This window comes from Cydia splendana, chromosome 26 (assembly GCF_910591565.1).
Source record: "Cydia splendana chromosome 26, ilCydSple1.2, whole genome shotgun sequence".
NCBI lineage: Eukaryota > Metazoa > Arthropoda > Insecta > Lepidoptera > Tortricidae > Cydia > Cydia splendana.
This window is the reverse complement of record NC_085985.1, coordinates 11,334,141-11,622,498: the sequence shown is the minus strand read 5'-3', so window position 1 is coordinate 11,622,498 and position 288,358 is coordinate 11,334,141. Positions and strand designations below refer to the sequence as shown.

Here is a 288,358-nt window from a genome sequence, read left to right as displayed (position 1 = left end):
ACCGGTGATACCGAGCCCGTCTAGGGAGATTTTGGACTTGGCCTCCGTAATCACCGTTCCGTAGGTGACGCCTCTCTCTTCTGCTCCCATCTGCAGGGTGAGGACTACGGCCGCAGAACGCGGGGCGCGCAGTGTCACCTTGGCCTTCTTGCGACCCTTCCCTTCTTGCGCTTTCCGCGGTGCCGCCGGCTGTTGTGGCTTCGCAGTCGTCGCCGCTCCAGCGGAAGTCTTCTTTTTGTTTTTACCCCGCTTGACCACAGTCGTCCAACCCTCTTCAGAAGCTGGCACTGGTGTCTGCAGCCGAGGCTGCTGGACTTGGGAAGCGGGACCAGGAACACTCGTAGGAGGCTTTTTGGGCCCCTCCCTCTTTTTCTTCTTCTTCGCGGCCCGCTTCGCACCCGATGGGTTGGTAGGAGCTGGGGTGCGACCGGGGGGAGAGCTTCCTGCTTTGGAAGGTGTGGGAGCAGTCGACGCCTGGGTAGGTTCCTGTGGGAGCAGTCTCTCCTCCAAGGCGCTTAACCTTGCACCCATCATGGCACTCACCTTGGCAACGATGTTGCGCTCCAAGTCGCCTTGCTCCCGAGCAGGTGGTGTCGCCGTCTCTTGGCGCGTCCCTTCGAGGCGCTGCCCAAGGCCAGCACGCAGGTCGCCCATCTCCTTACGGAGCTCGGCCATTTCCGCCTTTAGGCGAGCGTTTTCGGCGGCGAGCCTCCTCGTCTCATCGGAGACAGTCCGGCCCCTCAACTCGCCGACTGCTTCCCGGATCGCAGCCATAGCCTCCTTCAGGATACGCTGGTACGTGCCCTTTAGGTTTTTGGACTTGGTGGCCACGTCCTTAATAAGCCCCAGACTATCACGCACCTGCTGGTTCAGGGCCAGGGCTGTGCGGTCTTCATCGTCTGACCCACTTGTCGTCCCGAATGATTCCGGATGGCGGGCAAGCCGTCTTAATGTCAATTTTTTGGACGCGGCCCTCAGGTCCTCTTCGGCCTGCCGCTCGAGCTTCTGTTGCTTCAGCTCCAGGAGCTCAGCCTTCTCCTTGGTCAGCCCTGCATAGCGTGCCGTGGTTGGTCGGCGGCCTCTTCCTCGCTTGGAAGGTCCCGAGGCGGACTTTCCTCGCTCCGCGAGATCGGAAGCCTCGCCGCTCGGCGATGCTCCTGTGTCACTACCGCTGCTTCGCTGCCTCTTCCGTCCCTCGGACAATTGGGCAGTTATCGAAGCGTCGGATTCGGCGTTTTCCCCATCGGTTGGCATCGGAGAGAAAAATGCTCCGTGCCCAGGGAGGTCATCCGCATCTATTGTCCTGGGGGAGAAGAACTCCTCCCTGCCAAGACAGGGGACCCTTTCTGTAATGCGTTCCAGTCGCACTACGGCTTTACGTCTCTCACTAAGCACTCTAGCTGGTTCGGGTGGAGAGCGTGCAGAGTCCACCGCCGTCCCCGGAGGCACGTCTTCAACATGGCGCACAAGGCGCCCCTGGGCATCCCGAAGTGACCGGAACCCATCTTTGGGGGGCCTGGTGGAAGCTTCCGCCTCTGCCGGACCACCATCCTCCCCATCACCCCCTCCTTGCAGCCTCAAAACCAAATTACTCTGCAAATCGGTGTCCATGAAGTATTTGCCAGTGTCGTCGTTTTGGAATCTAGAGTGGTTTGCCCCCCCCCAGAATACGGAAGGCGGCATGGCGCCACAGCACGGGCGCTTGCCCGTCCTGTGGCGACATGGAGGATTGGAGTTCTCCATTTTCGTTTCCACTCATTTTTGGTTTGCTATTTTTAAGGAGGTATGCCCCTCCCTGACGCTTGTGACTGGACTCCCTCCAGCCACGCATCCCGTCGGCACGTCAGACACACCTTGGGATTGGGGTGATTTTTATAGTGGTTTTCTTCCACGTGATTTCCCTCTCAGTGAGCGGAATCCCCGGCCCACTCAGTGTGGGTTACGGGTTGCCCGACGATGGCCAAGGCCAACGTCCGTCTGCAGACTGCGAGACGGATCCACCGCGCTTAGTAGCCGAAGCCACTCCCACTCCTCTCCCGGCCAGAGGGAATTCCTAATGGGTCCCATCAGCGTCCCAACAGGGACCTTGCGGCTCACACTGTGCCCTCTGCTACTCAGAGGGACACGTGGAGCCACCCGCCATTTATCTCGGTAGTCTGGCCCTTCATCCCCGGCCTGTCCGATATGGGAAGCCCTATTCGGCATAGCCCTGGGGAACACTGGCATAGCTACGCAGCCACTCCTCAGGGTATCAACTAAGGAACTGCTCCGCGGGCGAAGATCCGGAATATGTCCCCCGCAGCCGCCATTGGAGGCCAACAGCCCCCCCAGACGCGCAACAGATACGCGCGGCATCCGACGCGTGAGCCTCCCGATCCGCTAACACCGCCGACCCGCCCGGAGAGATGGATCTGCAATTGGGTTTCACAGAAGCCCAATGCACAATCCTTCCAGACAGCTAGGCAATGTCAGAAGAGCAGAAGGCTCCCCAAACTGGCTACCACACACATCCATGACGCGTCAGGGGCCCATCCAGTCCCCTCCAGCGCCTACGGGGGGAGAGCCCCCGGACCTTCGCGCGCAAAACAGTGACCCGATTGACACCACATAACATTCCCATCTGCTCATCCACTGCGCCGTCTGCTTATTCAGAGGGACGCGTGGAGAGCCATTCTCGGGCAGAAAGCCCCCCCGATTCCCCCCCGGTGTTTGGTTCGCGGGACTACGTCCTACCCCGGCTCGATGACGAGACGGGGCTTTCCCCTATCCACCACCTGGGGACGCGCCACGTCGGGGTTCACCTCCCCGCCCACTCGGACACCCGAGCAGGTCCGTGGAACCTAACCTTTTTTTTTTTTTTTTTTTTAAGAGGGGAAAATGCGTTACGCATACCACCGAAGCGTGGGAACGAGCCCCGGTGGTTATGTGGGACTCCGTACCCATGGTGTACCCACTAAAAACCCCTCTGTTTGCCGCCTCCACGCTATAGGGCGAGGCCCCAGGGACGCCAAAGCAAGCTTCCGCGACCTCGCCAGCGGCCGTCCGGACTCCGGACCCGGCTCAAGAGAGTTGTGTAGTCCTCTCTGTCCTCATCAGTGGATGCGTCCTATGATGCACCCATCCACGCAGGGACCATTGTGTAGGCGACAGGCGTCCCCGAGCCTGCCGCCCACTGGCACCCCTATGGGGGCAGTCGGCGGTCGTAAGCCAACCGCCGCCGCCCCACGCGCTTGCGGCGCATTGGCTGGGAGGCCGGATCTTCCTCCCTACCGCGCTCGGCTGCCTCCTTCTGCGTCATCACAACCTCGCAGAAGGAGGCTACCGCCTTCCACGATCTCCCGCCGCCCACCATGGCTTCCACTACGGCTGGCAGGGAGAGGTCATTTCCGACTACGGCCACGAGTGCTTTGATAATATCCGCGTAAGTGGTTTTTCCGTCTCCGGTTTCTGGATTTAGCCTAAGGACAACTGCCGCAGAACTTGGAGGTCGCAGTTTGCGGACCCTCTTGCGAGCTGCCTGCTGCGGCTGTGTGGGAAGATTCGTTGCAGTCTTCTTTTTGCCCTTTTTATTGGTGACCGTTAACCAGCCTTTCTTTGTTTTTGTTGGGGCCGGCTGCAATGCGCGGGACTCCAGTGGGGCTTCCACGGATTGCGCCGTCCTCTCTTCTTTCTTGCCCTTCTTCTTCGCCGGCTTCTTGTTATTAGTGGGAGCCGTAGCTGGTTGCAGATCACTGGGAGCTGAGCCAGCCGAGGGCTTCGTGGGGGGTGGATTTGCTTGCCTTCTATCCGCGGTGCTGGTGGCCTGTGGTGCAACCTGCTTTGCCTTGTCTGAGACCAGTGTTGGCCTTACCGTCTTAGTTGGGAGGAGCCTATCCTCCAATGCTTCTAGCCTGGCGTCTATCATTTTCCCCACGCTAACCATCATTTCGCGCTCAGCTTCCTCCTGGGAGATATTTCCCTTCATCACAAGTGGTGCTTGTGATGCCGGGATCTGAGAGGGAGGAGCTGTTTTTGCGAGGCGCAGCTCGTTTCTTAACTCCGTCTGATCCTTCAGGAGATCCGTCATTTGCGATTCCAGCCGAGCGATGACCCGCTGCAGTTTCTTCGTCTCCTCCGTGGTGGTGCCGGCCAGCATCACCTGGGCAAAATCCGTGATGGCAGCGGCAGCGTCTTTCAGCTTCCTCTGGTGGGTACCTTTCAGGTTCTTTGACGTGGCAATGACTTTTTTTACAACTGCCACGCTGTCGAGCACTTGTTTGTTTAGTGCTGACATAAGCTGGTCTTCTATGTCAGAACCATGTGCGTCTCCATACTCTTCCATTGGCCGCATGCGGATGGTCATGTCTTCTAATTCCGCGTCAGCTTTAGCTTTGTCTACCTCTTTGCGGCGGAAATCCTCCAACGTTTGCGAGGCACTGCGTCCTTGCTTAAACTTGGACTGGACTTTCTTCCTGGGGACCCCCTCGGAGTCCGACCCCTGTGACCCCTGTGACAGATTGTGACCTTGCCGGAGTCGTCCGTGGTCACTGTCACTCAATGAGCTGCAGTCCACCTCAGCCCGTCTATCACAATGTTCGTTGCCGTGAGCTGGCTCAGAGCTCAACAATGCCACGCTCTCCGCATCGGATATGCAATCCACCTCTCTTTCGCCCACGCGGGCTTCCCACTCTTTTGTATTAGGGGTCGCCGTCTCTGACCCCATTCTGCCGCTCTTGTGAGAGAGTGCCTGGGCCACAGACTCGAGATCGCAGCGGGACAGAACCACCCGTAAGTCCGGGAGAGATCTTCTCCACGAGGGGGTCGCTGTCATCGGGGGCCCCGCAGTGACCTCCGTGGGTTGTGGGGTGGTCTCGAGTGGTTGCTCCGGCTTCGGGTGTTTAGCTTTGGCCCGGGCCGCACCCACGCAGATTCCTCGTCCTCTCTTATTTGGCCCGAAGCCGGGCCTTGCTCCGGAAACGGAAGCATCACCATCAGATGCCCCCGACCCGTCCTCCTCGCTCAGCAGCCGCTTCCGCACTTCCCCGGATCGGCCGGAGAAGGGAACATGCAGCGAGCCGTCGGAGTCAGCCGTCTCGCTTTCGGCGTCTGTTTGCGGCGGCGACCAGTAAACTTCCCCACCAGGCAGGTCGCGCATGTCTACTTTTCCGGGGGAAAAGAATTCCTCGTTACCTGACGGGAGCATTTCCAGCCCGCCGCGAGCCCTTCTCTTACAGAACACCCTCGTGGGGATTGGCGTGGGTGACCGCACGTATTCGTTCGGTACCACGGGCGCCTCCTCCTCTCCGTCTTCACCATCGGGGACAGCGTGACGTGTAAAACGCCCGTCTTTGTACCGAATTGGGCGGAACTCCACCATCGGGGGTTTTGGAGTGGGTGACGTATCGGACGCCTCTGCACCATCCTTGTCCCCTCCTCCTCGCAACCTTAAAATTGTGTCACCTGCATCATTGTCCATTAAACGTTTGCCTTGGTCATCGGTTTTCGTCCTTGAGCGGTGTGCCCCCCCAGAATACGGTGGGCAGCATGTCACCACAGCGCGGGCACTTGCCAATTCTGTGGTGACACGGAGGATTGGTACCTCCTGGGGTAGTTTTTCCCATTTCTGGCCACTCATTTTTTTGTTTGCTATTTTTTAAAGAGGTATGCCCCCCTCTTGACGTTCGAGACTGGGCTCCCCCCAGCCATGCATCTCATCGGCACGCCAGTCACACCTTAAGATTGGGGATTTTTTATAGTGGTTAACTCCACGTGACCTTCCTCTCAGTGAGGGAGGTCCTCGGTCCGCTCAGTGCGGGTTACGAGTTGCCCGACGGTGGCCGTAGCCACAACATCGCGCCAGGTGGACCAATAAAATTATATTGACTATTTCGTGCTCTTTCAATTCATAGTTTACGTTCCATAATAAGTATAACATAGTAAGTTCCATAATAAGTATAACATAGTATAATAAGAGTCGACGTGAAATATATGTTTACACTTTTGCACCTTACTCCTTTGCAATAAGGCGAAAAGTACGGCTTTAAAATGACAGCGTTTTACACAAAAATAAAACGCTAATTAAATAACTTACCATATTCGGAACCTAAGAATAAATAATATTGAGAGTGGCAACACTGCCGTAGGGGCCTATTCATAAATTTAAGTCATTTCAAATTTGGGGGGGGGGGGGGGGTCTGGACATCGGATGATGGTAGCATGACGCAGGAGGAAACGGTGTCATTCGAAGCATGGTTTTTTGATGATTTTAGGGGGGGGGGGACAAAAATCGTCAAAAATAGATGACGTCATGTATGGACAGCCCCTAGGTCGTATTGTCTTTTTCTAGCATATACCTCCCTCTCTCCCCCACACTCCTACCACACAGGCAGGTTGCTTTGTCAGTTATACACGACAAATTTTCAAGTCATTGTCTCAAAATTATACATATTTGCACCATGCAGGATTAAAACTTTAGGTTCCGAATAGAGATGCACCGGATATTCGGTTACTATCCGGTATCCTATCTCGCCCTTATTTTAATATCCGGACGGATACCGGATACTAAAATAAGGGTACTAAATAACTATGCTTGATATCGGAATATAATCGTACTCGATTATTATTTTAAAACTATTTAAACGTTCCCTTCACTAGCTCGCGCACTAATTTCGTACCTAGTGATAGACCTATATACCGCGCGAAAGTTTATTATGAAATAGGCCAAAACTTCCACAATGCGCACCTGAAAAACCTGAATATTTCCGCCGGCCGAATATTCGGCGGCTGAATACCGAATATTCGGCCTATGGTCAGGCCGTACGTCCGGTATCCTGTATGCGGCCAAACAATTATCCGTTGCATCTGTAGTTCCGAATATGATAAGTTATTTAATTAGCGTTTTATTTTTGTGTAAATGCTGTCATTAAATAGCTGTACCGATATTCGGAACATAAGAATAATATTGAAACATGTTTGTTATCGCCTGGTGGTGGGAAGACGCCAAACCAATGTGATTATACATATCCTATGATATACTTATTATGTGTATGTAATATAATTATATTATGAGTGTTTAATTAATTATGTAGTACGTACACCCTTTATTGTAACACCTGTGAGGAGAGAGATATTTAGTAAAGTATACAATTTGATAGGTACATTTTGTAAAATTAACATTTATTGTATTTATTTATTTATTTCAAATAACAAATTGCACCTTACAGCTAATGCCAAAGCGGCACAATTTGGAACACATTAACAACATAAAGCATTTTTAACATTATTTATAACAATACAATATACAGCTAAGACACATGTATTCATTATGGTATGCTACTCTTAGGCATCTTTCTTTCTAATATCCTCTTGCACTTTCACATCACTATTCCGGATCGTTTTTATTTGCTAGATAATTTAACGGACAACTATAGTACATTGTACGAGAGGACGGAAAACCGCTAAAAGATGGACGAGTGAGTTTGAGGACCGACACGTTGGTGGAGGCCCTCGAATAATACGACTCCATCTTTAGCGTTTCCGGCCGAGGCATTACATAGTGCTTTTCACGACTACTGCGAGGAAATAAGGAAACATTTGGATAACTATAAGTACTAGCCCGCGATTTCTCTGGTAGCAAATTACTAGCCACTGCCTGTGCTGTCTCTTGAATTTCGGTAGGCGTCAGCGTAAGAATATCATTTTCTTCACTAGAAGAACTCATTTTTATAGCGAGCGTAGATACGAGTTTCTTATATTTTATAGTACTATCCAATTCAGTGAGAATTTTCCGATTTCGCCTTTTTTCTTTTTTATCACATTTAAGAGGCGTTTTTATGTTGTTTGCTTCAAACCGACTCTAAACTTAGAAGCGTTTTTGCTAAAAAACCACAAACAGCTACAAAAGTAAAAAACGCCTTAAGCGTGAATCGAATGAACTGACTGAATGAATGAATAGTTTGACATTTCGTTTTTTTTTTAAACAAGAAATTGGTCCTATAAATAACCTAAATTTATTTTTGAAGGAAAAAGTTGCGCCAAAAAAGACCTCTTATTGATTTTTATGTTTTAAATTATACTCATTGCTGTAGCGAACTGTCACCAATGACAGATGATAATAATAATGAAACATTGTAGTAGTGGTGGTTCAGGTGCTACAGCTATTGCCTACTTTCCAGCTTGGTTTTAGACCATCTATTGCCACATTTCCGAACAGTGGCGTGAAAAATTTAATTATTTATTTCACACCAGCTCGGAAAGGCTTACTTTGCACTTCAAAAACTGAGAGCAAAGTTTCATTTTATTCACAAGTGAGGCAAAGGAATCAAATGCAAATTTTGAGTTGTTTTCTTATGTTTGCTGGTAGAATTGACTTTTAAATCATAAATATTTAATAAAATTCATTTGTATTTGATTTTGTATGATATTTTTACATTTAATATTTGCTTTGGGTTGGTGTGGTGTGACATTTTGTGTTTCACTTGGGGCAAATTTTGTTTAACCCTCGTGCTTTGAAACCCTCGCAACGCTCAAGATTCCATGTTTCGAATGTTTTACTTGCTCAAGTATCAATATTAGCACGAGCGGTTAAACAACAACTTTGCCCCCTTGTAAAATAAATAACTATTTCAATATAGTCAGCTAAACTGAGGTACAAATTCAAAAACTCACCAGCAGTTTAGCTTCACGACCTTCCAGATGGAAAAACAGCAAGCCAATGACTTGAAAATTTGCCTTGTATAACTGACAAAGCAACCTGCCTGTGTGGTGGGAGTGTAGGGGCGAGGGACGTATATGCTAGAAAAGGGCAATACGACCTACGATAGTGTTGCCACTCTCAATTAGAAATGCAATGGATAGTTGTTTGGTCGGATACCGGATATTCGGCCTGACCGTCGGCCAAATATTCGGTATCTGACCGCCGAATCTTCGGCCGGCGGAACAATAAAAAAAATAAAAAATCATTTATTTCAGACCTTGGTTCATACACTTACACCAAAAAACTAATTCACTACAAACTAAATTTAACAATACCTACATTTCGGTTTTTAGGTGCGCATTGTGCAGGTTTTAACCTGTTTCGTGGTGAACGTTGGCGCGGACTCATTTCTATGTTCGAAATGAGTAGGTACCTACGCGTGCACGTGAGTGGATGTTTAAATTGTTTTGAAATAATAAACGAGTAATGTACAGTATGACCGTGACTGTTTCTTAAATCCAATTTGTTTACTCTGAAATCAAGCAAAGTTACTATCCGGTATCCGGCCGGGTATATTATTCTGAGGTTCCAAATATGGGTACAGTTGTTTAATTGTTGCTTAATTTGGAGATTGACCCCAATTTCATTTCTGACCAAATCGGTCGATTTGATCATCCTGTCTGGACTTCACTTAACAGCCGTAACACATTACCGCGCCGTTCAGGGTCACGGTGCGCCAAACCATAGCCTGATGTCATGTAGGTATGTATAATGTACTTAGTCCAAAATTATGTTATTTACTAATTATGTTATTTATATGCATTAAACGTTAAATCTGAACCAATTCGATTACTATTCTATAGTGAAACACATTCAGCTTGACTAGAAAAAGCGCGGCAAATTTAAAACATGTATAAGTAAAAAGCATTTAAGGTTACAATAGCGCTCAGAGACCTGACTTTTATCTCGCTATCGTAATTTTCTAGCGACAAATCCATTATCTATACAAAACTGTCGCAAAAATGTTATCGCTTCTATATCGTGGTACAGGATAGGATGGAGCCATATACTTTACTACTTGCTTGCAAGTATCGTAATTAAACAGTGCTAAGTAGTTAAATACGCGCAATGTATTTTTATGTCATAAATAATGTATTTATTTAATGTTAATTTAGTATTAATTATAGTATGTATATTGTTTTATCCACAAATATGAATCATTGTAGTTAATTTACCAATAAAACATAATTTATACGGCCACAAATAAAATATTAAATGCTTCTAAAGTCTGTTTGGTTATTTCTACATGGAAACGAAGTCATTTCAAATTATAAAAACATTAACTGAACACCTTATTGCCGCCTGCAGTCACCGTTCGCCGCTCAGCTATCCGCTGTCGTTAACCCTTTACCGCATGGATTTTTTATTCTCCCTGAATTAAATATATCTAATAAAACACTATAAATGTAACATAAAAAAAATTGTGAAAAAAATCTATATTCGACCCAATTAAAAATAATAGTAAATAACAATTTGTTCCACATTTGGAACTTTATGTATTCATGGCTAACCGGAGCCCGATTATTAAACTGGTCAAATTTGGAACTGTATGCAATATATGTATGGAAAAGTAAGTTTAAAAAATCACTTACAATTTCAAAAACTATTTATTATTTTTATACTTATTTTTGGTAAGGTTTAGGCTATAGTAGCCACTTACCAGTCTTACCACCATACGGAACGTATGAACGTTTGTCATTGACGTAGTAAAATAATTTGATCGTTATTGGTTATCTGTAGCTACCAGCTGTCACGGGTTATCTACAGATTATTAGCAATCCAGCTAACGTACCTAACTTAACAAAAATAAAATAAAGAAGTAGCTTGCCTGAGTGCATAAGGTTCCATATTTGACAAACTGATAAAAAAATCACTAATGCATAATGTTCCATATTAGTCCAATCCTTCTAGCTTATAACGCATAGTGTTCCATTTCAGGAACAAATTTTCACGACATCATACATAGTAATTTGAATATAAATGCTTACATGTTTTACCGTAAAATCTCGCGGCATCTATATTTCTAATACTCAACGCTGGAAATTTATTTATTGCACTAAATATAACAACGAAAAGCTAATTACAAAATAGTCAATCACACTTGCAAGTAAAATTGCCGGACGTCGGTGGAAAAGATAACGTCATATGGACCACGAACTAGTTAGAAGCTGTATCAAGTACAGAAAACGTTCAGTAGTATTCATAGTTTCTACCTCTTACAAGTTCAGTAAAACAGATGACGCTTATATCAATCCAAGAGGATAATATCATTACGTTCCAAATTTGGACCCATATGCGGTAAAGGGTTAATACCACGGCCTTACGTTTTATGACACTGAGTTGCGTCAGGGGAGCGACACGGTTCGGTGCGCTTGCGTTCAGTCGAGTTTTGGAATATTACTGTAAATTTTTGTTGTTTGTTAATTTGTTGGTTATTGTTGTTTGTTAATTTGTTGGTTATGGTGTCGACTTTTATTGCCCTAGTCGCCAAATGATGTTACTAGTGAAATTTTAACCGACACCACACGGTAAAAATAAGTTTAACAATAATTACTTAATTAAAAATCGAATAAAAACGGTATTTCTAATACATAACTTATATTTTTTGCTATTCAATTAAAGAGTACTAACAAAATCCTAACTCAATTAATTAGTGCAAATATTTTAAGGTTTGCGATTCCTGCTCGGCCTTGCGTCGCAAGGTGCCCGGTACCACTGTATTGCAGCAATAACTAGAAATGCTTACTTTGGGGAACATTAGCAACTGTCGTTTTTGATAATTACATTTTAGTGGTGAGGGGTGGTACTTAAATGACCGCTATTGAAACCTTAAATGGTTTAAACTTATAGGCGCGAAGATTTGATTTCCCTAAGAAAATTTTAATTTCGCGTCTTTTTCTGCTATCAAATTGGGTGTGTGTCAGTATAATAGCCCTATATAATTGGCCTATTATTGTATTAAATTTAACGCGCACGCAAAGACGGAAAGCCTGCAATTACGTAAAATTTACTTTCTTATTTACAGCACTCTTGCCCAGATTAAAGCTGATAATTAGTTCAAATCTAGTCTCCCATATTTTTTACGTTCATTGGTACATATGTTTTGACCGAGTAAATAGTAAATATACTAAATACTTTTTTAAATATTCACGCTCGGGGCGATGGAAGTTTCATCGTTCCGTCGCCCCGCTCCATGCAACGACCGTTCGCGTTAGCTCGCTGGCTCGTGCGCGGCAACTTTAAAGCAACGATAACGTTTTTGATGGTTTTTTGTGTTACGAATCATATTTCAAGCCGATTTTTACAGTATTCGACGAAAGAGAACTCATAATAAAAATCCCATATGATATTGATCTATTACCATTTTTAATCAGGCAATTAATGCACAACCCCATAAAACCTACCATACGGTATTATTTAGTGTACGATTAAATTGCAACGCTTGTACTTATTGTAATTTGGAAATAATGAGAGAAAAAATAGCCTATTACCATTTTTGAGGACGGAAATATACTGAATTTAATAATAACCGTAGGTTACTTACTTTAAATGTAGGATACAGAATTATTTTTTGTGTGATTCATGCTTAATGTCATAAAGCAAATATTTCTCTATGAGTATAAATTTAAAAAATGTTATTAATAATTTTTACAAACTTTCTGTGATTTTTTATATTTTTACATTTTTTTTAAAATACCTAAATGTAATATATTTATTTGGATTATGTGTCGACGTAATCACTAGATTTATTATCTGTCCCATACACCGAAAATTTCAGCTATTACTTACTAATTATTTCCATTCCGCCATACTAGCCGAGCGTACCTTTCTTGGCCTATATGTACATTTCTTAAAATGTTTTGCTCCATTCTTGTTTATTGTTAAAAAGTAGTTTCTGGACCAATTTGAATACAAGTTTACCATTTACTTTTAACACAAATAGGATTTTAAATTTTGGAGAGTAAATCGAACTTTTTACTTACAAAATCAAACTTAACACCAATTTTTCCAAATAATACTGTACAGCTTACCTATCTCTATATCTTTTTCATAATTTCTAAGCCTTATATATTATAACCTACATATAAACTGTGACTTTTGTATAATCTTGATCTTTGACCCCCATTTTCTCGTGCCTATAAGTATCGACATATAGTTTTCATACACCGCTTAATTTGTCAGCTAATAGATAATAAGTGTACCAAATTTTAAAATTTTCGGTACAATAGTTTCCGAGTTAAGTAATATTAAGCTAAACAAGTTCCTATAATTGCCCGATTTCAATAATTACGTAAGTTGAAACTCGACTTTTTTCCTTTTAAGAATTTTTAAAATTCGTTGCTTAATTTATGATTAGTATTAGTAAAAACTAATTTCTGTATCATTTTTATTTAAATCTGCCATTTAATTTTTAATAAATTTGTAATTTATTAGAAAAAAATTCGTAATTTGTTATTCCTTGCAAGTTAAATTATAGTGTGTGTTAGATTTATTGGATAATTATAGTGTATTAAGCCACAATGGCAGATAACACAAGCGTGCTTGACATTAGCGTGGAAGCTGAAGAGGTAGCTCAAGTGCTAGAAACGTCACAGGGCGGAGAAAAAGAGATAATCACACAGATCGAAAACAAACTAAATGCATTTACAATGGATGTACATGAGCTTTTCCGCATAGTTGAAAAGAATTTATCCACCAGTAAAGAACACAAGAGTGTCACAGTCGAGAATAAGAAAACTATATTGGAAGCGTGCACTCAGCTGAAAACGGACTCTGATATATATGAAGCAAACATATTGATGTTGTGTACGAAGTTAGGCTCTGCATCAATATCCACTAAGAATATTCTCAACAAAGCATTAAATAAAGAAAATGAACATTCAATTCACAGAAACGAACTCAAAGACGTGGTATCATCCATTGTCAAGGAGGAACTAAATAACTTTAAACAGGACCTGAAACAAGACCTGAAACTGACAAGCAATCAAAGCGAATCCAACCTTAAATTCACTTACTCTTCTATAGCCGCCAAGCCCAGATCGTTACCATCCACACCTAGTACGCAAACATCAAAACCAGCAATAATTATATCATCCTTAAAGGCCGGCGAAAGCGCGCCTGATACTCTACAGACCTGGAGGAAGAATGTTACTTTCCGCGACACAGACTTTGCTCCTGTAGCTACTAAATACATCTCTAATGGGAAAGTCCGCGTTGAGTTTAAGAATAAACAAGAGCGCGACGTGGCACTCTCAAAAACAAACGAAATAAATGCGGGCGTTACTGCTGAGACATCCCGTTCGCTAAAGCCAATGATCGTCCTCAAGGGTGTCTCCGTGGACGTACCAGCCGATGACCTCGTTGACATCATTACCAACCAGAATCAACCACTAAAAGACTCCATCAACGAAAGCAATAAAATCAAACTTCACTTCAAAAAAGGCAACAAGAACCCTAAGCTGTATAACGCCGTGCTAATGACCTCACCATCCACCTACAACGCAATAATCAAATTAAATAAAATTAACGTCGACCATCAGAGGGTACATGTGGAAGAACACGTGCCTCTTCTGCATTGCTTCAAGTGTTTGCAATTTGGGCACACTAGGAAGCACTGCAAATCTACAACCACCATCTGCTCACACTGCGCTACACCTGACCATGTTTTCAAAACCTGCCCACACCGAGAAGATAAAACAAAAACCAAGTGCCATAATTGCGAAACGCATAATAAACAGCAGTCTGACGATATTAATAAACATATTGTATCGCATAGCGCCACCTCGTCTACCTGCCCCAGAATGCAATCTATATATGATCAACAAAATTAAATCTCGCATAGAATACGATATTAACTCGTAAATATGTAACTTGTAACTTTCTACCTAAATACCTAAATATATATTATACTGTAAATTAAACAACGATGCTTTGTAGTCTGACTGAATCAAATTAAGATTAATAGTCAATCACTAGGTGGCATCGGTCGGGCGGCCGCCCGCACTCGCTTACTCATATGAGTCGCGAGACGGGCGGCCGGGCGGCCGCGCCTACCTTATAACTATTATCTCTTGGAGCGTTGGTCGCCCGTACAGTTAGCGGGGGCTAAATGTTTCAACATTTCAATTATTGCATTTCAAACACTAAATACTAAATGTTACCACATTTAATCTTGATTTGAAACTTAAACAAACATATTCTACGTTCTCCTACTCATTGTTAATTTGATCATTTATTGTATGTATAATTTAATAACGTAACTGTTTTGTTCACTACACATTTGCCTATGGCCTGCAGGATTAATTGGTTTCCAAGTGAATGCTGCGGGTCCGGGTGTCCTTTAAACAATATTTCAAATTGCTCTTTAATATAAAAATTCTCTTGAAAGGGGACGGTGGCCGGGCGGCCGCCCGCACTCACTGAATATTGTCGTGACGCGGGCGGTCGGGCGGCAATTAGTGTCCCCTTAAACTCTCACCTTTAAAAGCCGGCAAAATAAAATCGCCATTATTAATCATATCCATTTCTCCATGTAAACAAATCCTAACTCCTTGCTCACCCATATGTTGAACACAAAGTGTAAACCGTTAGCGCTGCGTGTCCAATAATAAATCACCCTACACCCAAAGGGGCAGGTTTTAGTCCGTAGGCGACTGGTGATGGCATCCCATCCTAGGGCGAGATGCCATCCTCAGTCGAGTCGGGCATGCCACCAGGGCCGGCCTGGTGGTATCCAATGAGGATTTCCTTCCCCTACGCAAAAAAAAAAACCTAACCTAACCTAACCTAACCTAACCAAAACCCTTTTGAAAGTGACCAAATACGACTCGAATTTCATGATTTTTGGCACAAATTTAATGCATAAAGAGCCCGATTTTTTGATACTACACTTATTTTCATAGTCTTCCTGGTTCCGTAGATATTCTAATTTTTAATACTTTTCAAAAACTCACTTTTTCAAAAATTCATAACTCAGTCATCTTTCCACTTTTCAATATTTTTTCCCTTCCTAAAAATCTCTTTTTGTCATTCCTAAATAATTATTTACTAAAAATAATCTATTCTCATATAACTTCACATAAAAATATCTAACTTTCTTCACTTTTTAATTGCACCTGCCAAAAAGCTACAGGCAATCTACATTTACGTTAATATCTCTGAATCCACCCGATAGATTTTTCTAGTTTATCTTTTATTAAGTAATAGTTATTTGTACAACAAGAGATCAAAGTTTGATATTTCTTCGAGTGCTTATTTTGAGTCCCGTGCAAGCGAAAGATTCTATAATAGATTCACGAGCGTAGCGAGTGAATCTAATTTAGAATCTTGAGCGTAGTAAGGGATTCAAAAGCGCACGAGATGTAAATAACTTTGATCTCGTGTAGTACACAAAATTTTTCACCCTAAGCAGTGAGAACATACCTAGAGGGACAGAGATAATAGAACCCAAGTATATCGAACTTGTATTAGACCCCGCATGTTGAAATGACTATAAAGGTCACTTGAATGTCATTTTGTCTCACTCAGTGAGCAAAATCGCATTTTTCTCACTGAGTGAGACACAATCAGTGAGCAAAATGCGATTTTGCTCACTGAGTGAGACAAAATGACTCAGTGAGCAAAATCGCATTTTGCTCACTGTTTTTAAGAAGCAAAGTACCCTTGTTCTTGCTGCTGAGGTGAAAAGTTAATTTTTCTCATTCATTTTTAGGGTTCCGTACCCAAAGGGTAAAACGGTCTAGTAATAGGGTCCATTACTAACAGCCCGTTCACACAGAATCTCCGTATTTACGGTACCCGTTTTAACGGATACAACAAAAAATTATGCTTTGTTCACACATAGGCACCGTATAACGTTCAACGTATCTGGCATAAACTGAGAGCCCGTTCACACATAGTGTCCGTAATTATGGTACACGTAAATTCGCAGTATACCACCGCTAGTCTACCAGGATGGACGTTGTCGTGTTGTATTGGTACTATCGCCGGCGGAGACGGTACAATCGGCGGTATTGGCCAAACTGCCAGGGTCCCTCTATGACATTTGGTCGAGCACCCCCCACCTAGGTCTGACCGTTTGGCCGGGCCGTCCAACATTTTTCTGACCGGAAGCGGTAGACCAAAAGTCGGAATTTTCTGGGGGTCACCAAGCCGCCCTCTATACGTACTCGCCTTCTGACCGTACCAAAGTCAAACACCCCTCCTTCTGGGAGAACAATTGTGTCAATAAATCTTCGGGCTGCGGGAATGACGAACAAAGTAAAATCCTATACAAAAAGTGTGTCAAACGAGCCCGAAGGGCGAGCTTCAGGCTGGGAGGCCGAAGGCCGACCCCGGCGGAGGGCCGAAGGCCCAGAGCCTCCACCCCGACTCCCAAAACGCGAGGCCGAAGGCCGAGCTCCGCGTAGGGCCGAAGGCCCGAAGCGTCACACAAGAGGGGGAAGTTGTTGGGTCGTGTTTAAGCTCCAACTTCCCGCTTGAGCCCCGGAGCAAAATCAACCCTCCAAGTGTTTTAATAAGCGAAGCGGCGGGCCGAAGGCCCGACGCTGAGCTTCGAAACCCAGCGAAGGCCGAAGGCCGAGCTCCGCGTAGGGCCGAACGCCCGGAGCGTCCCCTACGAGTTCCCAGCACGCGAGGCCGAAGTGAATGAAGTGCTCGCATGCAGATCTTCTCTTTATAGCAAAAGTACAACTTTATTTCCTTTTCCCTCTGGAAAACAAACTACTACATAAAAGCTACAGCACAAACAACAGCACAAACAACAGCACCAACAACAACAATATATTTAACAAAAGAGCTCCCCCGCCCCGCACCCCACACACAGTTTATATCCAGTAAAAACGTAGGATACATGACGGATACGTATTCCATTCATCCAGTATTTCGATGACAAAACGGAATGTCATAATTTAACGGACCGACATTTTTTACTGTATACTGAATACTGTGTCATATGTGAAGTCGCTCATACAACTCCATACGCCATCAATGAAAAAAAACGTATACGATAAAACGGAACAGTAAAACGGAGACCCTGTGTGAACGGGCTGTTAGACTTCGCTGTCCGTCCGTCCGTCTGTCACCAGGCTGTATCTCACGAACCGTGATAGCTAGACAGTTGAAATTTTCACAGATGATGTATTTCTGTTGCCGCTATAACAACAAATACTAAAAACAGAATAAAATAAAGATTTAAATGGGGCTCCCATACAACAAACGTGATTTTTGACCAAAGTTAAGCAACGTCGGGAGTGGTCAGTTTTTGGATGGGTGACCGTTTTTTTTTGCTTTTTTTTTTTGTTTTTTTTTTTGCATTATGGTACGGAACCCTTCGTGCGCGAGTCCGACTCGCACTTGTCCGGTTTTTGTTATATCATTCAACCTCGTATCTCCTACAGTTTCTTGAATAACTTTGAAGTTCACTTCCGTCGTCTTTTGACCTAACTTTTTCACACTTTCCTATAATTTGTTCAACAAATCTTGTTTAAAAATTCTGAAACTTACAACAATTTTAAAGCTCATCAAGCTCTATTTTTTGGTATCATTTTTATTGTCGTACTTTATTTAGTTACGGAGATATTTAAATTTTAGTGTTCCTGAAATTTTCCAATTTTAAAAAAAATCATAACTCAAACATTTTTCAATTTTTCATAGTTTTACTTCACAATAAAATCTGCCTTTGTTATACCTATAAAACAGTTTCATATATATAAATAGTGTTCTTACATCTTCATAGTTTAATTTTATAATTTCTTCGAAATTTTGCGGTGCCTGCAAAAATTATATTGGCAATCATTTTAAAACTAATTTATCTTCATTCCCACTTAGTAGATTTCTCTTGTTTTGAATTCATTTGATAGATCTTCTTGTTTTTGGGTCAAACAGATCACTGTGTTATGTCTTTCCTGTAGACATACACAAGAGTTAAGGGCTATAAAGGTTAATTTTCTTATTTAACCCCTATCCACGTGAAAAGGTCCTCCTTTTATTTAGAGAACTATGATAAAATCATTGCTTACATGCCCACAAGCTGTTAACTATTGCCCACAGGAGAGAAAAATGTGCTGTTCGCGATAACACACTAGTTTTCTCTCCTGTGGGCAATAGTTAACAGCTTGTGGGCATGTAAGTAATGATTTTATCATAGTTCTTTAAATAAAAGGAGGACCTTTTCACGTGGATATGGGTTAAATAAGAAAATTAACCTTTATAGCCCTTAACCAGAGGCGTATTTACAAATTTGGCGCCCCGGGCCATTTTGATTTGCCGCCCCCCTTCATCAGTGACGATAAAGTATTTTATTTAAGAAAAAAAAAACCGGCAACAAGTACCTTTGGGGTGTGAAATAAAAAAAAACTAAACATTTACCATTTACTCACATAGGCATTTACATTGTTTTCCTATGTACAAATTGGTTGACAAAATCATCAATAACGCTATAAAAAAAAAAAAGCGGGTGGCCTAGCGGTAAGAGCGTGCGACTTTCAATCCGGAGGTCGCGGGTTCGAACCCCGGCTCGTACCAATGAGTTTTTCGGAACTTATGTACGAAATGTCATTTGATATTTGCCAGTCGCTTTTCGGTGAAGGAAAACATCGTGAGGAAACCGGACTAATCCCAATAAGGCCTAGTTTCCCCTCTGGGTTGGAAGGTCAGATGGCAGTCGCTTTCGTAAAAACTAGTGCCTACGTCAAATCATGGGATTAGTTGTCAAGCGGACCCCAGGCTCCCATGAGCCGTGGCAAAATGCCGGGATAACGCGAGGAAGTTTATCAATAACGCTGTCGTAATTTAAAACGTTTGTCAGCTCAGCTTCTATATTAAGAAGAGCTAAGCTATTCAGGCGCTCTCCGCTGATAGTGGAACGTAGATAATTTTTTATTCTTTTGAGTGCAGAAAGATGACGTCACTAATGTCACTATTCTAGATACAGATTTATTTTATATGGGCCGTTTTTGTCACTCAATGACGATGCGACCTCGTTATATTTGCCTGATCTGATCGGTGACCGGTGGGTACTGCTGGGTTTTGGCCATTGAGAATCAAGGTGAGACATGGCAGTCAGGCTGGATATAGCTAAGGAGTTCGGTCGGGTCTGGCATCGTCATAGTCTGCTCGAGGGACTATGTTATACAAATGGATCGCTAGCTTTTTTTCCGGTAGACGCACATGAGCCGTATAGTAGACGGAAGCTGCTCCGATAGTGTGGACATTACCGCTGGCGTTGCACTAGGTTCTGTGCTGTCATTGCTGCATATCAATGATAATCATTGCTATGCAGACGACAGTAGTAGGGATGCGTATTACACAGGCCGTACCATTATCTCTCATTCTGTGGTGCTGGAAAGTCATGAAAAGTATTGTATTTGTACCTGATATCGAGATCACTCTATCTGTACTGAGTTTCGGCATGGGATCGGAACTTTAGTGAGATTCAATACCACGAAGACACAAGAACCACCCGTATGTATATAGTCAGATGGGTCACAAATAATGTTAGGTACGTAAGTGAAAACGCGAGCGTAGCGAGCGCGAAATTTTTTCGCGAAAATAGTAGGTAAATTTTTAGGGTTTCGTACTTTAAAAGGAAAAAAACGGAACCCATATAAGATCACTTTGGTGTCCGTCCGGCCGTCTGTCTGTCTCAATATAAAGGGTCTTGACATGACAGAGGTCGGCAAAATCGACAAGGCTTGTTATTTAAATTTTACAAATAAATAGGGGAGCGACAAAATTCTGGTCGACCCTATCTGAACAGCTAATAAAATATTTTTTTGACCCAAATTTGCCGCCCCCTAAAATCTGCCGCCATAGGCTTCAGCCTACTCAGCCTAGTGGTAAATCCGGCACTGCGCCGTACTAATACTTCTTGAACGAAAATGTTGCTTAATTTAGGTACTTGTTGGTAGATATTTTTAGCAATTGGTGGGGTTTGAAGCGTTCGTTTGTTTATTAATTTAAATGTCAATTAAAATATAATAAAAAATATAGCTAAGTTTGATTATAAAAGGCGCCCAGAAAAAGCCGCAAGGGGGCGGCTTCGCCGCCCCCCTGCGGCCTGCCGCCCCGGGCCATGGCCCCCTTGGCCCTATGGTAAATACGCCCCTGCCCTTAACTCTTGTGTATGTCTACAGGAAAGACATAACACAGTGATCTGTTTGACCCTTTTAACATTTTCTTTAGATAAACTTTTCATAAAAACTCTTCGTTGACATTAAAAAATTAACATTTCTCTTAAAATTTTAATTTTTTGTAATTCCTTTATTTCTATACCATTAATCACTCTAAAAATCTGTCTCGTACAAATATGGATTGTAAAAAAAAAAATCTGAAATAAACAATTTTTTTTTTTTTTTTTTTTTTTTTTTTTTATTTTAACCCTAAATATTTATATGATTCAACAAACTCAATTATGTTACAGTTACAGTTGTCTTTTAGTTTATGTAAGCAGTCGTATGTGTGCCCTATAATATTATAATGTTTACATTTTTTCTGGTAATGTGTAGACGATATGTGCATAGCTTTTGTTTTAGACATATTTATAATGATACCGTTGTCATGTGACCATTTTATTATGTTTTCTAAATCCGATTGTATACACTATTCTATTTTTTGCTGATCTTTGTCTGCGTAAAATATACACATATCGTCTGCATACATATACATACTACAATTTTCTACTATACTACCAATACTGTTTACGTGCATTATATTGTGACGTCCCACGGTCAAAGGTACCTTATGGCGGGTATGGAGTTATGCATACCCCAGTAATCTACAATAAATAAGCTATCGATAACACAAAAGATCAACCTTCTAGGTTGCGTAGTTACAGAGATATGATTTTTTGAAAATAATGTTGTGAAATGAGCAACTTTACGATAGAGAAGTTTTAAGTTTAGCCGCCTAAAAAACTATGTTCCTGAAGTAAGTTACATAGTTGACTACAAATAATAATGCCTTATATATCTGAGATTAAAAAAATATTGCGACTTGTTCTGTAATGCAAATAGAAACTTTTGATATCGACTGATTTATGTGTATACTAACCAATCTCTTGAAAATAAAGTTTTATTTCATTTTCACGATTGATTGCAATGAGCTCTCAAGATTTAAATTTTATCTATTAGAAAACGATACTGACAGACAGTTTAAGCAAAAAACAATACCGATTTAGAGGTGAAAATGTATTTTCTGACTTTTTCATATAAAATCACAAAATTGAATATTTTTACTTTTAATGTGACACACAATCATTTTTTCTGAGCACATATGAAAGAAATTCTGTCATTCAAATGAAATAAATCCTAAAACCCCAACTAAATACTATATTTAACCCCTTATGCCACTTTAAACTTACATAACAATAACAGTATTTGCTCCATACATTTACGAAAAGGTACCTTATGGAAATAAATCTAATAATACATCACTACAAAATATCAATCATATTATAGTTTATCTTTTATGAATAGAAAATATTAATTTACATTAAACTGCCCCCAATTTAATTAGTTCTTCGTCATAATAATCTTAAAAAAGACCAATAATTTGTATGTAATGAAATGGTACCTTGTGGTCAAGTTACATGATGAGGCATGATGATGATGGAACAGTTAGGATAAACTAATAATATTTTGGGGTTAAGATGGTATAAATCGTCTATTTCTTATCAATAAAGCTTGCGAAGCCGATGGTCCTGGGTTCGAATCCCAGTAAGGGCATTTATTTGTGTAATGAACACTAATATTTGTTCCTGAGTCATGGCTGTTTTCTATGTATATAAGTATGTATTTATCTATATAAGTATGTATATCGTCGCCTAGCACCCATAGTACAAGCTTTGCTTAGTTTGGGGCTAGGTTGATCTGTGTAAGATGTCCCCTAATATTTATTTATTTATTTATTTATATAATATATTTCGGTTGCTATTGAAGATAAGCGGCATTGAGGTTCAATGACCTCAGATATTCCATAAGGTAATGCGTCGGGTATTGGCATTTTTCAGCAAACCAATGGCTGATTTACTGCATGCGACCAAACCAAATGAAGATTATTCTAGTTAAGAAAGACTTGACGAGAGTAACTTTGGTATAATAGCAGTCTACTTGGATTTGTGATGTCGGTCTATGTACGGTTATAATATTTGCGAGGCGCCCCAACCAGAACTGAAATTATCAAATTAGTTTTACAGAATGCTAATACAGTTCTCTACCAAACTTCTTTTCCCGTATTGACTAGTTTTTTTGGGAATTTTCAATCTTTTTTCCATAAGGTATCCTTTTCTACTAAACTCTGAGACGACATTACTAGGCTTATAACTAACTTATAACAAAAATAAAAACAGGTAAACAAACGTTACGCATTAAGGTTTCAGATCACACAATAAAAAAAAATTGAGCATTTTTTCACCTCTTTACAAAACATTTAATATCTCCGAAACTAGAAACCCTCATAAGGTACCTTTTCCCGTGGAACGTCACATATAGCCTATTGGCCCATATACAGAACCGGTTGGCACGCCGCCTGTTATCAGCGCTTCGTCGCCGCGCACCTTTAAGATCTCAGTTATCATTTTGCGGTTAGTTAGGTATTGTTTAAACCAGTCGTTAACCAAGCCGCGAATGCCACACTCGAACATAGCTTTTAAAAGCACACTGTGTTCGAGTGTGTCAAAAGCTTTTTTAAAATCAATAAAAATGGAAACTACGTGATTTTTTTCGTTTAACTTATGACATATATCGTCTGAAAATTGCGCTAATGCTGTAGCAGTACTTTTATGTTTCCTAAAGCCGTGCTGATTTATTGATAGTATGTTATATTGTTCTAGATACTCCGTTATTTGCGTGAGGATAGTTTTTTCGACAATTTTATTTATAACAGATAATATCGCAATTGGCCTGTAATTAGAGTAATTCATATGACAACCGCTTTTGTATATAGGTCTAATGATCGAGTATTTTAAGTCATCCGGGTACGATGACCTTTCGACACACAAGTTAATGTTTATGACAATGACTCATTAATTATTTACTTTGAGGTGACTCAAAAGGCCAAAAATGTTTGGTTCATCAATCAGAGCCTCTACCATCAGTTTTAACATTGACATAACGCTCACGTCTACGTAATTTACTTTCTGTACATCTCGCTTCCACTATTGCTCGCATATGCGAGTACGAGCGAGATGCATAGAAAGTAAGTTACGTAAACGTGAGCGTTATGTCAATGTCAAAACTGGTGGTAGCCGTATAGGTAGTCTAGTTTTAGGGGTATTGGCTGTGCCAGTGGGGAGACACTCTTCCTTTCTGGCAAACTCGGCTCCGCTTACGGTTACCAGATGTCAGGAATTTTCCTAACATGTCAGGAATTTTAGCCGTTTGTCAGGAATGCGGCCGGAATACGAAAATGCCAGGAATTTTAATGAATTAACAGACTTTTCTATTATTCAAAGGGAGAGCCGCGCGCGAATTCGTCCCTGCATCGCTGTCAAACTTCGGTTTTGTAGGAAGTAGGAAAACAATCTCCAAGGCCCCAATTTCACCCCGGTGACAGGTGCGACAATTGTAAAATCACTGATGCTGACGTCACAGGCATCCATGGGTTACGGTTACCACTTACCATCGGGCGGGCCGTATTCCTGTTTGCCACCATCATTGTATTATTTAAAAAAACTTTATTATATCGAAAAAAAACTGATATTTCTTTTGCGAAGTTTCTGACAATTGTCAAGATTTAGAAGAATTGTAGGTAATTCTTGACAGGTAATGAGTGATATGTCGGAATTTCGTGACAATTGTAGTGTTTCTTGTGACAATTGTCATAAACTTAGCAAGAGAAATATCTGTTTTTTTCCGATATAATAAAGTTTTTTTTAATAAAACAATGATGGTGGCAAACAGGAATACGGTCCGCCCGATGGTAAGCGGTAACCGTAGCCCATGGATGCCTGTGACGTCAGCAACAGTGATGTTTTACAATTGTCGCACCTGTCACCGTGGTGAAATTGGAGCCAAGGTATCAAAAAATGTCCGTCAAATAACTTTAAATAGGTGGCGCTACAATACCTAGAATATTTGATAAAAAACATTGGAATCATTGACAGCGCACTTCACTGTCAATAACGCCTAGAGTTAGACCAAGAAAAGTCTGCAGCGATTTTGATAGCCCACGCAGTGCAAGTGTTATTTATACGTCATAATTTCATAGAAGTTTGACGTTTAAAATAACACTGGCACTGGTGGTCAGAGGGTCGGTCGCGAACTCTCGCGGAGTGAACAGTATTATGCCAGTGCTCCCAGTTATAATAATGGAAATGCCATTAAATAGTTAACGTGCATAATTGATTTATACATCAAAATATTGTGGACATTGCAAGGAAAGTGACAGTGTAATTCGTTTCAAAATTGGTCAACGGAATCAGCGACAATCATCGTGTGAAGTTAAGCAAAATAATAATTGTTTATACGTCCATCATAAGCTAGCGCGTTAGCGGCAGGCGGCCGGTGCATATCTCAAGGACGACCGGTTTAACTGCGGAGCGGGTCTTTAACGGGCGGCCAGTTATATTTTATTTCGTTGTTGTGATTAAATCAGGGACACAATATGAACTGCGCAGCTTGTCGTAGCCTGATTTCTAAAGAGGAGCTACTATAGTGTGCTCGGGCTGTAAATACAGTTACCATTATGCATGCCTCAATATACCGGAGGAATATTATAGGGAAAAACTGCAGGCAAGTAATATTTGGCGCTGCATATCTTGCAATAACGTCACTCGACGCGGCCGGAGAGATGACGGAACCCCGTCAAGAAGACATTATGAGCGGGAGCCGTCGCCGCCCGGACCGACAGACATGTCTATGTGCGATGACTCACAGCGCGATGCCGGCTTATTGGACCCTAATCTTACTTACAATAATAACAGTATTATATCGGAGACCAGCATGGAGGGCTTGGCAAGATTATTAGACTCAAGGCTGGCCGGTGTGAAGAGCGATCTAGTTATGATAAACAGCAAATTAAGCACCACCAAACAGGAAATATGTACAGAAATTAGAAACGAGTTCTCGCGAGCTTTAGAGCGTATCAAGATGGAGTTTACGGAAACAACGGATTTTTTAAGCGCTCAAATTACAAGCTTTAAGACGGATCTCTCAAACGTCGACAAAAAGATTAAATATTTAGAACAGGAGAACCTTCGCTTAAATGCAGAACTATCATCGGTTAAAAATAACCCGAACTTGTCGGCCAACTATACACAGCTGCAAAAAAAAATGGAAGACATGCACTCTGAGCTAAATGAAAGAGATCAAGCACTACTGCTCAATGACATAGAAATAGTAGGAGTACCCGAGTACCAGGGAGAATCTACCATACATATTACACAAGCCTTGGCGCAAAAAGTAGGGATGTCATTGGATACACAGGATGTTATCAGCGCGGAGCGTGTGGGCCCGTGGAGAGCGGCCGGAGGCAGCGACAACACGAAAAAGCGACCCCGTCCCCTCGTCGTGCGCCTAGCCAGGCGACCACTGCGAGATGAGCTACTACGGAGCGCACGGGTACGCCGCGGCGTTGACACTGGAAATATCGGACTACCGGAACACAACCCTAACGCAGTTTACATTAACGAAAGGCTCACGAAAACCAATCGCAAGCTTCTATGGCAGGCAAAGCAGGCGGGTACGGCAGCGGGCTGGAAGTTCGTATGGACCAAGGACGGGCGTATTTTCGCGAGAAAAACAGAAAGTAAGGACAGTAGAGCGGTTCGCATACATAACGAAAAAGATATAAGAAGTGTTTTTTGCGTGGACCCCACAGAATCTGATCATAATAAATAATAGTGTCGTGTTCGGAATTTACAGTTACCACCTTATAGTAATAGTACTCTCTGAAAGCAGTAAGCGTAATGAAACATTCTTAAGCTATGCGATTATATTCTTTTCGTATATATATATTGTTGGATGTGACTGTACTTATAAAGGTAATATTATTACATATTTAAATGCATGTATATATAGGCTTCTGATTAAAGAAAAGAAATTATATGTCTCTCACTTCTCGTTATTTTTTACATATTGCAAGTGTCAGATTTTGGTGAATACTTATGTCATTAATTACCTGTCGCTGTATATTATACTGTACATACCACATCAGAAAAAAATTTCTAATACCAAGTACCATCCCAGTAAAAGTACGGGTATATCTGCTCCAATTCTCTACGGTTTTCTCACTGGGCCTCAGAAGATTAAAAACTTGTTTATTGGTATATATTTCGTTTACTTTATCTATTATAATGAAAATGACCCCTAAAAAAACATACAATTTGACACTAGGGTTGTTAAACATACGTTCGTTAAATACTGGCCGTGACGAGTTCGACGCAGCCATGGATATATACAAACCGGATATAATCGCACTGAATGAAACATGGCTGAGACCGGACGAACAAAAATTCGTCCCTAAACTACCCGGATATACTCTAAAAAGCAACCCGCGACCATATGGAGCAAAAGGGGGCGGTGTAGGATTTTACGTTAGGACAAACTTAAACGCAAGAATAAAAGAACACCCTCCGTCCGCTCTCGAACAAATGTGGCTAGAGTTAATAGTCCGTGGCGTGGGACGTTTCGCTATCGGAACAGCGTACAGACCTGAGTCCGTATCTACTGACAGTGCCATAGATGCGCTCAATGAGTCTCTAGATATGTTCGCCACCTGCAACTCGGTTTTTTTGCTGACAGATTTTAACATAGATGTACAAATACAAAAAAATAGGCCTAATGCAAAAAAGTTATGTAATTTCCTAACTCAACGAAGTCTGGAGCAGCTTGTGAATGAACCGACTAGAATCACAACAGAAAGTTCTTCCTTATTAGACCTAGTTATTACAGATAGCCCTCACCTATGTAAGTCAGTACAAGTATTACATAACCCCCAGATTAGCGACCACGCATTGATTTTAGTGAATTTACTGATCCCCAAACCGAAAAAAGTACCTAAATACATGTACAAAAGACTTCTGGGAAAAATAGACATGGTAAAATTCAATTTAGATCTTGGAAGTATGCCCTGGCAGGAAATCCAACAGATTGCGGACTTAGACAGTAAAGTGAGCCGATTTGACGAATTGCTAATAACCTTATTTGACAAACACGCACCTGTAAAAAAACTTCGCGTTGATTGCAAAAGTCACCCTTGGATAACGGACAACATTAAAAGCATGATGCATTTACGAGACAATGCTTTGAAAAGAGCACGTAAGACCAAGAAAGACTCCCATCAGCAATACTACAAGGAACTACGTAATTATACAACAGGAGCTTTAGAGCGCGAAAAAACGGCATACTTCACGTTTTACGTAAATAAAAACAGGTCGAATCCAAAACAAATGTGGAAACATCTTCGAAGCTCGGCAAGTTTAGGTGACACTGATAAACCTCCGATCCCGCAACATCTACAGAACCCTGACGGAATAAATCAGTTTTTCTTGGATCTTCCAGGTAATGCTAACACTGACTACGATATGCTGGCTTATTATGAAGAAAAAAAAATCACTGATCAGGTGTTCAACCTATTAGGCTGCACAGAGAAGCAAGTTTCAAAAATAATTGCGTCTATCACTACGAATGCAAGTGGCCGTGACGGTACGACAATTGAAATGATACGCCTGACACTAGACGTTACTCTGCCGGTTATAACGCACATCATCAACACGTCAATCGTAACAAACGCTTACCCAGAAGCCTGGAAAATAGCTAAGGTAAAGGCGATACCAAAATCTAGCAAGACTGAAGGATATAAAGATCTGAGACCGATTAGCATCCTGCCGGTACTATCAAAAGTTCTGGAAAAAATAGTCTGTGAGCAGTTATCTAAGTATCTAGAGGATAATAGCCTACTCCCATGTACACAGTCAGGCTTCCGCAGCAAACATGGAACGGCGACAGCAATAGCGAAAGTCACAGATGATATTATTGCAGCATCAGACAAGGGAATGGGAGCCATTCTAGTACTCTTGGATTTCTCGCGTGCCTTTGACTGCCTCAATCCAACATTGCTACTTTCCAAAATGGCACATTATGGAGTATCCCCGTCCTCATGCGAATGGTTTCACTCTTTTCTTACCAATCGAAAGCAGTATGTTGAAATGGAAACAGATCAGGGCGAAGTACTGAAGTCACAAACAATAGAAATTACACGCGGTACACCACAGGGCTCTATTTTGAGTCCATTGCTTTTTATTCTTTACACAGCGGATTTAGTCATGAACATTAAACATTGTAATGCTCACTTATACGCGGATGATACCCAGCTATATTACTCTTTTGCGCCAAACGATCTGGAAATTGCTCTTGAAAAAATCAACGCAGATTTAGAAGCAGTAGCAAAATGGTCAGGTAAAAATAACCTCATCCTAAATCCAGCTAAATCCCAGTACATAATACTAGGAAACAAGTGGCAATGCTTAAAAATAAAGGAACAAAACCCCAGAGTATCGATAGGGACGGCGCCGGTCACGCAAGTAGACACAGCAAAAAACCTCGGGTTAGTCATGGATGGACAACTGAGATATGTTGAACATGTAAATACTAAAGTCAGAAATGCCTTTTACCGATTAAAAATACTGTACAGAATTCGCAAATATCTCTCAGAAAAAGTTAGGGAAATTCTAGTAGAAGCATTAATACTGTCACCCTTTAACTACGCAGACATAGTATATGGACCCAGGCTATTAGCAGATACAAAAAAATACATACAACGCATTCAAAATGCGTGTACCCGTTTCTGCTATGAAATTCCCAGACGAGCGCATATTACTCCTTACCTAAACGACAAGGCCAAACTAAATATGACAAACAGGAGGACAATGCATTTGGCCTGTGCAGTACGAAAAATATTATCTTCAGAGTATGAGAAGCCCCGTTACCTATTTGAGAAGCTGAAATGGGTTAACGACACACGGTCCAGGTTGCTAAGAGGATGCACCAAGCTAGCGACACCCCAACACAAGACTGCCTTCTTTAGAGGGAGCTTCAAATTTGCAGCTGCAAAGGTCTGGAACGACCTTCCCCCACCCCTGCGGGAACCCATGGCCTTTGTAAAGTACAAGCGGTTAGTCCGAAGACACTTGCTAGACATGCAGAGCAAATTTTAGGTTCCCCAGACGGCACCCCTCTCTCTTTTTCTTACTACTCACACACACACACACACACACACACACACACACAAACACACACACACACACACACACACACACACACACACACGCACGCATAGGTATAGACATGCATACATACATATATATATCTATACATACACCTGGCACTTTATCTATTTATTTATTTCTTCTCTTTTATACTATTTTTTATACAGTTTTTTTTTTTTACTGATTATTGTGGCACTAATATTGTTTATTTTTTTTATAAGTACATTCTTAATAATTTTAATTTTTTTTATTTTTATCCAGATTGTTAAAAATTGTAATATCTTTCTCTTTTCTTTTTGTACTTACCTATTGATGTACCTACAAGCACCACCAGAATTTGTTGTTTGTTTGTTTGTGATCGACACACAACTCAAAGGCTCGGTCTGAAAACCAGCGCTGAGCCACCGGCACAGCACATGCTGAGACTGAGACCTATTGCCTCACAATAATTATTAAGTACATATATAGTAGTATACCCTATAATGGACACGGAACCAGTAATGGGACAAAAAAACACAATTCCTCTAAAATAAGTATATAAAAGTAGTTTATAAACACTGGATATATTTTTATCATAAATAAGAGTCCTAGAGCTGAATATGTTTGAATTTTTATTAAATTCGGTTATTTTTTAAGAAATGTGCGTCAACCCAAAAGTTGTCGTGCCACTGAAAAAAAAATATCACTAAAAATTCTTAACAACTTCGCTAAGAGAGGTGAGTTAATTTATTAAATTTTAATTAATTAATACTTGATGAAAACTAGAATGTGTTTTGTTAATTGCATTTACCATGAGATAAGGTATACAACACACTATGTTGTGACTCCACAGATGTAAATAAATAGTGGTATTTGGCCCAATCCCATTATAGGAGCTGTAAAACTGCATACCTCCTATGATGGGACAATTGACATAATGATGCTTGCCATGCCATAATTTCATGTTTTACACAATACAGAAGTAAAATGTAGTTACGAAATATGTCAACCAGGAGGTATTCTCGGACTTAGGATAAATTAATATCGTTTTTCCAAACTTTTATTTAACTTGCCTTGTTAGTTAGTGTGGGTCAAATCTTGCTAGCTGAATTTGACCCACTTTTCGATTTCCGATTCAGTTGAAATTTTGTGTAAGTACGTAATTAAGTATGCAAATCGGATGATAATGCAATATTATGATAACATGGACTTGATCTGATGATGGAGACAGGAGGTGGCCATGGGAACTTTATCGCAATAAACCCTAACTAATTGTGTTTGGGTATATTAGAATTGTCTCGATGAATCTAATACAATAATAATTGGCTGTGGAAAGAAAAATACATTCAGCGATAAAAGCTTATACCAAAAATTGATTTTTTTGCCATAACTTATTCCCCATTTCAATATTTTATACTGATAGAGCAATGTCCATTATAGGGGGCCCATTACTGGATCCACGTCCATTACCGGGGGCCCATTACTGGAGCTTTGGTGTCCATGACTGGAGAAAAAAAGCATAGTTTTAATTTGTTAATTATGTGGAAACTCATTGCAGTATCTTTGATACAACACGCCTAAAACATGAAAGGCGAATAGGACTTTCATCTTTTAACACGCTAAGCGGAAGACCAATTACATGTACAAGGGAAATATCATAAATACTCCAAATTTCCTCTTAAATGTCCCATGACTGGTGCTGTTACTATATGTATTAGTTAGTAAGTCTTTTTTTTTGTGGCAATAAAATATTTGAAGTTTGAAGTTTGAAGTTTGGTGGGCTGCCAAAATCGCTGCAGACTTTTCTTGGTCTAACAACTACGTCCTTAGGGGCTATTCATAAATTACGTCATTTCAAATTAGGGGGGAGCAGGGGTCTGGACATCGCATGATAGTAGCATGACGTAGGAGGAAACGGGGTCATTCGAAGCATGTCAAAAATCGATGACGTAATTTATGGACAGCCGAACAGCAGGACAGCAGCATTTGGAACTATTATTAGGAGCGAAATCTCTTATGGTAAAGTTGTAAAATTACAACTTTACCATAAGAGATTTCGCTCCTTTTACTCTTGACGACCGGTCTGGCCTAGTGGGTAGTGACCCTGCCTGCGAAGCCGATGGTCCTGGGTCCGAATCCCAGTAAGGGCATTTATTTGTGTGATGAACACTAATATTTGTTCCTGAGTCATGGGTGTTTTCTATGTATATAAGTATGTATTTATCTATATAAGTATGTATATCGTCGCCTAGCACCCATAGTACAAGCTTTGCTTAGTTTGGGGCTACGTTGATATGTGTAAGATGTCCCCATCCCCAATATTTATTTATTTATTTATTTATTATACTCCATAGTAGGAAGTGTCCTTTCTGTACGGTAGTACACACAGCAACACTCCTGACTATACATCAGTGGACCTCATTACAAGTGGCATAAGGTCCACCGATGTACAGTTAACAGTGTGGGTGACTGTACAGTTACTTATTCTGTGGCTGTGCTAAGTGCGTGGTGGAAGAACTAAAAGCGATGATCGCGCTCGACGTGGCAAAAATGTGGAATTGGCGGGCTCAAATGTTCATATTTGTCAGATAACTAAAGGGTCCAATGAATCTTTTGTCCAGAATAGGGAATATTAGGCAAAGCTCTGCGTAGGTGGCACCTTTGTGGCACATACAGTAAACAAACCACATTGACACATGGCCTACCGCGAAACAAGAAGATCGAAATTTCGTTATCTAATCTATCACTCTTGCATATTCGAGCGATAAAGAGGCAGATAAGTAAATTTCGATTTTCGCGTTTACCGGTAGGCCCTTGTTAACAAACCGCCTCGATGCATCAATGTCATATTTTATTGTCTGTGAAAACTTGTCAAAAAAACAGTTTAAGCTACAGTATGTATAAGTTAGTCTATGAATTTACTGAGTCGGTAGTGCTGCACTCTGGCGGCAGAACATTAATGCAGTAATATCCCCTATTCGCAAAACATTATAAAAAATTCCAAAATTTTGTGAAACTTATATGCCAAAATTTCTCATGCAAGTTTCCGCTTAGAAAGTTCCCGTTCAGATTAGGCATTGAAAAGTTCCGTTCTGATCATCATCAGCAGTTCTACCTAAACCTACGGGGCTTAGAGCATACAGTAATGGAGTAGCCTTTTAGTAACGTATGAAGACAATTCCATGTCTGATGTTTGGGTGCGTCAAAATGAGAATATGTAAATTTTTATTTAAATGGCCTTGTGTCTCTTCGTGATTCGACACAGATCTTTTTTGGATGTGTGAGTAGTATTTTGCATGTTACTTTTGAATAAAAAAAATAATAATATATTTTTATTCAAGCAACATGGCTCAAGGCTGTGAAACATAAAAATGTAAAATTACAATTAAAATTAAAATACAAAATTGACCCCCCCCCCCCCCCGTAAATTCGGCAGACATATACGGGAGACTTACACAAATACGACATAATAACTTAAGGCTATTCCAATTGTTGTAGAGTCCGTGCTGAAAGAGAAGAGTCGTGGAATGTATGGGACCCAATAGATTCCACGACTCTTCTCTTTCCGAACAGACTCTATACTCTAAGGTCTAAGCTACGGGGCCTTTTAACCTTTTACCAAAAATGTCAAAAGGTTTATATGGACACACTGGCATTAATAATGACACGCATTGACATTTTAGGCAAGTCTGTCAAACATAATAGCCTTCATCTAGAATAATTGTTTACAAGAATATTTCTACGTGTTTTCAAGTTTTAGTTACATTTTATTTTTTAATGGAAGTAAGTAAGAGCAGTCTTTAATTTGTTTTTAAGGTGCCAATCCGCACTGAACCAGCGTGGGGAACTTCTTAACTCTCCTCGTCCAAGGGTGGACCTCTTTGTCTCGGAGTGAGACTACAGAACACGGAATTATGGCATTTATGGTCCTAAAATTAGGAAACACGTTATCAATGTTGCAATTCATTTAAAAGCAGGGCTAAAGTAGGTATTTATCTATCGTCAACTGCTACAATACATTGCCTAATTTGAAATCAAATATTAGGAATCAAATTGGTTGCCTGTATGTACTGTCGCACGATCTACATGTGTACCTAAGAGTATCTAAAAATACTTTTAGGTATATAAATTTAAGTAATGTACCTTAGTTGCAAAACTTGCAAATAAAGATCTCTATCTCTAAGTATTCTCAATACGAATAAGTGTGGCTGCGGGTGTAAACTGGTGTAACTGCTGGCCTAGCCAAGGTGACACTCGCTATCGCTACGACAACGAAACGCTTTATATCTCTCTATCACTCTTCCATATTAGTGCGACAGTGGCAGTTGCGTTTCGATCGCTACGGAGCGTAAGCGATTGGCATGTTGGCTACGCGGCCTGGCCTTCACCCGGGGCCTACTTACTCATTGATTATAGTGTTTAGTGCGAGTTCGTATATTCGGAATATTTGCCACTAAACACAAGTAACAAGTGTATGAACTCGCTATAAATACTAACCAATGTGTATTAAACAGGCTCCTATGCGAAGGAAATGCAGGCTGCATTTCCACATGAGATGTGCGAGGATGCGTAGCGAGGGATATATTTGTTAAGAAGCAATAAAATCACTTCAGTTACCTATCCTCGCTCGGCGCAGCTGTATATAGTCGGCAATTTTCTATTTGTTCTTAATAAAAATATCCCTCATGAAAATGCAGTCTTATCCCGTACCTAACACTGTGTAGGTACCTAAACCTACCTACTTGTAGTTGGACATGAGAATTTTCTGTTTATCATGAATCGTAAAATTTGGCAGTTTTAGTCCTGAACAGATTCCCACGATCCTTACCTACTTAATTTCATCCATTTTTGTTAAGACAATAAAAAGTTATCGACGAAAGTGCGAAAATTCTCCTGTCCAAGTATGGCATCGTTTCGCAGTGCGCAGGCAGAATCACCAGTATTAACATTATTTAATTTTCTAGAATCAAAAGTCAACCCCCGATCAGTCTGATTTAGAAGAAGCCCAGACTCCGTCCAGCGGCAATGTGTTTCCAGTGCTAAGCTTCTTGAGCTGCGAGACGTATGACTTCAGCGTGGACAGCCTGCCAGATAGCTCGAGCCGAGATGACAGTCAGATCAGCGGTGTTTACAGGCTGGCCAGCGGGTGGAATGGTAAATGCACTTTTTCCTCTTTAACCCCTGTAAGTCCAGTGGACGCCTCGCGTCGGTAGAATGTCACCTGTAACCCTCATTGGACAGGCACAGTTCCAGTGCTGAGTTTGCTAAGCTGCGAGACGTTTAATGTTAACGTGGAGAGTCTGCCAGATAGCTCCAGCCCAGACATCGGTCAGTTGAGCCATGTTTACAGTCTGGCCAGCTGGTGAAATCGTAATTAGTAATTACCCTTGTAAAGGTTCGAATATTTTGATAGAATACTCTTTATTGGCACACCTCAGTAAAAATATACATACAAAAGAAAAGAACAATTGATTAAATGCAGAGGCAGACAACAGGCGGTCTTATCGTCTTATATTTTATTTATTTAGTAACTTATTTAATTAATTAAGGTTTACCAATAATTAACATCAATGCTTAACATAAAATTACATGCATAATGTATAATGTATGATGTATCCTTATCGAGTGGTGTAATAAATGTAATAATAATTTAAAGAAACTCTACATGCGACAAAGTTGTGATTGATGCTTAAAACCAACTTAAAACTAACAACATCAGTGGGTAAGTATCATAAATTACAATTTTAATAATATGTACCAATCAAACAAAAATATGCTCACGGCGGTCACCGGACGAATGATGCTGGATAGGGTCCGGCCGAAGGTTCGGTTTCAGCCAAAAAAATGCCGAACCCGAACCTTTTTAGGACGCCGAAACTGTATTTTCGGTTTTAGTTTTAGCAGGTTTCGCCATAAAAATGATGATTTAAAAAAAAAACGATTTCAGTCGGACACTAATATCAGCCTTAGTAGTTCAGTAGATATTTTTTTGCTTTATAATTACCTACTAGGGTTCCCTACCCAAAGGGTAAAACGGGACCCTATTACTAAGACTCCGCTGTCCGTCCGTCCGTCCGTCTGTCACCAGGCTGTATCTCGTGATCTGTGATAGCTAGACAGCTGAAATTTTCACAGATGATGTATTTCTGTTGCCGCTATAACAACAAATACTAAAAACAGAATAAAATAAAGATTGAAGTGGGGCCCCCATACAACAAACGTGATTTTTGACCGAAGTTAAGCAACGTCGGGGGGGGGGTGTCATTACTTGGATTGGTGACCGTTTTTATAGATAATGGTACGGAACCCTTCGTGTGCGAATCCGACTCGCACTTGGCCGGTTTTTTATCAATCATAGCTATTCCTTAAAACATCAAAACGATTTGTTACTATTTACGTAGATGTTTCTGTAAATTTGATATCATGGCCGATGTTAAAAATTTAAAGTTTAATTTTATTGGATACGACCAAACGACCAATCTGTATCAATTTTAATAATATGATACCTATATGATAGATCTGTAGCCCCAATTGTCCATCCCATTCTTCATTTTATTCCAAAATTTGGTAGGAAACCAGGATGATTGGGCAATACAAATACTGACCATATTTTTTTTATCATTGCAGATCAAGAACAAGAATCTCCAGTACAACCTAACATTATTGTAGTGCAATCACTATTTAACACAGGTTGTGACAATGGCAATACAGACGTAAGCCAAACACAGGATCCCAGACCAGTTTCGGCCGGAATCGTGGAATTAGTTAAAGATGCAAGTGGTAGGACGTTGCTAAAACCAAGCGATCAGAGGTCAAAAACTGTCTTAAATAAAAGTAGAGTAGAAAATGTAGAAAGTACAACGGATCAAAGAGATATCAGGGAAATAGAAGACACATCAAATGAACGAAACGCAGGAGACATAGAAGACGAAACAAACGACATTTATTTAGGAGAAGAAGACGCATCCAATCAAGCAAATTTAGAAGAAGAAACCGTAATATATCAGAGAAACGTAGAAGACATAACAAATAAAAGCAATGAAGATGTAGAAAACACAGCGAATGAAAATAATGTAAGCAATTTTGAAAATTCAAAGGACCAACTAGAACAGACTAGCTTTTCCAATGTTCTAAGTCAAACATTCGATATCGAAGAAGAAAGTCAATCGACTATTTATTCAACAATTAGTAACACAGAAGAAACGTCAACGATTAATGCAACTGACGCTGAAATGTCTGTTAGTGAATTTACAATAATTAATATTGTAGTTGAACAAAAATCACATGGAGATGCAAATGAGAATCTACAAATGGCTAGTAATAATCCGAATCCAGGTATCGATTCTCAAGAACAATTGGATCTCCCAGTTCAACCTGTTGCTATGAAGCTAGAAACTACTGGCAATAAACAATTGTGTGGACAATTGTTCTTGAATCAACAAAGCACAGCTAAAGGTCCTATAACAAATAAAAACTTCGAAGAATTACTGTTAGAGGATACACAACATCAAAGTTTTTCTAAAGATAACGATAAAAATGAAAAAATAACTGGAAATATATCAGAAAAATATAGTCAATCTTTAGATCTAACAGCGATGGAAGAAAAAACAATACAACCTAATGTTAGAACAGCTGTCAATGCTACTGTTGAAGAAACAAAACAAATACAAGAAGTTATCCAGCATAACCAGTTATTTCCGGACATTATCCTAAATAATATTGCAGGACAAGCAGTGGAACTAAATTCTAATTCAACAGAACAAACAATAAATAAATCCGCTGATTTAGATATTTTAATAGAAGCAAACCCAATTATACATAAAATAAAAACAGAAGAGCTTGGCAAACTTCAGAAAACACAAGAAAACTGGAAACATGATGAAGGGTCACCAAAACAAATAATTGAATTAGTAACTTCAGCAGAATCTATGTCAAATTTAGAAAAGGATTCTGAGGTTATTATAACACATGAAAGTGTTACTGATGATGTAGATGTCGATGCAAAATCGTCAGAATCAGTAGCAATTACACACAGTATTATAACTGAAGAAGAACTTTATGCACTACTAGTCCATAAAAGTGTGATAGAAGATAACTTACATATTATTCCTGAAGAAAAGCTTATTGAAGGAACGAAACACCTTGACGAAGCCAATATAAAGTCTCGTAAAACAATTGAGTTAGAAAATCCACAATATCAAACTCTTAACGATGAAGAGAAAATAGTCGCAATACAAACGAATGTACTCCCAAAGCTAATAAGCAATTTAAAATGCACAGAAACAACATTAAGTAAGACTTTTGAAGAGATGAAATTGAGCGAGCAAATAAATCAAACCAGTTTTCATGTTATGAGCAATGTTCTTTCTAAAGCAAGAACAGAACAACCCGTCAAAGAAAAAGTTTCTCCAAAGGGTCCCAGAATAGAAGAACGAGAAGAATCAATAATTGTAACGCAACCAGCTTGCACTAACATTTGCCAATCTCTAAAGATTATTCCCGATACATCAAAAGAAAACATTGAAAAGCACCATTCTCTTATAACCCTTAATGTCGAAAGTGACAGGCCAAGTCTGAATTGGAGTACTGTGGTTGTGCCTGTGAAGGGAGATCCGGTCGCAAAAAATTCTCCTCCTCAAGACTATGATCCGCGAGGTACGATGACATCGTCCATATTGGTAGATCAAAATCGCGAGCGCTTCGAACGCCTAATTGCTTTGAACACATTTTTGTCAAAGTGTCTTTGCATTTTGATGATATTTATGGTTGTTAGGTACTTAGTAGTATGAGACCCCTACCAGACCAGGGGCCATTTCTCAAAAGCTTGTAACTTGTAATACAAGTGGAAGTCCCTTTCTAATAAAAGCTGTCAAAAAGTGACAACCGCATGTATTACAAGTTACAAGCTTTTGTGAAACGGGCCCCAGACAGTCAAAACTGTTATCAACATTTCAAAACACTTTGTCATAAATGTCTTTAAAGAAATTAGTGAAACAAAAAACGTTTTTATATTTTAGAAAATAAAGCGGGCATAAGTTTTACATTCAAAATTTGACCCGCTCTATTTTCAGGTCAATGTGGGCAAGACCGGCAAAAAAACCTTTCGATGGGGAAGGCCGTCATATTAGTGCAAGAACTCCCGAATTTGTATATTACGTCAGTCGTGGCTCACTCCGCAATTTCGTCGCTTTGCTACAGGTAGCTAAAAGTACATCCGTTCCGCCCCAATTTTGGGGAAAGCCATAAGCCGCGCGTGGCGCTGTCGCCACCTAGCGGCCATATCTGTGCTGATCGTAACAGACGCATTTTGTTAGAGAGTGAGTCTTCTGTACCTAGTACTCTTATTTATTCCGTGATTACGTACGTACGTCGCTCAGACACAGCCAGAAAAAAGAAACCGCTCCTGCTCTGCCGACTTTCTGTAAGTCGAGTACCTTAGCCCCCATTAGCACGGGAGCTTTTTTAACGCGCGTTAAAAAAGCGCTTGAATCTGTCCGCACTCTAAATTCGATTTAACGACCAAGGCTTAAAGTCGAAAATCCAACAACGCTTGATAAAAAGCGCCACCGCTGTCGTGTGAATAAATACACATGTATCCATTTGTGTCATTCAAACGCTTTTTTAACGCGCGTTATAAAAGCGCCCGTGGGAATGGGGGCTAAGAGGTGAACAACAAGGGCTAGAAACGACGAAAGAGCTCGTAGACGGTCCTACCCGCATTGATCTTCAGAATTTTTAGCATCGAAAACCAGTATCAGAGATATTCGTAGATTATAGTTTGTTTTTTTTAGCATTAGAAAGAACTTGCAAGAAGGTAAGCGATTTTGACAAGTCTTTTAATTGAAAAACGCTTTTTAAAAATCAAAATTTAATACTTATGAAAGCAGAAGAATATAAATGATCGTATTATATTCATAATTGTTACATATTTGCCGTAACTTATTTTTAAAATGTGTTTTTCAATTAAAAGACACATCAAGATTGTTTACCTTATTTCTAATGCTAAAAAAAACGAACTATAGGTATGTTTCGTAAATATTTATGCCAAAAATTTCGCGGGTTCACTTAACAATATTAATTAGAATTGACATCCACTTTAATGTTGTTGTATCCCATGATTCTCATCATCAAGCTACATAAGTCCTTCTATCGGGTACAGATCTTCGTCCTCCTAACGTTTGTTGCTCAGAAACGAACACCAAACATTGCCAATCGGGGGAAATAATTCGTGTATAAGCCAATTTTGGCATGGTTGTAGGGAATGGTGTTTTAAACAAGATAAACAATATATTTTTCACCACACCAGCTCGGAAAGGCTTACTTTGCACTTAAAAACTGATAGTAAAGTTGCATTTTATTTGCATGTGAGGCAAAGTACCTAATCAAATGCAAATTTTGAGTTGTTTTCTTATCATTGCTGGTAGAATAGACTTTTTCTCAAAAATGGACGGCAAAGTCGACTTTGCCGTTTAAAAAATAGGTTGCGAAGCGCGTAGTTTATGGTCAGTCAAAAATTAAAAAGTTAAAAACATTGCAGTTTCGATTTTGGGACTGCAATGTTGCTGCAAATTCCATTATTTGTCGAGTTCCAAACTTTTTAAAAGTTGAAATGGCCATTAAACAGCCAAACAGATGATTAGTACCGCGACTATTTAGCTGTCTCAAATAGGTTGACGTATTTTCGGCAGAAAAATACACTTCTATTTTTTTATTAAAAAAATAAAAACGCGGCAAAGTTAATTTTTTCAATTGTTTCTACTTTTTTCTGTGAAAATATATACGTAAGAAAGTTGCTTTTGTAAAATATTTCTATGATATTTATATTTCTTGCACCATTTTTGAGAAAAGCACTATATATGACTCGGCTGTAAGGCTACTTGCTGGCTTCGGATTCAATTAAACGGACTCCCAAGGTCGTCCGTTTAAGGGGCCGGTATATGACGTTTTCGATTTAGACCTCACTTTGTAACCATAATTTGTTCAATAAATGTTTAATAATTGCATAAAATTACACGTAAATTTGTTCACGAAGAAACCGTGTACCGACTCTTCATGCCATTGTATTTTTAATTTGCTGTTATTCTCTACAAATCGACACTAAAAGTATCAAAAAATCAAAATATGGAGTTCCGTTTGAGACGGAAGCAAAACAAATTTGTCTTTGACAGTAATTGAATTATTGTATGATTCTGAAAGCTAGATAATTCAGCTACCAATTTATTATCGATTTATATTTTTACTCACAAAGGCAACACAGAAATTCAATCTCAAATGTAAACTTTCGAACAATTTCCATACATTGACGACATCACTCAAAATTCTTCTTCAAGTCAGATGCCCGTTGGGGCTACACCGGAGCACACGTGTACTTCTTCAAATGAAACTGACAGCTTGATTTTCTTGCTTTTGACAATTATATTGACATTAAATCATATACGCACACGAGAAAGTATACCAGTAGATAATTTGTATTTCATAAAATAGGGTACATAAATATTAGCTCGCGTCTCATTTAAATTTGATTTGCTGTTATAATATAATATGTAAACTATCTTAAAACAATACGATTACATCGAATTTAAGTATTATGTTCCTTCAAAACTCGCTTAAAATGAAAAAAGTTTAAAGACTCATCTTTACTGATTGGGATCAATTTTTATTATGCTGGTATCATTTTGCGTCAGTTTAAAAACGTATTTGACTTCTGTACGTCAATGAATTTTGATGACAATTGTAATCTTAGAGTAATAATAATTTTAATTATTAAAAACATTTAGATTACAATAGATTAAACATACAAATTATAAACTAAAATAAACCTAAGAATGAGTAAAACGAACTTAACAAATAAAATATTGCCCCCCACTCTGGTTGTCTCCCGGATCAAATGTGCCAAAAATACTGGCGGCATTACCCCGCTGAATGGCCAGTGATATTTGTTGGATAAGGAAAGAACCAGAGCGAGGGTCGCAGCCCCTATCCCTTAAGCGTCGCCCTATATCCTTAATAAAGGCTTTGGCCTCGGCACACCAAGGCCCCGCCGTCTCGACGGCAACCGGGACAAAATCGTACACCTGTTCAAGGTTCGCGTACTTGCTGTGCTTCAACCTAGCAGCAGTTTCAGCCGCTGCACCTGCCTTGTTTACCGTGCGCGTGAGATGAGTGGGAGCAAAAGTACTCACACACGTGGCATCCCAAAGCAAGCTGCGGCCCTTCGCCCAAGGAACAAGTGTAAGACCATCCGGTCTCTTGCCGTCCAAACGACTTAGGCCCTGGGGCTCCATGATACATGGGACGTTCGCCGACACCAAAGCTCGCCTTATTAATTCATTAATGGCACAGTGCCTAGGTATCCTACCCACACACCGCAAGCAGCTTAGCCCGTGGTGACCATCCGCCTCCACCATTGCCCCGCACTTACACTGATGTGGCTCGCACACCTTGCCCCCAATTCTCAGTGCTACCGCCATCCGTAACGTGTCATTATCAAGTAAGGTTCCCAAGTGTGGTGACGGCAAGGCATGCAACCATGCCCCGGACTCAGGTTCCCTAACAGCCTTTAGCCTGGCAACGTCCTTCCCTACAGCACTCTCCAATAGGCCCTTATGCCACTCACGGCACAGAATATCATCCCAAAGTCTTTGTGAAGAGGGGTTTTCTGGTCGTTCAACTCCTGCAAAGCGGCACGACCACTCGGAAAGAGCCTCCGTGAGAAATGTAATACAGATATTGCCACCATTTAAGGAGAGAATTCTAGTGGCAAGACCTGATGCCGCATGAGATGATGCTAGGAAAGCCACCAACCCGACGTCACGCATGCAACGTACCCCCAGACCCCCATACCGAACAGGAAGTGATGCCTGGCGCCACTGTGGTTCATCGAAGCTGACATTCAAAACACCCTCTAAGCCCTGTCGAAGTACACGATCAAACACCTGTACATCCTGATCAAACCTCCAAATCGGTGCAGTTCTCAAGATATATGTCACACGAGGCATTGCAAAGCAGTTTCGAAGAAGGATGAGTGAAACGTGCGCCGACAAGTGTTTGAAATGTACAAAAGCAGACTCCAGTGCCTGAGTCTTAGCCCGGACCGCCGAGCTCACCCCCTCTGGAACAATGGGTGCTCCTAATAAGGAAAATGAAGTTTTGTTCAGCAGCCGGAGACCTGGAAAAACCGACTGGAAGTTAGGCACGGAATCTAATGCTGAGGTACCACATGGATACAGCTCACATTTTGTGGAATTTACCTCTAGCCCAATTGATTGTAAGTAAGGTAAGAGCCTACTTACATCATCCAGGACTACATTAGGGCTTCCTCCAATAGTGCCATCATCCAGGTACCACACGTTCAATGGTGACTGCAAGGTCGTTATACAATTCTGTATCGCAAGACAAAATACCAGAGGACCCAACGGATCTCATTGTAATCTTGTATTATATTATAGAACTTTTATCTTAAAATAATGCCTATTAACAGGAAGAGTTATGTAATTCGTATAAGTAATACTGTCTTGTACCTAGATCTGTAATACCATGGATTGCGACGAATAAATGATAATGATTATGCGGTTCGTTCCGTCTATATGTATAATGCGTGTACGTGCTGTTCTCTGAAAATCTTCAAGAAAAAATAACGGCTAGACCAGCACTAAGTACTAGCGAGTTTTTGCGGCTTTGGAGACCGAGATGAAGCTTACAGGCCAATAGCGCTCTAGTTATTGTTATGTATACCTATGTATCGAATGTTTTATAAATTACCTATAAAAAGCAATGTTTTATTTCGATTAGGTCTACATTTTGTGCATATTGCATATCTGAAGTATTTTCGTACTAAACTTGAAACTTTCGTTAAAACTAAATAAAATAATTATTCCAAATGTACAGTCGCCTGCAATTTATGTTACACAACGAAGGCCGCAAAAATATCTGACACGATCTTATTTGTAGAACCATAAGACCATGTCACATATTTTTGCGGCCTTCGAAGAGTAGGTACCGTCATTATCACCAACTTTGCCCGCTTATTTTTTAAAACGAATTTCTCAAAAAACATCACATTATATGACTTTTTTTGCTCAGCACGTCCATTGTGATCAAACGCATCAGATTATTTGAAAAAAAAAAATATTTTTTATCGTGTTTTTACTATTTTTTTTGCGTTTTAGAGGGCGGGCAAAGATATCCGGGGTTTTCGCCAACATTGCCCACGTCAATTTGGTATTCAAATACAGCTCGTATGATGATGATGTCTAAGGATCACTTAAAGGTTTTGGGCAATCCTACCATTCCCTGTTAATAACTTAGCGATAAGTGTAAAAACTTTAAAATAAATTTGCTGGGCAATGTTGCCTACCCGTTTTTGCCCATTTCCAAATAAGGCTCGCCTAAGCATTTTACAAAGGCTAGGGTTGTCACTTCTGAGAAAATCTGTTACAATAGTTTAATGGCCAAAAATATGATTTTTGTTGTGTTTTTCATTCGTTAACGGGATAAAACATCTAAATAAAGGATAATAAGACAAATTAAATACAGTATATATTTATAAATTTATTTTAGTGTACAAACATAACCTTCTTTTACTTGCGAAGTTGGGTAAATTAGATGAAAGTGACAACCCTAATCCGTTTTTGGTGGTGGGCAATGTTGGTATAGATGCCAAATTACCGGATTACTTTGCCCACCGCTAAAACTTTTGTGTATTTAGGCCTTTTTAGTTTAAATCTCAATAGACATAATCTATGCTTCATGTGTTATAACTCAAACCCGGAAATATTTGTCAAAGGGTTCTCAATTTTTTCTACTTGCATTCATTATTTATAAATTTTTTGCCCGCCGAAATATACCCTATATTAGACAACTCGCTCAAACTCTAAATTCCCAAGTCAAGTTATGCACAAGTTTGGTATATAGTTTTGTCAGAAATATAACCTATTTTCTACTAAAAATAGCAGGGTGGCCATAACTATTATATTTTTTTCTACATTAACGAATTTGTTTAAAATTGTCGTTTTGGGCAAAGTTTCCCTGGAGGCAAAGTTGGCGCTAATGACGTAACATATTATTGCAGGTGACTGTACATAAATGTTTCGGTGATTTTGAGATTATTTTCCAGGTTAGTTTACTAACAATCAAGTTATGCAGATACCGATTTCGTGAACGTATAAGTAGTAAGGTACCGCTATTGTTTAGCGATACCGATTATTTTTGAAGGCAAAACTATACCGTTGAAATATAAAGATATTAAAATTACAGCAGGGACAACCATTTTTTATAGGTGTACCTAAACCATCATTGGCCGAACGTTAGCAAAGGCCTCCGTTTCAGCTTGGGCAAAAATGCTTTTGTATGTTCTCCTTTGCAGATCACATTTCTCAACTGATTCTCGTGAAAATTTGTAAGCAGGTTCAATAGAACTATCCTGTTTCGCTTTATCCGCCAAAATGGAATTGCCACCCTGCTGAAACTTTATTTATTTAAATTCCTATTGAATGGATTTTGCACCTTATGAAAAACCGTATAGAGTAGTAAATAACATTTTACATCTGACTTAATGACATCTTGTTTTATTCGCTTTAATTGTACAAAACGCGTATCTCGACAAAGCAATATTAGGTAGTAAAACAGTCAACAATCAAATTAATTAAATAGGTAAGTACGTCACGTGTGACATGAACAGACAAGGAAAGCAAGATTAAATGCATTGTTTCTCTTTCATCTTTCAATGAAACGCTTTTACCCTCAAAGGAGGCTAGTGGTCAATACTAAACTGAAAGTCCAATCTTAAAAAAACATGATGGGTCACTGACCTGTCCCAGTAAAGTGGGGTAGTGTGCGTGAAGTGCGCTTGTGTGTGAAATGGGGTAAATTGACAGAATCTGAAATTTTACCCACCGCTACCGTCGCCTTAAGACAAATCCTCAGCCTGCAAGTAGCTACTTCCGAGCCTCGACAATAATGTACTATTAAATGATGATTTTGGATGATAAATATTTAATAACATTCATTTGGATTTGACTGGGTTTGATTTTAATTGATTACTTTTAGTACCTTGTTAAATACACCAATTCTCTACAACTATGCCAAAATTTGCTTATCCACTCACTTGCTTTTGGTAGCTACCAGCTGTCACCCTTATTTATTATAATAATAGAGGTCACTGAAAAATATCAAGCATGTGAGTGGTTATACACGAATTATTTCCTCTGTAATTCCTCCGTTTGGTGGCCTAAAAAGTTGATCGAAAACTAACTTTAATTTTAGGTTACCCACAACCAGGCTACCCATCTCAAGGTTTCCCACCACAAGGGGGTTATCCCCCCCAACCTGGCGGCTGGGGCGGGGGCCCCTACCAGCCAGGCTACCCGCAAAACTACCCGCAAAACTACCCGCAGACAGAGTACCCGGCTCCAGGCGCCTACCCGCCTCCACCCGGCTACCCCCCAGGTGCCCACGCCTACCCGCCTCAAGGTAAACAAAATTTTATCACGCAGATATGTCTGCAAACGATACTACAATTTTTTAAATTAAAGGAAAAAAATTGTTTAGTATTAGTGCGGGGGCTAGTACAATTATTGTCACTGAAGCCGGATCCAGACGGGTGTAACGTATAATGTAAGATTACGTTTAGGAAATATAGCGTCAACGTGTGGACGCGCGCTAAGAACCGACAGGCGATGGATCCGACACGAGTGTTAGGTAATACTGGCCTTACGGGCAATAAGAGTGGGGCATGAATGGGGCCAGTACAGCGGTGTGACATCGCTACAACGCGATTGGTTGATGAGTTCGCATCACGCGCGCGATTGGTCGCAACTAGTTGCGTTAGGATGCACGACTGGCTCGAATTCGTGAGTGACACCGCTGAACTAGTACCATTTTTAGTGCCCGTAAGGTCCAGAATCAGAATATTTATTGGTAAAAGCAATTTTACATGTCAGGATTGGGTAATTAAATTACATATTAATATTTACAAGATATGTCTCAAGAATTATAAATTTTAACAGGCATTAAATATAATTGGAAATTAAACGAACTTACCTGTAAGTGAAGTTCTATTTCAATTATATTAGCTGCACAAACTTCGAAATGATATACTTGTAGTAGGCGTATAATCATACAGCCTCTGGCCATGTTAAGTATTCAGAGTAAAAAGTTAAAATTTCTCAACGAGAATTCAAAATTTTGTATCAGATTTCTGAACGCATAGTCGCGCCCCCGCGCGCGCGCCGCTTCTGTCGCCCTCATTTAGTTTAGAGTAACAAGCCAAGACATAATACTTTCACTGCCAGTGACCCGCTACCTAGGCAGGTTCTCGTCTTATAGGCGCTTGTCGCTACAAAGCGGAAAACGCATATTGTCAGCTTCGCTCGTAGCTCGCGCTGGCAGTGAATATGCCAACTGATATGACAGCTTGGCCCGCAATTCAGCAAAGCCAATATTATCTTAAACTTTGACAGGGATTTTTCACTATTAAAATCCCTGGTTGTCTCAGGACAACGCGGGTACTGGGCGGGAGGGATTATCATTTCGAAGTTTGTGCAGCTAATATAATTGAAATAGAACTTCACTTACAGGTAAGTTCGTTTAATTTCCAATTATTATTACGCTGCACAAACTTCTTCAATGATATACTTGTAGATGTTTAGAGATAAGTATTCAAAGTTTGTTTTGGCTTTGTATTACAATAATGAAATCAATGATTAACAATGATTTATGATTTCATTTTTAAAATAGGTACCTTTTAGTTATCATCAACTATTTTCAATATGTATATTTAGTTAACAACATTATTTAGAGATCTAGTGATCATTATAGATATAGAGATCAATATTTCATCAAACTGCCTGTCATATGATAATTGAATCAAAATGAATTTGTTTCTTATTAATAGGTATTTCATTAGTACCACCAAGTACCACTTAAAACTCAATTATTATAGGACTATCAAAGAAATCAAATGTTAGCATGAGATGCAATTTTTAACGAATTCAACAACTATAAGCAACTCTTGACAGTGTGTTGCTGCTTATAACCTTTAGTAACGCTTATTTTCTCATTAACTAGATAGTAAGGATATATCTTTATATAAGTATTAGAATTAGATGGAACTATGATTATGAAATTGAGCAAAATTATTAGAAGTGTAATGTTTTCTTCCATCAATATTAACTGCTAAAGGATTTTGCTTTGTCAGCCTGAGCAGCCTTGTCAGGCTGCGCACAATGGGTTAAATGAGTGGTGAGATTAAAAAATATCAACACCACTACTTTTTAAGAGTAGGACTTAGTCCATTTACAAATTGTTTGGGAAGAGTTTTTTCTATGAAATAGACATGGAATCTACTGCTTGAGATGTAGTAGGTATATAATTTAGAAGTTAACATGCAATTTTGCATGAGGTTTTTGAAGGCAATAAAATGTAATCACTAACAATTTAACAATCTACCATCACGAATATTATCATTCATTTATATATAGATAACCAATGTTTGGCTTAAGCAACCTTACTCAATTTCAATTTAGTTTTATCCTGAAAAATTAATTTTGAAGGTAGCAAAGGTTACTGTAATTTATAAAGCCATAAAGGTCTTTATCAAAAATCAGAATAAAGTTTCATATTTTATCAATTACAGGGTTTGCACGTTGTGTACAATCACAATGGCTAATAAAAGAAATAAAGTAATTTATTACTTTTTCTGTCTGTACCTAATGAAAGATTTTCATTAGTTGGTGACATTGTTGATAAGTAATTTAAGACTGATTAAGGTATCAGCTCACACTTTAATGTTGAGGTGGGTGTAATCTAAAAAACGTTCTTCCTAAAATGTTCAATTGTATCATTTGAGGAGAGCCTATTCCCCAATAAAAACCCAAGAACAGATTTACAGAAAATTACACTTCTATACCTAGCATAAGTAATGCTATTAAAACGGCAAGCACTTCTGGAACAGATACCATAAAATAATTAATGTAATTATTTTCACAAAACATACACCAGTATTTCAAGTGTTTAGGCATCATGCTATTTGACGGTGTTGGGCGCAAGGGATTGCACCATACTGTTGGCCTCACCAATCAGAAGTTCCTCCTGTCTCCTGCCGGCCTAGCCAAGGTTACAATCGCTATCGCTTCGACAACGAAAAGCATTATGTCTCTCTATCACTCTTCCATATTAGTGTGACAGTGACAGTTGCGTTTCGATCGCTACGGAGCGTAAGCGATTAGCATATTGGCTACGCGGCCTGGTCCTCTTCCCTGCTCGTTCAGAGATGGCTGAACCCCAGTGCACTCCCCGGATAACGCTGGGGTAACCAGAATAAGACGCTGTTGAAACTTGAAACTGGTTAATAGAAAGTTTATTTAATTGAGAGCTGGGGCTCTAATCTTTACAATTATATGTAACATATACTCATAAATATTTTGTAAAACTGAGTAGTTTCAGTGACCGTGCCTTCTGGTTTTCCTATAACTTTAATACCTTAGATTTCATTTCAAATGAAAGGAAAGCATAGATAAAATATTTTTTATATTCATGAAAATGTGAAAGCATCTACTTATGTAGAAAAAACATCTGGGTTACTTCACCAGGCTATATGTATAGCGTTCACATATTTCATCTGAACGGCTACCAATAACTCGGTAGGTATATGAAGTTCCAAAATGTTGCAAGACATTTCAAATTTAATTTGTATTAAAACTCTAAAATCCCAAGTTATCACTTAATCAGCTTATAACATTTATAGCACAAATATATCATTTAAGTAGAATATTGTAATGTCTTTTTTCGCACCACTGCAAAATGTTCCTAGACATCAAAAATACAGGATTTAATTTCAACTATTCGGTATATAAATAATTGCGATAGCTGTGTTGTCTTCTCTCAGAAGCATCCCATAATCTGGTAAACCGGAAAGAAAGTCTTTAAACATAAAAGACATAAGCTGAACAAATTTAATGTAATATATATTCTTTTTGACTCCTTCCATAATCCAACAGCTAACTCATTTCTAATCGGCCGCCCCAGCGTGTCAATAAACTGTTACTGTAAGTAAGTAAATATCTGCAGAAAGTATATTTATAAATCTTTATTTTAATGAGCCACCAAAAAATGTCACACTAGGTTTCCTTAAAATATATTTAATTTAGTATAAGTATGTATTTTTGTCTTTTCAGCTCTTTAACCCTTAAAGCTTTTGTGTAAACATACACATAGCCATATTCATTAGCCAAACTTATACTATAACTATACAAACAACCAATTTGTATTAGCAATGTACCACTTTATAAAGGGCTTTATCTTTTGATTAACGTAAAGAAATAAATATATATAGTAGCCAGCTTTCTGAGGTACTAAGGAGCTAGTTCCATTTGATTATAACTCCACATAGGTAATGGTACCAAGACTATAATTAAGTGTATCCCGTATAAGTACCTACATAGTATAACATTTGTTATAAGGAGTATCAACAATAGATATATCTATCATCTAAACAGTGTTCAAAAAAAAAAAAAATTCAAAATTATTTATTTTTAACACACGTTTAAAGACATAGGTGCCGAATCCTCCTTTTAAGTTAAAAACTTGTGTTAGGAGGTATTCGCTCTTTCATACAGGGTTCAGCGCTAAAAATAAAATAAAATAACCTATAACTTAAGGTAATCTTAAATACTATTGTTAACTAATTACATAAGTATTATATTATATAAGAAAAAGACATAACAGTAGGTTACCCAAGTGGTCTACAAAACAGTTAAGTATCTACTAGCTAGGGTTGAAACATGCATATTTTTACACTAATGTTTAACAAACTGTATCTCACAACCGAATTCAAACATTAGCGTGATTAATAAGTAAGAAATAAAGTACATATCCTAAACAATTACCCGTTTGCATAAACGTCCCTTGTTCCGTACCATCCGTTATACAGTTACATAATTTATTTACCTATCCTATCTATTCTATGAGTGATTCAGTCTCATCATAGTTTTTATTTTTTAACCAAGTTGATAAAAGTTTTTTACACTCTCCATAACTTTTTGTGTAAATGCTCGTTAGCCTGTTCACTTTGTTGTATAGATTGATTGATAATACATAAAATTGTCTTCGTGCAAAAGAAGTCTTAGCTGTATGAAGTTGATTAACTACCGAATGTGGATTACGTTTTTTTATTAAGTTATTATCAATTTTTAATGTTTTGTGTACCTTGAGAACACTATTTAGTATGTAAAGCTGTCGCACTGTAAGCACGTCCGCGTCACGGTAAACGTCGACAGTGCTGTATCTTATTTTTTTACCCAGAAGTGTCTTTAAGATAGATCGTTGCGCCCGCTCAAGTGCTATGAGTTTAGTTTTATGAGTACCACCCCAAACAGGTAAGCAATAGAGAATAATTGATTGTACTAGCGTTTTATATATGTATATTAATAGTTCCTTATCTGAGACATGCCTAAGATATCTAAATAACCAGTTCAGCTTTCTTATTCGATTAGCAGTTACTTCGTTTTGCTGATTCCAAGAAAGTAGTTGATCTATATGGACACCTAAATATCTAGTACAGGTAACATGATTGATATTGGGGCATGAGCAAGTATCATTTTGTTGATTAATGCAATTGTGAGCAATTAAATTATGTTTTATCCTATCCGGTTGTGTACTGTTTAGAATTGAAAAAGTTATGTAATTGGTTTTTTTAATATTTAATGAAAGTAAGTTGGTTTGTAACCATATCATCACTTTTGAAAGACCAGCCTCAGCATGAGCATATACCTCATCCCAATTTTCCCCATGGAATAGTAAAGCTGTATCATCTGCATATGAAATAACTAGCCCGTTTGTAAGTTGGATGTTAGTAAGGTCGTTTATGTAGGCCAGAAAAAGAGTAGGACCTAAGACACTGCCCTGGGGCACGCCAAACTGCGTTGATTGTTCATCGGAGCTATATACCTCATTACTTATTTTAACACGCTGTGTTCTATTGTTTAAATAACATGAGATTAGTTTTGAGAAGTTTCCGCGAACACCCATAGATTCTAGCTTTCGAATTAGGACGGGGACAGACACAGTATCAAAAGCTTTTTGTAAATCTAGAAAAATACATAACGTCTTTTTTTTACTCTCCAAGTGCTTTGAGACAGAGTTAGTTAGTTCAAGTATCGCTTCTTCCGTACTCTTACCTTCACGAAAACCATATTGTCGGTCTGACAGAAGATCGTATTTATTAAAATAATTTATCAATCTACGATTTATTATCTTTTCTATGATTTTAGAAATTGTGGAAAGGACTGAAATGGGCCTATAATTGTTGATATCTGTTCTGTCCCCGTCCTTGTGGATTGGGTGGATAATTGCTCGCTTAAGAGCGTCAGGAAATATTCCTTTGGAGAAACACAGTGAAGTCAAATGGCCTAGAATGGGAATTAATTCAGATTTTGCCAGTTTAATAAAAGTTGTTGGTATGTTGTCCCAACCAGATGCAGATTTATTTTTAAGATTTAGGATTGTGGATTCAATTTCTCCCAGATCTGGCTCTATTATGCCAATTGATGACGCATGAGAGTATAAGGAGTTTAAATATGTTGTGAGGTTATGATCGTAGCTCAAAGTTGGTGCAATTTTTTCAGCTAGATGTTGTCCGACAAAAGTAAAATGTTTGTTTATAAAATTAGCTGAAGAGATAGGGGAGTCAGATAGGTTTGCAAGTTCATTGTTTTTACTTCTGGGTTTATTTAAATTTGTAATATTTTTTATTGACTTCCATAATAGTTTGTTGTTATTTTTGGCCTCATTTAGAAGATCACGTTCATATTTTTTTGTTTTAATTTTTTCACTAGATTATTGCAGTAATTCCTATATCGGCGATAAGTAATTTGAAGTATCTCGTTAGTAGGGTCATGTCTAAGTGTCCTCTGCAATTTATTTCTATGCCGAATACAATTCAGTACACCTGTAGTAATCCAGGGTCTTAACGTCCTTTTATTGCATGGAATTCTAACTATCCTAGAACTTGTTACGATTGCATTATTGAGGTAATAAATCAATTTGTTTGTCAAAATATTGGGGTCGTTTATTTTTAATAACTCGTTGAGATCATTGTTTTTAAATAAATTAAGTGCTTGTTGGTAGTCAGTTATGGTTTTGTGAGCTTTATTAGGCATGTTTTTAGATTTAGAGTAGATATTTAGCAAAGTCATGTGGTGGTCTGTTATCGTAGTGTCAAGTATAGCTGTTCTGGAAAAGTATATATTGGGGTTTAGATTTGTGATTATGTGGTCCAGACAACTATTTATTCGAGTGTTTAGTTTATGTGTTGTCAACAAGCCGTGCGATGCTAACATATTGAGGTAATTTATAGTCGAGTTATTTTGTATCATAATATTAATATTGATGTCCCCGGTAATAATGACATTATTCCCCAAATGGTTGTTTTTTAAATACAAATCGAGAGACGTAACGAAGTTAGTAGTGTTCGTTATCGATGGAGAACGGTAAATACAGAGTATGGTAAAACATGATATAGTAATTTGTATACAAGAAGCCTCGGGTAACATAACTTCTTTTATCTGATGTTGTATAGAATTTTTTATATAAACTGCTACCCCATCATTTTGCGTTGTCTGTTTTGTAGTATTATAGCATGAGTAATTACATTTTATTGGAAGAGGTTTGTCGTGATTAAACCGACACTCCGTGAGTACCAAAACGTCCGGAATCTGTTGGAATAAGGTTAAGTTTACTTCTAGGTCATCCATGTTTTTATAAATGCTTCTTATATTCTGAGTTATAATTGAATATGTAGGTTTTTTTTTAGGCATTAAAGTGGGTAGATCCGTGATCTTACAAAAAAAGCTGCTATTATTGTCCAAGTCGTCCAGTTCGTTTAAAATATCAATCTCTAACATTAAAAAATATTAAAATGTCCATATTGTTTGCAAAGTCGTTAATTGGTGGGGCTAGTAACATGGTATTAATAAACTGGTAGGGTTTAGGCTTTTGTATCACATTTCGGCAATTAATATATTTTTCTAAACTATTAACTTTAGACATTAGGTACTGAACAATCGAATAGAAAGTTGTCACGAATTCATTTTGATGAGACAGTATATTTAACGGATAAGAGTACTTACTATTTTTAGCGAGCACAGAGTACACAAAAAACAGGTAAACAGCAATGTTGTATAATCGTACATGCAAGTATTCAGTTGCAACGTTTTGATTTGAATCAAAAATAATCGACATAAAATAGGCACAGCTGATGACGGTAAGACATAGTCACGAATTAAAAAGACTTTGCACTTGAATTTCGTTATTGATGCATATTATTGGCGAAGTGTCGGTTTTGCGCACATAAACTCGGCCAAACGAAGTCCAGCAATACTTATAATCTTTTGATCTTCTAAGGTCTCTTGCCAAGAAATAAAGTCTCGAAGCTTTTGGTGTTAGTCGCTCGGAAATATAAATAGGTGTATCCCGATTTTTTTCAAGGTCAAGGTGAAGAGCCTGAAGTCTTCCATTTCCACTCCGCGTGTTAAAGGTTTTGGCAGCTTTTAGTATCTTGTCCTTCATAATTGTCGACTTAAATTCAACAATTATCGACCATTTATCTGTTTTTCCTTTGACACTAAAGATGTCGCAAATGTCAGAGTCTGGTAATTGAACGTTCAAGTTACTGGATAATGCATTTACCATGCCAATTAAAGTTTCTTGGGAGACTTTATTTTCGAGAGGAACGTTTTTTATCTCAATCATTTTGTTAGTGTTCATTCTCAGGTTGTCTTCTAATCTCTCCTCCAATATTACCAGTGTGTGTGTATATGATCTTAAACACTTCATGAAAGGTCTGGCACATATATCTAGCTAGAGAGATATCTAGTTTAATAGTCTAGGTATGTTAGGACTAAAAACTGAAATCTCATCTTTCCACATGAAACAGATATGTTTTTTACATTCAAGAAATCAAGTAAAAACATCTTGGTGCTAGTGCTCATTTAACAATTTTGTGTTCTTAGTTTCTGGCAATTCTAATATCTTGTTAACTTAAAACCGCTCAGTTGCACTACCTAAATGTGCTTATGTTAATATATGGATCTTGCCTTGCTGTACATATAAAGTGAACATTATTTTATAAGGTCATCATAGGCATATATTTGTACATACAGTATATACCACAGTCACATATTTTTCTAGTATTCGACTATCAATTTCACAGAAGTGATCATATTTCGGAATACTTGTAGGTGTTGGCACAGATAAAAAAGGAACTTTGTATGAGATAGCCCGGACAAAATACTTGTATGAGAAAAAAGTAAACCACAGCTTTTAAGAATTTGTTCTAAATGAACACAGGCTGTTGTGGTGGCGCTGTGTGCGACCACATTGTGAATGCAGAGAGGAAAGTCTTGCTCCGCTTCCTCTTCCTTGCTTTTGACCAGGGGTTTTTGTAAATTATTATGTTTAATAAAGACTTTTTTGTATGAAACAAATACAACAGCAAATCATACGTTACAAAATATGATTGGTAGTTGAGCCTTTGAAGTTTAAAATGCCAGGCTTACGGGCTGGGCTGCTGGAGATTAAAGTTTTTCTGCTAGATTTTCCTAAAACATCACTTGTCAACAGCATGTTTAAAAGATTTAATAAACCTCTTATGCCATTTATTATTATTCAGTATTTAATTTAAAAAAATGAACAGAATCACTTAAAAGTGACAATACCTTCTTATAGCTGGTACAGTACACAATTTTTTGAGAGCTAAATCATCACAGTTAGAGAACAGGAAACTTTATTTTGTATCATTTCAATACTTAGCCTCGTTCCCCACTGGCAAGAATCTCGCCAGCTGCAGCTTAAGTCTCTGGACATCTTCGGAGGACCAATAATTTGTTACAGCGCAGAGTATTCTTTTGTAATCTTGTCTGGGTCATACTTCTTTTATAATGTTCTTAATTATTTATCTGTAATCAAACAACAACACTATCCTATCCGGATTTTTCCTATAATATCCAAAATTCTGGTGCCTCCCTCCGACAATGTCAAGGTTTGCTCGCTTAATTCTTCGCTTGCTGACATTAGAATAAGTACCTACTTCATTTCACCTACTTGAAGATGAGTATATATCAAGAGACGGCCTAATCCGGCATACCACATGATTAACTCATTTGGTTAAGAGCGGTGTCTAGTCGAACACGCCACAAAACCCAGTAGGTAAGTTTATCTAGCAAGACTTGTAGGTGGTTTATAATGCACCCTATTATCAGGTAGGACATGAGCAATGTCTCAGTGCTGTTGGCAAGGAATATGTGACAATATCCCCTGGCTACTGGCAGTGAACGCACCTAGTGTAGTACGCCAAGGTTGCCAAGTGCGAATATCAAACAGAGATGTCTAGATTAACACTCCAAAATGATTAGCACAGCCATTTTATGCAGTTAGAAACAGAGAATAGCGCTCCAGAAGCATATGCACAGCATAACCAAGTACAGGTTAGCAACCAGTTGGCTAGTTATAACACTCCAACGCACAGCACTAACACCAGATAGAAATAACATAAACAAATCATATTTTTTACCTGATTATAATTAATATTCCTTTTCGGAATATTATGTGTATTAAATAATTAACCGAATGCTGCCACTATTGGAGAGCGAGGCTTACATCTGGATACCGAGCGATATCTACTTCTCGACGCCGTTGGCGGAGATAGGAATCTAGATGATGCGGAATTGCAGACATAGAATAGGTTCATGATCATGGTCCCATCGATCGGTATGTAACGCGTCTGGGCCTATACCAATGGAAGGATGCCGCATTTGGATTTGAACGCGTATGCTCTTGAATCTTCTCCAATCTTCTTATTTTTTCTTCTATTCCGCAACATAGATCATTTAGGTATACTATTTTATTTTCTTCTTTACATATTTCGTCCTTTATTTTAATAAAAACACTTTTTTATTTTAATAGGACGTAATGGCCGCGGCTGATGAAAAACGTCAATGAGGGCGACAGAAGCGGCGCGCGCGCGGGGGCGCGACTATGCGTTCAGAAATCTGATACAAAATTTTGAATTCTCGTTGAGAAATTTTAACTTTTTACTCTGAATACTTAACATGGCCAGAGGCTGTATGATTATACGCCTACTACAAGTATATCATTGAAGAAGTTTGTGCAGCGTAATAATAATAGTTCTCAGATATAATACATCAATGGGTACATGTAACGCTCGTATAGTGCCGTCCACACGCAGAATTCATGTTACATTACAGCCGCCTGGACCTGGCTTTACAGTAGAATAACCATCAGCGATTACTTTTTTATTTTTAAAGTACGTACACTTCAAATAAAAATTCAAAAATATGTTATCCGCGGTCCCGAGCCCGAGCATGCACATCCATCTCGCTCACGCTCACTGGGCGTTGAGCGTCGTTGTAGATCTGTTGCTTATTTTCAGGCCAGCAGAACGAGTCGCAATCAGTCGCAGGCGGCTGCCTGGCGGGCTGTTTAGGCTGCCTGGCGGCGACGGTATGCTCGTGCTGCGCCACTTGCCTGCTCGGTCTTTGCTCTGGGGGCGACGGTGGCGGGTACGGTTCGCCCGGGAGCGGACATCCGGCTGATCCTGGCTATAATGCGCCGGGGACGATGCCAGGTATGATGTCTCCTGAAATAACTGCATGAAAAAGAAATACAATGCACAGAGCAGACACGCTATAGTACGGATTTACATCATTAATATTGCACATGGGTCAATTTTCGTGAATACAGAAAGAATCCTATAGGGCTTAAGGCCTCATTCGGACGAGCGCTGTTTCAACACCCGTTTGAAAAGGTTTAAATGACACAAATGGATACATGTGTGTTCAGTGTGTTCATTCACACGATGGTGGTGGCGCTTTTTATCAAGCGTTGTTGAATTATCGACTTTAAGCCTTGCTGGTTACGATACGATACGATACGACGTATTTAGAGTGCGGATAGTGCGAATGGGGCCTAAATATTACTGAGTACATCCATCCTGCCACCGGGCCTTGCGTTCGAAGCCGACGTCGATTCCGACGCCGGGCCCGATAACTCTTGCAAGCGTCGTTTTCCGTTTCACGTAATATAAGAATATCGTTACCTAACGACATTTGCCATTCAACTATTTTTTTACAAATCAAATGTTGACATTAACGACATTCTTATATCGATATTATAGGTCTGTGCTATTTCGTATTTACTCGTTTCCGCCCAAAATAAGATTAAGCTCTTCAAAATCAGCCAAATGTCATCCAAATCTAACGGCAAATAAATCGTTTACAATATAAAAATTAGCCCACATCAATCTTTTGAAAAAATTAAATAGGTGTATTGTTTATGAAAAATTTATAATATCATGAGTTCCATCCGAAATGTAATGTCAATTGCAGACAGTGCTAAATGTAATGATATAACGTAACATCCCTAAATTAATATTATCAATTATCATATTGATATTCAGGAGCACCAGGCCCAGGATTGGGTGGAACAGGGGCGCCCGCACCAGGAGTGCCAGGGACCGGGACACCGATGGATCAACCGTGGCAAGGAACGGGGGCGGCAGCACCAGGGGCTAGCTCGCCGATGGACCAACCGTGGAACACACCGCAGCAAACACAACACTCATCGGGTCAGAGCCATTATGGTATTCTTTTTAGGGTTCCGTACCCAAAGGGTAAAACGGGACCCTATTACTAAGACTTCGCTGTCCGTCCGTCCGTCCGTCTGTCACCAGGCTGTATCTCACGAACCGTGATAGCCGTGAACCGTGAGCTAGACAGTTGAAATTTTCACAGATGATGTATTTCTGTTGCCGCTATAACAACAAATACTAATAACAGAATAAAATAAAGATTTAAGTGGGGCTCCCATACAGCAAACGTGATTTTTGACCAAAGTTAAGCAACGTCGGGCGTGGTCAGTACTTGGATGGGTGACCGTTTTCTTTTTGCATTTTTTTCCGTTTTTTTTTTGCATTATGGTACGGAACCCATCGTGTGCGAGTCCGACTCGCACTTACCCGGGATTTTTTTAATATTTAAATTTTGACAATGTCCCACAGTAAGCTCAATAAGGCTTGTGTTGTGGGTACTTAGACAACGATATATATAATATATACATATTTATAATAATACTTAAATACATAGAAAACACCCATGACTCAGGAACAAATACTGTGTTCATCACACAAATAAATGCCCTTACCGGGATTCGAACCCAGGACCATCGGCTTCACAGGCAGGGTCACTACCCACTAGGCCAGACCGGTCGTCAGATATATACTATTAGTTCTACATAACATAAATACAAGATTAGAATAGAATAGAATAAACTACTGGCTGTGTGAGCTGTAGGCCTCGCGCAAAGCTGTTTTTTTTTTAAATCTTTCTGAAATTATACTTCTGAGAGAGTTGTGACCTTATACAAAAATAATCGGGAGCCTTGAATCTAGGTAGGTACATGTTACTAAAATTCCGTAAGATTTGACTGAAACAACTTTCTTTGTTTGCTGCGGAATAGTTTGAAAAATGTAGCCGCGATTTTTTTTTAATAGCGCCTTTTTCTATGTTATTAGCTTGCCAAACTATACTGTGGTATGTCAAGTTAGGATTGAGTTGAGACATACATGCGACCTTTAGAGATGACCAGTAGGATATACGACAGCATTCATTTTGGTGTGTTTATCTGGGCACCACAGAGTGTGACTGGAACGGTTTTCAAAACACACGAATTATTTCCGCAGATTTCTTAAATTTTCTAATAGGTTAGTTCTAGTTCAACATGTCTTTTTGTTTGTTTTGCTTTTATCGTCTTTGTATTCTTCTATGTGTGTGGCAGTACATCATTATTAATCTTCTTATTCTTACTCTTATTTATACACGCTGAAACAGAGACGCTCCGCTTCTCTGGGTCAAATAAAAACTTACGCATTATGCTTCTGTTTCAGATGATGATAGCTCATTTCGCGACGAAACCTAAGGACTTCTTAGAAGCTAATTTTTAAGCGGCATTACATTTTAGGTGGCTCTCCGACGAAGAGAAGATTGAAGTTTAATTTAATATTACCTTTTTAATTTTATACACCTCTCGGGTCAAATGATGGTCCCAATGACAGTTCAATTTTATATGGAGTACAAAGTACAAACAGCTTATAAAACAAAGTCCCCCGCCGCGTCTGTCTGTTTGGGTGTATGTACTCGTATATTCGCGATAAACTCAAAAACTACTGAACGGATTTTCACGCGGTTTTCACCTATCAATAGATTCTTGAGATAGATTAGGTGTATAAATTGGTTAAGGTTTTGTGTAACCCGTCCGAAGCCGGGGCCGGTCGCTAGTAATTTCCATGGAGTTAGATATTTTGTATCATAGTCGACAGCAGCGGAAACAGTTACTTACCTATTTTTAACAAAACTGAAGAGTGTATGCTGGTAAACATCACGGTGGCGTTTATCACATTTTTTGATATATGTAATGTAGTTTAAAAGTTTAAAAGTACTATCAGGCCCAAGCGCACGTGAAAGTATGTCATGAAACGCATGAATAAGTAAATAAGAGCTAATAGTAACGTTTAATGGGACGCTTTTTAGGGTTCCGTACCCAAAGTGTAAAAACAGGACCCTATTACTAAGACTCCGCTGTCCATCTGTCCGTCGTCTGTCCGTCCGTCTGTCTGTCACCAGGCTGTAACTCAAGAAACCGTGATAGCTAGGCAGTTGAAATTTTCACAGATGGGGTACGGTGTAGATTTTGTAAGAAAAGCGGCGAAATTGTGTTTTTATTGCACGAAAAGGGTTCCGTACCATTACGCAAAAAACGGCAAAAATCACGTTTTTTCTATGGGAACCCCACTTAAATATTTTAATATGTTGTTTTTAGTATTTGTTGTTATAGCGACAACAGAAATACAATATCTGTGAAAATTTCGACTGTCTAGCTATCACGGTTTGTGAGTTACAGCCTGGTGACAGACAGACAGACAGAAAGACAGACGGACAGACGGATGGACAGCGGAGTCTTAGTAATACAAGAAAGACAAGAAATCAAAATATAGCCCTAATAACGGGGAGGTAACTTTATAATAAATTGTATGATGGCACGCGTCGCGCCGCTACAAGTACATGTGAGTACATGTGTACATGCATGCGCACCGCTACGGAACGGACGCCTGCTCGCGCTTGCGCCACCTGGCGGTCATATTCTGTCGTAAATAAAAATAATACTCTTAATAGACGCGTTTTGTTAGAGAGTGAACCTTCTGTACCTGTATGATGGCAGCTCACCTACAGCACAGAAGCTGCAGCAAAGAGAATTATGTAACTGATCCCAAAGCATAGAAACTGTGGGGTTTAGTTATCTCTGCAGCTTACTGTGCGTATTATGGTTATTGTATTTGTCAAGTGGAAATAAAGTAAATATTGTATTGAAGTGTTTGTATTGGAAAATATTGAGAGCGTGCACTTAATGGCTTATCTACATGGTGGTAAACTTAGTTTCCATCATAGAGAAATATAAGTACCTACCTGAGGAAAGAGACGTGGTAATTCCATACATCAGTTTTACCAAAACGCGAGTTATTCCGTAGTCGACATCTAGCGTCAAGTAGCGGAATTTATCAGTACTTATAGTTGGTCAAGCAGATCTTGTCAGTAGAAAAAGGCGGCAAATTTTAAAAATGTAGGCGCGAAGCTCCGCGAAGGGATATCGTCTCATAGAAAATTTGAATTTCGCGCCTTTTTCTACTGACAAGATCTGCTTGACCAACTATAGTTGACAATAGATGATAGCCTGATAGGTACATTCAGACCCTTTTGCGGAGCGGACAGTACCTATAGATGGACTTTGGCTCTGAGGGCCTACCGCGAACCGCGTTCGACGTGTTGCCTCACAGTCATACTTAGGTACGTATTTACAAGTGCGACAGAGAGGCAACACGTCGAACGTGGTTAAGGTAGGCCCCCTGTCGCTTGCTTTTCACATGCCAAAAGTTGGGCGGAAAAAGACCCCTGATCTCTACTTCAGTACCAATTATTTTGATATTATACTTGGTCAAGCAAATCTTGTCAGTAGAAAAAGGCGCGAAATTCAAGTTTTCTATGGGCCGATAACCATTCACGCCTACATTTTTAAAATTTACCGCCTTTTTCTACTGACAAGATCTGCTTGACCAACTTTATGAATATTATGATCATGCTTATCACGCGATAAGCGCGATAATGACAAGATTTATAAGATATATCGAGTCGGCTTTTAGCTGATTTTTTTTCTCGGTGGAAAAACTGAACAATGTCAAATATGATTTCCCTTGTAGTTTTATGTAAGGTTTTATCCTGTTTTGAAAGTATTTCATAAATAAAACCTGCAGTTTTTGAAATAAAAATACACAATGACAGAAGTTTGTTTACTTTTTACAAGACAGGTGTCAGAGGTTTGATTGCCATATAAAATTGATAATGTTATAGTTGGTCAAACCAATTTATCAGTCAGTAAGAACCAGGAAAACTATACTCATCTTTTTCTTTTGGGTGCTAGTACTAGTGTAAGACAAAGATAGTATGATTCTCTCTGTCTATGATTGAAATGAGACAGTCCTTTGACAAACTTTAGTTCCCTTTTCATCCACGACTCTTACCTTTCCGCACAAACTCTATGTCACACATATCAGATAATGGGCAAGAGCGATAGAGAGGCAAATGTTTTTCAATTTCTCGATGTTGGTGGTAAGTCTTCAGATGCGGTGTGGTTGTCAGCAGCAGAAGTTGCTAAACGGGCGAGATGTTCTAAATTACTTTGACATGCTTTTATTCTCTTAAAAATAAAGTCGTGTCAAGAACATTTTGATCCCCTCGTGAATATGTTGCCTTAGGGCGTTTCTCAGAGATGACCTTCGGTGCCTGACTTCGGTGTGAAATTTTTTTTTAACTTATTTGATATGCGAATTTATTTCCTAAAATCTAGCCTTAATATAAAAAATATTGGTAGTGGAGGCCTCCATTAGAACCTTATAGTTTTTAAGATATTTGAGATTTAAAAAAACACCGAAATCATGTGCAGGCACTGAAATCAATTGGCGTCACCGAATTCAATAATGCATACACAAAAATCACATTTCAATTTTATATCTCAATCATATTACATTTTAATCATATTCTTCATTCTTATTTGATTATAAGCGATGTAACAAGGCTAATGATCTCAAAAGCTTACATAAATTTAATAGATAAAGACCCAAGACTTTAAAATAACCTAATTACGGCTTATAAAACAACATCTCTAAAAGATATCCCACACTATTTGACTGTCGTCATATAATAGGGTGATGGGTGATGTATGGTCCTGGAACGAGTTTCAGACATGTCGACCACAAATTCGCACATTAGTGCCATAAAGGAGAAGATGTTTGTTTCACAGAATCCGACCGCACATGCATCAAAAATAAACTTATGTTACCTACACCCGATAAACAAGAAACTTTTGAGTGGTGTTCAATGCTCAAAAAATATTTAATGCACTTATAAAGCAATGTGATGCAATACGGAAAACAAGTATTTTTGAATAACAGAGTTTTAAAGCGTGAACTCCATGAATTTAAAACTATTTGAAGTGGTCGACTAATGCTTGAAGATCTAATTACCTATTAATTATTTGAGGGTGCTGGAGATCTCCAGCACCCTCAAACACTTGAGCTGATTTGTAACTCCTATATTTAGACATAAAGACATAAGACATTGAGGATTGTTAAAACATTTGCTATGTTCAATTTGTGTCTATCGCTATCCTTTAGAAATATCGATCAGTAAGGTACGCTCAGTAGTAGTAGTAGTAGTGCCTTTGAAGCGATCTCGACATTAGAAGGCCACTTTATTTTTAATCCCTTGTTCTGAACATCCTGTCCCTTGGGTGCACCTTGCATAGTACACAAGTTATTTTAAAATAAGTGGGATCTAATTGACTGCATTCATTTAACATGACTGACACGTTTAATAAGGTATCGAGGTGTAGGGCCTCAGGTGATACAGAGGACAATTAACATAATTTACTTCATTGGTTTGAATAGAATATCAAGACAGAGAAAGAAACATTGGGTCTACAAGTTTCAACACACGTCTGGTTTAAAAAACTACTCATAGTAAACTAGTGATTTTTGTACCTATTATGACTTAATTTACTTACAAACATAATTTTACGTTTATACAACGTAATTGCAATGTTTACGTGTGATAAATTAGTACAACAAACTAGTTTACAGAGCAGGATTTGAATTCAGTGATCACTTTTTTGATATCGGTGGTCAAAAAATCCACCGAATCCAAGGAAATCAACACCAGCGATGTCAAAATTAATCGCTTTTTAGCAATTACAGAAATAGCATGAGTGATACAGAGGAGATGTAATAATGTTGGATTTACGTACTTTCGAGGATTTCTTTATCACTTGCATAACGATAAATGCACTAAAACTTTCGGAGTAAATTGCACCACCGATCTCAAAAAAACATAGAACCAAACCCACCGAAGGACGGAGAAACCTTTAAAAAATCACTTTATTATACTGTGACTGTACCTCTACTCTATTCAACGGTTAAGGCACAACTAAAGCATACTATGTTTGAGACACTGAGTTCCTGGTTTACAACTTTGAAGGAGTACCGACATGTTTTGCAAATTACACCGAAATCAGGCACTAGCCCGGGACACATCGTAAATTTGGTTTTATTCAATGAGCTGAGCAAACACATTATTGTGATATAAAGAATATGATAAGTTAACTAATACCTTATGCGTGAATACCCATAATAACTCCGATCTAATGCCCCATCTTGAGTAATAATTTTTTGTTTCATGAAATCTGGGTGCGGGACACTCCCACCGAACATCATTTTTGGCATTTGAATTTTTTTTTCTTGTATTATATAAATAATAAATAAATAATTTTATAGTGTCCCAGACAGAATATAGGCTGAAGATCATACCTAAATTAATTCAGATTTATTGAACAGTAAATTCAATCATTTATTGCCCCGGACACGTAAAAATGGCCCTCCTGAGAAATGCCCCTTACTTAATAGAAGGTTCTTGTATCTAACTCTAAACTCACTGGCAATGACATTAATTTGAATTTGAATTAAGAAGAAAAAAGAAGAATTCCATTCGAACATTCCTCATTTGAATCACACCTAACAACGTTTGGCTTCCGTACACACGCTGTCATGGCCATAGTTTTCAAGTGAAATAACCCGGATTATTCAAAATTCTCAAGTACCATTTAAAAATAGCCAGTTAAATTAATTGCAAACCTTATTCTAGTAAAAATGGCTCTAGTTTTGCGAAACGCCGCTCTCCAGAAACAAGTATCGCTGTTGAAATGTATCAAAACGCGAACAATAGTTACAACGGCGAATAAAAATAACAACCAGGCGCCATTATGTAAGTACACTTGTCCGCCTTGTAGCCTAGTTCATGTAGCAACCGTAATTTTCATTAAAAACATATACATATATAGCGTGTCAAGACCTAGGAGCTCTAGCGCTCGAGGAAAATCACGCCATAAGCGCTGTTTTTAGACGACGCCTGACTAACGAAGGGAACTTTCGAAATTGGGGAAAACATGTAGCCAAATTGGTTTTAAGTAGCTTCATTACATCTCAGCATTTACAGTACCACATTAATAAGTAGTTTCGATACTTAGAAACTGTAGTATGAGCAGTGTGACGTAAAGTGATAGACGTACGAACTTTAAGTTCGCGAACATACTCTGCACGACGTCGGTGACACACGTTGAAGCTTGCTCCATTTAGCTTCACGCATTTCACCGGCGAAATTTTGTATGGAGGAAATGGCGACTCGCGCGACGTTTAAGCGGAGGCGGGCTATGAGCAAGATTTCAAACATGTCAGATCACCAACGAACTTACTCGGCGGTTTTAAAGTACGCGTACTTAGGGTGACACACGAGAGAAAAATATCGCCATGCCATGCGGACTTACTCGCACGTCTATCACCCACTTAAAGTAAATTAGTTATTGGTAGGTACTGCAGGATTATATCAGCAGTTCTAACAGTCTTTTTAAAGGTAAGTAAATGTAGTCTTGTGTGATTTGTACTTTATCTGATACAAATGTTCTTTATTATAGACTCCAATGTTTGTTGTTTACGATATTCATTAGGCTCCTATTCTCTATCCTTTTTAAAAAGCGAACGTTCGATATCTTTTCTGTTTTGACGTTGTCAACCTGACGTTTGTCTTCCGACCGCGCCGCTGGTATGTTATTTCGGAGAACGGTGGCCGCCGAAGGACTTCCACGCTATATACATCGTGCGTTCTTCTCAAATAGCATGCCAGCCGGCTTTGACTGACGAGTATATAGCATGGATGTCCTTTGCAGTGGCGACTCGGGCGGCGGACGTAGCGGCCTTGCCCCGCGGAGTGACGTGGCCCTTGGTGTGGGTGCGGTGCTATGCTGAGAAAAAGGATGGCAAAGATGGCAAAGATTGCCCTTGCCCGACATGCGGCTGCCCTTGCCCTTGCGGTCCGTGCGGGCCTTGCGGGCCTTGCGGACCTTGCGGACCTTGCGGACCATGCGGACCTTGCGGACCTTGCGGACCGTGCGGGCCTTGCCCCTGTGGACCTTGCGGACCTTGCGGACCATGCGGACCTTGCGGACCCTGCGGGCCTTGTGGACCCTGCGGACCTTGCGGACCTTGTGGGCCGTGCCGCTGCCCTTGCCCATGTGGACCCTGCGGGCCTTGCGGACCCTGCGGGCCTTGCGGACCTTGCGGGCCGTGTGGGCCTTGCGGACCGTGCGGTCCTTGCGGACCATGTTGTCCTTGCCCCTGCCCCTGCCCTCCTAAATGTCCGCCGAAAAAATGCGAAGCTTCTGACGAACCACTTGCGGGCGCGAAGACTCAGAAAGAAGCGAAGGCACAGACCTGCCGTGCGGGCCATGCCGCGGCGCAAGCTTGTGGAATCAAGATTGATTAGGAATTAAATTTATTTACTTGCTCCTTTGACCTTTATACATGATTTTTTGTAGCCTATGAATAAATTTTTTGTTCGATTTATTTAATCATTTTATTTAGTAAATGAACTTGCAACCTACTCGTCAAATTATCAGTGAGACTTGTCGTTTTAAGTAATTGTAACAATGAATGAATGAATGAATTTGTCACTTTTTGTATAAAAATAAATTATCATATATATAAAATTGCTATTTCTGTTTTCACGTTTTATCGAAGTCTTTTACAATTCCTATTATATGCGCATTTTTGGTTAAGTCTTATCCCGTAGAAGCTAGGACATAGGATAGTTTTTATCTCAGATTGGATGGACGGGATGAACCCTTAGGCGAATGCTAGACGTAGGTACCATAAATAAATACTGTGATTTTCTGATATTTATCAAATATCGTGATATGTAGACTACTGATCGTCTAGTCTAGTATATTGACGGATCACAATATTTTATGATCAATAGACATATAATTAATCCGTCTACACGTACAGTAAATACTGCGATATGTCAGTAGAGTCAGGCCAAGAAAAGTCTGCAACGATTTTGATAGCACACGCAGTGCAAGTGTTATTTTAACGTCAAACTTCTATGAAATTATGACGTGTAAAATAACACTTGCTCTTGGTCTAACTCTACCTATATTTACCACATTGATGGATCACAGTGTACCGTGCCTTATTAACCTTTTGCCTATTACCTAATTTTTATTTAACATCACATACATCACATTAATGGTACATTTATTATTTGAACATTTAGGACGCCAATTACTTATATATCCGCACCGCAGGTCCAACGCCAAAGACGGATTAATCGGTCACAGATCACAGAGCAACATAGACCTACGTGCATATATGCATAAAGTTCAATTTCAGTTTTGACACTTCGGTGACGTGGCGTTCGAGTGACAGCTTTTGTGTTTGACACGGCGTCGAAAAGGTTACTTAATACCTATCTAAACTGGATCCTTTAGATCCTATCGGCAACATACCTATCATACTTACCTAAAACAAAAACGCATCGCTACTATAAAAATTACGGTTTGAAATCGAATGACTAGAAAGGAATGTCAAATGGTTTAAGGGTTAAACAGTTATTAACCTAACCTCAGACGTCGCCAAGGCTGAATCCCCCACATGCGTAAAAAATCTGGATGGCTCCACTTCTTAACACATCTTAGGAGCCCAAAGATGAATTCTGCCAAAGGAAACATTTGGTTCAGAGAAAGCCGTATTTGACCTTTTTATGTTGTGTACAAACGGAACTACTACTTATTTGTATTTTTGATATACGAATCCCACCGGCCGGCTGGATTCGGGCCGCGCCGGAGCGCCTTTTCAATGTGTATGGCAGAAGCGATGGAGTCCGTCCGGAGCTGGATGCGTCTGCGTGCAGCCGACCGACTTGCGGCCGTACAGTCGCCTGCAATAATATGTTACACAACGAAAGCCGCAAAATATGTGACACGATCTTATTGCGCTACAAATAAGTCCGTGTCAGATATTTTTGCGGCCTTCGAAGAGTAATATGTTATTGTAGTCACCAGTCACCTACAAATGTGAAATGCGCACCGGGACCATTCCATGAAATTGTCTACCGTTTGTCCCGTACAAACGCGAATTTTCTGAAGATTTGCAGGTATAAGAGTTTCCTTTTCTATGACAAATGGTCTAAAATATGTACAGAAAAATAAACGCTTGCTTTAAATGCCAAAACAAAGTCGCAACACAGGAAATAAAATGCGTTTGTACGGGACAGCCCGTGGAATGCTCCACCGACTCTGCCCGCGCCCGTTCGGTGGCAGTGGCGGATTTGACCTAAGGCCAAGTAGACCCGGGCCTAGGGCGGCAAGATATTAGGGGCGGCAAATTGTGAGAAAATTCGGTGGGATTCGTACTTGAGAAAGGCTCCACATGCTTGGCAAACAGCTACCACCATATAACAAACACGATCGTGTGGATACCTAGATGTTTGTCTGTTTTGTGTTTGCTAGTGATCCGCATCGGTGTCGGTTTATTGCACAAAGTTGATTGAATCGAAAGGGTGTTCGACAAACTGGCACGTTCGCCAAGCTGGCACGTTCGCCAAGCCTGGCGATGCCGTGTTTGTGTTGGGTGATGGTGTTTGGTATGATGTGTATGGTGCTAGTAGCAAACATCAGGCATGCAGAGCCGGCATAAGCTAGGTATACTGTAATTTTTTATCTTATTCTTACTACGATCTTAGGGCCAGGGTTGACTATCTCGGAGTTAACCGTTAACACAGGGTTAAATTGTAGTGGTAACTCCGGGTTTAACCGGTCAACCCAGAGTTAGTGGATACCCCTGGATGGCCACAAGGCCCCTCAAAAAGTAAATAAGCGTGGGAAATAAATAAGCTTAGTGCTCACTTCATATATACGTATAGATGAAAACCCCTCTGCAATGTTGTGAATAACGCTCACTTCGAGGCTTAAAGACTCGAAGGCGGCAAAGACGATTTCTTACATCCATACGCGTAAAATAAATAAATACAATTCTCAAATAAGGTCGAGTCTTCAAGACCGAGTCTTGAGGGCTCGAGTCTTTAAGCCTAAAAATAAGCGTTATCCACAACACTGCCGTTCTGGCCACGTGGTCCTACTGCCTTTGTCCTACCAAACGGACCACGTGAACTTTTTTCCGACTGGTCCGATTAACCAATCGGACTATTGAAACTATCATTTTCTTAGGCCACGTGGTCCTACTAGTAGGAGTACGTGAACTTTTGATTCCCTGTTGGTCCTGATTGTTGTTTTCTAATCGGGTCATGCGTTCTAGACATGAGTAACGCGACCTGCATACTGCACAGAGCCTAGATAGGTGCGACGATGAGCGAAGCGAGGAAGAGTGTGTTAGGTGAACTCTGAACTGTGACCAAAACAGTGCGCGAAGCTTAGACCCAGTAGTTTCGGAGATAAAGGGGCGGGAATGGTAATTTTATGCCTATTTTCTTAAATTACCTCTAAATTATTTATCTTAAAATTATAAAAAATATATATTTTAGATTCTCACAATGAGCTCTTTCATTTGATATATAACACGATATAGTTTGCAAAACTTTGTTTTTTAATCGTCTAATTTACCCCCCAAAAGTGCCTCCTATGTTTAAAATTCATTTATTTACGTTACATGTCCGTCTTCAGGCACAGACTTGCATATGTGTACCAAATTTCCACTTAATTGGTTCAGTAGTTTCAGAGAAAATAGGCTGTGACAGACGGACAGCCAGACACACGAGTGATCCTATAAGGGTTCCGTTTTGTCTTTTGAGGTACGGAACCCTAAAAGTTCATGTGGTCCGATTGGTAGGACAAAGGCAGTAGGACATTGACGAACCTATATCTCAGGACTGGCCTTACGGGCACGTCAGCGTTGCCGCTCCGCTCTGTATACGCATGCACGGCTTGTCTCGTAAAGTAAAGGCTGCATTGCGTGCGTCACGTCACGCAAGCGGTGTGCCACAGGTCATGAGAATTCATATTTTACAACGCAGCGGAACGCGTACGTTTACTTGCACAACTATTACGCACACTCATCCGGTGTGACCTGACCTTAAACAATTGAACTAAAACTAAAACTATTTAGATTACATTATTTTCCTACTGTACCTACACAAATTGCCTCACACAAACTCAGGCAAACCGCGTCGCGAACCGATCCCAGTGTATTTTGGAAAAATAATCAAGATCAAAAGCGTCCAATTTTTTGCAGTCACGGCTGAAGCAAGCATAATGGATGGAGGGAAGTCGTTGGAATTAAAGACCCTGCAGGTGAAGCCATCGGCAAGCAGGCGAGGAAGTCTACAGAGGTCTTCATCATGCCCGAGACTATCCGGCGCTTATATCCCAACTCTACTTACAATCCTACGAGCCACAGACTTCCTTACTACGTCCTTGACAGTGTCTAAGCGTAGCTATTCATGCAATCCAACATGCTGCGCCTCCTGCCTCCCGCCACCTTGTAACACACCGCCGAGGTGTCTACAATTCATGAATGGATACTACCACTATCCTTACGGCACTTGGTTCTGCGGGCCGTACCATGTTGCTCAATGCTGTGCGATCTCGAAAGGAGCTTGCTGCTGTGCTGCTTGCCTTGCTGCTCAAGGCGTGACTGTTGCTAGCCAGGGCTTGACTGTTGCTGGCCAGGGTTTAAGTGATGCTATGAGGGCCACTACGGAATGTGCTATGACTAGTTTGAATTATTCCCAAGCTGCTACGACGTGGAGCAACCAGGCCGCGCAGATGGCTAGCAATGTAGCTAGGAATCATGCGTCCGCCGCTCAAGCTACCGCTGCGGCCCAAGCTGCCCCCGCCCGAGTTGAGACTGTCCTAGCTAACGCTGTGGGCCAAGCTGCCCCGGCTCAAGCTGCCCCGGCTCAAGCTGCCCCGGCTCAAGCTGCCCCGGCCCAAGCTGCCCCGGCCCAAGCTGCCCCGGCCCAAGCTGCCCCGGCCCGAGTTGAGACTGTCCTAGCTACCGCTGTGGGCCAAGCTGCCCCGGCTCAAGCTGCCGCGGCCCAAGCTGCCCCGGCCCGAGTTGAGACTGTCCTAGCTACCACTGTGGACCAAGTTGCCTCGCCCCAAGCGAAAACTGTTCAAGCTGAAGCTGCTCAAACCAACGAGAACGTGCAGAAAGCGGAAGCTGTACCTGTGGAGCTAACCAGTGCAGCTAAACCAGCCAAGAAAGAGAAAAAGACGCCGCCAAAATCTGATTCACCTGTAAAGCCTCCATTCAGCCAGTTTTACCCGTTTCCTTGAAACGAACAGGAACAGATGTAGAGGGTATCATCATCTTTCGTCCCATTCGTCAAAATATGATATTCGTGACTTCATTTCTTTTCAATCTCATCATATCAGTTTATACGTAAAGAGACAAAAACAACCGATACAAGGATATACCTATATACCTACAAATACATGTAAGTACAGAATACATAGAACTATTTCCATTTTGTTAACGAAAAAATATTACAAATATGTAGTGCCCCCACTCCCATGCCCACCATATCATAACGTGGGATGAGTATTATGGCACGAAAAATTACGATCAAAGGAACGGGGCGAAACACGATGATACCGAGGTTAACGATACGTTAAATTCTATTTAAAATTGTACCAAAATGTTTTGTTAGAATTGATAATTTTTACACTATTTCTACTTTTATCACGAGCTGTTTACATTTTTACTGAGAAAAAACGTATCCCCAAAATTTTTGGTCCATTTGGTTACGGTTTTCAATAAGTACAAACCTTCTACAACCGTAACAAAACGGACAAAAAAATTGTATGAAATTTTGGGGACACTTTTTTTCTTGTATGATCGAAAGAGCTCGTGATTCTGAGCGGAAAAAATATAAAATTAAAATGCAAGTTGGGAGTACAACTATAAATAGAAATGCCCTTACATCGGCTGTCAGACTGCTTTGCTAAATAACTCGTTACTCTGATGTGGTCACAATTTGGCGAAATATTAGCTATCCATCACAATAAATAAGGAGCAAGATGGACAGATAATATTACGCAGTTAATTTATCTATGAGAACGATTAGATGGCGCTTCAGGTAGACCCAAAGAAAGAGGAAAATAAAGATGTGAAACAACGAAGGAAACGTCCCAGGCCTAAAACTGGCTCCAATTTCCCTCCTCTCATGGAATCAAAGAAATGGTCGCTTAAAGAAGAAAGAAAATCTCTTGTGGACATGCCCTGTAGGTCGAGATAAGTGGATGTTGGAGAAACGGGAATATTCGTTTGTGCCTCGGGTGTCGACGGCATAGAGGGTGATTTTTCAAATGTTTTATCCCGATCGAGAAAATCCTTTGTAGTTGACGATAAAGCTTGGACATGTTAGAAATAACGTTTACGTTTTCTTTTAGAATCGTCAAATACAAAAGCTTTAGTCGAAATACTAGTATTTACATATTATTATATTAGGTATTAAACTATTTCTATGCAGCTGCAGTATTTTTATACCCTATACCTAATTAATCTAAAAACTCATTCAAACTATTTACTAAGAACACCCAATGATGTGATAATGTCCTGTTTTGATTCATTAATTTCATTCGACTGCACTTTAAGTAGGTGTTAGGTTCGCTGTGTCTCAAATGGAACTCGTCCTTTCAGCAGCGGCTGTGTCGAAGAAGCCAACGTTGCGACACATCTTCAAGGCCAAGTTCAAATTCCCGTTGTTCAAGGTGAACCAAATGACGACGCTGAAGAGGGACGCGCACACCGCAGCGGCCCCGCTGTACAAAAGCGTGTCCTGCTCCGAACTAGCCGATGGGTATCGGACCGACGACAGAATACAATTCATCAACGACAGCTGGCTGAAGGCCCGATCGGCTACCAACTTCGCGAAACCGATTGTGATCGAACCTGTGCCCGCCAATGTGTCTACTAAATTCAAAAAGGATCGGGCTTGCTTGGATATCCTCGTCCCTACCATGTTTGAGAGCATTGCGAACGCAGTCTGCCCGTGCCCGTGCCCGTGTGGCCCGTGTGGACCCTGTTGCAGCCCTTGCGGCCCCTGCTGCGGCAACATGGCGGACTGCAACTGCGGCCGCTTACTGCCCCCTCCATGCAATACGCCGCCTAAATGTATCCAATACATGCAAGGTTACTACTACTACCCGTACGGCACGTGGTTCTGCGGCCCGTACCACGTGAGTACTGGCGCTGTGCCAGTGTGCGGCCCCGTCTGCCCCGGCACCGCCTGCGGCATCGCGCCCCCCAACCCTAACCTGCTTTGTAAGTGCGGACCTTGCTGCTGTGGGCTCCTTTCGTGCAGCATCTGCAACCCTCCACCTTTCGGTTCAGGCCCTGCAGGAGCAGTTCCAGCACCATGGGCAAATCCTCTTAATATTACATCTTGCTACGGAGTTCCTGGACTGGGCTCACAGGGGTCTCCTGCCATGAGCACACAAGGAATGTTCGCACCCTGCACACAGCAGTCTTGGGGTCAACCTCAACCTATGGGACAATCGAGCCTGCCTATACCTTTCGGTGTGCCCGGAAGCACAACTCAAACCGCTACGCCTGATGGGTCAGGCTTCAATATCACCTTCCCTCCAGTACAAATAAGCCCTCACCAAATAATGCCCAATTCGCTAAGTTCTCCGACGGCCCCACAATGGGCCACGCAGCATGCGCCCTGTGAATGTTCGGGCTGTGTGGCGAAGAGAAACGAGCCTGGAACTAAAAGCCCCGCGGAGTGCAATACACCAGCAATCATGCAAAGCATCATCGAACCATTTTCGAAAGTATTTACCTCTTCGAAACCACCCATAAATAAGCCTGAAAACTGCAAAAAATCTACTAAAATACCGGAAGACCCGAAAGTGAAAGCGACATTCCCTTGGTGATATAAATCTGTAATGATTATTTGATTAAATATATTTTTGTAACTCTAGAAATAAAATTCCAATTTGTACTCTAGTTGATTAGTTTCATTCTGTTGATAATATTTTTGTACCACCAATAATAAATTTAACTATTTGATGACAAAGACGAAATTTAATATTCAGTTTACAAATATTTAGTCAGTCCATGATAACTCTGCAGCGGATTTGATAGCCCACGTGCAATTGTAAACGTCAAACTTCTATGAAATTATGACGTATAAATGACACTTGCACTGCGTGGGCTATCAAATCCGCCGCAGACTTTTCTTGGTCTGACTCTAATTGTGTTTCTCTTAGGGTGTTATTCCACCTGTCCCAATTTCTTGGTCCAGTGTGCATAATATTTAGGTACCTAGGGCAAATTCATGTGGTACTATATATACTACTATACAATACAGCACGACCACGGATATTATAATTTTTTTGCGGTACACATTCACGAAAAAATGTACTTTTATGTACTTATCTTTTAAAAAAATGTACTCGCACGGTTTCGGCATTGCGACATAGAGGTCGTGATCGTGCTGGGTACACACTATATTTATGGTTAATTTAATGGTCAAATGAATACAAAACGATCAATGTACTCAAATTGTACTATCTACAAGCACATCAAATGTGACAGTGGTACTGCAAAAACCACTAGATAGTACAATTTGAGTACATTTGTTTTGTATTCATTTGACCATTAAATTAACCATAAATATAGTTTGGTGGTGCCAGGGAGCATCTACCCAGCACGACCACGACCTCTATGTCACAATGCCGAAACCGTGCGAGTACATTTTTTTAAAAGATAAGTACATAAAAGTACTTTTATTTCGTGAATATGTACCGCAAAAAAAAAATAATATCATTAATGGTCGTGCGGTATAGTACCTACCACACCACGTGACGGTAGCGGAACGGCCAAGCCACATATTTTGACTAAGGTGCAGAGTCAGGGCCGGATTAACCCTAAGTCAAAGTAGGCAACTGCCTAGGGGCCCCGCCTCGGCTAGGGGGCCCCCGCGGCTCAGCGCGCACCAAATAAAATTTTGTTCCATAGGGTCAAAATTCATGAGTAAATTTTTTATTCTTATAATAATGAGTATGCTTTATTGTTTTTTTTTCGATCCATTATTTAAATTAATGAAATACCGTAATAAAATTGATGCAATAAGTTACAGTTTACGGGGCGTATTCTGCCTACCTGTTGTAAAGTTGTAATAATAGGGGTTTTCAGGAAAAATGGTTCACTTTTTTTCGAACAACCAACAACTTTTGGGTTATTTCGACTCAGAATCACGAGGACTATTGATTAAAAACAAAGAAAAACAAAGAAGACGAATGTGTTCCCAGTTTTTCATAGGAATGCTCGTCCTTCAGCTTCACTTTTTACCTCAATTTACCATTGGTTTGTGTTCCACATGTCCTCTACTTCAGCTTAGCCTTTGGCCTCGCTGCGCCAAGCTCGGCCCGCGGTCTCGCTTTTTAATACAATGTACATTGGTTCGTGTCTGTGCTCAATTATTTATCCTGAAGCCTGATGAACGGCTTTGACTTCGCATGAAAGCTCGCCTCACTGGGGCACTTCGGACTTTTAGACCCAGATGAAGATCGATACCCGGCCTTTCAACACCCTTTCACAATTTGCGATATTGTTAACAAAAATTTCGCGCTCGCTGCGCTCGCGTTTTTTTTTAGTTCTTGACAGTAGCTTACGCGGTGTAAGTGTTATTAATACGTCATAATATCATAGAAGTTTTGACGTTTAAAATAACACTTGCATTGCGAGTGCTATCAAAATTGTTGCAGGCTTATCTTGCTCTAACTCTATTAATTTAAGTAATTTTAACATATGGAAATTCTTTATTATTAGGTTGAGTCTGATCATGTGGCTCGGCGGCGTTTGGTCTTATGGTCGGACAATCGCTGTTCAGCCTCGCAAAATATGAACTATTGAGAAAATCTACTTTGCGGCACTAGTTGAGCTTAGCCTTTAGCCTCGCTTAAAATTTGGCATTAGAGGTAGATAGGAAAGTGACGCTGAAGCTCACATCTTTGGTATTCCACTGGGAATTGGCCTTAAACCTAAAGGGCTCTCCCCACACTTGACGCGACGCGGAATCGGCTAAAACCGATAGAATAAAGCTTTATGTCCACGCATAAGAGCGAAAAATAAATCGTTCGATTTGGATCGGCTAGGCCGACGCCTGAAGATTGAAATTAAAAACGCAAACTTATTTCCCTGTAGTGAACATGCTGTGTGCAGAATTGACTGTAGGGGGCCCCGAGCCTCGCACTGCCTAGGGGCCCCGACATGCTTAATCCGGCCCTGTGCAGAGTTAGTGAAGTTAGGGCTTGTAGAGTTAGAAGTTAGAAGCTTTGCACTTTGCCCCCTTGTAAAACTATAGTTATTTGTTTTACAAGGGGGCCAAGTTGTTGTTTAACCGCTCGTGCTAATATTGATACCCGAGCAAGAACCCGAACAATAGTTATTTGTCATCAACAACCACACTTTTCCTATTTTTTAACTTTTTGGTGAGGGCAAATTTAATTCTCTACAATCATGGTCACCCGGGTTATCCGCCTCTGGTCAAAGGTGTGATACGTCAAAATACGCTTTTTGTCAAAGGCTCGTTTGGTCAAACATGGTTTTGTCAAAAGTGCGATTCGTCAAAATACGCTTTTTGTCAAAGGCTCGTCTGGTCAAACATGGTTTTGTCAAAGGTGCGATTCGTCAAATATTTCTTTGCCATCAGTTTCGTGTATTTATTTGCACAGTCAGTAGGGCTACCGCCAATACCGAAATTCGCAAATTGCGGGGATCTTACATGCCCGCAATTGACGATTTTCGGTATTGGCGGTAGCCCTACAGAATCAGATAGATATTGCCGCCCAAAGTAGCCAAATTTATCTTAACACGCCTTTGGTGCTATCGGGATAAGGTCGTGTTAAGATATATTCGGCTACTCTTGATAACAATATCTATCTGATGTACAGTCAGCGTCATATAGTACGTAGCATTCAAAGTAGTCAAATAGTTCGTTACAACATATAAAATCTATGGTGTACCGAATTATTTGGCTACTTTGGATGCTACCAACTATATGATGCTCACTATACCATGTGATATATGTCTATGTGATGACAATATTTATCTGACTGTACAAATAAATACATGCCATTTTAGAGAGAAATAAAATAAGGCTCACCAATTGGTTACATTCTTATATTTATGTAGGTACTAAGTAGTGTAGTAAATAAAGGTAGTGGACCCCGCAGTAATTCCTCAGCCAGAAAAAACTTTACAGTATGATAAAGTATCAATAAATAAAAAGTATTGTATAAATTTCCAAAGAATAATAATAATAGGATTTAAGTAAATACCTAAAGTCTTAAATCGTGAATATCTTTTTACGGAAAAATGCTCCGTTTAAACTTTCTTCTCCGGACATATTCATGTAACGTATTGCAACAATATATGAAACAATATACCAATATTAACAAAATATAATTTTTGGCGTGTCATGGAACGGAAAATTGCTCAGTCTAATTTTTTCACTGGAATGCCATTTTATTGCCGATTTATACCTACAAATTGAAAATCTAAAAAAGTTACCATGTAACTATACTTTTTTCAGAAATTGCCTTTTACTCGCTGTGGAAAATTTCTGTATCAATTTTATTTATTGAATTAAGTTCAGTTTTCTTTCCATTCAACTATAAAAACATCCAAAAAAATAACGAGCGTTATAACTAAACATATCGGGAGCAGTGTATGGAGCGGGGTGTACAAGGGATGATATTTCTTTTGGATATTTTGGATTTAAGTTTATATACGTGACTACTTAGTATGTATTTAAAAAGAAATCAGGCTGAGAAATTTTCCACTCTCAGCTTTTAATAGTTCTAAAATACATAAACTTGGGTATGCATTTTTTATTGGATTTTCTTACCCACTACGCCAAATTATACTCTTAAGGAAAAAATGGCAGAGCAATTTTCCGATGAAAATGAGCGTCAAAAAAGGAGTTATCATAAAAAAAATATTCTCATGTTTGACAAAAGTTTTAGATTTTTTTTCTAGTATTACATACTGATACAAATAACTTATTTGGTAAAATAATTTTGGACGGAGGAATTACTTGGTTCAATATATAAACAGATTTGTATTTTTACGTATAAATACCTAACTTAGGAGTGTTTTTTTTTTTTTGATATTTATATGTTAGTTTCGGCTCATACTATACAATAACCAAGCAAAATTTCATCGACTGAGAAATTAATGCATGGGTCTCCATACAACAACTTGCTTCATTTACTACACTATAAGTACGTGTTTCTGTTTGCTATTGATCATACTTATTATATTGGATCCATCTTAACGTGACAATTTTTTTCAAATATTTTATTACGCCTATCTTCCCATCGCAATAATCTTTTATGAATCTACTTATGAGGTTGACTGTACCATTCATAAGCGAAAGCATTATCTAATGAATCGCGACTTAGACAATAGTTTGGCAAAGCCTACCTTTGACCAAAAACACCTTTGACAAATCGCGTCTTTGGCAAAGCCCACCTTTGACCAAACGAGCCTTTGACTAAAACTTTTTGACGAAATGCGTCTTTGGCAAAGCCCACCTTTGACCAAACGAGCCTTTGACAAAAAGCGTATTTTGACCAATTACACCTTTGACCAGAGGCGGATAACCCGGTCACCCTATAAGACCTAATTAATAAACATAAAACCTCTTTAACCATAATGACAGCATTTTGATTACGAAGAAAATAAACTGTAAAACTTGAGTGAGATACGAGTTTTCAAAAGTAACCAGACCGTGATGACCTGATGACAGTGAAGAGTTGATGACATTCAATTTGACACAGAAAATCGGTAGTTTAGTATTCTAATTTTAGGGTGACCATGTATGTCGTAAATAAATAACTTTTTTTTCAACACGACTAAGAAATTAACGTTAACCTCGCTAATACTGATACGAAACAGTTGCTTATAATTTACGAAATGCGCAGTGTTAGTCCTGCTCACGTCTCCTGAATCACCCTGTATAGGTATGTATATCTATGACTGTAATTGGTTTATATTAGGTATATAGCTCCAGCTAATAAAACAAACAAAATTTTGTATGAGAAACTTAAGTTCTCTGTATTTTTAACAATGGTATCTGAAACTACATAAACTAATTACAGGCATAGATATACCTTATCCTATTCTAAGTACAAAGTTTCAGAGTAATCTAGCTAGTTGTTTTAAAATGAGAGCGTAACTACATTTGTGTGCAAAACTCGTTTAATTTATTTCATTTAGGAACGCCAGGCTTTGTGAAACTATTTGTGCAAGTAATACCTAAATGGAACATCATTGGTCGTTTATAATCTTCATCATGCGGCATCTGAGTGAATGCATCCGTCATACAATATGTGCCAACCCATTTGCATACTCTATCTAAACCCTAGGTGTTAGGTTAATGTCTCAAACAGAACTCGTCCTTTCAGCGGCTGCCTGCGAACTGGAGAAAGTGCCAAACAGCATGCGAAATGCCAACGCGAAAAGGGGATTTCAAACTTCGTTCTATAAAGTTAAGCCATCTATTACAACCAATATCCTCCCGAAGAGAGGAAATCGTGCAATGGTCATCAAAAGTAAATCATGTGTGGCCCTGTCAGGTCGGCGCAAGAATAAAAAGAACTGGTTGAAGGCACGTTCTATGTCCAACTTACTACCACCCCTTCCAGAACCTGAAAAATCAGGAGCAGATGTCAATCCAACACTTGGTCTTATGAACACCATGTTCGCATGCCCATGTGGACCTTGCGGCCCATGTGGACCTTGCGGCCCATGTGGACCTTGCGGGCCATGCGGGCCGTGTTGCGGGCCATGCGGGCCGTGTTGCGGGCCTTGCGGAGGGTGTTCCGGGCCATGCGGGCCGAGTTGCGGGCCATGCGGATCGTGTTGCGGGGTGTGCCGCGGCAACATGGCTGACTGGAACTGCGGCCGTTTGCTGCCCCCGCCGTGCAATACTCCGCCCAGATGTATCCAATACATACAAGGATATTACTACTACCCTTACGGCACGTGGTTCTGCGGGCCATACCATGTGTGCACCGGCGGCGTTCCTGTCTGCCCTGGGGGCTCGTGCGGCCCGTGCTGTGGCCCTTGCGGCCCGAGCTGTGGCCCTTGCGGCTCGTGCTCCTGCGGACTACTTGAGTGCACTCTGTGTAATCCTCCCAAATCGTGGGGAATGAAGTCCGACGATAATCAATCCAACAGTAATCATGAATCCTGTGCTTTATCTGGAGGCTTACAGTCATATTTCTGCATGCCTTACCCCGCCGATGCCTCTATTAAAACCAGCCGGAGCAATTACCCGAAAGCACCTGAAAGTGCCAAATCTGGAAACAACCGACTCTGTGTTAAATCGACTAACTCGATTAAAGACTGGGATAAAGTTAGTTCACGAAGTATGAGCTCAGATGTAGCCAAAAGATATCCATTCAAGAATAGTGCGTGCGCAAAGAACCCACTCTCTGTTAAATCAATTGACTCGACTAAAGACTGGGATAATGTTAGTTCACGAGGTATGAGCTCAGGTGTAGCCAAAAGATATCCATTCAAGAATAGTGCGTGCGCAAAGAACCGACTCTCTGTTAAATCGACTAACTCAACTAAAGACTGGGTTATTGTTAGTTCACGAGGTATTATGAGCTCAGATGTAGCCAAAAGATATCCATTCAAGAATAATGCGTGCGCAAAGAACCGACTCTCTGTTAAATCAAATAACTCGACTAAAGACTGGGATAAAGTTAGTTCACGAAGTATGAGCTCAGATGTAGCCAAAAGATATCCATTCAAGAATAATGCGTGCGCAAAGAACCGACTCTCTGTTAAATCAATTGACTCGACTAAAGACTGGGATAATGTTAGTTCACGAGGTATGAGCTCAGGTGTAGCCAAAAGATATCCATTCAAGAATAGTGCGTGCGCAAAGAACCGACTCTCTGTTAAATCGACTAACTCAACTAAAGACTGGGTTATTGTTAGTTCACGAGGTATTATGAGCTCAGATGTAGCCAAAAGATATCCATTCAAGAATAATGCGTGCGCAAAGAACCGACTCTCTGTTAAATCAAATAACTCGACTAAAGACTGGGATAAAGTTAGTTCACGAAGTATGAGCTCAGATGTAGCCAAAAGATATCCATTCAAGAATAATGCGTGCGCAAAGAACCGACTCTCTGTTAAATCAATTGACTCGACTAAATACTGGGATAATGTTAGTTCACGAGGTATGAGCTCAGATATAGCTAAAAGATATCCATTCGAGAATTTTAGTGCGTGCGCGAAGCCTGAAATCGTTGAACTGTCTATTAAAAAAAATATTGCCAATTAAGCCAGCTTATCTACTGGCTATGGTTGAATGGTAACTTGGGAAATTCTTATTCAGTCACAAAATCACGGTCAATTACTTTGCAGATGTTTGTAACACGTAGCTTTGTAAGTATACCTATGCATGTAGCTAAACACAAAGGTAATAGAACTAATAAAAATCTAGTAATGAAATTTGGTTTTATTTTCACTTACACAATTAATGTTGAATATATATTAAGTAAATACATACTAGGTAGTTTCTAGTTTCTCGACCTTTTTAATTTCTCGAGGCACGGGATTTCCCGACCAGGATTTCTCGAGATTCTCGAGTATCTCGAGAAGTTTTGAAAGTTGTAAAAAAGTATCGTCTTGGGTCGTCCCATTAGTTTTTCGTCAAGTTCTTAAATTAGTCCTACTCTGCTTTAGTCACTCATTTTACATTCGTCACAATCGTCGGTGGCTTTCAATGTAGAATGAGTGATGAAAGCAGAATAGGATTAATTTAAGAACTTGACGAAAAACGAATGGGACGACCCAAGACGATACCGTAAAAAACACCATGCTATTTTTTTTTGCTTTAATATTATTACAAATCAATCATACGAATCGTAGGTGAGATCAATAATCAAACATATGGTAAATATTTAGTTAGGTGCCATTATAATATATAACAAAATGTAAATTAACAAAATAAACAAACCACAATATACAGGGCGACTTCAAATTGGTAATACAAAACACTTGATTGTGGCTCAGTTAATGCCAAATAGTAATAGTAGACTACATTAACTCGGTTGTTAAAATTAGACGTATTTAAATCGCTAATTTCTAATAAAAAAAATAAAGTCCCGATGTGTCAGTCTTATTTTCTTTGACAAGTGACAATTACTAATCAAAACACGTTTACTTCATTAAATACTGTGGCAGGCGATTGATAAGATAACCAATGACGAAGGTCATTTAAAATAATTTCAACTTCTTTGTTAATCATTATGTTAGGATAACCATGTGAAACCTAAAATAATGGGATGAATTAAAACAAAAAAAAATACTTTCCATTATTTTAAAAGCATGAGAATTTGAGGGGCTCAGTTTAGGGAAGACGTGTGTAAAACGCTTTGTATTACCAATTTGAAGTCATCCTGTATGGTATTTTATTAGGCAAGAATATACAGTTCAATAAATTTAACTCGATGTGACAAATTTACAGACGTTTTACTACGTAATATATCTATTAATACTTAGGTATTAACAATGAAGCTGCTAAAATTGTGATATTTTGCTAATAGAAATATATCGAGACGATTTGATTTATCAATAGTAATTTACTTTTGAAATATTGTTATCACATGGCCCTATTAAACGAAATAGGAGTCACTCCTATAATTAGTTTTCTTTTGCATTAGAAAGAAGATACGTGATCTTGGCGTGTCTTTTTATTGAAAAACACTTGAAAAAGTAAAAAAAAATATTAAAAGCGTTTTTTCAATAAAAAGACATGTCATAAATGTCATGATAGTTTAAAAGTTTCAAAACATTAAAATCGGTTGAAGCCAGAACGATAGGGGACGGATCAAGGTAGTTTTTTATTTGGTTGGTTAACTACCTAATAAATATTTTTTTAAGTAGGTACAGTCACCTGCAATAATATGTTACTCTTCGAACGCCGCAAAAATATCTGACACGCTCTTATGGCTCTACAAATAAGATCGTGTCAGATATTTTTGCGGCCTTCATTGTGTAACATATTAGTGCAGGTGACTGTACCTGAAAATGAAAAAAAATAAAACATTGCTTACATTAATTTACCTACCTAAAGAAATACACTATAGACACATCACGTGTTATAAGAGTGTTTTCTTTTTACTTATCACAAGTGATTTATTTCTCGATTTCTCGAGGCATTGAGTATTTTTTTCCGTCTCGACTTAGGACAAATTTCTCGAGATTTTTCGAGCAGAACCCCTTATATTAGGTAACTATACTCTGTATCTTTATATAGGTATTTAAATAAAAGTAGGTAAACAAAATCTACCCTCAAATGGCTGGTATCGTCTTGGGTCGTCCCATTCGTTTTTCGTCAAGTTCTTAAATTAGTCCTATTCTGCTTTCGTCACTCATTCTACATTGAAAGCCACCGACGCGACGATTGTGACGAATGTAGAATGAGTGACGAAAGCAGACGAGGACTAATTGAAGAACGTGACGAAAAACGAATGGGACGACCCAAGACGATACCAAATGGCTCCTTAAGCCAGTTGAGGGTAGATGACAACATTACATGATCAAATAATGTAGGTTAAATACGGGTTGTTCAGTGACTGTTCCAGGCGGTTTTGTATTTGGTCAGTTAACCAATAAATGTTATAACTATCCGAAAATTTACAAATTGTTTTACTTTTATTTAAATACCTACCTAAAGATACAGACTATAAGTAAGAATGATTGAAAACAGAACTTAACTTCCACATCTGAATCGAACAATGCGCATACTTCGCCGGTATTACACAAACCACGATTCAGTAAGTGGATAAAAAGTAATAGGGATAAATAAAGGTTTTAGGTTGATGACTCAAACAGAACTCGTCCTTTCAGCGGCTGCCGTCAGTATTAAGAACGGCTGGCGAAAGCTCTCGAAGACTACAGCTAACCTGCCGGCCACTCTGAAGAGGCCCTCCCTAACAAAAGTCTGGAAATCTATGGCCTGCCCTATCTTCAAGAGCGCCTCTTGTCCTACATTAGAAATAGTACCGACAAACTCACGTATAATAACTATAGATACCTGGCGAAAGACACGGTCAGAGATAAACTTAAAACGACTTGATCGTGGGTTATCGAAAAAGTCGAAAAGCCTATCAGATAGCATTCCAATCCTGGAGAGCCTTGCGAGCGCGGCTTGCCCCTGCCCCTGCCCCTGCGGTCCATGCTGCAGTCCCTGCGGTCCATGCTGCAGTCCCTGCGGTCCATGCTGCAGTCCCTGTGGTCCATGCTGCAGTCCCTGCGGTCCATGCTGCGGCAACATGGCTGACTGCAACTGCGGACGTCTGCTTCCTCCTCCATGCAATACTCCGCCCCGATGTATCCAATACATGCAAGGTTATTACTACTACCCTTACGGCACGTGGTTCTGCGGGCCGTACCATGTGTGCACCGGCGGCGTTCCGACCCCGGGCCCCGTCTGCCCTGGGACCTCGTGCGGCATCGCACCGCCTAACCCAAACGCATTCTGTGGTCAGTGCCCTTGCAGTCCATGCGGGGCCTGTTGCGGTGTCCTTGGTTGTACCGCGTGCTTGCCTCCTGGCACCAGTGGAACAAGTACACAAGAGTTTTCGAGATATGGATATAGAGCGTCCTCTGGAGCAGCTGGCTCAGCTTTTCCTCTAGGCGCATGTTTACTACCCGGCACGCCTAATACTGAATTCTCCTCTCCAAAAAAGCAGAACAGAGGCCATCTTTATACATCCCAAGCCAGTCAGACTACAAAACTCGATAGCCCGAAAACCCCAAAATGGGTTGATAACGACGCACCATGTCAATGCGCCGTATGTCAAGCAAGCAAAGCGGTCAATTTCCTCAGCAAACCGAAGGAATCCAAAGTATACCCCGAAACTGATGCGAAACTATTATCCCGCCGCGGTATCAATGCCAACTTGGTTCTGAGAGCTTCTGCGAAACAAAAGTACCCAAAGAAACCTATCGCGTTCAGGGAACGCCGGAATTATTGTGAAATGTTAATGAAGCCCAAACACAAACGATGATTTACAGGTATTGAAAGGTTGACTAGGACATACTAGGACTTACAACAAATTTGAAGTGAAATTTTATAGTCTGTAAGCACGCCAAATGATATTTATTATTTTTTAGTCTAGAATCAAGCTTAGGCCTAATAGCAATAAAGTATGTCATATTAAGATATTTTTCATTTATTATTGGCTGTAATACTTGTATTCGCAGAGCTGCTGGACCACTCCAGGAGTCAAGACATGTCTGTGATCGATACGGTAAGAAATGCCGATCGGCCATTGGTCTATATCAGTGGTTCTTAACCTTTTCAGTCCGGTCACCCTTATGACTAACTAGGGAACCTGATTTTACCCCTCCTCCCAATGGTAATAAAAAATAAAACGTGTACGTTTGTTGTATTGTTATATTAGGTTAGCTTATTACCCCCATAAAATACCAGTTTTACCCCCGCGGGGTTAATTACCCCCAGGTTGGGAACCACTGGTCTATATGTTACTGTAAATGCCCGAAGTACGGCAAAACCTAGGTTTTACCGGTAAATCCTAATTTTTACCGATGCCTATCGGTAAAAGCCCGAAATGTTAAATCTTACTAGTTTACTTCAGGCTTTTACCAACACCGATATGGTAAATCCTAGGTCTTACCACGGCAACCGGTAAAGTTTGAATCATGCACTGATTCTTGAGATTATAATATAATATCATCTAATATATTAGATGATAATTTTTAAGAAAAAAAAACCGACTTCTATGGGGCCCGATGAAAGATTATGGTAGATGGTGCACTATGTAGAAAAGGAGGTAAAAACCACCCACTTTTCTAGTAGCATTTCGTTTCTGTAAGGGTCGCAGTTCTAACCTAACCTAACCCAATTTTGTTCGGTTCTGTGAGGATCGCAGTTCAAACCTAACCTAACCCACTTAACGGCGCATGCGGTGCGGTGTACGGGGGATTGAGCGGGAGGGGTTGAGAATCAGTGCATGATTCAAACTTTACCGGTCGCTGTGGTAAGACCTAGGATTTACCATATCGGTGTTGGTAAAAGCCTGAAGTAAACTAGTAAGATTTAACATTTCGGGCTTTTACCGATCGGCATCGGTAAAATCTAGGTTTTACTGGTAAAACCTAGGTTTTGCCGGTAAATCCTAGGTTTTGCCGTACTTCGGGCTTTTACAGTAACATATACAGTCATCGCAGTCGATGTAACCTCCTCAAAATACCTAGTTTAGTCGCTGCAACGATGCTGTGGCCAATGATGATGATGAGTACTTGTAATCCAGATGAGCGGAGAAGAAATGTGGATTACAACAATATTGAACTGGGAGGTAGGTAGTATATTTTCCGTGAGTCAGACCCTTTGGTCAGGCCACGACAAGTTTTTACGCCAAGTGCTCAAGTATGGTGCTTCTATATAGGAAAAGTATGAATAGGGAATATTACGCAAAATTCTGCGTAGAGGGCGTCACTCGCATACTCACAGGCCCTACCGCTAAAACACGAAAATCGAAAATTCGGTTTCTGCCTCTCTATCACTCTTGCTTATTCGATCGACAGAGAGGCAGATAACGAAATTTCGATTTTCGCGTTTCGCGGTATGTTATAGTGAAACCTTGTCAAAAACTGTTTAAGGCCTAGTATGTATAAGTTACTCTATGCCTTTACTCTATGTTTAGTGCTGCACTCTGGCGGCAGAACATTGCAGTAATACTCCCTATTGTCAGTGCCAAGTGGACTGCACACGTACATGACAGCCATATTCGAACTTAAGGCCCCAGTACACAATGGGCCAGCGCCACAAACTACTAAGAAGATACTACGGTTATCTCAAAGGCCCTACCAAAGGGCAGTGAATAACTAAAATCGAAATTAATATCTGCCTCCTGGGCCCAGTTTTATAAAGTTACAAGTTACAGGTTACAAGAGTACAGGCTACAGGCACCTGTAATGCACTGTGAACGGCTACAGGTGTTTTATAAATACACATAGATAATTACAGTTGTAAAGAACCACGGTCAATCTCGATTACATGTGAAATCTACAGGTGTGAAGGACATCACTATTTTAAAAAAAACGTCTGTCATAGATACTCTGTGCTCTACTCACGCTCTACTAAATGCTGTGTTATTGTTTGTTGTAAAATATTAATTATTGGAAAAATGCCCAGAAACTTCGAGCAACACCGGCTTCCGACACATCGGAAGGGAGGGGCCCAAGCGATATCTCACCGTACAAATCTTTCTGCCATTTTTCGCGGGGGGGAAAGGTGCACACAGTCGCACTTCTCACACACTTACATACAAAATCCAATCTGTAATGACGACACAAATACATAGAAAATGACACACGTCAAAGACAAATCTTGCAAACCTCGATCTCTTTTTGTGTACGGACGAGTGACAAGTGTCACAACACGCACACTAACACATTTTCGTTGAAGTATGTTATTGTATTCTGAGAGATGAGAAGTCGGATTTGTCGCTCGACCGATCCGCAATTTGTACTGAGCGAGCAAAATCGATAAATCCAACAATTACATGAGACTAAAATATAATAATTGTGTTTGAATGTAATTAAACGTATGATATGTAAAAAAAATATTACAAGTGAAATGTAACACTTTCTTTTTGTAAATTTGATGTCCCCGACCTCTTTTTATAACAAAAAACCGAGCAAACAGGCATTTTTGTGCAGCAGTGTTCACGCGCGCGTCTGGACTCGGTCTAGTGAAAAATCCAAGTGCAACTAGTTTTATTACCCGCGCTAGATTAGATTGACGCGCTAATCTTGTACCTCGGCAGAGGGGAAATAGTGCGAATGCCGCCTCCCTTCCGTGTTGCTCGAAAGCCCAGAAATGAAGGAAAAATCGAGTGGTTGAGAGCGGTGTTCGATGCCAAGGATATACTTTTCGGGCCGTTTTCAGATTCAGATTAAGTTAGACACTTCATGAAATATTTACCTAATAAGTAAATAAATACTGTGAAACACATTACTTACATTATAAAATGTATCGTTTCGGTAGCGGCTCAAAGATAAGTACGCTGTGTATCGAAAATTATGAATAGTACACTTTACCATAATGTGAATTGTGAATGCACTATACCTACTTAAATAAAGAGACGAATGCTAATAAATCAACGACAAATATCGGCACCAATCCCTTTCCGTTTCCTAGTAGATAAAATAAAACGATATCATCAATAAAATCAATATCAAACATATTGTCACTTTATTTCCTATTTACTATATGCTTCAGATACATTAACAAAAACTGATAAGGTCAGTGCATGGAAAAGTATGCATGCCCTGGCAAAATCGTTCGCGTTGGTGCCTAACAATAAAGAGTAAAGTTTAAAATCGCTCAGAAAACGAATAATTTTAATTAAAAATTAAGAATTACAGGACTCAAGACGTATGTCAGTTTTTGTTACAAGTGTACCAATCTACACTTGTAATTTACAATATTTTTATAAAACGCTTGTTCGATTATGAGTTGAAAACTATTAAACTCCCATATTTTCGTCTATGGTTGAGCTACAGGCACTTGTACCTGAGGGGCTACCGCGAAAACCGAAATTCGCAAATTGCGGGGATCTTACTCTTTTACTCCAATGAAGGCATAATTAGAGTGACAGAGAAAAATGCCCGCAATTGACGATTTTCGGTATTGGCGGTAGCCCTACTGTAACCTGTAAAATTGTAAGGCCCCGTTCGCACGGCAGCTTTTTCAACGCGCGTTAAAAAAGCGTTTGAATGACACAAATGGATAACCATGTATGTATTCACACGAAGGCGGTTTTTAAGCGCGACGCTTTTTTATCGAGCACTGTTCGATTTTCGGCGTTGAGCGTTGGCGTCAAATTGAATAGACCATACGGAAATCCGTGTATCTGTTCTCACAAGCGTTGAAAAAGCGCCGGCGCTGCTGTCAGTTGGCTGTCAAGTGTCAATTTTTGGTGTCAATCGTCAAGATTATTATTCGTTTCGCCTTAAAATGTCAACTTATGCTTACAAATTCCTGAAATATTCAAGCTATATTAAAATAATACGTCGTAATAGCAAATAAAGTATGGCTTTGCTGAGATCATGCGTACGTGGCAGTACGACTCACAAGTGATTTTTAAGCGTTCATATGAACACAAATATTGGAAACGGTAAAAAAGCGCCAACGTCGGGTTTTAACGCAACGCTTTTTAAGCTGTCGTGCGAATGGGGCCTAACACAGTACTTTTATAAAACGCAAATTAAAAACGTAGCAAGTGTTGCCAGTAAACGCCTGTACACTTGTAACTTGTAACTTTATAAAACTGGGCCCTGACTCGCTTTCGCTCGAATATGCAAGAGCGATAGAGAGGCAGATAACAAAATTTAGATTTTATGTTTTCGCGGTAGCCCCTCAGCAGCTGACTGTACAATATTTTTTCAGCCTTAGAAGTGTAATATATTATTGCAGGTGACTGTACAATGTACATCATTTTAGTTAATTATTAATAACCAAATGCGCTTTGAGAATCGATAATAATCGTTAACGAATACCGTATCGTTATTTACCGTTATTACAATTTACATCCCACTCTACGCAAGCAAGCCCAGTGTTGCCAACTTGGCATAAAATATGCCAGATCTGGCATATTTTATTCACTCGCTTTGTATCACAAAATTCTCCATTTAGCATCTGACATATTTTTAGGGTTCCGTACCCAAAGGGTAAAACGGGACCCTATTACTAAGACTTCGCTGTCCGTCCGTCCGTCCGTCCGTCCGTCCGTCCGTCCGTCTGTCACCAGGCTGTATCTCACGAACCGTGATAGCTAGACAGTTGAAATTTTCACAGATGATGTATTTCTGTTGCCGCTATAACAACAAATACTAAAAACAGAATAAAATAAAGATTTAAATGGGGCTCCCATACAACAAACGTGATTTTTGACCAAAGTTAAGCAACGTCGGGAGTGGTCAGTACTTGGATGGGTGACCGTTTTTTTTTTTTGCTTTTTTTTTTGTTTTTTTTTTATATGGTACGGAACCCTTCGTGCGCGAGTCCGACTCGCACTTGCCCGATTTTTTTTTGCATATTTTTGGTCTAAGCCAAGTTTGCAACAACTTATTGGCAGCAACAATATGCATCATCGCCTTATGTGGTCAATATTTTCATATGAATTTTGACTTTTGTGGTGATGGATGGGCGGATGGACGTTATAAATAATAATTTAAAACCATCTATATATTATTGTATTGTAATACATTATTTACAAACTATTTACATAATATCATGCGTGATGTTCGCGGTTATACGCCTGAAACGATTCTTCGTTTCTCGCGTTTGTGCTCACTTGGTCAATAATAAATTGCCAAACAACGGTAACTCGTAACCAACTCGTAACAGTCGTAACTATAGTCTGTCAAGCCATTTCCGTTAGTAGAAAAAAGCGGCAAATTTAAAAAGTGTAGGTGCAAAGGGTTATCGTCCCATCTTCGAGCAACACCGGCTTCCGACACATCGGAAGGGAGGGGCCCAAGCGATATCTCACCGTACAAATCTTTCTGCCATTTTTCGCGGGGGGAAAGGTGCACACAGTCGCACTTCTCACACACTTACATACAAAATCCAATCTGTAATGACGACACAAATACATAGAAAATGACACACGTCAAAGACAAATCTTGCAAACCTCGATCTCTTTTTGTGTGCGGACGAGTGACAAGTGTCACAACACGCACACTAACACATTTTCGTTGAAGTATGTTATTGTATTCTGAGAGATGAGAAGTCGGATTTGTCGCCCGACCGATCCGCAATTTGTACTGAGCGAGCAAAATCGATAAATCCAACAATGGGGTTGGCAACTGTCAAAGGTTTGCATAGATGGCGCCATCATAGATTGCCCCTTTTTCTATGAAATTTGGCTTAAAGGGCTGGCATCCAAGGTTTTAAAAAAACAAAAATTTGACACAATTCTAGGGATTGACAGGGCAAGCTATGATGGCGCCATCTGTTAAAAACTTCCACCGGCCAACCCCATTACATGAGACTAAAATATAATAATTGTGTTTGAACGTATGATATGTAAAAAAAAATAATACATGTAAAATTTAACACTTTCTTTTAGTAAATTTGATGTCCCCGACCTCTTTTTATAACAAAAAACCGAGCAAACAGGCATTTTTGTGCAGCAGTGTTCACGCGCGCGTCTGGACTCGGTCTAGTGAAAAATCCAAGTGCAACTAGTTTTATTACCCGCGCTAGATTAGATTGACGCGCTAATCTTGTACCTCGGCAGAGGGGAAATAGTGCGAATGCCGCCTCCCTTCCGTGTTGCTCGAAGCGTCCCATAGAAAATATGAATTTCACTCCTTATTCGGCTGACGAAGTAAGGTGCATTTTACTGCATATTTTAGACACCATATTATTATTTTATTAGCATTTTTTATAACATATAGTTGGTCAAACCAATTTGTCAGTCAGTAAGAACCAGGAAAACTATACTCATCATTTTCTTTTGGGTGCTAGTACTAGTGTAAGACAAAGATAGTATGATTTTCTCTGTCTATGATTGAAATGAGACATTCCTTTGACAAACTACATTTCAAAAAATTTTAGCATATAGACGGTCAAGCAAATCTTGTCAGTAAAAAAAGCCTTATTCTACTGACAAGATCTGCTTGACCAAGTATATTTTTGGCGTATTTTAAACATTAGTCTATCATTTTTTCAAAATCCGAGTTGGCAACACTGAGCAAGCCGTACCCGTGTCTCGCCATATTGTCCGCCATCTTAGATAGGGCGAATTAAGTTATTGTTGTATCGCGAGTGGGAAATATAGGATAAGTCGCCGAAAATAAATGTATTCGGCATGAGGACATGTGTTTAGTGAATATCTAACACCAATAATCATAATGGAGGAGGAATATGTTGACGCGCAGGACTCTGGAATGAACGAAGCGGTGAACCGTGGTAGTGATGGTAACGACAATATTGGTGATGGCTCGAAGGATTTCGGTGATATGAACTATGATGATAGCTACGAAGATGACGACGGAGGCAACGGATTCCGGGGTGGCCGCGGGCGTGGCAATTTTAGGTGAATATTTGGTTTTTTACTACACTTACGGCTGCATTTGGCGCGATTTTTCCCGGCTCTCCGATCAACTCCCGTTGGTTCTATAGCATGTACTTGTACTTATATTTCATGCATATGGACATATTAATTATAGTAGAATGATACTCGTATGTTAATTTCACTGGTTGAAAATATAATAAAATAACCTAAAAATTTTGCATTGTTACTTGTTCCTTGTTTTCCATAACTGCAATTGATTATAACATGAAAATTCATATTACCATGCTAAAGCTTAGAAAAATATATATATATATATATATATATGTTTATATTTCTATGCATGAATTCAATGAATCAATGTGTCTACCCGAGCTAAATTTTAATAATAATAAGCTGATTATTGAGCTAATTAAATTATAGTACGTACTGAAGTTCAGAGATTTACTAGATGCATCATTATTTCTAGAGGTCTAGTTGCATCATTATTTCTCTAAATGTGAGTGAACCCCGATGAAGGCCTAAGTAGTTAGCCTTTATATAAAATACTAACTTCTGTCTGCGATTTTGTCTGCATGGGCTGACGATGATTGATAACAACTATTGTATGTCCTGCCTCGAGGGTCAAACTATCTCCATACCAAATTTCATCTAAAATGAGAGAGTTACGAATTTATAAGACATATTAGTAGGCTACCAAGGGGTAGGGGTAGGGTAGTAGGGTAGGGGGTTGGGAGGAGGCTACCCAAGCTGCCCAGGACCGGAGTCAGTGGAAGAAAAAGATTCGAGCCCTACACCCCAGCAGGGGGTAACAGGATGGAAAGAAGAAGAAGATTAGTAGGCATCTAGCTTTAAATGTAAAGCATGTTGATGTTGAGTAGGGAGTGCTCCCGGTACTGGTTTTCTATACAAATACAGTACCGGAACTGGGAATTTCCGGTTCTCGCCATACAAACTCAGTACCGGGAGCATTCCCTAATGTTGAGTAGGGACGCCCAGGTAGTAGCAGGTAATGTGTCATGTCAAGTCTGTCATTCACCTTCACCGTTCATGCACACAAATGTAAAACGGCCAAGTTCTTTTAAATATTTGATTTTATATGTTATGAACACTCAAACTATTTCCATAATGAATATCATTGTCATTAGTTCAGGAGTTAAAGCATTAAGAGGTAACAGATTGAGTTAATTTGCATTTATAATATTATTAGAGATTACCTATATTTAGAATTAACCACTATGCGATATGCTTGCTATGAATTTGGAGGTTGTGGGTTCAAATCGGGGATGTTGCAGATTAGTGATGTGCCGAGAGTAAAATACCATTACCGGTATTTTACCATTTGGGAATATTACCAGTAAATTACCATTCTTCCCGGTAATATTCCCAAAAGCGGGTAATATACTCGTACGTACGTACGCTTACGTTATAAATGAATTAATTTAATTTAAAACATGTAGAAATGGCTTAATGATGTCACTATATACACAATAAATAAAATAAATAAAATAAATAAAATAAATAAAATAAATAAAATAAATAAAATAAATAAAATAAATAAAATAAATAAAATAAATAAAATAAATAAAATAAATAAAATAAATAAAATAAATAAAATAAATAAAATAAATAAAATAAATAAAATAAATAAAATAAATAAAATAAATAAAATAAATAAAATAAATAAAATAAATAAAATAAATAAAATAAATAAAATAAATAAAATAAATAAAATAAATAAAATAAATAAAATAAATAAAATAAATAAAATAAATAAAATAAATAAAATAAATAAAATAAATAAAATAAATAAAATAAATAAAATAAATAAAATAAATAAAATAAATAAAATAAATAAAATAAATAAAATAAATAAAATAAATAAAATAAATAAAATAAATAAAATAAATAAAATAAATAAAATAAAATGAATAAAATGAATAAAATGAATAAAATGAATAAAATGAATAAAATGAATAAAATGAATAAAATGAATAAAATGAATAAAATGAATAAAATGAATAAAATGAATAAAATGAATAAAATGAATAAAATGAATAAAATGAATAAAATGAATAAAATGAATAAAATGAATAAAATGAATAAAATGAATAAAATGAATAAAATGAATAAAATGAATAAAATGAATAAAATGAATAAAATGAATAAAATGAATAAAATGAATAAAATGAATAAAATGAATAAAATGAATAAAATGAATAAAATGAATAAAATGAATAAAATGAATAAAATGAATAAAATGAATAAAATGAATAAAATGAATAAAATGAATAAAATGAATAAAATGAATAAAATGAATAAAATGAATAAAATGAATAAAATGAATAAAATGAATAAAATGAATAAAAATGAATAAAAATAAATAAAAATAAATAAAATGAATAAAAATAAATAAAATAAATAAAAATAAATAAAATAAATAAAATATATAAAATAACATATATAAAATAAAAATTAAAATAGAAACAAATATACACGCTCAAAATAAGAATATAATTATATCAATTAAGCTATATGTCACGAACTGTCACGTCAAGCGGTTGACAAAAAAATTTCTCGCTTAAATTTTAAGATTTCAGGGTTCAAAAGGTTTCTAAATTTCCTGTAGTGGTTGAAGATTAATCGTATCCACAAATGACTGAAGTTGGACTGAAGTCGCGGCCGTTAGTTGGCCGCCTAGGAGTAGCGATCTAAGCGAGGACGGCTTCAAGCCCGGGATACAGCAACAGCGCAGCAACCATTGCTCCGTGTAGCGTGGTAACGGGTGCGCTAGTGCATGCAGAGCTCCGTGCACCAGGCGGCGCCGGCCGTGGCGGTAGGAGGGCGACAGCAGAAAGCGGCGGCCGCGATACTGCGTTGCTGACTGGAGCGTATAGCCTATCTACCATTGATTTCGCTACTCCAAAGCAAATCCTGCTACTGCTCAAGTACTTGCTTGATGAAAAATAAACACTAAATAAATACAATTATCCAGAATAATAAATATGAAAGAAATATGTCATGTGTCAAACTTTTGGTGAATTGTTGTTGTGTTTTTGTGATCTACATATTTTATAATTCGTCGCTTGTGTTCGTATGTAATTTTTAAGTTTATAGTTAAGTAGTTTTTATTTTATATCCCGAGTTTATGTCCTCACAACCATGCATCAACAGGTGGGATTTGCTGTATTGCCCCATTTGTGATGATAATAAACAATACAAAGGACCGCGGGGGCTCGCCATCCATACGTCTCGCCGTCATGGCACTCGTATGGTCGTTGATACCCCGCTGCCCAGCGCGTCTCAACCCGCACCATCAAACTTTGCTAGGGGCCCTACAGCAACAACAGTATCATCGTCACCCACAGATGCAACATCTCTTGCCAAAAAATTAGGGCTTTTGAAAACTAACAACCCAGTCATAAAGAGGATACCTCGTGGTGCACGCATTACCGTAGCACGAAGCCTCACCGAGTGCGTAGCTAAGGTTGTTGTTGAAAATTCTTTTCAAGCTTGGGAGCGTCTACTCACGTTTCCGTACAAAGTTTTACATGTAGACAGATCCAACAAATCGTCACTCACCTCTCAAATAAAAAGTAATACGTTTTCTATTTCCGACTCGCCTATCATCTCACAAGGTCGTGACATCAACACTCGCACTCCTGTGAGTTCACTAGCTTTTAAAGTTAGGTCCATCGAAAATAAACTTTCGGAGGGAGACGTGGGGGGAGCTGCCCGGCTTCTTTTCTCGTGCGACGACTTAGCTACGCACTCTCCCGAGACTTATGCCGCCCTGAGGGAAAAACACCCAGTCCCAGCTGCCACCTCGAGCCTTCTAGATCCCCCCGCTACCGACGATCCCACAATTATCGTGTCAGAGGACGCAGTTCAGTCGGCAATATGGTCATTTCCCAACGGATCTGCCGGCGGGATGGACGGGCTATCTCCCCAGCACCTTAAGGACCTAATCAATACACCATTAGGTGACACGAGTTCTGCCCTGGTAAAAGAAATAACAGGACTTATCAATTTAATGCTTGCAGGACTCGTGCACACCGAGATAGCCCCACTTTTGTACGGCGCCAACCTAGTAGCTCTCGCAAAAAAGGATGGCGGTATTCGTCCGATTGCTGTGGGATGCACGTACAGACGTTTGGCCTCAAAGCTGTGTTGTAAGAAATTTAATGATAAACTTACACATCTCTTTAAGCCTAAGCAGCTAGGTTTTGGTGTAAAAGGGGGATGTGAGGCGGCAGTGCACGCTGCACGCACGTTTTTAAGTGGTCCTGATTTCGAAATTTTTGTGAAAATAGATGTAAAAAATGCTTTTAATTCGATCGATCGCGGTGCTCTGCTAGCAGCGGTGAAAAAAGAACTGCCAGACCTCTACAAATACATTTGGCAATGTTACGGAGCACCGTCAAAATTGTTATTTGGAGATAACATTATTTCATCGAGCATGGGCTGCCAACAAGGGGACCCGCTTGGGCCAGCCATCTTTAGTCTAGTCATCCACCCCATTATATCAGGTTTAAAGTCCAAATTCAACATATGGTATTTAGACGACGGATCCCTTGGAGGAGACGCTGCAACTGTTTTAGATGATTTAATATGTATCGAAGAAAAGTTCTCTGAAATCGGACTCTCACTAAATTATACCAAATGCGAAATTTTTTTCCCTGAACACCTTCCTTCGGACATAAAAAACGACTATTTGACTAATTTTAACGAAGTTTTACCAAATATTTCAGTTCAATCAAAATCATCCCTCACTCTTTTGGGCTCACCGATCTTTGGCGAAGCTATCGCACCTGTTATTAACTGTAAACTAAATCTTTTTAACAGTACATCAGAGTTACTTTTCAAAATAAACCCACATATAGCTCTCTTCATCATCCGTTTCTGTCTATTCACCCCAAAATTCATGTATTTGCTACGCAGCTGCCCAATCTGGAAGTTTCCCTCTATTCTTTCTTCCATTGATACCTCCCTTCAGGCCACGCTATCCAAAATTTTAAATATACAGTTTGATACTAGGTCGTGGACCCAGGCAGTTCTCCCAATTAGGTTTGGGGGGCTCGGAGTTCGCACTTCGGCCAGCTCGGCCTTACCTGCTTTTCTGTCTTCCGTGTACGGCTCGCTGTCTCTCATCGGTGTCATTCTAAACCTTCCACAGATACTCGATGATGAGGTAGCGAGCCTCAGGGAGGCCAGAGAGGCATGGTGTCAGTCATGCCCGAGTGCGGACATCCCAGACGCCAGGCACATTCAACGGGCTTGGGACTCCCCTCGCCTAGAGGCAGTCCATGCCACACTTATAGACAACAGCCCGGACGACTTTGATCACGCTCGAATTCTGGCAGTTTCGGCCCCCGAGTCGGGGCACTGGTTACAGACTCTCCCTTCCAAGGCAATAGGCACGGTTCTGGACCCAAGTAGCCTAAGAATAGCAATAGGCTTGAGGCTTGGGTCCAGAATATGTGTTTCCCACACATGTGCCTGCGGCAAAAGTGTGGACCAGCTGGGCCGGCATGGCCTCTCTTGCGCAAAAAGCGCCGGCCGCATGTATCGCCACGGCACTATCAACGATTTGGTCCGTCGCGCGCTTGCCACCGTCTCTGTGCCTGCAGTTTTAGAACCAGTGGGCATGGCTAGAGATGACGGCAAGCGTCCCGACGGAGCAACGTTAGTGCCGTGGAAATTAGGAAGAGCCCTGGTGTGGGACGCGACGTGCGTTGACACCCTTGCACAGTCCCACATCGGGGCGACTCGCATCCAGGCTGGCGCTGCGGCTGACCAGGCCCAGATTCTCAAGCGCCGCAAATACTCGACCTTAGTTAACGACTATGAGTTTGCGGCGCTCGCAGTTGAGACTCTGGGACCTTGGTCATCCGACATGAAGGCATTCATGAAGGCTTTGTCGGCGCGGCTGGTCGAATCCACAGGGGACCGTAGGGCTGGCGCGTACCTCTCTCAGCGTATCGCCCTAGCGGTACAGAGAGGTAACGCCGCCAGTGTAATGGGGTCCATGCCGCAGGCCGAACTTTTAGACGGGGCATTTCTTTTATGATTGGGTCCTTTATAGGTTTTTTTTTTATACTGTATTTATAGGTAGTTTAAATTAGTACTAATTTATTTATTTAATTTTTAATTCTAGTAATATCTAGTTTAGTTTAAGTTAATTTTAATGTAATTTATTAATTTGATAATATTTAGGATAGCGAATTTATAATGTATTATTGTATCCAATAAAATTTACTTAGTATTTACTGGAATTATCTGAAAATTAATTATTTTGATAGAACAAATTGGCGAAATTAAGCTATAAAAAATTAATGAATAAATAACGTATAAAAACAATGTCATTGAACTACACCTTACCTACTCATAAAAATGTGATGATTATTATTAAATCAATGTGATTTTTACATTTTCGTTTTAGTTTTACTAAAATTCTAGTATTATTCATTGAGTGGTTTTGACTGGAACTGGTTTTGACTATGCCCACTTGCCCAGACAAGGGGAATACTTCCTAGTAATATTGGTAAAATACCGAGTAACATTGGGAAAATTACCAGTAGTTTTGGGAATTTACTAGAAAAGTAAACCTATGTTGATTTTTTGCACTTCGTATGATGCATTTGTTGACAAGTAATGATTTAATGTAAAACAACTTATGTTGACATTTACTTAATATGAATATTACCGTAAATTACTGATTCTGGGTAATATTACCGGTAACATTACTGGGTATTTTACCACCTTGGGTATTTTACCGGTAACGGCACATCACTATTGCAGATGCAGATTTATTGACATCCGCAGATGCGGATATTTAATGGCTCACATGGCGCTTCTGCGGATGTCAAGATTAGACAATTTCATTATAGGTAATGACGAAATTACCTAGCAATTAAACCGCCGCTAAGATGTTCGTGTACCAACTTATTCATCTGCATCCGCATTAAGTTCCGCATCAATTTTATGCGGATGTGTATCCGGATTTAGAAAATAATGCAGAAATTCCGCGGTTGCGGATGCGAATATTCGCAACATCCCTGGTTCAAATGCAATGGCCACATAGCCCAGTTCAGGGAGTCTTGATACTTTTTAACCCAAGGGCATCCTTTTCACAGGTCTGATTTTGTAGACTGGCTCTCACTTGCTTTCTGTGGGCCAAAAGAGGGCAAGCTAAACATGACATCTGGGCTTAGTTGTTAGTAACTCTGCCTTCTATGCTGAGAGCTATCTATTTATATGATAGTATGATACTATGTATAAGTAATAATATCTGGGAGACCGAGCTTTGCTCGGAAAACATATAAAAACTCTAAAAATGCGCGTTTTCCCAGAGATAAGACCTGCTAGATCGATTTTTCGCCCCCGAAAACCCCCATATAGCAAATTTCATCGAAATCATTAGAACCGTTTCCGAGATCCCTGAAATATATATACATATAAATAAATAAATATACAAGAATTGCTTGTTTAAAGGTATAAGATATCTATGCTTATTACTATAGTATTTAGGTTATCTTTGGTCTATTCCTTACCTACTGCAAATTATGTCTAATTTATAAATGTGCATAACATGATAGATAGCAATGCAATTAATTTCTTATCTAATATGCAAACTTTTCATGTAATGTGTGTGTATATAGTCAGTATGGTTATGGTTAGTGGTACGTAGGTATTTACTGAATTGACTTGAAAGCATCTGTTTAAATAAAATGCTAAGTACCTACTTAGTTTTTTTTTCATTGAAAATGAAAATAGTTATTTAATTTTCGCAACGAGTGGTGATAAATCGACTTGCCCGTAATTTGTCCTTATTGCACTTAAAACATAAGGACCCCGGTGATCATTGACGTATTATATCTAAGAACTGCCCTACGGGCAATAAAAATGGTCCTAGTTCAGCGGTGTCACTTACGAATTCGAGCCAATTGTGCAGCCAAACGCAACTAGTTGCGACCAATCGCGAGCGTGATGCGAACTCATCAACCAATCGCGTTGTAGCGATGTCACACCGTTGTACTGGCCCCATTCATGTCCCATTCTTATTGCCCGTAAGGCCAGTCCTGCGATATATACGTCAATGCCTGTGATGGCAAGCCACATATTACAATCGTAATTTTGTTGTACAGAGGGCGGGGCCGCGGGCCGCCCCCCGGCTGGATGAACGGGCCGCCGCCGATGCGGTTCCGCGGGCGCGGCTACGGGCCCGGCGGGCCGCCCATGCGCGGCCGCGGCTTCTTCCGCGGGCGGCCTCGCTTCAACAACAACTACGACAACAACTGGGGGCCCATGCCGCCGCCCATGATGGGCGGGCCGTTCGGCCCCCCGCCGCACGGCATGATGGGGCCGGGGCCGATGGGCCCGCCGCCGAACATGATGGGGCAGCCGCCCTTTGGGCCACCGCCGAATATGCCGCCGCCTAATATGGTGAGTTCTAGCAGCCAACTGCCAAGCAAGGGAGCTTGCTTAGACAAATTATAGTTAAATATGGTCCTGTTCAGCAGAAAGGATGAAACTTGAATGTGCTGATATTTACTCAAAAGACTTTAGTATGGGGTTCTTAAAGAACAAGCTTCAAACACATAAATTTGCAGACTTGTCTAGGAGACCGAGCTTTGCTCGGAAAATATATTAAAAAACTCAAAAATGCGCGTTTCCCAGAGATAAGACCTAGCTAGATAAATTTTTCGGACCTGAAAACCCCCATATACGAAATTTCATCGAAATCGTTAGAGCTGTTTCCGAGATCTCCTAAATATATGTATATAAATAAATAAATATATGTCACCATAAAATTGTAAACACTCGTCAGTTTATAATATCGCTAGTTAAATTATAAACTGACGGTAGGGAGATTATAAACAAACCTAACCTAACCTACGTTAGATTGTAAACTAACGGGTTCACAATCTTACGGTGTCATGACGACCGGTCTGGCCTAGTTGGTAGTGCCCTGCCTATGAAGCCGATGGTCCCGGGTTCGAATCCTGGTAAGGGCATTTATTTGTATGATGATACAGATATTTGTTCCTGAGTCATGGTTGTTTTCTCTATGTATTTATATATTATATATATCGTTGTCTGAGTACCCACAACACAAGCCTTCTTGAGCTTACCGTGGGGCTTAGTCAATTTGTGTAAGAATGCCCCTATAATATTTATTATATATTATTATTATATTATATACAAGAATTGCTCGTAAGGACGCCTTATAGGATCACTCGTGCGTCTGTCTGTCCGTCCGTCTGTCACAGCCAATTTTCTCCAAAACTGCTAGAATTAGACCAATTAAGTTGAAATTTGGTACACATATTTAATTAGATAATTATTAATTAGGTCAAAAATGGTGCTAAGGTTGCCAAACCCGGAGCATCTGCCCTACGTAAGTGCTTTTTTCTAGAGATGCACCGGATATTCGGTTACTATCCGGTATCCGGCCTATCCGGCCATGATTTTAACATCCGGCCGGATACCGGATAGTAACATTGCTTGATTTCGGAGTAAACACAATTGGAATAAGAAACAGTCACGGTTATAATCGCACAGGTTTATTATTTTACAACAATTTATACATTCCACTCACTTGCACGCACTCGTTTCGAACTTAGAAATGAGTCCGCGCTTACGTTCACTACGAAACAGGTCAAAACCTGCATAATGCGCACCTGAAAACCGAAATTTAGGTATAGTTCCGACGGCTGAATTTTCGGCGGCCGGATACCGCCGGCCGACCTGACCCGGCGGCCGATGGTCAGGCCGAATATCCGGTATCCGGCCAAACAACTATCCGTTGCATCTCTACTTTTTTCCAAAATTATTCTAATTATTTTTGTATTACGAACAGCCAGCACCAGAACTGTGGGTAGAGACGAAGTCCGAAGAAGGCAAGTCATACTACTACCACGCGCGCACACGCGAGACAACCTGGACGAGGCCGCAGGAGTCCCCGACGTGCAAGGTCATCACACAAGCGGAGATGGAAGCCATGGCTGCCGCAGGTCGGTTCATAAATGAAGTGAAGTGTTTCTCATTGTAAAATATATGCTACTTGTGATTTTGAGTAGGATACCTAAAATTACTGTAAATATAAGAACATGGACATACAAAAGTACATTGTGCAACGTGGGGCGTAAGTGGAATACTGTACGAGAGTCTATTATATTTTAAAAGACTCGAGTAACAATATTCTTACCCCCAGAGTTACACACAATGTTTTTCATCACACTTGCGAAGAAAAAACTAAATTTTTAAGCGAAATCATTCTTAAATACGGTGACATTTCAAACATACACAAAATAGTTCTTAACCTATAGATGACAGGAAAACCTATTAGTCAAGCGTGAGTCGGACTTAATGTACGGCGCCCTTGAAACGCGAGTCCGACTCGCACTTGGCCGGTTTTTTTTCACAATCCATAACTCTCGCGGGAACAACGCCGCCTTTGTCCTTCAGTACTCGTACCTGCATGTAATGAGGTATTTTTCGAGCAAGTGTGTTGAAAAAGTAAAGGAAAATGCCTATCTGTATACAAACACCTTAGGTAACGTATCTTGGTAAAGTCAGAATCATAATCAGATATTTATTTGCTATAACATGGTACATACAAACAGCAACACTCCTAACTGTACATCGGTGGACCTTATTAGTTATTACAAAAGCCATAGACATTTGAAATTATAAATTGAATCGTGTACATTTGACATGCTCTCATTTATTGATTTATGTATAATGTAATGTGTACCTAGTTTTTATTTAAAACATGAAGATCAATAAGAGATACTCATACCTACTTAGTTATTCCCGTATTTTGTTTTGACATGAATGGAGAAAACTGTTGACATAAGATTAATTATTTTTACGTAATTTTTTAATTTGTATTTATTAAATAATATTATGTAAAAATGAATGACGATCATAATATAAATTCATGTACCTAGATTAGTCTAGCATAATTTATAATGTAATTTCATATTATGAGAATAAATATCTAAATCTAAAAATCATAAGGTCCACCGATGTACAGTTAACAGTGAGTGATGGTACAAAAGGTCATGCATATTTAAAAAAGAACTACATGTTTTATCACAAAGACATGCAAATATTTAAAATGTCATTTGTATCGCATAATTAAATTACTAAAGGGGCCCACTGATTAACAGTCCGCCGGACGGTAGCGGCCTGTCAGTTGTTCGGAACTGTCAAAGTTTTGTTCTAACTGACAGGCCGATACCGTCCGGCGGACTGTTAATCAGTGGGCCCCTTTATACCTACTCTATTACAAATGTATGTCATTGAGATATTCTTCAATAGTATAATGTGCCTTAGAATTAGATGTTAAAAATGACAGTGCAGTATGCAGTCGGTTAGTTATTATTCTCTTTATTTATTTTTCGTCTTAAGTTAGGGTTTTTATAATATGAATATAAAAGTAAAATATAAAAACACTTACAAAACGATAAAAAAAAAACATATAAACACATTATAAAAAACCTAACCTAGGGTACCGCCAGCAGCGGGGCAAGGCCCAAGCTACCGGTGGTCAGGGCTGCAGAGAGAGGAACCGGCGGACTATCCGCGCCGTGTCCAAGATCACCGCCTTCTGCATCTGACCCTTGATCCAACCACCTAGCGAGAGTCTCTCAAGATGTTGGTCGAGACTCTTCGCTATTAGACCGTTCACTGAAACGACTATCGGGACAATGATCGTCGAATCAACATCCCACATGGCGGTTATCTCGTGAGCCAAGTCTAGGTACTTACTGGACTTGTCCTTCTCGGCCTTCACGAGATTCTCATCATGGGGGATGGTGATGTCAACGAGCACGGCCCGACGTTGCGATCGATCTATTATCACAATGTCAGGCTTATTGGCTACAATAGTCCTGTCTGTGATGATAGATCGATCCCAATAGAGCGTGGCATGACCATTCTCGAGAACAGGCGCAGGTAAGTACTTGTAGTACGGTACTTCGCGGTCCACAAGGCCATATAGAAGAGCAAGTTGCTGGTGAATAATTCTGGCTACGAGATTATGTCTGTGCAAGTACTCGCCGTTAGCAAGATGAGAACAACCGGAAATGATATGCCTGAGTGACTCTCCGGGACGGCGGCATGCCCGACAAATGTCGACCGTACCGTCCTTCAGGATATATTTCCGATAGTTGTTCGTCATCATCACTTCGTCCGCAATTGCACAGGCAAAACCCTCGGTTTCTCCGAAGAGGTCCCCGAATCGTAACCAGTTCACCGACGCGAGCAGGTCCACATCGGGTCCCGTGAGGGCCTTGTAGAACCGCCCGTGTAGCACCTTACTCTCCCATGCCGCCTTGCGATCCGCAGTACTTAGTACCACAGGTTTGCGCCAGTTCTCGTTTGCCAAGGAGAGCGGCGTGAGGTTCCTGTCTACTGCCACCACATCACGATGCATCCCACACTCGTTGTTAAGGAAATAATTCCTGAGATTGTACACCTCGCGGTTGTGGAGATCCTTGGCGTTTAGGAAGCCTCGGCCTCCACACTTCCGTGGGATGTACAATCTCATAACTGACGAGCGTGGGTGTAGCATGCGATGTGTGGTGAGCAGTGACCGGACCCTCCGATCCAGGGCGTCCAGCTCGGTCTGAGTCCACCTTAGTATGCCAAAGGAGTATGTGAGTAGGGGCATTACCCAGGCGTTGAAGGCGCGCACTTTGTTGCCTCCTGACAAAAGACTGTTAAGGACTTTTGTGAGCCGACTGAAAAAGCGCTCCTTCACCGACCGTCTAATACCCTCGTCCTCAATACCCAACGACTGTGACATACCAAGGTATTTATAGGTTTCTGATTCAGAGATAGATCTGAAAGACATTGTCTCAGAGAGTTGTAAATTTGTTGAATTTACAACCTTCCCCCGCTGTACATGCATAACCGCACATTTATCGACACCAAACTCCATGTGGATGGCACTACTGAAGACGTCCGTGGTTTTCAGTAGCTCCAACAAGTCTTGGCTATTTGGTGCAAATAATTTGAGGTCATCCATGTACAGAAGGTGAGAAATGACTACACCCTCTCTCCGAAGCCGGCAACCTAGTCCCAAATCCTTCAGCAGGGTGCTGAGGGGATTCAAAGCTAGGCAGAACCACAGGGGACTCAGACTGTCGCCCTGAAAGATTCCTCGCTTAATCCTTATAAAATCCTGCGGGCCAGGGCGGTCATCTCCGCCTCCTGGTTGACGAAGGACTGTGGTCCACTGTCTCATACACGCGCTTAGGAAGGCTCTCAAAGCTGCATCAACTTTATACAGCTCTAAGACCCTCCCCAACCATGAGTGAGGCACCGAATCATAGGCCTTCTTGTAGTCAATCCAAGCGGCTGAGAGGGCCCCCTTGTTCCGCCGGATTTGTTGGCAAATGGTCATGTCTATGAGGAGGAGCTCTTTAGTACCACGGGACCCAACCCGACATCCATTTTGAGCGGAAGCCAGAATATTGTTTGCGATAATGTGCGCATTGATTTTTGCTCTCAAAATGGATGTAAGGAGCTTGTAGAGTGTAGGCAAGCATGTAATGGGTCTGTAGTTCTTCGCTTCCGTGGTACTACCGGACTTATAGAGCAGAAAGGTGACACCAGTTGTTAAGGAAGGTGGGAGAGAACCAAGCTCGAGGGCTTGTTGAAATTGTGCTGCCAAGCGCGAGTGCGAGCATCGGAACCACTTTAGCCAGAAGTTGTGCAATCCATCCGGCCCAGGACTTTTCCAGTTCTGGGCCGTGCGGATGGCACAACTGACGTCATCGGGGCTGATGGTGACTGCCCCCATAGGTTCGATGGACTCGCACTCACGTTCGACAACACTCATCCAACCCCCCTCGGTGTGTCCGACAGGCACCGACCAGATGCTACGCCAGAAGTCGGTCATGGCAGTAACATCCGGCGGCTGCGTGTCGGGCGTACGAAGGTTGGTTTCCTCCCACTTTCGGTACACCTTCCTTTGGTCACTTTGAAAAAGGCGATTCTGCTGAAATCGATCCACACGCTCTCTGTAGCGGCGAATACGGTTTGCCCATGCATAGACTTTCTGCTTTAGAAAGTCGATGCGCTCTGTGACATTGGCCATGTAGTCGCGGGGCCTGATATCCGTCCCCGCGAACGCCTGGTTCACAAAGCGCATTACTCGGGGGCGATTGTTGCCCTCCCTGAAGCAGATCAGCTTTGCGATGAGAGTCCTAAACGAGCTGATACGTCGCTCGATCCGCACTTGCCATGCAGGGACACCTCCGGCGGTCCTAGGTGCACGTTCAGCGTCCGGGAACTTGACGCGAGCAACACGGCACGCCGCGATGGCTCCGCAGTACATGATCGAGTGCGTATCATCTAAATCTTTACTAGTCCGCAGATGTGGGTCTAGTAAAGCGTTTAGGGCTCCCATGAGCGCTAGATTGCGTCTATTCATAGGCAGACGTGGTAATCGGGGCCTAGAGTTGGTTGTGGCGCGATACTGCGTAATCGCCTCTTCCAAAGTCCTCCTCAGTTGCTCATTAGCAGTTGTACTCACATTCTGACTCGCGAAGTCCCCCTCGTCGGTACAGAAATCAACCCGTGGCGCCGCCGGTGCCAGGTCGGGTGCGGGCACCGGATCCGGCGACGTGGCGGGCAGATCCCGCACCGAGGTGGAGTCCGCGCGAGCAGAGAGAGCCTCCTGGCGAAGCCGATCAAGTGTCGCGTCATCCAAGCGCTTTAGCCGCTGAATGACGCGCACCTGATCCGATAATCGCTGCTCCGACACGGTGATGGTAGGTTCAAGAGCCTGAAACAGAGGCAGTATTCTCGAACGATAGGCGGATAGCTGTGTTCCCCCCTCTGTAGCCCCATAATAGGCGCGCATGACATTCTCGTTCATGTCTCGAGTCCATCTCATGCGTCGCACTATACCACCGGCAGCGGGAGCCGTGGGCGGGGCAGGATGTCCCGCAGGCCCCAAGCGTGCCGGCAGCGGTGGCCGCCCTCGTCGCGCAGGTGGTCGTGGCGGCGGCCCGCCCTCGTCACTGGATCCGTCTGTGTCAGGCGCCGTTGCGAACTCGTCGCCTGACGACGATGTGGACGAGGAACTGGACGGGGCGGGCGGGGGTGGTGGTCGTGCGTTGTTGGTCGACTCCGCTGCACGTCTTTGACTCCTCGTAATCATTCTTTGCATACGTTATTACCGTTTTGCCGTAATGTTGTGTTGACCGTTTTGTCAAACAAATGTCAATGTAAGTGGTGTGTGTATGGGATTTGAGTCACACGTATTGTAGTCAATTTTTATGTTTCCACATAGCCAGGTCAAAGGTACATTAGATGGCAAAATACACAACAGTTTTAACAATAAAAACGTATAAAAATATAATTATAGCAAATAAAATTTACGAGACGTCTGTCATTGTCAGAGCGGTTTTTTTTTTTTTTTTTTTAGATATTCTTCAATAGTATAATGTGCCTTAGAATTAGATGTTAAAAATGACAGTGCAGTATGCAGTCGGTTAGTTATTATATTATTAATGTACGTTCGTTGACAGGTCAAATGCCCCCGGGCGGCCTGGCCAACCCCGCCGGCATGGGCATGAGCGGGCCGCTGGGCGGCATGGGCGGCGTGGGCGGCATGGGCGGCATGGGCGGCGTGGCGCCCGGCATGATGCAGCCGCCCGGCGCGCTGCCGCCCTTCATGACGCAGCCCCCGCCCTGGCTTAAAGACGGTAAGCTCATCATATACACAAATACACACATCCCACTGCTGCACAGCGGCTTCCTCTAAATGTGTGAGAGAGTTTGGTCTGTTGCCCCTTGTGTGGGGAATTTATCAATCAATCAATCAATCAATAATTTTATTTATGAGGGAAAAAATCGCCTAATATTAATTTCTTAATATTAGTTCTCAAACCCAGATATATTATTTCGCTGGCTCAGCGACCCAAAGTGGATTTTGGCCTCCGACACTATAGTATGTATAAATCTACCCTCAACTGGCTCCTTAAGCCAGTTGAGGGTAGATGAAAACATTACATGATCAAATAATGTAGGTTAAAGTCAGGTCGTTCAGTGACTGATCCAGGCGGTTTTGTATTTGGTTGGTTAATCAATCAAGTGAAGTACAACAAGGAAAAGAAGGGAAGGAAGGAAGGGAAGTAGGGTTCAAGTGAATAAAATCATTCATTCATTCATAAATGCTATAACTACCCGAAAATTGTAGTATTGTTCGCAGACGTATATGCTTGATAAAAAATTGGCAGACTACTTTTCTATCCACAAGCAACTACTACTCAACGAGACAATTCTAACAACCCCAAACTCAATTAGTTTGCGTTTGATCTATCACAGAGTTCTCATGGCCACCTCTTGTCTCCGTTAACAGATCGACATAATATTGCATTGTCATCCGATCTACATGTACCTATGCAAAATTTCAGCTCAATCTGAAATAATACTTTTACACTTGTCTTATCGGTTTGATTAATTGCATGAAATCGGCACCAATAAAGTTGCTACAAACGCGGATTACTTTTTCAGAATATTAATTGCTTTTTCGTTCGTAAAACGATAACTTAAATTGGTTAGTGTACGATGTACTCCTCAATTAACCTCCTTGGATGAAGAATGCAGAAACAGAAACTCCAAGATATAGTTGGTCAAGCAAATCTTGTCACTAGAAAAAGGCGCGAAATTCAAATTTTCTATGGGACGATAACCCTTCGCGCCTACATTTTTTTAATTTGCCACCTTATTCTACTGACTAGATTTGCTTGACCAACTATAGTATGTTCCTTTTAGGGTTCCGTACCTCAAAAGGAAAAAACGGAATCCTTATAGCATCACTTGTGCTTCTGTCTGTCTGTCCGTCTGTCACAACCTATTTTCTCCAAAAGTACTGGACCAATGAAATTGAAATTTTGTGCACATATGTAAATTCGTGAGCCAAAGACGGACATCTTACGTAAATAATTGAATTTTAAACATGGAGGCCACTTTTGGGGGGTAAATGAGAAAATTTAAAAATAATGTTTTTTAAACTATATCGTGTTACATATCAAATGAAAAAGCTAATTTCGAGAATCTCGAATATATTTTTTTGTAATTTTAATATTAATAGTTTAGAAGTTATTTAAGAAAATCGCCAAAAAATGACCAATTATCTCCGAAACTAAGTAAGCGGTAAGCGGTAAGTGGTAAGCGGTGGTGGCCGAGTGGATATGACGCCCGACTTTCAATCCGGAGGTCGCGGGTTCAAATCCTGGCTCGTACCAATGAGTTTTTCGGAACTTATGTACGAAATATCATTTGATATTTACCACTAGCTTTTCGGTGAAGGAAAACATCGTAAGGAAACCTGCATACATCTGCGAAGAAATTCAAAGGTGTATGTGAAGTCCCCAATCCGCATTGGGCTAGCGTGGGGACTATAGCCCAAGCCCTCTCGCACATGAGAGGAGGCCTGTGCCCAGGCGGCTTAGCACGGTCGCGTATTTATCCCTTGTCACCATGCCTGTCACGTTCTAACAAGTATGTAAGTGCGAAAGGGACGCGCATAGTGATAGTCGATAAAAATGGAACCGTGCTGAGCCCGCAGCAGTGGGACGTATATAGGCTGAATTAATAATTAATTAATAATCTCCGAAACTACTGGGTCTAAAATTTTACCAGGAAAATCTATTAGAAATATGAAATATGCAATCAAGCGTGAGTCGGACTATACTTAGTTTTTGATCCGACCTCTACGGGTTTTTTAAAGGCACCATCGGCTTCACAGGCAGGGTCACTACCCACCAGGCCAGACCGGTCGTCTGTCAATAAATTATACAAGTTAGGAGCTTACACAGCCATGAACAATGTAGTTTCTCCCTGACACTGGTGCAGTCAAAGACTAACAATGATGTGTTAACTCCTTTCATCTGTTACTCTTCACTATGGACTAGTCTTACATTTGAAGACGGACGCTGTTCTTCGCTTCGAGTTTAAACTAAGCGTCTAACTTGCGGTGCAGACTCTGTATGGAGGCAGAGACGCCCTTGCACATCCTCACAGAGTGCCCTTGCCTAATGCGTACTCGTGACCTGATCCTGGGCGGACACATTGCGCCCGGAGGAGTTAAAGTCTCTCGAGACCAAAAAGATCCTGCAGCTGTTTGAAGTTGCAGGTTTGGATCGAGAGTTGTAGTAGGTGGCGATCACAATAGATCAGGAATGGTCGCAGTGATACATAGCTACGCTTTGGAGCCTTATATAGCCCCTAAAAAGAAGAAGAACAATGATGTGTTAACTCTTTTCCTTAAGTACTCCTTTTTCTTTTCTTTTCCACTCTGCTGGTGGACTTGTCTATTTGTGTAACATTTACTTTAACTTACCCTGTATACCCTTTAAGTGTTTAGTAAGTTCTTTTTTAGGGTTCCGTACCCAAAGGGTAAAACGGGACCCTATTACTAAGACTCCGCTGGCCGTCCGTCCGTCCGTCCGTCTGTCTGTCACCAGGCTGTATCTCACGAACCGTGATAGCTAGACAGTTGAAATTTTCACAGATGATGTATTTCTGTTGTCGCTATAACAACAAATACTAAAAACAATAAAATAAAGATTTAAGTGGGGCTCCCATACAACAAACGTGATTTTTGACCGAAGTTAATCAACGTCGGGCGGGATCAGTACTTGGATGGGTGACCGTTTTTATAGATGGGTGTCATTCTGAATCCCTAACAACGTTTGTCCTAAAGTCACTTGCCCTAACTGGTTTGTCCTAATGGGCACATGCCCTAACGATCAATTGTCATAACGATTATTTTCCATAATGTAATGGTTAGCCTAAGACTCATTTGCCCTAAGCATTTGTACCATAACTATCAAGATCCCTAATGTTATTTACCATATTCTTCGAAATCCCTAACAATGTTTGGCATAAAATAACATGTTCTAACTGTTTTGACCTAATGGCTATTACCCTAATGATCAATCGTCATAACAGTTACTTTTCCTATTGATCAATTATCATAACAATTACTTTCCATAATGAATGGTAACGAACTGTTGCCACAAAAGTGGGTTAGGTTAGGTTAGAACCGTGACCCTCGCAAAAACGAACTGCTGCCCCAAAAGTGGGTTAGGTTAGGTTAGAACTGCGACCATTGTAAAAACGAAATGTTGCCACAAAAGTGGGTTAGGTTAGGTTAGAACTGTGATCCTCGCAAAAACGAACTGCTGTCACAAAAGTGGGTTAGGTTAGGTTAGAACTGCGACCATTGTAAAAACGAAACGCAATAGGGAAATCAAAATTAGGGCATACGAGTGTTAGGTCAAGCAACGATAGGCTAAGTGAAATTAGGTAACATGATGGTTAGGATATATAATTTTTAGGCCTAACAATAATTAGGCAAAAAAATAATTATGCTACATAACATTAGGATAAATACTCAATATGGAAAGTGTCATTAGGGAAAAAGATATTAGGACAAAAAAAAATCGCCCATTCAATAATAGGGAAACCAAAATTAGGGAATACGCGCGTTAGGACATCTGATCATTATGACAAACAATATTAGGGAATGCAAAGATAGGAGAAAAGATTTTAGGGATTCAGATATAGATCCTTTATAGATAATGGTACGGAACCCTTCGTTTGCGAGTCTGACTCGCACTTGGCCGGTTTTATTTTGTAACTGAAGTGGCGCTGTATGTAGAAGGTTTTTTACAATAAATGTCTTCTTCTTGTTAACAGGGGGCAAGCCGGAGAACAGGAACGCGCCAGAAGCGCGCAGTCCCAGCGAGACTGACGACTCGCCGCCCGGCGAGCGCTCCCCCGCCCTGCAGCCGCCCAACGGTAACTATCCCGCTCTACAGCCTCCACTCTACACCAGCGGTCGGCATGCGGCCCGCGAACCTCTCACTTGCGGCCCGCGAGCCTCCCTGGCTATTTTGTATGTAATATTGACAAACGACAATGTCTGATAAAGTAATAAATATTAACAAAGTGCGGCCCGCGTCAACTTCGTTAACTACTATGTGGCCCTTGGCTGCTAAAAGGTTGCCGACCGCTGCTCTACACCAACACACCAGCCATAATCCCGCCAGGCGCCAGGTGATGCTGGTGGCTCAGATAGTTTTCCTTTTTTTAGCATCAGAAACAATACACTCTTTTTTTTGGGCAGTCGTGTAAAAAGGTAAACAATTATGACGTGTCTTTTTATTGAAAAACACTTTTGGAAGTCACGGCAAATATGTAACATTTATGAATCATATACGATTAGTTACATTCTTTTGCTTTCATAAGTATTAGTTACTGAGGTTTTTAAAGCGTTTTTCAATTAAAAGATCGCGTAGTCTTTTTCTAATGCTAAAAAGAACGAAATATAGATATATAACCTTGTCGTCACCACCGGTCGGCTGCTTGCGGACGCGGACGGCTCCAGTCGGACTTGACTTTTTAAAAATAAAGGAATAACTCCTTTAAGTAAAATGAGTCAATTTAAGGATCTAAGGTAGTTTTCCTCCAGGGCCTGACTTATTTTTCCACACTGTATAATATAAAGTTATCGCTAAATTTTTTGTTGGTCCGTAGGCAACATGAACTTCCCGCCGTCTTCGGGGTTCCCGCCGGGCGCCGGCGCCCCGCCGCCGCAGGGCTTCCCCAACAACCCCCCGCCAGGTATTACATAACAACAGCACAATCCTAGTGTACACGAGAACGGTAGATTGTAGCACTTGCTTTGGCAGTGTACATGTTTATGTTTCCGATTCAGGCCACAAGATGGCAGAACCTCCACAACGCGCACGGTCCTTATTCGGATAGATATTTACCTAAACTTGACGTCAAGTTGTAAAAAACACGGCAAAGGTTAGGTAATTATGGAGGCGGCTTCATAGCGCCGGTACAGTCGGACTGCAACCCGACTGCAACTTGAATGGGAACTGCACGCCAACTGCAACATCGGCGTGCAGTTCCCATTCAAGTTACAGTCCGTCTGTATCGGCCCTTAATTAAATTATTTCAATAAATATGTTCCGGGATTCCCGGATTGCATAAAACGACACAAGAATGTAAAAGTACACAAGTATGTTTAGTTTGTTTTGTCACACACACACACACGCGCGCACACACACACACACACACACACACACACACACACACACACAAGCCAAGATAATCTATGGGTCGTTATACCAGCAGGAAGTAAATAAGTCCCTTAATATGAATTTTTAATTTGTACAGGATTCAACAATCCACCCGGCTTCGCCGGCGTGCCCGGTGGGCCGGGCGTGCCCGGAGTCCCCGGTGTGGGCGGGGGTCCGGTGCCGGGCGGTCCGGGTCCGGGCGGTCCGGGGCCGGGCGGTCCGGGTCCGGGTCCGGGCGGCTTGTCCGGCGCGTGGGGCGGCTGGGGCGGCTGGCCGCCGCCGCTCGTCGCGCAGCCGCCGCCTAACTTGGCTACCGCTAACGTTCCTAATTCCGGTTAGTATACAGATTGTTTTTTAACCGACTTCAAAAAATAGGAGGTTATCAATTCGACCGTATTTTTGTTTGTATGTATGCTACCTCATAGTTCCGTCATTGTTGAATCGATTTGGAAAATTATTTTTTTGTTTGAAAGTATATACATACAGGGTGTCCCAACCCAAGACTATGGGACATCAAGGGAAAGTACCTTAAATATCGTAGATAGGATATTTTGCTGAAAGAAGACATTATTTTAATTTAAAAAAACAATTTAAACTGCATTCATACATTTTTAAATAATTACGTGGTTGAACCGGGAATCGAACCCGCTACACGAGAAAAAAAATCATTCTGTAGTTTTATCATACCGATCGAAAGGATTCATCATAAGGATTATTTTTTGCTAAATAACATAGTGTCAGAAATAAAAGGAAGACCATGAAGTATACTTCATTGTTATAACATTTGATGTGAAATTTAGCGAAATAATCAGAAGAGTGCGACTTTGTATTCAACAGAATGGGACTCATTTTGAGCATTTGATAAATTAAATTGATTAAATTTGAATTAAAAATGTTAATATTCATGGTCTTCCTTTTATTGTGTTGAACTTCCCTCTTAAGTGCTATAAATCACCAGCGCCTTGTAACTGCGAATCTCATACTGAAACGTTAATATTAAAAGGATTTATTTGTGAACAGGAGCAGCGACAGGCGCGCCCGGCGCCGCCGAGCCGGCCGACCTGCCGCCGGCCGCGCAGCCACCACCCAAGAAAGAAGAGACGGTAACAACACTATTCTTCTTTCTCTTTTCTTTATTACTTTGAATCCCGTGAGGTTCGTTTTAAGTTCTCAAATATGCACAATATTTTAATTATTTTATCTTTTCAAATAACTCCCGATTACATCTTTAGGAGCATTCCATCGTTACGCCATTCGGACACATTTAGGAGCATTCCATCGTTACGCCATTCGGACACATTTAGGAGCATTCCATCGTTACGCCATTCGGACACATTTAGGAGCATTCCATCGTTACGCCATTCGGACCCATTTTTTCGACATTCCGAGCCTGGTTCTTTTTTGGTCTTGCCTTTTTATAGTGTACTAGACGGGCCCGCAGCTCCGCTCGCGTAAATGAAATAAAGAGTTTGTCTTATGTTTAGTTAAATACCGACATTATTATGTATTCAACCCTGCCAGGGTTTATAACTGTGATAAGGATTTCTTATTTGTCAAGTAGGTAGCCGTTATTTGGATAACTTAATTCGAAAATTTCTTATAACGTACGTAGGTATTTATTTAAAACTTGTTTTAACATAAAATTATTACTTATTGTTGTAAGCCTAGTTGCAAAAACGTTCATTAGATTACTTATTTTCCGCTTTAAGCCACGAATATGGACGACCACCACCCATAAATCGCCTTTTCATACAAACGTAGGTAGTCCCCATTTCCCTTTCTGGATCTTAACATTACTACGGCTAAGGTGACGCAACGATCCAAAGGACTCACCTGGCCTCCGATACCAGATCACGTCATGTTTCTTGCGATCTTGCGATAGCTCTCGCCATTGGGCGTCTCCCATTTTGTTGTCCCAAGTACGCTCGTCTCCCATTCTATAACTTTGTATTTTTGGCTCATCTCGGCAGCCCTTTCCCTGGACGAATGACAATGTTTGCCGAAGCCATGAAAATCAATCTGAATAATAATAACTCATAAAGAAATTTAAAACAATAAAATACAAATTATTAACACGATAATCATACGATAATATTAATTTGATTGATATGTCATAAATGCCATAATTCACTCGTATGGGCTATGGACTAAGGTTGAGGTTGGCAGCACTTTTTATTTTACTTTGTGTAAAAAAACTCAGAAATACCTGTGTACCAACATGACAAACATAATTTAGGTTACTTTAACTTACGGATTATTTGGTCTAATCTGTAGCACCGCCAAACGAAAGCAACCGAGAGTTGCCGAGAAATGGTCGAAGTCGTAAAATGAAGATTGTTATGAAAATTTCTTTTCCTTATTGTAAATTAAATACGCATCGAAAGCGATAGTTTTTATGTTCTAGTTTTATTCTCATATGTAGATAATAGATTTAAACAGTTTTTTCTTATCATACGTGCGTTGTATTCGAGATACGTGTCAAAAACTTTTTTAGAAATTTGTAAGGCGCCATCTCTCTTCTTCGCTCGTTTTTTATCCCGTTCTGGTTTTTCAATTTTATATATATGATAGCCCCCATATAGACATTTATTGCTAAAAACAAACCTGATCGATTGATACCATAAATGAAAATTAGTCATCAAGCCTATATCTCTTGTGTAATATGTGTGGCAGGTGATCCCGCCGGGGCTGGCGGCGGCGGCCGCGGAGTGGAGCGCGCACCGGGCGCCGGACGGGCGGCCCTACTACTACAACGCCGGCAAGGGCGAGAGCGTGTGGGAGAAGCCCAAGCCCATGAAGGAGCTGGAAGGTATGTGGTGCAGGTGATCCCCGCGGCGCTGGCGGCGGCGGCCGCGGAGTGGAGCGCGCACCGGGCGCCGGACGGGCGGCCCTACTACTACAACGCCGGCAAGGGCGAGAGCGTGTGGGAGAAGCCCAAGCCCATGAAGGAGCTGGAAGGTATGTGGTGCAGGTGATCCCCGCGGCGCTGGCGGCGGCGGCCGCGGAGTGGAGCGCGCACCGGGCGCCGGACGGGCGGCCCTACTACTACAACGCCGGCAAGGGCGAGAGCGTGTGGGAGAAGCCCAAGCCCATGAAGGAGCTGGAAGGTATGTGGTGCAGGTGATCCCCGCGGCGCTGGCGGCGGCGGCCGCGGAGTGGAGCGCGCACCGGGCGCCGGACGGGCGGCCCTACTACTACAACGCCGGCAAGGGCGAGAGCGTGTGGGAGAAGCCCAAGCCCATGAAGGAGCTGGAAGGTATGTGGTGCAGGTGATCCCCGCGGCGCTGGCGGCGGCGGCCGCGGAGTGGAGCGCGCACCGGGCGCCGGACGGGCGGCCCTACTACTACAACGCCGGCAAGGGCGAGAGCGTGTGGGAGAAGCCCAAGCCCATGAAGGAGCTGGAAGGTATGTGGTGCAGGTGATCCCCGCGGCGCTGGCGGCGGCGGCCGCGGAGTGGAGCGCGCACCGGGCGCCGGACGGGCGGCCCTACTACTACAACGCCGGCAAGGGCGAGAGCGTGTGGGAGAAGCCCAAGCCCATGAAGGAGCTGGAAGGTATGTGGTGCAGGTGATCCCCGCGGCGCTGGCGGCGGCGGCCGCGGAGTGGAGCGCGCACCGGGCGCCGGACGGGCGGCCCTACTACTACAACGCCGGCAAGGGCGAGAGCGTGTGGGAGAAGCCCAAGCCCATGAAGGAGCTGGAAGGTATGTGGTGCAGGTGATCCCCGCGGCGCTGGTGGCGGCGGCCGCGGAGTGGAGCGCGCACCGGGCGCCGGACGGGCGGCCCTACTACTACAACGCCGGCAAGGGCGAGAGCGTGTGGGAGAAGCCCAAGCCCATGAAGGAGCTGGAAGGTATGTGGTGCAGGTGATCCCCGCGGCGCTGGCGGCGGCGGCCGCGGAGTGGAGCGCGCACCGGGCGCCGGACGGGCGGCCCTACTACTACAACGCCGGCAAGGGCGAGAGCGTGTGGGAGAAGCCCAAGCCCATGAAGGAGCTGGAAGGTATGTGGTGCAGGTGATCCCCGCGGCGCTGGCGGCGGCGGCCGCGGAGTGGAGCGCGCACCGGGCGCCGGACGGGCGGCCCTACTACTACAACGCCGGCAAGGGCGAGAGCGTGTGGGAGAAGCCCAAGCCCATGAAGGAGCTGGAAGGTATGTGGTGCAGGTGATCCCCGCGGCGCTGGCGGCGGCGGCCGCGGAGTGGAGCGCGCACCGGGCGCCGGACGGGCGGCCCTACTACTACAACGCCGGCAAGGGCGAGAGCGTGTGGGAGAAGCCCAAGCCCATGAAGGAGCTGGAAGGTATGTGGTGCAGGTGATCCCCGCGGCGCTGGCGGCGGCGGCCGCGGAGTGGAGCGCGCACCGGGCGCCGGACGGGCGGCCCTACTACTACAACGCCGGCAAGGGCGAGAGCGTGTGGGAGAAGCCCAAGCCCATGAAGGAGCTGGAAGGTATGTGGTGCAGGTGATCCCCGCGGCGCTGGCGGCGGCGGCCGCGGAGTGGAGCGCGCACCGGGCGCCGGACGGGCGGCCCTACTACTACAACGCCGGCAAGGGCGAGAGCGTGTGGGAGAAGCCCAAGCCCATGAAGGAGCTGGAAGGTATGTGGTGCAGGTGATCCCCGCGGCGCTGGCGGCGGCGGCCGCGGAGTGGAGCGCGCACCGGGCGCCGGACGGGCGGCCCTACTACTACAACGCCGGCAAGGGCGAGAGCGTGTGGGAGAAGCCCAAGCCCATGAAGGAGCTGGAAGGTATGTGGTGCAGGTGATCCCCGCGGCGCTGGCGGCGGCGGCCGCGGAGTGGAGCGCGCACCGGGCGCCGGACGGGCGGCCCTACTACTACAACGCCGGCAAGGGCGAGAGCGTGTGGGAGAAGCCCAAGCCCATGAAGGAGCTGGAAGGTATGTGGTGCAGGTGATCCCCGCGGCGCTGGCGGCGGCGGCCGCGGAGTGGAGCGCGCACCGGGCGCCGGACGGGCGGCCCTACTACTACAACGCCGGCAAGGGCGAGAGCGTGTGGGAGAAGCCCAAGCCCATGAAGGAGCTGGAAGGTATGTGGTGCAGGTGATCCCCGCGGCGCTGGTGGCGGCGGCCGCGGAGTGGAGCGCGCACCGGGCGCCGGACGGGCGGCCCTACTACTACAACGCCGGCAAGGGCGAGAGCGTGTGGGAGAAGCCCAAGCCCATGAAGGAGCTGGAAGGTAGGCCCTTTTGAGGACCCCTAGGCCGGCCCCACTATACCCTCTAAGAGCTCATCCACATATCACGTCACAGCAACAGGGAGAGGGGGGGGGGGGGGGTCATGCCACAGAATAAACTAAAAAATAATAGTACTACCGTACAGAAAGGACACTTCCTGCAAAACCGAAGTTCGACAGCGATTCAGGGACGAATCATGTTATCCCTCTCTAATGCACGGCACTATCCCTTTCTGCTATAGTTCGTTTTTTAGCATTATATTAAGGTAAGCGATCTTGACATGTCTTTTTATTAAAAATCACCATTGAGAAATAAGTCACAGTAAATATGTTAGAATTATAAATCATATACGATCTTTTACATTCTTTTGCTTTCATAAATAATATAAACTAATTTTTTAAAGCGTTATTTCAATATTTTTTTATAAAAAGACACGCCAAGATTGTTTACCTTCTTTGTAATGCTAAAAAAAGCAATTATCTTATCTGTAGTCGTGCACGCAAAAGGAAGTCAAGTGGTGCCAACCCTAATAATTGCTCGGAGCAATGCTGAGCCGAGCGGAGCCGAGTTTGCCCGAAGTCAGGAGTGTCTCCCCACTTGTCATGCCAAGTGTGCCAGTACATATTAACCCCCTGTTTTTTTTAACATTTTGTACGCCACACACGGCAATTGACGTCAACGCAAAATCGTGACAACGACGGCATTTGACGTCGATCGTTTTTTGATAAAAATCTACTGAAAAACACCCCACTTTTAGGTTGGCATTATTTATTCACAAAACTAAATTTTACCCCCGTGGCGTCAGTGGCATGGCAAATGGATGCGCCGTTTGGCGTTCAAAAGGTTACTGCCCTGGATGCCAGCCCTTTCAGCCAAATCTCATAGAAAAAGGGGCAAGCTATGATGGCGCCATCTATGCAAACGTTTGAAGTTGACAACCAAATTGTAAGAACACTGAATAATAAAATTAAATGAGTGAATATTATTAATATTATTATATTGTTGCAGAGCTACAAGCCAAAATAGCAGAGGAGAAGGGCGAAAAACCAGAAAAAGACAAAATGGATATCGACGGGAAAGTTGAAGGTAAATACTCTGAATTAGTTATTTATTGTCATTTCATTTCATTTATTCCTAAAGGCAATTTATTCGACTATTGGCAACTAATTGCCATCTTATACGTTCTAGCTGATCTACGGCGGTATCATGGTCGCAAACTTTATCACTTTCGCACCATATTCCTTGTGTGTAAAAAAGGTCTTATGTGTAAATCATTACATGTCTCAATGAGGGTCTTGCAATACACTTAAGATCTACACATAACAACATTTCATATGCAAATTTAATAAGTTAGGAATTAAAAATACAATTTAAAATAATTTAATGATAATATGATAAAAGTATAATTTAAATATTTCGTAGGCAATGTTAGGCATTCAAATAAAAGGACCATGGGCAAATTTGTATGGGCACTGTCCCCACCCACCAACAGAAATGAAACATGTCTCATTTAATAGATCTTGGCAAACTGATGATTTTTTACTATGACGAGAATCGCCCTATGTATGGGGTTTTTTTCTGTCCCTAAGCAGTTATGTTTTCATGGCGGTGTTCCGGTTTGAAGGGTGAGACATGGCAGTGCAATTACTGGGTATTGTGGCATAAGATCTTTACGTCACATGGTCGGTAACGCGTATTACGTGATAACCATGAGTTGTTACATCCGTCTATAGGCTGCGGTGACTGTTTACCATCACGCAGCCCCGCATGCTTGTTTATCAATCAACTAGTATAATAAAAAAACAAAAACTTTCAATGAAATGAGCAAAAAATATGTAAAAACAAAACACGGTTTTCCAAGAAAACCCCATACATATGTCGATCCTCGTCATAGTAAAAAATCATCAGCACCTCTAGCACAACTGGCCGCGACAGGCGCGAGAAGAGACAGATCGGCGCGACTTGGCGGCTTGTCGCGTGTTGGCAGCACAACTCACGCGCGAGAGCCGCGACAATCTCGCGATCAGGTGTCACTGTCAGAAAATGACAACGATCGCGACTTTGAACTAAAATCCGTAGCACAACTGCCTATTTTGAGACAAAATATTCTCTCGGCTTTATGTCAATCCGCGAGTTGAAGTCTACGCGACTTTATAACGCGACTCGCTCTCGCGGGTGGTTTGCTAGTACTTTTTTAACTGAACTCATGATAATTATAACTTAAAAACAAGTTTCATATATTATGTAATAATATAATTTGTATAATTACTAATTGCCCTAAGGGATAAGGAAGTATGGAATAATCACTAAATGCGCTTTACGCACTCTTATATCGATTATGCACGGTGATACCTACAAGTACCACAACACACCCATCATGTTTACAACTTTAATTTCAAACAGCTAGCTTGTAGGTACTCAATTAAGTAAATAGGTACATATGTAGGATTTTTTAAATTTCAATTCAGGTTCGTAAGTTTGTAAAAGTAATCCTAAGACTTCCTTACACAAAACTTTCATCAACCTAACAACGGAGCCCGCTTGCTTGTACATAAACGAAGCCGATGAGGTGGGTAGGTACAAATGTTCAAAACAAACTATCCAACTTATTAAGTAAGCCATAGTCTTAGTAGTAGTATTTAGGATCACGGTTAGATGTCTAATTTCAACAATCTCTTACTATTTAGGTACCGTTTGGAACCTTCCTCGACTTCAACAAAACATACCTACATGTGGCCTGTGCCCGCTGCATCGTACTGTAACAAAATGATGTAATACGTGGCTGTAACAGGATCATATCCGGCTCAAAATCATGCTTTGTATGAAATATTATCATTTACATCACCCACTAAACCATTCCGTCCCCTGCCAACACCATACCGTGACGTGACTGGACCGACCCGACCAACAATATTTTGAAGGAGTCGTTACGCTCATGTCATAGTCTGCGTAGCATAGGTACGGTTATCATATGGTCTACCATATTGAAACTCCTCTAGATCATACCCGCGTTCTAGATGTTTCACTTCATGTTTGACAGGGCCTGATACGATCATGCTATGATACGTTGCTGTCAGCATTAGGTATGAAGTGGGCCTTGGGGAGCTAATCATGGCTTCTAGGAGTTGTAGGTACCTACCTACTTTATTTTTGTTTAATTTCAGGTAAAAAATACAGGAGTGAAAAAAAAAAAGAACAATATTTAAATTAATAGTATATTGCTTTGCCTTATTCAATATTCTTGCAATATTCGACTTCTTATTATTAAACCTAATATATTATTAACTTCTAGAACCACAATAGAGAAATTGTAAGAATCTTCTTTATTACCCTTGAAAAGTATTTTCTCTCTTCCTTTTTATCCGACATGCGGCGTAGGACAATTAAATATCACCCTGGAAAGAAAATTGGTTTGTAAACTAAAAAATAAAATATGGTCGTGACTTCATCGAGGACTATGAAATAAGCTTTTCATATCAATTTGTCAAATCATAAACAGTTACACAGTACACACACATGCCATCCATTATTGGCACAATATTTGCTTATGAAAGCAGAAAAATATAAATGATCGTATTAGATTCATAATTGTTACATATTTGCTGTAACTTATTTTTAAAATGTGTTTTTCAATTAAAAAACACATCAAGATTGTTTACCTTATTTCTAATGCTAAAAAAAAATGAACTATAGATAGGTACGCCATAACCATTATGGTTATTATAATAGTTCACTTCCTCGGTGGTGTTCTTAAAGCTAAAGCGCTTCTCACATCTTAGTGACTTTAGAAACGGACAGCTCCGCGTTTGAAACCTACAAGCTTGCCTAGTGTGTTTCTTTTCCTGACTCTCCACTTCGGGTCCCGTTGGCACATTCCTGTTAACAATATTTTCTTTTGGGTGCTGGGATATCAATCGTGTCTAGAATAATGCTGGACTTATTCTGAAAAAAAAACACAATTTACAACAGGAATATGAGAACCAAACCAATAATAGCAATTCCATTAATTATAGTTATTTACAAAAATATTTTATTTAAAAGGTTTATTAAACAGAAATTAATAAACTATATATTATATATTTTAAGGAATATTATCAAAATTTAGTATATAAGGCTCTATTACTTACATTTTTTTCATATTTTTTCTCGTAATTAAATGTTGACAAAATTTGAAAGTTCCTTGACTTTGACAGGAAAAACTTAACCATCGACAATAAACTAGATTTTTTACCACCAAAGAACGAATGAAATAGCGCATCCCTGTTTCCGATTCAGTGTTGTCACATGTAAATAGCATTTATGTTTAGACTTTGATTCCATCGGGGAACACTGATGAGTCGCGCCGCGACTTTGAGTTCTCTACGCGGCTGTTGCAGTCGCGGGTACAAGTTGTGCTACGGAAATCGACAGATTTGACAGCCGCGGGAATGTCGACTCGAGTCGCGGTCTAAGTCGCGGATGCAAGATGTGCTAGAGGTGCAGGTTGCTAAGATCTATTAAATGAGACATGTTTCATTTCTGTTGGTGGGTGGAGACATTTCTGCCCATGGTCCTTTCAGTCTAATTATTTTATATAAAATATAATGTTAACCCTTAAATGCATAGTGTTGCCAAATGTCTACAAAGCATTAAACAGCTCACAGATTTAAAAAAAAAAGGCTTACGTTCTTGAACGCACCTTTATAGCAAACGTCAAGTAGTAGGGTGATGATTTAAGGGTTAAATTTACGCAATTTTTTTAATTTATAAAAATTACATTCGTTTTAAGACGAAAAGTCAGAAAGCTTGGAAAAATCCAGAAGTTGATAATTTTTAGTATGTGATTTTGAACGGTGTTTTCGGGGTTTGTAATAATTATTTTATATTTAAAAACTTTATCATAGGTATATCACAACTACACTACCTTTCTAATGGTAGTAAAATATTTCATATATCTATTACTGAAAATTACATATTTGCATTAATATGATTTAGCCAATTCAACTTCTAACACTGATTTCGCAGTGAAAATCGAAGTTATATTTTTTTTACTATTTTTCCTAGAATCGGCAAACAATTATGTGATACATATATTAATTTCGGGCAGAAAAAAAAAATCATGCATTAAGGGTTAATAATATCTATGACCATTTTCAATATCCTGGCTCATCATTTTGTAGATATTCCGCGACGGTATAATAGGTATTTTCCACAAGAAATTGTTTTAATATACGTATAAAGTTATAGTCAGGTTCAGTTTGTGATTCGGTAATTTGTTAAAAATCCTTATTGACGTGGGATAAGGTCCATTTTTATGTATCGCTAAATTAGACGATATTGGTGTTAAATTACTTTTGGAACGAGATTCAAAACGACGAGGCACATCTCCGAATGTTAGTGAACATATCTGGGTGATTTTTAACAAATTTGCATGATTCTCTAATATATTTACAAGTTAAGGTTAGGATGCCAAGCTATTACGTCAATGCTGTTGCCCCATAAGATCACGCCATAGCTAAGCCACGCGTGCGCGAAGGCGTAATATGCCGATAAGGTGGTCTGTAGGTCAGTGGTCCTTTCTTATTGGCAGTACAGGAATAACAGTCCAATTCGAACGTACGCCCTTGACGGAAATATATCATTTTGATCCCTTGTAACACAAACTACTATTGTATTTGTTTTATTTTACCTATACTAAGTATTTTTTTTAAATCTCGCCGGTTAATATCGCCTAACGTGACCAGTTCTCCCAGTGATCGACGTAGAAGCGCACGCGGAGGCGGTGGCCGCGGCCGAGGCGGAGCGAGTCCGTCTACAGCAAGAGCGCGAAACAGCCGACCGCGAGGCGGCCGAGCGCGAGGCAGCGGAGCAGGAGAAGAAAGAGAAAGAGGAGAAGGAAAAGGAGAAAGCGAAGAGGAAGAATAAGCCGATCTCAATTATGCCTATTTCTGGGACGCCCTGGTAAGTAGTTCTTACTAAAGAAAGGACGATTATAACGAGGAATCCCGTTCATTGACCCGTCTGTTCTCTATCGCACGCGCGTAGTTTTTTTTTTCGCTCAGACATGTCAAAATGACTGATAGAAATAAACAATTATCAACAGTTTGTTATATTATATTTGAGGACGTTCATGATTAGCGCCTGTAGCCGCCGTGCAGAACAGGATCTCGACCACTCAAATAAAAAGCTTCAATTCTTAGTGAACTGATATAATTTTCCAAAGTACTGGTTTACAAGGGTTTTTGACTAAACGGTTAAATGCAGAAGTGGTGTGGTTATTGTATGGAGGCCGATGAGAGAGTGATTTGCATAATTTGAACAATACAAAATGCTGGCGCCCTAAGTGCCCTTACCCGCGGGCCCCGGAGCGTCCGGTCTGAGCTTAAAATGATAGTCAAAGTCCGACAGTCGTACATCATTCGCGAAACGCCCCTATCAAAACGATAAGTGAACTTGACGTCAAGGTCACTGAGAGTCCATCTTGATGTATGAACAAAACAAGAAAATTGCGTTATTGTCGGTGAAATATTGCGTTTATGTATATAGTTGCAGTACAATCTTTTTTTGGATAAAATGTGAGCAATCGAACGGTATCCTTACTTATTTCGTTTTTGGAAGTTAAAAAAACTTAAATTTTGTAACTTTCAGGTGCTGTATTTTTGTATTATTAGATTTTTTTAATATTCACAATATTGTGATAAATTGCTCATTTCGCTGGCCCAATATTACAGGGTTCTGTTTCACTTTTATCGAACTGAAATTTGAACATTGTCATAGTGACATTAAGTCTAATTTCGACTATCTTGAAAATGTAACATAGAACCCTGTAATATTGGGCCAGCGATTTGCTATCTATTTTACTAGATTTTGTTATAAAATTCAACATGTGTCTTCATCCATATTGCACCGTGTCAAGCCGCAACGTGAGAGCTTGGCGAGAAGAAGCGAATGGGCGATCATTTCAAAGGCGCGCGACACGTCGCAGAATACCGCTGCGACACACATACATGACGAAGAGCTTCATGTTTTTTTTTTATCTAGGTGTTTGGTGTGGTCGGGCGACGGGCGCGTGTTCTTCTACAACCCGACGGCGCACACGTCGTTCTGGGAGCGACCCGAGCAGCTCGTCGGCCGCGCCGACGTGGACCGCGCCATGGCCTGCCCGCCCGCCGCCGTCACACAGGTACTACACACTACACCCGGCGTGGCTCGTGTCCAACCCGACACACACGTCCTGGGTCCCGAGCAGCTCGTCGGCCGCGCCGACGTGGACCGCGCCATGGCCTGCCCGCCCGCCGCCGTCACGCAGGTACTACACACTACACCCGGCGTGGGTCGTGCCCAACCCGACACACACGTCCTGGGACCCGAGCAGCTCGTCGGCCGCGCCGACGTGGACCGCGCCATGGCCTGCCCGCCCGCCGCCGTCACGCAGGTACTACACACTACACCCGGCGTGGCTCGTGTCCAACCCGACACACACGTCCTGGGACCCGAGCAGCTCGTCGGCCGCGCCGACGTGGACCGCGCCATGGCCTGCCCGCCCGCCGCCGTCACGCAGGTACTACACACTACACCCGGCGTGGCTCGTGTCCAACCCGACACACACGTCCTGGGACCCGAGCAGCTCGTCGGCCGCGCCGACGTGGACCGCGCCATGGCCTGCCCGCCCGCCGCCGTCACGCAGGTACTACACACTACACCCGGCGTGGCTCGTGTCCAACCCGACACACACGTCCTGGGACCCGAGCAGCTCGTCGGCCGCGCCGACGTGGACCGCGCCATGGCCTGCCCGCCCGCCGCCGTCACGCAGGTACTACACACTACACCCGGCGTGGCTCGTGTCCAACCCGACACACACGTCCTGGGACCCGAGCAGCTCGTCGGCCGCGCCGACGTGGACCGCGCCATGGCCTGCCCGCCCGCCGCCGTCACGCAGGTACTACACACTACACCCGGCGTGGGTCGTGTCCAACCCGACACACACGTCCTGGGACCCGAGCAGCTCGTCGGCCGCGCCGACGTGGACCGCGCCATGGCCTGCCCGCCCGCCGCCGTCACGCAGGTACTACACACTACACCCGGCGTGGCTCGTGTCCAACCCGACACACACGTCCTGGGACCCGAGCAGCTCGTCGGCCGCGCCGACGTGGACCGCGCCATGGCCTGCCCGCCCGCCGCCGTCACGCAGGTACTACACACTACACCCGGCGTGGCTCGTGTCCAACCCGACACACACGTCCTGGGACCCGAGCAGCTCGTCGGCCGCGCCGACGTGGACCGCGCCATGGCCTGCCCGCCCGCCGCCGTCACGCAGGTACTACACACTACACCCATTAGATTAGTCCAACATGTGAATATGACTATGTAGTTGCTTTTCTTTCTTACTTGGTTATTCTATGGTTGTAGTGACCCTGCCCCTGAAGCCGGTGGTCCCGGGTTCTAATCCCGGTAAGGGCCTTTATTTGTTTGATGATGATGAACACAAATATTTGTTCCTGAGTCACTTGTATTTTCTATGTATTTGCGTTCTTTTTGTCGGTAATTTACAGCAAGTAGAAGTTACATCTTTTAATTATTAATCTGTTACAGATTTATCGATGTTTCATTTTCTCATACACTCGTTTATGCCACAAAAACTTCTATGTCTGCAAATGGTATTAACCTGATTTAACCAAATATATATGTTGAACAGTATTTCCAACGCAAGGAGGCGTCAACGACGCCGACGGCGGCGAAGCCCGCCAACGGCGAACTCAAGCGCTCCGCCGACTCGTCCAGCGACGACTCCGACGCCGAACCCGCCAAGAAGGCCAAGCCTGAAGAAGGTAATACTTCCAATTTAAGCTAGTTATTAATTTCGTTTAGTAGTACCACTGTATATATATTGTATGTAAATAAATGTTTTATTTAAACTGTTGTGAGTGTGAGACATACTGACATTAAATAATTTTACGGTTTAGACTCACTTGCTTTTAGGGTTCCGTACCCAAAGGGTAAAAACGGGAACCTATTACTAAAACTCCCTGTCCGTCCGTCTGTCTGTCTGTCACCAGGCTGTATATCATGAACCGTGATAGATAGGCAGTTGAAATTTTCACAGATGATGTATTTCTGTTGCCGCTATTACTACAAATACTAAAAACAATATACTACATATTTAAATGGGGCTCCCATACAAAAAATGAGATTTTTTTGCGTAATGGTACGGAACCCTTCGTGCGCGAGTGGGACTCCCACTTGGCCGGTTTTCAGTCACTCGCGCGAGCAGTACGCGATACACGGCCGGCGTGAACGCTGCTCGCACTGTTAGTGCTTGAGAAAGGAGACCTAGGCTCTCCGATACATGTCGCGCGAGTGAGATTATTTATAAGAAACAATAAATAGTATTTTATACAATCGTGATATAATGGAGAGCTTTTCAGTCGAGTGCCGTGTTTAGACAACGAAGCTTGTTGGGTTGTCTAAGTAAGGTACGAGATTGAAAAGCTTGATTGTATCACTATTGTATACAATACTTTTTCTACGCGTCAACAAAAATAATACTTTAAACTAGTAGAATCATATACGTAAACAAACCAAAAGTACACAGCTAAGATACGCGAGCAGCCGCTATACCTTCATGTCCTTACTCGTACGCGCCCGGCCGCCGCGCCCCGCGCCCCACGGCGGGCTGGTCAACGACACCTTCTCGTAACTCATGAGGCCCTGGTACTTGCTCCGCGCTAAATTCAATTTTTAGACAGTTTTTTCTCGATTTTGGCCACCGTGGCCTATGGATGTTGCTATATTAAGGGTGTCACATGCGCGTTTCTGACTTATGAAGCAATTGTTTCTACTATACAACCTAAAATAATTAATTGATTTGAGATATGGTTCTTATGGAGCTTTCGTCCTCTTGATCGCGGCGAGCTGTGATTGGTCAATTTCATTATAGTTGACTAAACCGTATCGAAATGAATATTATAGTTGAGTTGAGAGCCCATACATTAAAAATACCCAATTGCAGTTTGGTATACGAAATCTTAATTCAAGAATTACAGTCGACGAGTAGAAAAATGTACGTTTTTAAATCGAGTGTAATATTTATATATCGATTACAGCAGCAACGAAGAAGACGGTATCGACGACGTCGTCGTCCCTCATCGACGCCGGCAAGGAGGCGCGCATCGAGGCAGAGGCGCGGGCGGCGCGCCAGCGGGCGCTCGTGCCGCTCGACCAGCGCATCCGCGTGTTCCGGCAGATGCTGCAGGAGCGAGACGTGTCCGCCTTCAGCACCTGGGAGAAGGAGCTCAAGAAGATCGTGTGCGACTGCCGGTACCTGCTGCTCACCTCCGAGGAGCGCAAGCAGGTACGCACACTGTCCACATAGCCCCCGTGCCGCTCGACCAGCGCATCCGCGTGTTCCGGCAGATGCTGCAGGAGCGAGACGTGTCCGCCTTCAGCACCTGGGAGAAGGAGCTCAAGAAGATCGTGTGCGACTGCCGGTACCTGCTGCTCACCTCCGAGGAGCGCAAGCAGGTACGCACACTGTCCACATAGCCCCCGTGCCGCTCGACCAGCGCATCCGCGTGTTCCGGCAGATGCTGCAGGAGCGAGACGTGTCCGCCTTCAGCACCTGGGAGAAGGAGCTCAAGAAGATCGTGTGCGACTGCCGGTACCTGCTGCTCACCTCCGAGGAGCGCAAGCAGGTACGCACACTGTCCACATAGCCCCCGTGCCGCTCGACCAGCGCATCCGCGTGTTCCGGCAGATGCTGCAGGAGCGAGACGTGTCCGCCTTCAGCACCTGGGAGAAGGAGCTCAAGAAGATCGTGTGCGACTGCCGGTACCTGCTGCTCACCTCCGAGGAGCGCAAGCAGGTACGCACACTGTCCACATAGCCCCCGTGCCGCTCGACCAGCGCATCCGCGTGTTCCGGCAGATGCTGCAGGAGCGAGACGTGTCCGCCTTCAGCACCTGGGAGAAGGAGCTCAAGAAGATCGTGTGCGACTGCCGGTACCTGCTGCTCACCTCCGAGGAGCGCAAGCAGGTACGCACACTGTCCACATAGCCCCCGTGCCGCTCGACCAGCGCATCCGCGTGTTCCGGCAGATGCTGCAGGAGCGAGACGTGTCCGCCTTCAGCACCTGGGAGAAGGAGCTCAAGAAGATCGTGTGCGACTGCCGGTACCTGCTGCTCACCTCCGAGGAGCGCAAGCAGGTACGCACACTGTCCACATAGCCCCCGTGCCGCTCGACCAGCGCATCCGCGTGTTCCGGCAGATGCTGCAGGAGCGAGACGTGTCCGCCTTCAGCACCTGGGAGAAGGAGCTCAAGAAGATCGTGTGCGACTGCCGGTACCTGCTGCTCACCTCCGAGGAGCGCAAGCAGGTACGCACACTGTCCACATAGCCCCCGTGCCGCTCGACCAGCGCATCCGCGTGTTCCGGCAGATGCTGCAGGAGCGAGACGTGTCCGCCTTCAGCACCTGGGAGAAGGAGCTCAAGAAGATCGTGTGCGACTGCCGGTACCTGCTGCTCACCTCCGAGGAGCGCAAGCAGGTACGCACACTGTCCACATAGCCCCCGTGCCGCTCGACCAGCGCATCCGCGTGTTCCGGCAGATGCTGCAGGAGCGAGACGTGTCCGCCTTCAGCACCTGGGAGAAGGAGCTCAAGAAGATCGTGTGCGACTGCCGGTACCTGCTGCTCACCTCCGAGGAGCGCAAGCAGGTACGCACACTGTCCACATAGCCCCCGTGCCGCTCGACCAGCGCATCCGCGTGTTCCGGCAGATGCTGCAGGAGCGAGACGTGTCCGCCTTCAGCACCTGGGAGAAGGAGCTCAAGAAGATCGTGTGCGACTGCCGGTACCTGCTGCTCACCTCCGAGGAGCGCAAGCAGGTACGCACACTGTCCACATAGCCCCCGTGCCGCTCGACCAGCGCATCCGCGTGTTCCGGCAGATGCTGCAGGAGCGAGACGTGTCCGCCTTCAGCACCTGGGAGAAGGAGCTCAAGAAGATCGTGTGCGACTGCCGGTACCTGCTGCTCACCTCCGAGGAGCGCAAGCAGGTACGCACACTGTCCACATAGCCCCCGTGCCGCTCGACCAGCGCATCCGCGTGTTCCGGCAGATGCTGCAGGAGCGAGACGTGTCCGCCTTCAGCACCTGGGAGAAGGAGCTCAAGAAGATCGTGTGCGACTGCCGGTACCTGCTGCTCACCTCCGAGGAGCGCAAGCAGGTACGCACACACACTGACAAAGATACCACTACATATAGCCCTCAGGATAGCCCTCAGGCCGCGGCGACGCGATCTGTTGGCTTTGCCAGCGGGACGCACCGTGTCACGACTGAACTCTCCGCTGCTCCGTGCCCTCCCACAGTTGAATGCACTCTTGGCATCATCATCCGAGTGCGACCTGTTTGCGTGGCGTTGGGCGTCTGTGAGAAATCAATGCCTGAGATTCTGTAATGTGATTAATTATGTAAAAAATATACAAAAATTTTGTTATTAAATATAGGTACAGCATATCATGTGCGACGGCAGACACCTGCCGCTCATGCCCTAACTAAACCATAGAAAGGAATAAGACACAAAGAAGACAGCTGAAACAAAACGTACTTATTACATTACTTCGCCGGTTAAATTTGTGTTTAATACTACAACTTAGTATTTTATTTATGCTTAAATAAAATAAACATTGCAACAGACTTAAAATACTGACACTTCAACCAAGCCCCACAAAAATCGACAATTTCTTTGTATGGATTATGGTGTGGCAGCCTTCGCGACAACGAGCGAAGCGAGGAGTTGGTTAATTATCTTTACAGCTCGTTCGCAATTCTAGCGTTATCGTCTAAGTTTCTGTGGCTGTTAGTACAGTCACCTGCAATAATATGTTACTCTTCGAAGGCCGCAAAAATATGTGACACGTTCTTATGGCTCTAGAAATAAGATCGTGTCAGATATTTTTGCTGCCTTCGTTGTGTAATATACTATTGCCGGTGACTGTACCAACCGTTAGCAAGTTGCCATACAGCGTAACATCGAGCTGCAAAAGTTCATACCTACTTTATGCACTTAACTTAACTCCGGCGGGGGTTATTACACACTTTTATTTAGCTTCACTGCGAATATCATTTTGTACAGTCAACGTCAAAGATATGTTTACACTTTTGCACCTTAGTCCTTTGAAATAAGGCAAAAAGTGTAAACATATATTTGACGTCGACTGTACCTATATATGGTGCTCCAAATCTTGTAACTTAAATTTGAACCACTTCCGGGTGTCTGATTGAGCTGAAATTTCGCATACTTCCGTATTTACGATGACAATGCAATAATATGCTAACTTGGAGCTGATCTGATGATGCAGTCGGAAGGTAGCCAAAGGAACTTCGATGGGAAGACGTAAACACATTGAGATTAGGCTCATTTGAAAGGTAGTACTTGATAGACATGCAAAGTACAGTCGGCAATAAAAGTGTGTATCAAGAAATATTTTTCACGGTTACTTGTTTTAAAAAGCGGTGGTGGCCGAGTGGATATGACGTCCGACTTTCGATGCGGAGGTCGGGGGTTCAAATCCTGGCTCGTACCAATGAGTTTTTCGGAACTTATGTACGAAATAACGTTTGATATTTACCACTAGCTTTTCGGTGAAGGAAAATATCGTGAGGAAACCTGCATACATCTGCAAAGAAATTCAAAGGTGTATGTGAAGTCCCCAATCCGCATTGGGCTAGCGTGGGGACTATAGCCCAAGTCCTCTCGCGCATGAGAGGAGGCCTGTGCCCAGCAGTGGGACGTATAATAGGCTAAAATTATTAATATTAGTATCTCCGTTTTAAAACTCTCGGGTCTTTCGAGCCCGGTCATTTATCAATTCAATTCAATTATTTATTTAATTCGAATCCATATATAGATCCATAATTGTTAGTAGTTACAACAAATCTTAAAATTAATTAATACGGCATGCGCGGGGAGATGGATCCAACACGTAGAGGACCGTTTGGAGATTATTATTATTACTTGTTTTAAACTACCATTTGGTAGTTGCCAGCATTAATAACCAAATATTTGTCGTCAGGTGTACAACAAGTACGTGCGCGAGCGCGCCGAGGAGGAGCGCAAAGAGAAGAAGAACAAACTGCAGCAGAAGAAGAATGCCTTCAAACAGCTCATGGAGGAGGCCAAGCTGCACTCCAAGTGAGTATTGTAGAATCCGTTACTATGACTCCGCTAAATCTGACCAACCGCTTACTATGACGCAATTACTGTGCGAAGTTTGGTATTCATATAAAATTCTTTGTGACAAAGTCGGATAAGATGACTTCGCTTATAGTGACAAATCGCTTACTATGACCTATAAATCCCATTTTTATAAAATTATGTCCGGTTATACTGACACTTTTCGTGGCTGTCCCTACGTCTTTCACTGCGAGGACGTTTGGTGCGTGCGTGGCGTTTAAGTTGTTTTAGTTTTGATTCTCGGTGAAAGTTGATAATTGGTACAGTCGACGTCAAAGATATGTTTAAACTTTTCGCCTTATTACAAAGGAGTAAGGTGCAAAAGTGTAAACATATCTTTGACGTCGACTGTACAAGGTTAATAAAACCCATTTCTTACAAAGGAAATTGAGATTAATTTGGAAAATTAACAAAAATAAGAAGTTAATCCACTATGCTTTATATGACATCCGCTTAGTATGACATGTTTGTCACTTCCCTTCGATGTCACGGGGATGATGGGAATGAAAAGGCAGGATCCAGAGCGATGAGGGGTATTTATTATTTAAATAAAAAGGCACCTGTAACAATACAGGTTACGTGTTAACAGATAGGTACGAGTATGTATAAAAACACTTTCGTAATTCACTTAGAAGGTTAGATATCAAATAACTTACAATATGTGCCTTGGTGATGTAGATAAATATCTGGAAGGAAGCGGATTTTACTGTACTGTAGTGTATTGGCGCCTCGAGCGCTTACGTCGTAGTGACGTCACTGACGGTTAGGAGGCGGTCGATGACAGACCGCGAGCACAGCAGGCGTGTCACGTGATGTTTGTGTTGGCGAGCCGTTGGAAATATATTTATGGTTTACTTTACTGTGGTAAATACAGTGCATTACAAGTACCATTGTCGACACTTGTAACCCTTGAACGGCGCGCAATGATATTATGTAACTACTTGCGACCCGTCTAGGCTTCGCACGGGTTAACAAATTATACACCTAAACCTTCCGCAAGAATCACTCTATTGATAGGTCAACACCGCATGAAAATCCGTTCAGTAGTTTTTGAGTTTATCGCGAACAAACATACACACAAACATTTTTATCTCTGCCTTAAGTTGCCATTTTATATATTGTATATATGTAAGTATAAATATGTATTATGTATATATATATTGTATATTTATTTGTGTATTAGGTTTTGTTGTAATACTAATATAAGTAGTTTTGTAATATGTGTGTTTGTGTTTAATAGTCTCCATATTTTGCTCCGTGCACTACCTGTTGACTTTTGTTTGAGTTCTACATTTCCTGCTACCCAAAGGTTGTCTGGAAGAGATCGCTCTTTAGCGATAAGACCGCCTGTTGTTACCTGGTTCTATTTTTCCGTTAAAATTTCTTTGTAGTTTTACATGTATGTAAAATGTATAATTATTGGTGCAATAAAGAATATTTACTTACTTACTTACTTACAAACAGACAGACGCGGTGGGGGACTTTGTTTTATAAGGTGTAGTTATGGGACCGTACGCGTTGGAGGGTCTGCCATCTTAAGGCCTGAATCGGAACCATAAACATTAAACACGTACATTGACACTTCACGCCAAAGCAAGTGTGTATCGTCTACCGTTCTCGTACGTTTTTTTGTGCATAGTAATTGCCAAAAATGTAACGGCTCCTATGCGGCCCCCTATAGTTCACGCACGCCCCCTATATAATCCGGCTCCTATGCGGCCCCCTATAGTTCATGCACGCCCCCTATATAATCCGGCTCCTATGCGGCCCCCTATAGTTCATGCACGCCCCCTATATAATCCGGCTCCTATGCGGCCCCCTATAGTTCATGCACGCCCCCTATATAATCCGGCTCCTATGCGGCCCCCTATAGTTCATGCACGCCCCCTATATAATCCGGCTCCTATGCGGCCCCCTATAGTTCACGCACGCCCCCTATATAATCCGGCTCCTATGCGGCCCCCTATAGTTCATGCACGCCCCCTATATAATCCGGCTCCTATGCGGCCCCCTATAGTTCATGCACGCCCCCTATATAATCCGCCTCCTATGCGGCCCCCTATAGTTCATGCACGCCCCCTATATAATCATAGATTAACTGATCAATGTCATGATTATAATTATTAATTACAATTACTTGTGTGCTGACGGTACTTTCGGATCGTATTCTGAATGGGCTCGACAAATACCACTTTAAAAATATTGTAGAAGTCATTACATCAGTACTGTAGGCGGTTATCACTGGATGCGATTCGCTCGTCGCTCCGATGTGCGAATCGGGTTCCCCCACATATGTCAATGCGGAATCGGCAAAATCCGATAGGAAAAAGCTTTATGTCGGCGCAATAAGAGAGAAAAAGTCGACGTTCGGTTCGGCTCACATCGGCCGGCGCCTGCCGATGCGTCGACGCCTTTTTCGCTCTTATTGTGGGGACATAAAGCTTTTTCCTATCGGATTTTGCCGAATGCGCGTCGATATATCTAGGGAGATGTTTATTAGCATCATTCGCAGAGGTTTCTGCTAGATACAAAATTAATTTAAAATACTATTAGTAATGGTTTTTAGGGTTTCGTACCCGAAGGGTAAAAACGGGATCCTATTACTATGAATCCTCTGTCCGTCTGTCTATCTATCACCAGGCTGTATCTCATGAACCGTGATAGCTAGTCAGTTGAAATTTTCACAGATGATGTATTTCTGTTGCCGCTATAACAACAAATACTAAAAACAATAAAATAAATATTTAAGTGTTCCCATACAACAAACGTGATTCTTTACCGTTTTTTGCGTAATGGCACGGAACCCTTCGTGCGCGAGTCCGACTCGCACTTGGCCGGTTTTTCAATAACAATGAATGTGTTCCCTCAGATCGTCGTTCAACGACTTCTCGAGCAAGCACGGGCGCGACGAGCGCTTCAAGGGCATCGACAAGCCGCGCGACCGCCTCTCCTACTTCACCGAGCACGTCGCCGACCTGCGCAAGCGAGACAAGGACGACAAGGAGAGGAAGCGAGACCAGGTGAGCGCGGAGCCAGCGCGGCCGGGCGGGCGGTGCCGGTGCCGGGACCAGGATCCAAGTTACATCACTCATTTCATAAGTTTAACTTAATTAGTGCCTCTGTCAGCTGTAGACCTCGCGGTAAGCTTACCAAATGACGACCGGTCTGGCCTGGTGGGTTGTGACCCTGCCTGTGAAGCCGATGGTCCCGGGTTCGAATCCCGGTAAGGGCATTTATTTGTGTGATGACACAGATATTTGCTCGTCATAGTTGTTTTCTATGTATTTATATGTTACATATATTGTTGTCTGAGTACCCACAACACAAGCCTTCTTGAGCCTACCGTGGGGCTTAGTTAATTTGTGTAAAAAAATGTCCTATTGTATCTGTTTCATAGATTTTGGCTGGTCCATATTCTATGGGAGGGCAAACTTTTTTTTGCGATTTCGGGGTTGGTCCCATACTAAAAGTTGCTCAATATAATCCCAAAACCTCCGTGGCAACGGGAATGCACTTGTTTTTTGGCCACCCTGTATAAACAGTTAATTCTTAACAATTTAGTTCCAATCGGAATTAACTTCACTATGTATAATATCGCATGGTCATCGAACTTGCATGATTATGCCAAATTTTTGCTCAATCGGATGTCAAAGAGTTTTAAGTACGTGTAGTAAGAGTTGATACGTTTCGCGCATTTGGTATGTTTGGATTGGCTGAAGTTTTCATGCTAATTAATTAATATGACTGATGTAACTTTTATTCATGGTTCTAATGTCATCTTGGGCAGTGTGATATTGTAGTGACAGGCTGAACAGACAAGTTTTTTTTTTAATTATTACACTTAACCAGGAGAGAGGCCTTTGCCCAACAGTAAGACACTCAAATAGGCAAAAAAAAATAACACTCAATGACAGTTCTGGTCTTCTGACACTGTTTCAAATAAATAATAAAGAGAAGTTTCTGACTGACGTTGCAGAAGAGAGTGTGTGTGTATGTATGTATACCTTTTGTACAGTCATAGAGTAATAAGTAAAGAAAGGATGGTAACTCCATACATCAGTTTTCTTACCATAACGCGAGTTATTTCGTAGTCGACATCTAACGTCAAATAGTGGAACTATTAGTACCCCTACTTGACACCGGATGTCGCCAGTCACAAGTGTCGCTACTGACGAAAAATGTACTACTAAAACAATTTACAACTAATATTATAAGCAGAAGGGGTTGAAAATAGACTTCCAGTTAATCCGGTTATAATATTAGCTGAAAATTGTTGAGCATTTGTTGAGGATGCCTATGTCCAGCAGTGGACGTCTTCTGGCTGATTAGATGATGGTTGAACATATCGACCAGACCAGAGTTTTCGTTCGCCGAGACATCTATTGTCAACTAGCAGTACTGATCAATTCCGCTACTTGACGCTAGATGTCAACTACGAAACAACGCGCGTTTTGGTAAATAAAAAAAACTATGTTACAATATACAACCCTAACGAATGAATATTTAGCTTACAAGATTCTTACTTTATCACACTGCTCATATGATAAAAAAACATATGGAGAAAAATCGTTTACTAATTGAAGTAAAATTGCTTCAAGATTATCCTAAATCCAACATCTGGCTTCACAGAGACAGTTATAATAGATATTAGCAAGAATCTGTAACAAATTAGAATCAACAGAGGCAATGCTTACAAATCATAGATTACTTTTATAAAAAGGGCAGTTTTTGACATATAGCATATACACTTTTTGTACATAAAATTAGTATTAACTTAACCCAATATATGAAGCTTCAAGAAGCGAAGTAAATGCAAAGCTTATGTACTAATTACATACTTAAAGACTAAGAAAATAATTATGTCCTCTGATATTGCAGTTACGTTTAGATATTTGGGAATTGTTATTAATAATTAGTGAAAGAAAATTGCATAAATGCAAAAATAGATAACAGATTCCTCTTAGAAGCCAAAAGTGAAAAATGAACTAAGAATTTCACATCAAAATCATAAATTTTTAATGATTAAATATAATAGTCGGTGCTACAGCAAACTTGAATGATACATTACAGAGAAATGATTTTATAAAAAGCTACTGCAATTAAGGTAGTCAAAAGGTGTGATAAATGCTAATATTTTATATATTTTTACAAATTTCCGATAGTATTTTACTGCCAAGAAGCTTATAATATTGAAAAGTATAAACCTTACAATGGGTTCGAGTCCCATCTTGCCTTTTTTGACATTGCCTCGTTTTTAATACATTCTAATACAGTCTTTAATATTTTCAGCCGCTTACCGGGTTCGATCCCCGATGGAACATGAATGGCTTAAACAGACAAATATCAATACAAAGAGATAACAAATATTCACTATATAGATTTACATATCAACTATTTTCAAGAGTTCCGGGTTCGAATCCCGCTCAAAATTGCAAGCGAGTGTACTTTCAATGCTCTGCGATTTTTATAATATTTATTTTCGCTATATTCGTCTTGGAAATTAAAATTTGCACAATATCTATGATACAGTTTTCATTGAACATAATATAAATATTTATTATTTGTAAAACTGTATCAAAGACGTGTTGACGTGTATCGCGACTAGAACCACTATATGAAGTGTTTGGCCAGCGACACACCTAGCGGCTCACTGACTGACTGTCCGCGGCGTGTTGTAGCGGGCGGCCGGCTGAGCGGCGACGGCGGCGGCGTTGTGATCACTTGACGATTATAGTTATAGGTATGAATCACTTATATACAGCCTCAACCTCGAAACGACACGCCATACGCGGCAATGCAGCCATCCTTAGCCGTTGAAATAACGGCCCGACATATCATCAGACGTCCTGTTGAACCAAACTAATAAACACCAGGTAATCTTGCCGGGGTGAGCGATACGAGGCACAGTCTGGCTACGACTTTGACCGACTTGAAAGGCGAAAAATGGAGCGTTACTAGGTACAGTCAACTAAAAATATGGGTGTAGCCAACTTATTCAAAAATATGTCCCATAGTTCTTAATTCACTGACATACTTTTGAGATGATTTGTGCGCCCATATTTTTACATTTGACTGTACATCTTATTCTAATAAGATTTGGACTTTTATGGCCATGCTCCACACTTTCAAATTACAGACTTTGCTATATATTCACTTTAATAATTTTCATATTGTCACATCGACTCGTGTCTCTGACCCGACGGTCAAGCATCTGGCTTGTTAAGTTTCCGAATTATTTGACGAAATACTATGGGAAATTTTACGTATAATTACGGTATCAAATTAATGCAGAAAAAAAAACTAGGTTGAAGTTGCAATTATTGCTTAGAAGCCTTAGAACTTAGGTCCCATGAGAAGAGCTACATTTCAAATCTATAATCTACATATTCAATAAGTGGTCTTATAAGTTGAGGTGATCAAATCGTAAATGATATACATTTTGTAGCAATAAAGTATTAAACTTGAAGTGATACAAGTTGACAATAAACTTTCTGTCAACAGCCAAGATGTTACCAAAATCGTCAAATGGTCACACCAATACTTCTCAAAACTATATAAGGTTAGACATTATTTTAAGCTGTTCAAAATTATAACAAAACAGAGAATCTGAATGGCCTACCTACCTTTCTAAAGGCCTCGCTTACCGCGTGGTAAGTGTACATTTTTATTATATAGAGTTAAAAATCTTGCAAACCCCCTATGCATGCACCAAATGTAAGGCAATGTTGCCAGTACTACAAAAAATCTACCATTTTAGTAGAATTCAACTCAACGGTGATGGGTTGCCACAAACAAAAATGAATGTAAATATACAAATAAGTGCCAGAGTAAATTTAAATTATTGGCAGAAAAGTCTAATGTATTTTTTTACTAATTATTTTCTTTTACAGGTTTTTATTTTGATTTTATTGTTGACTGAGAATTTTTAATGGTTGATAGACACATAAAAATTCAATTAAATATAAAAACAATTAAATTCGTATTCATAAAGTTAATTTATAAATATATAATTAAGATATAGGTTGTTTTGACTTCTTAAAATCTTAGAAATTCTCGGTTAACCTCTAAAAAATGAATAAGAGAAAAAGTATTCAGAAAGAGATTTAAGATGAAAATATGAACAATTAAATATTAAAGTTATTGAAAGTAAAGAAAGACTTTGTGTGTCTGTTAAAATTGAGAATCATTAGTTGAAATGAAATGGAATTGTAAACTCAGTGATATAGTAAATGTACTAATTTTACGGATATGAGTTGAGAATCATTACTTTTGTCATAAAAACTGCCATCGTTCGTCATTTCTTGTTATTCCTGTAAACTTCCTTGCGATGTTTACGGGAATGACAAGTCGGTTAGGGCTTGTGCACAAATCACGCGAGGTTCGATAGGGGGGTCAAAAATCACGATAGATCACGTTGGGGGAGACCTCACGTGTATATATACTATAAATTATTATTATATGTACAGTCACAGGTCAAAGTGACAAAAGTACCTTATTATATGGGCAATAAGGTAGTTTATACTTTGCCCGTATCGATATTATTAGACGTTGTACGTAAAAAATAACACAATCGATAAAATTGTATGTTTGCTGTGTATGTATGTTAACAAGTAGCAAGGGGCATACAGCTTGCCAGTTCGCCGGACTATATCAGCATGTCAGGCCAACTGTCCACGGAAGCGTAGCTGCATAGACGCGTATTCGTCATTGTACGCTTGGTGTACGCTTGCTTGCAGCCTACATACAAAACCGCACAACTCTGTCCACGGAGAGGCGGACGCGACGTTGCCGCTCCGTGGACAGAGTTGTGCGGTTTTGTATGTAGGCTGCAAGCAAGCGTACAATGACGAATACGCGTCTATGCAGCTACGCTTCCGTGGACAGTAGGCCTCAGTTGTTCAGAGCTGTCAAAATTTGCGTTTTGTCAGTTAAACTGGCTGATATCGTCCGGCGGATCGTTCCTTGTGAATTAATTATATGTGAATCAATTAAACAACATAATTACAATGATTGTACAGTAAAAATAATGATTCAGACTGGGTTCAAAGTATGGAAATATACTCAAAATGTACTATTGATAGGAGCGATTGAAATACATAACCGACTATGACGATATTCGGCAGAGAATAGAGTATTATAATTATATAATATAAGTATTTTCAACGGACAAGAGAGTCATTTAAAAGCTGTAATATTGAATTAATAGCACTCTGTAACAGTGTATATTTTATGATGTGGGTTCCTATCCCACATCGTCTCATAGGGAAAAAAACCGGACAAGTGCGAGTCGGACTCGCCCACCAAGGGTTCCGTACTTTTTAGTATTTGTTGTTATAGCGGCAACAGAAATACATCATCTGTGAAAATTTCAACTGCCTAGCTATCACGGTTCATGATATACAGCCTGGTGACAGACGGACGGACTGACAGCGGAGTCTTAGTAATAGGGTCCCGTTTTCACCCTTTGGGTACGGAACCCTAAAAATACATAGAGTGCTCACCCCGTACATCAGTTTTGGTTCCAATACGACTATTATTTTCTTAGTCGACATCTAGCATCGAGTAGCGGAATTATCAGTACTGCTACTTGACACTAGATGTTGCGACGACCGAAGAGTCTAATGCTCAACAATTTCATCTAATATTAAAACTCCTTTCCAACTCTTTCTACTTTTAATATTAGTTGTAAATTCTTGCTCAATACAATTTTCATGAGTCGCGACACTCGAGACATCTAGTATCAAGTAGCGGTACTGATAATTCCGCTACTCGATGCTAGATGCCGACTACGAAAATAATAGTCGTTTTGGTACCAATCTGACGTATGGAGTGAGCACTCTATGCTTACTATATTTCTCTATGATCGTACATGAAGACGAAGTGAAAAGAAATTCAACTCAATATCTCATCTTTTTTTAGCTTCTTACAAGCCTTAGGGCCACTTGCAGCATCCCACTAACTCGAGATTAAGCGGTTAAACCGTAAACCCAGTGTCAAATTGTACTGGTAACCATGGTAACTCCAGGTTTAACCGGTTAACCCCGAGTGGTGCAAGTGACGCTTAGTGATCTATGAGAGTGGGTTCGATTCCCACCTGTTATTATGTATAATATTGTGACCAAAGGCCAATTTGAGACAGGAATTTAACATTATAAGTGTTTTTGACATGCAAACACAAAGGTGGATACGTGACAGACGTGTTGGGTTCGAGTCCTGCCAATCACCGGAAATCTGCCTAAACGCACAAATGACGTTCGCACGTGCATGAAATACAAGAAATGGATGAATGCTGCATTACACATTTTGAGTTCAGTTATGATCATAATCTGTCAGTCAGTTTAATAAATTATGTGTAATTAGAAAATCGCAAAATTATAGTTATGGCTAGCTTTTGCCTGCGACTTTGACTGCGTGAAATGATGGTGATAATTGATAAAACCGGCCAAGTGCGAGTCGGACTCGCACACGAAGGGTTCCGTACCATTATCTATAAAAACGGGCACCCATCCAAGTACTGACCCCGCCCGACGTTGCTTAACTTTGGTCAAAAATCACGTTTGTTGTACGGGAGCCCCACTTAAATGTTTTTAGTATTTGTTGTTATAGCGGCAACAGAAATACATCATCTGTGAAAATTTCAACTATCTAGCTATCACGGTTCGTGAGATACAACCTGGTGACAGACAGACGGACGGACAGCGGAGTCTTAGTAATAGGGTCCCGTTTTACCCTTTGGGTACGGAACCCTAAAAACTACCCTATGTCTTTCCGCGGGCCTTAAGTTATCTCCATACCAAATTTCATTTAAATCGGTCGAGCGGTTTAAGCGTGACAGACAAACAGAGTTATAGTGTGACATAAAATAGAAGAAATGAAATAAAATGGACCTAAAAAAATTCCATACTAAATTATTGCGATGTTGAAGCATTTTACGTCAAAAATGTGACGGTTACGTAGGAAGTGGCGCCCTCAATTATTTTCTACAATTTCTTGCCGGACTTATTCGAATTATTAGCAGCGTCATTCGTTTGGCGCGCTTTTCAATCGGCTGAATTTAAATCGGCGATGCCGATATATCGGTATCGGTATCGTTACATCCCTAATTAACCCTTTCGCCGCCATTGACGATATGAAGTCCGAACATTTCGTGCCCCACACGCCACGACTTGATATCAAGTCGTAGTTTTGGTCAGGTTTGTATACGAGCAATTTTTGACATGGCGCTGATGACACTATTACTTCATTGACGTGGCGGCGAGAAGGTTCAAGCCTAATGTCACGGTGACACGGTCTTTATCCCGTAGTTCGCTTGGCTTATTATTTAATATGTAATGATTTTACATCTTATATCAAATAAAATATGATATATCCGTAAGGTTGGTCTTAACTCAAATAAAGTCAAACTTAGTCAAAGCTAGTTTACGTATACATGTTGTGATGGAAGTAAACGTATTAATTTTACCCCTAGTAATGTATCTAGGCTATTAATAACAATTAGATATTAATTTTTATAAAATAAAGGCGTCAAATAAATTTTCGTATAGCTGCAGATACAAGCGGTTAGAAGTTAAATATAACGCCTTCAAACTTGCGATATAAATCCTAAAGGTCTATTTTTGTGGCAATTTGTGTACATGTACACACAGACAGGACCGACATTAAATAACCTAGTGCGAGACGCTCTCGCCCTCCGAGTGTAATGTGGGGCGTTCGGGTAGATAATGAATACTAGAAAGTCTGCTGAATACTGAACATCTTTATTGAGTAAATTGGTGCTTATATACTAGTGGCCTACGTGAGTGGCATTTAGGTGACCTTTATGAAAATGTAATTAGAATTATTGTTTATTTTATTATAGTACATTATTGTCGAGGCTCGGAAGTAGCTACTTGCAGGCTGAGGATTCGTTTTAAACGGACGACTTTGGGAGTCCGTTTAATTGAATCCGAAGCCAGCAAGTAGCCTTCCAGCCGAGTCATATATAGTGCTTTTCTCAAAAATGGTGGAAGAAATATAAATATCATAGAAATATTTTACAAAAGCAACGTTGTTACGTATATATTTTCACAGAAGAAAGCCCCTGCCGCCTTTTTAAGTTTTTAATAAAAAAAATAGAAGTGTATTTTTCTGCCGAAAATACGCCAACCTATTTGAGACAACTAAATAGTCGCGGCACTAATCATCTGTTTGGCTGTTCAAAGGGCCTGTGCCTTCAATTGATATGGCCATTTCAACTTTTAAAAAGTTTGGAACTCGACAAATAATGGAATTTGTATGCGACATTGCAGTCCCAAAATCGAGACTGCAATGTTTTTAACTTTTTAATTTTTGACTGACCATAAACTAAGCGCTTCGCGACCTATTTTTTAGACGGCAAAGTCGACTTTGCCGTCCATTTTTGAGAAAAATATATTTTCTATTTATTAAATGTCACCTTAAATGTCACATGACGTGTTGACCTTAATACTCAACACGTCATGTGTCTGTCTACTCACCGTACACGAGGGTCCCGTACAAATTAACTTATTTTTTTACTGAAGTTTTAAAATCATTTATTTACATACAATATATATACAGTGGTACTACTAAACGAAATTAATAACTATCTAAAATCTAAAATAGGCCCCTGAGGCATTGTACCAAGGATGCTGGCGGCGTTTCCTCGCTGTATCGCCAGCCATTTTTTACTTATTTATTGATTTCAGATTTTTCCCTGTACTTAGTATAAGACGATATTACTTGCCAAATTTCATTGTTCCTCAACGGAAAGTAGTCTATAAATTTTGATTCCCGTCGAGTGTGGAAATATACGATTTTAGCGCCAAAAACGGTCGTATCTATTTTTTACGTTAACTTTGAAGTTTGATTTTTTCTCAGCCTCAAAGGACCGTATAGACCCGAGTTAATTTCAACTCGATACCTCCACGCGTTCCCGAGATCAGTGGCGTAGCGTGAACTAATCTAGCCGTGGGCGAAGTCGCATCTGCGAGGCCCTTTTCATTCAATGTGTATTCCCAAGGTAAGAAAAAGGGTTGGCTCCGGCGAGGCCCCTTAAGTACTAGGCCATGGGCGAAGGCCCACTTTGCCCACGCCTAATTACGCCACTGCCCGAGATAAATGGTCTTGACAGACAGACGGACGGACGGACGTGACTTTATAAGCGTTCCGGTTTTTCCTTTTGAGGTACTTAAGGAACCCTAAAAAACGTGCCAGCCCAGTAAAATGTGATAAGGCCAGAATAAGAGGAGAATCCGTTTATTCGTTTGAAATGTTCTCTCACCAGCAGATTTAATATAATTAAATTAATTAAATAGTCCTGCCAATATATTGATTTGCTTTACGCTAACCTTAAATGAATAAATAATTATAGATCTTTGTGTAATTGTCATTAATATTTTGGAAATTTTAGGGGTAATAATACTAAATTTGTAAATTACACGTAATAATTACAATCTTGTCTGTGTTCCTCTTTTTCTGCATATGAATTTATGTATCCGCAGAGAGAGGAACCGGCGGACTATCCGCGCCGTGTCCAAGATCACCGCCTTCTGCATCTTATCCTTGATCCTTCCACCTAGCCAGAGTCTCTCAAGATTATTATTTTAAGAATTAAAATCATTGACCCCGCTGTGGCCTACTTTAAAAGTCGTTAATATTGTGTTCTATGTTGTCTACGACATTTAATCATCATCATCAAATTAGGTTATAAAAAAAATTGTTTATTGCAGACAATGAGATTCATATTTTTGTTAGCTAACCAGAAAAACTTTCATCCTATGTTAGTACTTACATAAAAACACTTATAACTCTATTTACTACCTTAACATATACATAATGCGTGCAGAGAGGAACACGGAGCAAGATGGATTATTTAGCCCTGCCTAACACCACCTATGCTGCACCTTATGCTGGGTGAAGGCTCCCAAAGGGTTATGGAAGTCAGAACTAAAGTCAACATTATAAACATTAGATATGTAAATATATTTCGTTACAATACTAAATACGTTTACTTCTACACAATCAGCTAATAACCTTTTTTTCCAGGAACTAATGCAATAATGACGTTTCTCTCCACAGCCTCTAATGTATTTTTTCAGCATCTAATCAATTTCCTTTTCAGGGCGAAATCGTTGCGTACTAGATGTAAGAAAGAGCTGGCTGTGGCGCGCTAGTGGTGGGTGGTGGGGGGTTGGATTAGTAAACTTTTCGCGGTTTCGTCCTTTCAACCCGTTGAAGATTTTTTTTTACTAAAAGTCAGGTCCGCGTGAGGTCCAATGGCAGAAGTCACATAATTTACTCAAGCACCATACTCGTACTAGTACAGCTAAAAAAAGCGTCGTTTTCGATGTAACCGTATTTCCCTATAACCTTGCACTATAGAGTTAAAACTTAAAAATAAGATCATCTATGGTGTAACTCACCGTATTTTTCTGCGGTTCAGTACAATAATTTCGATTACAAATTTGAATTAAGTGCCATTGAATAGAAAATGATTTAATTCCGCAAAAAATGATTTAATAAAAGTATTACGCCGATAATACTAACGAATGTTAATTAACTTTCAATTAATCTACTATCGCTAATCTAATAGCGCGCATCACTAATAACGTACCATCGCGCTCCGCGATTGTTGTGCCATTTAGGGTCCTAGCTAAATTGGTTGCTTACGCTATAGAGTATCCAATTTAGCAAGAACCCTAAATGGCTTAACAATCCCATTACTGTACCACAGAATAAATAATAGTACTAGGTACAGAAGAATCACTCTCTAACAAAACGCGTCTGTTACGATCAGGACAGGTATGACCGCTAGGTGGCGACAGCGCCACGCGCGGCTTATGGCTAGCCACCAAATTGGTGTGGAACGGATGTACGGACTACCTGTAGCAAAGCGACGAAATCGCGGAGTGAGCCAGGCCTGACTGTACGTCTGATCTTTCAGAATATCATCTGTCTTGAGATTGAGATACTCACATACCATTTCGATCTTAAAAACATGGATGAAACCAGCTAACAATAGATCAACGCCCGCCACACACCGCTAACCCGCCCGCCCGCGCCCTATAAGCGACATACCTCCCCCCTCTAACCGGCGTTTCCCCTTCTAGGCTAAAACAGACTTCATAGCGTTGCTCAAGGAGAAGAGCGTCGACCGGCACGCGCGCTGGGCCGACGCCAAGAAGAAGGTGGACGGCGAGGCGCGGTACAAGGCGGTGGAGAGCAGCACGCTGAGGGAGGACTACTTTAGAGAGTACTGTAAGATTGTCAAAGAGGAGAGGAAGAAAGATAAGGACCAGAAGGAGAAAGGTGAGTTTACTGTACAAACAGCAACACTAGGGTGGTACACGTTTGTATGGGAAAAATTCAAACTAGCTAGAAGAAGCGGCACCCCCTCATTTTGTTACACTTATTATATTGACAATATACGCCAAGTTTTATAATCTTATCTCAACTACAAGGGGGTGCTCAAACACTTTGAAATTTTTCAAAGTTGTAAAATATCCTAAAAAAAATATTATTTTTTAGATTTTTATGTAAATAGTAGTTTTGACATTATTAGAAAGTGTGATTTAAAAGTTATTATTATTAAGTAAATAAACATTTTTATTTCTATTGTTATGATGTTTTTAGGTGAAATTAAAAAAAAAATACTTTTGAAAAATTATAAAAAATTGAAATAAAAATGTTTTTCTACTTTAAAACTTATAAATGACATGTGGAAATAGTGTGAAAACAGATACTTAAATAAAATTCTGAATAATAAATACTTTTTTTTTGTACAAAATTACACAACAACATTTCATTTCATTTCATTAACGTTACGAAACTTGGTGTATTTTATCAGCATAATAAGTGTAACAAAATAAGGGGGTGCCCCGTAGGAAAATAAAAAAAATGTTTTTGAACCACCCTAAGCAACACTCTTAACTGTCCATCGGTGGACCTTATTACAAATGGCATAAGAGTGTTTTCACAATGTCTTGACCGATATCGGATGTAGGATCCTACACCCGCGTAGTCGAGCCGCGGGGGCGTGCCCGGCCGCCAGCGGTCACGCACACTTAACAACCATTATGCCGACACATGGGCATTTTCACTTAACTGTGCACCTTTAACGGCCGGTTAGGACGGTTAGCAATCGGGTATCGTCTTGGGTCGTCCCATTCGTTTTTCGTCAAGTTCTTAAATTAGTCCTATTCCGCTTTCGTCACTCATTCTACATTCGTCACAATCGTCGGTGGCTTTCAATGTAGAATGAGTGACGAAAGCAGAATAGGACTAATTTAAGAACTTGACGAAAAACGAATAGGACGACCCAAGACGATACCGCCCACACATGGGCATTTTCACTTAACTGTGCACCTTTAACGGCCGGTTAGCACGGTTAGCAATCGTTACAAAACTGACAGTCAATGTCACATCCCATACATTTTGTCAGGAACGTAACGGTTAGACGTTACTGAAACACGACTTAAGTCGCGTTTTAAAGTACAAGTTAAATGAAAATGCCCACATACGCACACAAACAAATATTATCGGTCCGACAGCTAATGGGGGGCACCGACTTGGCTGAATTTATCAGAAGCGCCGCACCGATATCGGATGTCGGAAGACGCCTATTACAAAAACAGCTGCAGAGTGCCATTGGCATTGAGTCCGCCTTTTTTTGCGTTATTTATCGTTTTTTCGTAATCTTCTTCTTGTTCGCATCCATCATGACTGATAATCGTGGTTGGTGGGTTTTTCGTAATAATGATTTATTAAATGCATAAATGAATACAGAGAAACACTTATTTCTTACAGTTTACTTCCTTCCGACATCCGATATCGGATCGGACCATGTGAAAACGCTTTAAGGTCCACCGATGTACAGTTAACAATGTCAGAGATGGTACTAGAGAGTATATATTGATGGGCTGTCCAAACAACCAACTAGAATAATATAGAAGTCTGACTAGTGCTCAAACAAAAACCGGCCAAGTGCGAGTCGGACTCGCGCACGACGGGTTCCGTACCATTACGCAAAAAACGGCAAAAAAATCACGTTTGTTGTATTGGAGCCCCACTTTTATTTTATTCTGTTTAAAGTATTTGTTGCTATAGCGGCAACATCTGTGAAAATTTCAACTGTCTATCAGCTATCACGGTTCATAGATACAGCCTTGATGACAGACAGACAGACGGACAGCGGGGTATGCTATGGTAATGCCGCGAAAGATGTTAGATATATAATTTTATTTTAATAAAACAAACTTTATTTGCCCAGCAGTGGGATATTAGGGCGCTAGCACACTAGCGATTTGCGAGCGAGTTGAAAGCGAGGCGAGCGCGCAACGTGTTCGCCACGAGCGCGCAACGTGTTCGCTGCGTACTGACTATACTGGGATATGGGCGCTGGTGGCCTAGCGGTAAGAGCGTGCGACTTTCAATCCGGAAGTCGCGGGTTCAAACCCCGGCTCGTACCAATGAGGTTTTCGGAACTTATGTACGAAATATCATTTGATATTTACCAGTTGCTTTTCGGTGAAGGAAAACATCGTGAGGAAACCGGACTAATCCCAATAAGGCCTAGTTTCCCCTCTGGTTTGGAAGGTCAGATGGCAGTCGCTTTAGAAAAAAACTAGTGCCTACGTTAATTCTTGGGTTTAGTTGTCAACCGGACCCCAGGCTCCCATGAGCCGTGGCAAAATTCCGGGACAACGCGAGGCAGCAGAAGACTGACTATACTGGGATGGGAGCGATATCGTTGCGCGCTCGCGGCTAACACGACAACAATTTTAATATCTTATGTGTATTAACTGATTCATGTATCTGCAGAGCGAGACCGCAGCAGCAGTAAGAAGGAGAAGAAAGACAAGGAGCGAGACAAGGACAAGGACAAAGAGAAGGACAAGGAGGAGAAGCGAGACAAGGACGGCAAGAAGGAGAAGAAAAAGGAGAAGGGTAGCGAGGTAAGTGATACATATAGGTGTATAGTTGAGTCAAACACTCGCTGATGCTGTAGTGTGTGTGTTTTGACTTTATCGGCCCTCGAGCCCTGTTCATGGTTCTCTAAACTTAAGCCCTCGTTTCATAATAAAAATATAACGAAGTTTAATTTAATTTTAATAAAAAATCGAAGTACGTGATCCGGGTGTTTTAATTAGAATTTATTTTAACACATTTTATGATTTGGTGCCCACACCGCACTACCCGATAGACCCGATGGGCCAGCGCCGGCCACTCCAAGGGACGCATTTATGCGTTAGAGGGAGCAAGTGATATTGGTATCTCATTCTACCGCATGGCTGCGTCCCTTGGAGTGGCCGGCGCTGGCCCATTGTGTACAGGGGCCTTTAAGCGCGCGGTTATTTTATGCGATAACCGCAGCGTTGTAAACGACAATGCGCTTACCGCTGCGTTCACCGCGTAAAAATATAGTATGAAAAAAATCGTTCCAGTGAAATTCCGCATAAGGAAATAATGCTTATGAAAATACACTTATTTGCTGCGAATGCCTTAACAATAATTATTATTTTATATAAATCGTGCGTTTTATGTGTTTAATATATTCGAATAAAACTATTCAAATTGTATGTCCAGTAGGTATCTTGCGAGGGTCAACCAACAAAAACAATATTAAATATAGAATTATGGATTTTAAAATCATATTTACCGTAACTAAAAGAAAATTAACAATATGATCGTAATTCAGTGGAAAGTATACGCCATCGGAACCTCGTTGGAATGCACGTAAGTTGACATGAATTGGGCTTTGGCGGTGAAAGTGTTAATAGTATTTTATACAATCGTGATATAATAGAGAGTTTTTCAGTCGAGTACCGTGTTTAGGCAACGAAGCTTGCTGAGTTGCCTAAGTATGGTACGAGATTGAAAAGCTTGATTATATCACTATTGTATAATACAATACTTTTTGTACGAATCAACAAAAATAATACTTTCAACTAGTAGAATCATACAAACAAACCAAACCAAAAGTATACAGCTAAAATACGCGAGCAGCCGCGATACCTTCATACTGGTACGCGCCCCGGCCGCCGCGCCCCGCGCCCCACGGCGGGTTGGTCAACGACACCTTCTCGTAAATTTTTAGACAGTTGTTTTCTCGATTTTGGCCACCGTAGCCTATGGAGACTAACAAGCAACACTAAGTGGTTTTCGTAGTCTATGGATGTTGCTATATTAAGGGTGTCACATGCGCGTTTCTGACTTATGAACCAATTGTTAATACTATACAACCTAAAATAAATAATTAATTTGAACTATGGTTTTGTTTCGTCCTGATCGCGGCGAGCTGTGATTGGTCAATTTAATTATAGTTGACTAAACTGTATCGAAATGAATATTATAGTTGAGTTGGGAGCCCATACATTAAAAATACCCAATTGCAGTTTGGTATAAGAAATCTTAATTCAAGAAGTACAGTCAACATTGTTATAATCTACATATACAATTTGAATAGTTTTATTGAACCAAAGTGAACCTGCTTGATCGGACGCGATTTTACGGACGGCGGCGATATTTACTCGAAACGTTTGAATTGGGAAAAGTGCAACAGTACTCCACATTAGTACTGACAGTGCCACAAGGTACTCGGCCTCTCTCGTAAGTACCCGATTAATTTTATGCGTTTATATTAGTGTTAGTTAGTTAGCTAGCGATACTAAATACATATTTAGTATTCTGAACTGGAAAAACATGCTGAATGTTGTATTTTTTAGTTTTAGTAGTAGACAGGCAAGTGTTACATACTATTTTATATTTATATTAGTCGTTCCATATTATTATTATTTGGAGCCTGTCGTATCCCACTGCTGGGCAAAGACCTCCCCCCAATTTATCCATATTCTTATACTTGGGTTCATCATTGGCCTGTAACATCAATAAGATGATGGTTTAAACAGCGTCCATATTAAGAGTGCGGCACTTTCGCAAATGACTATTAAGTCCAATGCGAGAGCGGCAGCCGCGACCGCATAGCTGGCAGGAGAATGCCGTGCCCGGTGACGAAGGTGGGAGAGCGGCGCGCTGGTGTCTCAGTTCTCGCCTAGTGTGAAGAAGGCTAAACCACGCTTCATCGTGTGCAACTACCCCTTCACCCAGGGTTTTCCTCCATTGGTCGCGATCTTCGGCCTCCCTTTCCCAGTTGGTGGGAACGATCCGGAAGGAGGTTCAACTCCCAAAATATTTGGTCATGCAGCATATATTAATATGTCAGAACTTATTTATTGTAATGGGATGTTCAAAACGCCGATTGTCATAATCTGTGGGGTACTTACCCGCCTCGGAAGCCCTAACTAAAACTAAAGTGTTTTTGCAGTGCTTACTGTTTTGGGGTCCCGCGGACGGACGGACGGACGGACGGAGCTACGGTGAGGTGTTAGGAGCCAGTATAATACGAATTGACACATGCGAGCTAGTCTTCTAGCTGGTCTAGGACTTGGGACCCGATAGTTGACATTTTATGAGGTGATTTTTACGGCTTCAATCTTAATGTTAAACAAAAGGCATTGTTTCTTTTATGCAGCGTATTTAGCTACCGAATCCGTCACCAGTGAAAACGAGCTCGTTTGAAAGGCAATTTTACCGTTATATTTATTCAAATTCGTCTAACAGCTCATTCGGAGATAAAACGTTTTATCTCCAAAAATGTTTACCTGGATGTGGGCGGTCGATCGTCTTACATTACCATATCAATTGAACTGTATTAATGCTTTTTGAACGGGGTTGTTCCTTTTTGAACGGGGTTGTTCCTTTTTGAACGGGGTTGTCCCTTTTTGAACGAGGTTGTCCCTTTTTGAACAGGGTTGTGCCTTTTTGAACGGGGTTGTTCCTTTTTGAACGGGGTTGTTTCTTTTCACTCGTGACGAATTCGGTAGGGTAACCGCGTTGCATAAAAGAAACAATACCTTTTGTTTAACAGATTAAGTATTAAGCCGAAAAAATCATCTCGGAAAATTTCAACTGTAGTTGAACCTGCATTCGTCCCGCAGATCATGACAGACGGCCTTAGGTTTAGGGTTAGGAATTATAACAATTCCAAAACACTGGATACACGGGAAGGTCAAATCGGGCTCTTAAGACAGTTATTATTTTGCTATTGGTCATTAATACCTCCTAATTTTGTCAGTTTTGAATCGCCGGCGTTTAAAAGTGGCTCCTGGGGCTAAATATTATCATATTCCTTAAATTTAAACAATGTTTAAATCATTGCCCATGAGTATGGAAGTCTATATAACGATAATAACTTTATGAAGAATGTATAAACATAGTTATATTAATGATTACCGTATCGTTAAAGGCCGTCTAGTGTTATCGTCTCGTGCTATGCAGGTTCACTTTGTTCGGGATAGTGGGCGAATGGATGCGTCTTTAATTATACATGTTGTGCCAAAAGCTAACCCTATTATGGCCATTTTATTTAAAGTTGTCCCCTACACTTTTTTTTTTCAAAATTGGGATTTTTTTATGTTATTTTTACTCAGAATCACGAGCTCTTTCTATCCCAATAGGAGAAAAAAGTGTCCCAAGGTTTTTTCCCCATTCCGTTACCATTTTTTCATAGAATGTGTATGGCGGTTTCGGAATGGAAAGATCGAAAAATGTATGGAAATCTTGGGACAATTTTTTTCTCCTATTAGGATCAAAAGATTCTGAGTAGAAATAACATAAAAAATCCCAATTTTGAAAAAAAAAGTGTAGGGGACAACTTTAAATAAAATGGCCCATTAACTGTAAACTCGTTTGATTTAGAAACGATAAGTCGGCTGAGTGACCACTGAGCAACATTCTTGGGCAATATTATTTGTCGTGTCGTTTTCACATTGTCCGATCCGATATCGGATGACGGAAGGAAGTAAAATGTAAGTTATATGCGTTTCTCTGTATTTATTTATGCATTTAATAAATCATTATTACTAAAATACGTTAAATAACGAAAAAAGGCGGACTCAATGCCAATGGCGCTCTGCAGCTGTTTTTGTCATAGGCGCCTTCCGACATCCGATATCGGAATGGTGCTTCTGATAAATTCAGCCATGTCGGAGCCCCCCGTCAGCTGTCGGATCGATAATATTTGTTTGTGTGCGTATATGGCATAATGCTTGTTGTAGTGTGCGTGACGGCGCCCGCGGCCTGACTACGCGGATGTAGGATCCTACGTCCGATATCGCTGAGGACTATGTGAAAACGCTCTTATTAGACTCAGATAAAACTTTGTTGGTTTGAAAATACTCCAGCAAAATATCCTCCCTTTTAAAGTTGACGAAATATAAAGTGAGCCGATCTCTCGAACAAGTTTGAACAAGATCGACTCACTTTATATTTCGTCAACTTTACCAGAATTGTTACTCAGTCGATACAAATTCGGAATTGAATCTAGGGTGTTTTGCTTCTGACACAGCATCAAATATATTTAAGAATATAACAGCGAAATATAATAAACAATAGTTATAATGGCTCCTAACCACGCTGCTGCCAGTTTAGCGAATGATAACCAAGCTCTTTATTTTGATACAAACGATATAAGCATCAAAACGGACAACTAAAGTTCGTTATAGTACATTACGATACAAGTGCGGAAAGTGGGAATTTCGCTACGAGTCGCGATCAATTAAAAGTGTATGTGTGTTGTAAATCGACATGAGTTGCGAATTACCTATTCGCACGTGTATCGTACAACGTTTTACAGTCCATATGGCCCTTTAAATTTAAGGCCGCGTGCATCCAGTCCGCGGCCTTTAGACATAGGTACGTAAAGTGGTAATAACCGCACTAGTGTAAAAGTCATTAAAGGTGTCAACACAAGTACTATATCCAAGTTATGTAAGTATGAAAAAGTACCGGGTTGCAGATTTTTGATTGCTCCAATTTCTTTCTTACTGTTACAGTACATAATACTGGGTGTGGCCTGTAACATGAGCAAAAAATTAAACTGTAGGCTCCTCATACTGACCAACATTTGTTCAGCGACTTTTAAAAATAACTTGTTGTTTGATTTTTAATACACTTTAAAGTTTATTCTAAGACGCAATGTATTGCGAATTTTGTTATGTTTAAGGCGTGACAAGCAACGTCAATCACAATGATATGGCGTGGCGATGACGTCCATTGAAGATAATATTTATTTTGTATGAAAAATAGGGCGTCTATATACTACATAATTTTTAAAAGTTATTGAACAAAAGTGTCACCGTTTGAGGAGTACAATCTATGTTTTAATTATTTGCTCGTGATACAGGCCACACCCGGTATATGGTGCTACTTTACCGCACTAGTGCAATAATTAGCACATTACGTAACTATGTCAAAAACTTAAAAGGGCATATGTGTCGCTTAACTTCAAACTCGGGTAAATCCATTCGACCCTCTCAGCAAATATCTACCCTATTACCTTTTCTTAATACCAAAATTGCATAATCTGACAGATGGATTTACCTGAGTTTGAAGTTAAGCGACTCATATGTACTGTAAATAAAACGTTGTACGATACATGTGCGAATAGGTAACTCCCTTCGGTCGTGTTTTAATTTATCGCCACTCGTTGCGAATTTCCTTTTTGTATCGTAATGTACTATAATGTCACTGAACATAATGAAATGAGAATCATAAAAGCGAGGTTATAATTCCATAAATGTCAAAAATCTTGGTCACTACATTACACTCCAAATAAATATTCGTGCAGTTAAAATGAAGTCTGATCATGCGTGTCAAATAATAGTAAGCTTTAAGCCCGAGGGCTGATTTAGACGATTCGAGAACTCGCATGCGAGTTTTATACCATTGCTGGTTTTGATCGGTCGGTTGAATTTGACGTAATCCACAGTCCGCAATCTAACTAAAATCGCTTGCGAGTTCACGCGCCGTCTAAATCAGCCCTATGTCATGTCATAGAACAGTCAATAAACCGCGTGTAGTTTGACGATAATAAAAGACATGTCACGTATCATCATGAATCATGACGGCTTCATGGCTAACATATCAGCAATATCTTAAGTTGAAACTGTAGTTTCTGAGTAGAGCTACATCAGGCATGGAGTGTTATGTGGTGCGCAAGGTCGCAGCGGCCTCAACCGAGCTCCGTTTTCCACAGAAATCCGACCAATCAACGGCCGAGGAGGACCCCAAGCAGCCCACGCCTCCCCCCGACCAGTGGGCCGACATCCTCGGCATACCCGACAAGAAGGAAAAAGAAGAATCCTCCAAGAAGTCCTCCAAATCCTCCTCCAGCTCCCCTGAAATCGTCCGGTCCCCCAAACAACTCAGGTCGTCCAAAAAACTGCCTACCCCAGAAAAGAAATCACCCGTCAAACAATCGCCGAAGAAGAAGAGATCCGAGCCCAAGTCCCCGGAGCCCTCGAAGGGGAAAAAAACCCAAAAGAACGACAAGAGAAAAAGAAAGAAGAGCGAGAAGGAATAGTGCTTGCTGTACGTTTTTTTTAAAACGCCCCATCAAAGAAATAGACTTCTTTTACAGTGAGCTCTGTGTACATGCATATAGAGACTATTTTGTAACAACCGGAACTATTTTATGTGATTTTTAAACGAAAACGGACGTTCTCAGTGACATTGATCATAATAATGTAAGGTTTATGTAACTAACGCGGTTATCAGGCCGCTCCGGAGCGTGAGAGAGAGAGCGCTATGCGTATATAGAGATGTCCCGCTCGCACACCGGAGCGGCTTCCAGATCCGCATCCAGTGTGAAGACAGTCCAAGTTGATATTGTAAGAAGAATGTAAGTTTATTCGTCCTCATCTTAAAGCCAGGAATACACTAGAGGCATAGAGAAATGGAAAAGATTAGAGTGCTTACTCCATACGTGGCTTTTCTTACTTAGTTGTATGGGAGGGGTGTGGTAATAGCACAGAATAAATAATAGTACTAGGTACAGAAGACTCACTCTCTAACAAAACGCGTCTGTTACGATCAGCACAGATATGGCCGCTAGGTGGCGACAGCGCCACGCGCGGCTTATGGCTTTCCCCAAAATTGGGGCGGAACGGATGTACTTTTAGCTACCTGTAGCAAAGCGACGAAATCGCGGAGTGAGCCACGCCTGGTAATAGTACATTGTGATACAAGTGTGATATGTTGGTATAATTACACACGAGGCGATATTGTGTGTTGTAATAAGAAAGCCGATGTTTGTAATGACCAATGCACACGCTTTTCATACGACGTTTTTCAACACACTTGCGAGGAAAATAATAGTACATTACGATACAAGTGTGAAAAATAGGAACGCAACGAGTGGCGATATATCGACACAAGTTGCGAATTACCTATTATTATCGTACAAGGTTTTACAGTACATTATGTGCTAATTATCGCACTAGTTTGGTAAAGTAGCTGCATACCTGCTAGCATGAGTCGCGTTCTCGCGCGCGACTCCATACATCAAGCGCGACTTCAAGTATGGACTCGCGCAAGAGAACGCAACTTATGCTAGACCGCCATATGTACTGTAAAACATATTATTAATCATTTTTAAGGCTTATCACGCACTGCGATTAATTTCTAGCGGTTTCAGTCATGTAGTGCGCTTATGAAGCATGCCGTACGTTACACTTTGTGCGGGCGTGAAACCGCAAGAAATTAATCGCAGTGCGTTCTAAGCCTAAAGGGGCCCACTGATTAACAGTCCGCCGGACGGTAACGGCCTGTCAGTGAAAACAAAATTTTCGACATTTCCGAACAACTGACAGGCCGATACCGTGCGGCGGACTGTTAATCAGTGGGCCCCTTTAAACTCCCTTAAAAGTGTTGATCCATGAACTGAGTGAGCAGTCTATTCCTGTTCTCGCACTGACAAATCAAGCGAAGTCGAGCGATCTCGCTTGACACATCTGGCGACATAGTGCTATTTCAGTCGGCAGCGACGACAGACGATGTCGTGCGACTTTGCGATACTTCGCCTGACACACCGGCGATGTCGCACGACTTACGACACACACTGGCGACATGTGGCTGCCCCAATATTACAGGGTTCTATGTTTCACTTTTATCGAACTGAAGTTTGAACATTGTCATAGTGACATTAAGTCGAATTTCAACTATCTTCAAAATGTAACATAGAACCCTGTAATATTAGGGCAGCTATGTGTAGCGCGCTGTTGCCAGACATGTCGAGCGAAGTCCGGCAACGTCGCGCCACTTCACCCAACATCTCGGGATATTTGTCCCCTCGCGTATCCCTGGTTTTAAAGGGGCCCACTGATTAACAGCCCGCCGGACGGTATCGGCCTGTCAGTTAGAACAAAATTTTGACAGTTCCGAACAACTGACAGGCCGATACCGTCCGGCGGACTGTTAATCAGTGGGCCCCTTAAAAGATTCTTATCTCGTCGAAAGTTCAAACTGTTGAATATGTCAATTGTTCGGCTTAACTCGCACTCATCTTGCAGACTACCCGTTTGAATGTGGAATAATGTGACTGAATTTTGCAAAACAATGAATATTACTTTATACTACATATTTAGAATTATTTACTGCATAACATTACATACACTAAAATTGTATTTTCTACAATCATTTTCATTTGTGCCTGTTTCATATTGTTCTATAGTATAATATAAATCATTGTAAATATCATTACAATTATTTTAAAACGAATAATAATGAATAACGACTGAGCTTACGTTTTATAAGCATTTTAAACATGTTTGGGAAAGTACCTGATAAATTGAATATTAATAACTTCCTGTAAAAATACTTAGTGCTTACAAAAATGTCTATATTTGTAATGATTGTACATAAAAATTTACTCGTTTATATCGTAATCTTAATGGAACAATATAAATAAAACAGGCCAAGTGCGAGTCGGACTCGCGCACGAAGGGTTCCGTACCATTACGCAACAAACGTTTACAGGAGTCCCACTTAAATAATTATGATATTCTGTTTTAGTATTGTTTTTATAGCGACACCCTTAGGTATTGGATGATCACTCGTGCGTCTGTCTGTCAACAATAGGAAATGTTTGTATATTGGACATTACCGAGGTTACAACATAACCTAAATATAGTATATTTTAAATATAACGACTAGATTTCTACACGGAATCCCAGTATTATGTTAATTTCAGATAAATATTTTATGGACATTTATTCTTGATGACATATTCTATCGATTTGGATAGTATTCACGGTTTTATCTTGAATAATTTATATTAATACAAAAATATTACTTTGCTAAAATTCCCTTAATAATAACGTGCTAGTCAATCAGTGGTAACCCGTGGGTACTCGATGGGTTATTACGAGTATTTCGAGCTACAAGATAATATTTGCATGCTTAACCTGCAAAATATGTTTCTGTGCGGGAATATCTTTCCAATAACACCTTGTTATACCATATATTATGCGAATAAAGAATTTTCATTTTCAAAGTAATAATTTTGTAAGTAAAGCGTGATTCTATTAATTACTTGAAAAATGTGTTTATATACAATTGAAATATAAACGGGTCTACCGCGATATAATTTCATTGTTTTTACTTTTAATTCCGACGTTTCAGCTAAGTTGCACCAGCTGTCGTCACGGAAAGACCACAGCTGACCACAGCTGGTGCAACTCAGCTGAAACGTCGGAAATAAAGGTAAAAACAATGAAATTATATCGCGGTAGACCCGTTTGTGTAATTAAATATGTGTACAAAACGCGAGAGTTTAAAGTGTTGTAATGAAATATAAACTGTTAGTCCAAAAGCTTCAAGGTACTATTATTTCCTGTATGAATACAAACTACATAATGTGTATATAATTAATCGACTGCATATTAATTGTTGTAATTTGTGTCGTTTCCAAGCAAAAAGACCCACATTATCGCTTACCATAATGACGCTTTTACAGGTTATTCGTATAAAGATACAAGCAAATCTTGTCCTTGTGGTAAGCGAAAAAGTGGTACCTTTGACTAGACTTCGACACATTTATGAATAAAATTATATTTAGGTATATTTATGGTCAGGCAGGGTATGTCCAGCGTAAGGTATTAGAACCTTTGCCAAAATATTTAGAACTCACCCTATAGGGGTCGTCTAGAAATCATGTGATCGTTGAGAGGGGGGGGGGGGGGGGGGGGTAAGAAAAATATCACGAATGATCACGATGGGGGAGGGGGGGTCAAAATCACCAAATATCACCAAGAGGAAGAGGGGGGGGGGGGGGTCAAAAATAGGCCAAATATGATCACATGTATTCTGGACGACCCCATATGACCGAATAGTATTTGAATTAAGAGCGCTATTACATTTCGGCGTTGAGCGAGTTTAGGTATTTTACGCGCTGCGGCAGGCCGTGCGAGCTCAGTACGCCGATCCCTTCTACCACACTCGCACTACAATGATGGATTAAACATTCTTGATCCTTCGCGAAGCATATTGAAATCAACCATAACAACACTAACTGTACTTAACTTTTAAAGTTCTAAAAATGTTATTTGGTAAGTACGAAAATACTAAATGCAGTGCAAATGTACATAGGGGCTGTTCATAAATTACGTCATCTATTTTTGACGATTTTCGACCCCCCCCCCCCCCCCCCCCCCCCCTCAAATCATCCAAGAATCAAGCTTCGGATGAATCTGTTTCCTCCTACGTCATGTTACCATCATCCGATGTCCAGACCCCTCCCCCCCCCCACTCCTCCCATTTGAAACGACGTAATTTATGAATAGCCCCATACTCGTACTTATGAAGGTATATTACTCGAAAGAAATTATAGGTACCTACTCGCTTATTTACATATTTCGTCATTGCATTTGGTACCTATAGGTTGTAAAGTTTGTATCAACGAGGGTTTAAAAACGAACTGGTACTGAGGATCTGATGATGATTAAGGTGGTCACGGATACCAATCAACCATGTAGTAACATGATTAGGCTCGTTTGATTCGTCTCAACAAGATCTTTGACACTGAAGATACACAGGGTCTGATGATGGAGCTGGAAGGTGGCCACGGGTACCAGTCTATCATGTAACTAAACAACTTCGTGTTTGGGCTCGTTTGATTCGTCTCAACAAGATCTTTGACACAAGACAGTACTCAGGGTCTGATGATGGAGCTGGAAGGTACCATTACCAATCAACCATGCAACTAAACCACATCGTGTTTAGGATCGTTTGATTCGTCTCAACAAGATCTTTGACACTAGGTGATACTCAGAGTCTGATGATGGAGCTGGAAGGTGGTCACCGGTACCAATCAACCATGCAACTAAACCACTTCGTGTTTAGGCTCGTTTTATTCGTTTCAACAAGATCTTTGACACAAGATAGTACTCAGGGTCTGATGTTGGAGCCGGAAGGTGGTCACCGGTACCAATCAACCATGCAACTAAACCATTTCGTGTTTAGGCACGTTTTATTCATCTCAACAAGATCTTTGACACAAGGTAGTACTCAGGGTCAAACACGAAGTGGTTTAGTTGCATGGTTGATTGGTACCGGTCACCACCTTCCGGATCCATCATCAGACCCTGAGTACTATCTTGTGTCAAAGATCTTGTTGAGATGAATAAAACGAGCCTAAACACGAAGTGGTTTAGTTGCATGGTTGATTGGTACCGGTGACCACCTTCCGGCTCCATCATCAGACCCTGAGTACTATCTTGAGTCAAATAAATACATATAGAATGTCAGGTCGTTTCAAATATTTTTAATCCTGTCCGGTAGTTTATTAAACTGTACCATTATAAATTATAATACTATAAAAACAGTGCTAGGATCAAAGTCTCTCGTTGCGGTTTACACGCACACAGTATAGCGTTTTACACGGCGCCCGCCGCACACAATGATAAAAAACCTCGTCGTCGCCGTTGAAAATGTGCGGAGCCGACCGACACACGTCCTGCCTCTACAAGCTCTGCCGGGGCACTGAGCTGGCGCAGCGCGCGTCATCGGTAATATTGAGTAGTTTTCAAAAAATTGCCAAAAAATTATAGTAGAATTTCATAAACACTAATGTATACCAACAGTATAAGCAAACGTTGCAGATTGCTTGAGTATGAAAATGACTTCGATATTAAGTAGATTTTCGTAGGAATTGACACTTGTTTCGGAGAGAAAATCGAGTTCGTTTTACTTTGATTTTCTCTTTCTCAAAGGTATGTAGGAAAAATATAGTTTGATATGCCTAAAGTACAGGGTATTAGTAATACAAAATAGCCAGGATTAGCAGAGTAAAATTCTCAACATTTCCAAATAAGAGCTCGCCATTCAGTGCTTCACGGGGTTTTTCGGAAACGACCATCAGAAAAAAAATCATTACTAATTTAATAAGTCCTTTTTCTAATATTCACAACGATATTTATAAAGATAAGAAGACGCTTTTACTGGAACAAGTACTCATTGTTTCTAATAATGAGCGCAAAGTCCTGAATTTCGTCGACTAGTATCATCAATTTTGCATTATTTCGACTTTTCTTGTAAGAGCGCTCTTAAGTGGAACGGGATAAAAACTTGTACAGGGTACTTAATAAGTTTAATAACGCATTCACTGCGAGGGGGCGTGGCCTAGCAACAAACTTGTATGATGGTGAATGCATGTGCGTTGGGGACAGTGAATGTGTTAAATGACGACGAATCGAACCAATACCTATTTGCTTAGATTTTACAGTTATTAGAATAAAACTTCGTTTTAGCAAAGAGCAGCAAACGAGCAGGTTTGATACTTACACTATAATATAGATGGCACGGCGATATGTGTGGTGGTAAATGAATTATTAATAGCCCATCAACGTGCACACTAGCGCCACTACTAAATAATCTTGATTATTTAAATTTAACGAAAGATTTTAAAAAGGGGGCCGCTACGTACTGTATTTTGTTAAATGCAAAATCACCTCTCTGCAGCTGACGTGAGCTCTGTACATAAGCTTTTTGTCCCACATTGTTACACGGATTGTAGTGTATTTTATATATTAGTTCAACATTTAAATATACCTACTTACCCTAAAGGTCTTAGTATAAAACTTAGAGCATTTAGTAACTGCAGATGTCATCGCTGTCATTTTCTTTACGCAACAGTCTGCCGATTTTTACGGGGGAGGGGACGTCAAATGTTTCGCTATTTCTACATGATTTGTACGTAACGTACAAATAGCCATGTCAGTCCATACAAAAGTTTGCACAATTGTGCAAGTGTTTCGGCAGAGGGGTAAGCTCACAATGGCCACTCCAGTTATTAAATGCTCTAAGGTATAAAAAGATAACTCAAAGGAGTTTCTAAAAGGCTAACGTACCTACATTGTTGAAATCATGAATGAAGACAAAAATAACGATTGATTATAGTTTTTCAATAAGATAATTATTTCGATTTTGGAGAAAAAATGATACACCTTTTGTACTGAATCTCAAACTTTAAATGATATTTTATTCAGTTTTTTGACACATTCAGCCTCAGCTTGAGCGTATCGGCTACGCTACACGCAACACGAAAAAAAACAATTAATTGTGTGGCTTTAGGAAACCACGATGCAAGTGAACCTATTTTTGGATTGTAAGCATTTAACTGAAAATTTCCGAAAAAAATATTCGATTTAGGGTATGAAAGTGTAACAATGGTATTACCAAAGAGGATTTGAAGAAGAGAGTTACTGTCATGGTAAATTATGTAGCTACAGTTCATTTACTGCCATCTTTCGACAGAAGATTAAACCTGTTTGAACGCCATTTGACTTTGATCCTTATTCTTTAACTGATATGTGTTAACTTTTTAAATATTAATATTCACGCCATCTACTCGAGCATAGGCTGAAGGTTGTGGCGCCATCGCTCGAAAACATGGAACCATACCTTTGGCCTATAGTCGAGTAGATGGCGTGAATATTAATATTTAATAAGTTAACACATATCACTTAAAGGATAAGGATCAAAGTCAAATGGCGTTCTAACAGTTTTATGTTCTGTCGAAAGATGGCAGTAAATTTACAGTGGCTACATAATTTACTTTGACAATCCGTCTCTATAGACTTTATTCTCTTTGGTATTACCACAGAATAAATAATAGTACTGCCGTACAGAAAGGAAACTTCCTACAAAACCGAAGATTGACAGCGATTCAGGGTCGAATCATGATATCCCTTTCTAATATATGGCACTATCCCTTTCGGCTATTTAGGGTTGTCAAAATTCAAGTGATTATCTTATCTGTGGTCGTGCACGCAAAAGGAAGCCAAGTGGTGCCAACCCTAATAATTGCTCGGAGCAATGCTGAGCCGAGCGGAGCCGAGTTTGGCCGAAGTCAGGAGTTTCGCACCCCTGGTATTACCTTCGAAAATATCTAAACCTCCCGGCATTAAAAATTTTATGCCTTGATATTGGGAGGCTAATTTCCCTATTTGAATCATTCTCGTGTTTAATGCTTGCTCCATTTTTATTCGGTTACAATTTAAAATAAATAGAGAAAAAATAAGCTTAGATTATATCTGTTTACGACATTTACTTTTGTCTGACAGTAAACAACAGTTGCTAGGTAACAACATTATCAGTGTTACTTATCGATGTCATACGCGAGTGAACGGCTAAAGAAACCGGTATAAGTAAGCTCTCCGATCACGCATATGTTGTTACTGTTACGGATCTCACGGTCACTTTACACTGCAGTTTTTAAGATGTCTACCTACACGCTTGCGAGTTGCGAGTAGCCAGCAACCGATGGGAATTGGAAGATGATGCTTATTTTAAAGACTAAACTCTTAAGTACCTACTAGAAATAAAGCAGATTTTACTAATGATGTAATTATGTAATGCACCATGCTGATAGACAGTCCAAAAAATTTGGGCCGATAGGATGAAAGATTCACTTTAAAAGCGCTTACGAACAGAGAACCCGCCTAGCGGGTCGCTGGCGGTGAATGTGTTAAATCAACTGAAACAGATCTTACCTTCAAGTACAAATATTCTAAAGTTATATTGAATCTAAGATATCAAATACACTTCTGTTCATCTTAAAATTAATACTTGGACTCAAAAATGTATCAATTCGGAAATTGTAAATAGTGAAGAAAATGTAAATTTGTTATGATTGTAGGTTACGTAGTTTTTGTAAGTAATTATTATAATGTAGTATGTAATACTGCCTATGTTAAGATTGTGCATTAAAAAACTTAAGGGAAGTTGTGGTTTCTAATGATTGTTTTATTTAGATTCCTTCGGTATGGTGGCAAATGGAGGCACAATTCATTTTATTTGTTGTTTCCTTCTTGGATATGAGTCGTCGAATATATAGTTTGTCAAAGGACTGTCTCATTTCAATCTTAGACAGAGAGAATCATACTATCTTTGTCTTACACTAGTACTAGCACCCAAAAGAAAAGGATGAGTATAGTTTTCCTGGTTCTTACTGACTGACAAATTGGTTTGACCAACTATATCATTGCTTATTCGACGATAACGATATATTTGGCCGTCACTATCTATTTATTTAGATGCTGGCTGTATATTTTGGCTCAGATTGACACGTATATGTAGGCTGCAACCCCGAGTATGTATTGAAAGGCAAAAGAATAGAAATAACAGCAATAAACATTCAAATTTTGAATCACGAGCGTAGCGAGAGACTTGTAAGGCACGGGGCACAATTAACTTTGATCTTGTTTGGTACATATAACTTTTCACCTCAACAGAGAACATAATATGTATGTCGAGCGTAGTTACTGTGGGGCTCGCAGATTCCGAAGTCAGGAACTCGTACACGATGGCTGGAACGCGCTGGCTGGCTGCTGCAGATTACCTCCAGATTACCGCACCATTACCGGGGCTGTGTAGGGTGTTTAATGAAAACACATTTGTTGATTTATAAGAAAACTTTGGAGAGTGTTGGGAGGCTGGTGCCTCTGTGGCTATTGATGAGTGAGTGACAAGCACCCAGGGTGGGCGCGTATATATAGGCGCGCTCGGCGCGATCCCCACCGTGGGTACTTTAGGCCACGCCTACTCAAGGCGTGGGTGTTACGTGCAGAGTGAGAAATTGTTTTATTCATCCAATAAGCTTAGTCTATTACATATTGTTCGTAATTAAGGGAAAAGGGTATGCAATTTATTGGGGAACAATTTACACTTAAAATTATACACATAACATAATAAAATTAATAAAAAATGGACACAAGTTACATAATAAAATAAACACACAAAAGTAGATCAACATAATATAAGAACGATTAAAACTAAACATGTATGATTAAAAACTAGCTATACACGACAATCTCCCCCACGTGTGTCAACACCGTCTGATTGCGAGGAGTATATAGGTATAAGCCGGGAAACTGGGCGGCGGACGTCACCTGCGCGGGTGCGAACAATGGCTACTCTTACGTGGCCATCAGGGCCGGGAAAGAGTTGTGCGATTACGCCTCTAGGCCATGTTCCTCGTGGCATGGAGCTGTCCGCTACGATGACTACGTCGCCTACATGTAGTTTCTTCACGTTCTGATGAGCACCGGGCCGAGGGAGGAGGCTGGGTCGGTATTCTCGCTGCCAGCGCCTCCAAAAATGGTCGGCTAAGGTCTGCGCTGTCTTCCATGACGAGAGTGACATAGTCGCGTCTGTGAAGACGCCCAGTGGTGACATTGAGCTCGATCGCCCGATGAGAAAATGGTTCGGCGTCAGAGCTTCGCTGTCTAGGTCTGGATTCACTGGTGTCAACGGTCGAGAGTTGACTATGTGCTCGGCTTCCAGCAGTAATGTATGCAGAACTTCTTCGTGAGGTGCTCTCTCTTTGAGTGTTACCTTTAGTGACCTTTTCACGCTGCCTACGAGCCGTTCCCATGCACCGCCGGCGGAAGGGTTGCCGGGCGGTATCTTTTTCCAGGTTATGGCTCGCTCGATCAAAAATGGCTTTAAAGTGTCGGGCAGCGTCTTCTTGGCCTCTGCCAGTTCTCGCTCTGCGCCGTAAAAGTTGGTGGCGTTGTCAGAGTAAAGAACTGTAGGCGTGCCGCGTCGCGCTATCATTCTGCGCAAGGAAAGTATCATAGAGGATGCCGAAAGTGAGGCGGCAAGCTCTAAGTGCACAGCGCGTGTCGTGAGGCATGTGTATAGTACACCCCATCTCTTTTCGCGGCGGCGGCCTATTGTGATTTGCATAGGGCCAAAAAGGTCTACGGCTGCAGCGGTAAATGGCGGTTGATTCGCCTGGAGCCTCTCTGGCGGGAGGTCGCCTACAGGAACCTTGAGTGTGGTTCCTTTATAGGTCCGACACCATTGGCACTTGTTCGCTATATAGCGAATATTACCGCGCAGCCCGATAATAAAATATCTCTGCTTCAACTCGTTGATGACGGTTGCGTGGTTGCCGTGGTCGAAGAGCGCATGAAAATGATGTATTAGCAGCTTGACGAAATCTTCTTTTGCGTGTAGAACGGGTATGTGCACGTCTTTGTCAATTCTAGCGTTTAGCACTATGACTCCGTTCTTATCAAGTTGTATTGCTATCTTATGCAGCGGAGACTTCTTCGGTAGAGGCCGCCCAGTTTCCAATAGCTTAATCTCCTCTGGAAAGGCAGCATGTTGACTCCGGCGAATTAGCAATATCTCTGCTAAATTTAAATGCCCCTTATTCACTTCTGTATCTGTTTTCTTAGATAGCAGTGAGGCTTTAAATACCTCGGCGGCAACCAGAACCCTAGCGGTGGCGCGAACTAGTCGTACGAACTTTGAGAACCTACTTACCTCCGGCAGGTACTCAAACTTATTTTTCGCGACACCTACTGAGCATACGAGTTTGCTAACGCGCTCTTCGCCCGTATCGGCGACGGGCGTTGGCGCTTTTTCGGTCGGCCAATGCTCTTCCGGTTTACGTATAAAATCGGGCCCTATGAACCACCGATGGTTCACTCCGAAAGGTATACCGCGAGTCGCGTCGTCAGCCACGTTAGCTGCACTAGGCACCCAGCGCCAGTTGGCGGGGGTGGTAGTGTTCTCGATTTCTGCTAACCTATGTGCTACGAATGTTTTATACCTACGTGGGTCCGAACGTATCCACGTGAGCGCCGTTTTGGAGTCAGACCAAAAATACTTGTCCTTTATTACGTAATCTGACTCCTTGACTATGGTTTCCGCTAATCTAGTAGCTAGTACGCAGCTCTGCAATTCCATCCTCGGAATGCTAACTACCCGGAGAGGCGAAACGCGGGCCTTAGCGGCTACTAACGCGGAAGTTCTAGTCCCCTCGGGGTTGACGCTAACTAAATACACGGCCGCGGCATATATTTTTTCGCTGGCGTCGCAAAAAACATGCATATATGCCTCCCTATTAAATGCGAGCACGTGTCGCGGAATCTCTAAGTCTCGTAATTGTTGTACGTTATCGATGAACGATCGCCAGGCGGGTGCGAGTGAGACGGGTATAGGCGAGTCCCAACCGATTCCTGTCCTCCATATTTCCTGCATTAACGCCTTGCCTAAGACGGATATGGGGCTTACGTAACCGATCGGATCGAATATTGACATCGCGCTACTCGTTACCTGTCGCTTCGTTGGCAATTTCTGACCGTTAAGTACGTCTTCGGGCGTATTACGAAAGTTCACGTTGAAACCTAAGGTGTCACGCTTGTGATTCCCTTTCAAACCTAAGGTACGTTCGCTCTCGCTCGCGCCTAACAAAGACGTTTCCTCTTTGCTATTAACTACGTCAGAAATTACCGCAGGGTGATTCGAAGCGAACCCGCGGAGTTCGAAGGACGCGCGCATGTTTAGCTCGTAAATATCGTTTACTACGCGTCTGGCGTGCTCCTCTGACGTGTCGAGGGCGATCAACATGTCGTCCATGTACGTATTTTTAACTAGCTGTGCCCGCGGCTCCGCCCGCGTGGAATTCGGTCTGTGTCAGTAAGCGGCAAATTTCTTATCCTAATTTCTCTCCCTCTCCCCTGGAGGCGGAACTTGAAGTAAAGTTGACAGATGGATTGCTAGAGGACTGTAGCCCAGATAAAATATTTTACAATTAGGTACCACTCAATAAAACTACACTCCAAAGTCAATAGTTTTTTCGCCCTTATTCAAATTTTACACGTGACTTAAACGACAGAGTAGTAGGTGTATATCGGACGATACAGTACCTAAGCCGTAAGGTATACGCGCGCGAGCGAAAGCCCGCCACTCGTCACCGTGGTCTTCTTCAGACTCCTGAGGAAGACCACTTGCCCCTTGTAACCTCAATGCGTTGCGAGACTTTCGGGAATGATTCGATTTTTTTCGGGAATGCATGGTAATGCGTATAAAATGCGAGTCCCAAATCGTTTGACTCTGCAAACGACCAGTGCCGGATTAAGATATTTTGATGCCCTAAGCATTTCTAGACCATGGTGCCCCCTCTCCCTAGGGTCATCAAGATTACATCGAATTTTTTTGGTTAATTGAGTGACGTTCATTGCCGCATTACAGCTGAGAATGGAAATTAATCACGACAATTGACCACTGTCACTGCGGCACTCCGCAGCAGTAACGTTGTAAAGAGTACCTAATGCTGCTGCAGTCGCCACCCGAATGTCACCTTAACATATCTTAGAATGTTATTGAAAACGCGAGCGAAGCGAGCGCGAAATTTTTTCGATATAAATAGGCAATTTGATAGACAGTTGTACATTTTTACTTTTAGTATGGAAATCAGTCACATAATTTTATCACGAAAATTGACATTGCTGCAGCAGCAACGTTGCAACAGAGTAATGCTGCTGCAGTCGCCATATCTTAGAAAGTTATTGAAAACGCGAGCGAAGCGAGCGCGAAAATTTTTCGATATAAAAACGCAATTTGATAGACAGTTGTACATTTTTACTTTTAGTATGGAAATCAGTCACATCATTTTATCACGAAAATTGACAGTGCTACAGCAGTAACGTTGCAACAGAGTAATGCTGCTGCAGTCGTCATATCTTAGAAATAGATTGAAAACGCGAGCGAAGCGAGCGCGAAATTTTTTCGATATAAATAGGCAATTTGGTAGACAGTTGTACATTTTTACTTTTAGTATAGAAATCAGTCACATAATTTTATCACGAAAATTGACAGTGCTGCAGCAGCAACGTTGCAACAGAGTAATGCTGCTGCAGTCGCCATATCTTAGAAAGTTATTGAAAACGCCATCGAAGCGAGCGCGAAAATTTTTCGATATAAATAGGCAATTTGATAGACAGTTGTACATTTTTACTTTTAGTATGGAAATCAGTCACATAATTTTATCACGAAAATTGACATTGCTGCAGCAGCAACGTTGCAACAGAGTAATGCTGCTGTAGTCGCCATATCTTAGAAAGTTATTGAAAACGCGAGCGAAGCGAGCGCGAAAATTTTTCGATATAAAAACGCAATTTGATAGACAGTTGTACATTTTTACTTTTAGTATGGAAATCAGTCACATCATTTTATCACGAAAATTGACAGTGCTACAGCAGTAACGTTGCAACAGAGTAATGCTGCTGCAGTCGTCATATCTTAGAAATAGATTGAAAACGCGAGCGAAGCGAGCGCGAAATTTTTTCGATATAAATAGGCAATTTGGTAGACAGTTGTACATTTTTACTTTTAGTATAGAAATCAGTCACATAATTTTATCACGAAAATTGACAGTGCTGCAGCAGCAACGTTGCAACAGAGTAATGCTGCTGCAGTCGCCATATCTTAGAAAGTTATTGAAAACGCCATCGAAGCGAGCGCGAAAATTTTTCGATATAAAAACGCAATTTGATAGACAGTTGTACATTTTTACTTTTAGTATGTAAGTCAGTCACATCATTTTATCATGAAAAGTGACAGTGCTGCAGCAGCAACGTTGCAACAGAGTAATGCTGCTACAGTCGCCATATCTTAGAAAGCTATTGAAAACGCGAGCGAAGCGAGCGCGAACATTTTTCGATATAAAAACGCAATTTGATAGACAGTTGTACATTTTTACTTTTAGTATGTAAGTCAGTCACATCATTTTATCATGAAAAGTGACAGTGCTGCAGCAGCAACGTTGCAACAGAGTAATGCTGCTACAGTCGCCATATCTTAGAAAGCTATTGAAAACGCGAGCGAAGCGAGCGCGAACATTTTTCGTTATATGTGACGTCCCACGGTCAAAGGTACCTTATGGCGGGTATGGAGTTATGCATACCCCAGTAATCTACAATAAATAAGCTATCGATAACACAAAAGATCAACCTTCTAGGTTGCGTAGTTACAGAGATATGATTTTTTGAAAATAATGTTGTGAAATGAGCAACTTTACGATAGAGAAGTTTTAAGTTTAGCCGCCTAAAAAACTATGTTCCTGAACTAAGTTACATAGTTGACTACAAATAATAATACCTTATATATCTGAGATTAAAAAAATATTGCGACTTGTTCTGTAATGCAAATAGAAACTTTTGATATCGACTGATTTATGTGTATACTAACCAATCTCTTGAAAATAAAGTTTTATTTCATTTTCACGATTGATTGCAATGAGCTCTCAAGATTTAAATTTTATCTATTAGAAAACGACACTGACATACAGTTTAAGCAATAAACAATACCGATTTAGAGGTGAAAATGTATTTTCTGACTTTTTCATATAAAATCACAAAATTGAATATTTTTACTTTTAATGTGACACACAATCAATTTTTCTGAGCACATATGAAAGAAATTCTGTCATTCAAATGAAATAAATCCTAAAACCCCAACTAAATACTATATTTAACCCCTTATGCCACTTTAAACTTACATAACAATAACAGTATTTGCTCCATACATTTACGAAAAGGTACCTTATGGAAATAAATCTAATAATACATCACTACAAAATATCAATCATATTACAGTTTATCTTTTATGAATAGAAAATATTAATTTACATTAAACTGCCCCCAATTTAATTAGTTCTTCGTCATAATAATCTTAAAAAAGACCAATAATTTGTATGTAATGAAAAGGTACCTTGTGGTCAAGTTACATGATGAGGCATGATGATGATGGAACAGTTAGGATAAACTAGGATAGGATATTTTGAGGTTAAGATGGTATAAATCGTCTATTTCTTATCAATAATATATTTCGGTTGCTATTGAAGATAAGCGGCATTGAGGTTCAATGACCTCAGATATTCCATAAGGTAATGCGTCGGGTATTGGCATTTTTCAGCAAACCAATGGCTGATTTACTGCATGCGCCCAAACCAAATGAAGATTATTCTAGTTAAGAAAGACTTGACGCGAGTAACTTTGGTATAATAGCAGTCTACTTGGATTTGTGATGTCGGTCTATGTACGGTTATAATATTTGCGAGGCGCCCCAACCAGAACTGAAATTATCAAATTAGTTTTGCAGAATGCTAATACAGTTCTCTACCAAACTTCTTTTCCCGTATTGGCTAGTTTTTTTGGGAATTTTCAATCTTTTTTCCATAAGGTACCTTTTCTACTAAACTCTGAGACGACATTACTAGGCTTATAACTAACTTATAACAAAAATAAAAACAGGTAAACAAACGTTACGCATTAAGGTTTCAGATCACACAATAAAAAAAAATTGAGCATTTTTTCACCTCTTTACAAAACATTTAATATCTCCGAAACTAGAAACCCTCATAAGGTACCTTTTCCCGTGGAACGTCACATATGTATTATTAATTTATTAAATCAACATAATTATTCAATTATTTTTTTGATATCCGTGTGTTCTTAACTTAGAGTTAATTTGGCAAAATCTTTCCTCGGTGGCTTATTCATGTCACAACGTATTAAATTCAGCGCCATCTGTTAGTTTACCAGGGTACTCAATAGTGGTAGCACATATTTGAAAAAAGTTTGCCCCTCCTTCCTAAGTAGCGCCATAAGATTCAGGGGCAAACTTAAGTCAATCGAGTGTTGTGGCTACCCCCCCTTTTAGGGGTTGAATTTTTATAGCCTATAACCTGGCCGGGGATTTTCTCGACAGATTAGTAAAGTTTTCATCAAAATCCGTTCAGCCGTTTTCACGTGATGCGCGTTCAAATAAACAGACAAACAGATAAACAGATAAACAGACAAACAGACAAAAATTCTAAAAACTTTTGGAACGTGTTCTGTTATCGATTCTAAGTATCCCCAGCCAACTTTTTTTCAAATATCTTCCATGTACAGACTTTCGACCGTCTTCAGCTTTATTATATGTATAGATTGTTTTTTCAGCTGCGATCGGAAACTCAGTACTATGCGTTTTTGCGTTTTCGTTTTTGACATATAACGCGGTTGTCGGCGACGCTGCCGATCCAAATATAAGCCGCTTCATTCTGTACTCTTGTGGAGGAGATGTACGGTCTTCCCCCCTCCAAACGAAACGTAACGCGTCCCGATCTCGCTCTACTATTTCGATCTGCAAAAACATCTCTTTGACGTCGGCTATTACCGCGATTTTTCCTTCGCGGAACCGCACTAATACGCCAAAAAGTGACTCTAACAGGTCGGGGCCGGCTAACAGCGCGCTGTTGAGTGAACGTCCGTATGCTGTAGCAGCCGCGTCCCAAACTAACCGCATTTTACCGCGCTGTGGGTGAAATGTGGGGAAATGAGCTAGGTACCACGTCCGGGGTGAGTCGGGGGGCGGGGGCGAGTTCATTTTCTCCGCGTAACCTTTATCGAGCAAGTTGTTCATATGTTTCGCATATTCGGCTTTCAACTTTACGTCGCGGTCTAGTTTACGTTCTAGACTGAATAGCCGCTTTAACGCTTGCGCTCGGTTATCGGGGAGCTCTTCGTCGTCAGTCCGCCATAACAAGCCCGCTCGATACCGATTCTCCCCCGGTATCTTATTACACGTGGCTTTTAATAAGTCTAGCGCGCGTTGGTCGGGATCGGCCCGAGGCAACTTTTGCGAAACGCCTAACGATTCTATGTCGAAATGCTGTTTCATAAGCTCTAGAGCTTCGTCGTCCGCGGTTTTGGGCCGTGCGTGCCCTACAAAATTTACCGCGGCGCGACGCGTTCGGTCTGGGCCGTGTAGGACCCATCCTAATCTAGTTAGACTCGCGACGGGAAGGTTAGGCGGGCCGTCTATGACTTGCCGAGAAATGATGAGGTGCCAGTTATCTTGGCCTATCACGATAGTAGGTACTGACGTCGGGTAACTTAACTCGTCTGCGATTTTCGACAAATGTTCGCACTTGTCGACTAAGTCACGTGGTACGCCTTGCGAACCTATACCTATATCGCCTATCGTGAGCACCTCCATTAACTCCAAATGTCGGCTACAAAAACCCCTAATCGCGACCTGTAGTGAATACGAATCAGGGTCTGTGACTCTGCCGCCTATTCCTTCAATTTCTAGCGTCTCTCCGCGTACACGAGGCGCGATTTTGTCAGCTGTCTCGTGCAGCATTAAAGTCATTGCCGCGCCTTCATCGAGTAGCGCGAGGGTTTGTACGGTACCTAAAGGTCCCGACACCTCCACAGGCATGACTTTAAGATACGTTTGCGGGAGTCTAATATTGTTTACAGATACGGCCGGCGTACTGTTACCGTTCGCGGGCGCGGCCGCGTTCAGTCCGTGTAACAGCTTACTGTGTCCGGCTTCGCACTGATTTACACCGCACGCGACGTATTTACACTTAAACGGCCTACGGTGATTCACGTCCAAACATCTGTAGCACAATCTAGCACCCTTCACCAGATCCCATCGCTCAGATATCGTCGCGGCTAAAAACTTTGAGCACGCACTGACTTTGTGCTCGTTCCCGCTCTTACAAATGGCGCACGTGCTGCGCGAGACAGGGACGGACGATACCTGCTGTTTGGGTCTAGCTCCGGTTGACGCGGGTTTTTTTTTATTGTTATTTTCGCGTGGTTTTACTTGTGCGACAGTATGTTTACTACGCGATCTACTCTCCGTATCGCGTGGGTAATCTTCGTGGAAATCCGACTCCGAGCCCGTGCTACAGTCGCGGGAGAACGCGGGGACGCGAGATCTAGAGGGAGCGTTGCTCGACCGCCTAGGTTCGTGTTCAAAAGATACCGTGTTCACTACAGCTCGCGATCTAGTAGCCGGTCTGCGGTTTACGCGTTTGGCTGCAGTACTAATATCGTTGAGAAACTCAGATAAAGCGGCTAAGCCGGGAGTTTCCGAATTAGTCTGCCTATATTTGGCCCATTCGTAACGCACTATCAAATTTAATTTGTCCACTATTTTGTTCACTAGTTCAGGCGCGTGCAAATATTTTTCTTGACGCAATGATTTTACGGTGGCGACGGCGTTCGCGATATGCGCGGCAAACGACGAGATATTAGCATTGTCTTCCGACAAACGCGGCATGCGTTTGATATTATGCAGCTCCGTAAGTACAATTTCCTCGGGGTCGCCAAATTGCCGTTCTAGCGCTTCCATAATTTCGTATGGATCCTGAACAGTGTACATGATCGATTTTACGGCCGTCCGGGCCTCGCCTTTAAGCGCGCGTCTGATTCTACTGACATTATTGACGGCACTAAACATGGGCGACGTGTCCTCGAACTCCGCTCTAAACGATATCCATTCGGTGATATCTCCGCCGAACGGGGGTAACTCAGGCGGCTTGTGATACATCGGCGGGTAGGTACCGTGTGGTACCTCTAAATATCGCGGTTGCGGTTTGCTGGCCCGGTCGGGCGCGGCGCGCGGCGCGGTCTCTTTCGGCGGCGGGATTTTTACGTTTTTACGCGCGATCTCGCGCTGTAGCGTCGCTTGTCGTTCTACCCAACTTCTAGTTCGTACCTCGGCCTCGGACTCGACACTGCCGCCGTCAGACTGCGCCTTAACTTGGGCAATCTGCAGCATTAACTTGGCAGTATCGGACTCTGCTTTGGCTACGACTAGAGCGGCTTTACGAACCTCGAGCTCTGCTAACAGCACGGTTAATTCACTATCGCGGTCCCTACTTACCGATTCGCGAACAGACCTAACTGACTCGCGAACAGACGGCGCTCGCGGCGGCGGCGCAACAACGGGTGGCACTAAAGTATTCGACCGACTGCGAACTACCACTGTATCGTTATGACGCTCGTCTGAGTGTACCGACTCATTTTCTTTCTCATCACTAGTTTTCTGGTCGCCACTGGTGCCTTTGCTCCACGTATTGGTCGCGCCGGACGTAGTATTGCCGGACGAGGGCGTAGGCGTGGGGACAGGCAGGTCCCGTTTGCGTGAGCGTAGTGATCTTCCGTCTTGTGACATCTTCTTCTTTCTTGATTTTTACGCACACAACACAACACAACACTTGACACACGCGGGGGGTCCCTAACTATATACAAATTTACCTGCCTAACGCCTATGCTCTGACGCTACCGAGCGCAGCGTCAGTGCCCCTAAGCGTGGATCCCTCGGTGCACTGAATCTCCCGCAATGGCTAAAGTGCAAGGCCTAGAGCGTTCGAAAACAGTGTGATGGTATCACCATGTGACACATGCAACTAAAGTTGCCAGGACACGTGAGTGGAGGCGAACCTACAACACTGCACGGTCCACCGGCAAGCCGGTAATGGTGGGTTACGGAAAAGGTTGGTAGATAGGGTCTGAGCCGAAGCGAACTTCGGGGGCTCAGCGCGTTCGTTTTTCTTATTTCTTTGTTCTCCTGAATTAAGTATAGTTTTACTTAAAATTCAGCGCGTACTTGTTTCTTTCTTCATTCGGCAAACGAAGGACCATAATGTCGAGCGTAGTTACTGTGGGGCTCGCAGATTCCGAAGTCAGGAACTCGTACACGATGGCTGGAACGCGCTGGCTGGCTGCTGCAGATTACCTCCAGATTACCGCACCATTACCGGGGCTGTGTAGGGTGTTTAATGAAAACACATTTGTTGATTTATAAGAAAACTTTGGAGAGTGTTGGGAGGCTGGTGCCTCTGTGGCTATTGATGAGTGAGTGACAAGCAGCTCGTGTGCTTCTTTCATGCCTCCCGAAGGGAGGCATGAGATGCCTTTCCATCCCTTTTGGGGATTTTTGGCGGTCTCTAATCGCCACCCGTAACTACGGGTGGGTCTATTTTGTGCCCTTTTTCTAAGGGCGGGGGCTTCGTGGCCGTAACTAGCCATTTGGCCTGTCATGGCTTTTTTTCTTTTTTTTTTCATTTTCTCTGTCTGTCTGTGGCTACTTGGACTGCGGGATCCTTAGCCACTGTCTGGCGTGTCTACTTCTCTCGCCAGTGCTCTAGGGAGCTGGCGAGATCGGCGGCGGTTATCCGGCGGGCGTGTGTGCAGCGGCGCGATGCCCTGTAGGTGTTGGTGTCTGGAGTGGTCGGCGCGCTCGAACATTCTCGACGATAGGTGGCTCACGAAGGCGTCCAGGCTCTGCCATTTCAGGCCTCGCTGAATATCTACGTTTCGCACGTAGCGGGGGGCATTGACTATGGTGCGCAGCGCCGCATTCTCCTGCGCACGCAGTCTTTTCTTGTGTGTTTCAGCCACCAGGAGTGACAAGCACCCAGGGTGGGCGCGTATATATAGGCGCGCTCGGCGCGATCCCCACCGTGGGTACTTTAGGCCACGCCTACTCAAGGCGTGGGTGTTACGTGCAGAGTGAGAAATTGTTTTATTCATCCAATAAGCTTAGTCTATTACATATTGTTCGTAATTAAGGGAAAAGGGTATGCAATTTATTGGGGAACAATTTACACTTAAAATTATACACATAACATAATAAAATTAATAAAAAATGGACACAAGTTACATAATAAAATAAACACACAAAAGTAGATCAACATAATATAAGAACGATTAAAACTAAACATGTATGATTAAAAACTAGCTATACACGACAATGTACCTATGGGTATTAAAAGATAAATATTTAACTACAAGAAAGAAAATATATATATATCACTTCTTCTGCAAATTATTTTGTACAGTTCCACACAACAATTTTGTTTATTCTAATAAATTTTACATAAAATAAAATGACCCAGTAATGGGCACCATAATAGTAATGTTTAACCTTTTCGACGCCATGTCAAACACAAAAGCTGTCACGCGGACGCCACGTCACCGAAGTGTCAAAACCATAGAAGGTAGGATCGTATAGAAGTGGTATACGCGTGCCTCCGTGAGGGACAAAACATGCTCAAATGCGACACTGTGATTGGTCGAATTTATTTGTTGCCCACCATTATCCATACCAAAAAGAATAGATAGTATAGAGGGGTCCTGTCATTGTAAATTTTGTAGTCACTGTAAATTTACTGCCATCTATCGACACACGACTAAAACTCAAAATGAAAACGTATAAAGTTATCAAAAAATGTATATATGGATAAATGATTTTATTATTTTATATCATTTTGATCCATGTTCATTCACTGATATCTATGTGTTAAAATTGTTAAATATGAAACGGTGTCGTCACGCCATCTAGCCGAGGATAGGCTAAAGGTGTGTGCGGCATCTATTCGAGAATGACTTTTACTTGAATTCCGAGGCACGTTTTTTCCTTAGACTTTATTCGTCTTATACGAAGTTACATATGTCTTTGTCCATACTAAAAAAAGGTGGGGAACAAAAAATATGTGAGACTGTGATAAGGACAAACAATAATAGCGCTTTCTCTGCTACTCCTACTGAAAGATACGTCAGACTATCCCGTTCTGTCAGTTATCCCCACTACTCATGCCCAATCCAGTTTAATACTAGATTTATGGTCAAAACTGAAATTGAACTTTATATAACTGCATAATTATATGCATGTAGGTCTATGTTGCTCTGTGGTTTGTGACCGATTAATCAGTCTTTGGCGTTAAACCTGCGGTGCGGATATAGAGTCTGGCTACTGAAATATTACACAAATTTTTGGCGGAAAATTCCAAAAATCTGGGACTGTTCACACTTTGCGTAGTAGGAATTACAGTTTTGATACTAGAAAAGTATTTTTGATTTTCTGTGCACATGTAAGGTACCTAAGACAATAAGTTAAATATACGTTGACGTGCACTCAAAGTCAGCTCACATAATTTCTACCACTATTTAAAAAAGTACAGTCAACCACAAACAGGACAAACATAATATGGTTACGTTCCAATGTATTGATTTTATTCATATTTTCCATAACTTCTAGTTTATCCGTTTATTTACACACTTGTCCTGTTTATGAGATTCAGGTATTCATTTCACGTAAGTAAGGCTAATTTGAGCCTGGGGTCCGCTGGGCAACTAATCCCAAGAATTGGCGTAGGCACTAGTTTTAATAATATTAATTATATAATTTTTAAGTTTGTATGAATATTCCTAAGAATACTGAAGTTGATTTCAATCTCACTGGCAGTCATTTAACCCACAAATAAGAGTAGAAGAAACTTTAAATAGCTCATTGATTGTCTTTGTGTTTTCAATGTGTATGGTAAGAAAATGTCCAAAATGATTGTGAATAAATGTTACTTTTTGATATCGCTGTTTAATTTATTTTATCTACATTTTAATAATAACTACATATTTGTAAATATATTTTCGATCTGCGAAAAGTCATATATAAAGTAAATCAATAGACATGACAAATAATGTAAACGTTTTGAGGCCTACCATGATTTATTTATGTACAGTTTATACAGGATGGCCCATTTAGATCGGTCAATATGGGAAAATCTGAAACTATAAGACATACGAAGATCTCTTCCTAGGAACCATGTCATCGATTTTAGTAACAAGAAAAACTGCATTGATATACGTTTAAAAAAATGCATGTAATTTTACATACATACATTATACATTTGTATTGAAATAAATGATGGTCATTTCGAAAACTTAACAATTCATTTCGGGAATCATGTTTGATAGTAACATTTACTGCTTAAGACCTACACAATTGATATCTAAAAAGAAATAGTGTTAGTTTTATTTTTCAAAACATCCGGGTTCGATTCCCGAGCTGAGTACACATTTTATTTAAATGTATGAATGCAGTTTTTCTTGTTACTATTTAAAATCGGTGACATGGTTCCTAAGAAGAGATCGTCGTATGTCTTATTCTTATAGTTTCAGATTTTCCCATACTGACCGATCTACATGGGCCACCTTGTATACTTAAACCCTTTATAATTTAAGGTCATAGAGTAGATATTTACTGAGAGGGTCGAATGGATTGGATATTTACTGAGAGGGTCGAATGGATTGGATATTTACTGAGAGGGTCGAATGGATTGGATATTTACTGAGAGGGTCGAATGGATTGGATATTTACTGAGAGGGTCGAATGGATTGGATATTTACTGAGAGGGTCGAATGGATGGGATATTTACTGAGAGGGTCGAATGGATACGATATTTACTGAGAGGGTCGAATGTATTTACCCGAGTTTAAAGATAAGCGACACAATTGTCAAACAACGACTAACGTCGGACCACGCTATGTTTTCATACCAAGTGCTACGTCTGGTACCATGGAGCTTACTCGGATATGTATGCATTCCTACTGCCAAGTCTGTGCATAGATAGTGTTAGTATGTTAGTGTGATCAGTGTCTACGGGTCTGTTCAGCGCCATCTACTTCAGCTGTGAAATTGGAAGTACAAAATTGCCTCCACAATATTTGTTTCAAGTTCATTCCATAAGAATATTCATGTTTGATATGTTTACCAGCCGGAGGCAGCGACGGGCTCCGAGGCGGAGGCGGACGCGGACGCGGAGGCGGATGCGGGGGCGGGCAGCGACGCGGAGTCGGAGGCGGCGCGGGAGCGGGCGGCGCGCGCGCAGGCCTCCATCAAGGAGCGAGAGAGAGAGGTGCAGCGCGCGCTGGCGACCAGTCTGCGAGACAGGGACAAGGAGAGGGAGTATCATAAGAGGGACGAGGCGGTGCAGGTTCGTTGATAATGTCGAGTGTGGTAGTCCATTACGGAACAGTTTAGCATTAGGAAATGTGGAGTGGAAATTGGGTACCTGATGATTCTCCGAGAAACTTTTAGCAGATTGTCGATTCGCCGACAACGATTTTAACGACAACGAGTTAATCAATTTTTAACCTAAATGTGAACAAAAGCATAGGTAGGTATATTGTATTATAGATTTTAATTTTATGGTCATTTGTGTACAGTCGACGTCAACGATATGTTCACACATTTTGCCTTATTACGAAGTAGTAAAGTGCAAAAGTGTAAACATATCTTTGACGTCGACTGTACCTACGTGAAAATTAGTAGATAATGAAATGTATCTAGAAAACCATGTTTATCAGACTCAAACTAAAATAGTCATGTCCTAGTCTAGTTATAAATTAGAGATAAGTTCTGCTAGTCAATATTAATGCCAAATGAACATTCGACCTATTGTGTTTCGACCAATGGTTTCTCGGGTAATTACAATGACAGTTATTAATGTTCTGCTTATTGACTACTCTCGCAAACGACTATTAAGCGTAACGAGATTCGGCCAATCGTTACTCTGCCAAACAACCAGTCTGCGAATCGTTGTCGGCGAAACAAAAATCGGCGTAATTTTTTTCGGAATATCAATAGGGCACCATAATATAGTACATTGTGCAACGTGGGGGGGTAAGTGGAATATTGTACGAGAGTCTGTTATATTCACGGCAGCCGTAGGCTGGAGTGAATTAAAGACTCGAGTAACAATATTCTTACCCCCGGAGTTACACACAATGTTTTTCATCACACTTGCGAAGAAAAAACTAAATTTTAGTGAAATCATTCTTCGTCCGCCATATTGAATTTTTTTGGCAGTGTAGGCATCGAAGGCACAGAGCCATCGACATTCAGCCACAATTGAAAATTGTGTAAAAATATAAAAATATAATTGTGAATAAACGGCTAACAAATTAATCAAATTAAATATTTTTAAGCATACACAAAAATGTTAAATAATAAACGTCGGTATTTTTCAAGTAAAACTCCTTTATACCGTAACTTTAAACAAAGTATTTTACGTATAACCTACATGGTTCGTATGAGTGAATGATATATGTAATTTAAAAAAACATATGATTCCCTACGGAGTTATAACTTTTTTTCACAATCCATAACTCCCGCGGGAACAATATAGGCCTTTTTACTTCAGTACACCTGCATGAAATAAGGTGTTTTTCGAGCAAGTGTGATGATAATAAATAACCGACCGACCGGTCTGGCCTAGTGGGTAGTGACCCTGCCTGCGAAGCCGATGGTCCTGGGTTCGAATCCCGGTAAGGGCATTTATTTGTGTGATGAACAAATATTTGTGTTCATCACTAATGGGCGGACGACGGATGCAATATACGTCAAAATCATGTCAATCGATATACATACGTAATTAAAATTGGTTTAAATAAGGCAACATGATTTTGACGTATGTTGCATCCGTCGTCCGCCCATTAGTGATGAACACAAATATTTGTTCCTGAGTCCTGCGTGTTTTCTATGTATATAAGTATGTATATCGTACCCTAGCACGCATAGAGTACAAGCTATGTTTAATTTGGGGGCTAGGTTGATCTGTGCAAGATGTTCCCCGTAATATTTATGTTTATATATATTAAATGCCCTTCTGTCCAGCACTTCAACGCGCTGCTGGCGGACCTGGTCCGCAACCCGGACCTGGCGTGGCGCGAGGCCAAGAAGCAGCTCAAGAAGGACCACCGCTACACCGCCGCCGAGCTGCTCACCAAAGAAGACAAGGTTAGTATCTACAGGGGGGGGGGGACACTCCTCCCCTCGGCCGAACTCGGCAACCCGGACCTGGCGTGGCGCGAGGCCAAGAAGCAGCTCAAGAAGGACCACCGCTACACCGCCGCCGAGCTGCTCACCAAAGAGGACAAGGTTAGTATCTGCAGGGGGGGGGACACTCCTCCCCTCGGCCGAACTCGGCAACCCGGACCTGGCGTGGCGCGAGGCCAAGAAGCAGCTCAAGAAGGACCACCGCTACACCGCCGCCGAGCTGCTCACCAAAGAGGACAAGGTTAGTATCTGCAGGGGGGGGGGGGGGGGACACACCTCCCCACGGCCGAACTCGGCAACCCGGACCTGGCGTGGCGCGAGGCCAAGAAGCAGCTCAAGAAGGACCACCGCTACACCGCCGCCGAGCTGCTCACCAAAGAGGACAAGGTTAGTATCTGCAGGGGGGGGGGGGGACACTCCTCCCCTCGGCCGAACTCGGCAACCCGGACCTGGCGTGGCGCGAGGCCAAGAAGCAGCTCAAGAAGGACCACCGCTACACCGCCGCCGAGCTGCTCACCAAAGAGGACAAGGTTAGTATCTGCAGGGGGGGGGACACTCCTCCCCTCGGCCGAACTCGGCAACCCGGACCTGGCGTGGCGCGAGGCCAAGAAGCAGCTCAAGAAGGACCACCGCTACACCGCCGCCGAGCTGCTCACCAAAGAGGACAAGGTTAGTATCTGCAGGGGGGGGGGGGGGGGGGGACACTCCTCCCCTCGGCCGAACTCGGCAACCCGGACCTGGCGTGGCGCGAGGCCAAGAAGCAGCTCAAGAAGGACCACCGCTACACCGCCGCCGAGCTGCTCACCAAAGAAGACAAGTTTTGACAAACCTAAATAGCCGAAAGGGATAGTGCCGTACATTAGAAAGGGGCAGCATGATTTGTCCCTGAACCGCTGTCAAACTTCGGTTTTGTAGGCAGTTTCCCTTCTGTACGGTAGTACTATTATTTATTCTGTAGTATTTCGGGGATATTCCACCTGTCCGATATCTTTGTCCAATAGGGAATATTAGGCGAAGCTCTGCGTAGGTGGCACCACTAGCACATACAGTAAACAAACCTCATTGACATCGTCAATGACACATCATGCGTCACTAGGTCAATCACATGGCCTACCGTGAAACACGACAATCGAAACTTCGGTTTCTGCTTCTCTATCACTCTTGCTTATTCGATCGATAGAGAGGCAGATAAAACAATTTCGATTTTCGCGTTTCGCGGTAGGCCACCTGTAAACAAACTTGGTGCATCAATGTCATAGGGAAAACTTGTCAAAAAACTGTTTAACCTTTTGAACGCCACAGACGGCAATTTACGTCAACGCAAATTCGTGACAACGACGCCAAAGACGGCATTTGACGTCGATCGTTTTTTGATGAAAATGTACTGAAAAACACCCCACTTTCAGGTTGGCATTATTTATTCACAAAACTAAATTTTACCCCCGTGGCGTCAGTGGCACGGCAAATGGATGCGCCGTTTGGCGTTCAAAAGGTTAAGGCCTAGTATGTATAAGTTACTCTATGGTTTACTAAACAAATTAGTGCTGCACTCTGGCGGCAGAACATTGCAGTAACACTCCCTATTTGTTTTGCTAGCAAGCGTCTGTTTACTGGCCGAGTCGTATGTGTTGATTGATTTCATATGTCGACCGGTTTGGCCTTGTGGGTAGTGACTAGTGACCCTGCCTATGAAGCCGATGGTCCCGGGTTACAATCCCGTTAAGGGCATTTATTTGTGTGATGAGATATTTGTTCCTAGGTCATGGGTGTTTTCTACATATGTATGTACCACTCTCTCTGTAAGCATACTTGCGACATAAAAAAAAAACAAAATCTATGGTACTATATTTATAAGCGGTTAAACATGGTGCTCGAATAGCTTTTTCAAATGTCAAGTTTAAAAAATAAAAAAGGCGGCAATTTAAACATTTTTATTACTTGATTGCTTAGTAGTTATTTTAATTATATTTTCTTACATTGTTTGAGAAAAGCACTATACAATCCTTGACCGGAAAAGGGATTGCAAGACTCGCTTTATTCGGCCTCGTCTACGACTCGGCCGTCTACCGCAATCTCGGTTGTCTATTGTTTGTCCGAAAATTATATAAAATAATACTCATATGCCCGAATTTTACTTGCCCGAATTTCATTTGCCCGAATTGTTTGTTTACCATAAAAATGATGTGACATACTCTTTGTTTACCCGATTATTAGATTCCAGAACGTACGAGTGCCATACGTGTTGTTGTCCATATTATTAATTGTAATAATATTATTTAATAGAATATTTAAACGCCATACTAAATATGGTTTTTCCCCGAATCCATGCATGCAAACAATGCATTTACTCACTATATTCCTGTAGGCGCTCTAAAAATATTTATAAACTTGTAATCATTAAACATGTGGTGGGTATGCATTACATTTCGTAGGCGATATTAATTGACATTGATATGTGCTTGGTGCAATAGTTCGCTGTTGAGTCTCCGCTCCGCTTCGCTTCGCTCCCGCCTTAGACTTCTGAACCTAACCTATTCGAGTCGGAGTGCCCCGGAAAGTCTTGCTTGCTCGCTTCGCTCGCTCGCTTGTTCGCAGTTCTAACCTAACCTAACCTACTTTCTGGTAGCCGTTTTATTTTGTAAAAAGAGCCAGAGCAAGGCGCGCAAAAAAAAAGACCTAACATCGAAGTCTAAGGCGGGAGCTCCGCTTCGCTTCGCTCCCGCCTTAGACTTCTGAACCTAACCTATCCGAGTCGGAGTGCCCTGGAAAGTCTTGCTCGCTCGCTTCGCTCGCTCGCTTGTTCGCAGTTCTAACCTAACCTTACCTACTTTCTGGTAGCCGTTTTATTTTGTAAAAAGAGCCGGAGCAAGGCGCGCAAAAAAAAAGACCTAACATCGAAGTCTAAGGCGGGAGCTCCGCTTCGCTTCGCTCCCGCCTTAGACTTCTGAACCTAACCTATCCGAGTCGGAGTGCCCCGGAAAGTCTTGCTCGCTCGCTTCGCTCGCTCGCTTGTTCGCAGTTCTAACCTAACCTAACCTACTTTCTGGTAGCCGTTTTATTTTGTAGGAGGTCACAGTTCTAACCTAACCTAACCTACTTTCTGGGAAGCAATTTGAATGGCAAATTATATTATGGCTAGTGATAATTATGGCTTACAATGATGATGACAAATGATATTATTGAAATTGATTTTATGGGAAACAATGTTTCTGGCACGTGACTAATATAGTAAACAATAAGTATTGCATATGTATATTATGGGAAACAATATAATGGCTGTTGACTATAATGGCAAATGAAATTATGGCAAATGAAATTCTGGCAAGTGGGTGTATACCCGCAATCTCGTCCTGCAATCCCTTACTTCACGGCCTCTTCAGTAATGTACTATAGAACACTGTTATATTTATACCAGGAGCGCCTATTCGCTTCGCACACCAGCACGCTGGCGACGCGACGGCGCGACAAGCTGCGCGCGCTGCTCACGGAGCTGGGCGTGGCGCCCACCGCGCACTGGCGCGACGTGCGCGCGCGCCTGCGCGCCGAGCCCACCGCGCCCGTCTACACCAGCGCGGACAAGGTAACACACACTAGCACACTGGCGGCGCGACAAGCTGCGCGCGCTGCTCACGGAGCTGGGCGTGGCGCCCACCGCGCACTGGCGCGACGTGCGCGCGCGCCTGCGCGCCGAGCCCACCGCGCCCGTCTACACCAGCGCGGACAAGGTAACACACACTAGCACACTGGCGGCGCGACAAGCTGCGCGCGCTGCTCACGGAGCTGGGCGTGGCGCCCACCGCGCACTGGCGCGACGTGCGCGCGCGCCTGCGCGCCGAGCCCACCGCGCCCGTCTACACCAGCGCGGACAAGGTAACACACACTAGCACACTGGCGGCGCGACAAGCTGCGCGCGCTGCTCACGGAGCTGGGCGTGGCGCCCACCGCGCACTGGCGCGACGTGCGCGCGCGCCTGCGCGCCGAGCCCACCGCGCCCGTCTACACCAGCGCGGACAAGGTAACACACACTAGCACACTGGCGGCGCGACAAGCTGCGCGCGCTGCTCACGGAGCTGGGCGTGGCGCCCACCGCGCACTGGCGCGACGTGCGCGCGCGCCTGCGCGCCGAGCCCACCGCGCCCGTCTACACCAGCGCGGACAAGGTAACACACACTAGCACACTGGCGGCGCGACAAGCTGCGCGCGCTGCTCACGGAGCTGGGCGTGGCGCCCACCGCGCACTGGCGCGACGTGCGCGCGCGCCTGCGCGCCGAGCCCACCGCGCCCGTCTACACCAGCGCGGACAAGGTAACACACACTAGCACACTGGCGGCGCGACAAGCTGCGCGCGCTGCTCACGGAGCTGGGCGTGGCGCCCACCGCGCACTGGCGCGACGTGCGCGCGCGCCTGCGCGCCGAGCCCACCGCGCCCGTCTACACCAGCGCGGACAAGGTAACACACACTAGCACACTGGCGGCGCGACAGGGTATAGTCTGTAGATTTGTAATAGGCCCCGATGGCTAATCATTTGTCTATTGTTAAAGGTGGGATCAGACGTGAACCAAAAGTGAAAAATGAATTCATTAGTGAAATGATCCAACAGTGTTGGATATTTTCATTCGGCATCTTTCACTCGCACTCCGAATGAACAACAAATGAACAGTCTGAACACAGAGTGAATGTTCATTCCAATTTTGCATATTTTTCTCGAATCCTTGTTCCAGTTCCGAAACAATCACGAGTTGCAACGTATCGCAGTACAATTTGAACATTTATTCGGCTAGGTACATAATATATACGATGCAACTAACTGTAGAAGTTCTTCAAAATTACTTAAATTCATCCGCAAATGATTACGATACAATTCAGGATCTTCAATGACTAGTTTCCCCAATGTATTCGAAGCCCGCACCCACCACCGTCGACGTTTTCTTTGCTTTTTGCATGTTAACATTGTTAACATCTTTAATAAATGATCACAAATAAAAATTAATCCAAGACGCACAACTTCATTCGACGCCATAGTGAAAGAAAATAAAAAGTGAATAATCTTAGCGCCAGCACCGTGTGAACATGCAATGAAAGAACAATGAATCATTCACTCAAGTGAACATTCATTCGAGTGAACCGTCTGATCCCCCCTTAAGTAAACCCGCTCGTGCTACCACCTGCATAAAAAAATCGTTCGTTCACTTTAACCGGTTATTGAATTACAACTCCTATGGAAATTGCAATAAGATTCAAAATTAATTAATGAAAAAAAAAATGTTTAGGCTGTGTGGTCCCTTCGACTCGCCGGTACTACGAGTAGTACTATGGTTACCGAGTGCCGGCGAGTCGAACGCTACAGAACCAGTCTAAAATGTGTCATCGAGACGCGTAACAAAGGTTTTAAACTCGATGATTTTGGATGATAAATATTTAATAACATTCATTTGGATTTGATTTGGTTGGATTTTGTTTGATATTTTACATTTAATATTTGTTTCGGGTTGGTGTGGTGAAAAATATTGTGTTTCACTCGGGAGCAAATTTTGTTTGACCCTCGTGCTTTGAAACCCTCGCAACGCTCAAGATTCGATTATTAATTTTGGGATCTTTCGCTTGCTCGGGTATCAATATTAGCACGAGCGGTTAAACAACAACTTGGCCCCCTTGTGAAACAAATAACTATTAATAACGTTATTTTTCAGATGGAGCGCGAATTCCGCGACTTCCAGCGCGACCGACAGAGCGCAGCCAAGACTGCCTTGCGCCAGTTATTGCAAGAGACCAGATCCATCACACACAAGACTCTCGCTAGCATGAAGGATGCTGTCGGCGGCGAGCAGCTGCAGCCAGTACACGACATGCTCAAACACGACGCCAGGTACGTGTAGTGAAGCCTCGTGTACGCCAGCCGCCGCTCCGCCGGTGGGTAGACTGATCCATCACACACAAGACGCTCGCTAGCATGAAGGATGCTGTCGGCGGTGAGCAGCTGCAGCCAGTACACGACATGCTCAAACACGATGCCAGGTACGTGCAGTGAAGCCTCGTGGACGTCAGCCGCCGCTCCGCAGATGCGCATATCTACACGTAGCACACGTAGTACACGTAGACCACGTAGTAGATAATAAGCAAATTACTTTTTTTTTTAGAACACAATCAGTCATAATAAACATATTATATATGTTGTACACAATGTACAGAAACTGAGAGGTGATACAAACAGACCTGGAGGTTCATTAAACGCAATATTAATAAAATAAAAATACATACATATTAATAAACAGATAAAACACCTCTCCATCCGATAAGGGAGTTCCTCTGTAAAGCACGTAGGTTAACAGTAGGGTCTGTGCGGAAAGCGAATAGTCGTAGAATGTATGGGCTCTCCCCTACATTTCACGACTCTTCTCTTTCCGCACAGACCCTACCTACCTACATATAGATACTGTAGCCGCCGTGCAGGTCAGGATCTCGACGACTCAAATAAAAAGCTTCGATTTGAAGTAAACTATTATAATTTCCAAAGTACTGGTTACACGGGCTCCTTGTGGTGATTGTATGGAGGCTGATGAAAGAGTGATTTGGCTAATTTGAAAGTACAAAATGGTGGTTTAGATTTAGGTGCCTCTAATTGGCCGCGATACATAATATGTGGAGCGCTCCTATTGGTGCTTTAGAAAAAGCTTCCAAATACTAGCCGAGCCCGACGGCTGCGTTTAGCTATTGCATTAGAATTTTATACAAATAAAGAGTTGCGTTCGCAACAGATACATTATTAGCATTATGGAGAGATTGGAAGTGACTAGTGCAATGTGAACATAAACTATAACACGGTAGTCTGAGTTTAGGTGTTAACTCCCCTCCCGACGCGGCGCCGTGCCTAGTACACGGCGACCCCGAGGGGTCACCTTGAGGACTTGAGGCTACTGCGAGTATAAATAACATCAACATGGACGACGACATCGACAGTGAAGAGCAGAGCCCGGAATTTTCGCGGCAAAACAAAAGACTGTCGCAACCTTGCTAGAGTTAGAAACATTTTTCAGTCGATATCGATACTTGTGTATGTTGATAATTTTAAACGTCAAACTTCTAAGAAATTATGACGTATAATAAATAATACGCAAGTGTTACTTGCACTGAGTGGGCTATCAAATCCGCTGCAAACTTTTCTTGGTCCGACTCTAATAAGTAGAAGATCAAAACGGTACAGCGAATAAAAAACAAACAATAAGAAAACTTACGTTAGGTTTGTATAAAATTATATAGATACGGATGCAATTTCTTTTTCGAAATACACGTCAGTACACACAGCACAGGACATGACATTTATTTGGTTTGTGATATTGATAGGAGTCGATATTTCATATAGTCATTAATTTCTCACACTCTGGGAGTAAACAGTTTCGTTTATCAGTTTTATCACTATAAAGCCATTTATGTAGGTATACTTATTGTATCTGTTTCTACACAATTTTATACAATACTCACAATTTTTGTTTATTAAATATTGTTTTTATTTGGTTGACCGTATTTTCTTCTATTACACAACTATCGATATCGACAAAATAATGTTTCTAACACTAGCTAGTTTGCGACAGTCTTTTGTTTTGCCACGAAAATTCCGGGCTCTGGTGAAGAGGACTCTGAGGACTAGTCGGCGGCGTCGAACTTACCCAGTGACTTGTCTTGTTAATACATAATTGGTAATCAAGTATCAATCAGTACCAAAATGGGTGGACAGAAAACGAAGAATGAGGTCATAATAGTGACCTACGTGTAGTACAGTCGACTGTAAAAATATGGGTGTAGCCAACTCATGCAAAAATATGTCCCATAGTTCTTAATTCGCTGACATAAGAGCTATGGGACATATTTTTGAGATGATTTGTGCACCCATATTTTTACAGTTGACTGTACACGTAACGAAAAATAAGTACGATATGTACCGTAAAATATTGTCCCTTGCACTCACTTCCTGAGATATAATTTAGCATCTAACTGTGTAGGTATATAATATATGATGTTGGGAACACAGATACCTAGCGCTGGAGCACATGGCGGAGGAGCGCGCGAGCATCGTGCAGCAGTACGTGGCGGAGCTGGCGCACAAGGGCCCGCCGCCGCCGCCCACCGCCACCGAGCCCTCGCGCCGCTCCAAGCAGTGACAGGTGCGCTCACACCACACTCACACCCACTATACTCACATCACTCACACCTCTACTACTATACAACAACAAAGAACATTTGAAATAGAGAGTTACTGTCATGGTAGATTATGTAGCTACAGTACATTTACTGCCATCTTTCGACAGACGATTAAAACTGCTAGAACGCCATTTGACTTTGATCATTATTCTTTCACTGATATGTGTTAACTTGTTAAATATTAATATTAACGCCTTCTACTCGAGAGTAGGCTGAAGGTTATGGCGCCATCGCTCGAAAAGATTGCACCATACCTTTGGCCTATAGTCGAGTACGCCTCGCGCCAAAAACCTGACTGACTGAATCTGGTATACCGGGTGTGGCCTGTAATATGAGCAAAAAATTAAACTGTAGGCTGTACTCCTCATACTGACCAATATTTGTTCAGCGACTTTTAAGAATAACTTGTGGTTTGATTTTTAATACAAGTTTATTGTAAGACGCAATGTATTGTGAATTTGTTATGTTTAAGGCGTGACAAGCAACGTCAATCACAATGATATGGCGTGGCGATGACGTCCATTGAAGATAATATTTATTTTGTATGAGAAATAGGGGGTCTAAATACTTCATAATTTTTAAAAGTCGTTGAATAAAAGTGTCACCGTTTGAGGAATACAATCTATGTTTTAATTATTTGCTCGTGTAAAGGCCACACCCGGTATATACACCGTGTTTTTTTTTTTCGTTAATTTCAAGGGAGCATTCCTTAGCTTAAATGAAGTAACTTTCTCAAAGACACCGATATTCTAATTAACTCCATTTCGGAGATAATCAATAATTTATTTTTTTCCTATAATGCCTCTACAAGCGTGTACACTTGCCTTAGGTCCGGTTTACATATTGATTAGTGTTTAGAATGAGTTCATACATTTGCTACTAAACTTAAGTACAATCTCGGTCGATCGATGTTCGAAATGACATTGATATGTCACAGATTTCAATTGTTTGGTTGAGTTAAATCAAAGACATATGTAACTCCGTATAAGATGAATAAAGTCTAAGGAAAAAACGTACCTCGGAAGTCAAGAGAAGTCATTCTCGGACAGATGGCGCATACACCTTTGGCCTATCCTCGGCTAGATGGCGGTGACGACACTGTTTCATATTTAACAATTTTAACACATAGGTATCAGTGAATGAACATTGGGTCAAAATTATATAAAAATAATAAAATCATTTAACCATATATATTAATTTTTTGATAGTTTTATACGTTTTCATTTTGAGTTTTGGTCGTGTGTCAATAGATGGCAGTAAATTTACTGTGACTACAAATTTCACTATGACAGGACCCCTCTATACTATCTATACTCTTTGGTTAAATGTAATGCCCGTGTTACAACAACGCTATATGCTACATTTAATTACTTTTTAAAATTAATTTTTTCTTTAAAAAAAAGCAAAAAATTGTGTTTTTTTTTTTTTTTCAAATTAACTATGCCATTTAGTTCTCTTGAACGTACTTAACCATACCCCGAAGTTAACGGAATTCAATAAAAACACGGTGTATATTGGCTTTGTGATTCTATTGTAATTTCTGGATATATATAGCGCTGTTGGTTTTCCACGTACTATAGTAGTTTGTGTTACAAGGGATCAAAATGATATATTTCCGTCAAGGGCGTACATTGAATCCTGAATGAAGCGATGGATTCTAAAGTAGAATCCTGAGCGTAATGAGGGATTCAAATGTTAACGCCCAAGACGAAATAATTTTGATACCGTGTGACACGTACTGCTTTTCACATCAACTATGAGGAAAATAAAAAAATCTTAGTGTTGACACAAATTATTATGTTTCAAAATATTATTCAAGCTAAAAAAATAATGCAAAAAATAACAAAAACAGTGTCCTAGAACAGAAAAGTGCCACTTTGATCCCCCCTAGCAGGGAGGAAAAGTGCCACTTTGATCCCTCCTAGCGGGGAAGAAAAAGCCCTTTTCCGAATAGGTGATGTGAAAAAATAAAAGTTTTACAGTTACATATGGGCCTTTAAATTGTCGACAAAGTAACGTAATGTGCTAATGATCGCACTAGTGCGGTAACTACTGTACTGTCAGTGTAACGCGGCGCGTGTGGTTGCAGTTGCAGGAGGCGGGCGGGGACGCCGCGCCGTGGCCGCGCGTCCTAGTGACTCGCCTTCCCAGCGTGACGTTATTCCAACACTGCACTATGGACGTATCAAATAATATACTATAAATAAATACAATATTACAATTCTACGGCCTTTTATTATAATAACAACGTCCTTTTGGAAGCCAATGACCGATATCCGCACCGCAGGTTCGACGCCAAAGACTGATTAATCGGTCACAGACCACAGAGCAACATAGACCTACGTGCATATGCATATTCAATTTCAGTTTTGACACTTCAGTGACGTGGCGTACGCGTGACAGCTTTTGTGTTTGACACGGCGTCGAAAAGGTTAAGTCCTGTGAGTCCTGTCTTATTTTCTTGTATTATGTAATTTTTATTTTAGTAGTGCACAATAAAGACTTGTATGTCTTTCCACGTCTCGGGACCATGGGATCCCGGACCTTTGGAAGGCATGCGTGGGGCCGAAGCCAACAGCACAGAGGCCCTTTAAGACAAGTTTGATGTTATGTTATACACCAGCTAGAACACATTCACGGGCGTAAATCGGTCCCAGCTGGCATAGGAGCTATTGTAAATACAGTGGAGAAGAGTGCCGACTATGGTGTTGAAGTTTGGCTGGTCAAAAGATTGGGCTATTGCTGAGAGGGTATCGTCTTGGGTCGTCCCATTCGTTTTTCGTCAAGTTCTTAAATTACTCCTATTCTGCTTTCGTCACTCATTCTACATTCGTCACAATCGTCGGTGGCTTTCAATGTACAATGAGTGACGGGTTATTCCCACTAGTTACCACCAAGTTTTTACCAGTGGTAACTACTGGGAATTTTTTCCCACCTTTTACCACTGGTAACTACTGGGAATAAAAATTCCCAGTAGTTACCACCAACTCGGGTTAGTGGTAACTACTGGGAATTTTTATTCCCAGTAGTTACCACCAAAACTTTGTTAGTGTTAAATACTAATAAAAACAGTAGGTATGAATAATTAGTATAAATAGAGTTATTTTGAATTACCTAATAAAATCACTTGAAAAATCATCTAAATGGATTATTAAATTTATCCTTAAGTTCATATATCATAGTTTTTGTACTAGTACCGGTTAAACTGTTTCAATATTTTTGGTCACTTTTAAGGGAGTTTACTAAACACTAATCGACTTATAATTATTTATTAAATTACTCTATATATGTATACTACACTATTTATAGTGTTTTTATTAGTATTTAACTCTAACAAAATTCCCAGTAGTTACCACTAACTCGGTTTAGTACCAGTGGTAAAAGGTGGGAAAAAAATTCCCAGTAGTTACCACTGGTAACAACTTGGTGGTAACTAGTGGGAATAACCCTGAGTGACGAAAGCAGAATAGGACTAATTTAAGAACTAGACGAAAAACGAATCGGACGACCCAAGACGATACCGCTGAGAGGTCTGGACACCTGCCATAACAATGTTCCTACACGTTAACGAGGCAGGCGGTGACTTGCCACTAACTAGATGGGCCCCTGAAACTGTCGTCGTAAAGACGACCGAGCAACATCGGTGTGAGCGGCTCAGGGGTGTCGAGAGGTGTGCGCCGCTTTCTACCCAGTGGCTGTTATAACTTATATTCTCTTTATTCATCATTCTTCTTAGGCTAGGGTTTTTATAATATGAATATAAAAGTAAAATATAAAAACACAAAACAATAAAAAATACATATGAACACATTATAAAAAACCTAACCTAGGGTGCCGCCAGCAGCGGGTCATTGGCCCAAGCTACCGGTGGTCAGGGCCGCAGAGAGAGGAACCGGCGGACTATGCGCGCCGTGTCCAAGATCACCGCCTTCTGCATTTGTCCCTTGATCCAACCACCTAGCGAGAGTCTCAAGATGTTAGTCGAGACTTCGCTATTAACCCTTCACTGAAACGACTATCGGGACAATGATCGTCGAATCAACATCCCACATGGCGGTTATTTCGTGGGCCAAGTCTAGGTACTTACTGGACTTATCCTTCTCGGCCAAAGAATATAATACTCACTAGGAGAAGAACGGTAACTCCATACAAAAAAATGTCCCCAACCGTTTATACTAGTGGCGCCGTCGTTGTGTACCAATGGAACTAAAGTTGACAACCGGTTTAGGTAGTAATTCTGTTGATAAACATATTTGTTATCTTCATATCACGAAATATATGAAAGATGCAAATATTACCCCTTGTTTGTGGTATTATCAATTGATTTAAATAAAAGGCATATTCATGTTTATAACATTGTATTATTTTATTTATTAAAAAAATGTTTTACATATAGAAATATACACTGAAAATTAAACCCTGACTAAACTTAATAAAAAAATAGACATTAATAAAGCACATTCACAAAGTTTTCAGTATAATACAAATAACTTTAGGCATGCCTACCTATTACACTTTACACACACAGATACACTCCACTTTACACACGGCATTTTACACAGATTTCCAACTTGTATTCATACATTTCTTCACGGTTAATTAATACGCTTTCCAGATGCGTTATGACGCGGTTCCGTCTGAACCCACTAAAGCTATGAATTTCACTCAAATATGTATCTTCAACAGCCGTTGCTCCGCATTTAGCACATTTTCTATGTGCATTGCTGTAATCCATGTAGGTACAGACTTACAGAGTCTTAAGTGGTAGTACCGCTACATTGTATTTATTATTTAAAGATTTAATAAATAAAATGTTCGTTATGAACTTTAACCACAGCAGTTGGACAGAGTCATTGACAAATAATTTTTTTTTATTATGGTGGGTAGACGTACCTACCCTCCATATATTTTATGAACATTGATAAAGACAGTTGGAAGCAAATATTCATTATAAAACTTAATCGCGTGTACTTAAGTTTTAAGTCCCGTTTTATGATTAATAATGTAAAAAAATCATGAAAATTTTAATCTTAGTTGGGAGCAATGTTGCTGTAGAAAAATGTTTTTATTTTGATTACTGGCAACTTTTTCTAGGAGGCCAAAGCACACATAGAAGCTTCAGGCGCATACATGCGCAATTATTTGGGGACATAACTTTCTTAGGAAGTGAACAGGCCTTGTTCTCGGCCTTCATGAGATTCTCATCATGGGGATGGTGATGTAAACGAGCACGGCCCGACGTTGCGTGCGATCGATCTATTATCACAATATCAGGCTTATTGGCTAACTTATTATTAATTATTTGTATACATATGTATATTGAGTATAATACATATCTTAACTGTACAATGCAGCAAATATCTTGGTCATGCCATACTGGGTCATCACTTTGTTTATTCCCAATAAGGATTATTAAAGCATGAAAATAATGGGAGTATCAAATAAATAAAAGATTATTACAATTTAACATCGTTTAATTAATAATAACAACATATTGTTTCTAACTCATACAATATTGCAGTAAAATTAACTATTACTTTACATATCACTCGTATTATATCCACTATAGGGTATTTGACTGTATTTAAAATAAATTATTTTACACCATGCATGAAATAAAGCACCTGAAGATTAATAAAGAAAGGTAGACATCAGTTATTTTTAGACACAATAGGTATGTCTCCTCTAAATAAAATATTTCACACAGTGCTAGCACCCAAAAGAAAAGGATGAGTATAGTTTTCCTGGTTCTTACTGACTGACAAATTGGTCTGACCAACTATAAAAAGTAGGTGAGTTGACTGTGACGTCACTATACTATACTCATACCATTTTTAGTGCCCCCCATTAGCCCGTCCTTAGATATGACACGTCAGTGCTCCCTAAAGTTGTCCATGGCGCGGTGAGCACGACTAGTAACGACGACTTTAGGTGTTCTTGGCGTTCGTTAATTATTGATATAATATAATACCTATTATTTATTGTATTTCACCATACATTTAAAATTGGTGAATGAAAGTGGCCAAACTAGAGTTTGCATCCGCACCACCTGATTTGATCGGACAATTTAATCAGATTGGCGAAAAATTGTTCTCTTCTGGACAGGCCTCAAGGGGCCCACTGATTAACAGTCCGCCGGACGGTATCGGCCTGTCAGTTAGAACAAAATTTTGACAGTTCCGAACAACTGACAGGCCTATACCGTCCGGCGGACTGTTAATCAGTGGGTCCCTTTAAGTAACACTGGCACTGCACGCTGTCAAAATCTCTGCAGACTTTTCTTGGTCTAACTCTAGTGACGGCCAATGAGGTTATAGTATAAACAACATTATTTGCGGTATTTGACACATTATGACTGACGTATATAGAGATGTAACTAACGCAAATCGATTGTCACAGCAAACGATTACGATTGGATGGCACGTAGACTGAGGTATCGAATTGTGACGTATAATGAATTTTTATTTGAGATTGAAATAAAGCTAGAATTATATGGTTTTCCCGCAAGCTAAATGCATTTAATACACCGACCGAGTAGGTCGCACCCATTGTCAAAATTTAAACTAACTGGGGATCTATTTTAAAGTTTATTTATGTTATTTCCGTGTCAAATTTGTTGTCTGTTAAGTGACGATAAATATATCCATATTTACAGTTAATTATCGGCCTTTTCCTTATTTTTATTAAAAGAAAAATGAAAAATTCATATCGATTTACTTAGACGACTACCGATTCATAACGATGGTGTCCGGCCAACCCTAAAATTAAAAAAAAAAAGACGTAGAACGTAAACGTTCGCAGTGCAGTTGTTTTCCTTTGTGATTTCGATGTGCAATACATTTTACGTAGTATTGCTGTTGTGAGTGACAGACGTCAAATACCGCAAATAATGTTGTTTATACTATAAATAGATCGTGACACACCATTGTTACCATAGAAATAAGGATATGTTAACGTTAATGCGACGTCAGGCGTGGCTCACTCCGCGATTTCGTCGCTTTGCAACAGGTACAACAAGTACATCCGTTCCACACCAATTTTGGTGGCTAGCCATAAGCGGCGCGTGGCGCTGTCGCCACCTAGCGGCCATATCTGTCCAGATCGTAACAGACGCGTTTTGTTAGAGAGTGAGTCTTTTGTACCTAGTAGTATTATTTATTCTGTGGCGACGCTTATGACGTTGTATAAGCCTACGTTGTATAAGGAGTTAAAACAGCAAGTCTTCCGCTAGTCTCTTCCTCGGTGGCAAGTCCCACACACGCACGTTGCCGCCGCCGTCGCCTGCCGCCACGCGACTACTCCTACTGACAAATGTAATACTTAGTTATAATATTATTATGTCATTTTCACCACACCAGCTCGGAAAGGCTTACTTTGCACTTCAAAAACTGATAGCAAAGTTGCATCTTATTCACATGTGAGGCAAAGTAATCAAATGCAAATTTTGAGTTGTTTCTTATGTTTGCTGGTAGAATTGACTTTTAAATGATGATTTTGGATCATAAATATTTGGATTTGATTTTGTTTGATATACTTGGTCAAGCAGATCTTGTCAGTAGAAAAAGGCGGCAAATTTGAAAAATGTAGGCGCGAAGGGATATCGTCCCATAGAAAATTTGAATTTCGCGCCTTTTTTTACTGACAAGATTTGCTTGACCGTCTATATTTTACATTTAATATTTGCTTCGGGTTGTGTTTCACTCGGGGGCAAATTTTGTTTGACCCTCGTGCTTTGAAACCCTCGCAACGTTCAAGATTCGATTATTAATTTTGGAATCTTTCGCTTGCTCGGGTATCAATATTAGCACGAGCGGTTAAACAACTTTGCCTCCTTGTAAAACAAATAACTATTATTTTACAAGGGGGCAAAATTGTTGTTTAACTCGTGCTAAATATTAACACGTTTACCGTCCGGGCATTACATGACATTCACCGTCAAACATTCACGTCCATGTGACGTGAGAAATGGGAATGCTCTATATATTTGTGCATTACCTGTAATGCACGGACGTATCGATCCATGTAAGTAGTGAAGGCGAGGGACAGTTAAAGTGTTAATAACCGAACAAGCGAAAGATTCCAATATTCAACCACGAGTGGTTCGATTGGTTCATACAGTCAGTGGGGAGACACTCCTGACTTCGGGTAAACTCGGCTCAGCATTGCTCCGAGCAGTTATTAGGGTTGGCACAACTTGACATCCCTTTGCGTGCACGACCACAGATAAGATAATAGCTTGAATTTTGATAACCCTAAATAGCCGAAAGGGATAGTGCCATATATTAGGAAGGGACAGCATGATTCGACCCTGAACCGCTGTCAAACTTCGGTTTTGTAGGAAGTGCTGCTGCTCTCACCCCGCGTGTGTGACGGCGATGCACAGCGCGTCTCCACGGAGCACGCAGGCCGCCCTATTCCGAGCCACGTCCCACACGGTACAGTCGGCGTCGGCGGCTCCACACACCACGGCGGTGAGCGCGCCGGGCACCCACGCTGCGCACGTCAGTGGCACGTCCAGACAAATTATCTGTAAACAAGATTAATGTCCGATCTTTACGTTATTCCGCATACCGATGCTGCATTTACATGACACGATCGGGGAATCGGAGCAAATTTATACCTGCCATATTAAGCGCTTATTAGTCTTATTACATCTACGCGGTCGCCGGGGCCGAACTAACTTACAAAATGAAAATAAATATCTATTAATGCTAGGTATTATAATCTATACACAAAATGTGGCATCAAAGAAAGATTACCTTCAAAGGACTGAGTTGATTGACGTGGTACAATCTCAGCTCCGAATCCATAGAGACAGACAGGAACACCCCCGGCTTCTGCGGGCTGAACACCACGCTCAACACGCAACTCTTGTGCCCTTCCAGCACCTCGAACACAGGGTCCACCATCGCGCTGTCCGCAATCGCCTCAAACGATTTTATCTTACACAAATACAGCTTCCCACATTTCGTTCCGACAACAAATATATCGTCAGAAATCTTCTCGTCCCAAGGTCGAAGCGGATACGTTTTCACAAAATCGAAACAGGTTATATCTGGCGTCACCAACTTACGTGAACCGTTGACGCTGTAGCAGTAAATATTCTCGAATTTTCCTGGATTAGCATTCACCTGCCATACGTTTATAGTTCCATCGCTGCCAGAAGAAATTAAGACTTGATCGGAGCCACATCTGCGTTTACCAGTATTCACTACATGCATGGTCAAATATGTATTGGTTAGAGTAGAGTCCACCCACATTAGGAAAGAGACCCGTTTAGATCCGTGGCAGCCAGCAGGGGAAGTCAATTGCACATTTTCTTCAACTGTATTAGAGCCTAATTTAGTGCTGCAGAAAACCACTTCTCCAGAGCTTGTTCCGTAAGCTAAAAGCGGCATGCTGTGATGATATTTAACCACGCTCACGCAATTTTTCTCAGTAATATCTAAGGAATGAACAAAGTTGTCATTTGCAGAGCGCTTGGCTGTGTAAATCCGAATCAAACCAGAGTGCTCACACCATTCTTCATGCTGAGATTTTCCTACAGACACAGCTAGAGAGTTACCTGCGCTGCTGAAACTGAGATCGAGGACTCTGGAGCTCTGATGGTCACCGGCGCCGTGGGGCGTGTCTGTATTTACTTTTATTTCTTGAAACAGTTTAGCTGTGGCGACATCTTCTTCGTCGGAATCAGATGAGAAAAACTCTTGATCGCGTTGGTCTAGTTGCTCTAACATAGTAGGTACAACTCGCCTTAAAAACTGATTTAGGCCTGGAGGGGGGTATTCATGAAGCGTAGCCTCCTGCGCGTTCAAATCATCAGGAGTGACAACGCATCCCGAATCTTTGGACAAATTAGTTTGGCACCCCGTGCCGGTCTCACCAAACTCGGTGGTCTGCGTAGAACTGGTGGTTTCCGACCGCTTGTTAGTGCTTACTGAGTCGAAGCCTACCGCTTCGCTATCATAGCCGCTTAGATTAGACATCCTTAAATCTTATTTATCCAAAAGAAGCGATACAGGTTAAATATACAGGTTATTCGAAGTTTATGTTGTCAACGTTACCATGACAACGCGTTTGTTTGGTAAAAACAAAAGGCGTAAACGTGCCAGTAGTATAGCAAGCAAAAAAGGTGGGAAATCATAGATTCACACTTTACAGGGCGAGTTGGTATTAGAAAAGATGAGAAATACTTACCTGCTGTTCGGAAAGAAAAGAGTCGTGGAATGTTTTGGGCCCGATACATTTCACGACTCTTTTTTCCGCATAAACTCTAAAGCCCGCTCCACACTCGTGCGCGAAAAGCCCCCTCCACACTCACGTTCGCGGCTTCGCACCGCGATTCGGACACGAGTGTGGAGCGGGCTTCAACGTAACGCATGAGTGAAATGAAGCGTGAATGTCATGTCAGAATTGATTGTCAGATCAGATTAAGCATTTTAAGGTTATGAAATGAATTCATTAGTATTGATAATAATGTACCATTAATTTATTAAAAGTTACTACTGTCCATTATATCTTAATTTATTTACGAAAAGGAATTGTACATAGTATATAACAAAAACTTCATATTAAAGTGTTCTGTTTCACATTGTATTCTGCGATATGTCACAAAAATCTATCGTTGAGGTAGACTTACCTATAAAAGAAGTACCATGCGAGGTGCACGTGAAAAAGGAGCCAGAAGAAGGAACAGACGAGCCAGAGAAAGGAAGAGAAGATTTAGAACAATCTGAGACACAATCGCTTGTGAAAAACGAACTGCGAATAAAAGAGGAACACGTTTGGGAGGATGAGGTTTTCGAGCCAGTGCGTGTCAAAGTTGAAGTTGAGCAGGGGCCACCTCACTCCGAGGTCCCGGTGCAGGATATCACTGGATCGATCTCTGGTAAGCAGATAAAACATGTTTTTAAATCTCAGATACTAAAGTTACAGTTCAACGGGTTTGGCCGGTCGAAGTATTTAGCAGATGGCGCCAGCATAGCTTGCACAGTCAATCCCTATAATTGTGTCAAATTTTTGTTTTATTGTGGAATTTTATGCCCTTAATGCCAGCGCTTTAAGCCAAATCTTAAAGGGGCAAACTATGATGGTGCCATCTATGCAAACCTTTGACAGTTGCCAACCCCATTGTCCAATCTTTCTAACCAATCTATCAAGTCGACCTCGCCCACCGAGGGTTCCGTATTTGTTGTTATAGTGGCAACAGAGATATATCATCTGTGAAAATGTCAACTGTCTAGCTATCACGGTTCATGAGATACAGCCTGGTGACAGACAGATAGACAGTGGAGTCTTCTTCTTCTTGTTGTTAGGGGCTATATAAGGCTCCATAGCCTATGTATCACTGCGACCATCCCTGATCTATTGTGATCGCCACCTACTACAACTCTCAATTCAAACCTGCAACTTCGAACAGTAATCCAGTAACTTTGTCGAATTTTGTAATAGCTGGTTTGTTACTGCACACCGTTGTATGGGGACCTTGCACTTTGAGACTATGCGCTGAAACTTGGCACAGTTGATTGTTAGCTGGTCTTGAGCAGATACAGACCGGGAGCCGTCGAGAGCCACCTCTCATTTAGTGGGGGGGGGGGGGAGGGGGAAAGTTCGACGCTGCCGCGCTTCACTTGGAGCAACATTTCTCTAAAACTATACCTATTATGGCATGTAATATATCATTTTCGGATAAATTAAGGATGAGGAATCTAGTTTTGGCACAAAAACAATGCACTTTCTAACAAAAAAAAAAGCATAAAGTAGAAATACTAAAAAACGTATTTTTGATTTTTTCATAATTACCAATTTTTTTTTAAAGTGTAGCAGGAATCTGAATACAAAAAATACAGTCGTAAAGCTACACTTATTACGTTTAAGAAAATATATAGTTTAATATACAAAACTGTTGATAAATGGGAGATAAAAAATAATATTAAGCGTGGGTCAGAGTGATCTCAATACAAAATATTATGAATGTGGGAAAGTTACTTATAATTTGTTCTACAATCGTTTATTTTTCTTGTTTTTCGTAAATAACTCGTAAACGGTAGCCCACAGCAAAAAATTATCTTCTACGTAAATAATCTGTTTCAGATTTCTTATAAAATAAGTACTACTGTTTTTCGCTACCATCAATATTAAAAAAAATATTGAAGGGAGAAAATAAATACTTAGGTCCCCTTTTTTAATCATTCGTAAATAACTCGTAAACGATGGCCAATAGCAAAAAATTTTTTAGTACATGAATAATTTACATAAAATTTCCTACAAAAAAGGTCATTCAAACTTTTTCGCTAGGATCAATATTAAAAACGATATTAAAGAGAGAAAATAAATTCTAAGGTCCCCTTTTTAAATATTGATCCTAGCGAAAAAGTTTGAATAACCTTTTTTGTAGGAAATTTTATGCTAATTATTCATGTGTTAAAATATTTTTTGCTATTGGCCATCCTTTACGAGTTATTTACGAATGACTAAAAAAGGGGACCTTAGTATTTATTTTCTCCCTTCAATATTTTTTTTAATATTGATCTTAGCGGATAAAAGTAGCACTTATTTTATAAGAAATCTGAAACAGATTATTTACGTAAAAGATATTTTTTTGCTGTGGGCTACCGTTTACGAGTTATTTACGAAAAACTAAAAATATAAACGATTGTAGCACAAATTATAAGTAACTTTCCCACATTAATAATATTTTGTATTGAGATCACTCTGGCCCACGCTTAATATTATTTTTTATCTCCCATATAACAACAGTTTTGTATAATAAACTATATATTTTCTTAAACGTAATAAGTGTAGCTTTACAACTATATTTTTTGTTTTCAGATTCCTACTACACTTTTAAAAAAAATTGGTAATTATGAAAAAATCCAAGATACGTTTTTTTGTCTTTTCTACTTTATGTTTTTTTTTGTTAGAAAGTGCATTGTTTTGGTTCCAAAAAAAAATTCCTCATCCTTAATTTATCCGAAAATGATATATCACATGCCCTAATAGGTACAGTTTTAGAGAAATGTTGCTCCAAGTGAAGCGCGGCGGCGTCGAACTTCCCCCCCTCCCCCCCACTAGATGAGACGTGGCTCTCGAGGTCTCCCGGTCTGTATCTGCTCATGACCAGCTAAGAATCAACTGTGCCAAGTTTCAGCGCATAGTCACAAAGTGCAAGGTGTCGCGCACTAACAAACTAGCTATAACCTGGCTCTTTTGCATCAAATCCGGTAGTTCTGATTTTTTGAAGACTTATTTATGATGTTGGCCCAATGAATAATCCAAGTTTGTGACCTCGAGCACCGAACGCAACTTTGTCAAAAATCGAAAACCCCACGAAAATTTCGGTTTTCTTAAAAGAAAAAAAAAGAAATCTAAAGATTTGGGCGATTATAACCCTAAATACTAATTTTTGATAGTACCTTTTCAGGCCGTTTTTAAAGTGGACTAAATTGACTACAGTGCGACACTAGAATTGTCTCTGTACATCTAATAGTTTCTAAGATAAAGCCTTTCAAAGTTTATAATTTTTTTCGAACTTATATGAAAATGTTATATAACTTGCCCTATAGTTCGTTTTTTTAGCATTAGAAAGAAATTGAAAGAAGGTAAGCGATCTTGACATGTCTTTTAATTGAAAAACGCTTTTTAAAAATCAGTAACTATTACTTATGAAAGCAGAAGAATATAAATTATTGTATTAGAGTCATAATTGTTACATATTTGTCGTAACTTATTTTTAAAATGTGTTTTTCAATTCAAAGACACATAAAGATTGTTTACCTTATTTCTAATGCTAAAAAAAAGAAATATAGTTAAGTAAAAAAAAGAACTAGTGTTCCGACCCTTGCTCCTCCCTTTTTGGGGGGTAGGCACGGTACGATCTCGAGCTACCTGGCCAAATCAGGTTTGTTTGACTTTAGGAACAATCGTGCCTAGCTGCATCGCCTGAAACAAAAGTGCATACTCACTGCACTTACTTACCCTACGATCACAATTTCAAAAAATTATAAATTTTGAAAGGTTTTATTTCGGAAACTATTAGATGTACAGAGACAATTCTAGTGTCGTACTGTAGCCAAATTAGTCCACTTTAAAAACGTCCTGAGAAGGTACTATCAAAAACTAGTCCTTTAGGGTTATAATCGCCCAAATCTTAAAAATCTCCAAAAATTTCGCGGGTTTTTCGATTCTTGACAATTAAAGTTGCGTTCGGAGCTCGAGTTCTCAAACTTGGATTATTCATTGGGCCAACATCATAAACAAGTCTGTAAAAAAATCAGAACTACCGGATTTAACGCAAACGCTAAATGTATAAAATTACTGTATTACAGCTGCAGGATCTTTTTTTTGATCTCAAGAGACTTTAACTCCTCCGGGCGCAATATGTGTCCGCCCCGGATTATGTCACGAGTACGCATTAGGCAAAAGGGCACTCTGTGAGTATGTGCAAGGGTGTCTCTGTCCGATGTCGCGTTTCCCCATAGTGTGCATGTGCTTATTTAGGCCGCAATGCCCAGTAAGCACCCTTACCAAGTTGCGCAGTTGGTTGCTAGACAGTGCCAAGGCGTTCGAGGACGCCTTTTTGCTGAAGGCCTTGATAAGCGCTTTGGAATGGTTCAAACCTGTTGTTTCTCTCCAGAGTTGAATGGTTTTGTAGTGACAGTAGGTCTTTAGGGTGAGCCGCGTTAGGCTTTTGGGAATACCACAAAACGGCTCAGGGCTGTAGTTCTTCCCCTTAGCCCCTGCTCTGCAGTGGAGTCTTAGTAATAGGGTCCCGTTGTTACCCTTTGGGTACGGAACTCTAAAAAGTTATATGATCAAAGAAGTTCTGAGAAAGTTTTTGAGGGCTATAACAACTGGAATATGCCGAGCCTTAAAAACCTAATACTTTTAATGAAATTTACTTGGCTCCATCATAAAATATTTTAGCAAACTGTTGTAAGTTTATCTAATAACTACCCCTTTGTAAAAATTTAATTTTTATTTATAACTAGCAAACCGCCCCGGCTTCGCACGGGTTAACAAATTACACACCTAAACCTTCCTCAAGAATCACTCTATTGATATTAGGTGGTAACCTCATTAAAATCCGCTAACAAACACACAGACAGACGCGGTGGGGGACTTTGTTTTCTCTCTCGCACTTGCACGGCCTTCTGGAGTCGGACTCGCGACAGTAGTGCAGGTAGTATTACGTATAAAAGATACGGAACCAGACTGGTGCTGCGGCAAGTATAGTACAGGATGTGAACGCAACTGTCGTTGCTCTCATACTAGATTAGTACTAGTAGTGTGGTTATCATTGTACTCGTAGTTGAAGTGATCTTTGCTATGAATAAATACCCTTCCTTTCTGTCCAGATGCAGCGACGAGTTACGGATCAAAGGACTACGCCTCGAATCTCAAACGCGAGCTTCTAGAAGAAATCGACTCAAGAAAGAAACGAGAATTGTCCGAACTCATCAAAAAGGAAACTTTCCCATGTGAAACTTGTGGCGAGCTTTTCACACTCAGATCAAGGCTAAAAAACCATATGAAAGAGCACGGGAAAAATCGCTTTATGTGCGATGTATGTAAAAAGGGGTTCGGTTTCAAATGTAAACTTATAACCCATTTTAGAGTACACACTGGGGAGAAGCCTTTTTCCTGTAACATTTGTAATGAGCGCTTCAAGAGAAAAGATAACTTAAGAGAACACATTGCAGTTCACAGTGGGAAATTGAGATGCGAAATATGCAAAAGGCAACTTAAAACTGCAAGAAGCTTAAAAAGTCATATGAAACTCCATAAGGGAGATAAACCATTTCCGTGCGACATATGCACTTCGTCCTTCAGTACTAGAAGAGCTTTGGATGAACATAAACTTATACATACAGGTATAAAACAATTCTCATGCGACGTTTGCGGTATGAAGTTCTTAAAAAAGAATCCTCTGATCATGCATCAACGGGTACACACCGGTGAGAAGCCGTACGCATGTGATATATGTAATAAATCGTTCAGATTAAGATATCAGGTAAATACTCACAAAAGAGTGCACACGGGACAAACGCCGTATTCTTGTGGTGTATGTAAAAAACAATTTTCGCATAAGAGTAATTTGACTAAACATGAATTAATACACACGGAAAACCAGCCTTATTGCGAGATATGTAAGAAGCACTTTATGCATAAAGCGTCTTTAGTTATTCATTTAAGAATACATAGTGGAGAGAAGCCGTATTCTTGTGATATATGTAATCGACAATTTAAGGATAAAAGGTACTTACCTAGTCATATAAGAACGCACACTGGTGAAAAGCCATACGCATGTGATGTATGCAACATGCGGTTCACTCTAAGAACTGGTCTGAACGATCATAAACGAGGCCACACGGGAGAGAAACGACATTCATGTGAATTGTGTAAAAAACAGTATGTGGACAAAAGGACTCTTGTTAGACATATGCGTACACACACTTAATACCAAATTATAAAGGCATCATTGGGTACTTTCCTCTACTTAAAATAAATTATTTCACACTGTGCACGAAACAAAACACCAGATCATTATTAGAAAAACATACATAGCAGTCATTTTTGACCACAATTTCTATTTAATAAATCGGATTGAAATAAAATAAAGTAGGTGAGTTGACCGTGACGTCACTATACATATGAATACGTGTACACGTTTTCATATAAGTTCCATAGTAGCAATATGTTTTGACAGTTATAAAAAAGAAGCTGATTTGACTATCTAGTAGGAATGTAACCAATTATATGTACGCCTGAATTGTGTTGAACATGATTAACATTATATAGCATTTGCCATCGTATTTTATCACAATGTTGGTATAAATATACAAAAAAATAATTACAAAAATAATGATGTTTCATTAACATAATCTTATAACGTTAAACGAGCAATTCTTGTATATTTATTTATTTATACATATATTTCGGGGATCTCGGAAACGGCTCTAACGTTTCGATGAAATTTGCTATATGGGGGTTTTCGGGGGCGAAAAATCGATCTAGCTAGGTCTTATCTCTGGGAAAACGCGTATTTTTGAGTTTTTATATGTTTTCCGCGCAAAGCTCGGTATCCCAGATATTATTCTATATACACTCACAGTCAACACAAATAACAGTATTCTTATAAATGCGTTATCTAAAAGAAAAGGGCAGAAATAGGCCAAATATGATGCCTGCCTGCAGCTGTTTTTCTCATACGTGCGTTTCGATATCGGTGCGGCGTTTCTGATAATTTCAGCCATGTCAGGAGCCCCTGTGTGTCAGCTGTCGTACCGAGAATATTTGTTTTCACCACACCAGCTCGGAAAGGCTTACTTTGCACTTCAAAAACTGATAGCAAAGTTGCATTTTATTCACATGCGAGGCAAAGTAATTAATTGTACATTTTGAGTTGGTTTCTTATGTTTGCTGGTGGAATTGACTTTTAAATGATGATTTTGGATGATAAATATTTGATAACATGCATTTGGATTTGATTTGATTTTGTTTGATATTTTACATAAATTAATATTTGCTTCGGGTTGGTGTGGTGAAAAAATTTGTGTTTCACTCGGGGGCAAATTTTGTTTAACCCTAGTGCTTTGAAACTCTCGCAACGCTCAAGATTCCATTTTTCGAACCACTCGCTACGCTCGTGGTGCAATTTTGGAATCTTTCGCTTGCTCGGGTATCAATATTAGTACGAGCGGTTAAACAACAACTTTGCCCCCTTGTAAAACAAATAACTATTGTGTTCGTATGTGTAGGCACACTGCATAATGTTTGTTAGTGTGCGTGACCGCTAAGGACGGCGCTCCCGCGGCCTGACTACGCGGATGTAAGATACTACATCCGATATCGAATCGGAAAATGTGAAAACGCTCTTACTTAACCCGTGGAGCGCCCCAGTAGTACCGTAGCATGGAATTCCTATACTAAGTACTATTACACGTGTGACAGTAGGGCCTCCACGGGTTAATGACGAGTTTGCGGCGATCACAGTTGACTATGGGTTCCTGGTGCTGCTCAGCCGTCGTGAACACATTGTACTCCGTACAGCGTCTTAGGTCTCTTATGTACAGTTAGCAGCAGAAGTTGCTAAGCGGGCGAGGTGTTGAAAATAACCTTGACACGATCTTATTCTCTAACAATAAAGTCGCGTCAAGATCATTTTGAGCACCTCGCCCGCTTAGCAACTTATGCTGCTGACTGTACGTGGTGATGATGACTATACAGATCTGCAAGCACGAATTGTTAACATTTTGAACGCCACAGACGGCAATTGACGTCAACGCAAAATCGTGACAAAGACGGCATTTGACGTTCGATCGTTTTTTGATGAATAACTACTGAAAAACATCCAACTTTTAGGTTGGCATTATTTATTCACAAAACTAAATTTTACCCCCGTGGCGTCAGTGGCACGGCAAATGGATGCGCCGTTTGGCGTTCAAAAGGTTAAGATCGCCATCCCATTTGGCGCCAGAGAACTCTCCTGAGGCCGCGAACTTTGGCAGTCCCAACCGCACGCACTGTAGCCTGTAGCGCACTCTCACGGCTCGGCCACGACATTGTGCGACCGGCCGCGGCGGCGGCGAGAACCATAGGTTGGAGCGAGACAGCGATCGGACCTTGCGTTCCCACCTAGCCGCCGCCGTCGGTCGCGCAATGTCGTGTAGCGAGCCCTAAGAAGACAGAAATCCCTTCTGTCATGGGGACCAGAAAGTGATATTTTTGTAATTCCTCGGGCAAAGGTAAATACTCGTATATTTTATGTTATTTTTATGTCAGGTGTATTGCGAAACTCTGGATGTCACTTGAAATTTTAATTTTTCGGTTATTTCTTGTATATATAGGTTAATTTGTAGGTATAGTGCCTTAGTTTTCACTGAAATGGTGTATAAATGTCGTATGTAACAATAAAAAAAAAAATAGTCGGCGCGGCATTTCGACACCGCAGGCGCAGGGGACCGTAGGGCTGGCGCATACCGGAGGTACCTGGCGCATACCGGAGGTAGTACCAAAAAGAATAGATAGTATAGAGGGGTCCTGTCATTGTAAATTTTGTAGTCACTGTAAATTTACTGCCATCTATCGACACACGACTAAAACTCAAAATGAAAACGTATAAAGTTATCAAAAAATGTATATATATGGATAAATGATTTTATTATTTTTATATCATTTTGATCCATGTTCATTCACTGATATCTATGTGTTAAAATTGTTAAATATGAAACGGTGTCGTCACGCCATCTAGCCGAGGATAGGCTAAAGGTGTGTGCGCCATCTATTCGAGAATGACTTTTGCTTGAATTCCGAGGCACGTTTTTTCCTTAGACTTTATTCGTCTTATACGAAGTTACATATGTCTTTCTACATGTCTAACTTTGGTAGTACTTACGTAACGCGCGGTAGGCGGTGGAGAGGTGGATAATGGTAAAGATATGTAGTTTATTTTAAGTAGGCTTATTACAATACATATTTACAATGCGCTTAAAAAACGCTGGTGGCTTAGAGGTAAGGGCTTGCGACTTTCAATCCGAAGGTCGTGGGTTCTAATTCGAATCGTTTTTCGGAACTTATGTACAAAATATCAATGATATTTACTAGTGCCTTTCCGGTGAAGGAAAGGAACTGGTTAGTTTTCATACAATATGTAGTGAAATAATCTTTGATACGCATCAAAGATGCTAGGATTTTTGAGGTCCCGTAATAAGGTGCGATAGTAAGTATTTTTCAAACTCGATGGGTAGGGTGACAGGTGTCATCTCCATATAATTTATAACCTAAAAACTCCAAAAATCGCAAAATTGTATTGAAATGAAACATGTCAGCGTACCCATAGAGTTTGAATAATACTATAGATATAGGTCAAGCATTTAAATAGAGTTAGACCAAGAAAATTCTGCAGCGATTTTGATAGTCCACGCAGAGCAAGTGTTATTTTAAACGTCTAAATTTCATAGAAGTTTGACGTTTAAAATAACACTTGCACGGCGTGGGCTATCAAATACGCTGCAGGCTTTTCTTGGTCTAACCTTAGCTTTTGTATCTAGAGGTATATATATATTCATATAGAGATCATATAACTCATAGTAAAAAGGTTTTGGACCAATATATTTATACATTATGAGACGTAAAACAAACAACATGTTCACAACAAACCGATATATTGATTTAATAAATGGCATGCAATATTCAATTTAAACAGACTAAAATGCTTGCATTTTTTTGTAAATACAATAAATACCCGATTTACTTAATATAAAAATAAAATAACTAAATGACTTTATAAAGGATGGCGTACATCGCTACAGAAGTACAGATTATAGGCCGGGACAAGTTGCCAGCCGAGGTGCAGGATAGACGCTTACAAAACGAGTCGGGCAATCCTAGTTCCTGCTTATACATATTTGTATGAAGTCGTAAAAAATGTAAACTAATTTCACGGATACCTACTTTAAAAAAGAAAGACCATTAATTGTGAATTTCACACTTCGTGCTTTTTTTTAAACGACGCAGTGCAATATACAGCAGCCCGTAATAAATAAATTAACAGTCATGTATTATTTCTTTGGATATTCGCAACCAAATTTAAAAAAAGCTATTTGCACCAATTTACATTCTCATTTCGTTACGGTTATTCTTAAGGAATTATATAATATTTAATCCCCGACGCAAAAAGAGGGGTGCCGCTATATCCGTGGCACCGTAGCTCTTAAACGGCTAAACCGCTTTGGATGCTCTGGCTCTTAGACATATTTTATCAAAATCGCTACAATCCGTTAGGTGGTTTTTTAAAGTCATTTTTTGGTTTACATTTACATAGAGTTACACCAAGGAAAGTCTGCTGCGATTTTGATAGTCCTCGCAGTGCCAGTGTTATTTTAATCGTCAAACTTCAATGAAATTATGACGTATAAATAACACTTGCACTTGATAAACACATTTTTTTTCTTAGTCATGGGTATTTTTCTATTTTTTACATAGAACGACTCACAACATGAGCCTTCTTGAGCTTACTATTAAGTCAATTTGTGTAAGAATGTAATACTATAGTATTTATGTTTGTGGTAAATGCCGGTAATTCTTTTAATTTAGGGTATATTCGACATAAATTATTTTTTTTATTTGAACGTACGTAATGTATCGGTAGCTTTTAACTTTTTGAACGTTTTATGTCATAAACACAAACATAACTCAAAACGCCAAGCTCCCGGGCGCGAGGGACCTAAAGCCCCCCATTCACACTCCTACCTTGTAGTCCGCCTCGTTGGGTAGGATTGTGTAGGGGGGTTGCGGACTACGAGCCGTCCTTCAAACGGCTAAACGGTAGCCTCGGTAGCTCGGCCCAACGAGGCGGACTACGAGGCGGACTACAAGGTAAGAGTGTGAATGGGGGGCTTAACGTAAACATTACTTGAAAGTGTCAAGGTTACTTTGACAGCGTCCGCCATAACACCAATAGTTGTCCATGGCGCTGTGGGCACGACTAGTAACGACGACTTTAATCGAACCCTACACGTCAATAAATATTGTGATAATTATCATGATATTTACTTATGTATCTTGGGCCGGATCACAGCACACCCTACACCATCAATACGGATCGCGTCAGTACTGAAGCGTTCTTTGTACGAGGCAGACGTGATGGACTCTAGACAGAGACGCGATAAAGATCAAACGCGACACTACACGCAAGATAAATATCACGATCCAGGATCCATAGATCCATTCCAGAAATCCAGCGAAATATTGTGATCCGTCAATACACTACCCTACACGTCAATAAATATCGTAATCCGACACTTTATATTGACGGATCACAATATGGATCTTGCGTGTAGGGTTCGCCAAGGTATTCTGGCGTTCAAAAGGTTGACGTCTTCTGGAACTACCTTCGCTTGCGACACCAGAGGGTCTAGCCAAGATACAAATCGTTCGCGCCGTAGCGAACGAAACGGTAATCTCTCTCTCTATGACTCTTCCATAGGTATTAGTGCGACAGAGACATGCACGATTGCGGAAACGATTGGCATTTTGGCTAGGCAGAGGCACCATGTATTATGTTGTATAAAGACATAAAGACGCTTGAACATATCTCCTTAGCCATTTAGGATGGTGTTTTTTGACCACGCATTTACTATTATATTCTATTTATTCGATAATGTATGAAAAGCACAGGGATCTAAATATGTTTATTTCAAGGCCCCTTTAAGGCATCTCACATAATTATCTTAAAAATATCTCTTACCAATTGCCAATTTTAACAATACTATATCTTTTAAAGCTAACTTCGTAGTATAATACATAAATGAAGCTTAAAAGTCGGTGTTTTGTAGAAGAGATGTATCTTTTTACGACTATAACAGTCTACTTATACCTATATAGGTATCTATGTCTAGTGTCTACGTATGTATTTATGTGTGTATGTCTGATTTGTTATCAACCGTCCCGTCATAATACTGAGCCAAGTTTGGTACCTAATGGTTCACTATAATCTATATACAACATCTACATATTCACCCCTCATAGTGTGGCTAACCTCACACAGTTTGAAAGAAACGCGGTGTAGGTATATTCTGTAAATAATACTGACTGTAGGTATCATCCGCTTTTACAAAACCTCGACTTTTTGTTTAGTTTTGTTCTGATGCTTAATTCTATAAAATACTATGTAGGTGTGTTTTGTATTTATTCCATCCAATCGTCGCCACCTCCGAATTCGGCGACTGATACCTGGAATAGAGAAATCAAAAATCATTTATTTATTATTATATTAGATAACTCGCATTGCGTTTAAAGGGGTATTTTATGCAACGTGTGTGGACCTGAGCATGTGTGCATGAGCCCCGTCAGCCCCGAGTGCCTTTTAGAGGACCGGTCAGCGAACGAAAAGTCTTCTAGAAATCGATTTTCGCTCATGTCGTCTCGGATATTCGGTACCAAATGAAAGCTAGTGAAAAGACTGAGATTTCAAAAATATATGTAAACAGTCGGGTTTTTTGTTTGTTTTAATAATAGTTGCAGTTTAAAGTAACAGAAAATTATACTTTTTTCAACTTGAAAAAACTTTTAAATTTTAAAAGTGGAAAAATTACCTACTGTACTCACGGCCTCTGGAGTTCAGGTCTCACCCAAGACAGCAATTTTTCCACTTTTAAAATTTATTCTAAGCTTAATAGCATCGTTCGCAGACGTTTCTGCTCGTTAAAAATTAAAATTTGAAAAAACTTTACTACTTAAATTTTACTTTTTAACTTTTTTTTGTACTTTTCTTATTTTTTGATATATCCTACCGCCGCGCCGGTGCCAAGATACTAATAAACACAGCCTACCTCCTCTCTCGGTGGACTGTCGCTACTGAACCCGCCGCCGAGAGCGTAGCCAACGAGCCCACCAGCAGCCAACCCAGCGACGCCGACCCCTACCGCCGCGCCTGTGCCAGGATACTAAACATAGCCTACCTCCTCTCTCGGTGGACTGTCGCTGCTGAACCCGCCGCCGAGAGCGTAGCCAGCGAGCCCACCAGCAGCCAACCCAGCGACGCCGACCCCTACCGCCGCGCCTGTGCCAGGATACTAAACATAGCCTACCTCCTCTCTCGGTGGACTGTCGCTGCTGAACCCGCCGCCGAGAGCGTAGCCAGCGAGCCCACCAGCAGCCAACCCAGCGACGCCGACCCCTACCGCCGCGCCTGTGCCAGGATACTAAACATAGCCTACCTCCTCTCTCGGTGGACTGTCGCTGCTGAACCCGCCGCCGAGAGCGTAGCCAGCGAGCCCACCAGCAGCCAACCCAGCGACGCCGACCCCTACCGCCGCGCCTGTGCCAGGATACTAAACATAGCCTACCTCCTCTCTCGGTGGACTGTCGCTGCTGAACCCGCCGCCGAGAGCGTAGCCAGCGAGCCCACCAGCAGCCAACCCAGCGACGCCGACCCCTACCGCCGCGCCTGTGCCAGGATACTAAACATAGCCTACCTCCTCTCTCGGTGGACTGTCGCTACTGAACCCTCCGCCGAGAGCGTAGCCAGCGAGCCCACCAGCAGCCAGCCCAGCGACGCCGACCCCCACCGCCGCGCCGGTACTAATACCGCTGCGCTGCTGCTGCACTGGCGCGTAAGAGTCGTACATCTGAAGCATTGGGCAATTAACATTAATAAATAAACCATTATGGGACAATCTTAACACAATTTACACTACAAATCAACCTAGTATAGTACATTACATACCTAGGGAGGTGAATTCGTAAATGCTCCAGATCACAGGTGCATGTTTGTACCATAAATATGCGATCTGGGGCTTTACGAATTACCGCCCGTGGTTTGTCTAAAGTTTTACGTCTTGCCTTGGCCAGGAAGTGAGATTTTCTTCTCGCGTAACGGGTGACGTAAAATAAGTAGTAGCATGCCAAATGAGACAGTATTAGGTACATGTTATAGAGATATATAGGAAAAAGCGTGACAAGGGGGGAGGGGGTTCAAAAACTCTAAATTTGTGTGACGTAATTAATGGATGACGCCTTACATATAACTTTATAATGTATAAATACCGTAAAGCTACCCAACTGTAGTCTAGTATTTAACTATGGTCATAGAGAAATATAGTAAGCGTAGAGTGCTCACTCCATACATCAGTTTTGGTACCAAACTAAACGACTATTATTTTCGTAGTCGACATATAGCATCGAGTAGCGGAATTATCAGTACCGCTACTTGATACTAGATGTCTCGAGTGTCGCGACTCACGAAAATTGTATTGGACAACAATTTACAACTAATATTATAAACAGAAGGAGGTGAAAATAGAGTTCCGAAATCCGGTTATAATATTAGCTGAAAATTGTTGAGCATTAGACTTATCGGTCGTCGCGACATCTATTGTCAAGAAGCAGTACCGATAATTCGGCTACTCGATGTTAAATGTCGACTACGAAAATAATAGTCGTTTACGTACGAAAACTGATGTATGGAGTGAGCACTCTATACTGTATTTTTTCTCTATGGTATAGCCCACAAGTGCAATACCCTACCCTACTTAAGTAGTAAGACTGAGCGCACCTCGCCATCAAACGTAACAGTTTGGCGAGAATATAAATGTTTAGTACGTAAGTTGTAAATTTAAATATACACCGTGTTTTTATTGAATTCCGTTAACTTCGGGGTATAGTTAAGTACGTTTATAAGAACTAAATGGCATAGTTAATTTTCAAAAAAAATTTTTTTTTTTCTTTTTTGTTTTTTTTTTGTTAAAAAAGTAATTAAATGTAGCATATAGCGTTGTTGTAACACGGGCATTACATTTAACTCAACCAAACAATTGAAATCTGTAACATATCAATGTCATTTCGTACATCAATCGACCGAGATTGTACTTAAGTTTAGTAGCAAATGTATGAACTCATTCTAAACACTAATCAATATGTAAGCCGGCCCTAAGGCAAGTGTACACGCTTGTAGAGGCCTTATAGGAAAAAAATAAATTATGGATTATCTCCGAAATGGACTTAATTAGAACATCGGTGTCTTTGAGAAAGTTACTTGATTTAAGCTCAGGAATGCACCCTTGAAATTAACGGAAATCAAAAAAAACACGGTGTATAAATAAATTAAAAAAAAAAGTATCAATACTAATGTTCTGGCTTGGCTTGTCTGAGTTGCTTCTATTTACACATCATGTGTTTGAACTTGCCATTCAAATTATAGTCACGCCGCGCCGCTGGAACGAAGATATATAAAATAATTTGGACCATAAGGGCTACCCTACACTAGCGTGATTTGAGCGTCGGCGTCTAGTCAGCGCTATGGAAAATGGCGTCGCTGCGCAGTTGCGCCAACGTTGCGTCGAGCAGCAGCCATAGAGTTGACTAGACGCCGACGCTCGGGGGACGCTAGTGTGGGGTGGCCTTAAGTCGGCGGGAGCTATTGGAGTAATATACTTACTACCTATAGGTAAGTAACTTTCTCACAGATAGCACAGGAGTCTTCACTTTTCCTTTGGACTCGAGGGCCACGGCAAGGCTTAGATTCTCCCATTTTACATACAAAACTTCTAGGTACTCGCTCTATTTTATTTGTATTATCAAAGAGAAATATAAGTAAGCTTGTTGAGCGGTCGTTCTATAATATAGAAGAATTTCTGACTGCGAAATATTAATGATAAAAATAGAAATCTACGCAAGTAGCTAATGTATTTAATTTTAATTTTTAATGTTATTTGTACTAGTTATGTAAGCTGACATGTAATTACTTATTACCAATAAAGAATGAGTATGAGTATGAGTAAGGAAAGTGTGGAACTTCATACATCAGTTTTCTTACCAAAACGCGAGATATTTCGTAGTCGACATCTAGCGTCAAGTAGTGGATTTATCAGTACCGCTACTTGGCACCGGGTGTTATAAGTGTGGCTGCTGACGAAAAATGTACTACTAAAACAATTTACAACTAATATTACAAGCAGGAGTTGAAAGTAGAGTTCCGGTTAATCGGGTTATAATACTCGTATTCGCTGAAAATTATTGAGGATTAAACATTTCGAACGTCGTGACATCTATTGTCAACTAGCAGTACTGATAAATTCAGCTATTTGACGCTAGATGTCGACAACGAAGTAACTCGCGTTTTGGTAAGAAAACTGATGTATGGAGTTACTCTTTTCTTACTTATATTTCTCTAAGGTATTACATTTTTTAGAAACGTATATTATAGTTCGTATATTATAGTTAGCATTAGAAAAAAAGCAAACAATCTTGACGTGTTTTTTTATTGAAATTTATTGAAAAACCCTTTTTTAAATTAGTTGATTTTACTTGTGAGAGCAAAAGAATGTAAAAAATCGTAAGTATATGATTTATAATTGTTATATATTTGCTGTAACTTATTTTTCAAAAGTGTTTCTATGACAAAAAGACACGTCAAGATCGCTTAATTTCTTTCTAATGATAAAAAAACGAACTCTCGTAGTTCTCCTCTATTCATGTTATTTCAGCATCTCGTTTTAATATAAGAGCGTTACTTCGATTACTTGGCTTTTAGCGACAATTTCTTGTGGCTCAATAACCGCCGCTATTTAGTCGCTGATTCTTTGGTCTTTAATTTTTATTTTCCTTTTCATTATCATTGTAAAGTTCGCTCTCTGAAGTTTCATAGTTTTTATAAGGTTCTATTATATTAGTTTCTATTAACAGTATCTTTGTTTGAAGACTCATAACATAACCTTTTGTTACACTTTCCTTCTTTTTCTTATAAATGTCACTGACAGAAAGTTTATAAGTAATTTAATTTAGCATATTCCTATCCTCTTTTCTTACATGTTTATTAATTTCGTGACTGTTTGAAGACGCATAGTCTGTTTAGCTATCTTTTTTCACATTTTCTTTCTTTTTCTTTGTATTTATAGTACCAACATCACTGTCAGAAGATCCTGCGTCCTGCAATGGCTTAGATGGTTGCTTTTTCGTACTTTGTTTCCTAACATTTTCTTTATTTTTTTTATTTTTACCGTTACTGACAGACGAATCAGAATCTTTCAGCAGATCAGTTGCTTTAGTACCTCCTTTCTTTTCTCTTGGTTTACTTTTATTATTATTATTTCTATTACTGTCAGAAGAGTCGGAGTCTTTCAATGGGGAATTGTTGTCTACTGTAATACTGCCTTTTCTATTACTTTCTTTTCGTGTTTTTTTGTTACTGACTTCTGATTCAGAATCCTTTAGAAAATTAGCTGGAGGTGAGCTTTCTTTTCCTTTTTCATCTGTTTTTTTAATATTCCTGTTTTTGCCGCTATTACTGTCAGATGAATCAGAATCTTTCACAAGTTTATTTAGAAACGACGATATTTTGGAACTTTCTCCTGGTTTATTACTGCTTTTTCTATCCTTTACTATATTTTTATTTTTCTTATTTTTACCGTCACTGTTGGAAGATTCGGAATCCTTTAATGGTCCATCTGATTTAATAGTGCTGTTTCCACTCTTTTCTTTTTTACGTTTCTTATCACTGGCAGGTGACTCAGAGTCCTTCAGTGGGTTAGCCTTTGGGTCTTTTTTATCCTTATCTTCTTTTACTTTCTTGGCATCAATTTGACTTTCTGTACTATCAGACTCGGCAATTGTGAAAAACCAGCCTTCGTCACCCGACGATGACGACTCGTTAAAATAACCTTTTTTCTCGTTTTTTTTCTTCTTATCTTTTTCGTTTGTTTCGGGGTTTGTATCTTTTGATGATTTGCGTTCGGATTTTTGCATGTTAGACTAAAGCTCGCTTATATAGTATGGAAATTCTCTTGATGACGGAAAATATTTATTATGAAGATTTCAAGGTTCATTTTTTCAGTATTCTGAGGGAAAAAAGGGTTGGAAAATGACATAGCATATGCTATTGTAAGAAAAATATAGGCGGTTGTTCTGATGCGGTTTTAGCGTGCGAACGGGACGGGACTGTAAATGACCTCAAATAAGTTGACAAAGGATTATGCACTACATCTTGTAACACGGAGGAAAATAAAACATTTCAATGCTTACCACCGGCGGTGTACCTGCGGACAAAAGAAACTATTTTAGAAATACTCCAAAAGTAGCACTTTAAAAAGCGTATAGCGTGCTTAAAGTAGTAGGTATGCTTTACTTTTTTCATCGACTTTATATACTTTTTTAGGTGGCCGAGTGGATATGACGTCCGACTTTCAATCCGGAGGTCGCAGGTTCAAATCCTGGCTCGTATACCAATGAGTTTTTCGGAACTTATGTACGAAATATCATTTGATATTTACCACTAGCTTTTCGGTGAAGGAAAACATCGTGAGGAAACCTGCATACATCTGCGAAGAAATTCAAAGGTGTATGTGAAGCCCCCAATCCGCATTGGGCTAGCGTGGGGACTATAGCCCAAGCCGTCTCGCGCATGAGAGGAGGCCTGTGCCCAGCAGTGGGACGTATATAGGCTGAATTATTTACTTATTTATTTTATATATTTTTTTACTTCGGTACTTAGGTTTTAAAAGTTCTTTCCTTAATAGGTAATACCTACTTACTTATACGTTACGTGACAGGAACAATATCAAGGGTTCCTTTTATACGTTACGTGACAGGAACAATATCAAGGGTTCCTTTTATACGTTACGTGACAGGAACAATATCAAGGGTTCCTTTTATACGTTACGTGACAGGAACAATATCAAGGGTTCCTTTTATACGTTACGTGACAGGAACAATAGCAAGGGTTCCTTTTATACGTTACGTGACAGGAACAATATCAAGGGTTCCTTTTATACGTTACGTGACAGGAACAATATCAAGGGTTCCTTTTATACGTTACGTGACAGGAACAATATCAAGGGTTCCTTTTATACGTTACGTGACAGGAACAATATCAAGGGTTCCTTTTATACGTTACGTGACAGGAACAATATCAAGGGTTCCTTTTATACTTCCCTTAACTTAGTCGTAGGTACAATCTCTTTTGGTGGTACTTTTCAAAGCATGAAATAACTCCTACTACGTTGAAAATTAGGTTTAACAGAAATCCTACGCTTGTTTGAGACTCGAAATCAGCACTCGCTGCAAGTACCAACTTATCTCTCTTGTTGCACAAATACTTGCTTTTTTTAAAGGATAATTGTATCTGTTACGGTTTCCTTGTGCAAGTTTATACGATGTTACCTAAAATTATTTGAACATACCATTTTGTATTTACATAATCCATGTAAAAGTGTACCTATTGTAATATTTGTAATTTAGTTTTTATTTTTATACGGACGAAGTTTCTTGTTTGACAGCTTTGTCAAAGGCACAGAGTAGATATAAATCCCACCAAAAACATTCTGTAAAAAACTAGCCAAGTCTCGATGGAGCTGCTTGTTTATCTCTAAAAAGTAATGAAATCTAGACAAAGTCGTGCCAAGTCTAAGGTTCCTTACTGCGATTTCTTTATTATTATAGTTAATGTTGTGTGACTTGGCCGGTGAAGGGTACACAAGGGTACAAAACCAGGTGCTCCATGACACCATGCACCAATCTGTCGCCAGAACCGCTACCCATTGACGATGGAAATTGCCACTTGGAAAACGTTGGTGATTTTTTCTTTTATGGCGGCTCTAAATTCGCGTTAAATGGCAAGCGAGCGAGATGTACTACATTGTTAATTATTCAGGACCAAATGCAAATATAATTATGTATAGGCGAGCCTGAAACAAACACTTCTTTTTGTAGCGTCAAATCGACCATCGATCTAACATAAAATAGACGTACACACGGACTTCTATCAATGATTAGAAGTCCGTCTGTACTGGAAATAATTTTTTATACTGTATGTTTGGTGTCATGGAGCACCTGGTTTTGTACCCTTGTGTACCCTTCACCGGCCAAGTCACACAACATTAACTATAATAATAAAGAAATCGCAGTAAGGAACCTTAGACTTGGCACGACTTTGTCTAGATTTCATTACTTTTTAGAGATAAACAAGCAGCTCCATCGAGACTTGGCTAGTTTTTTACAGAATGTTTTTGGTGGGATTTCACTTCTTTTTGTAGAAACGTGGGCATATTGATTTATTTTATTAGATTTTCTTATTTGACACATTTTTTTTCTTTTTAGGAGTAGTTTTTTTATTACCATATCTCTAAAGGCTCCGTCACACATGAGCGTTTTCAAAGCGCGGCGTGAGCGGGGCACGATGCGAGCGTGACGCGAGCGCGTAGCGCTCGCGATCTGCGCTTGGACGCAGCGGCCCGCCGGCGCGCTGCGCGCGCGACCGGCTTTGATCACGCCCGCGCAGTCACACACAACACAGCGCGTGTTGCGAGCGGTCACCAGCAACACTGTCATCCCCAAAACGATGACGACTGACCTCCCCACGCGGTGGGGAGCGACCCGCCACAGCCGTCGCAGCCGAAAGGCGGGCACGGCCTCTCATACCTCCCTAAATGGGAGGTATCGAATGATGTACAGCGAGCGGTCACTCGATTACTGAACGTTGGACGTTGGAAAGCATGATCATGGACGTTGAATAGTTTCACGAGCGTTTTGTAGCCTGCAGCGGTATATTGCGACAATACTGCCGACTGCATTACTGCAGCAAATGTCAAATACGATGATGCTGACCGAATTTTTGATATTTACCTCAGTAATTCAGTCGGCAGTAGTGCATGCTGCAATCCTGCTGCAGTATAGCTGCCCACTGCATTACTGCCAAAAATGTCAAAGTTGATGTATTTTTAACCGCCTTAAAATAAAGGTTCTCAGTTTGACCCGTATGTATGTTTGTTCGCGATTATCTCGCGTTTGGCTGAACCGATTTTGATGCGGTTTTCAGAAAAGTGTTTGTTACATTCTGGTAAAGGTTTTAGTATACATAGATCTGAGCTGATGCTGAACCCTGGTTGTACCTAGTGGAACTCAGGTTTGGTGCAACATAAGCCCACGCTATTTTGGTCATCCGTCACATCTTGATGAGCACTTGGGAGAGCAGTACCTTAGACAGAGCTGATGCTGAACCCTGGCTGTACCTAGTGGAACTCAGGTTTGGTACAACATAAGCCCACGCTATTTTAGTCATCCGTCACATCTTGATGAGCACTTGGGAGAGCAGTACCCAAGATAGAGCTGATGCTGAACCCTGGCTGTACCTAGTGGAACTCAGGTTTGGTGCAACATAGGCACACTTTGTTTTGGTTAACCGACTTGTCGTCGTGTGCCTGTTGCAGAGTTCCACTAGGCGGTCATCAAGATGTAACGGATGACCAAAATAGCGTGGGGCTATGTTGCACCAAACCTAAGTTCCACTAGGTACAGCCAGGGTTCAGCATCAGCTCTATTTCAGGTACTGCTCTCCCAAGTGCTCATCAAGATGTGATGGATGACCAAACTAGCGTTGGCCTATGTTACACCAAACCTAAGTTCCAGTAGGTACAGCCAGGGTTCAGCATTAGCTCTATCTTGGGTACTGCTCTCCCAAGTGCTCATCAAGATGTGACAGATGACCAAAATAGCGTTGGCCTATGTTGCACCAAACCTGAGTTCTACTAGGTACAGCTAGCGTTCAGCATCAGCTCTATTTCAGGTACTGCTCTCCCAAGTGCTCATCAAGATGTGACGGATGACCAAAATAGCGTGGGCCTATGTTGCACCAAACCTGAGTTCCAGTAGGTACAGCCAGGGTTCAGCATCAGCTCTATCTTGCGTACTGCGTTCCCAAGTGCTCATCAAGATGTAACGGATGACCAAAATAGCGTGGGCCTATGTTGCACCAAACCTGAGTTCCACTAGGTACAGCCAGGGTTCAGCATCCGCTCTATCTTGGGTACTGCTCTCCCAAGTGCTTATCAAGATGTGACGGATGACCAAAATAGCGTGGGCGTATGTTGCACCAAACCTGAGTTCCACTAGGTACAGCCAGGGTTCAGCATCAGCTCCATCTTGGGTACTACTCTCCCAAAGGCTCATCAAGGCGTGTCGGATGACCAAAACAGTGTGTGCATATGTTGCACCAAGCCTGAGTTCCACTAGGTACAGCCAGGGTTCAGCATCAGCTCCATCTTGGGTACTACTTTCCCAAAGGCTCATCAAGGCGTGTCGGATGACCAAAACAGTGTGTACATAATATGTTGCACCAAGCAAAACGCCTATGTCTGACGGAGCCTTAATACAGCTGAGACCAGCTGAGGGTTCTTCATCAGATACTTCAGACCTTCGATTTTTGACATCAAATGAAGCGGCCCACCAAGTAGAATATTTTTTGTAAAGGCGGTATGTCGATCTCCAATAGTTTGGTTGGGCTCTTGTGTTTTCTAATCAGAGTCACCAGGTACTCCAGATCTTCGATTATCCTAGTTTTTATAGTTTTCCCTTTATGTGGCCATTAAACCCTAACTCTGTACCAAATTTCAGCTCTCTGAGTTTATGGGAAGTACTAGTTCTATTCTGATGATCATAAGTGAGTGAGTGTGTGTCATAAATGCGAAACTTTGCTTTCGCTTAACTTCGGAACTAAATGACCTACAGACTTGAAATTTTGGATTTTAAGTATGTGATTATAGCTTACTGGATGACGAAAATTTCTGCGTTCTGGCCTTATCCAGAGGTTCTCAAATAGGGACCTGAAAATGCGGCGAAATGGTTCCAGTAAAGGATGGTACGGCAGTGTTTGCTTCGCGCTCGACTTGGCGGGGGCACTGCCGTGCCCCCCGATATGTCAAAATAGGTATAGAATAGAATAGGGAATATTACGCAAAACTCTGCGTAGAGGGCGTCACTAGGTCAATCACATGGCCTACCGTGAAACACGACAATCGAAAGTTCGGTTTCTGCCTCTCTATCACTCTTGCCTAATATCCGATCGATAAAAAGGCACATTGAAAACTTATCAAAATATATCTTATCTAAGTATACTACTTATCAATAAGAATTTGGGGCCCTTAAAGAAAGCAATATAACTAACAATGTTCTACTATGGTCTTCTATTTATTATGAGTAATCAAATATACTATTATTGTCTGTCCTTCGGGCCCCCCTGAGGATTGGGGCCCTGGGCACGGGCCCCGTACCCTTTCTAGGGTCCATGTATATAACATCTGTACTATGGTATGCAAATAAAGATCTCTTATCTCTTATCTCTTAAGTTACTCAATGGTTTACTAAACAAATTAGCTGCACTCTGGCGGAGGATTCAGTACCGTCTTTACCATAAGGGCATACGGGGCCCGTGCCCAGGGCCCCAATCCTCAGGGGGGCCCGAAGGACAGACAATAATAGTATATTTGATTACTCATAATAAATAGAAGACCATAGTAGAACATTGTTAGTTATATTGCTTTCTTTAAGGGCCCCAAATTCTTATGTGCCCAAGGTCCAGTATAGTTTAAGACGGCCCTGAGAACATTGCAGTAATACTCCCTATTATGCAATGGGTAGGTAGTACCTTAAGGTTTAAGTTACAGTGGCTAAGCAAAGTACTACGTACCTGCACTCCATCGTAATCATAATAAGACGTAGAAGTGTCATTCATATGGCTCACCGAGCGGAAGCTAACACTAACAGGATTGGACGGCGCGTTTAGTGCCCTCTCTAGTTACGAAGGTTATACGGGTCTCGAGGTCATATCGTGCTGGTTTGCTCGATCGCAAACGAATTAAATTATATGAAAATAATATATAACTTGCCCTAGTTGCTAAGAGCAGGAAGAGATATAGCTTAGATTGGAACTAGGGAGCCGACCCTTTCCCTCCTTTTTTGGGGGGTAGGCACGGTATAATCTCGTGGCTACCGTGCCAAATCAGCTTTGTTTGACCTTAGAAACAATTGTGCCAAGCGGCATCGCCTGAGACAAAAGTGCATACTCACTGCACTTAGCTTATGCCAGGATAGCACGTACCGAGTAGAGTGGCGAGACAGTAAAACGAAGTATGAAATTGTTACTCGGCCGAGTAAAAATTCCATACTTCGTTTTACTGTCTCGCCACTCTACTCGGTACGTGTAACCGAGCCCTCACGAATACATTTTTGAAAAAAATATAAATTTTGTAAGGCTTTATCTTGGAAATTATTAGATGTAGGTACAGAGACAATTTTAGTGTCGTATTGTAGCAAATTTATACCTAGTTTACTTTAAAAACGCCCTGAGAAGGTACTATCAAAAACTAGTTGTTTATGGTTATAATCGCCCAAATCTACATGAAAACCGAAATTTTTGCGGTTTTTTTATTTTTGAAAAGTTGCGTTCGGCGCTCGAGGTCACAAACTTGGTTTATTAATTGGGCCAACATCATAAATAAGTCTGCAAAAAATCAGAACTACCGGATTTGACACAAAAGAGTCCCGTTACAAAATTCTACAATATTACTAGATCATAGGTCAAAAGGGAAACATTGTCTTCTGCTTAAACTTCTTTGTATGATAAGGATCCTGACCAAAATGTTTACTCCATACAGCACAACACAACCGAGATATGTGTATGTGGGCATAACCGGCTGTAGGGACACACTTGTCGTGAGACGCCAAGAACGAGTGTGTACATGCTGTTTCCTTCTCGTCTCGTCTCATTCTTTGTCTCCGGCTCAGATTAGGTCGGAGCGGTGCCCGCTCTCGGCGAGAGGCTCTCGACGAGTACACACTCGTCGGCAGGCGGCATAACAACACTCGTTAATCGCATCTCGCTCATCGGCGGTGGGACAGGGGAATCAAAATGAAACAGATCGAAAACTTTATTTTTTATTAACCATCATAATACAACTACAAACAGGAATTACATATTCTTAAAAGCAATAATGACGAAAAATGCGATTTTATTTACATTCCTAACGTAAATACGAATTTATTATTTAATAGGGAAACACTTTCACGCTTATAAAAAGCAATTCAGCCTAAATCATATAAAATGCAAACCTAAACGTGTCATACATTTGTTTACTAATTCTAAAATGTGACATTTGCGAATATTTTAACAAGGAATATTATGTTTTACAAACATTTATTCTTAATAATAAATATTAGTAAGATGTGTTTAGTTGTACCTACTTGCACAGTCAAGAGCAGATTTTTCCTACTGATGCCATTTTTTTATGTAGGTCAATGTGGCTAGTTCCGTCAAAGGGGCTATTCCGTCCACTAGCGTTTCTCTCGAACAACGAACAAAATTGATAATTTCATCGACAAAGTTGCGATTGCTTTTAGTTTCACCAACCAAAAGCAAATGGGTTTCTTTCCTACGATTGAAAATCAAAAAAATATAATTAAGTAAACACTTTATTGTACAGTCAAGTGTAAAAATATGGGTGCATAAAACTTACTCAAAAATATGTCCCATGGTTCTTAATTCGCTCACATAGGACCTATAGGACATATTTTTGAGTATTATGTGTGCACCCATATTTTTACACGTGACTGTACGAAATAGAGGAATAAAGGTACCTACATCAGATAGAGCATACATGTAGTAGGTACAAGGGCGAACTAAATATATGCTCGTGGACGGAATAGCCCCTATGACGGAATTAGCCACATTGACTTTATGCCCGATTTTTTCCCGTTGGTTTTCGATTAAATTTTGTACAATATACCTACATATAGCGCAATGTCACCGTATGCCCTAAACATCTTCCCCAGAGCTACGAACCGGTATTACATACGTGTTTTCGGGGCGCACTGTGATTAGGTACGTATTTATCCCGCACAGAATGAGGAGGACTTCAAACCAGCCCAATTTTATTCAAATCTAACGAGTCGAAAAACCGACAGTAAAATAAACATTGGCCCATACAAAATGACCTGCCACTTGACTGTAGAATAAATAATGCACAACCTCTAGGTATAATAAATAGACAACGCAACGCAAGAAGTCTGAAATATTTTAGTATTCGTTTTTAGTTTTTTATTGTAATTGTGTGATTTCTGAAATTTTATTATTTTATTTGGATATTAAACAATATATTATTCTACTCTAAATGTTTATTGCGGTAATATAACTAATCACTATGCTTGTTTAACTGTATCATTTATTATTAACATAATGAGTCACCATTATTTTTTAATCGCACTTCTCTAATTTTGGTTCCTTGTAAAAAAGACAGAAAAGTGCGATTATCTCGAAAACCACGAAACTTTTCCTAGACCTATAAGTGCATTTTCTGGACCAGCCTACGGTGCTGTCGGTGGCTAGGAGGTTATCCACTACTTACTGGGCACCCTGTATATTTGTGTCAAAAACTGAATATACTAAATACTAAGAAACCTGATAATGATAAATCAACCTGATGGTATGTAATTTGTTCTACCTACTTCAATTAGCACTTGTGTTGTCTATTTACTTTATATCTATTGTGTTTTGTTTTGGAATAAGTATATGCTTTAGAAAAACACTTTTAGTGCATGATTTATAAAAACGTATCGAAAATTGATTACAAAACTTAAAAATACAACTCTTGATTCTTGTTTCCGATTCACAAGGCACCTGAAAATAATAATTATATTAGAGCTGTTCATTTTAAAATTATATAAGTACATAAATGGGTATTAATGTTGTGAGCTATATAATTTCAATATCATTAATATGTATGATTTTACGTTACTTTACTTGTATGTACCAAAAGAATAAAGATTTAGTTTTATTTATCTCTTAAGTTTTTGATGTCAACGTTTGTATGAAAAACATAGAAACTTTCCACTTTGTTACTATAGATTTTTATGATAACAATCTATACAATCTATGTTTTCAATGAAATCCTTTAACAGTATGAATAAGAGAGTTGTGTACCTACATATTTATGACGTTGATTGTACGTAACTATACAAAAAAAACACAACGAACAAAGACAAAAAGCGAACAAGTTTTTATGATATATATCATATATGATAAATTAAAAAAAAATTATACTATCGTGTGTACAAAAACTAATATGCGATACAAAGCTCCTCTTTTTTTGGGCAGTCGTGTAACAATAGCTTATTAAAAATAAAAAAGGTCTACTCTACCTATATAGGACCGCTATAGCACCGATCGTTACACGCAACACCTCAATAGAAACCTGCGCAAAAACAAAATCAACATAAATAAATAATGCACAATCAAAATCAAAACACAACAAGTAACCAGTGGATAGCGTTTAATTTTTTTTAACCCATAAATGCATAGTGTTGACAAATGTCTACAAAGCATTAGACAGCTCACAGATTAAAAAAAAAAAGGCTTACGTTCCTGAACGCACCTTTATACCAAACGTCAAGTAGTAGGGTGATGATTTAAGGGTTAACTTTACGCAATATTTTTAATTTATAAAAATTACATTGGTTTTAAGACGAAAAGTCGAAAAGCTTGGAAAAATCCAGAAGTTGATAATTTTTAGTAAGTGTGTGATTTTGAACGGTGTTTTCGGGGTTTGTAATTATTTTATATTTAAAAACTTTATCATAGGTATATCACAAATAGTGTACCTTTCTAATGGTAGTAAAAAAAATCATATATCTATTACTGAAAATTACATATTTACATAAATATGATTTAGCCAATTTCGCAGTGAAAATCGAAGTTATATTTTTTTTACTATTTTTCCTAGAATCGGCAAACAATTATGTGATACATATATTAATTTCTGGCAAAAAGAGAAAATCATGCATTTAAGGGTTAATTGCTTTACTAAAAAAACCGGCCGAGAGTGTCCCAGTCCCACATAGAGTAATACAAGTAAAGAAAGAGTGGTACCTCCACACATCAGTTTTGTTAATAAAACGCGAGTTATTTCGTAGTCGACATCTAGCGTCAAGTAGTGGAACTATCACTGACATAAACGCTAGCGTGAACGCTACTTGCTTTCTTTGCATCCCGCTCGCACCGACATAGGTTGGCGTATATGTCAGTGTTGACACTGTTGACAGTGTCAGTGACTCATGGTCAGAGCCCGGAATTTTCGCGACAAAACAAAAGACTGTCGCAATCTTGCTAGGGTTGGAAACATTATTTTGTCGATATCGATACTTGTGTAATAGAAGAAAAACACGCTCAACCAAATAAAAACAATATTTAATAAATAAAAATTGTGAGGTTTATATAAAATTATGTAGAAACAGATACAATAAGTATACCTACATAAATGCCTTTATAGTGATGCTTTATGTTGATGTTTATCGACTCCTATCAATATCACCGTCACCAAATAAATGTCATGTGCTGCTGTTAATCCAGTAACTTTGTCGAATTTTGTAACCTGGCTCTTTTGCGTCAAATCCGGTAGTTCTGATTTTTAGCAGACTTGTTTATGATGTTGGCCCAATGAATAATCCAAGTTTGTGACTTCGAGCGCCGAACGCAGCGTTGTCAAAAATCGAAACAGCCGCGAAAACCCTGTCAACCCTGTTTGGGGGGGGGGGGGGGTACGATCTTGTGGCTACCGGGCCAAATCAGCTTTGATTGACCTTAGACACAATTGTGCCAACCGGCATCGCCTGAGACAAAAGTGTATACTCACTGCACTTACTTAGCCTACGAATACAAGTTCGAAAAAATTATACATTTTGAAAGGCTTTAGGGTTATAATCGCCCAAATCTAAAAAAAACCGGCCAAGTGCGAGTCGGACTCGCGTTCCAAGGGTTCCGTATATTACACAATTTTTAACAATCAGTGCCGGATTAAGATATTTTGATGCCCTAAGCATTTCTAGGTGCCCCCTCTCCCTAGGGTCATCAAGATTACATTGATTTTTTGGTAAATTGAGAGAAGTTCATTGCCGCATTACAGCTGAGAATGGAAATCAGTCACATCATTTTATCACGAAAATTGACAGTGCCGCAGCAGTAATGTTGCAACAGAGTACCTAATGCTGTTGCAGTCGCCACCCGAATGTCACCTTTATCATAGCGTAGAAAGTAATAGAAACGCGAGCGAAGCGAGCGCGGAAATTTTTCGATATAAAAACGCAATATGATAGACAGTTGTACATTTTTACTTTTAGTATGGAAATCAGTCACATCATTTTATCACGGAAGTTGACAGTACTGCAGCAGTAACGTTGCAACAGAGTAATGTTGCTGCAGTCGCCACCCGAATGTCACCTTTATCATACCTTATAAAGTAATTGAAAACGCGAGCGAAGCGAGCGCGAAACGTTTTCGATATAAAAACGCAATTTTAGTTTTAGTCCCAACCAGGCGCGAATCCAGGATTTCATACAGAGAAGGGATGGGGCAGTTTTCTATCAGCCTAGCTTCGCATAGGGCTCGATATTTAAGGGTCTCAGCGAGGTTGTTTTCATGCATAAAATATGCAAGAAAGCAGAGAGCTTGGAATTGAATTGGCGAAGTGTGAGAAAGGCAGTAGGCCCAGCTGCGAAAGAGGAAACCTTGGATTTGGATCCACGCCCAAGTGTAATTAAGGCAGAAGATCAACTTTGCCGTAAGGCAGAAGGCCTCGCATAAGACCTAACGCCGAACCGCAAAAGAGTGGGTTGAAATCGAATCTATGCATGTAATCACGACTCTTCTACTGCTACCGATTGTTTCCCAAAGAATTAGGCGCCATTATTTTTGCAAATTAGCTTTTGGACAGCTAAAAAAATCGTGTGGTAAAAACGAATTTTAAAATTTGTTCACCTTTTTCAACCTGGCATTTTGGTGCCCTCCCTGAACGTGGTGCCGTAAGCACGTGCTTGTTTTGCTTATTGGTTACAAAGTCTTTATTAATTCAACCATTAAAGTCGACGAGTACAAAAAACTTTGAGCTAGCTCTCAATTTAACATATTTTTTTAAACATTATTTTTAATTTGACCTTACAATTACTCGTAAGTAGGTAAGCCCGTTAAATATTTAAAATGATTATCTTATCAGAAAATTATCACCAATTACTCTAAGAAAACTACTACTCTAAGTAATCCTAAGTAATCCGGCACTGTTAACAATGTATTTTTTATGTGAAACGTGAGTGAAATCTCTTTAAAAAATCCGTAGGGGTCGGATCAAAAACTGTAATTAAGTCCGACTCACGCTTGACTGTACATTTCTAATAGGTTTTCCTGTCATCTATAGGTATAGACCTATTTTATGTATTTTTTTAAAAATTTAAGACTTAGTAGTTTCGGAGATAAGGGGGGGGGGGGGAATGGTAATTTTTTGCCTATTTTCTTGAATAACTTCTAAACTGTTTATTCGAAAATTATAAAAAAAATATATTTGAGATCCTTACAATAAGCTCTTTCATTTGATATGTAACATGATATAGTTTGAAAAAAAATTTTATTTCATTTTTTCATTTACCCCCCAAAAGTGGCCCCCATGTTTAAAATTCATTTGTTTACGTTACATGTCCGTATTTGGGTCACAAACTTACATATGTGTACCAAATTTCAACTTGATTGGTCCAGTAGTTCCGGAGAAAATCGGCTGTGACAGACGGACAGACAGACAGACAGACAGACAGACAGACAGACGCACGAGTGATCCTATAAGGGTTCCGTTTTTTCCTTTTGAGGTACGGAACCCTAAAAATTGCGGTTTATTCGATTTTTGACAAAGTTGCGTTCGGCGCTCGAGGTCACAATCTTAGATTATTCATTGGGCCAACATCATAAACAAGTCTGCAAAAAATCAGAACTACCGGATTTGACGCAAACGCAAAATGTATAATTTTACTGTATTATGTGTGTACTGACGTGTATTTCGAAGAAGAAATTGCATCTGTTTCTATATACTCGTAATTTTATACAAACCTAACGTAAATTTTCTTATTATTTTTTTTTATTCACTGCCCCGTTTTATCTTCTTCTATTACACAAGTATCGATATCGACAGAAAAATGTTTCTAATTCTAGCAAGATTGCGACAGTCTTTTTTTGCCGCGAAAATTCCGGGCTCTGCTCATGGTACGGGTACTGGCACTCACCGGCAGGATCACAACGAGTAGGGTCTAGTGTTATTTGGTGTAGTTCTGCCTTAAATGTATCCTATAGTATAGTCCCAGGACCTAGGGATCGGAATCGGTTGTTATAACCGTATCCTCTAGCCGCCCAGAGACCTATAAAAAGGTCTCCTGTTCCATTCTAATTTGAACTTTGTGTTGACAAAATAAAATTTCATTTTGCTTGGCAAGGTTTGACGTATGGGCGGCTAGGGGATATATTTCGATTTATTTTATACTCCAAATGTAGGACTCTGTTGTGTTTTTAGGTAACGTGCAACGCCGCGGGATCTAGTAGAATATTTTGTATGGAGTAAGTCCGCAATATGGATTGAATTTTTCACAAAAACGCTATCTTAATATTCTTGAAATACAATTACGTACTAAAAAGTACTAAAAACATTTCATAAGATAAAAAAAAACATTATTTACCCCTTGTGGCAACCAAATCCCCGATCACTGATTATTAGATTGCCCAATTAGAAATGAGATAGTTAACAAAGAACGAAAAAATACCGTTTTCGTTCCCATACCGGTACAAAAAATACCGGTATCCGATCCCTGACATGACCACTTGATACTTGTTGAAGGTAGCAAAAAGAATGTTAAAGGAAACACCAAAGCGGCATGCAAATGAAATACACCCAAGATCAATTATAATAGGCCACTAGCAACCTATTTATATTAATAAATAAATAAATAAAAATAAATAAATAAATATTATAGGGACATTCTTACACAGATTGACTAAGTCCCACGGTAAGCTCAAGAAGGCTTGTGTTGTGGGTACTCAGAGAACAATATATATATGTATATACACCGTGTTTTTATTGAATTCCGTTAACTTCGGGGTATAGTTTAGTACGTTTATAAGAACTAAATGGCATAGTTAATTTTCAAAAAAAAAAATTTTTTTTTTGTTTTCTTTTTTGTTTTTTTTTGTTTAAAAAGTAATTAAATGTAGCATATAGCGTTGTTGTAACACGGGCATTACATTTAACTCAACCAAACAATTGAAATCTGTGACATATCAATGTCATTTCGTACATCAATCGACCGAGATTGTACTTAAGTTTAGTAGCAAATGTATGAACTCATTCTAAACACTAATCAATATGTAAGCCGGCCCTAAGGCAAGTGTACACGCTTGTAGAGGCCTTATAGGAAAAAAATAAATTATGGATTATCTCCGAAATGGACTTAATTAGAACATCGGTGTCTTTGAGAAAGTTACTTGATTTAAGCTCAGGAATGCACCCTTGAAATTAACGGAAATCAAAAAAAACACGGTGTATATATAGGTATATATATAATTTATAAATACTTAAATACATACAAAACATCCATGACTCAGGAACAAATATCTGTGCTCATCACACAAATAAATGCCCTCACCGGGATTCGAACCCAGGACCATCGGCTTCGCAGGCAGGGTCACTACCCGCTAGGCCAGACGGTAGCTCGCATATTACTCACATACAAGGACTCACGCCTGTTCAGAGCGCATTAGCGCATGCCTAAAGAATATGATAATAGCTTAGTCTCCTATTATATACATAGATAATTATAATAAACATTGTGTAATACTTTATTCAATTACTCCTTATTTATTTATTTTATTATTATTGAATAAGAACACCCTTTCAAATAAATATATAAATAATTTAGTTAACAAAAAAACACCATTTCTGTTATATCATATCCCTCGATTTTTTTTCATGCATGCCAATTAAAAATACAGAATTATTTTCAGCCAATTGTGGAATAAATATAAATAATCATGTATGTATGTGGCAGGGACACTATTAAAAGCGTAATTTCATAGAAATTTGACGTTTATGGTGTCGCATCCACACTCTGTCGTTTGCCAAGTTAGTGTAGAATTAGCTTACACATAACATAAGTACCTACTTTGGTTTTTTTTGCAAAGCTCGCGTTTATCGTCGAATTAAAAAAAAATTAAGACAAACACAAAAAGGTGCAATCACGCTTCAAACCAGTGATCACAGACATATAGAGTTAGACATACACAGATTACATATATAAGTATATCTATACATTTACTTACCTTTAAATATTAGTACAAAATCACTTCACTCGCGTTTTTTTGTTAAAACATGCTATTGTAGCCCGCAACATATGTACCAAACACTTAAAAACTTTAATAATAGGTTGAAAATAGTTTTGTATTTTTAACATGCCTTATTGTATAATAAGATAATTGAATAGTTTTGTATAGTTGGGAGAGATTATACACTGTAATTATTTGACAAGAAATATAGAATAAGACATTCCACTTTTTACTAAGTAGAAATGAAAATTTAATATAAAGAAATTACATACATAAAATTTTACTTTGCCCAGCGATAATTAATAGTACATTACGATACATGTGGGAATAGGTAATTCGCAACTCGTGTCGATTTAAAACACTCCCTTCGGTCGTGTTTTAATTTATCGCCACTCGTTGCGAATTTCCTATTTAGTCTCACTTGTATCGTAATGATAATATACTATTTTGCAGATATTAATATCACCAGATATTGATTCTAAAATCTGCACATATAATTAAATCTAAGTACAAAGCATAAAAATTTAAAAAGACGTTATTAAATAAATGGTTCTTTTTTAAGTTTGCCCATCTATTGTTAAACTAGAAACACGGTTACAAACAGCAAAATTTCTTTTAGTAGTTAGTTACCACTAAACTTGGCAACATTATAGAAGCTCTGCTATAGTGAGCATGTATCATCTTCATAGCGTTGGCTCGCTCGGGGACCCTGGGGGCGTAGCCAAGGTAACTATTGAAAACAATTAAACCCCAAATGAAAAGAAGGGAGCTCGGAGTAACCACCAGGCTCTCAACCACATGTCTCCGGAGAGTACTTGAGTTCTGCGGACACATACGAGTAGCCAGGAAGACTGGAGACAACCCGGAAAAGCTGATGGTCACAGGGTCGGTGGAAGGAAAGAGAAGGGGCCGCGGTCCAACGAGATGGTCCGACAAGTTAGCAAATCGCTATCCATGACGGTCCATGATGCCTAAGTGTAAGGCCTGAGTGGACGCTCGAAGCGGAGCGTTCGGCGGGGCGTGCAGCGTGGCGTGCAGCGTGGCGTCGGGCTCACAAGTGATTCGAGAAGCGTGCACTAAGGCCGCTCCTATACGTTTGCATTTGTTTAACATGCCGCTGCACGCACAACTCGAGCGTCCACTCAGGCCTTACACTTAGAAGTCGCAAGGGACGGATAGGCTGGAAGTCTGCGATCCGGAATCCTGTGCTCCACTAGGAGGTCACGACCCTCAGCCCTCAGCAATGAGGAGAACGAAGCAAGGAGGGAAATGAAAAAATGTACCGAGATGACAGTTGCTATGTGACTCTTTCCATAACATTATTTAAGTTTCTAGTGGCGTTTTCTAAAATAAATTTTGAAAATCTGATTCTTTCAACTCAGAATCACTAGCATTATTAGCCGGTCTGGCCTAGTGGGTAGTGACCCTGCCTATGAAGCCGATGGTCCCGGGTTCGAATCCTGGTAAGGGCATTTATTTGTATGATGATACAGATATTTGTTCCTGAGTCATGGTTGTTTCTATGTATTTAAGTATTTATATATTATATATATCGTTGTCTGAGTACCCACAACACAAGCCTTCTTGAGCTTACCGTGGGACTTAGTCAATTTGTGTAAGAATGTCCCTATAATATTTATTTATTTATTTTTATTTTATTTATTCAAATTTGTATGAAAATTGTGTATTCCACTACGTCACGCACATACAAGTGAAAAAAAATATCACACTAAAACGTGACGTAATGGAATGGACATCTTTTTTTAATAGTAGGATCGAGAATGCTGTCGATTCTGAGTAAAATGAGCCCAAGAATGTCCAGATTTGAAAGAATCAGGTTTTCAATATTTATTTTAGAAAACGCCCTTCTATCAACGATTACCATCTTGGCTAGACCCCCTGGTGTTCGCTCGACAACCTGATCCCAAGAGTTGGCGCCAGCACTAGTTTTTACAAATACAAATGCGTTTATTTAATTACTTTGTACAGTTGTTCGTATAAAGGTGAGGTAGGAAGGTTTTGAGGAAAGCGACAGCAACGACTGCAACTCACCCTGCGGAGGCCCGCCGTAGCCGGCAGCGCCGTAGGCCGGCGGAGGAGCGCCGTACGACCCGTACGCCGGTGGACTCTGCGCCTGTTTGCAACACGTTACGTTAAGCACAGCTATCTATCTATCACCAATTCATCAAAGATAAAACAACTATAAACATTCTAGACTAGTATTTTTTATACATTCTTTTTTTTTATGTTTGACGATCTTTTTGTGAAAGTCTTACTACTAAATTTGATCTGTATAGTAATTCATACAATCATGGCCTATGCCTGCCGGAAAAAGAAAGAGGTAGAGGCCACTGAATATTAACGTACCATGTAGACCTGTTGCGGCGGCTGCGCGCCCTCGAACGCGACGAGCTGCACCATCACGTCGCCGTCGATCGTGAAGTGTGTTATCCGTTGGAAGGGGATGCGGTGCGGGAACTGAATATTAACGTACCATGTAGACCTGTTGCGGCGGCTGCGCGCCCTCGAACGCGACGAGCTGCACCATCACGTCGCCGTCGATCGTGAAGTGTGTTATCCGTTGGAAGGGGATGCGGTGCGGGAACTGAATATTAACGTACCATGTAGAGCTGTTGCGGCGGCTGCGCGCCCTCGAACGCGACGAGCTGCACCATCACGTCGCCGTCGATCGTGAAGTGTGTTATCCGTTGGAAGGGGATGCGGTGCGGGAACTGAATATTAACGTACCATGTAGACCTGTTGCGGCGGCTGCGCGCCCTCGAACGCGACGAGCTGCACCATCACGTCGCCGTCGATCGTGAAGTGTGTTATCCGTTGGAAGGGGATGCGGTGCGGGAACTGAATATTAACGTACCATGTAGAGCTGTTGCGGCGGCTGCGCGCCCTCGAACGCGACGAGCTGCACCATCACGTCGCCGTCGATCGTGAAGTGTGTTATCCGTTGGAAGGGGATGCGGTGCGGGAACTGAATATTAACGTACCATGTAGACCTGTTGCGGCGGCTGCGCGCCCTCGAACGCGACGAGCTGCACCATCACGTCGCCGTCGATCGTGAAGTGTGTTATCCGTTGGAAGGGGATGCGGTGCGGGAACTGAATATTAACGTACCATGTAGACCTGTTGCGGCGGCTGCGCGCCCTCGAACGCGACGAGCTGCACCAACACGTCACCGTCGACGGTGAAGTGTGTTATCCGTTGGAAGGGGATGCGGTGCGAGAAATGAATATTAACGTACCATGTAGACCTGTTGCGGCGGCTGCGCGCCCTCGAACGCGACGAGCTGCACCATCACGTCGCCGTCGATCGTGAAGTGTGTTATCCGTTGGAAGGGGATGCGGTGCGGGAACTGAATATTAACGTACCATGTAGACCTGTTGCGGCGGCTGCGCGCCCTCGAACGCGACGAGCTGCACCATCACGTCGCCGTCGATCGTGAAGTGTGTTATCCGTTGGAAGGGGATGCGGTGCGGGAACTGAATATTAACGTACCATGTAGACCTGTTGCGGCGGCTGCGCGCCCTCGAACGCGACGAGCTGCACCATCACGTCGCCGTCGATCGTGAAGTGTGTTATCCGTTGGAAGGGGATGCGGTGCGGGAACTGAATATTAACGTACCATGTAGACCTGTTGCGGCGGCTGCGCGCCCTCGAACGCGACGAGCTGCACCAACACGTCTCCGTCGAAGGTGAAGTGTGTTATCCGTTGGAAGGGGATGCGGTGCGGGAACTGAATATTAACGTACCATGTAGACCTGTTGCGGCGGCTGCGCCCCCTCGAACGCGACGAGCTGCACCATCACGTCGCCGTCGATCGTGAAGTGTGTTATCCGTTGGAAGGGGATGCAGTGCGGGAACTGAATATTAACGTACCATGTAGACCTGTTGCGGCGGCTGCGCGCCCTCGAACGCGACGAGCTGCACCATCACGTCGCCGTCGATCGTGAAGTGTGTTATCCGTTGGAAGGGGATGCGGTGCGGGAACTGAATATTAACGTACCATGTAGACCTGTTGCGGCGGCTGCGCGCCCTCGAACGCGACGAGCTGCACCATCACGTCGCCGTCGATCGTGAAGTGTGTTATCCGTTGGAAGGGGATGCGGTGCGGGAACTGAATATTAACGTACCATGTAGACCTGTTGCGGCGGCTGCGCGCCCTCGAACGCGACGAGCTGCACCATCACGTCGCCGTCGATCGTGAAGTGTGTTATCCGTTGGAAGGGGATGCGGTGCGGGAACTGAATATTAACGTACCATGTAGACCTGTTGCGGCGGCTGCGCGCCCTCGAACGCGACGAGCTGCACCATCACGTCGCCGTCGATCGTGAAGTGTGTTATCCGTTGGAAGGGGATGCGGTGCGGGAACTGAATATTAACGTACCATGTAGACCTGTTGCGGCGGCTGCGCGCCCTCGAACGCGACGAGCTGCACCATCACGTCTCCGTCGATCGTGAAGTGTGTTATCCGTTGGAAGGGGATGCGGTGCGGGAACTGAATATTAACGTACCATGTAGACCTGTTGCGGCGGCTGCGCCCCCTCGAACGCGACGAGCTGCACCATCACGTCGCCGTCGATCGTGAAGTGTGTTATCCGTTGGAAGGGGATGCAGTGCGGGAACTGAATATTAACGTACCATGTAGACCTGTTGCGGCGGCTGCGCGCCCTCGAACGCGACGAGCTGCACCATCACGTCGCCGTCGATCGTGAAGTGTGTTATCCGTTGGAAGGGGATGCGGTGCGGGAACTGAATATTAACGTACCATGTAGACCTGTTGCGGCGGCTGCGCGCCCTCGAACGCGACGAGCTGCACCATCACGTCTCCGTCGATCGTGAAGTGTGTTATCCGTTGGAAGGGGATGCGGTGCGGGAACTGAATATTAACGTACCATGTAGACCTGTTGCGGCGGCTGCGCCCCCTCGAACGCGACGAGCTGCACCATCACGTCGCCGTCGATCGTGAAGTGTGTTATCCGTTGGAAGGGGATGCAGTGCGGGAACTGAATATTAACGTACCATGTAGACCTGTTGCGGCGGCTGCGCGCCCTCGAACGCGACGAGCTGCACCATCACGTCGCCGTCGATCGTGAAGTGTGTTATCCGTTGGAAGGGGATGCGGTGCGGGAACTGAATATTAACGTACCATGTAGACCTGTTGCGGCGGCTGCGCGCCCTCGAACGCGACGAGCTGCACCATCACGTCGCCGTCGATCGTGAAGTGTGTTATCCGTTGGAAGGGGATGCGGTGCGGGAACTGAATATTAACGTACCATGTAGACCTGTTGCGGCGGCTGCGCCCCCTCGAACGCGACGAGCTGCACCATCACGTCGCCGTCGATCGTGAAGTGTGTTATCCGTTGGAAGGGGATGCGGTGCGGAAACTCGCAGAAGTGTAACCCGTTCAGCGCCACCTACCAACAAAAATTATAAATAGTAACGGCTAATTGTTTGTTTTTATATCCCAGTTAATAAGAAGAATTTACCTCCAAAAAATACTTAGAAGTTATTACGCAGAATGTTTTTAATTTTATATCTCTATTTGTGAATAACCCATTTCAAAGAGTAAATGTTGTGTTTATTTGGGCACCAACGGTGTAATGATTCTTACAAATAGTAACTAATATTAATTAATACAAAAAGCAATGAAGATGCCATATATACCATCATAAGTGAAAACACTACATAGTTTTAATTTTTACATTAATAAATACAATTTTTATTCAATATCTGTCATATAGGTACTTTTTTCTGGAAATAGATTATATAGTCACGAAAACCTAGAACATGCCTATGTTAGGGAGAGGCTCTATTTGTGTGGAATCTGTCTCTATTAGTGAAAAGTCTCTCTTTATAGTCCGAACTTGAGAAGCCACTCCAGCCAGAAGCGTACGTGTCTCGAAACTGACCTTAATGGATTGCGGTTCGCACAGCAGCAGCGCCTCGAAGTTGCCTCCCTGACTCAGCGGCATCCCGCCGCTGGTCTCCTCCATGCCCCACGACATGGCCGTCAGGTGGTTGCGCACCACGCACTGCTCCACGAAGCGGAAGTTGAGGTGCAGCGCGATGTCGTCGCGCGGGTCCGTGTTGGGGCCGCATTGCAGGTTTATGGCGAACCTGGAAACGGGCAGTTACTTGGTTCGTCTTCCTCCTCATTATCCCGGCATTTTGCCACGGCTCATGGGAGCCTGGGGCCCGCTCGACAACTAATCCCAATAATTGGCGTAGACACTAGATTTTACTAAAGCCACTGCCATCTGACCATCCAATCCAGAGGGGAAACTAGGAATTATTGGGATTAGTCCGGTTTCCTCAAGATGTTTTCCTTCACCGAAAAGCGACTGGTAAATATCAAATGACATTTCGTACATAAGTTTCGTACAGAAATTTTATATTTAACTATAGATAGGTTATACTCATTCGGAGGACAAATATACATCCATATTAATTTATTTCAATACCTACGAGGAAATCTGTTATTTTTTATTCATATTCACATTCCATTCATCTTTGTCTTACTCGTTGTTAAACGTTACGTTACGTTACGTTACGTCGTTAGCACGTGCACATTTCTGCTAACTTCAACTTGTAGAGTTCGTGTAAGGTAAGCGTATAGTGCAAAACGTAATTCAAGACCAAAAAAAGTATGAAAATGTTGCCACTTTTTACTAGCGCGTCTTGTATTTATGTAAAAATAAGTAAATAAAAGTACTTCTTTAAATCGTAGGAGTAAAATTACTAATAAAAAAATTATCTTAGCGTGATTATTTATCAAAAGCAATTTACTATTTTACAAACAAACTATTGCAGTGGCAACATTGTCTTACTTTTTTTGGTGTTTGGGAATTACGTTTTGCAGTTTAGGTTAAAGCATACCTTTGAGCGCCGGGCGGCACGTTGCCCTGGAACCGCATCATGCGGCCCGGGAACATCCCCCCGGGGATCGGGTGCACGCACGGTATCACCTGGAACAAGTTACATTATAACATCATCATCATCTCAGCCATAAGACGTCCACTGCTGAACATAGGCCTCCCCCTTTTGGGGGGTGAATGCCATAATCGCCACGCTTGGCAGGCGGGTTGGCGATCGCAGTCGAGTAGGTACACCGAATTTGAGGGACGCTGCTGCCCGTCCAGCGGTGGTCTTGGACGTAGTTTAAGGACATACCCGGGTCCATTATAACATAAGATACAGATATTTGTTCCTGACACTCACAAACATGTACGAACATGTACAGACAACAAAAACAGAAGAATAGAACATTAAGTGCGCGTCACGAAATGGACCCAACACAGCATAATGCTAGCTATGAAGCCAGCGCTGGTCTTCCATAGGGCCGATTCGGTGATGCCACGACAGATCTGGACACGCGGTACCGTGTCCAGTTTATATATCTCGTTCTAAAATTACATTTGGAGGTAGCAGGTCTCTGGAATGTAAAAAGCTTAATAAATCCTATAAATCTATGGTTGTCCAGCTACCCATGAGAAGTAAGTATGGTTGTCCAGCTACCCATGAGAAGTAAGTATGGTTGTCCAGCTTACCCACGAGAAGTAAGTATAGCAATGATTGAAGATAAAAAGTTGATCCAGCGTAATATTAGGCCGGAGCCCCACTGCTGCGCACGCTATGTACACGGCCCACGTTTTAATACAAACCGTGGGCAAGCCCACGAAATTTTGTATAGGAACGTGGGTCGTGTACATAGCGTGCGCAGCAGTGGGGCTCCGGCCTTATGCCAATTTCTTGTGTAAGGCAACAACTATCATCTGGAACACATTCTCTGTATAAATATTTATCTTATGATAATGTTATCTTGCAATATTTAGGCATTGGAGATTGCAGTCAACAAGGAATAAGAGTCAATTTATATCTCGTATATAACAAAAAAATGGCCAAGTGCGAGTCGGACTCACGTTCCAAGGGTTCCGTACATTACACAAATTTTAACAATGTATTTATTTATGTGAAACATGAGTGAAATGTGATTAAAAAATTGTAGGAGTCGATCAAGAACTAAGTAATTAAGTCCGACTCACGCTTGACTGCACATTTCTAATAGGTTTTCCTGTCATCTATTGGTAAAGACCTATTTTGTATATTTTTTTCAAAGTTTTAGACCCATTCGTTTTGGAGATAAAGGGGGGGGAATGGCCATTTTTGCATATTTGTTAAATTACATATTTAAAAACTTCTGAACTATTTATCCTACAATTATAAAAAATATATATTTGTGATTCTGATAATATATATTTGTGATATTTGTGACCTCGCATACCCTAAAAATGTGGGAAAGAGTCATAAATCAGCGCCTTCTTAAACTAGTTTACAGAAAACCAATTCGGCTTCACCCCTGGGAAGGGAACTATGGATGCAATTCATGCAGTAAGAACGGTAATGGAAAAAGCAAGGGATAAGAAACAGACGCTATGGATGGTCTTTATTGATTTAGAAAAGGCGTTTGACAGAGTACCTAGAGCCCTTATATGGCAAGCCTTAAGAGCGCATAATGTCCCCGAACAGTATGTGAAAATCATCATGGACATGTACAGCAATGTTCATACAGTCGTCAGAAGCCCTGCTGGTCTGTCTGAAAGCTTCGATGTTAAAGTGGGTGTACATCAAGGCAGCGCTCTAAGCCCATTGCTGTTCAATATCGCTATGAACTATTTAACGGAAAAAATACAAAAGCCTACACCCTGGAACTTACTGTATGCTGATGATGTTGTGTTAATATCGGATAGTAAACATAGCATTCAACAAAATTTAGAACAATGGAGGGAAGCCCTGGAAAATAATGGATTAAGAATAAGTAGGACAAAAACAGAATACATGGTCTGCCACTTCAACCGCGTACATCCGGCGGATACTGATATCACATTAGCCCCAGTTAACAAATTTAAGTATCTTGGATCTGTGATATCAGACGATGGCACGATATATGCGGATGCTACGCACAGAGTCACAGCAGGGTGGAACAAATGGCGCCAACTTAATGGAGTTATGTGTGATACAAAGATGCCAGTAAGAACCAAAGGCAAAGTGTATAAGATTGCAATAAGACCGACAATACTATATGGCACTGAAACATGGGCTGTGAAAAACACACACACACAGAAGCTCCACACCGCCGAAATGCGAATGCTGAGATGGTCAAGTGGTGTCACGTTAAAAGACAAAGTTCGCAATGAGTACATTCGAGGTAGTCTGAAGGTGGCCCCGATTGCTGATAAACTTGCAGAGACCAGACTCAGGTGGTATGGCCCTGTGATGCGTAGACCAGAAGATTATGTCGTGAAAAAGTGCCTTTCCATCGCAACAGACAAAAGGGGAAGAGGTAGGCCACTAGCTACATGGCTAACGACTGTCCAAAGGGACATGAAAACTCACTCATTGGAATCTAATGACGTGTATGACCGCAATAAATGGCGTGGCGTGGTTAGGAAAGCCGACCCCGTGTAGCGGGACATAGGCGAGGACAAAGAATGAGATATATTTGTGATTCTGACAATGAGCTCTTTCATTTGATGTATAACTTGATATAGTTTGTTTTTTAATTGTCTCAGTTACCCCCCAAAAGTGCCCCCTATGTTTAATATTCATTAATTTACATTACATGTCCATCTTTGGGTCACAGACTTACATACGTGTACCAAATTTCAACTTAATTGGTTCAGTAGTTTCGGAGAAAATAGGCTGTGACAGACAGAGAGATGCACGAGTGATCCTATAAGGGTTCCGTTTTTAGGGTTCTGTACCTCAAAAGGAAAAAACGGAACCCTTATAGGATCACTTGTGCGTCTGTCTGTCTGTCCGACCATTCTCCCCCTTTATCTCTGAAACTACTGGGCCTAAAATTTTGAAAAAAATACACAAAATAGTACTTTACCTATAGATGACAGGAAAACCTATTAGAAATGTGCAGTCAAGCGTGAGTCGGACTTATGTACGGAACCCTTGTAACGCGAGTCCGACTCGCACTTGGCCGGTTTTTTTCCTTTTGAGGTACGGAACCCTAAAAACTGAAAATGGCCTTAGTAATAATTTGTAAAGTAAATCGATCTCTTATGGTATAACAAGGCTTTTCGTCACCAAGTTGTTCAAATAAGGCCAACGAACGATAGTTAAGAGGAAAGTTAAACAAAAATGACTTCACGAGTGGGAAATTACGTCTAGAATCGGTAAAACCGGCCTACAAAGCGACAAATTGTAAATTTCATTGCATCACAATCTAGAAACACAATTAAACGTTTTCATAGCAAATAGATGACTAATTTCCATTTCATTCTGCCGGATGCCCTTGAAAACGCCGAAACGCGTCTATGCGACACATATTGTAGCTTGGAGAAGTATAAAAAGCACAACTACTTACGGGGTTGTAGATGGGTGGGCTGGCCATGCTTTTCTTAGTTTTTATCGGCAGTGCGCAACGGAAACGATAAAACACGACTGTACAACGACTATTAGGGATTTACTTTACACTTAAAATTACACACTGGGAACGCCTACAGCGCAAATAATTCAGTTTTCGATTTCAATTGAAGTATGCGTCATAGCAATAGCACGTCATATGACAGCGCGTTTTGTTACCTATTGTCAAATACCTATTAGAATAAATTAAGATTAACCAATAGCAACCGTTAACGCATACTGTATGCAGCTCGCTATTGGCTGCTCAATCTATGTCTGTTAAGGAAAATAATAACGTTTCGTTTACCACTAATTTGCGATATGTCAGACCATTGTCAGGCACTGAAAATATAATACTATTTAGTGGATTTTTAATTTTTAGTTTTAGTTATTTTAATTGTAGTTAGTTTTAGTTTTATATTCCTGTTTATGTCTTTTAGTAATTTAAATTTATATTAATAAATTTAACATATATGTATAATACTATTTGATATTTTTTACGATTAGCTATTTTCTTAGAGCATTTAGAGCATGCTCTAAAGCTATTTTTAGATAATATTGCATTAAATTGTAAATTTCATAAAAACTTTCTTTTCTTGTTATAAAATTTTGCAAGTCTTACTTTCTATACGTATAACTATTTATGCGTATAATGAAAAAAAAGTTTTACTTTTAAATTTAATTGTGTTTTTATGGCTAGCAATGAAATAATTATAATGCCACAAATTATTGAATTTTTATTCCCTATTTTGCTGAAGAATTATAAAAACATCGGCTTATCAAATGAGATATATGGAAGATCGTTTTCTTAATTTCCTAATACATCAGTTTCAATTGGAACATTTTTAAAGATTCCACCAAGAACTACAACCCTGACATGGCAAGTATGACTGTGACAACCCTATTTGTTATTTTGACGTATTGTGTCCTCCACTATAATCCACTTCGTAGATTGAGCAATGGTGTAGTTGAATTATAAATAAAATCTATTTCCGCTAATTAGATTTTCGCGACACGTCTATCATTTACTCTCGTAACGCGCCAGCTTTCACCAAAGACTTAATTCGAAATTCAAAATGACGCTCGAAGGGAACAAGGACGAAGCTGAGAAATGTATCGATATCGCGCAGGCAGCATTTTCTGCGGGGAATACGGAGAAGGCTGAGAGGTTTCTGTTGAAAGCTGAGCGCTTGTATCCCACGGCGCGTGCTAAGGAGCTGTTGACGCGGGTGCGGGCCGCAGGGAGCTCGGGAGGTCGCAAGACTCCGCCCCGAAGGGAGCCTGCTGAAGAAGTGAGGAGACGTAAGGCTCCTACCCACCAGGCGCCGCAGCGCGAGTACACGACAGACCAGCTGGAGGCCGTGCGCCGGATTAATACCAAATGCAAGGATTATTACGAAATTTTGGGTGAGTTTGCCATTTCTATAATACTAGTGGCTCTGTGAGCTGTAGACCTCGCGATCGGTCGGACAGCTGACGGGGGGCTACGACGTTATTTATTGCGTTATTTATTGTTTTTCAGTAATATTGATTTATTAAAGGGATAAATAAATACTGAGAAACACATATATCTTACATTTTACTTCCTTCCGACATCCGATATCTAATCGTCGTCGTACACTGTGTAATTGTGTAAACGCTCTAATATACCAAGTCTCCTCTGTTAAGTTATGCTCTACAAATGATAGGTATTAAACTGTGAGAACCAACATTTGTTCTATAAGTTTTACACAAGAAAGGCCAAAAAATTGTATTTGACTTTTTGGTGGCGGGTTTGTGTGACTCTTAACCCTTTAACCCCAATGACGTTCACAGACGCCCCGCCCAAGGTTACAGTGAAATATTAACTTTAGTGCATTTCGATAAGGTTTAGGCGCGTGTTAAACACACTTTGAACTGGGCTAATCATTAATCAATAAACAATCAATATATGAAGGTTTTAAATATGCAATGTCTCGACCTTGGACCGTCTTAAATATTGTGTGAACACGTCATTTTACTGCGTCATACTGCGTCATTCGTCTGGGTCGTATTCGTATGGTTTTAAAATGTCGGGATCCACTCGATGGTTGTCAATGTTGGGCTGTTGGCATTGTTATCTTTTGTTAACCCTTTCAACGCCACGTCTATCGTGCGGAGCGCGGCGCGACATTGTGAACCTTGTCCGAGTCGAGTGCACAAAGGTTGATATTGGCCTGTAGCCGCGCTCCTCACTTGACGTATTTGTTAACCCTTTCAACGCCACGTCTATCGTGCGGTGCGCGGCGCGACATTGTGAACCTTGTCCGAGTGCACAAAGGTTGATATTGGGCTGTAGCCGCGCTCCTCACTTGACGTATTTGTTAACCCTTTCAACGCCACGTCTATCGTGCGGTGCGCGGCGCGACATTGTGAACCTTGTCCGAGTCGAGTGCACAAAGGTTGATATTGGGCTGTAGCCGCGCTCCTCACTTGACGTATTTGTTAACCCTTTCAACGCCACGTCTATCGTGCGGAGCGCGGCGCGACATTGTGAACCTTGTCCGAGTGCACAAAGGTTGATATTGGGCTGTAGCCGCGCTCCTCACTTGACGTATTTGTTAACCCTTTCAACGCCACGTCTATCGTGCGGTGCGCGGCGCGACATTGTGAACCTTGTCCGAGTGCACAAAGGTTGATATTGGGCTGTAGCCGCGCTCCTCACTTGACGTATTTGTTAACCCTTTCAACGCCACGTCTATCGTGCGGTGCGCGGCGCGACATTGTGAACCTTGTCCGAGTGCACAAAGGTTGATATTGGGCTGTAGCCGCGCTCCTCACTTGACGTATTTGTTAACCCTTTCAACGCCACGTCTATCGTGCGGAGCGCGGCGCGACATTGTGAACCTTGTCCGAGTGCACAAAGGTTGATATTGGGCTGTAGCCGCGCTCCTCACTTGACGTATTTGTTAACCCTTTCAACGCCACGTCTATCGTGCGGAGCGCGGCGCGACATTGTGAACCTTGTCCGAGTGCACAAAGGTTGATATTGGGCTGTAGCCGCGCTCCTCACTTGACGTATTTGTTAACCCTTTCAACGCCACGTCTATCGTGCGGAGCGCGGCGCGACATTGTGAACCTTGTCCGAGTGCACAAAGGTTGATATTGGGCTGTAGCCGCGCTCCTCACTTGACGTATTTGTTAACCCTTTCAACGCCACGTCTATCGTGCGGAGCGCGGCGCGACATTGTGAACCTTGTCCGAGTGCACAAAGGTTGATATTGGGCTGTAGCCGCGCTCCTCACTTGACGTATTTGTTAACCCTTTCAACGCCACGTCTATCGTGCGGTGCGCGGCGCGCATTGTGAACCTTGTCCGAGTGCACAAAGGTTGATATTGGGCTGTAGCCGCGCTCCTCACTTGACGTATTTGTTAACCCTTTCAACGCCACGTCTATCGTGCGGAGCGCGGCGCGACATTGTGAACCTTGTCCGAGTGCACAAAGGTTGATATTGGGCTGTAGCCGCGCTCCTCACTTGACGTATTTGTTAACCCTTTCAACGCCACGTCTATCGTGCGGTGCGCGGCGCGACATTGTGAACCTTGTCCGAGTGCACAAAGGTTGATATTGGGCTGTAGCCGCGCTCCTCACTTGACGTATTTGTTAACCCTTTCAACGCCACGTCTATCGTGCGGTGCGCGGCGCGACATTGTGAACCTTGTCCGAGTCGAGTGCACAAAGGTTGATATTGGGCTGTAGCCGCGCTCCTCACTTGACGTATTTGTTAACCCTTTCAACGCCACGTCTATCGTGCGGTGCGCGGCGCGACATTGTGAACCTTGTCCGAGTGCACAAAGGTTGATATTGGGCTGTAGCCGCGCTCCTCACTTGACGTATTTGTTAACCCTTTCAACGCCACGTCTATCGTGCGGTGCGCGGCGCGACATTGTGAACCTTGTCCGAGTGCACAAAGGTTGATATTGGGCTGTAGCCGCGCTCCTCACTTGACGTATTTGTTAACCCTTTCAACGCCACGTCTATCGTGCGGTGCGCGGCGCGCATTGTGAACCTTGTCCGAGTCGAGTGCACAAAGGTTGATATTGGGCTGTAGCCGCGCTCTTCACTTGACGTATTTGTCGGTCAAAGGGTTAAACCAAACCGCTAATTACGTATGCAAAATGAAATGCATTAATAACAAAAGATTCCATACAGATAACTTTACCGCTTGAAGAATCATATATATAAAATTGAAAAACCAGAACGGGATAAAAAACGAGCGAAGAAGAGAGATGGCGCCTTACAAATTTCTAAAAAAGTTTTTATCACGTATCTCGAATACAACGCACGTATGATAAGAAAAAACTGTTTAAATCTATTATCTACATATGATAATAAAACTAGAACATAAAAACTATCGCTTTCGATGCGTATTTAATGTACAATAAGGAAAATAAATTTTCATAACATTCTTCATTTTACGACTATCGGCTATTTTCGGAAACTCTCGGTTGGTTTCGTTTCGAACTTCAAATAACCAAAATTATGTTTGTTATGTTGGTATGCAGTGATTTCGGCCTTTTTTACTCGAAGTAAAATAAAAAGTGCTGTCAACCTCAACCTTTTACCCATAGTCTAATAAAACATGGTCTTCCATTCCCAGAGTGACACGGGCCTACGTCACAACAACATGGCCGCTATATATAGCGCTATCGCATATTATCATATAGCGCTGTCGCATGATGACGTAGGCCCGTGTCAGTTAGGTGACCTAGAAAAGACGGGAATGGAGTACCAGGCGGAGTACCTATATTATTATACCATGCCTTTTACCTTAGTTTATGCCCATACGAGTGACATGCCATATAATGACTGATCATTATCAGTCATTATATGGCATGTTATTACTTATCAATATCAATAGTAATTTGTATTTTGTTGTTTTAAATTTCTTTTTGAGTTATGTTATTCAGATTTACTTTCACAGCTTCGGCAAACAAATTTGTCCGGGGACCGGGCTGCCGAGATGGGCCAAAAATACAAAGTTGATAGCAAGTTATAATGTAGGTAGATAAAATTTAAGTGCATGTTCAGATATTTTTGAGCGAAACGACCTGGTGAAAATAAGCAAACGTACAGTCAGCAGTCGGCCAAATATCGTAATATAACTCTGTTGCTATAGAAATAAGGATGTGTTCCGATATACTGGCGGAATACTGAGAGACAAAAGTGGCTAAGCTTACATTGGCTCGGACATTTAGAGAGAATGGAAGAGGATCGTGCCGTGACGAGAGCGTACTTGGGACAACGAAATGGGAGACGCCCAATTGGACGTCATAGGTACCTACCGCTGGAACGACGTAGTTGCTAGAGATCTGCTTATCCTCGGCCATGGGGACTGGCGAGAGCTATCGCAAGACCGAGAAACATGGTGTGTTTTGTTTTGTCTTTTCTCGGAGGCAAGGATTCACATAACCGTAGTAAGTAATGTTAGTATTCAGAAAGGGAAATGGGGAGTACGTACGTTTGTACCAAAAGGCGATTTATGGGCGGTGGTCGTCCATATTCGTCTTAAGGCGGAAATTAATCTAATGAACGTTTTTGCAAGTAGGCTTATAAAAATAAATAATAATTTTATGTTGAAACGAGTTTTAAATAAATAACTACGTAGATGAAAAAGTATAATTTTGCCTTTTATCAAATCACATATTTTTTTTCAGATATTTTGCGTATTAAGTTATCCAAATAACGGGTACAAATAAGAAATCCCTATCACCGTTATGAACCCTGGCAGGGTTGACACACTCTTTATTTCATTTACGCGAGCGGAGCTGCGGGCCCGTCTAGTAGAGTTATAATTACAATTATAGCAGGTACTCGATACCTATAGGACCTTTTGGAATAGGGTATTTGCAGTACCGTCTTTACCATAATGGAACACGGGGCCCGTGCCAGGGCCCCCGTCCTCAAATTAATTATTTATTTTAGTTTAGTGTAGTCATTAACGCGCATGTGACACCCTTAATTTAGCAATATCCATAGACTACGATACCCGGTTAGCGTTGCTTGTTAGTCTCCATAGGCTACGGTGGCCATAATCGAGAAAAAAACTGGCTAAGAATTTAATATAGCTAGGAGCAAGTACCAGGGCCTCATGAGTTACGAGAAGGTGTCGTTGACCAACCCGCCGGGCCCCGGGCCGCGTACGAGTATTAAGGTATCGCGGCTGCTCGCGTATCTTAGCTGTATACTTTTGGTTTGTTCACCTATATGAATCTACAAGTTTAAAGTATTATTTTTGTTGACTCGTAGAAAAACTATTGTATACAATAGTCATATAATTAAGCTTTTCAATCTCGTACCCAATAAGGCTACTCAGCAAGCTTCGTGGCTTTAACACGGTACTCGACTGAAAAGCTCTCCATTATATCACGATTGTATAAAATACTATTTACAGTACATATGGTCCTACTTTCCCGCACTAGTGCGGGAAACAGCACTTTTCGTGCGTATGTCAAAAGTTTAAAGGGCCATATGCACTGTAAAACGTTGTACGATACACGTGTTTTAATTTATCGCCACTCGTTTCGAATTTCCTTTTTTCCGCACTTGTATCGTAAATAACTATTTCGTGAATAATTTTCTTCTTATTCTTAAATGCCGACTTTATTTCCAGGCGTGACAAAGGAGGCGACGGATTCGGACATCAAGAAGGCGTACAAGAAGCTGGCGCTCCAGCTCCACCCCGACAAGAACCAGGCGCCCGGAGCCAGCGAGGCCTTCAAGGTACCCTGAAGGCTTTGTCTAGGGACCCTAGAGGAGAGAGGGTGGTACGGGTTCTGGGCAAGCCCGTGTTGCCATAAAGTCGTCTGTCCGCACAAAAAGAAAAAACCGGACAAGTGCGAGTCGGACTCGGCCACCGAGGGTTCCGTACTTTTTAGTATTTGTTGTTATAGCGGCAACAGAAATACATCATCTGTGAAAATGTCAACTGCCTAGCTATCACGGTTCATGAGATGCCGGACGGACGGACGGACAGCGGAGTCTTAGTAATAGGGTCCCGTTTTTACCCTTTGGGTACGGAAGGTGGAGAGGAGAAAGAAGTCAGCTCGTCCGAATCAGTGCGGTACCGCACCGACTGGACCCAACCATTTGCTGCGTCCTGCAACGCCGACGACGCTGCTGTATGGGTCCCGATTACACTACCTTACGAAGGTCGAGGAGATCGTGAAGTATGTACAAGTCTAGTCCAGATTCATCTTGAGGGTCGTGAAGTTCGAATCTCGACACAGTGTGAATTTTAATTCTTTTGTGCTGAGCGTTCCGACTGAACATCTAGCGACCTTCACCAAGGAGGAGTTTTGGCCGAAGGGTGTCAAGTTCCGGCGGTTCCGCGGCCGGCTCCCTGACACTGCGCGGTTGCGAACTGCATCGCAGCCATAATTGTGTGTTTTTAGTTTTTAAGAGATATTTTGTAATAATATGTATGCTAGTTTTAAGGTATTTATCTATGGGCCAATAGTTGCCTGAAAATAAATATTTTCATTTTCATATTTCAAATCGCGCATTGAAGGGTTAAAGGAGGTCCTTTTTCAGGCGATCGGCAACGCGGCGGCCGTGCTGACGGACCCCGAGAAGCGCAAGCTGTACGAGGCGCGCGGCGAGGAGCCCCCCGCGCACGCGCACGCGCACGCGCACGCCGCGCAGCACCAGTACTACGCGCGCGGGTTCGAGTCCGACCTCACCGCTGAGGAGCTCTTCAATATGTTCTTTGGCAATGCGGGTGAGTAGACAGGGAATTACATAAGCTTTGTAATAATAAAAAAAATTTGATAATCAGTTTGATAAATTACGGAGATATGACGCAATATATGAATTATACAAGCGCAAGCAATAATATTAGGCGCGTGTGTTTGAATCCGACCTCACTGCTGAGGAACTCTTCAATATGTTCTTTGGCAGGGCGGGTGAATAGACAGGGGTTTCCATGTGCTTTATTGTAACTCTATTGTACATACTATTGTAACACGAGTCTTTAAGACCAAGTTCGGCCTGCGCAGCCACATTCGGGCCCATGACAGGCGTAATCCGTAATAGGCTAGATGACAAATTTTCATTTACGATATCAATCGATCAGGTTTGTTTTTAGGATCAAATGTATATATGGGACCCATTGCAATAAAGCAATACAAAAGTCAGAAATGATAGTCAAAGTCTGACAATCGTACTTCACTCGCGAAACGCCCCTAACAAAACGATAAGTGACCGTGACGTCAAGGTCACTGAGAGTCCATCTTGAAGTGTGGACTGTATGGAAAAAACAAGATAATTGCGTTTTTGTCGGTGAAATATTGCGTTTATGTACATAGTTGCTATACAATCTTTTTTTGGATAAAGGAATCGAATGGTATCCTTACTTATTTCCTTCTTGGAAGTAAAAAAAAAACTTAAATTTTGGAACTTTCAGGTCCTGTATTTTTGTATTATTTCCATATATTATTTTAATATCCACATTATTGTGATAAATTGCTCATTTTCTATCTATTTTACTAGGTCTTTTTATAAAATTCAACATGTGTCATCATCCCTATTGCTGAGGTCGCCGTCGTCGAAATCGATGAGGACTATACATATATAATAAGTAGTGTTTGTGCCGATTTTGGCTCAAAACTATTTCGATAGGGGGCGACACTGTGTATGTGTAAGGCGCCACTTGTTAGTTCGGGCAAAATCCGTTAGATGGCGGCACTTGTTAGTTCCGCAATGATCCCCGCTATAGTTCGTTTTTTTAGCATTAGAAATAAGGTAAACAATCTTGATGTGTTTTTTTATTGAAAAACACGTTTTTAAAATAAGTCACGGCAAAATTGTAACAATTATGAATCTAATACGATCATTTATATTCTTCTGCTTTCATAAGTAATAGTTACTGATTTTGAAAAAGCGTTTTTCAATTAAAAGTCATGTCAAGATCGCTTACCTTCTTTCAAGTTCTTTCTAATGCTAAAAAAACGAACTATAGATGGCACCACTTTGTATGTGAGTTATTGATTCGCTTAAAGGTATAGGTATAGACACCGCTAGTTAGTTCCAAAAACATCCGCTATGAAATGTATAGATGTAACTACTGAACTGTCGTCTGAGTAGTTCTAAAAAAGTCCGCAGCATCGGAGGGGGATCATGGTAAGTTAGTTATCGATTCGCTTAAAATTCTGTACTCTATCAAATGTATAGATGTCGCTACTAAGCTACTGCCTCGTCAGTGGACACGTGTGCATCGCGAGGTCACACAAGGGTCAGAAGTAGGGGTCACAAAACCGTGCGTATTATAGAAAACCGGTTTTTCGGTTTTTGTGAAATTGCAAAACCGGGTTTCCGGTTTTTTCGGTGATTTCGATTTTACGTATAATTTGTAAAATAAGCAAGTATTTTTAGGATCAATGCTTTAATAATAAGTCTTCAACGAGATTTCTATTTACTTTATCTATACCAAGACCATGAATAAATCAATCCAAACCCATCAATAAAGTTTTTAACTAAGTCAGCAATTCTAAAACGGAATGCCTAAGCAAATATTAGAGTCTGTGAGGAAAGAGAAGAGTCGTGGAATGTATTGGGCCCCATAGAATTCACGATTCTTCTCTTTTCACCCAGACTCTATATGACAACGGTGTTGACATAGTCCTCCTTCTGGAAACACACACCGCTGATGATGCCCAACTCGCTAAACGAGGTAAAATACCAGGATTGATTTGGTAGCGGCATTATACAATAAACAATATAGAATTCGACATACGGCCGGTCTTCTCTTACTGCCCTGGTCAACGTGATTTCAAATAACATCGATGGCAACAACATCGCCACCACGATTATTCAAATCGGCGAAACGCGGATATGCAACATGTATATGTCTCCACGTAGCTGCTGACCTACTCCACCCCTTCTTTACCTACTTGGAACACCCATCCCGTTACATTTGAGACTTGAATAGCTACCATAACCAGCTGGGGATATAGGAAATTTGACGCCAACGAGGAGGCGATCATGGACTGGGCAGATAGGAACAACACTGTTTTAGTTGTTCTAACAAAGGCAAAGGAACGTTCAAATCATCTCGATGGAGAAGTGACCACAACCCGGACCTAGTCTTCACAACAAGAGCAATAGACGGTACCCCAGTGGCCGCCGAGCTGTACGTGCTAGTAATGCTGTACTACTCACAACACCGCCTAGTATTCGTTGTCATAGGTCTGAAAATACCGATGGTTGAGGCAGGATACGAATCCTGCCTAATACCACATCGCGGAAGTTTGCTTATGCTGATGACCTGCCCCTTGTGACACAAAAAGACAGCTTGGAAATGAGATAAAATACCCTGGAAAAGGACCTGAATCTATTAGATGACTATTTCTCTCAGTGGCGTTTGTGCCCCAGCACTTCTAAGACCGAGGTGTCCTGCTTTCACTAGTGCAACAAACTAGCCAACAAGGAGCTGAGAGTAAAATTCATGGCCAATCTTCTCCGATACAACTTCCTTCCTAAATATCTCCGAAGCATCCTGGATTGAAGCCCTAACTTCAAGGAGCACCTAAGCAGCCTATCTGCAAAACTGGGCATAACGTTGGAGACTAAAAAGCTGTTCATTTATGTATACAATTAGTGCGTATATTATTTTTATTTGCTCTTCAAGATAATTAAACTATTGTAGATGTGGAAGGTAGAGTTGTGCTAGGCGTGGTAAGCGGGTGCGGATGCAGGGGCAAATAATAAGCACCAAACGTTCGTTTTCGCACACCGATTTATTGTCCGTAACGGCACACAATATACATCTATATAAAATAGAAGGAGTGAGAGCGAAAGCCAAATAATTATTACAAAATACAAATTTAACGGGAAAAAGCAACTTAGTATGACAGCCACGATAACAAAGTTCGTCTCTAAGGGCTCACTGCGCCTGCGGGAGGCGGGCGCAATACATCGCTGTCAGCGCTGCAGCCGAGGGTCGATCGTTAGACCGTCAAACACGGCGCGCAGCGCTTACAGCTGCTCTAGGATTATTTACACAGAACAAAGCTCATACAACTGAATATTATCTAATAATAAAATCGGTCGCTCTGTCCGCGAGTAATTAAAATATATTTGGGATAAACTATAAATTCATCCCTACATCACCCCCCTCCAGAGACCGTCAAGGGCGATAGAAAAATAAAAATAACTTAATAATAATAATCTGGGATACGCACTGTACGTCCTGACCTTGTCTTTTTCACCGTGTTTTCAGTCTCTGGAGTAGGTTGAACAGGTGGAACAGTAATAGGTACAATCGGCTCATCGGCCAGTATGTATGCAGGTTTAATACGGTCTATAGACACTGTTACACTTTTGCCGTTCACACGCAACTTAAACACTTTATCACTTCTGTCGAGCACTTCGTACGGACCAGTATACGCAGGCTGCAGTGGTGGATGACTCGCATCGTCTCTGAGCAGCACGTGACTGGCAGTTTTGAGGTCCTTATATATGAACACTCGTCTATTGCTTGTATGGCGTGACGCTGGCACTGGAGTGAGATCATGGGCAAACTTACGCAGGCGTGCGACATAATCAGTCACGTCAATGGTGTCATTGGGCGCCTGGGCGTGCAATAGCTCTCCTGGCAATCTCAGTGGCTCTCCGTATACGAGCTCAGCAGTCGAAGCGTTAAGATCCTCCTCGTACGCACTACGTATACCAAGCAGGACCAAGGGTAATGTGTCTACCCAGTTGCTAGTTGCGTGACAGGTAATAGCGGCTTTCAACTGTCTATGGAAACGCTCCACGAGGCCTTTACAGGCCGGATGGTAGGCCGTTGAGCGACGATGCTGGAAGCCGGCTAGCTCAGACAGATGCTTGAAGAGGCAGCTCTCGAACTGTCTGCCACGATCAGTTACGATGTCGTTGGGGCAGCCGAACCGTGATATCCAGCCATGTAGAAGTCCTCTGGCTACGGCTTCTGCTGTGATCTCTTGTAGCGGTACCACCTCAGGCCAACGTGTATATCGATCGACGGCTGTGAGGCAGTATTTAAATCCTTGAGATACTGGCAAGGGGCCTATGAGGTCTATATGTACATGCATGAACCTTGCTCTGGGAAGTCTGTATGTCCCAAGTGGTGCAGAAACGTGACGAGTCACCTTGGCTCTCTGGCATGACAAACAGGTACGTGTCCATTCGCGGCAGTCTTTCTTGATACCTGGCCAAACGTACCGGTCTGTGACGAGCTTAACGGAAGCATTAGCACCAGGGTGGCTAAGGAAGTGCAAGCTCTGGAACACTTGTCTGCGCAACTCCTTTGTGACATAAGGCCTGAGTGTCTGGTCGCTCTCGTCGCAATACATTTCGGCCTGAATGCCTGGCAACTTGAACTTCTTCAGACGCAGCGAAGTGTCACTCTATAAGAGTTCCTGCAACTCTGGATCTCTCATCTGGGATTGCGCTAGCCGCTCCAAATCGATCGGCTGTGCGACTTCCTCAACGCGCGACAGGGTGTCTGCCACCACGTTATCTTTCCCAGAGATATGTCTTATGTCAGTCGTGAATTGCGATATAAAGTCCAAATGCCTGAACTGTCTTGGTGAGCAGTTATCCTTGCGCGAGTTGAAGGCGAAGCAGATAGGCTTGTGATCCGTATAGATTGTGAAGTCCCTGGCCTCAACCATGTGCCTGAAGTACTTTAGCGCTTCGTATATGGCCAGAAGCTCACGATCGTACGGTGAGTACTTACGTTGCGCGGGGCTCAATTTTCTTGAGAAGAACGCCAGGGGCTGCCACTGCTCGTCAATAAACTGTTGTAGCGCGGCTCCCATGGCGGTATCAGAAGCGTCTGTGACAATGGCCAGCTTAGCCAGACTATTTGGATGCGCTAACAACGCAGCCTGACATAAGCTGTCCTTACAACGCTCAAAAGCCTCATGTTCTTCAGCGCTGAAGTTGACGGGATGAGAAGGCTTTACAGATCCAGTTAAAAGCGCATGAAGCGGAGCCTGAGATGCTGCTGCCCCGGGGATAAATCTGCGGTAAAAATTAACCATTCCCAGGAATCTGCGCAGCTCCCTCACGTTCTTTGGGACCGGGAATTCTTTGATGGCATCGACCTTGGATGGGAGGGGCTTGGTACCTCCGGCTGAAATGCTGTAGCCAAGGAATTTTACCTCCGTCGCACCGAAGACACATTTGGAAGTGTTAACCACCATCCCGTACTCTTGAAATTTGGTAAACAACTGGCGCAGATGCTCCTTGTGAGTTACTTCGTCTTTCGAGTACACTAGGAAGTCATCTAAATAGGCATAACAAAAATCCAGCCCCCTTACCATCTCGTCCACAAACCGTTGGAACGTCTGGGCAGCATTCCTGAGCCCGAACGTCATATACGGGAACTCGAAGAGACCAAACGGTGTGGTGATCGAGGTCTTCTGGATGTCTTCTGGGTTTACAGGGATCTGGTGGTACGCCTTCTCAAGGTCGATGGTGGAGAAAATCTGACAACCAGAAATACTGTGAGCAAAGTCATGTATATGCCGAATGGGATATTTATCCGGAATAGTTCTGGCATTGAGCATTCGGTAGTCACCGCAAGGCCTCCATCCATTATTCTTCTTGGGGACAAGGTGCAGAGGTGACGACCAAGGTGACTCTGAAGGTCTGGCTGTTCCATTCTGAAGCATTGCGGAGAACTCGTCCCGAGCAATCTTTAATTTATCCGGAGCCAACCGTCGAGGAGAGCAAGACACAGGAGGCCCTGGAGTAGTCCTTATAAAATGGAGGACGTTGTGTTTTGGAACCCGATGAACGCCAAATGGGCGAGTAATGTCGGGGTATTCGAGTAGTATGCGATGATAATCTGACTCACCCGACACCAGTTTGACTGAAGAAATTTCGTCCGTCGAACATCCAGGCAAAGCTACGCCACACAAGCTAGTCATCCTGTCGATGAGCTGTTTATTCCTGCAATCGGGAAGAAGGTCGTAATATGCCAGGAAGTCTACGCCGATTATAGGCTTCGTCACATCCGCAACAATAAATTGCCAAGCAAAGTCGCGGCGTAAGCCTAGGTTCAGTACTAAGTGAATGTAGCCGTAAGTAATTATTGGTGAGCCATTCGCTGCAGCTAACTCGTAGTTGGTAGGATGTCGCCGATATTTTAGTTGAGACCTAGGGAAGACACAGACGTCGCTACCAGTATCCACGAGAAACTGTATCTTCGTTGTATGGTCTGTAACCAATAAGCGACCGGGGCTAGGGCAAACGGCGGTCGCCATTATCGAGTGCCCCTTTCGTTTCCCGCCTGGTAATCGCACGGTTTCACGCATCTTGTTGCCTTCTCACCGAACTTCGCATGGTACCAGCACTCAGGAAACTTGCGGTAATTCGACTGCGACCTCTGTGAGCTGGAGCGATTGCGGGACTTGCTAGACGCACGAGCACGAGATCTTGATCGCGACGGCCTGTCACTATCGAGCTGACTTTTTAGTGTTTTCATGTCTTTAGTCAACTCACTCACTTGACGTATGAGAATAGCCATTTGAGGATCAGGCGCCGATGCTGCGGCTACTTGAGGAGTTGCTACGTCGTAAACACGGTCAGCCAACTCAGCGAGCTCTTCAATTGGGTCATTGGGCTTCGATGCGATCACAAATTGCATGTTGCTTGGCAGGCGAGACGTCCAGATAGATAATAATAATAATAATAACCCCGCGGGGGCAGCTTGTGGCGAGCTGACGGTGAGTGGCGACACCGCGGACCCCTATTCCAGAGGGCACTTTCATCTAGCCCTCGCCTCTGTGCTTGCCTTGACTGGCCGGCCAGAGTGGAGTCGCAAGAGCGGGACCTATGCTCCAGGTTGGAAGTGTAAAATGTCATAACGCCGGCGGCCTGCTGAACGGATTACCGGGATCTGGCTACCGCAGACTCACCTCTCGACAACCTTACAGCCACTCCAAAGTGTTGCCCTGTTGTCGCACTGTGCGTGCGGCCATTGCGGGGCCCACTCTATGAGTTGGCAAGTCACCACCTGTCTCATACAATTTTGAGACTGATTGTCACGGCAGGTGTCCGCTAGTCTCCTCCCATAGCCCGATATCCAGTCCATCCAACATTCAAATCTATAGCCTATGACCTTAGTTCCCATCGCAGCACAAAAGTGCTGCACTGCAATAGTCTTTGCACCTGGCGGGGACCATCTCCGGATGTATCATATTGTGCGTTCGGGGATGGTATCCGCCACGTGTATCCCTTGCCTTTAGATTAATTTGTCTTAAAGGGCCTCTGCGCTGTTGGCTTCGGCCCCACGCACGCCTCCCAAAGGTCCGGGACCCCATGGTCCCGAGATATGGAAAGACAGACAAATAATAATAATAATAATAAGGCGTAGGGATGTGACGACCCCATCGCCCGCTGGTTTTACCAGTGCAATCAGTCAACGCAGGGCAGCTTGTGGCGAGCTGTTGGGGATTAGCGACCTCACGTACCCGAGTGCTCCTGGAGAGTTCTGTTACCCGCAAGGAGGGTGGGTGGGACAGGATTCTCTGCCTCTGGCTTGCCTTAGCCGGCCGGCCAGAGTGGAGTCGTTAGAGCTATAAGCTCCAGGGGTGGAAGTGAAATATGCATAAGACGCGAGTTGGCACAGTGGCTGTTAACAGCCACTGGGTAGAAAGCGGCGCACACCTCTCGACACCCCTGAGCCGCTCACACCGGTGTTGCCCTTGAGCCATCCTAGATGTCGCTTTTTGTGGGGGCCCATCTTGTGAGGGCGAGTCACCGTCTGCCGGAAATAAAATTGCATACCGTTTTATTAGGCAGGCGTCCGGTTTTTTACCCCATAGCTCAGTTCTTAGTCCATCGCTTTCACCCAATAACCTAGTTCATTTTAGATTCCATCAACTCTCAATAGTCCTTACACCCTGGCGGGTGCTGCCTCTGCGTGCGTCCCATGACACGGGCAAGGGCAGCCTCCGCTCGGTGTACCCCTTACATTTCATTAAAGTGTCAAAAGGGCCTCTACGTGTTGGCTTCGGCTCCGCGCACGCCTCCCAAAGGTCCGGAACACCATTGTTCCGTGATGGGAAAGACATACAAATAATAATATTCTTTATTGTGCACAATGAAAACATGATTAGATAATAGGAACTCATCGGGTATATTCGGCCCTGCCAAATGACGTAGGTGGCGGAGAAACTGGGAAGGTTTTCTATCACCCAACTCTTCCTGACTAAGTAGCTGCTTTACTTTCTTCTGCCGAGACACCGACAGTCTTTTGATGAGCTCATCTTTAATCTTTTTATATTTGTCAGTGGCTGGTGGCGAGACAATTATATCCTCCACCTCGGCAGCATATTGGGAATCGAGCTGCGCGACGATGTAATTGTATTTGGTCGCGTCCGCAGTAATATTGGAAACAGTAAATTGAGATTCCATTTGAGCGAACCATACTGCAGGTTTCTCCGGCCAAAATACAGGCACTTTTACGCCGATGCGGTAAATTTCCGTGGGTATGCTGCCCTCTTGAGTACCTTTTCTTGGTTTGCTCGGCCCAGGCATCTCCGTGTCTACGAATCCGTCATTCTCGGTATCGCTCATTCTCAGTGTTCTACGTGGTCACCAGTGTAGATGTGGAAGGTAGAGTTGTGCTAGGCGTGGTAAGCGGGTGCGGATGCAGGGGCAAATAATAAGCACCAAACGTTCGTTTTCGCACACCGATTTATTGTCCGTAACGGCACACAATATACATCTATATAAAATAGAAGGAGTGAGAGCGAAAGCCAAATAATTATTACAAAATACAAATTTAACGGGAAAAAGCAACTTAGTATGACAGCCACGATAACAAAGTTCGTCTCTAAGGGCTCACTGCGCCTGCGGGAGGCGGGCGCAATACATCGCTGTCAGCGCTGCAGCCGAGGGTCGATCGTTAGACCGTCAAACACGGCGCGCAGCGCTTACAGCTGCTCTAGGATTATTTACACAGAACAAAGCTCATACAACTGAATATTATCTAATAATAAAATCGGTCGCTCTGTCCGCGAGTAATTAAAATATATTTGGGATAAACTATAAATTCATCCCTACACTATGTATATAAAACTGTAAAATCGAAAAACTTCAAAAAGCCCGTTTTATCAAAGTGAAAAGTGAAAACCCGGTTTTTTCAATTGGCTGTAAACCCGGTTTCTCCGGTTTTTTCGATTTCGGTGAAACCGGGTTTGTGACGCCTAGTCAGAAGTCAAGGCCTATGGACGCCTGCAACGTCAGAGTTGCTACAAGCGCGTTGCCGACTGCAAAAAGGCCCAATAAGTATTTTCAAGATTAGTGTTCACGTTGCATTTACACTACGAAATTTGTTGCATGACACTAATTTCACCAAAAAATCGCGTAGGGCACAAAATTGATTTGCTTTCATGAAATTAATGAAAATATTACATTACACGTGAAACTGCTGGTAAAACTAAATGTCACGAAATCAATAGGGATGTAGGTGTATTTAAAATATATTTTTTAATACAGTGCTACTTTACGTAGCTGTTTAGCGTTCGCAAAGTTGTTTTATGCGAACTAGTGCTTTTTACTTTTCCAGCTTTTTTAAATTTAATTCTGACCGTATTCAATACGTCCACACCAAAGAGTTTGGATGTTCAAAAACTTTATATATTTTTTATACGATATAAAGTAAATATTTATTAGTTATTATATAAATAAAACGTTATAAAATACGACATTTCACTAAAAAACTTTTTTATTATTTGGCTGAATGGAACTATCATTGCCACGTTGGCTGTCGTTGACAGAAAAAAATTAAAATTAAAAAGTAAAACTGTCGCCCGCCATTTTCACTTGAAATTTAGTTGTATCAAAATAATTATCTTAAATTGCAACTGTAAGAGTGTTTTTTGTATTAAATGAGTTACTTAATGTGATTAATTTTGGCAATGTAAATCAACGCTGAACGTAGTTTATAGTGCTGAATAATATAGGTAAAATATCATTCAAGTTCAAGGGAAAATTCTTAACTGTGTAAGTGTAATTCTCATGTTACCATTTTTTTTTATTGTGATTTTTTCGCAAATGTATTAAAAAACGTCGTTCAATGTACGTGTGAAACTTTCATTATTAGAGCTCCGCACAAAACTTTGTTCACGGTGCTCTTATGGGATCACTTCGGTCTTGCAAATCGGTTAAATTTATGCGTTTTTCTCAGAGACCGTTTGATGTAGGTATAGGTATTACCTAATATTTGGAACAGTTATAGCAAGTACTATCACTAACAATGTGAATAAGTCACAACCGCTTATTTCTGATTTTAGGGTGAAAATTAGGGGGTTGAGAAGGGTAGTTTTATTATGATTTTTTTTTTAATTTTTTAAGAATCGTGTGGGGTACCATTAGAAAGCTTGCAAAAAATTGAGTCGATGGACTGATTTTGACTTAATTTTTAAACACTGTTTTAATAAATCGCATAGAAATACATATATAAATTAGGTGAGTTGACCGTGACCTCACAATATTAGTTTTCATATAAATTCCATATTACAAATCGTTTTGACAGTTCTAAAAAAGAGACTGATTTGATTATTTTGTAATATAATTCCCGCTTCAGGGCTCATTTAGACGGCGCGCGAACTCGCATGCGATTTAAGTTACAGTACGGACCATTGAGGTTACATCAATTCAGCCTACCGAACGAAAAAAACAACAGGTTGCACTCCGGGAGTGCCGGCAGAAGTGAAAACTCAATGACATTGCACAGCGCCGCTAAAGACGTTTTCACTATGTATAATTGAGGTTAACGCCATCTAGCGTTATTTCGTCGCATTACTTGAAACCCCTAAGCACATCACTGTTAGTACTCGAGTTATATTATACCACTTAGAGGGATACTCACTAGGTGGCATTTAAATCAATAAAGAAAAACTCAATGACACGTGATGTCACGTCTTACGCTCTCGCGAGTTTAACATTTTTTCCCCATCACAAAAAGTGCACAGCGCCGCTAAAGAAACGCAATGTAATGAAAACCGTCTAAATGAGCCATTAGATTAGCTGTTGTATCGTATGTTATAGTATAGTGATTAGATACTAGCTTTTGCCCGCGATTTCGTCTGCGTGGAATTAGTGACAGCAGCTAAAGTAGGTATAGCGCCTGGATAATGCTAACAGCAATCATCCAATTCGCGCATTGCTTACTTCAATTATTAGGCAATGCATTAACTCTTTCAATTCCACCCCCCTTTGCACTCTCTTCAAGGGATGACTTCCGACATAAAAACTATCCTATGTCCTTCCCCGGCACTGAAAATATCTCTATACCAAATTTCAACTAAATCGGTCCAGCGGCTTAAGCGTGAAGAGGGAACAGACAGACAGACAGACAGACAGACACACTTTCGCCTTTACAATATTACTAGCTTTTGCCCGCGACTTCGTCTGCGTGGAATTAGTCCCAGTAGCTAGAATAAGTACAGCGCCTGGATAAAATCTAATAGCAATTCGAGCATAATATGCTTAGTTGTTTACACCAATTAACAGGCACTTCATTAATTTTCTCATTTCCACCCCCCTTTTCACCCTCTTTAGGGATGACTTCTGACAAAAACTATCCTATGTCCTTCCCCGGGACTCAAACCATCTCTTTACCCAATTTCAACTAAATCGGTTCAGCGGCTTAAGCGTGAAGATGTAACAGACAGACAGACACACTTTCGCCTTTATAATATTACCCTCTTATTCATAAACGTTTACTAAAGTTGACAAGCCGATATAATAATCGTTTGTCCCTTTCCGACGTATTGGTAATGGTATGATGGAAAGGGACAAACGATTATTATCGGCTTGTCAACTTTAGTAAACGTTAATGAATAAGGGGGTTAGTATGTATTGTCGGTTCTCGCAGCGTTCCCGGGCGCGGGCGCGGGCGCGGGCGGCGTGTACTCGCGGCGGCGCGCGCGCTCGCCGGAGCAGCGCGAGCACGCCGGCCTGCTGCAGCTGCTGCCCGTGCTGGTGCTCGTGCTGCTCTCCATGATGAGCGGCTTCTTCATCAGCGAGCCCGTCTACTCGCTGCAGCCCAGCTCCAAGTATCCCGTGCCGAGGGAAACTGTCAGCCTTAAGGTACCGACCGCTCGCCGCGCCGGCCGGAGCAGCGCGAGCACGCCGGCCTGCTGCAGCTGCTGCCCGTGCTGGTGCTCGTGCTGCTCTCCATGATGAGCGGCTTCTTCATCAGCGAGCCCGTCTACTCGCTGCAGCCCAGCTCCAAGTACCCCGTGCCGAGGGAAACTGTCAGCCTTAAGGTACCGACCGCTCGCCGCGCCGGCCGGAGCAGCGCGAGCACGCCGGCCTGCTGCAGCTGCTGCCCGTGCTGGTGCTCGTGCTGCTCTCCATGATGAGCGGCTTCTTCATCAGCGAGCCCGTCTACTCGCTGCAGCCCAGCTCCAAGTACCCCGTGCCGAGGGAAACTGTCAGCCTTAAGGTACCGACCGCTCGGCGCGCCGGCCGGAGCAGCGCGAGCACGCCGGCCTGCTGCAGCTGCTGCCCGTGCTGGTGCTCGTGCTGCTCTCCATGATGAGCGGCTTCTTCATCAGCGAGCCCGTCTACTCGCTGCAGCCCAGCTCCAAGTACCCCGTGCCGAGGGAAACTGTCAGCCTTAAGGTACCGACCGCTCGCCGCGCCGGCCGGAGCAGCGCGAGCACGCCGGCCTGCTGCAGCTGCTGCCCGTGCTGGTGCTCGTGCTGCTCTCCATGATGAGCGGCTTCTTCATCAGCGAGCCCGTCTACTCGCTGCAGCCCAGCTCCAAGTACCCCGTGCCGAGGGAAACTGTCAGCCTTAAGGTACCGACCGCTCGCCGCGCCGGCCGGAGCAGCGCGAGCACGCCGGCCTGCTGCAGCTGCTGCCCGTGCTGGTGCTCGTGCTGCTCTCCATGATGAGCGGCTTCTTCATCAGCGAGCCCGTCTACTCGCTGCAGCCCAGCTCCAAGTACCCCGTGCCGAGGGAAACTGTCAGCCTTAAGGTACCGACCGCTCGCCGCGCCGGCCGGAGCAGCGCGAGCACGCCGGCCTGCTGCAGCTGCTGCCCGTGCTGGTGCTCGTGCTGCTCTCCATGATGAGCGGCTTCTTCATCAGCGAGCCCGTCTACTCGCTGCAGCCCAGCTCCAAGTACCCCGTGCCGAGGGAAACTGTCAGCCTTAAGGTACCGACGCCTCGTTTATGATCCCCCAAAACTTCTAAAACTACGCGGGGAACTTAATAAGCCACACGATGAAGTAAGAATTTTGATAATCGGTTGGATAATGATGAAGATGTTGCAAAAATTGGGAAATGTCACCCTTATAATCATAGATTAGTATAAGTAAAGAGAGATAGGTAACTCCATACATCAGTTTTCTTGTCAAAACGCAAGTTATTTCGTAGTCGACATTCAAGTAGTGGAACTATCAATACCGCTACTTGACACCAGATGTCTCAACTCAGATCTCAACGCTATATCATTGTTTATAATGTTTATATAATTGTATTGTACGTGTGTCCAGGTGCCGTACTATGTGAAGGACAACTTCCACACCGACTACCAAGGCTCGCTCCGACGACTGGAAATGGCTATAGAGGAGGAATACATAGGTATGTTCAATGTACAGTCACCATCACATACATTGGAGCGGAAAGGGGGCTTAAATATATCTGAACAAGCACTTTAACACCTTGACAATAGAGACGTGTTCAGATATTTGTGTGCGCCTTGGTCGCTCTGATATATCTGATGGCCAGTGTACTATCATCGGACAGTTATAGTATGAATTTTCTGAAATGATTTTTACGCCTAATATGTTAAACCATAGAGAAATGAGTAAGGATAGAGTGCTAACTCCATACATCAGTAATCTTACCAAAACAGGAGACCGAGGAGCCGAGCGCAAGCATCACTAAAACATGTTGTGTTCTTCACAACACAACTATGTTCGAGAGAGAGAGAGACGGATACAGATTAGTCGTCTAACAGTTGCTCGCAGTGTGAATGCTTCCATATGTGCCCGTGTTCCGTGTGTTGGGTCGCCGGCGACCAGCAGTCGCTTGTGCGTCGCTACTACCTTGTCTTAAAAAATAAACTCGTGAAAATATCGGTAGGTGGCTGGTTACGAGCCTCGTTCGAAACCATAAATGGTTAAAATCGATGAATTATCGTACTTTACTGTAGAAAATCATCATTTTCATTAATTTTTTGCATTATTATTTTATTATGTTAAATTATCGTCACATCATATCGTCGTTGCGCTTTCCAAATCTGATATGTGTTCGATTTTTGATTGACAAATAGGTACCTAGCAACGAAACACATAAGGTATTAATTCATTTGATTGAAACCTCGCACATATCAGATTTGGAAAGCGCAACGACGATATACGAAATAACAAATTCACATTTGATAATTTGGAAGATCCGCAACGGATTTCGTCGTCAATTAAATCATACAGTGAAGTAATTAACTTCAAAACTTCAACATTTATTCAGCAATTAGGCCACAAGGGCACCTTTACACGTCTACATTGAATTTACATAACAAGCAAAAATAATAACAATACATCAACAATTTTATAAAATATAACTAACTGCAACTACCAATTCAAGCTAACGTAACTACTACGTAACGTAACTTAATAGTTTTTAAGTGACGTTAAAAATTGACTATGAACAGAGGACTCTATGTCTACTTAATTATCTTTGCCACTACGCAGCGAGTCGCGCGGGCGACCGGCGAATTAGTGCGTATCTGCGTAATAGCGGCATCGGCACCGCAAATCGATGTACAGGGTACAGGTTAGCCATTTGGCACACGTATACTAGAGGTCAAAACAAAATTTTTGACCCGCAGTTCCTAAACAAAATTCCCTTAGGAAGGGAGCGTCGAATAATTTATTTTTTGGTGGAAAAAAAATTTTCAGAAACCTATCGTGTGGTATTATATGAAAGGGCTTTTTGAGGCGATTCTAAAAATATACTACACCGTTCATTACATTTCAGCCATTTCTTTTAAATTAAAACAAAAATAATTTACAAAACATACCTAGTTTGGGCTCCTCCAGATACGATATGGCTGATTTTTTTTTGTGCAATATACCACAAATGATACGTGATATCCTAAACAACTATGAAAACCTACTTGTACAGACATGTTCGACCGCCCATAATCGCCTTGCGTAATACAGTACAGATGCAAAATAAATACAAATGCATTTAGTTCATTCATTACGACTAGAGTTAGACCGAGAAAAGTCTGCAACGAATTTGATAGCCTATGCAGTGCCAGTGTTATTTTAAACGTCAAACTTCTATGAAATTATGACGTATAAATAACACTTGCACTGCTTAGTCTATCAAAATCGCTGCAGAGTTTTCCTGGGTCTAATTCTACTTAATACTGTACTTTTATTTAATACTTTTTGAAGTGAAAACTTCTTTAGCGGCGCTGTGCACTTTTTGTGATGGGGAAAAAATGTTAAACTCGCGACAGGTAAGATTCGTAAGACGTGACGTCACGTGTCATTGAGCTTTTCTTTATTGATTTAAATGCCATCTAGTGAGTTTCCCTCTAACTGATACTAATATAACTCGAGTACTAACAGTGATGGGCTTAGGGGTTTCAAGTAATACGACGAAATAACGCTAGATGGCGTTAACCTCAATTATACATAGTGCTGCAGACATTTTGCACTAGATGGCGCTGTTATTAATATTTTGATGTAAGACGCTTCGTAAGACGAACACGTGACCTGTTCGAAAAACTGTTACAATGTCATTGAGTTTTCACTTCTGCCGGCACTCCCGGAGTGCAACCCGTTGTTTTTATATTTTGATTGAATACTTGGTAATTATAATTCCAGTGGGGCTGCGGCACGCGTGCCAGCGCGAGCGCAACTACCGCGACAGCATGGCGTGGAAGGCGCGCAACTTCGGCGACTCGCGCCAGTACGCGGACGCCCAGAAACTGCGCACGCCATCTTGCGAGAAGCTTCAACAGTTCCACCGATAGAGGGCGCCGTTGTCAACTTGTTTTATTTTATATAGATGGCGCGGTTATCGATCATAACATGTATTTATTTTGGGTCTCTATTGTTTCCCAAATAGTTTAATCGTAATCATAATAATCATTTATTTATTTCTTGAATGCGGTACAATAAAGATGTAAAAAACAATTTTTGAACAGCACATCCTGCCTGAATAGGCATAGAAATATTGAATATTACCTATAACTATTATGACTAGATTCTTATGACCTACCGTGCAGCATGCAAAAGTAATACAGCCACGATCTTTAAATACTACATTATATTATAAAATATGCGGTATATAGTTTAAAAATTCTTTCAATGAGTAAAAAGCATTTTGTACCAAAAAGTCCAACAAATAAAAAAAAATTAAATAAAAATCATAATGTATAGTTTGTCCGAATTTTCGTTAGTCATAATTGGTTTTTCTCAGAAACGCGTAACTTTTCAGGATTGCCATAAAACATACCTAACCTAACCTATCTATAGAATAACCTTACGAAAATCCTGAAAAGTTAACGGTTTCAGTTTTATGACTACCGATAATATGACAAACAATACATTATGACTTAAAACTTTATATAAGTATGGGAAACAAAGGGACCCCATTTATTAACTTCACATCTAAAATGACTCGGAGCACTTTTCAAACAGTTCTTAGCGCGTTGTTATATATAATATATGTTACGTTAACGAAATGCGTCTGACATTTTAATGCTTTCAAATAATGTTTTAGCCAGGTGAGGGGCAGACTTTTCACATTTCACACTTTTATTGGTAAAAATTAATACAGATTTTTCCACGTCATAATACAGCATAATTTAAGATTTAACTTAAATTTACGGTAGATATAATACAATTTCAAAATGTCCATTATGTGTGGTACATGTCAAAACAAATAATCAAAGAATTATATTTTAAATTGATTTAGAATTATTTATAAAATGTAAAAAAAATTAAAAACAAAGAATTTTATTTATTGTATTAGTTTTAATTTATTTAGTTAATAAGTTTTGTTATTGAATAAATGTTTATTAACAAAGAATGTAGACAACATAATATATCCACTACTATACATTATCACTTACCACGTACCTAGTACAATTACCTATATCGAATTCATTAATATCAAATTGAATAATACTGAAACTAGTCTTGTTATTCCACTCATATAAATAATAAAGAGGACTACATACATTAGGTAATTAACACAAAAACCGCGCACCGTAGAATGGGGTTACTTTGATTCACGATTTTTGAGGACTAGGGAGTCGATTTTTGAACGCGAATTTAAACATTTTATGATGTATCTGGCATGATTAACAAAAATAGATGATGAAACCGTTCAGAAATGTATTCCTTATAGTTCAAAAATCGATGATCAATGTTACCCCACGAATCAAAGTAACCCCATTTTACGCCATCTTGCGAGTAACTGCAGCAGTTCCACCAATAGATAAATAAATATTACTAGCGACCCGCCCCGGCTTCGCACGGGTTATAGGTAATAATAAACATAATTTATGTAAAAAAGAAGACGTATTTCATGGTTACATTCATATAAAAGAATGACTTAAAAATAGTGATGGTTTACTTGTGCCTGCATTAGGATTCCCTGTGTTTCAGGCGTGAAATATGGCCAACATTGTTCATGCAAATCAATTTTCACTTACAAAATACACAGTATAATTTAGCAACTTAATACTATAATATATTTCTCGAAATAATTATCCTATTTATTCTGTTGTAAATCCAGTCATATTGCATATAATCAACAATTATACACAAACCTTCCTCAAGAATCACTCTATCGATGGGTGAAAAGCGCATGAAAATCCGTTCAGTCGTTTTTGAGTTTATCGCGAACATACAAACACACAGACAGACGCGGCGGGGGACTTTGTTTTATAAGGTGTACCGTGTAGTGATACTTATGACATTCCTACACAAATGGACTATGTCCCAAAGTAAGCTCAATAAGGCTTGTGTTGTGGGTAAGGTAAAGGGCCCCTAATATAGTTCGTGTTAGTACGTTATTTCGTTAGTTTTGTTTCTGGCGCAAATATTAAGGAATTTAAATATTTTTTATTCAAGTTATACATATGAATAAAATCAGTATTATTTAATATCCTCAAAAAAATAAGCACCGATATGTTAGTGAGTAAATGTTCGCGAACAGCTGTTTTGTATACGCGCACTGTTTGTAGCCGTCCGTAAGGTGCGCGCTCTCACCTTGTTAATTGTTAAGCTTATAGGAAGGAAAAGGTAAACCCATTCGAATAAAAGATTTTGAGTGTTTCTGCGGGTTCCTTAGTAATTGATTAGATAAGAAAAGATTGAACATATGCATAGAAATAGCTTAAAATTACAATAAATCGACTCACGAAATAGCGGTCATTTTATTTTTCGTGTGTCTCCTGTTTCGTGTCACTAACGAATCAAGGATTTTCTAGATGCATTTTGGTTGGTTGTGTATTAATATATATAACAAAGAAGATAATTTAAAAAGGAATTAGAGAATAAAAAATGTATTTCATGAAGTTTTGTATGAGCGTAATTCGGTATATGTTTTTTCACTAGAATTCTCATAAAACTAGTTTGAATGAGACCCGAGTTTACATTTTTAAGGTACCTATATGTGACGTTATCTATGAAAAGGGACCTTATTGTCGTTGGCGCTTACGCCATTATTAAGGATGCTCCCATATAAATACAATGCCGCGCGACGCTGTGCGGCGTAAGCGCCATCGACAATAAGGTCCCTTTTCATAGATAACGCCCCATATTCGCATATTAGCTACTAGCACAATTTTGATTTTAATTGAATTTATTTTATTTATTTTGTGTATGTATGTTTATAACATTACTTAGATAGATAATTGTTAATTTACGTACTTTATATATGATCGAGTAAATGAAGAATGAAGTGCGGGAGTTTAAAAAAATCAGTATATATCACGTTAATACGAGGCTTACGCCATGGACTTACTGCCGGATTCTACGTTTAAGATACGTCAATTAATAGATCTAGAAACGATATGGATTAGATGTGTCAGTGTCAAAAGTGACGTATTTGTTTGAAGAAACGTCACATTTGACACGGCCATATCTAATCCATATCGTTTCTAGATCTATTAATTGACGTATCTTAAACTCGGAGTAATTAACAATGGAGCCGCCATTAACAGGCGTTCCCCTCTGTCGAAAATAGGCGGCCAATGGTCAACCATATGTATGGACTGACGTTTATCTGACATGACGTACCTATACATTTGATGTGCCCCTCCCCCGCAAAAAACGGCAGACTATTTTGTACCGAAAATTTTAGACATGGCGTCTCCGTTGGTTATATCCTCTAAGATCTTAAACGTAGAATCGGGCCGTTAGAATCAGTACACTTCCGATAAAATATTATTTTTCTACTTACTATGAAACCTAAATAAATAAATAAAATTAGGTATACAGGGTGACCTTAGCCATTGGACAAACCCTGAAATCCCACGTAGGGTTATAGACCGGGAGATAGTGACACATTTTACTGGGTCATTTGTACCAGTATGGCGGTTCGTCAGGGGTCTAAGCATGTAATGAAGGAAAGAAAATGCTATGACCATAGCGCTGGTACCGGCGGCCCAATCGCGTGGGCGTTAGTCGAACGTGTCGGATAAAATACGAGTGTCGAACGATTTGTTCCACAAATATCCTCGTATTTTCCGATAGTCCATAAAAAAGAAGTAGGCGGTAGCGTAATGCCATACTTCTCCGGTGTGACTTACAGCCCGCCATACTGAGGCGAACACGTTAATTAAAAAAAAACAATTCAACCATTTGTGCCAAGCTAATTTTTGCACAGGTGATCATCGTCGAGCAGCCATTCATGGACATCACCATGCCATACTCTTCGGACGGTTCCAAATGCCCGCCATACCGCCGCAAGGAAGTTAATTTTTTTTTTGCTAAACGATTTGTACCAGTATTGCATTTAAATTTTTGGAGAGTATTTGATAAAATGTGACCGTTATTATAATTGCCATAATTATAGTAGGGGGAAAAAGTGCTGCCATACTTGAAAAACTTATTTAATCGACACGTTTCAAAAATACGACTATACAATACGTAAAATAATTTTTTACAGCATGGCATCATCATATTCTGTTTGATTGGATACAATTATACCTAAAAAAAATTATTCCGGATTATAACTACGGGGCGGACGACTGTGAGACTTAAGCCAAGACTTAAAAAATAAATAAAAAATTGACGATTTGTACCAGTATGGCATTTGGATTTTTGGAAATTAGATGATGCAATGTGACCATTATTGTATTTGCCATACTTCTAATAGGGGGAAAAAGGGGCACCATACTTGAAAAAGTTGATATTTCGACGGGTTTTCAAAGTACAAGACATAAAATCATTTGTTACAGTATGGCATCTTTGTATCCGGATCGTTTGGGTAAAATTCTACCTAAAAAAATATCCCATACTGTTACCATGGGGCGGAAGATTGTCACACTCAAGCAAGATATGAATTTAAAAAAAATGGAACGAATTGTTACAGTATGGCATTTTAAATTTACGAACGTTGGAAAAAAAACGTTTGGGAAAATTACACCGTACTTATGGTGAAGTGCCAAGGTGGTGCCACCCTCGAAAAATTTATTTTCTACAGGGTTTTTTTAGTGGTGAAAAATTAGCCTATACCGTAACCAGGGGGCTGGAGCTTCCACACTCGCTCTATGTCGACAACCAATACAATATTAAAACCATTTTTCGAAGTAGCCCATGATGCTGAAGTTCGCAACGTTGGAATGCAAGAAAAATATTGATTTTTATTCACGATTTAGTTCTTTTTTTAATTATCCACATTTTTCGAGTCGATTTTTTTTTCTGAGTGCAAAGATCGATCGTTTTATCATTCACAATTAAATTCTGAATTAAAATAAAGAGCTTTGGCGAAGCAAAATAAATTCGTTGCATTCCAACGATGCAAACTTCAACGTCATAAATAGCCCACCTGTAATATCGTGAAGGGTATACATGTGAAAAAAAATTATGTGCAATATCAATATTAATGCAGTTTATTCCGAAATAATTATAAAAGTTTATAGACTTTAAACATCCTCTGAACCGGAATCCCCGGCATTTTCGAACTCGTTTTCGTCGTCTTCGTCGCTGCTTACTGCATCAGACGATAATGTTATTGTATTAAAACGGAATACCAAATGTTGTTTAGACCTGAACTTAGAGGATATAACCAACGGAGACGCCATGTCTATAATTTTCGGTACAAAATAGTCTGCCGTTTTTTGCGGGGGAGGGCACATCAAATGTATACGTAACGCCAACATAGCCATGTCAGATAAACGTCATTCCATAGATATGGTTGACAAGTCGTTGACCATTGGCCGCCTTTTTTCGACAGAGGGGAACGCCTGTTAATGACCACTCCGTTGGTTATATCAAAAAGAATAGATAGTATAGAGGGGTCCTGTCATTGTAAATTTTGTAGTCACTGTAAATTTACTGCCATCTATCGACACACGACTAAAACTCAAAATGAAAACGTATAAAGTTATCAAAAAATGTATATATATGGATAAATGATTTCATTATTTTTATATCATTTTGATCCATGTTCATTCACTGATATCTATGTGTTAAAATTGTTAAATATGAAACGGTGTCGTCACGCCATCTAGCCGAGGATAGGCTAAAGGTGTGTGCGGCATCTATTCGAGAATGACTTTTACTTGAATTCCGAGGCACGTTTTTTCCTTAGACTTTATTCGTCTTATACGAAGTTACATATGTCTTTGGTTATATTCTCTAAGGACTTGAAGTATTACCAATTCAATACGAACTTTTCTACCTCAAAATAGTTATAATTCAATATTAATTAATGGGACAGCTTTTTAGAAGACTGATTATTTAAAATAAGCATTTAAATATTGTATTTTTAATTAGTAGTAAGTTATTTACTTATGTGCATTCTTCCGCCGATAATAGATTTACTATTAATAAAACGTTTCATTTTACTGGCAACACAGTGGTAGATTTGATGTAATTTAATGGTGAATGGAGGTTTACAGCAAGATGAGCCGAGATCTCTATGATTCGAGAAATCGTTCGAGCGGTGGTAGCCGTACAATATTATTCAACATAATATATAGTTATAAGACAAGATTGCCGCCACCTACGTCTTTGAAATTTTGGATTTATATTCGGTAAAACTTAAACTTTCAGGAAAAATTAGTGCCATACTGGTACAAATCGTCAAAAATACGAATAAAATCTTACAATTAAAAAAAAAAAATTGTGCACATTTGCCACCTCCTACAGGTATGGCATTATGAGATTTCTATTTATGATCACACAGAAAGTATTGAAAAAAAAATTCAAGATGGTACAAATCGTTTAGCAATAAAAAAAAAATTAACTCTCTTGCGGCGGTATGGCGGGCATTTGGAACCATCCGAAAAGTATGGCATGGTGATGTCCATGAATGGCTGCTCGACGATGATCACCTGTGCAAAAATTAGCTTGGCACCAGTAGCGTGCACAGAGATTTGGGACTGGGTAGGCAAAATTATATCAGAAAACCGGGCAAGTGCGAGTCGGACTCGCGCACGAAGGGTTCCGTACCATAATGCAAAAAAAGGCAAAAAAAAAAAAACGGTCACCCATCCAAGTACTGACCCCGCCCTACGTTGCTTAACTTCGGTCAAAAATCACGTTTGTTGTATGGGAGCCCCACTTAAATCTTTATTTTATTCTGTTTTTAGTGTTTGTTGTTATCACGGTTCGTGAGATACTGCCTGATGACAGACGGACGGACGGAAGGACAGCAGAGTCTTAGTAATAGAGTCCCGTTTTACCCTTTGGGTACGGAACCTTAAAAAATTAGAGCTACTAACTCACCAAAAAAATTGCGTGATGGTTTTCATTTTGTTGTCAAGTCTTTTCAATTACTTCTTTTTTTGGCTAAACGAAAGCTTCGAAAACGCACCATTTTTAATAGTTTGCTCACACACACACACCCACACCCACACCCACAACTTTCACAGATAAAATTATCCATTTTTTCACTAATCGCACTTTATAATTTCCGGCAACTGTTAACTGTTATCTCATAAACTCACCAAAACAAACAAACAATGGCGACCGAATAAAAAATGTAAATAAACTTAACCAAATACTGTAAACGAATAAAAAAATAGTCTCGTTTTTGCACTAAATTACCATAGCAAATGCTACTTTTTAAAATAGTCACGTAAACATCGGAACTATTCGGAAACTTTCGGGCGTCATTCGTTTATGTTTGGTACGAGGTACGAAAGACACTGCCTATTGCGTCTAAATGTGTGCGTTACTTGTATAATTGTGTGCTCGTACTTATAGGAAGGCCCACTACACTGTAACCGCGTAACGACAACTCACGGGGAGGCACACATAGAAAGATTTAGACGGAAATGTTTTCTGTCTTTGCCGTGCAAGGCACGTAGCGGCGCTAGTGCCGCGTGGTGTAAACTTCGTCGCGTAGAATTATTATAGATGATGACTTGATGACAAAGCTTAACCGGTAGATGGAGCGCTTATTAATTTTTAGAATGTTTTAAGTTATATCGATTACTGATAGTACGATCAGGTATAAATTAAATTAAGTAGTTTAAGAGGATAGACATCGGAATTATAGTAGGGTAGGCAGTGCCTTTTTGCCTTTATGAAGTGCACGCCACTGCTTGGCACAAATGGTTGAATTGTTTTTTTTTTAATTAACGTGTTCGCCTCAGTATGGCGGGCTGTAAGTCACACCGGAGAAGTATGGCATTACGCTACCGCCTACTTCTTTTTTATGGACTATCGGAAAATACGAGGATATTTGTGGAACAAATCGTTCGACACTCGTATTTTATCCGACACGTTCGACTAACGCCCACGCGATTGGGCCGCCGGTACCAGCGCTATGGTCATAGCATTTTCTTTCCTTCATTACATGCTTAAACCCCTGACGAACCGCCATACTGGTACAAATGACCCAGTAAAATGTGTCACTATCTCCCGGTCAATTTCTTCGTAACCGCTACACCGATTGTTATGATACTTTGTATACTGGTTCTAAATACCCTAATGCATATGTACATTTCGGCTTTGTCCAATGGCTAGGGACATCCTGTATACTTACTGAAACCTTGACTGCGACGTGACGACGCGATTGATCAGATTTATTATACCTAGTTTACTAAAGTTGACGAGTATTAAAAGCTATAGAAATCCAGCTTGGTCTCAATTTTTTTACTTGACCTTACTTGTAAAAGTATTACCATTGTATTACCTACTTCAGCCAGCGTATTATGTATTATGGATGGCTTTATCCATCTTTATCCACGTGATAAAACAACTGTCACTTTTTAACACCGTGGGATAGAAAGTGACGGACACCGTTTTATCACGCTGTCACGTAGACAAGAACGACCATTATATCCGTACATATAAGATATAAATGACACGCGATTTTCGAACAATAGGGAACATTAGGCAAAGCTCTGCGTAGGTGGCTCCACTAGCACATACAGTAAACAAACCTGATTGACATCATCAATGACACATCATGCGTCACTAGGTGAATCACATGGCCTACCGTGAAACACGACAATCGAAAGTTCGATTTCTGCCTCTCTATCACTCTTGCTTATTCGATCGATAGAGAGGCAGATAAAGAAATTTCAATTTTCGCGTTTCGCGGTAGGCCACCTGTAAACAAACCGCCTTGGTGCATCATATAGATTTGCTAGTTAGGATGTCATATGTTATTTTACCCATACTATTGGAATTCTGAACAAAACTGTATATATAACTAATTTTCGCCAAAATGTCCTTTACGCCAATTGAACCCAAAGGGACCGAGATACTTGCGCCAATATCTCAGAGCTCCAGCGGCGAGTAGCGTCCTCTCCTCGCCATACAAGAAGCGGTACTGACTTTTGTTACACAGCGCGGACCCGAGCCACGGTGAGACCCACGGCACGAGTATTGATGTACGCGTTCTTTAGTGAGATACCAAGGGAATGACAGCGAAGCTACACATATTTTATTGTAATTTACAACAAAACTACGACAAATACACTATACAATATCTGTTTTCGATGTATAACTTGGTTTTAGGGAAATTAAAAAAATAAAGAATGCGTTCAGATATTTTAATGCCTCTGGTAGCTACTTTCTTCCTCAGGACGCAGAAAATTTACCGTTTGAAGAATTACCCTTTTGGCCTCCTCATCCACCAGCTGCGCTTCCCCGTGCGGTTCATCACATCTGGAGCTGGTGTGCCTGGTGTGGTGTCTACTCCTGCAGTCCCTAGTGGTATTCTTTCTCGCAGGTAGTCTAACTGTAAACAGCCATAATATCAACATGGTTAAGGGTCATTCGACAGCTGAGCAGTAGTATTCCCCTGGCTATACCTATCCTATTCGCACCATTAGATTCCGCTCAGCATGCAGTTTTGGTTGTAGGTAGATGGAACTTGGCACGGGTTACACAGTCACCAAAAATGAGATGCTAGGGATAGCCAAATGTTGTTGACAGATATTTCCTTGTTATATATATTTTTTGTAATTTTAAAATAAATAGTTTAGAAGTTATTTAAGAAAATAGCCAAAAAATGACCCCCCCCCCCCCCCCCCCCAAATCAAAATTGTTCTTTACCTAAGATAGATGACAGGAAAACCTATTAAAAATAGCCTAGTCAAGCGTAAGTCGGCCTAATTACTTAGTTTTCAATCTGACCCCTACGGATTTTTTAAAGGCGTTTCACATATAAAAAATACATTGTGAAAAATTGGGTAATGTACGGAACCCTTGGAACGCGAGTCCGACTCGCACTTGGCCGGTTTTTTAAAGATTTATTTAGTTATTCGTTACTGGTTTAAATCTGAGTTGTTCTGTTTGTTTATTTGTTGTTCAGTTTTTTCTGTTAGATGTTTAACATGAGCTACCTTCGGAGAAGGCGTTGTGTTTATGGATGTGATGCTTTTGGTAAGTAAGTATTAAGTTGTCTGTTTGATATTTCCATGAATTACTTGTATTGCGTAAACCCAAATCGGTTAAACATTTAACCAAGTCTTGAGTCCGGTACATGACACAGCAATTTCTCATGCAGTATAGCGCCAACTAAGATACCTTTTAAATATCAAGACAAGACAAAATGTCAGTTATATGTATTCTTCTCCTTCTTTACGTTGTTTAAATTTATTACCAAGTACTTATTTAAATTAAGTAAGTCGCGGGCTAGTGTCACAATTAACCAACCACTGCGTCCACTAGTAACAAGGTCTTTTGTTACTAGATATACCGGGTGTGGCCTGTAACATGAGCAAATAATTAAAACATAGATTGTACTCCTCAAACCGTGACACTTTTGTTCAACAACTTTTAAAAATTATGAAGTTTTGGTTTGCGGGGATCCTAGCAGGTGGTTTTTGATAGTAATAAGACGAGCCTTGAAGATTATCGTGTATTGCATGATGCGGATGGATTACATGGATAACTTACATGTTAGCTTCTTAGCTTAGTACGTAGGTATAGGTACAGATAAAGCGTACAGTACAGTCTAGTTTCTATGTGTGGTTTCTATCCCGAAGGCAGAGCAGAAAGAGGTCTAGAGCGAATGGTGTTGGAAGGTAATCGTTCACTCTCGAATGGAGTGAACGGGATATGTCATTCGCCCTCGCTCGACCAATCAGTGACCCGGTCTTCGACTGAAGGCCGGGTCAATGCAGGCAATATTAACATTATAATTAAGGGCTAGTGAGGCGGTGCGACGCCACAAAGTATTTAAACTCCCTATTTTTCATACAAAATAAATATTATCTTTAATGGACTTGCTTGTCACGCCTTAAACATAACAATATTCGCAATACATTGCGTCTTAGAATAAACTTTAAAGTGTATTAAAAATCAAACTACAAGTTATTTTTAAAAGTCGCTGAACAAATGTTGGTCAGTATGAGGAGTACAGCCTATATACAGTTTAATTTTTTGCTCATGTTACAGGCCACACCCATTATTGAATAGAGTAGAGTGTAAACACCATGCAGGTTAAAACATTGACTGCTTGTGTGAATAAAGTGAACTGATTTATATTTTTATTGGTATCCAGGTGCACTGCACATGGCGTCCGAAACTATAAATATCCGAACCCGAAGAAACAGGCTGATTTGTTTGCTGATGGGTTATCTGCTTCACAATATAAATGAGGGAACTCCTTAAGCTTAAGGGCCACTTGCACCATCCCACTAACCCGGGGTTAACCGGTTTAACCGTTAACCCAGCATCAAATTGTACTGGTAACCATGGTAACTCCAGGTTTAACCGGTTAACCCCGGGTTATTGGGATGGTGCAAGTGATGGTGCTAAGTCACTTAGGGCCACTTGCACCATCCCACTAACCCGAGGTTAAACTGTTAACTTAGTGTCAAATTGTACTGGTAACCATGGTAACTCCAGGTTTAACCTGTAACACATTCGGTGCGGCAGCGCAAAACCCAAACTTACTGCCAGTGCTTTACGAGTCATATACTTCCCGTATTGAGAAAGCCAAATTTGCGGCACGACCTACATTTTCCCGTACCATGTCCTGACTTTAAAGGTCCCTAATATAGACCTGGAATGTTATCGATTTGAACTAAAAGTCATTCTGATTAATACACTATATATAGATCCTTGTGTATACAGGATGATTCATGAGACGTGAGCAGGACTAATCCTGATGCACACTCAGTAACTGATAATTGATCGATCACCGTTGTATTTAGGAGAAACTACCACACTTTTTCCTATTTTTTAATTTTTTGGTGAGGGCAAATTTAATTCTCAACAATCATATCAATATATCAATAATTAATATAAAACATAAAACCTCTTTAACCGTAATGGCATTTTGATTACGAAGAAAATATACTGTCAAACTTGAGTGAGACACGAGTTTTCAAAAGTAACCAGACCAGGATGTGGGATAAAATTAATAGTTTATTAGGTAAACAGAAGACGTCTTTAGATATGCAAATTCTTAACAATATGGTAGGACAAGGTGACGTTAGTACAGTGTGTAACAATTTCGCTAATAATTTTTCTAATGAGATAAGTCATATTAAACATGTATGTAATGAAAAATGGTTATGCCGTGACGAGTATGTAAGTAACTCTGAGGTATGTATGAGATGGCAACCTGTGACAGCTAAAGGGGTTATGAATATACTTAATAAGATTTGTACTAAAAAGGCACCAGGCTGTGATCTAATACGCATGTCAGATCTGAAAACAATTCCTGACAAAGTCAGTCCTGTATTGGCTAAGCTAATTAATCTGTCTGTATGTACTGGGAAGTTCCCAGACGGTCTTAAACAGGCCTTAATCCGTCCAATCTATAAAAAAGGATCTCCAAAACTGTTATCTAATTATAGACCTATTGCCATTCTTTCTAGTGTAGATAAGGTTATAGAGAAATGTATTGTACAGCAACTTAGTAATTACCTCAATAAAAATTTAATAATAAATAACTGCCAGCATGGGTTCCAGAAGGGCAAAAGTACTGACACGCTACTAGCGAGCTTCACAGATGAAATTAACACTTACTTGTCTAATAAAAAAGTAGTCGTGGCAGTATTTTTCGATTTCAGTAAAGCATTTGACACTTTAGAGACCTGCACGCTGTTACAGGCCATGAGTGAGTGCGGGGTGGGGGAGCCGCTGAACCAATGGTTCCGGGACTACCTCACTGGGCGCTCGTACCGTGTGCGGGTGGGTTCTGCGCTTAGCGACGAGCGACAGGTGTCTTGTGGCGTGCCGCAGGGCTCTTGTACTGGACCCGTGAGCTATCTGATGCACGTGAACAGCCTGTGCGGCGTGCTGCGGCACTGCTCGGCGCACATGTTCGCCGACGACCTGTGTATATTGTGCGCCGGCAGTGCGAGCGAGCTGCCCGACACCTGCCGCTTGGTGCAGCAAGATGTCGATGCAGTAGTCCGCTGGTCGCATGATAATGGCATTGTGCTTAATGCTGATAAAACTAAGCTATTATTCATTCGATCTCCCTACTTAGAAGTGTCTAACCTGTCAACTCCTATTATAACCCATGATTTTTCTTGTATGCATAATGATATATTAGACTGCCAATGTAACCCCATATCTCGTGTTAACTGTGTAACGTATTTAGGTCTCAAAGTTGATGAGCATTTTTCCTGGACGCACCATGTCGATTTTATTTATAGCAAACTTAAAGTATTACTAGGAAAATTTTATTATCTAAGTTTCAAAGTACCTCTGCATATTCTAAAATATTTATATGTATCTTTAGTTGAGTCGATAATTGGTTATGCACTTGACTGTTACGGATTAACAACTAAAACTAATTTAAACAAGTTAGAATGTATGCAAGTTAGATTCCTAAAACTGTTAGTTAATAATAAAACTAGAGATAAAAATAAAAAAGACTATAGAAATTTGTTTAAAGTATGTAATATTCTTCCGGTGAGCCTTAAGCATAAATATTTAATTTTGTACAACAATCATGGCAGTCGAGAGCATACCCAGTTATACCGTAACGATGTTTGTGGAACCAGGTCGGTGTCTGCGGGCAAGTTTGTTGTGCCGAGGGTTACTAATTACTACGGCGATAGATGTCTTCATAAAAGCCTTCCCTACATACTCAACAGCCTGCCCTCTGACATCAGACAGGAAGCCAATAAAGTAAAATTTGGTAAAAAGCTGCGTAGTTACCTCGTAAATCGCGTTTAGTAATTGTTGAGCATTATTAGTAATGACAGATGTAAACTTTAATGTAATATAAGAGAGTAGAGACTGCAAGATCCCACAGTCAAACCGTGTAAACTGTTTTGTGGGACATTGTATTTGTATAAGCTGTATACTTTTATGTTAATAAATAAATAAATAAGTAATAATGATGACAGTAATGACATTCAATTTGACACAGAATATCGGTAGTTTAGTATTCTAATTTTAGGGTGACCATGCATGTCATGTTTTTTCAACACGACTAGAAAATTAACGTTAACCTCACTAATACTGATACGAAACAGTTGCTTACAATTAACGATATGCGCAGTGTTAGTCCTGCTCACGTCTCCTGAATCACTCTGTATACAGCTGCCGTCGCCCGCGGATCTGTATAAAATTCCAAAAGATATAGGCATTTTTCAAAACCCTTTTTAATTTTACGGGAATATACTTCCCTTGCCGCACAGGCCGTATATGACACTAGTGATGGGATACTAAAGAATCTATAACGACTATTATAATCGACAAAATATCTATTATCGTCATCGTGTCTGTACCTGTTCAAAACAAATATTATTCATCCTCGTATAATTATAAAAAGGGGTCGGACTTTTAGAGTAGGTAATTTTCAATATAGATGTCATACTCTTGAATTGTCGCATTAATAAAATGTCGTTTCGACGCGGAAACGTGAACAATGCGCAGCACTATGACCAATTTCAGCGCTGCGTACCCTTCGAACCTTTCGAAATCAATTTCAAACTCTGATTCGCTCATTTTATAAGCAACTTTTTGAAAACTTGAACTGAAGATTGGAAAACAAAGTTGTTGTAAGTTCGATCTTTCGCAGTAAAAAAATTTGACATATTGAAGTTTTTTTTAGCTTTTATTCGACTAGAATGGATTTTGTTATTATTATTGTCCCCCACTTCAATGAAAGTTTTTGTTCAAATGCATGTTCTATAAGACATAAACAATTGTAAATATAAAACATTGCACTATTATTACCTAAGTATCGTTATTTACGATTATTTATGTATCGTATATTTATAAGAACAATATCGAATGTTGCCTTTGAAAACTTAAAACATGCTTGCAGTAAGAAAAACGCCTCTTTTTTGACAGGCGTTTAGGCAGCTATTCCGTTCCATTCAGACAACTTATTAAGAACAGTTTTTCAATATTCAATATTAAAAATAAACGTGTTATAATGATGAAGAGGTAAGTAAGGGGTACCTAATGATTCTCCGATAAACTTTTAGCAGATCATCGATTCGCCGACAACGATTCGCCGAACATCGTTTCGCAGAGTCATTTATTTGTCAATGTAACTTCTGGTCAACTAACGTTACGTAGACTCTTGGTTCACATACCGTTCAGTTCGCTTCTGTGTAAATTCGCAGAACTATTATTGGACGATTTCCATTTGGCAGAGTAATCGTTTCGTTTAAGCAATGTTTAGTCGAATAACGTTTCACATTTTACATATAAGTCGTTATTTTCGAAACAAAAGAATGAAATAAAATATTATCATTTTTTAAGTAAATGCGTTAAGTATATGAATATAAAGTTACGACGAAGTTAGCGAATATGTAGTGTCAAACTCGTGGTAAGGCTACAGTTGCACATCATGAAATTGGTGGATTTTAGGAGGAAATGCTTGAGTTACTTTAGAAAATACCGAAATCATAATACACATGCCTTTAAAAAGAGAAGATAAAAAATAAAAAATAGTTTATTCAAGTAGGCATATTACAATGCGCTTATGAACGTCAAATAAACCTTTACCGGCTCCAACCGTACACCTCTGCCCCGAGAAGATTTAAATCCCCCCTCAATTGGAGGAGGGCATCCCAATATGGGACCGGCAACAAACTCGGCGGGACACATCTTTTCAAACCATTATTACATCTTATAATTAACATGCACTACGAGTAATTAAGAAAAATACAATTTAAATTACTATAGAATTCATGCAATTATACTCAGTGAGTACATAACTTTATACAAATACGTAGCTCTTTCAGAAAACATATCAAATTCTTACAAAAGGAAAAGAAAATAAAACCAATAAAAGAAATGAGAATACATATTATATGAATCTGACTGATTGTTATGAGATGCTTTCATACAATTTGATGTGCTTTCTTACCTGAGCTGAGTCACCTTTAACTCTACACATAATACAATGCTTTTAATTGCTACTTGTCGTTATTACAGTTTCTGGTTTGGACCATGCATGTTTGTCTGTCAAGTAGTCCTCGACTCTGTAATAAGCCTTCAACATCAATGACTTTTTTAAGTAATTCTTAAAAATTGAGGGGTTCCGTCAATTCCTCATGGATTACAACATCAGATCAGAACCAAAATTATTATGGGAATACCTCGCAGGTAACTTTTTTCAAACAAAAAAGAATAACTCAAATCGGACCATGGGTGCTGGAGTAATCGCTAAACATACTGCTTTTAAAAAATCATCATCATTATCCTCAACAATCATCATCATCAGGTGCACTTCATCAGTAATTGAAATCTCACCTTATTTTATATTTTTTTTTAGCATTAGAAAGAAGGTAAGCGACGTTTACATGTCTTTTAATTAAAAAACCCTTTTTAAAAATCAGTAACTAAGTATTACTTATGAAAGCAGAAGAATATAAATGATCGTATTAGATTCGTGAATGTTACATATTTGCCATGACTTATTTTTAATAAGAGTTTTTCAATTAAAAGGCACGTCAAGATTGTTTACCTTTTTTCTAATGCTAAAAAAACGCACATTCAATATTAATGCCAAATGAACATTCGACCGTGTTTCGACCAATGGTTTCTCGGGTAATTATGACAGTTACTGAATGATTATTCTACGAATAGTAAATATGCGTATCAATGTTCTGCTTATTGACTACTCTCGCAAACGACTATTATGCGTAACGAGATTCGGCGAATCGTTACTCTGCCAAACAACCCGTCTGCGAATCGTTGTCGGCGAAACAAAAATCGGCGTATTTTTTTTCGGAATATCAATAGGGCACCGTAAGTAAGTAATCAAATATGAAATATGTAATTTTTCATATTCTTACATTAATAGTAGGTTTTTATGTTGATTACGACGAATATTAGGAAACTAATATTAACATTCATCAATAAGTAGTCGTGAATTGGAACAAGTATAAATTTTAAAAAATTAAAAAAAATTGAAAAGCACTAGTTCGCGAAAACCAACTTTCCGCACGCTGTATTAAAAAAATAGTTTTCAGTCGGTTACGGAAAAATACTTCCCGTACATTTTTTCTTTCGAAATAGTATAGGTATAATACTTGAAGTAAGAATATCGGGAGTATAGTCATCTTTTTTTCACTCACACGAGAACATAGAAAACCCACCGCCGCACCGGGGGTAAAACAAGCGCAGATAGCTGCCGCACCGGCGGAAAGTCAAATACGGCCAAATGCTTCCCGTAACGCAGCGAATGTGTTAACCCGGGGTTAGTAGAATGGTGCAAGTGGCGCTTAGCGATTCGGGTATTTATTAGAAGAACTTTAATTTAGCATTGTCATTTAGAATGATGGGGTTTTCTCTTTGGTTTGGTTTTTGTAGGTAAGTATATATTTTATAGTTCGTGTTTTTATTTTATTTGTATGTTTAATTTTAGTTTTAAGAATTTAATATTATGATTTAATTTAATTATTTTACATAATATAGTACACATTTTTATTAGTGTTAGGTGAGTACATAGTTTATTTGGGTGTGTAATGATCGATATAAAAATAATTAATATATTTTCTGTAGATATAACAAAATTTAATATAATTTCAGAAAATATAATAACTCATTTTGTATAATATACATTTGGTATATTATTAAAATGTTTAATATCATTTTATATAATTATCTTTTGATATAATTTAACACTCATTTATTATAACTATCATGTGATATAATGCTTATTTATTATACAAGTATTATTATATAAGCATTATTCGGTATAATATAGGTATTTTTATGAGGACATATGTAAATGTTTAACGCCTGTAACTTTTTTTTACAGCAAACACGTACATACTAACAAGTATCGTGAGGCTTCCAATTTGAATCTAAAAAAACATCCAATGTTTAATTTTTAATAAATCAATCAATTTTTCTTTGTAAATTGGGTCACAATTCCAACCTAACCTAACCTAGTATTCTGGTAGTGGTTTGTTTGTGTAATGGACGCAATTCTAACCTAACCTAACCTACTTTTCTGGTAGCGGTTCGTTTTGTGTAGGGGTCGCAGTTCTTAACCTAACCTAAGTATTCTGGTAGCGGTTGGTTTTGTGTAGGGGTCGCAGTTCTTAACCTTACCTACCTAGTTATAAATAGCAGTTCGTTATACGTAGAAAGAGTATCGTTTTTTGTAGTGTGTAATAGTAAATGTGGAATTATATATCTAATACATTATATCAACAAAGGTTATTACAATTCTACTTTAGATGAAATAACTTTATATCATAAATTCGGTATAGGAAGTATGCATTATACTTCAAGAATGTTATGCTAAATGTTATTAGATCAATTAATCATTATATAAAATGATAATATATATCATATGAAAATATATTAAGTGTTGTTATATAATTTAATAATTATACTAAAGCGTTATTGCAACTGATATTATAATAAAAATGTTTATAGCCATCGATACGCACCCAGTTTATTTTAGGTTTTGAGTTAAAATACTAAATTTTTACTAGTAATGTTGGCCAATCCCACTCCCACTCCCACTCCCAAGTTTCCCTTTACAAACCAGGTAAGTTAGGTCCAAGTGTCTATTGACTAAGTAGTTGCCAGAAAAGTGTCCCTTTACAAACCAGGTAAGTTAGGTCCGTGTGCCTCTTGACTAGTTGCCAGAAAACTTGAAGCCGCTGGGAGGTCGACCACGGATTGGGGTGGTTTTTCTCGTTTCGCCTGTAACACGAGTACTTAGTGTTGAATATTAAGGCTAAGCTAACTCTAACACTTCCACACTCTGTGTTATCAAACACGGTGCACAGTCACCTTAGCCTGATTCTTAGTGCCCTGAAAATTATATAAAGTCACGAAAAAACAAAAAATATAAGTTGGCATGTGAAGTATGCCGTTCTATCGTTTTTATGATGGCCTTATCGTCCCCATGCAGTCTGTTCCATGAAATATGTACGCCTCTGAATGCCACATTTACCTGCGTTCTATATATCCTTTTTATGATGGCGCTGCCATCAGCCACCGCTTGTTCCATCTTCAGAAAGATGATGCGTTTACATTTATTATATCATCGGATCTTAATATCAAAAAAATGCCTCCAAATGTCATTGTGTATTTTACCTACATACGTATCGTTTTCATGCTAGCGCTGCCATTGGCCGTCTGTTCCGTCTTCTGAAAGTTGTTCCGTCTTACCTGCGTTCTATTATCATTTTCATAATGGACTTAGCATCTGCCACCGCTTGCTCCATCTGGAGGAAGATATACGCCACACGGTACTCGGGCTTCGCTTGAAACGACTTGAACAGTCGCTCCAAGGGCCTGATCAGCTCCTATAAACAAATATTTATGCCAACAACAAGTTAAGGTTTAGAACGCACTGCGATTAATTACTTGCGGTTTCGAAGCGCGTAAAGTGTAACGTACCTACGTACGGCATGGTTCATAAGACAACCAATTTATTGTATTCTCCAACGGCGCCAACTTACTCTAAATAATTTTCCTTATTAGCCATAATTATAATATAACATATTTATCTAATACCAATAATACCTACTCAGAGTGCCCAACCATAAGTAAATGTAGCCGCTATACCCACG

The 288,358-nt window shown here is 41.2% G+C and overlaps 8 protein-coding genes and 1 long non-coding RNA gene across 13 annotated transcripts in view; 5 read left to right on the top strand and 4 right to left on the bottom strand.

Moving 5' to 3' along the window:
* Positions 1 to 65,004: 65,004 nt before the first annotated feature.
* On the top strand, positions 65,005 to 85,516 carry LOC134803321 (keratin-associated protein 10-11-like). 4 transcript variants are annotated; one of them, XR_010145966.1, is made up of 2 exons: positions 65,005 to 65,353; positions 79,860 to 80,084. XR_010145966.1 is itself a non-coding variant. In XM_063776113.1 (2 exons), exons 1-2 carry the CDS (start codon positions 65,239 to 65,241, stop codon positions 85,488 to 85,490), a joined length of 1,278 nt encoding a protein of 425 aa, XP_063632183.1. In that variant the 5' UTR covers positions 65,055 to 65,238; the 3' UTR covers positions 85,491 to 85,516. The 4 variants fall into 4 exon arrangements, 2 of the variants coding, with proteins under 2 accessions (XP_063632183.1, XP_063632182.1); XR_010145967.1 differs by lacking the exon at positions 79,860 to 80,084 and adding an exon at positions 66,312 to 66,450; XM_063776113.1 differs by lacking the exon at positions 79,860 to 80,084 and adding an exon at positions 84,328 to 85,516 and having other exon boundaries at positions 65,055 to 65,353.
* A 6,717-nt stretch (positions 85,517 to 92,233) lies between these two features.
* Positions 92,234 to 186,389, top strand: LOC134803087 (uncharacterized). Its single transcript, XM_063775794.1, has 27 exons — positions 92,234 to 92,555; positions 100,679 to 100,976; positions 102,394 to 102,547; positions 108,083 to 108,259; positions 112,263 to 112,364; positions 113,103 to 113,189; positions 113,754 to 113,990; positions 114,677 to 114,759; positions 116,330 to 116,465; positions 116,628 to 116,912; positions 117,075 to 117,359; positions 117,522 to 117,769; positions 117,820 to 117,955; positions 118,118 to 118,402; positions 118,565 to 118,849; positions 119,856 to 119,933; positions 124,571 to 124,787; positions 125,868 to 127,143; positions 127,522 to 127,654; positions 128,930 to 129,177; positions 132,897 to 133,015; positions 135,927 to 136,077; positions 147,166 to 147,364; positions 149,876 to 150,009; positions 180,588 to 180,806; positions 182,489 to 182,611; positions 186,066 to 186,389. Exons 1-27 carry the CDS (start codon positions 92,371 to 92,373, stop codon positions 186,387 to 186,389), a joined length of 6,204 nt encoding a protein of 2,067 aa, XP_063631864.1. The 5' UTR covers positions 92,234 to 92,370.
* Positions 186,390 to 186,981: 592 nt separating this feature from the next.
* Positions 186,982 to 193,070, top strand: LOC134803411 (transcription elongation regulator 1-like). The gene is made up of 4 exons (XM_063776231.1): positions 186,982 to 187,100; positions 188,342 to 188,517; positions 190,678 to 190,810; positions 192,937 to 193,070. Exons 2-3 carry the CDS (start codon positions 188,342 to 188,344, stop codon positions 190,805 to 190,807), a joined length of 306 nt encoding a protein of 101 aa, XP_063632301.1. The 5' UTR covers positions 186,982 to 187,100; the 3' UTR covers positions 190,808 to 190,810; positions 192,937 to 193,070.
* A 4,687-nt stretch (positions 193,071 to 197,757) lies between these two features.
* LOC134803514 (uncharacterized) lies at positions 197,758 to 200,927 on the bottom strand. Its single transcript, XM_063776312.1, has 3 exons — positions 199,607 to 200,927; positions 199,205 to 199,374; positions 197,758 to 198,148 (listed from the first exon to the last, which is right to left on the bottom strand). The coding sequence occupies exons 1-3, from the start codon at positions 200,831 to 200,833 to the stop codon at positions 198,055 to 198,057; spliced, it is 1,491 nt and encodes a 496-aa protein (XP_063632382.1). The 5' UTR covers positions 200,834 to 200,927; the 3' UTR covers positions 197,758 to 198,054.
* A 414-nt stretch (positions 200,928 to 201,341) lies between these two features.
* LOC134803114 (zinc finger protein OZF-like) lies at positions 201,342 to 207,538 on the top strand. The gene is made up of 2 exons (XM_063775822.1): positions 201,342 to 201,735; positions 206,204 to 207,538. The coding sequence occupies exons 1-2, from the start codon at positions 201,453 to 201,455 to the stop codon at positions 207,304 to 207,306; spliced, it is 1,386 nt and encodes a 461-aa protein (XP_063631892.1). The 5' UTR covers positions 201,342 to 201,452; the 3' UTR covers positions 207,307 to 207,538.
* Positions 207,539 to 213,521: 5,983 nt separating this feature from the next.
* Positions 213,522 to 244,897, bottom strand: LOC134803459 (galectin-4-like). Its single transcript, XM_063776278.1, has 8 exons — positions 244,685 to 244,897; positions 241,186 to 241,274; positions 240,219 to 240,426; positions 239,583 to 239,723; positions 236,347 to 236,428; positions 219,369 to 219,382; positions 214,826 to 214,978; positions 213,522 to 213,581 (listed from the first exon to the last, which is right to left on the bottom strand). Exons 1-8 carry the CDS (start codon positions 244,709 to 244,711, stop codon positions 213,537 to 213,539), a joined length of 759 nt encoding a protein of 252 aa, XP_063632348.1. The 5' UTR covers positions 244,712 to 244,897; the 3' UTR covers positions 213,522 to 213,536.
* On the bottom strand, positions 226,040 to 228,364 carry LOC134803471 (uncharacterized). Its single transcript, XR_010145982.1, has 2 exons — positions 228,312 to 228,364; positions 226,040 to 227,790 (listed from the first exon to the last, which is right to left on the bottom strand). It is a non-coding gene; the product is annotated as an uncharacterized LOC134803471 (long non-coding RNA).
* Positions 244,898 to 245,633: 736 nt separating the features above from the next.
* Positions 245,634 to 269,668, top strand: LOC134803453 (dnaJ homolog subfamily B member 12). Its single transcript, XM_063776271.1, has 6 exons — positions 245,634 to 246,129; positions 251,355 to 251,464; positions 252,275 to 252,461; positions 264,600 to 264,814; positions 266,229 to 266,316; positions 268,575 to 269,668. Exons 1-6 carry the CDS (start codon positions 245,799 to 245,801, stop codon positions 268,721 to 268,723), a joined length of 1,080 nt encoding a protein of 359 aa, XP_063632341.1. The 5' UTR covers positions 245,634 to 245,798; the 3' UTR covers positions 268,724 to 269,668.
* An 8,257-nt stretch (positions 269,669 to 277,925) lies between these two features.
* Positions 277,926 to 288,358, bottom strand: part of LOC134803390 (uncharacterized) — a 21,227-nt gene continuing 10,794 nt past the window's right edge. For both annotated transcript variants that reach the window (XM_063776207.1, XM_063776208.1), the window contains 3 exons: positions 287,955 to 288,091; positions 287,387 to 287,483; positions 277,926 to 278,127 (listed from right to left, as the gene is read on the bottom strand). In XM_063776207.1, coding sequence (XP_063632277.1) covers positions 277,999 to 278,127; positions 287,387 to 287,483; positions 287,955 to 288,091 — 363 coding nt within the window. In that variant the 3' untranslated portion in view covers positions 277,926 to 277,998. The remainder of the gene's footprint in view (positions 278,128 to 287,386; positions 287,484 to 287,954; positions 288,092 to 288,358) is intronic.

Coding starts and splice junctions, on each gene's coding strand:
- LOC134803114 (XM_063775822.1), top strand. CDS start 201,453: ATGTCACAAAAATCTATCGTTGAGGTAGACTTACCTATAAAAGAAGTA. Junction 201,736..206,203: donor TATCACTGGATCGATCTCTG/GTAAGCAGATAA, acceptor CTTTCTGTCCAG/ATGCAGCGACGAGTTACGGA.
- LOC134803321 (XM_063776112.1), top strand. CDS start 65,239: ATGGCTCTAGTTTTGCGAAACGCCGCTCTCCAGAAACAAGTATCGCTG. Junction 65,354..73,080: donor TAACAACCAGGCGCCATTAT/GTAAGTACACTT, acceptor TCGTCCTTTCAG/CAGCGGCTGTGTCGAAGAAG.
- LOC134803514 (XM_063776312.1), bottom strand. CDS start 200,833: ATGTCTAATCTAAGCGGCTATGATAGCGAAGCGGTAGGCTTCGACTCA. Junction 199,375..199,606: donor ATCAACTCAGTCCTTTGAAG/GTAATCTTTCTT, acceptor TCTTGTTTACAG/ATAATTTGTCTGGACGTGCC. Junction 198,149..199,204: donor ATCGCCGTCACACACGCGGG/GTGAGAGCAGCA, acceptor ATTTGTCAGTAG/GAGTAGTCGCGTGGCGGCAG.
- LOC134803087 (XM_063775794.1), top strand. CDS start 92,371: ATGGAGGAGGAATATGTTGACGCGCAGGACTCTGGAATGAACGAAGCG. Junction 116,466..116,627: donor GCCCATGAAGGAGCTGGAAG/GTATGTGGTGCA, acceptor TATGTGGTGCAG/GTGATCCCCGCGGCGCTGGC. Junction 147,365..149,875: donor TAAGGACCAGAAGGAGAAAG/GTGAGTTTACTG, acceptor ATGTATCTGCAG/AGCGAGACCGCAGCAGCAGT.
- LOC134803411 (XM_063776231.1), top strand. CDS start 188,342: ATGGAGCGCGAATTCCGCGACTTCCAGCGCGACCGACAGAGCGCAGCC. Junction 188,518..190,677: donor ATGCTCAAACACGACGCCAG/GTACGTGTAGTG, acceptor TTGGGAACACAG/ATACCTAGCGCTGGAGCACA.
- LOC134803459 (XM_063776278.1), bottom strand. CDS start 244,711: ATGGCCAGCCCACCCATCTACAACCCC. Junction 239,724..240,218: donor GCGAACCGCAATCCATTAAG/GTCAGTTTCGAG, acceptor TTTTGTTGGTAG/GTGGCGCTGAACGGGTTACA. Junction 236,429..239,582: donor CGCCGCAACAGGTCTACATG/GTACGTTAATAT, acceptor TGTTGCAAACAG/GCGCAGAGTCCACCGGCGTA.
- LOC134803453 (XM_063776271.1), top strand. CDS start 245,799: ATGACGCTCGAAGGGAACAAGGACGAAGCTGAGAAATGTATCGATATC. Junction 252,462..264,599: donor TATGTTCTTTGGCAATGCGG/GTGAGTAGACAG, acceptor CGGTTCTCGCAG/CGTTCCCGGGCGCGGGCGCG. Junction 266,317..268,574: donor TATAGAGGAGGAATACATAG/GTATGTTCAATG, acceptor TTATAATTCCAG/TGGGGCTGCGGCACGCGTGC.